Raw genomic sequence first — 288,358 nt, 5'->3', positions numbered from 1 at the left:
CAAGGCCATCTACGTGCTTATCAGACCTGTTCCAGGGAAAACATCAAAGAGCAGGAGCAATCTTGAGCCCTTGCAGGAACCAGAGACTTGGGCATGACCTTTCAAAGCTTCACAGAGCAGCAGTGGCTGTGGCGAAGGGCACGTTGCTGGAGAGTAAGAGCTAAAGATTAAAGACTTTGTGTTGCCAGGAAAACAGAACGAGCTACCTTTTAAAAAGAGATAAATGTCTTTCCCCAGCCCCTGGACTTTTTTTCCTGATGTTCTTGGCAACCGAATCGACACAGAATTGCTTGGTAGTCATTTTTATGACGAGCAAGAGCTAAAGGGGAAACCACGTTGTTGAGAATTTAAAGGATTATTTATTTGCATGATCAGCCAGGGTCTCATAGGCTATCCGCCTTGCTGGAATTTTAACTTTCAAAAACCCTGGAATATTGACGAGCAGGGGAACAGCTGGCAGCGAAGGTGCTGACGTGGGGTATGGACATGGGCATGACTGCGCACATCATTATCAGGTTTGGAAGCCTCAAGTTGGTCCCAAGTCAAGTCATTTTACAGAAATAAGGGCTGTTTCTCACTATTTATGGGAAAGGTTGCTTCTCTGTGGTGGAGACTGTTAGGTCCCACGCATGGCTGGCAAACGCTTTGCCACTGATCCACACCCCCTGCTGTTTTCATACTTTCATGATACAGATCTGGGTCTTGCTAAGTCGCCCAGGGTGGCCTTGAACTTAACAATTCTCCCGCTTCAGCCAATCAAATAGCTGAAATTGTGTCCTGTACCACAAAGCTTGGCTTTGAAGGGGTGTCTTATCTAAAGTTCCCCGTGAGCTACCCAGATGGACATGGAGTAGAGAATAATTCAGCAGCCTCCCTGAGCTCGTGATACCAAAGGAACTCCTGGGTAGCAGCAGTGGGCACAGGTTTATTGCAGCACTGCTTTGGGTGGAGATGGACCCCTGGAGTTGCAGAGTCCTCCCTTTTCACTCTGACCTGCGGTGGAACCTTCCTACAGAGAGATGCGGGACACAGCTCTGGGCATTGGCAAGAACGCAGCTCACCCACCCTCAAGCGTTCTCTGCAGCGCCTCCTGGAGGAGCCGAGGCTGTCTTGCTCCTCTTGCACAGGAAGTGGGAGGAATAAGAAACAGGAAGTAGGGAGACCGCACGTGAGAGGACGCACAGGAAGATGCAGACTGTCTAAGTCACGTTAGGTGAAGGTGAATCCAAAGGGTCTCTGCTTGCTGTGGAACGTTGTGAAATAATCAACACATCCATTTAAAGGAATAAAGTGCATAAACTTTACTTGCTGTTGGAAGTGTAAGATTTAATGTGAAGCTTCACATATTCCATCTCAAATGCCGATTCCAACTATGTATAAGTTCGTTAAGTTGTATCGTCATAGGGTCTGGTTAATTTTGGTGTCTGATGCTTTTTGTTTATTTATTTATTTATTTATTTATTTATTTATTTATTTATTTATTTATTTATTTATTTATTTATTTATTTATTTTTGTGGCGCACGCCTTTAATCCCAGCACTTGGGAGGCAGAGGCAGGCGGATCTCTGTGAGGTCGAGGCCAGCCTTGTCTACAGAGTGAGTTCCAGGAAAGGCGCAAAGCTACACAGAGAACCAAAAATAAATAATAAATAAATAAATAAATAAATAAATAAATAAATAAATAAATAAATAATAAAAATAAATAAAAATAAAAACAACACAAAGGTGTATGAAATGACTCATCCAGTAAAGATGCTAGCCAGCAAGTCTGAGTACCCGAGTTCTTTCTCTGTGACCCACAAGGCAGAAAGACAAAGCTGACTGTAATAAATTGTGTCCTCTAACTTCTGCACGTGACCTATGGTGCGCACACGCACACACGTACACACACCCATACCTACACCCACGCACTTAAATGCAATTTAAAGAGGAAAAAAAATATACTCAGTATTTTCAGTATAATAAACGAGGGTATAATCAGTTTTATCTGTTTTACAAGCAAAACTAATGTGCCATCTAGAAAGCTATGTTTTAAAATTGAGGCCTAATCTTGGTTTCAGGTTTTCACACATTTCGATTGCTCCATCAAGATCTTTCTAGTGGCCTCTGAGGATGGCTCATATTTTATCTCGTACCTGTCTGATGCTGTTGCCTTTTTAGCAATCTCAAGTAGAATTAGTAGAATGCAGCTGCCATTATGTTGGTGCCCATTAGACTGGGAAATTGTTTGGAATATTTATTTCTCATTAGCCTAAGATTAAATTCCCCATCCCCACCCCACACACACTTGGTGTTGTTGGTTTTATTTGTTTTTTCTTCTTAAATTGCATCTTATCAGATTGTTAATATTTTCACACTTTCCTCTCTGGTTTTTGTTTCTTGAAAACAACAAACCACATCTAATTTCCCCTACTGATCCCTATTTTAAAAATATTCATATTTATATTTTTGGGGCAACATATATAAAGTTTTTCAGGATTTCGAGATTCTTCCTAAATACCATGAGATTTAGCAAGTTAAAAACCATCAACAACCAGGTGTAGAGACCTGAGCCTGTGGTTCCAGCTACTTAGCAGGCTGAGGCCAGAGGATCACTTGTTAGAGCAGAGTAATGAGACTCTCATCTTGGAAAACAACAACTGTCCTCCATAACTCCACCAAACAACCTCAGATACAATACAACAAAAGCCTTGGCTTGGCTGGGCGGTGGTGGCGCACGCCTTTAATCCCAGCACTCGGGAGGCAGAGCCAGGCAGATCTCTGTGAGTTCGAGGCCAGCCTGGTCTACAGTGTGAGATCCAGGAAAAGAGCAAAGCTACACAGAGAAACCCTGTCTCCTAAAAAAAAAAAAAAAAAAAAAAAAAAAAAAAAAAAAAAAAAAAAAAAAAAAAAAAAGCCTTGGCTTTTCCAAGGCCATTGGTTGCTCTCCACAAACTGATGGTAAGGCCTTATTGCTGAAGAACACAACACCTACATATCTCATTGAACGTGGAGAAGTTGAGTTGGTGCCTACCTAGAGTCTTTACCCCTGCTGACTAGTGTTCATGGTACTTAGAGGTACTCTGCACACTACCAGAGGAGAAAGTTAAACACCAACCCAGCTACAAACCCTTTGGTCTCCAGTGGTGACCTGTCTGCATGATATGCTTGTACAATACTGGCACAAAAGTTGTGGGAGTTATCAACCACTATATAATCAGATTTAAGGTCCACTGCATGAGATGGAACCCATGCCTGACATAGCTCAGGTGACCAAGAGTCTGAGACTAGTTAGTCATTTTCTCCAGTCTTGCTGAGAGCCATGGGAGTGTGTGAATCTAAGCAGCCATCTTGACTTGAAAGTAATTGAATTTTTTCTTACAGACTTTTCAACATTTGACCTGATTAGAACTAGTTAAGGTTCTTAAGTGGTGTTATAAGCCGATGAATAGGGAAAGACTCTAAATGTCACGAAAACAAAACAAAAGGCAGAGAAACTAGAATTTTAATATTAATTCATTTGTTTCCAGAGAACATTCTGTGCCTTTTCACCAGTTTCTAGACTCACAAAATCAGAAGAGGGTGGCATCAGGAAACAAAGGGTTAACCTTATGTAGCACGCAGATGAAGGTTTCAGGAACAAAACAGTATTTAGTGTACAAAAAGTTCTTTTTCCTTAAACTTTTTCAAAGTGACTGACAGAAAGTTGTTCCTTAATTAAGAGTCAAATTTCTAAACCACTACTAATTAAGCAGATGTTATTGAGAAAGATGGTAGCTCCGGACGCATTGATTCACACAAGGCGATGGCCATTATCACGCCAATTCAAACCTTCTGGGAAGGCAGAGCACAAACCCTGAACTTAAATAAGATTCAGAGTTATTCTAAAAATGGTGTGAGTCAATATTTAATCAATCAGAACAAATCTGTTTTTGTATAAAAATTTAAACACACACAATGAACACCTTGAGACACTTCTGGAATATGTAAGGCAAAGAATTAAGAAACAAACCCTGTCTTTGCTGGTGAGTAACACCCTCCGCTGTTGTGGGCTGCTGTGTAGCAGCGCAGTGTAGACACCGCGTGATAGGGCCATAGATCACGGTAATAACATTTGCAATAAACAATAACAGAACAAAGCCAACATCTATAAGAATCCCTGGAGGAATTTACGTTATCCATAATTTTTCTTTACATTTGAGAAGCTATGGCAGGAAAGGCCATTACATTCAATGGCACCAATTAATTTCTGCAACTTTTAATGACATCTTTCTGAGTAAAAACCTCACATAATGCCCCGAGCACATGATGGATAGCAGCTTATGTTTGATTTGTACTGGATTCCTGATTTTTTTTTCTTTTAGTATTTTTAAAGAGTCCCTCTGCAGCCAATCAAGCAATCAACATGAAATACTCAGATTCTCTCTTGAAAATACAAGAAAACAGAAAAGACAGCGTGGCCTCCTTTACTGGCTAACAGACGATCGGTGATGTTATTTAAGGAGTTTTCGGGATGATGGATTACGGAGATTTTTATTCCAAGAGAAATTGACAGCCAGAGAAAACCATTTAATGCTTGTTCTATGTGGGATGTCAGAGTATAACCCTTCCTGTAAATATAGGTTTGTGCTTCATAATTTTCCTTTATTGACTTTTCTAGAGTTTACCAAAAAAAGTATTATTTCTCTATATCTTAGAAAATACCTCCAGTTCATGATATCAGCGGAAAGATTTAAATTGAATGAGTGGGACCACACAATGACTCACATTTTTTTTTTTTTTTTTTTTTTTTTTTTTTAGGGCAAAAGGGTGGGAAGTGAAGCCATGATCAGCAGGGGGTCTGGTCACAGCACCCCCTTTTTTAACCATCGAAGCTCTATGTGGTTGAGTAGTTTGCAAAACAGCTCTGTAACTGAAATCTACTAGTTTATTTAGCAGTGTGCTAAGAATACATAAACTATCTTATCCTACTGACTGTTTAGAAGGGTATCTTGTATGGAAAACACAGAGATGGGGGGAGGGGCAGTGGGGGGGCTATTAGCATCTATGCAAGGGGTGTCTGCAAAGCAAAAATGGTCCCGAGGAGACAAATACTGCCCAGAATTGTCAGTAATGACCACAAGGAGAACATGCTAAGTCAAAATAGTGACCTCACAACTACTGTTTGTGGCAGGTGAGGCGGGGCTAAGTTCTCATGCTTATGAAATCCAAGCTGGAGAAGGAAGTGTTAGAAAGAGTAAATGGCATGCACAAGGGCACGGAATGGGTAGAGTTGGGACTATTGAACTCACTCTTAAATCCTAGTCTGTAAACTGTAGTTGTTCTTTATTTTACTCTTTGGGGGCCCCCGCCACCCAGCTCCCAAATAAATATACGGAGACTTATTGTTACTTATGAATGCCCAGCCTTAGCTTGGCTTGTTTCTAGCCAGATTTTCTAACTTAAATTACCCAATTTCTCTCTAACTACATTTTGCCTCTGGGCTTTTTACTTTCTTTATTCTGTATATCTTTCTTTTCTTCTTACTCTGTGGCTGGTTATGTGGCTGTGTGACTGTGTGGCTGTGTGGCTGTGTGGCTGGCCTCTAGCATCTCCTCTCCTTCTTTTCTTGCTCCTCTCTCTTTTTTCTCTAGATTTCTCCTCCTATTTATTCTCTCTGCCTGGCAGCCCTACCTATCCCTCTCCTGCCTAGCTATTGGCCATTCAGCTCTTTATTAGACCAATCAGGTGTTTTAGGCAGGCAAAGTAACACAGCTTCATGGAGTTAGACAAATACAACATGAAAGAACACAACACATCTGTGCATCATTACACAAATATTCTACAGCATAAATGACTAACACATTTTCAACTAATATTCCACATTGGTAAACAATAATACATCGTGGTTCCCTGAAAGTAGCACAAGTAAAAGGATGGTGAATTTTACGACTTAAAAACCAAAGTGGGAATCAGTGGAAAGTTCTCTTATTGATTAGTAACTTAAATATTTCTGAACTATTTTAACCACTGGTTATGAAAAGGGACTCTTACTTAACTGTGAGCAATCTTGTGTTAGAAAAAAAAAATCATAGTCTAAGTACTTGATAAATGAACGACCTCCCTGCCTTTAAATTCCTGTAACTCGGGGTCGGGGAGGAGCTCAGCAATAGAGTGCTTGCTTAAGATGTGTGAGTCCCAAGATTACATCACCACAGAGGGAAAAAATTCCTATTAATTTTCTAGAATTATTCAAGGTCCCTAATATATTAACTAAGAATTCCAGATTACCCAGAGATCACCCGATCTCTACAAACCTCTGCAGGCAAGGTTTGAAATGACAGACAGCTGGGTTAGATTTGGGAAATATAGATGTTTCTATGAGTGTCAAAAGATTACAAACTGCTGTATGGTTTTAGATTATGTTCTGATTTGAATAGTTAATGTGGTTGTCTTATAGACCATGGGTGACAATAATGACCAAAAAAATGGAATTATTGTTTTGGATCTATTTTTCTTTACTGTTAGTACTTTTAAGATTTCTACCTAACTCTTTAGCTTCTAAAATACCTTTTCTAGGTAACTACCCAAGTGACCTCAAAGAGAGTTCCCCTAATCTCATTTTATGAGTCTAGGAATGGAAGCTTTGGAACTGAAATAGCTTGGCCAAGGCTGCTGAGTCAGCCTGTAGTGACTCACAACAGAACCCTGGGTCTGGACCCCCCACTAAATCACTCCATTCACCTCATCAAAAGTAGAGGAAAGAAGAAGTAGGGTATTATATTGTTTTCCTCAAAGCCCTATATGAGTCCTGTTGGAGACTGGAATATTCTTCTGTCTGTCCTAAAGGAGCCGCACAATAAACATTGCCTACGAAGATCAGGTTCAGGGCTGGGGCATGGCTCAGTGCTTTACCAATTTTTTACAGGCTCTACAACCAATCCCCAAGCACTGGGGTGGGGGTGGGGGGAGCCAAGGTTGAGCTTAAAGTTCTTTTTTGTTGTTGTTGTTGTTGTTTTTGTTTGTTTGTTTTTCGAGACAGGGTTTCTCTGTGTAGTTTTGGTGCATGTCCTGGATCTCGCTCTGTAGATCTGCCTGGCTCTGCCTCCCAAGTGCTGGGATTAAAGGAGTGTGCCACTACCACCTGATGAGCTTAAAATTTTTAAAGTGATTCCCTCAATGTCTTCCAAATAGTTAGTGTTGGTTCTTGACATTCCTATTCCTCTCAGCCTTCCTTCCTTCCTTCCTTCCTTCCTTCCTTCCTTCCTTCCTTCCTTCCTTCCTTCCTTCCTTCCTTCCTTCCTTCCTCTCTCCCTCCCTCTCTCCCTCCCTCCCTCTCTCCCTCTCTCCCTCCCTCCCTCCTTCTCTCCCTCCCTCTCTTCTTCTTCTCCTCCTTCTTCTCCTCCTCCTTCTTCTGAAACAGTGTCTCACTGTGTAGCCCTGGCTGTCCTTGAACTCCCTATGAAGATCGGGCTGAGATTGGTCTGCCTCAGCCTCCTGAGTGCTGGGATTAAAGGTATCTGCCGCTACACCTGTCTTACATCTTTTATTCCTATATAACAAATGCACTCCCTGTATCACAAATTGATTTCCGTATTCACCTTAAACAAGTGTATGAAATGAGGAAAGGCAGGTGGAAAGGTCAATAAGAGAGAAAATGAGAAATGAAATGCGGACAGAAGATGACACAGACTGAGTATCAAGGTACCACACCCACACAGGACACTATTATTAAAATAATAAAATAAAGGAAAATAACGAGTGCTGATGAGAAGTGGAATAATTGGAACACATGCACATGGGATTGCCATATGATTCAGTGATTGGATAGGACTCAACATAGTAGAGCTTAGGTAGATATTTCTTCATTCACTACAGCTGAAAAGTTCAGGTCATCCACATGTTAACTGGCAGAAGAATGGTCTACACACAGTGGAATATGACATCCACATAAAGGAAGGGAATGGTGATGAGTGTGGTCATGTGAATCCGCCCTGAAGACTTGTGTTAGGGAAGTAAACAAGTGATAAGAAGGCTTGGGTGAGATATGTAGAGATGTTAGAGGTCAATTCATACACAGGAGAAGGATGCTGCAGGTAGAGGCAGAGAAAAGATTCCAGGTGGAAGAGGAAACAGGAAGTGAGTGCTCTTTGGGGACAGCTTCTCTGAGGGAAGATGAAGGTTTTCTGAGGCAGGAGGGTAGTGGTGACTGTGTAACCATGTGAACATGCGCAATGCTGTGGACCTGCCCTCTTAAAACACCAAGGATGTATTTTCCATGCAATTCGTGTTTTAATTTCCAAAATAGTACTAGGAAAATTTATGAAATAAAAATTACAAATACTCATCATATTTTAATATTTAACTAACACTCTTTCTTAAGAAATATTTATGATTTTTAGCAAAGGTGATTATTTGCTTTTCAAGGAAAGCAGCCATTGTCTGTGAAGGTTGAACTGGGGATAACTCTGCTTTCTTCCCCCTCTGGCAGTGTTTACCAGCAGATAAACGAGTGTACCCTTTCCAGCTGAGGGAATGCATCAGAGATTTCACAACTAGTCACTCTATGGAGCCAGACTCTTTCCCCCTTGTGCGGTGCAATATCTGCTTTGATTATTTTTATTTGAAAATAAATAGCTAAGTCTTTATTTTTGTAATACTCTCTCTGATCGATCCAAAGGCAGCAGCAATGAAATATTTGTTCTTTCTGCTCTTTTACAGTTAGTTTTTCTTTAATTACAGGAAACTCTCATTATAAATATGTTCTGTGTTATCAGGCAGCATTGGCTATTGGATACTGAGCCTGCATGCCAAATTATTTTTCATCTTTATAGCTCCTACCTTGCAAAACTGTTCTAACTTTACCCATATCCATTTAGAGATCCATCAATGGCTGAACTGCATAGGCATAGATAATATCAAGCAACGAATTTCAGATATTGAAGTCAGTGCACATTTCACACACACAGTATCTTGAGATGAAGCCTTGCTTCATCACTACTGTAAGTCTCATGCAGCCATTACTCCAAGATACTTGAGGAAGCTGTGACCACGAGCCAAGAGACATACTATGCTGCTCTGAGACAAAGGGCCAACAGATACGGTCCTTGCCCCAAATGGTTTTACTGTTGAATGCAGGCACTATATGGATAGAGCATAGTATACTGGTTTTGCAGAATTTTGTGATCAGAATGGTTCCGTAGCAATTCTGCTCCAGTATTGCCAGGACACGTGCCCTCTTATAAATCTCCGGTGTCTCCTCGTTAGCTTCAGCACCCAACTGGACACAGCCAGCTCAGAGTTTTACCCGAGGGAGTCTTACCTGGGGGACTGCCTTGATTAGATTTGACTGTGCCATCCCCAGGCAGATGGGCATGGGCTGCAAAGGGAAGGTTGCTGAACATGAGCCTAAGAGCAAGCCAGTAGGCAGTGCTCCTCCATGGTTTCTACTTCAAGTTTCTGCCCTGACTTTCCTCAATGATGGACTGTCAGCTGGAAGATGAAGCAAAACCTCTTATCCCGGAGTTGCTTTTGGTTGTGGTGTATATCATGGCATCAGAAAGTAGACTGGGACATGATGTAGAAACAAAGACCTTCATCCCCCAAGAGCTTTCTGTCTACACTAACTAACATGGTGCTACCACTCCACCGCCTCCAACAGGGAGTGATGGGAATGCTTTGGAATTATGGCTGATGAGATGATCAGTAGATAAAGGTGCTTGCTGCCAGGCCTGACGATCTGAGTTCCATCGCTGTGACCCACATGTCGGAAGAAGGAACCCAAAGCCAACAAATCGTCCCCTGACATCTACACACATAACACACACACACACACACACACACACACACACACACACACACACACACACACACTCATACACGAAATAAATAAATGACAAATAAATAGACAAATAAAGTAAAAAATAAAATGCTTTGGGATTAAATGGAGTTAATGACTATACAACATTGCAAACATATCAAATGCTACTGAATTATATACCATAATTTTTTTTATCTTCCTGGACATGAAGTCCCTCTCAATTTAGAAGAAATGGTTAGGAAATCTGTAGAACCAATATACACTTTTTTACCCTCATATGTGATGAAATGTTGTTCTAACACTATCTGAGCAGTTAACGTTCACCATGTATGACTCAGTCAGAGATCATCAGTGCATCTCTGGTTGTCAGCTTTGATGGCTTTGGAAACTGGATCTTGATGTGTCGTCTTCTCCTGTGAGTAGAGGTTTCCTTTGCTCACGTGAGTCACTAGGGTTTCCCTGCCCACGTCCCAGTGGTCTCTATCCTGTTGTTGATCTACTGCTCCCTAACTGCTATACCACCGCCTCTGTATAGCCTGCTTTCCATTTCCATCCCATAATCTTCCTTTTCCTTCTGGTGTATCAGTCCATAAACACTGCAGTGTTGACTCATGTGCAGTTTTTGCTTACCTATATACTACTTTTCTTGAAAGGTAAGTTCATATGTTGAAAGTACAAAGACTGTCTCAAGTCACCTCAGACAAGGAGGTTTATGCTGGTGAGCAACACCAGGCCAAGGGGAGGGGCTCGTCTCTGTCTCCTTAAGTGCAAATACGTCTCTTCCTGCCTCAGTTGTGAACATCGTCCGGCTTCTGCTTGGCTGCCTTCTCCTCACTGACACCTAGTCCAACATTTTCCTGACGGCTTTTCGATTTGATCAAAGCATAATACAGCCTGCAACGAATTCCTGGAGCAAACATAGCAGGAAGACGCCTCACACGCTGCATTGCCGCTGCCGGCCCTTCTCTATGTCGCAAAGTAACTCAGATCTACACAGGTACTAAGTTGCGGGTGATTAGTGCTAAGTGTGCATCTGCTTTGTTCAAAGACAACTGTTTTATCCTAGGGCCCAGTTCCGCAGATTTATCTTCCACGATTACAGAGCTTTGATCAGCTCAGAATAGGTGATGTCATGTGGTATGTAGCCCATCCTTTTCCGTGCACTTCCCTTATCACGATACACGTCTGTTGATTTGTGGGGAGCGGGCTGTTTTTCGTTCCTGACAAACTCCAGTGATTAAAATGTAGTGGCTTGCTCTTGTTCCCCTGATAAAGGTGACGGCTGCAGAGTTTGCCGTGGTGGTGGATATCGTCCATGCAGATTGCTTTTTAATGAAAGCAATATATTATCTACCTAGAGACCCCAAAGCCTTACCTTGTTAATGTATTTTATCCTGACACCACATTTATCTATAAATTAGTTGCATTAAACACACTCCTTACTATTTATCCAGCCTTTAAAGAGTTTTTCTAGTGAGAGGATTTTGCTTTCTCCCTTCCTTTTAATAATTACACTCAATAACAGCCGTGGCAGTATCTTAGAGTGTAGTTTTGCATAAAGCACAGCCAGGTGGAAATATATTAGAGTGCCTGTGGAGCTAAGAGCTTGATAATCCTTTGCCACACTGAGCCATTACAGGTGTAATGAAAGGCAGACATGGTCAGGGTGCCGGTTTCTCAGCACTGTTTTGTGATGTTGGCAATAATATTAAAAAGCAAAACCTACTTAAAGGCATGGTTAACTGTGGGGCATTTACCCACCAACCCCCCAGTTCCCCAGAGTTTTCTTGAGTGCGAGCAGCAGGAAATATTAGATAGAAGGATTTATATTGCGGAGATAAACAGAAAATAAAGAATAGCTTCGAGAGGGCCTGGAACCTTTTCCAACAGGCCCCAACTGTCTCTGCCCCAGGGTTTTTATAGAGACGCCATGGGGTGGAGCAAAAGACCTCCCCCCAGCACAGCCAAGTGCAGACCATCTCAGACACCTGCACTCAGGCCCGTGGTCCTGATCATTCTCTATGCGGACCTGCTGGGTAAAGCCACGAAGAACCTGAAAACCGGCTCCCACAGTTAACTACATCAAAAGACAAAACAGACTTACATATGTGTTTGTGTCAGAGGTTGTGCAAACTTAAAATATATTTAAAGGAAATGGAAAACTACTATATGTGTATGCAACACAGTACCTGCCATCACTAGACACCCCAGCAAAGCCTTCGCAATACATCGATAACTTTGCATCTCACACATGGCACAGACAATGGTGTCATATCCACACAGAGTGCTCGCCGTTCTGCTGGGAGTGACTGGCATCTCTTGTCCTCCAGGAGGACTCCACAGCGAGGCGCCGACTCCACACTGTGGTTTTGCAAATAATTACAGCACTGAGACCTTGTAATGACCCGCCACCCAAAATTGGAAACAAATAACTATTTGGTGAATGTGTCTTCTCTGACCTAAACCCGATATTAAACTTTTTACAGAACAATAAATCAAATCCATTAAAGACAAAAAAACCCAGTGAACCAGTCTGAACTAAATCCAAACCTACATATTTTCTCAGACAACTGAACTGTAACAAAACCAAAACATCAAAATATTTTCCAGCCTGAATCGATATGTCATTTGTTTCCAGCCTCTCAACCATGTTTTCTATTTCAGGCTTATTGTCGAGTGTTAACTGTCACGTTAAAGAGGAAGCAGGGAAAGGGAGTGAAAGCCATGGTTAGTACCTTGGATAAGTTAAAAAAAAATGCAGTAAATTATTTGAAAAATACCTTTTAGAATGCATGCAGTCATTCAAAGAGATGGTGGAATATAATTTATCAGGAAGGAGAAAATGTCAGCATATCATGCTTTAGTACACCAAAAGGCTGCAGCTACTGAGGATGATAGAGAGGACACAGGGGCCGGGTCCCATGGCTATCAAATATGTGTTATATTAAGCATGAATGCAACTTTTAACTCGGATTCCAGAGAATCACTCACTCTCATTAGGACTCCTCTCGTTTGATAGTTCTTTTTTTCTTGAGTCTGAATGATACTGAAGACTGAATAGTAAGGAACCTTGGGAGTGAGTTTTAAATAATACACAACAAAATGCAGAATCTTGATGTTTCAGGCACCCCAGACAGATTAAGATCTTTTGATGGTTCTAAAAAAGCAATTCATACTTAAGATAACACTATTCTCCAATACATAAATTTTTATAAATAATCTTTTGTGGTGTAGCTATAGGAATATACCTTTGAAATGTATTTGAACTTTATATTTAACTAATCTGTTACATACATATACATGTATGTGCACACATGAACACATTTATCTAAAGAGACCAAGTTTGTCATCAACGGCATTATCTTTAGAGAAAAGATAAAAAGTCACAAGGGCTTCAGTCCACGAGATTTTAAAAGAATTACGAAACAAAACCCACCCTATTCTGTATTATTTCTTAAGCAAAAGATGAGAAAGTAGATGTTTTATATGTATTCGACACCTATAAAATAATAAAATTTCCCTCCATTCTGGACATTTAAAGCAGTAGCCATGAATGATTGACCCATAATGAATATGTAAATCTATGGCTGATGCTGGTAGCCAATCACAGCCGTTCCTCTTCTTGGGACTCAGCCTACAGTGGCCATGTGACTGGGTTCTATCAGTGGAATGTGAGCAGGAGTGACCGGTGATGTGTCGCTCTCACTGGGAGTTGACTCTCCCATTTGGCTTCCTGGTTGTCCTGGAAGCTGGGTTTCATGATGGCAAGAACAAAATAAGAAAGGGTAGACCTTGAATGCCCAAATCACCATTTGAAAGAAAGCCCCCTGAGGGTTTCTGTGAGCCTGGTTGTGTTCTGTCCTGCCAACTTGTTGAGATTTATAACGCCCATCTACTGAGTCTTACCTTAACATACAACCCACACATTTACATATATGTTTGAGATAGAGTCTTGCTACAGAATCAAGGCTGGGCTTGAACTTATTATGCAGACCAGGCTATCTTCAAACTTGCAATCCTTCTGCCTCAGCCTCTCAAGGTGTGGGTGTACAGACATTTGTTATCATAACTGGTCACTTTCTTTTTTTTTAATAACAGAAAAATTGGTTCACAGTCTAAATACCCCAAAGAGTCATAGTGACTATTCTGCCTTGGTAGAGGCCATGGATGAGTTTAATTCCTTCCTTGTACTGTTACAGGCCTTTTTCACTTCCTGCCACACGTGCATGCAGCATCTGCAACTAATATATACAAATTAATAATTTTGATGCTATGAAAATTAGATCAAAGGCATGTAATCTGATGATGTGCAGTGCTGTGTTGATGATATCCAGAAACCATGAAAACTGTGTGGGAAGAACACCTCATGCTCATACAATCTGAAAGGTATACCTGTAGGGGAAAAAATGATCTTTTCTTTTTCTCCTCTGAGCTTAACTTGGTTTTATCTAACAGAAAAGGGTGATATTATGTTAAGGAATGTAGGTCAACCCCTGTGTGTAGTCTCCTAAAAAATCTTTGTGTGTATACTGATTAGGGCTCACATCTAAACATGGCTAAGTGGATAGCTGTAGTCTGAGTGAATCCCCAACAAGCTTGAAAGTCTCGTTGCATCATTGACTTATTTCCCCGAAAATGTAAAAAGCCAACTACACCTGAGAGCTAATCCAAGCACAGAAGAACATGCTCATTTTCTTTTCTATTTGCTAAATTTTATTTTAGGCTCAATTATATGATTGATATCACTTTTCAAGATGGTCTTTATTCATATTATGCAATTAGCTTTAAGTTGTTTACTTTATTACCCGGTGTTTGCCTGTGATCTCTTAGCTTACTTGTATGTCTCTAACTTGATGGGAACAGACATGTCTTCTTTCCCTGTGTTCTGTCTGAAGTTCATGGGATGCCAAACGCATGTAGTTGGGACATAGGTTATATCCCAACACATTTATGTATTTTCAGAGATATGGGTTGCACTGTCTAATGACTAGGGGCTCTTGGGTGTGAGATTTGCTCATATAAGCTGATAAATCAGCTTATTATTTCATGGGTCCTGGAAAAAGCCAAAAGATTACTGGATCAGAAACAAAGGGCTTTATTCCTCAAGGCATCAAGGGCATCTGCATGTTTGCACCAGTTGCCCTCTCTCTCATGTTTCATGAGGACCTTGCCATGGGTCCAGATGGGTGGTAGGAAGTATTCTGTGTCCGGAGAACATGATTTAAGAAATCTCTTTTATAGCAAGCAGTAAGCAAAACCTCCTTTCTTTCTGGTAAGAGATATTGTCACATCTCTTAAAGCTGCTACATCAAAGGTCCTGAGAAACATTTTGTAGAAGAGAACATTTAGGGTCTTGCAGCCTTGGTGCACCACACTGTTAAGAAAAATGCCTTGTTCAGGAGGTGGTGGCACATGCCTTTAATCCCAGGACTCACTCTGGAGTCAGAGGCAGGTGGATTTCTGGTTTGAGGTCAGCCTGGTCTACAAAAGGGAGTTCCAGGATAGCCAGGGTCATGCAGAGAAACCATGTCTTAAAAAAACCAAAAATAAAAATTAATTAATAATAATAATAATAATAATAATAATAATAATAGAACAATGTTTCTTGAGAATGTTGCAGGCAAAATAATTAAGATAGGAAGACAGTTCATAAGAACGTAGCCGGCTCCTGCATTAAGATTGCATCACCGGTTCTTTCGGCTCTTGCTGCATTGTTCAGAAAGTGGGAGAGCCACAGGAGGCAGAGAGGATGCACACAAGGGCTGCTGTGTGAAAATGAAGCACAGTCATGCAACTGGTCTGTGTACATTTAACAGAAATGTGTGGAACTGAGTGAAGAAATTGACCGAAGAATACACACCTACATATCTTAGATGAAATATTTTTGGAAGGTAGATATGAATTTACCTGACTTGGTGCCTAAGCTCTTCTTTTTGGTCTAATCATCAATAAAAGATAACTGAGACTATTGAGGGACCCATGAGTGACATAAAACACAGCTCTCGCTGCATTTCCCAAAGTGTGTTTAGTAAAGCCCACACTAGCACCTTCATGCTAGCATCTGTGTGATCCTGTTTACTATGGATTGCCTTTCACAGATCCTCTTTTCTTTCTCTTTCTAAAAAAAAAAAAAAAAAAGCATCCTTTTAGGTTGTTGCAGATCACAGGTAGTTTTCAGGTTATGGATCTCTCATGAAAAGACAGCTTTCACGAAGAGAGTCCACTATCAGTGCGGTGTGGTGGCCCATGCCTATGACCCCAGCACTTGGGAGGCAGAGGCAGGTGGTTCGCCGAGTTAGAGGCCAGCCTCATCTACAGAGCAAGTTCCAAGCTGGTCAGGGCTGTATAGTGAGACCCTGTCAAAAATAAAATGCACTCTTCATTGAGAAGAAAAAATTTGCACCACCGTTGTGATGTTGCTGTGCACGAACTGTCTCGTCAGGGTGATCCAGAGAGCAGGAGTTACCTTTGACCCGGCTGCTGATGCTGCCTTCGACAGTGGATACTGAAGGTCTCCTCATGTGTTTGTGGCATGTGGCTATAAGCCTGGGACTGAGAGGCGGAGGGGGAAAGAGGTGTGAACGGCCTGATGTGAAGAGTTTCTGGCCACAGCCATCAGTGGAATTGCGTTTCTGAGCACCCTGTGGCAGAGGGGACTTTGATTTTACAAGCCCGAAGTGTCTTGTAACATGTGGGCAGTAAGGGCCATAAACACTGTGACACATTCACACTAACGGGTTCTAACGTTTAAAGACTTAGTTAATGGACCCTGTGGAAGCTTGGCTCTTAATTCTTACTGAGAATAAATTGTGTCGAAAACGCCCCAACCCCCTCTTCATTTGGTCAATGAGTGGCTTGACATGTGTTAATATATTAAGAAATATTAAGAGTGAAAAGGGTCTTTGTGGAGAAAACAGAAACTAAACCTAAAACTGGGTCAACATGTTTCTAGTGATTACACAGGTCAAAGCCGCGGGAGGCCTTGATCACCATGCTCTCCCTGAGCGAGCATGGCAGCTCTGTTTTGTGAGCCTCCAACCTGCTGGGTTTTCCTTCTCCCGCTACTTTTCCCAGCTTGGTTTCGGGAGCATCCAGATATCTGATTGACCAAAAGGACCTTCTGAGGCAAAAGAAGGGCCTGTCTCCAGCTGTAGATTAGCAGAAAACAAAGAAAGAGATTATCAAAGATCTAAATAAAAGGGAGCAGCAGCCAAGATGCCTAGTAAATCATAGGACGCAGTGGAATGAGATAACACTGTCCATATACAATTACGCTGTTGGGCTCCCCTGACAGCCTTTAAATGTGACATGTTATTTGACATGTTTGCAATTAGGGCTTAGGAAAAAAAATCAATTTTTTTTCTATTCCACTTAAAATAAAAAATGTACTGTTTTCCGATGTAATGCACCTTTTTAAAAATTCAAGACAGACAAAAAAAGTACTAGCAGAACAAACATATCACAGCTGCATTATGAAGATAGACATTTTAAGTCCAATTTTATTAGATTTTTGTGAAAGGGCAGAATTCAGGAGTAATTACCAGCATGTTGTATTTACTTTCACATCGTTATCCTGAGTCCTGCTGCCCCAGACTGTGAATGGGCAACATGTTGGCAGGAGTGGGTAACCTAAGAAGCCCTTTGGGAATCATCCCAAGGAGGATAGGCTCCTTCCTTTCTCATCTGGAGATGTAGGGAGGACCAGAGGAGCATGTTCTTCATCCCTAACCTCAGGCCTTCCTTCAATGTCAGTCACAGACTGCCCTGATTTAGTATATACTGGATAAGGACAAATACCCCAAGGTCAGATTCTCAACTGAACAAATGCTTTTAAATTTTTGTCGTCTTTCCATTTCCATAACTTCTTATTGCTTCTTGGGTCCATTAAAAACCTGTAGGAAACATTTGATTACTTTTCCTCATCTAGGAAGACATTCCCCCCCCCCCCCCCCCCCCGAGACAGGGTTTCCCTGTGTAGCTTTGTGCCTTTCCTGGAACTCACTTGGTAGCCCAGGCTGGCCTCGAACTCACAGAGATCCGCCTGGCTCTGCCTCCTGAGTGCTGGGATTAAAGGCTAGGAAGACATTTTGACCTTACCGTATTTGCCCCAACCACACTTATAAGTGGTATGTCATAGTACCAATGATAGCAAAAGACTTGACATCAATGGAGCAGTTTCTACTCAGACACTATTCCCAGTGACTTTCTGAACTGTATAGTTCTTCTGTTTTTCCTAATTATGACTTAGTTGTTATAGGGGACTTGCTGTTCATCTCAGGCTGGCCTGCTGTTCCAGATCTTCTAGCCCTGGCCTCCTTATTATCTTGTTACTACAGGACTGAAACTCTGAGATGGATGTTAGCTAGAACGAACCAAGCTTTGCAACAATCCCAAAGCCTGCTGGTCTTGATCTTCCAAACTGTGAATATGTCACCAATAGGGCAAAAGGGACCTTGCAAGGATGCCTGAGATGTGAATGCCATTCTGTATTGCTCAGCAGGTGCAGTTGCAAAGGTCCCCGTCGAAGAATGACAAGAGTGTCAGAGGAAGAGAGACTGGGAGACAGATGTGCTGGAGAGGGGTCCTGGCTAGGAACTCAGGTGATGATGGACAAACGGTGAATGGATATATCTTCCTTAACTTCTAGAAGGAGTATAGCCCCTTTGATCTGAGGCCGGTGAAACCCATTTTGAATTTTTGACCTCCAGAACGACAATGAATGTGTGTTGCTTTAAGCCAGGAAGTTTTGGTAATTATTTTGGCAGCTTTGGTAGCAAATTTCAGCTATCTTACTATCTTAAATATTATTATATGGCTCGAAGAACTACCAGGGTCTCTGATGGTCCAATTTAACTGGCAACCTGACACAGTCTAGAATCACTTGGAAAGGGAGTTTCAATGAGGGATTATTCAAACAAGGCTGGCCTGTGGGTATGTCTGTGGGAGATGGTCTCGATTACGGTAATTGATATGGGAAAACCCAGCCTAGAAGTAGGTGTCGTCAGACCCTGGGTTTGGGTCCTGGGTTGGATAAAAGAGAAGATGAGCTGAGTGTTTACTGTGTGTGGAGTCATTCTCTCTCTGCCCTTGACTTTAGCTGTGACTCAATGCTTTAACTTCCTGCCCCTGGGTTTCCCTGCACAGATAGATGCACTGTATCCTGGGAGTGTGAGCTTTTAAAATGAACCCTTCCTTTTTTTTTTTTTTTTTCCCCCGGAGACAGGGTTTCTGTGTGTAGCTTTGTACCTTTCCTGGAACTCACTCTGTAGCCCAGGCTGGCCTCGAACTCACAGAGATCCACCTGGCTCTGCCTCCCGAGTGCTGGGATTAAAGGCGTGCGCCGCCACCACCGCTGCCACCACCACCCAGCAAACCCTTTCTCTTCTAAGTTGCTTTGGTCAGAGCATCTTATCACAGCAACAGGGAAAGAAACTAAGTCATGGTCCCGAAGAGGAGCCTGGAGGGACCTGGAGGGCCTCTTGGGAGGAAGTCATCCTGACAGCCAGCCAGGTTAGGTGGAGGGAGAGGTGCCCACTCCAGGCTGCACTCACTGCTGACACTAGCTGCACATTCAATGGGTTTAAAACCACCCTCGGAGCTGATAATGATTCGGGACACAGAACTCAGAAAGCTGCTGTGCTCATGGCTGCAATTACTACAGACCAGGATCTGGATTAAAGTCAGCCATGGGAGGAAACCCAAGGGCAGCATCCTGGGAGCGTTCCAAACCCAGAGGGTCCCAGCAAATCCTGGGCAGCCTTATGTTCCTGGCACAACATAGATTGTGACAGAGTTGGTGTGTGGCACAACAGGATTGCCAAACAAGGAGTATCAACAGGTTTTATTGGGGCTCCATCACATGAGCACAATTAATGATTAATTGCCTGTATGCTTGATCTCAGAGTTTGTAAGTCAACTGACACTGTGCGACTCAGAAACTCAGTCCTATTTTGTGTTGTGGTGTTTTTCGGGTCAGTACCAAATCTAAATAGTATCTTGCATGTGTGTGTGTGTGTGTGTGTGTGTGTGTGTGTGTGTGTATGTATGAATGTGTTTGTGTGTATGTCTGTGTGTGCATGGTGTGTGTATGTGTGTCTCTGTGTGTGTCCAGTTTGTGCCGAATATTATAAGGTTAGACTATTGGGCATGACCTAAGGACACCCACGCACACACAATAGAATTGATTAAATACAGAAACTAACTGGATGGCATCTTTCAGTTAGGAAAATTATATTCTGTATTTTCCAAAGAGAGGAGCCACTGTAGGATTCAATGCCTGGGAACAGAGTATAAAAACATCATTCACCTTTTGTGTGATTGTTGAGTATATCATCTTTCTAATTTTAACCTGTAAAATAGGAATAAGTGGTTTTTCAAAAGGAGAGCATACTTTACAGTTTTGTGAGAACCAAGAAGTGCCAGGATAGTCATAAACAGTTTTTTACACTCATGGATCTTCATCCTTATGACACAGAAAGGCGCCTTCCCTTCTGAAGAGGCCCGTGGGCTAGAACAGTTCGAGATCCTTCAGTTTAATGGCGTTAGTCCTAGCTCATGTCTATAATCCCAGCACTCGGGAGGCTGAAACAGGAGGATTGCCATGACTTCAAGGCTAGACTGGGCTACATGGTCCCATGCTGGCCTGGGGTTCAAAGTGAGACCCTGTCTTTCTCTCTTTCTATCTTTCTTTCTTTCTTTCTTTCTTTCTTTCTTTCTTTCTTTCTTTCTTTCTTTCTTTCTTTCTTTCTTTCTTTCTTTCTTTCTTTCTTTCCTTCTTTTTCTTCCTTCCTTCCCTCCTTCCTTCCTTCCTTCCTTCCTTCCTTCCTTCCTTCCTTCCTTCCTTCCTTCCTCCCTCCCTCCCTTCCTCCCTCCCTTCCTCCCTCCCTCCCTCCCCCCCCCCCCCCCGCCCCCGCCCCAGACAGGGTTTCTCTGTGTATCCCTGGCTGTCCTGGAACCCACTCTGTAAACCAGGTTGGCCTTAAACTCAGAGACCCACCTGCCTCTGCCTCCCGAGTTTTGTCTGGCTGAGACCCTGTCTTAAAGAACCTAAACAAATAAGTACCAAAAACTTAGGGAAGAAATCAATGTTCCCTGTGGTAAAGACTCTGGAGAAACAGAATAAAAATCACCAGGGGTGAGAGATGGGGGTGGGTGGTGGGGGTGAGTAAGTGGGGGATGGGGGTGGGTGGCAGTGATGGATAAGAATGGGTGGTGTTGGATGGGGGTGGTGGGTAGGGGGTGGGTATAGTTCTTATTATCTTAAGAGCTACTTACTTAGACAATTTCCATGAACACAAAGATTCAGCAGATTGACAACACAGAGTTCTCTATGAAATCTAAATTTCAGATAAATTATCTATCTATCCCATATGTATGTATAATTACTATGTGCCAATCAAAAGTTATGTGTGTGGGAGTCTGTCAGAGTCCATTTCCAACTTGTCAAAGGGTTTTTGCGGGGAGGAGAGAGGAATGAGGGAATGATAGATAGAAAGAGATGATAAGAAAGACAGACACAGGATCGCTTCAGGAGGGCCCTGCGTCCATACCCAGCCACCTCGAGGTTTATTCCAAAGGGCTTTTTATACAATGGCAAGGGGCAAGGCAAAAGGTAACCATGCCCATGGACAAATCATCCCATTATGCACCCCTGCTGAGTAAAGCAAGCCCGGATTCTCTGACCATGAGTAAGGTCTTACTAGGGAGCTTCTATGGGCCCCCACATATGTGTGAGTATGTAGGTATATATGGGATTTGGGGGCTTGAACCCAAGGCCTTGTGTGTGTTAGGAAGCGCTACATCAATGAGCAATATCCTCAGCCTCTCAATAAACGTGTTAGAAAAAAATCAATTAACACTCAGCTTATAAAAGTGCATAGAGTATGATCTCATCTAATAAAGCACTTGTATTTGAGTCCATGAACACATGTACTCACAATTGGGGTGGAGGGAGGGAGGAGAGAAAAAATGATGTGCACATGGAATATCTCCACATGGTAAGCTTATGAAGACTTTTTTCCTTCCTCCCTCCCTCCCTCCCTCCCTCCCTCCCTCCCTCCCTCCCTCCCTCCCTCCCTCCCTCCCTCCCTTCCTCTTTTTGTAAACAGTGAGGCTCATGTAGCCTAGGCTGGCCTTTAACTTGCTATGTTGCAGAGAATGACCTTGAATTTCTGCTCCTCCTGCCTCCTCCTCTTCCCAAGTGCTAAGATTACTGGCAAGTGCCGCCCTGCTCAGTTCCTGTGGTTCTAGGGGTCAAACTCAACGCTCCTCTCACACTGGGCCAATACTCTACCAACCAAAGTTCATCCTTTTCACAACCAAGATTTTTATTCTATCGTAATTATCATTGGTGTCATTTTCATTATACATCTTATTATGATAATGTAAAATATTTAAGACTGCTTGTCTATACATTACATATAAAACATAGTTGAACCTCCCTGGGAAAAAACAGTGCTTCCTCCCTCTTTCTACTGAACAATGACCTAAGCAGTTTCCTGGGTTCTCCTCCTTAAGATGCCCTATATTTCCACAGTGACAACAGGCAGACCTGGTAAATGTTGATGGCCACAGCCTTGATCTTGGAGGTCTTCTTTGCTGCAGGAGTGAAGGAGAGTTGAAATGTGGCTTCCCCAAGACTACCTTTCCCTTGCTATTTTTAGCATATAATCTCCAGTTCATTCTGGGGAGCCAAGACATGGCTTTATAATTTCACACCTTGCCTTCGTCCAGGAGCTTTCAGATTAAAAAGACTGGAGTGAAATGTAAAAGCTTATAAAAGTTTTTTCTTTTTTTTTTCTGTAGGCACACAGATGGTTAATTCATAAAAGATGAAAATTCATACTTTCACCCTGAAGATGTGCCCTGCTTTTTCTGATCCATGAAAAGCACTGTGGTCAGCACCACAAGAAGAAATTAAATACTCTTGAGAAGAGAGAGAAAAAATAAGATCTTATTTAGTTTGGATTCTTTTTGAATGACTTTCTTGTTACCACGAATCCTGTGGATTTTTTTCTCTTTGTAGAGAGAAGAGATAAAATAAAACAAAGTCAGGAGAAGCCAAAAGGAAAACACTTGAGTCACCATGGATGGTCTTGGGAGAAATCATCGAGGGAAACAGGAAACCTTTAAAAAGGAAGGCTGGTGGTCTCTTGTGCTCTTCTCAGAAAAATGCACCTTCTTGGGGCATACAAAAAATTTCCTCTACCTGCCTACTTCCAGCTCCCTACTCAAGTCAGGGTGACAGCCATGTCCCGGCATGGAAACACACAACATCCAGGTTTTACTACAGAGGTGTGGACATTATTCCATTGATAACATAACTGTGCAACTGCTACATGGCAGGAACAAAGGATTAATAACGTAGAGCTCAGAATGGTCCCTCTGGGAGGAGAAGAAGGGGTTAACAGAGTCAGATCACGTGATAGCTGAGCTTCCTGCCGGCTTCCACCTTCTGTGTGATAGAATTTCCACAAATCAAGCATTATTAGGAGGTTGCTGAAAACCACGCAAGATGATGAATAATCAAATAGAAGAGAAAGTGGGGAAAACGGAGGGAAACCCACTCGCTTATCCAGGGTGGTGTGGTGGGAGGGCAGGGAGAAAGCATCTCAGGACAGTGAACTGCTCAGTTGAGCCTTGAAGAGCTGGAGGGGGTGGTGAGGGGAGGGGAGCAGAAGGGTCTTCCAGCAGCTGTAGGGTCTGAGACATAGTTAGGGGAGCAGAAGGATCCTGTGGCAGCTGTAGGGTCTGGGACATAGTTGGGGGAGCAGAAGGGTCTTCCAGCAGCTGTAGGGTCCAGGATATAGTTGGGGGAGCAGAAGGCTCTTCCAGCAGCTGTAGGGTGCAGGATACAGCTTAGAATCTGTGGAGAGACAGGCCCCTAAGTTAATGGCCAGAGCTGAGGCCATGGGGATAAAAGGACAGGATAGGTGCCAAATGTATTTATTTACAAGACAAAGTAGGCAAAATTGGGTAAGAAATGAAGTGTTCTTGGTGATGACCGTGTGCAGTCGTGTAGGGCAGGGTTCTATGTTGCCTCTCAAACAGTGGAAGATAATGTTATGACTCCCCGATGATGATGATGCCCATATGGTAATGACACTGTCCACTAAGGTATGGTTAAGAAAAGGGAGGACTTAGGGACAGGAATAATCATGGTTTTGATTTGAACATCCTGAGTTTCAGGTTTCAGGTGGATCGTATTTTCCAGAGATGGTTCCAACTATTACCTTGTATCCTATATTCTCTTTTTCCCCCTGTGACTTTGACACATTTTGCTATGGAGAGTTAAGGGAATTCTTCTACCTTGTGCCTGGGTAGGTCTATTTGTAGGCAGAATTTTTTTGTAGGGACTGAGGGTCAGCTCTGTCTCATCAACAGGCTCCCAAATAACTACACAGAGACTTAATATTAATTATAAATGCTTGACCAATAGCTTAGGCTTATTATTAGCTCTTACAACTTAAATTAACCCATATTTTTTTATCTGTGCTCTACCATGTGGCTCGGTACTGTATCTCAGTATGGCATGTACATCTCCTGCTTCCTCTGCTCTCATTTGTAACTTCTGAGACCCTGCCCTTCTTTTTCCCAGCATCCTCTTAATTTGGCTCTCCCTCCCAATCTCTTCCTGCCCAACTATAGGCCAGTCAGCTCTTTATTGACCAATGAGAACTGGCTACATATTTACAGTGTACAAAGATTGTTCCACGGCAGCCTTTGTCATCATTGTGACCAATAGATTATAAGGGAATTTCTTCTCTGTCTTCCAAGTCAAATAAGGCTCTATGTACCATGCCCTGCTGACCCAAGATGCTGGCTTTCAGACTGCCTGGCTGTGAGGCAGTCCAAACAGACTCATGTAGAGAAATTATGTGGAGAGGTCCCATGGAAGTCATTCTTGTAGACAAGTTGAGATCCCAGCCCAAAGGAGTATCGGCCAGCAGATATGCAAACAAATATACAGATGATTTCAGGTCACAATAACACACGACTCTGGAACATTCTGCTGGGGTTCCAAACCCTTCACAGACACATCCTCTTGGTTGTGGGCTCTCTGAAGTGCAGACCTGTTGTCTGCAAGCCTCGTGCCACTGAGCCGTGAGTCATTTGCCATGTAGCAGTGGTACCTGGAACAGATAGATGTGAATGGGAACACCACAGAACGCTCCAAAGCAGATGTGACAGAAGAAATCTGGAGTTCCAGGTGAGCATTTGGGTTGGGGATGTGGGATTTGGAGTCATTGAGTATAGAGGCTAGCTGAGACCACAGAGAGACACTGTGGCCAGGAATGGACTTTTACCCAAGGAGCTCCTAGAAGAAAAGGAAGGTGTGAAAAACACTGCCAGGGTTCTGGCAGGAACACAGAAGTAACTTAAGGTAGACTAGATGGAGGTTGGCATGCTTGAGTCATGGGCACAGTGGGCCAGCTGCTTCTAGCCTTCAGCTCACTGTCCTGTCAGGATTGTCAAAGAAACCGCTACTGCAGAGAGCCCAGGGAGGTGCAGGAATCCGTTTCCCGCCTCCCAGGTTCCCTTCATGGAGATGTGGAGGCAGGAGACACAGAGGCTGCTGCAAATCTAGGTGGGGCCTGTCATTGCATCCCAGATGCAAATTTTATTAAGAACTCTGGAGCAAGGAGATGTAAGGAGCATTCCCTCAGACTTCTTTTGGGAGAAAGAAGAGTGACTGCCAGTTATAAAAGTTAAAACAAAATGCAGCCCAGGACTCTCCAGTGAAAGAGGTGTGGACGGGTTCATCTCTGAAGTCAAGCCAAGCAATGAAACCAAGGGGTGGGAAGACAGTGGCCTTTGAAGTCTGACAATCTGGAGTCCAAATTCCCACTTCAGTCTTGGATTTCCGCCGGGCACCACTGTTGCAGGATTCCATTTCCTAGACTGCCAATCAAGGATACCAGGCCCTGCGGGAGTACAGGGAGAGCTGAAAATAAGGTATTGGGGGTAGGCAGCACCAAGACGGGAGGGGCAAGTGAGAAGTGAGGCATTCCATGGTGGGGCTGTCTGTGCCTCCCTGGGGGACACTGCGCACATCACTGAGGAGGAATCGGGCAGACATTTCTAGAATACCATTTGCCAGACTTTATTCACAAGTCCTTGATGTAGCATTGCTCTTTTCCCATCCTAGGTCAAAGATGGAGATCCCTTTGCAGAAAGCTGGTTTTCATGTAATTCTGAAAGAAACAGGGCCACTTCCCAGAAGGGGAAAGCTGCAAAGAGACACTCACAGCAGCTCATCTGAACTGAGGGCTTCCAAGCCAAGTCTGCGCCTCCTTAGAACTTGCTCTTAGCCTGCAGGAGTCGCAGGCTTCAAACATTTTGGGAAGGCTATCTCCCCTTCCTATTGGACTATTTCCATGGCCAAGTTATAATCTAAAAGATAGAACCATTGAAACATGGCGTCCTTTATCTTTTTGAAAGAAAAGATTTATTTTATCTTATTTTATTTATATCTGTGTGTACATGTTTGTGTACAAGTACCCATGGAGGCTTGCTGTGGGGTAATGCTTTTGTATACTGCTTTAATAAAACACTGATTGGCCAGTAGCCAGGCAGGAAGTATAGGTGGGGCGAGCAGACAAAAGGAATGCTGGGAAGAGGAAGGACAGAGTCAGGAGTTGCTAGCCAGACACAGAGGAAGCAAGATGATAAGGCGAAACTGAGAAAAGGTACCAAGCCATGTGGCTAAACACAGATAACAATTATGGGTTAATTTTCCTCGTGAATACAGTAGCCTAAAATACACTAGTCACCCTGCAGAATTTTTAGGAAGATTAGATGAAGACAACAAGCGACCCATGGCCGAATTTACTGGCACAGAGGCTGTGCAAACAGCTGTACAAAAGTAAAGTATATTCACCGACTCCAGTTCTCAGGATTTTCCCACGAGAATTTATTGCCTCTAAGGTAGAAATAAGAAACTGACCTCTAAAGAGATCACAGAATTTCCCCCAAACCAACACAGGTCTTAAAAATGCTGCAGAAGTAGGATTTGAACTCAAGAAGCGCTGGTGGATGGCAAGTTATTTTTAAAACAGTGTTGAGTCTCTTAATATGATAGATCCTAACCTTGTTGGTAAGGGGCAGAGCTAGACTTAAACCAGATCTCCTGTCTTTGAGGAGAGTTTTGACCTTCTGGAATCAAATCCTTCAGGAAACTCCTCTGATCGCCAGGCTGTGAAGAATCACATATGCGTGTCACGGGTGCCCTCTACTGGCTGTTTGAGAATTGACAGGGCCGTCTGAATTCACTTCACTGTTTACTCCTACATAGCCTTTAATCTCACCCCACTGAACTCCCGCTTTTGTTAAACGGACACTTTCGTCAGTTTTAGCCATATTTTAAGTCTTTTATTTATATTTTATTAGAAAGCCATTCTAAGTATTTGGAAACCTGTGACTCTATGTAGTGGGGTTTAACCTGAGTCTTTTTTTGTTTTTCCTGATTCTCCAGGACCCTGCCCCGAGGATTCTAGCACATTCTTCCTGTCCCCCAGTCCACCTCTGCCCCACCCCAACGTCATTCAAAATCATTTTGCTTGGTGAACTGTCTTCTGGCCAGTAAGTGAGCAAGGAGCGCATGGTGATTCTTTCCCGTGGGAGTCGCTTGCCTTGATGTTTTTGAGAGGATGGAGGAGAACCGATCTGAGCATCCGACACTGCATCTGATTCCACCCCAGGCTGTGCCTGTACGCACACCAAGCTGCCTGGCAAAGGTTCTGATCCCGCTGCTGTGCGGAACTCGGAATTACAGGGTCCAAAGCTACCTGACTGCGTAGGCCTCAATTAAAACCCCCCTGCTTGAAGCACAGATGCCGACTTTTCTTGCATGGCTTAAATGCTACACTGTGCAGTGTGTTAATTGGCTCCCTGGGTTAAAGAGCTTTCTGGGCAAGCGCAGGCCCCTGACTGCAAGCCTGGACACCCACATGGGAAGGAAACAACAGACTCCCAGAAGGTACCCTTTGACCTCCTCTCACATGCCATGGTACCCGTGTTCACACACACACCTCATACATGAAACAATAAAGAATAATTGGATACTACATTGATTGTAGCTTTAAAAACAACTCACCACCTCTCTTCCCCCCCCCTCCACTGTTCCCCCTCCAGTATAGAGAGACTGTAGATACACAGTAGAAAACATCGCAGTGGTTTGCTTACTGGTTTAAATGTATCCACGAGTCAAAAATAGCTTCTAGAAAAATGTTTAGAAGTAAGTTCTTTTTTTTTTTTTTTTTTTTTTTTTTTTTTTTTTTTTTTTTGGTTTTTCGAGACAGGGTTTCTCTGTGTAGCTTTGCGCCTTTCCTGGAGCTCACTTGGTAGCCCAGGCTGGCCTCGAACTCACAGAGATCCGCCTGGCTCTGCCTCCCGAGTGCTGGGATTAAAGGCGTGCGCCACCAACGCCCGGCTAGAAGTAAGTTCTTAAGATAAAGGCATCTAGAAGTTTGGGGATCTAACTCCAGAAGTCAGGCAAGTTGGTTTGACCTGCCTGTATACCAGGTTACACACACACACACACACACACACACACACACACACACACACACACGTCTATTTGAGTCAGGGTGACATCGTGTCCCTAGTCTGGCCTTCCTGCCTTGGTCTCATAAGTGCCGGGATAACAGGGATGAACTGTCATGGCCACTCTGTTACTAAGATTCCAAGTGAATACAGATGGATCTGAGGAGACACAGACTGCTGACCACATGGCTGCTCCCATGGATGGTTTTTAAAGGGAGACAGTCCTTATAGGTGAATTGCCTGGGGCCACTGCTCCCAGGACCACCATAAGCTCTGTAAATGTCTAGAGAGTTGGCATTGGCAGATGTTTGGAATGAGGAACCTTTTCGATGGGCATTTCATACTCTATGTCAGTGACTGGACCCTGATGATGCTGAGGTGTGTCTATCCGCTGTCTCAGTGATGGACCCCAATGATGCTGAGGTGTGTCTATCCCCTGTATCTGTGATGGACCCTGATGAAGCTGAGGTGTGTCTATTCGCTGTCTCAGTGATGGACCTCGATGATGCTGAGGTGTGTCTATCCCCTGTATCTGTGATGGACCCTGATGAAGCTGAGGTGTGTCTATCCCCTGTCTCAGTGATGGACCTTGATGATGCTGAGGTGTGTCTATCCCCTGTCTCAGTGATGGACCCCGATGAAGCTGAGGTGTGTCTATCCCCTGTATCCCCTGGTCCCTGACAATGCAGAGGCATTTCAGCTTCTCCTGACATGAGGGCAAACATGTCATTTTAATCATCCTCCCCTCAGTTCTCCATCAGTTAGCAAACAGTCCTTCATTTTCAAATTTGAGAAAATGCACCCAAACTCTCCCCTGGTAGCTTACTTCCTGCAAAGGAGAGGATTATGGGGCGGCGAGGCAAGGGACTCAATCACAGTGCCGACAGGATCTGTCAATAGCAGCCCGGAGGTGCCCTTCTATCTTACTTAGGTGGCATTTTCACAGGAGGGACCGGGTGGCAAAGTCCTGGTGATGTATGCAATTGGACAGGAGTTTCAGCTACTCCCTCCCTTCAGACCGACTGTTTTGTATAATCATTCCATTTGAAGAGGTCAGTCGATTAAGTGCACAGAACAAGACTGCCCTGGGCTGCAGTTTCACATCAGTTTCCTGCCTATGAGGCAATCTGAGGTCATTTGTTACCTTCTTTGCATTCTTCAAGTCTGACACAGGAATAAGAAGGTCTCTGCCCCCAGCACCCCTGAGAGTCACAGACAACAGTGTGTGGAGATGGCCGGGGTGTGTGTCTGGGAGAGTGGACGGGAACTCACTCCTGTGTTTGACATAAATTGAACGGCTGGCTATGAAGCGCCAGGGACTGTGGACCTGCATTCCAGAGACTCGTCAGAAACTAAACACACAGACCTGGAGCACCCAGTGAGCCTGATTCTAGTTGAGAAAGACTAAGGATAAACTAAGGATGCTCGGGCTGTAAAGGAAATCGAGGCAGAGTGAAGGTGGGCATTAACGGCAATGCTTCCTTTGACACAGAGAGAAAGAGTGGTCTCTGTCTCTCGGTGTATCTCTCTGTGTCTCTGCCTCTCACCGTGTCTCTGTATCTCCTCCCATCCTTTTCCATTTCTGTGAGAATAGCATTTGGGAAGACACGGGAGTGAATTATGAAAGAAGAGCAAGTGCCAGGCTCGGAAGCAGGCTCTGGCTTGGGGTTTGGGACCAGGCAGTGGCAGCTGCTCTGGTGGTGTCAGATGGACCTTAAGAAGCAGATTGCCGCCTGCATGTGGGAAGCCAGGGGATGACCAGCCAGGGGCAAAGGTGCCTTTCTTCTTCCTTGGCTTCTTCTCATTGTCCCATGTTGGCACCTGGCCCGCTCAGAGATGGTATGAGTATTCAGTACAGTCTTGAAGATCATTCTCTTTTGCGAGCATCCTTAGATCTGTCCTCAGCTCCAAGGGGCTTCACGGCCTGCTGAGAACTGGTGCTTGGGATGCCTGGCTTGGAGAAGAAAATTAAACTTTACCCCAGCCCTCACTCACTCTGCTGTTCTTATCAGTGCTATTCAGTGTTATTGATATTATCATTAATATTGGGGTTTTGTTATTCAAAAATCTTTAATTCATCTTTATTTTATGTATATAGGTGTTCTGCCTGTCTGTATGTCCATGCAACATGTGTGTGCTTGGTACCCTCAGAAGCCAGAAGAGGGTGTCAGATCACCTGGAACTGGACTTCCAGACAGTCGTGAGCTGCCATGTGGGTGCTGGGAACTGAACCTGGGTCCTCTGTAAGAGCAGTCAGTGCTCCTAACCACTAAGCCATCTTTGCAGCCTCTGGTTTTTGGTATTATTTTAAGAGGATTTATTAACAATAGACATTACTATCCAGAAGGTATTATATCTGTACATTGGGGGGAAGATCCCCGATTAGCCTTTGTGGATTAACCTGGATTATTGGCATGCACGCTAAGTATGAAAGCTGCATTTGCCTTTTTCAGCTAGTGATGGTGCCGTCCTTCCTGGACACAGAGGCTTTATTTTCAGACTTGAGAAATAGCACCAAGCAGAATGTCTTCCTGCAAACACAAGCCTGTACATCAAGAACACATGTGATTTAACAGAGGGATGAAGCGACGGGACCATCCCATCTGAGAGGCAGAAAGGATGTTCGGAAAGATGAAAGCTTCTTCGGAAGGATGCTAAGCTGGGCCTGGACTTCTGATCTGTCCGACTCATGGAAATATTTGTTTTTTATTTTTACATGTTACTGCTTTCTGGAGGGGGCGGGGTAGTACATGTCACAGCATTCGTGTGGGCATCAGATCAACTGGCTGGAGGTAGTTCTCTCCTCCTACCACAGGGGCAGAACTCAGGTGGTCAGGTTTGGCGGCGGACCCTGCCATCTGCTGGGCCACCTTGCCAGGCCAAAACTTGTTTACCAAAGTTGCTTTGGGGCTAGTTTATGACCTAGTAACAGAGAACTAATAGTTGACATAGATGATATGTTTTCATTTTGCCTCTTCTTCAATTGCTTGATCAAACCCCCAAAGAGCCAGGCTCCTGTAGCATAGAAACTGGAAAAACAAGTAAACATTGAAAGCCATTTGCTAAGTAAGGACATTTATCATTGTTACTTTTGATAGAAATGGGGCCTCATGTAGCCCAGGCTGGCCTCAAACTTTCTCTAAGGATGAGGATGGCCCTAACTCTTGATCCCTGAGGCTTCTTCATTAGCGGTGTGCTGGGATTGAAACCGTGGGTGGTTTCGGTGGTTCTGAGGGCTTTGTGCATGATCAAAACAAGCACCCTGCCAACTGAGCCACATCCCCGGCCCTCAACGTGTTTTGAGCTGAAACAATAAAACACTGCCTTCAGAGTGCCGGCCGCCATTCCACACTGCTCTGAAGTGTACTAACAGTACATTTCCAGCTGGTTTTCCACTCGGTTCACACCGGTGTGTGTGGGTGTCTGCTATGATGCAGGGGATGGAGACACTAGAGAAGACATTAGTGGCTGCTTGCAGTCCGCTCAGGGCTGGCACGGCCGGCTTGTGTTCATGCCTCTACGCCACAGGTCTGACCAAAGAGGAAGCACCCCACCCTGCCCCACCCCCAGCCCCAAGGAACAGTTCCTATAGGTCAGATGAAATGCATTTTGTGGGAGAGTCTTGGTGTTCATTCTCCTAAAAAAGCCACTTGAGCAGGATGATACGCCACGCATCCGGCCTGGAAAATGGATCTGAGGCCAAACCAGGCCTGAGAAATTATCCCTCTTATTTATCTGAAAGGTTCCACCAGGTATAGAGGAATATAAATGTCCTTGAAGATGATAGACCTGAGTAATCACACAGGACTACAGGGATGGTTTACTTCCATAGACACTTGCCTACTGATACACAGCTGGACGCAAACCAAAAAATATCCTCTGCATCACCGAGTCGGCAGCAAAGCAAATCGCCGTGTTTATGGAGGCAGGAGGGTCTTGGATAAACACATAAATAAAGTAAGAATAAGGGGCACTGGAGCAATCATGAGCACTTTCCGCCCCGAGGAGAACTGGAGAAATGCAAATTCTACTTACTTGGCTATCAGTGAGCTCCATATCCCTGATGCTTAACGGAACAGTCGGGAAGTAAATGAGACAAGAATTAAACGAGATGTGCTGGTGAGGACGTCTTTAAAACTTCCTTCCAGAGCCATAAAATTAGTCTGGAAAACTAGTGCATGCAATAAATATGTTTGTTTTTATTTGGGGCCTTAGACTGAGATGGATGCACCGTACACTGTGTAGCACAGACTGAGAGTCCCTTCTTTCCGAAGGCCTCATGGCCTCCACAGTGCATTTTTCCATGAGGGGTATGTGGGTACCTGCTCTTCTGTGTGGGTTTCATGGGAAGACTGAGGGTTATGGCTTGAATGTATCATGTTCCCCATAGGCTCGTGTGGTTGATTCTTTGTCTCATTATTTGGGAGGCTGGGCCTGGCTGGATGATATAAGTTGGGGGTCATAGGTAGTATATTATGCCCAATTCTGTTCTCTCACACTTATTTTTCTTCCTCGTAGTTGGCCCTGGGGTGACCCACCGCCTCATTCTCCTGGTGACATGGACATAGCTGTTTGTGCTGCCATGATTTTTTGCTGTAACATTTGGGGATCCCTTTTGAACGGTGAGCCCCAAACGTTTCTTCCTTTCTCAGGTTGCATCTCTCAGGGATTTTGCCACAGTGAAAGGCAAGCGAGTTGACACACTGAGTTCGACAAGCGAGTTGACACACTGAGTTCAACTGTGCATGGATAGGCAGGGGCCACTTCACCTCAGCAAGAATTAGCTCAAAGAGACCAGTAAGTGTTTTCTGCTCAACCAAAGCTACGTTTATTTATAACAGGGCATTTTCAGGCTAACCAAGACCTTACCGTTTTAGGAGATTGATGTCCGGAATGTCGCATTAAAGTTGTGTATTAACCGCAAGAAATTGAACTGTGTGGAGTGAGGGGAGCCAGCTGGAGTTGTAACTGCTTCTTCATGCAGCTCCTGCAGCCCGTCCTTTACCATCCAGGATTTCACCCCAGGTTCTGTAAACAGGAGATGGGGGCCTCTTCATGGGGTGTTGAGAATCAAAAGAACAGCAGCAAAGGATCTTAAAGTTTGTAATGTGATATTAAAGGGGACTGTCCTGCTAGGAGAAACTTCAAAAGGTATTGATAGCATATTCTAATTCCATTTTTTATTAAACCACTCACTGACTTGTAACCTTGGTCATGTAACTTAATATCTCCAAGCTCCGACTTCCTTATCTGCTCAGTGGGGATAATAATATAACTTGGGTAATGGCGCTGTTGTGAGGACAAAGTTAGGGTTATGAAAATGTTTAGAAATAGAGACATTGGTTAAATAAAGCTTGAGTGATAAAGTGTCTCAAAAGACGGGATAATTGTGTGGTAGAATAACCATAGAGCCAGTGAGATGACTCAGTCGGTAAAGGTGTTGGCCATGCAAGCCCAGCAACCTGAGTTCGATCCCCAGCACCCACAGAAAGGTGGGAGGAGAGGATGGAGTCCTCTGACATCCACAAGTACATGGCGGCATGTGCAGCCCCCGACAGGTACTCTAAATTAAAACTATTTAAACAACAATGCAGTGCGATTTCGTGGAAGCTACTGCTCACCATCTTCGATGATGCTGAGCTTCCTTTCTGAGGGTGTTTGAATCTTGTGTACTCTATTCTTTTTTTTTTTTTTTTTTGGTTTTTCGAGACAGGGTTTCTCTGTGTAGCTTTGCGCCTTTCCTGGGACTCACTTGGTAGCCCAGGCTGGCCTCGAACTCACAGAGATCCGCCTGGCTCTGCCTCCCGAGTGCTGGGATTAAAGGCGTGCGCCACCACCACCCGGCTGTGTACTCTATTCTTGAATTTGGTAGTGAAGGACTAGCAAAGGCCTCTCTTAAAATGCTACCCACATAGAACTGTGGCCACAGATAACGGGCCACTGGTCAAAGTTCAGGTCCGTGAGCTACAGAGAAAAGATATGGCTCTTATTTTCTCCTGCAATTTTACCTGTGTTATATGTTCAATGAGCATTGGCTTTGCAAATATTTCTGCCATCAAATTGGGTGACAGTTCTTTAGGATTCCTATGTATTATTATTCTTTGAGGGTCCTTGTAACTCTGGTCCCACCACACAGAAGAGGTGAAGTTGCAGACATCTTCAGTGTTAGCTGTGTACTGTCAACTCGGATTTGTTCATCTGACTGAAGCCTTCTGAAGGCCTCTCTTTCTGGTTTCATCCACACCTCTTCCTTCGTCTTCAGATATTTTCCAACCACCCCTTTCTTACTTGAGAGTTTTTCTTTACCTGAATGCTGTGGAAATAAAATACGTACAAAAGATAACGTGATCACCAAAGGCTTTTGGAACAGGCTTCAAAACAGTTGTTAACTCTGCTCATAGGCAACTGCACATTCCACTACAAAATCGACACCAACCAAACCGTCCATTCAGAGGAAAGAATTCTGGAGTCACCTGTGGTGGTATTCTAATTGTACTGAAATGTGATTTTGATTGTATGTTAATAAATAAAGTTGCCCGGGGGTCAGAGCTATTAGAGCCATAGACAGAGTGTGGCGGTGGTGGCACACGCCTTTAATCCCATAGATCTCTGTGTGTTCAGGGATACAGCCAGCATTAGAGACATATGCCTTTAAGACCTAGGGGGCTGTACATTCAGACAGTGACGAGGCAGTCACGTGTTTGGGTTTACAACCAATGAGAAGGCAGAACAAAAATACTATAAATAGACGAGCAGACAGGAAATAGGTCTCTTTCGGGAAGCTGGGACACTGCAGGCGGAAGGGTGAGATTTTAGCTCTGAGCTCTGACCTCTCGGCTTTCTCTGTTACATTGTTTCTGTGTTTCTTATTTAATAAGACGGTTAGATACATCAATAGTCACCCTTGCAGTTCCCCCCCCCCCCCCCCAGACAGGGTTTCTCTGTGTAGCTTTGCGCCTTTCCTGGAACTCACTTGGTAGCCCAGGCTGGCCTCAAACTCACAGAGATCCGCCTGCCTCTGCCTCCCGAGTGCTGGGATTAAAGGCGCACCGCTGCCGCCGCCTGGCTCACCCTTGCAGTTTTAAATACCGGTCCCTCTGTTAGACACAATTCATGTTACTCAATGGCTGAATGCTATTCGATCAAGACTGACCCGACTAAGGTGAGCTGAGTACACTGAAGCCTGTCAGCTCATCTGCACAGGTGGCCTGTCCCTAAGATGGGGTTGGCACCCCGTTAAAGGGAACGAGAGGATGTGATCGCTCTCTCCTGGCCGCAGTGGTTGAGATCAGAGTTACTCGATCCGGGCTAGGCCAGTCTTAGCTGGAGATACCTGGACTTGGGATGGAGTGACAACCTTGAGTTCAAAGGACATGTAGCTGTGCTGGAGAAGGTACTTTTTACTCAAGACAAAGTCAGGAGGTTGGAGCGGTGGGGTGGGGGTGGGGAGCAGATGTATGGAGGGGTGGGAGAGGATGAGAACTTACCAAGTGAGTAGATGTGCAAGCATTGAGGAGGCTGTAAGTTGCCGGCGTCCTGTCCTTCTTACACCTGTATCATCTAGAAGGCTGATGATGCTCCTGTCCTGCCCTGTGAAGGACCCTTGAGCCTTTCCCGAATAATGGCCTCTTTCTTCCCAGCCCATGGTGAGAAGGTTTTTGCTGGTTTGAACCAGCTGACCTCTGACTAGGATGAGTGAAGGGGCAGGAAGCCAAGAGGGAGTGAGCTCTGCTGCTCTTTATTGAGAGGTAGGACTGGGACCTGGTTGAGAGGGCTAGTCATCTCAGGTGGGCTAGGCGGGCAGCGGCCATTCATTCCCAGGATAGCTTCTGTGTGAGCACAAATCTGCCATAAGCATCACAGGCGTTGTCTACGTGAATAAAATCAAGTTCTCCCTCTCTAGGAGCTCAGTGCCAGCCGCCTAAGCATCTCCTGTAATCATATCTACGGCTCAAGAGCCAATTAGGATTTTAATTTTACGATTTAAAAATATTGTTTTCTTTCCGCTGTGCAGCAAATGTTATAATGAGAAACCTTAAGAAAGTTTAACACCCAGATATTAGATAATCAGTTCTCTATAAAACAATCTGATGTTATGAGCATAGCTTTATGTATTTATTATACAGAACATTTCAATGTTTAAAATTGCAATGTAAAACATTCTAAGGCAAAAAGTTATATGAATTGATTATATATGCCTCAGAGGTTATATATGTATATATATGTGTGTGTGTGTGTGTGTGTGTGTGTGTGTGTGTGTGTGTGCATGTATGTATGTATGTATATATACACACACATGCACACACACACACATTATATATATACCCCCACACATATGGTGTTACTTCCATGTTTCTGTCTAGGTCTGAAGGCTCTCACATGGGAGCTAAGCACATTTTGTCATTTGCTCCCCAGACTTCAGATGCGAGGCCATGGACAGAGGGGACATCCGCCTTGTAATTCTCTTTGTTTTCCTTTTCTCTGACACCACTGAGATTGAACACAGGGCCTTCCACGTGCTGAATAAGTGCTCAGCAACTGATCCTTAGCCTATAATTTGCTTTGAAATTTTTCTCTTTGAGCTGCACATTCCAGCAAGGCAGTTCCTTCCAGCACCCTTGCAAAGAAGCATGGGAATCAGAAGGGGGGTGGTGAGGAGAGGAAGGACCAAGGACAAGAAGGACAAGCCTCAGCAGAGGAAGTCACACTGGAGCAAAGGGTCCCATTGAACAGTGACTGCCTGCAATGTCTCAAGCTCTGTCTCCCTCTGGTGACCGTTCTTCCCGTCTCTGGTCTCCCGTGGTCCAGCCCTGCTTTCTCTGAGAAATGAAGCCTCCATTGATCCCTGTTCCCACTTGCCATTTGAGGATGTAATGTAAGCCATAGTAAATTACTATTAATGGTGCATGTTTCAAGAGTGTGGCTGCCTGGCATTGAATACAAAAAAGCAAAATAAGAGTAGAATATGTGTGTGATCAGAGCAGTTAACTATTTTTCAAGCACCATAAATAATGGGCAAGAATCTATGGAAACATCTGACAATTCTGTAAAGCTGTGATGTTCTTGTGGTCTGTCAACCCGCCCCAATGCCCTTTGAAGTCCTGTTCCATCCCTTACCCATCTGAAACCAGAGTCATAACACAAGCACACACACAAAGCTAATCAGCAGCCAACATTAAGAGGAGTCTTACAGGGAGATGGCCCTCATGAGCAAATATGGAGGAACTCTTGGGGAAGGTAGGGAGGGCCGCAGGAAGAGGCTACCTCTAGATCTGTGGTAAGGGACTTTAGAGGAAAGTCACTGGGGTTCCGTTTGCTCCAGGACAAGAGACCTATTGGGACTAATACACCCTATATCTGCTATCCAGTGCTTCTCAAGGGTGCACCTCCTGGAGAAGTGGGGGGCATTGGAGGTGGTATTAGAGAGATTAAGCAAACAACTGACTGGTCCTTTTGTTAGCAAGGAGAAAAGGGGACCTGGGAAATGAGCACGGAGAGGGAGGGTGTCTTTCGGGAACCTAGGGACAATGATTAGCCACCAAACAGGGGCATTGCCAGGAAACCCTGTAGGACCATGTATCACTTTCCACCTAGCGACAGATTGCCTGGCCTGCCACTTCACGTCCCAAGAACCGGGATTCCTATCACACCTGGAAAATAGATAGTGCAGAGCTATTAAATGCTTAAATGTCAATCAACGTACTTAAAAGCAACAGAAAATACAATCCACCCCAGGAGCTCCGAGACATGTTTGGGAGACACTAGACCACACTCAGTAATAATATTACTGTTGTTTTTTTTTAATCTAAGGCTGAAGAAGCACATTCAGATTTCAAAAACTGATGGCTTTATTAAAATAAAAATGACCACAGTGAGAAGGGCTGTTCAGCTAATTGAGGGAGAGACTTTGCTTTGGGCAGATTCCCCTGCTCCTGTAATGAAGCCCCTTCCTTAAAAGGGGCAATGGAAGGGAGCACCAGCTGAGATGCAGCTATGTCAAGAATGCAAGGCCAGTAGCATCCTTTGCAGAGACTGCCAGGGATGCTGCAGGAGAAAACACAGACAACGGTCTGCAACCCTTTTGCGCCCCCCCCCCCCCAGCTTAGTCACACAAGGAATGCTGGGCTCCCAGGCATTCCAGAACAGGAGTTCGCCTGTGGCATTCTTATCTTATGGATGTCTAAAATTAGCTGTATGGTTAGGTCTTGCAACGCTTTTTCCTACTCTGATGGACCCCAGTTTATGAACTGCTCATCCCTGAAGGGAGAGGCCCATCCATTCCAGAAGCAGAAGGCTCCCCCTATTTCATTTTGGGGGCAATTCTGTACATTTAGATATATGCATGGGTTTTCAGGAGCAGCCACAAGGGAGCTTTGGAATGTGAGCTAAAGGGACCCAGGCCCTCAAGACTGGCTGTGACAAATCCAGGACTTTGTCCCATGCTCTGTACAGAATGGGAAGGGATCCTGCTAATTCCTAATTCAGATGGGAGAGCCACATGCATGGTCAAGCATGTTAGTTGTCCTTTTTTAGTTCCACCTATTTCATGATTTGTGAAATCTAAGGGTTTATAAACTCTCCAGTTATCTCCAGCCCAAGGAAAACCCCAAAGTGGTAAAAGAGAAAAACAAAACAAACAAAAACCAAAACTGATTCAAAATGGAATAAAGGAGAAGATAAATCCATTTGAGGGGTTCTGTTGATGAAGACATCACCCATAATTTCCCCCCCACAAAAGCTTTTGCAACGACTTCAAGCTTTTAAAATCAATTAACATTTTATAGTCAGCCTCCCACAAATTTCGCATCTGCTATGGATTTTCTCACTAATTGGAAGTGCTGTTGGTGGAGGAATTGCTAGATGTTTGCAGAGTACAAATGAAGGCATAATTAGAAGGCGGGGCGTACGCTAACAAGGCTGATAAAGCAGTGTTTACAGCAACAGGAGACTCCCTCATGGTTGTTGGGGTAATTTCTATTAGAGTCTCGTGTGGGCGGAAGTACCAGTGTGGTGGGAGGTGTTGGCACTCTACACCCTTCAGAGAGAAGACGTATCCTCTGGGGTCTTTAGCCCCCAAATCCACGAGAACACATTGTAACCACACAGCTCACTTGGTATGAGGTACAATCAAGTGAGACTCCACAGCACGTCTGCCGCTACACAGCTCTGTGTGGGAGTGCTGCTAGATGGTGAATTTTAGCAGGTCTCCCCTTTGTGGCACCCCCAGCTTGGCAGATCTCATGGCGAGTAAGGCAGGGGCCAAGCTTCCGGCTGCGTGGTCCAGCTGTAGTTTCCACAATCATTGCTCAGATTTGTCTATAGTATCATATTTACAGTCTGCTAACCCAGTCTAGAACAGAGGATGAATATATCTACATGGCTAAGACATATTCATTTGCCACAGAAGATGAGGTCTAAGGCATTTCACGAGATAGTAGCTCATTTATTGACGAAACGAAGCTTATACAGAAAGCCAGTGCTGTACAGGATGTAGGTAGTTATTAGTGTTAAGTTCCTGTGAAGGCTGTGAAGCCAGAGCCTGAGCCTGAGCCCTTGACCTCAGGAGATACTGTAGCCATTGCAGTCCTGTATTCATGCCTGTGGAATTCATCATCCACATGGTTCTGATCCCTTTATAGAAGGAAAATGCTACGCATACCCTGTCAGAAGTCACCACCGGCATATCATACCAGCCTGTTGTTAGTAAAATAGCCATCACCTCTCTTGAAGAGCACCTGCCCACTGTCACCCAGACCACTCGATGGCCATCTGAACCTTCACAGAGACATGCTTAGAGCCCCTGAACCTTCCCCCTGGCCTTGCGGCATTGGCCAACACAGGACAGATGCATTTGTACAGCACTGGCCAGGAAGTTCTCAGTAATTCACTAGGTCCTCTTAGCCACAGCAGAAGAGCTGGACCAGCAAGTATCAACTGCATCTAGCCATTCATTCCTTGCAAGTCAATGTCTACATGGGCAACAGTGGTAACACAGATGCATGAAGACACTGCCCAATTAGATGAACAAAGTGTCTACACAAGCAGCCATCATTGTTTCTAGACACATAGTAACATGCCAGACCATCATGATCTGTTCAAAAGAACCCAAAACGTGCTATTATGCAGGAAATTGCTAGTTTTGAAAATCTTAAACAGCTGTAACCCAAACAAAACAACACACACACACACACACACACACACACACCATTTATTTTACAAGCAACTTAGACTGACTCTGTTATAGACTCCTCATCCTATTCTCAAGAGACATAAACAGAAGATGCTAAGAAAATTTAGAAATGAATGATTGTCATGACCTGAGTGACAGAGGCCCACAAAGGGGGTCAGGGCATTGTAATCCAGCATCACAATAAGGGTGTGATCTCTGGGTTCATTTTCATTACTTAAAAAAAACATTCAAAAGCTGATGACTTTTTAGAAATTTTGAAATGATTTAAATTATATATTATATATATATATTTATATATATGGCCATATTAAGTCCATATGTCCCTTGAAAGCTGTCCCTGGCTCCTCATGAATGTTATTTTATGATGTAATATGTTATGAGAGGGGTAAACAAATCCCTCTGGCAAAACATCTTTGAAAACTCAGGAATTCTAACACACACTACCATTTGAAAAACCTAATAGTGATAGTCTGCTTAAAGAACATTTAATCTCTGAAGATGTATCTTCAGCTGAATGTTGCCCTAAGGACTGGAAAGTGCTGCATTTACCATGAACTTGTATGTGAAATAAGATTTCAACGACATTCCAACGATAAAATACTTCTTTTAAAACTATTGAACAAATTATTGCTGTGCATGTATATTTTTATGTGTGTGTGTGCATATATTTGCATGTGTGTATATGTATGTATGTATATATGTGTGTGTATATGTGTGTGTGTATGTACGTGTGTGTGTGTGTGTGTGTGTGTGTGTGTGTGTGTGTGTGTGTGTGTGTGTATAATGTGAGCCCAGGGGTATGTGTGTCACTGCATTCATGTAGAAGTCAGAGGACACCTTTCTGGAGTCTTCTCTCCCTCCATGGTGGGTTCTAGAACTCAAATTTGGGGCATCAGGCTTGTGTGACAAATGCTTTTACCCACCTAGCCATCTTGTCAGCTCAACTGCTCTTTTCAAAATAAAAACAAGGCAATGTTTCTATAATCACACACACACACACACACACACACACACACACACACACACACACACATGTACTGTTTGTAGGGGATAATGTTTCTTTACATTTTTATGATAGGCACAATTATGCTTTTAGAGACAGGGGATTTGTTTTCCCTGTCCTGATTTTTGTGCTTTTTCACATTTAAAGAAATTTAAGTGGATTTTTGTGGATTTAAGACATATTTCCCAAATATACAACACCAAAATCCTAAATGTGGAGGTCCTGAAATATCATAATCCTGAAAAATAATTATAAATGTAAAAATTTCTTAAAATGACATTTATTTACATTTTTTGTTGTTGTTTTTGTTGCTGCTGTTTTCTTTGAGACAGGGTTTCTCTGTAACAGTTCTGGCTGTCCTGGAACTCGCTGTGTAGATCAGGCTGGCCTCGAACTCACAGAGATCGTCCTTTCTGTGCCTCCCAAGTGCTGGGATTAAAGGCGTGCGCCACCACCATCACCTGGCTTACTTACACTTTAAAAATATTAATTTACTTGAGAAAAATGTGTGTGTGTGTGTGTGTGTGTAACAAACTGACACACACACATATACACATGTACATATACATACATGCACATAGAACATAGACCACCTCACAATGAAAGAGGCAATAATAAGGTGTAATAATGACAGTTGCATGTATATGCAATAAGCAGAACTGATAAGAACAAAATATATCAAGAATCTCAATTTATAAACCCATATCTTTATGGCTCATATCTGTTTACACTCAGCTTTTTAAAGATTGATTTTATTTATTTATTTATTTATTTATTTATTTATTTATTTATTTATTTATTTATTTGTGTGTGGTGTGTACAGGGGCTCCTGAAGGTCAGAAGAGGGCATCTGATCCTCAGGGTCTGGAATTGCAGGCCCTTGTGAGCTCGCCAATTGGACACCCATCTTTTTAGCCATATTCATCTAAAATACTGTTATTTGAGTAGTAGAGCTAAAAACTGAAGTGGCTTCACTACTGAGTATGCAGTTGCCCCAGAGCTGAGCTCTCTGTACCTCAGGTCAGCCCAAGGCCAAAGATCAAAGGCCCAGTCCAAAGGTCTAGGGAAACTGCAGGTGTAAACCGGTCTGGGGCCCAAAGCCAGAGCACCCAGGAGCCTTAGGTTGGGTCCTGTTCTGTGGGAGCAGGATTGGGTCCCGGCTCTTAGAGCCAACATGTTTTCCATGCATATTTGTTCTTCCCAGGTTTCTGCTGAGTGGATGCTGCTGTCTACCTCACCAGAAGCCCATATTAACCTCCTCTGGAAATACTTTCACAGATCCATCGAAAATAATGTTCTCCCGGACTCTAGGTATCCTTTCTACCTACTGTGGTGTAACTAACCAATGCACCTAATTACCCTAATGACCTGCTTCCCAGACTCAGATTTCTGCTGTCTTATGTACACCTATCACACCCCCAATGAAAGTTTCAGTTTTTTCAGATTTGGGCTTTCCTGATTTCAAAATTAGGCATTTTAATCTTTCAGGAATTTAGACTTGAATCTTTCTGGATTTCAGCATTTGGGATTGTGGCATCCAGGATGGGGTTTTGAGGATTATGGTAGACATGGGGTTTATACACATCAAAATTCACCCTGTTTATTTTACAGTTCTGTGCCTTGATGAGTGTGTATCCTTGTGTAACCTCTGGGGTTTTGTTTTGACAGTAGTCATAAATATACAACATGAGCCTGAAACCTGGGCTGACGGATTGCTTCAGGTTAGCCTTTACCCTCAGCCATATCAACTCCTGCAACGTACCAGGAACCGGGAATGCGAAGGAGCAGACATGGCCGCAGCCCGAAAAGAGCTTGCTATCTACTAGAGAGGTCAGAGACCTAAACGTGCAGATGCTGTATGGTAAGTGTGATAAAGGACATCCGTACACACAGCACAGCCATTTATTTGTTTCACTAATACCATCAGATCCCCATCCACCGGTCAATGTAGCCTACTGCTGGGTGTTGGAGAAGAAGGGTGGATTTTTGGCGAGGGAAGGATAGGGATCTAGGAGGCCATATAGGAGCACCAACTCTGTGTGTGTGTGTGTGTGTGATATGTGCATGTACATGAGCACATGCCAGTCAGGTATCTTAAGCCACAGAGCAGGAGAAGTCAGGCTGAGAAAGGAACCAGGGCTCTTCAAACCCATCTGTAATTCTTCCAGCTTAGCCTGGGTCTGGAAGGGGTTGTAGACAATTTCGTGGAGATTGATTTATGATTGCCTAATGATGGAGGAAATGTGTGAGAGCGCATCTCACGCAACTACAACCCCCCCCCCCCCTCCAAAGCTTCTGTTTTCCACGCTCCGATCGGGCATAGAAAAATGTCTGTCTAGCCGACAAGGAGTCTCTGCCGACGCTGATCCATGTGGCAGCCGCGCCAGGAAGGCCATTTGTTAGTAAAGGGAGGACAGAGAACAGGCCTGGGTGTCTGGTACCAGCCTCCCCACCCAGCCCTGCTGGCCCAGCTCCAGGTGCTGACAGCCAGAGGCTGGGCAGTGATGAAGCAGGGCACTGGCAGGCATTCCCAGCCAGCAGCAATGCTATTGAGATAAGCAGGCTGGGTGGCTGCCTGTGTCTCCTCTCTGTCTCCAGGAAGGCAGACGATGGCAGCCAGAGCAAGAGAACCCCTGGACCGGAACGCCTGCTTTTGTCCAGAACCGCTGGCCAGACTCTCTGTATCCTCGCTTGTGCTGGGTTTCTACGTGGCTAGCGAAGAGGATGTCGATAGTAACAAGCAGATATTTGGTGGCTCACCCACTTCCCGTTACACATTGTGGAACTCTCCACCTCTAGCCAGGCGGTTGTATTTGGTTCTTTTACCCACAGCCTCTTCTGTTTCTCCATGCATTCTAAATGAAGGTGGGATGCACAGTCAGTTTAGCGTTGGAAAGCCTGTGTGGGCCCCCAGCACGGCGGGCCTTTGTGGTCCAGAGCGCTGCAAGGTCTTTAAGGGCATCCCTAATCTACCCACTAGGTGGCAGCACTGTTCCCTGTAGCTGCAACCATCAGGGACCTTGTGGACCTAACTAAAAGCTCCCTAGAGTGCAAAGCTACCCATTTAATAGCTGGGTGAGTACCTATTATCCATTCATTTGTTTGTTCATTAATTCATTGATTTATTGGTGCTGGACTTGAACCCCAAGGCTTTGTGAGTGTTAGATAACCACTCTACCATGGAACCACATATATCCCAAGACCCCAGACCTGGGCTCTCATCCCAACTTGGACACTTACTAAGTTAATTACTCTATCTCTGGCCTAGTTTCTTTACCCCTAAAATATTTTCTAGGGGGTGGAAGTTTCTGATACATAAGCAAAAAGACCAGAGTTTGAACCCCAGTCCTCACCTCAAAGTCAGGCACTGAGGTGTTCATCAGTTATCCTAGTCGCCGCAGAGGTGGAGGAGACGAGGCGATCTCTGGGCTTGCCTAGCAAATGCGTGCTCTCCAGGTTCAGGAAGAGAGACTGCCTCAAGGAATAAGGTGGAGGATAGTAGAACGTTGATGTCTGGTGTCCATGCACAGGCACACATATGGACGCATGCAGACATGAACATGTATGTACACTAGATCACAGAGAGAGAGAGAGAGAGAGAGAAAGAGAGAGAGAGAGAGAGAGAGAGAGAGAGAGAGAGAGAGAGAGAGAGAGAGAGAGAGAGAAACACAGATGTAAATGTTTTCTATGGTTGTTTCTATGGGGAAAGTAATGTTGGTTAGTGCCTGCTTCTGCCATTCCTCCCAAATGGAGCTATTATTATTACCGCTGCAGTACTGGATAATCCTTGCTTTTGTAAGTTCAGCGTTCTGGTGACAGAGCGGCTCGAGAATGGTGGTGACAGAGATGGTGGAACTGGCAGGATGTTCCTTGGCTCTGTAGCTTGCCATGGCAGGGAGCTTAGCTTGATTACATCCCTTAAGGCGTAGTTTGGGGCCTCTGTCCCGGAAAGCGACTGTTCTCCCCATTCCTGAAGGATGGAATCAGATGCCCCCGGCAGGAGCAGGAAGAGGCTCCGTGCTCTCACTGTGGCTCTGAGGTTTGAACTTCAGCCTTCTCTCTTATGAGTAAGTGGATCGCTCGTGGTTGCTGAGGCCCTGATTTTAATTCGGCAGACTTCCTGAGTCAGGCCTTAGAGCGGTTCCAAACTGATTCAGCAGAAAAGTTTCTAATGGGTTGAAAGGGGGGATCATTTTTTAAGGAGGTGCAATTTTGTTTGTTTGTTTTAAATGAAATTAGTTTATTTATCTTATATTCCTATCTCAATTTCCCCTCCCTCCTCTCCTCCTATTGGCCTCCCCCACCTCTCACCCCTGCCCTTGCCCCCTCAATCCATGAGATGTAATTTTGGAAAGACAAAAAAAAATTTAAGGCCTTTTAGAGTTGCCGATCAGGGTTTAAAGAGTGTCCATTCTTTGTGTCCGTCTACCACATCCACACTCCTGCTTCTTATCCTGAAAATATCACACTGCAAGGTGTCTGTCAAGTAATTAGCCTTCTCTTTTTGGCTCTATGGGAATGAAAACCAGAAAGGAGCACAAAAGATGGGGCCCATTTTGAAGTTTACCAGAAGTATGAGGTGGTGAAGAGATACAGCCTGATGGTCAAGAGCTCCCGCTGCTCCTGCATAGATTTTAATTCAGGGTCCAGGGTCCAAGCATTCACATAGCGGCTCATCACCATCTGTGACTCTAGTCCCAGGGGAGCGGATGCCTTCTTCTGCCTTGCAAGGGTAAAATGCACACACACTGTGCACATACATCTGTGCAGGCAAAACACTCATACACATTGAATAGATCTTTTAAAAAGAGTATAAAGGGACAGGACACTCCTCCCTCCTACGTCCCGCCCCATCCTGCCCCACCCTTCTCATCTGTCCTTCTTTCTGCTCATGGCTTTCCTTTGGGTTAGGATCTGCCATTCCTGACAGTTCATGGGGAAAATGGAACAGCAGAGAAAGGATGGGAGAGTAAACTTTTCCATCTCGTGGGAAAGAGCCACGTGGGAAAGAGAAGTGTGCACTTCAGTTTTGTAAAAAGCTGGGTGCTCGTTTCACTTTTTGGGCAGAATAAATAAATGCTAAGTGCCTAGGATCCAAAGAGTAGAGAAGGATCTATATCCGGATAGGAGGGGATACGGAAGAGAGCTGTGAAGATTCACCACCGACGTTAGATTAAAGTAGAAATTAATTGAGCCCACATAGACTAGGTGGTCAGCATATCTCAGGAGAGAGAGACGTGGGAGGGAGGATGCTATGGAGGAGTAAGTGTGGCATTAAGAACATGAGAAGAAGGGAAGATGACTCCTTAGGAATCTAGAGGATCTCCCAGGTGTGGGTGAGTCAGAGGAAACTCCTGAGGTAAACATGGAGTGAGCGACATGTGCAATGTCTATTTGAGTAGAACCAGAGACCTCAATCCAGCCAACATTTAAGGACTTCTGAGAGACAGGCACTCATGGGACAGCATTCCCTTAAACACAACCTCTTGAATTGCTAGAATTTTTCTCAGCTCCTTAAGCCTTCAAGATAGCGCAGGAAATGAAACTCAGTGCTTAGTGTCTTAACCAATGTATTTTTAGAATGCGGGAGCACAGAAGTGCTTATGTGATGGTGTTCCGAGTCTCTACGGAAGAAACACAACTGTCTTCTACATGGAAACAAGAAAGACGCTCACCCTATTCAAGCCCCTAAGCCTGGCCATGGCTCTCAAATGCTGTTTGATTTCTCCAGACAGGCGTGGAGTAAGTCCGTGCATTGTTCCTAATGGTGCCTGCTTTCCACTCACAGAATTGCATCTGAGTTCTTGAATATTCATTTTCTAATCCCTAAACACACACTTTCCCGTAGGAGAATGAATGTATTCAACTGTGTTTTTCATATATCTGTCAGCTGTGCTGTTGATTCTTGCCCAAATATGGTCTTGAGGTCACCTGATCAGTTTTTTATTTCTATTTAAGGCAGGAAAGTCTAGCTGGGGCTCATTTTGGGGAAATGGTACCAAAGAAAGCCTGGACCTAGACTATGAGGCTTGAAAAAGGTAAATAACTTGCTCTTCCTTCACATGGAAACTTCTTTGGTATTTGCTTAATCTGTGTTTTTAAAAGGCAAGAAGGGCTGGGTGGTAGTGGCACATGCCTTTAAACCCAGCACTCAGGAGGCAGAGGTAGGCGGATCTCTGTGAGTTCAAGGCCAGCCTGGGCTACAGAGTGAGTTCCAGGACAGGCTCCAAAGCTATACAAAAAAACCCTGTCTCAAACAAACAAACCCCAAAAAACAAAAACAAACAAACAAAAACAAAATAAAAGGCAAGAAGATAATTTTTAAATTAATAAAACATGTCTTTTTTAATGCTAAAAAATAAGACTATAATACATGTAAAGCATGAAGTCACATTTTTCTTTTTCATAACTTTGTAATTGTCTATGAATTTTTCTTTTCTGGACTAATTTATTGAGAACCATGGTAAAGTATCTGAAGATAATAAAACAATTGACTATCCAATTGTTCTCAGTAAATAATCCTCTGCCTTGCTGTTTTCTTTGGTCGCAGGAAACAATAATCATCACTGACTGCTCACTGGTTTCAGCATTTGTACGTGACTTTGGGATACAATTATTTATATAATTCTCCTTGAGTTGTCTACTTTGTCAAAAGTGTGGTCTATGTTCTGTGCTCTGAATAGCAAGGAAGGAAGCAGGTACCATGCTTCAAACTTATTTAATATAGCTGGCAGCCACTGGACCACCTGGATGGCAAATCTGGCCACTGGCTTTGAAGGGTCCAGGGACATCCATCTGGGGCTCTTCTTTCATCATTCTTTAATGACTGCTATATGGAGCTTGACCTCGAGAATGTCTGAGTAACTTTCCTGTTGAGGGCATAAAGCACTCTGACAAAGTCAACTCAAGGAAGGATGGGTTCATGTTGGCTTGTAGTTCAAGGGAATAATTGTCATAGCGGGGTAGTCAAGGCAGTAGGAGCGTTGGTCACATTGTATCCACAGCTGGTCACACTGGATCCACAGACAGGAAGCCAGCAAGGAATTCTTGTGCTCAGCCAGCTTCCTCTTTTCTATGAGGCCCTGGATTTAAATGTAGAGAATGGTGCTGCCCTTTAGTGTGGATTTTCTCACCACATCTAATTAATAAAATTCTTCCCATGCTTATCCAGAGGCTAACCCAATCCAAAGAATCCCTCACAGGTGTGTTGGGAGGCGTATCTCCTAGGTAATCACAGATTCTGTCAAGCTGACAATGGACACTAACCACCAACTGAACTTTTAGAAGCTACTCTGTGGAGATATAAAATACAACCTTGAATATAGAATGAGTAGAAGTAGTTAAGAGTAGGAGAGAGATAATTCCATTTGGATCCTAATATGGCTTAAATGTTCCAGTTAAGCCTTCCAATGTACCATTTTCTTTTCATAGCTTCATTAGCCAATCACATCCTTTAGGGATTACTTATTCCTCTCTCCTGCATCTTGCTGTTACTACGTGGCCTGTTTGATAATGCATGATGACTGGGTCTCAATGAATATGAATATACTATGACTTCAGAAACATAGGCATACTCAGTTATCTTCAGAAGTCTCCTGTGTGGTGGGCTGGGACAGATTACCTCTCTGAATTGGGTGTTAATTTTCCCTCCATCACCTTCAAGACCTTGTATCTCTCCATGCTTTGCCCTGGTGGTTTGCTCCTGACATTCCCGTCTGGAACTCTGCCTCATTCTCTTTCACTCTGTATTAACTCCAGAGGGTTCCATGCTCTTCCTTAAAGACCCCATATGTAGTTGAATGTTTTCCTGTGTCCTGCCTATTCTGCAGCCTCTCAGACCCAAGTAAACACACAGAGTCTTATATTAATTAAAACTGCTTGGCCATTAGCTCAGGCCTACCACTGACGAGCTCTTACACTTAAACTCAGCCCATTTCTGTTAATCTATATGTTGTCACGTGTTCTGTGGCTTTACCTGTGTGCCATTACATGCTGTTCCCTGGACAGCAGGCTGGTGTCTCCTGACTCAGCCTTCCTCTTCCCAGAATTCTCCTTGCCTTCTTATCCTGCCTATGCTTCCTGCCTGGCTACTGGCCAATTAGCGTTTTATTAAACCAGTGTACAAACGCATTATTCCACAGCACCCACATTTTGTTTTTGGTTGAAATATTGCCTCCAGAATTCCACTTTCTTCTTTCTTTCTGTTTATTAACATGTCTATATGGCGCTCTTCCTTTACAAGTCTTTTGTAATCACTCCATCTAAGTCTTTGTGATCTCCCTGGGACTTTTTGTTTCTATTTTTTAGCATCCTTGGATGTCACAATACTTACTTATGTATTTGTGTCAATTACTCTATTTACTGTAGAGGGTAAACTCACCTGGGTTTTTTTTTTTAATCTGTTTTTACACTGTTATAGTGTTACTATTGTATCTCTAGAGTTCAAAAAAGTAAGATTCAGAGATGATATGAAGAACTATAGCTTATGTAGCAAGTAGGAGCCCAGAGACCATTCAAGCCCACATTGAGAGAAATCCATGGCCACCAGCTCAGAGTAGGACAAGAAGGGAGATTGGCTTTCAAGGGTCTGTCTCTAGGCCCTTCTGATTCTGGCACATAGTCTGGGTTTGATCATACGTATTCTGCATACATAGTATAATATGTGAAATTAAGAGTTTGGACTAGACTCTTTCCACTGCCGTCACTAGTTCTAAAACTCTGAAACATGAAAAACATCTTAAAAATGTCATCCAGGTGGTAAAACAGGGAAATTGCCCCCTTTAGGATTCTTCTGAGCTCTTAGGCCGGGAAGAGTCTGTTACCATCATCTTGACAAGAGGGAATGTGTAGGGTAGTAACAGGCCTGACACTCTTTTCTCCTGTTGCTACAGAGTCGGGGAGACCTAATGAACCAGAATGCTTCACTAGTAGCAACTGCACTGAGTCCTGGCAGATGTGTGCTCTGCTTTCCAGAGTAACCTTGTGAGAATTAGCAGCCATCGCCAGGGCCCCAGCAAAGCTGCAGAGAAGGTCAGTCTTGTGCTCTGCATTCCAAAGCGCCCTCTTCTTTCTGAGTTCACTTTTCACCCCATTTATTGTTGTCTAGCTATTGAATTTTCCCCAGCTGCCATCCACCTTCTAACCCCCCTCTCCCTTCCCTGCCTGGTCTACTGATGCACAGAGATTTGTCTCACCTCTTCTTCACCGAGTGAATGCTGCGGTCCCATGAGTTCCCACCTGCTGCGACTGATTAAAACACATATTAAAAGATGAAGAAGACCTGAGGAATATTTGCAGTTTGGAAAAGTGGTCTAATGTCTTACCTGATCGTCTAGGACCTGTGATATGTAGACAGGTTGGGAGCCTCCTGTGTGTATGAAGTCCCTTTTGTAAGCTACGGGTTGCTAAACAAAACCTCGCCTCAGTGGCAGTCACATGTAAGCAGTCATGGCCCTCTACGTGACAAGAGCCCCGTGTACATCCTGAAGTCGTGGTTTTGGAGGTACAACTGTTGGCAATTTTCTAATCAGACCAAGTAGCAAATGATGGTTTTCAGACAAAGGGATTTCCTAACCACCATGATGTTTGTGGTCTTGCTGCACAGACTGCAGAAAATGCACGCTGTGATCTCACAAAATAGTTAAACAGTAAGAATTCCTTAGTCATCTTGACCCAGAACCAGAGTAGAGTCCCTCCTTAATTTGCCATTAGAGGATTTCATTCATAATCCCAGGTCTCTGGGGCAAGTCAGAGCGCCCACTCCTCTGGTGAGCACTGACCGAGAGTGGGACTGATTCCTGTGCATCCGTCATCTCTCCTGGAGAGGCTTAGGATTACTGAAAGGAGAGGATCCTAAACCAGGGTTGGGCTTTCTGTTGATTTGTCTCAGAGCCATCACAATTTTGTGAATAAATGATAGGAGTGACATCATTTGTCTCTTGAGCTGCTTAACTTTGAAAAACGGTTGTTTTTAAAGACGTGGGGCCAGGGTCCAATGACAGTCTCAGACACCAGGGGGCATTGAGCTTCAGCACATAGCCATCCTTGTGGCTGTAACTACGGTTTGGGAGCAGAGGAGTGTGAGCAATGAACACAGGACCCTGTGCTGCCGGGGGCTGTAGAATTCAGGTCAGAAGTCCCAGAGAGAGCACCCAGGAATCTGTATTTTCAAAATAAATGGTTCATCGTCCAGATGCACAGCCAGATCTGAGATCTGTGCCTATGAGTACTCTTTTAATGCAGCAGACAAGAGGTGGGGGATAGTGTGCTCCTTCCTCCTCAGGAGAGGGAAAGGCTGTCTGAGTGCTTTCTGCTGCTGATTATATCATTATGCAAAAGATCTGTGCAATGCAAGAAAATGCATTTTGCTGTAGTTTAATGAATCTATCTATCTATCTATCTATCTATCTATCTATCATCATCATCATCATCTATCTTCATCATCTACTGTTTATATCTGTGTAATAAACAACCTACTCTATAATACAAAATTTTTCTTAGCTAACATAAAAATTCCTGCATCTTACTTTGTGGTTAATCCACTATCAATATGATCCCCATACTAGGCAACCACTACTTAAAAAAAAACCAAACAAACAGTATAGTATCTGTTCTTGAAATACACACAAAGGAACCACATTGTATATATTCTCTTGTCTGAGGTCCTCTTTGATCAGAGTAATGTTTTTGAAATTAATCTATGTTGCATAAATCAGTAGTTTAGTTTTTTTGTTGTTCAGTGTGTGAATATGCAAAACTTTGATTAACCATTCATCTATTAAAGCTGCTATGAACATTTTTGTATGTGTTCTGTGGGTATATGTTTTCATTTCTCTTGAGTTAATTAGTATTTAGTAGAAATGTTGGTGTATTTGGTAGGTATATGTTCAACAAAAAATTTTCAAAGAGGCCATACAATTTTATATTCCCACAACAATGTTGCATGTAAGTGGAGTTGATGGTTCCTTTTTAAGTGTTGATTGTGATGATGAGATACTATTGTCTCATTTTGTTTTCATTTGCCTTTACTCTTAATAAATGATGATAGTGAGCATATCTTCACTTGTAAATTATTTGTTCAAGTATTTTGTCTTTTTTTGGAGAGACAGTTTGTCTTGTTGTAAGCTACACTTCTTGTATTGTGAATATAAGCTCATTACCAGAAATATATACTGTGGGTATCTTATACTATCCAGGATTTGCCTTTCAGTTTCTTAATGATGTCTCCTGAAGGGTATTTTAAAAAATTTTGCTTTAAATTACAAATTGTATCTTTTATTGTTATGGCATTGTGTGTCCTATCGTGTCCTATCTAAAATAAATCTTTGCTTATATCCAAAGTCACAATTACTTTTTTTCTCATGTTCTTTTACCCTGTGTTCTTGGATTGTCCAGAGAACTAGAGCCAATAGGGTGTGTGTGTGTGTGTGTGTGTGTGTGTGTGTGTGTGTGTGTGTGTGTAGAACAGAGAGGAGGAGAGAATATGAAAGAGGGTTTTAAAAAACAATGGTTTAAACAATGAGATGGCTGATGGCATGGCGAGTCCAAAGTCTGCTGAGTTAAGTTGGTAGGCTGGAAACTCTAGAGACAGTTGCAATTCAAGATCAGGGCAATCTGATGGTACAACCACAGAATTTCTTTTTGCTTAATGGATGTATATCTGTTGTACTCGAGACCTAAGTGGATTGGATGAGAGCCACCTACATCATGGAGGGCAGTTTGCTTTATTTCAAGTTCATCGACTAAAAGTATTAGTATCATATCACAAAACACCATCTAAAATAATGTTTGATTAAACATCTGGGTACTAAGGCTTAGTCAAATTGACATAAAATGAACAATTATACCCACACAGATATCCAACTGCTCTAGACTTTCTTACTAGAAAAAAACAACCCCCACCCCCCCTCCCCACTGCCTGCCACAAAACAGCAACAACAACAACAACAAAAACCACTTTCCTCAATGACTTACTTGGGAACTTTTGTAAAAATACCAATTAGTGATATATATTTGGGTCTATTTTTGGAATCTGTTAATTGATCATAGCTCTGTATCATATCGATTTCTGCTGCTTATGTCTTCCTCAACTTTTCCAGCAATGTTTTGTTGCTTTCAGTGTATAAATATTATACACATTTTCATTAAACTTGCTTCTAAATTGTTTGTTTTGAGATATAACTGAAAAATGTTTTAGAATTCCATTTCTAGTTATTCATTGCTAGTATATAGAGAGACAATTCATTTTTAAAATTAATCTTTCCTGGGGACTTGAAAATATCACCATCAGTTGTAGTTTATTTGAGAATTGTTAGGATTTGCTATATGTAAGCAATCTGTAAGTAAAGACTATATATATATATATATATATATATATATATATATATATATATATATATATATATATTCATCTTTATGTCTTTCATTGCTTTTTCCTGCTTTACTGTGTTAACTGGAACTTTCATTACAACCTTAAGAGTTGTAAACATTTTTCTGCAAATGTTAATCTTAGGAAAGACAGTGAATCTTTCATCATCACACAGGATATTAACTTTAGGCCTTTCCTAGATGTCCTTTATATGTTAAAAATATCCTCTTACCCTAAAGGTCATGACAAATTAAAAAACAAACAAATGAACAGAATATGAGAAAGCTGTGGGACATTGTGAAAAGATTAAATCTTTGAATTAATGGCTTTTATTAGAAGGAGAAGAATATTGCACCAAAGGCACAGAAAATATGTTTAATAAAATCTTAGAAGAAAAATCCCCAAATCTAGAGAAAAAAGCTTCCTGGCTTGTTATAAGAATTCTACACAATGTCAAGTAGACAGAGAAAAGAAAGCCCCTTGACACATTATGTTTAAAACACGGAAAAGAACGCATACTGGAAGCTGCAAGAGAGGATCATGTTACTAATAAAGGTAGATAATTAGAATAGCATCTGCTTATTCAACAAGAACTTTTAGAGCCAAGAAATTATTCTAAGTTCTGAAAGTCCACAACTGCCATTCCAGACTATTATATGAAGCAAAACTGTATATTAAAACTTGGGAGAAGAAATAAAATATTTACATGATAAAAATAGACTAAATGAATTTATGATCACTAAATCAGCTCTAAAGAGGATCTTCAGGTCTGAAGAGAAGGCTAAACACCAAGATGTCACAAGAGTAAATAAATAATACCAGGACGGTTCATCCAAAGAGGTCAAAGAAAACACTACAAAACCAATAACATGACAGGAGTCAACTGTAGCTAGAGTTTTCCTGCCTTGTCCACAGTTAGGACAAATCTGTCACCCGCCAGTCCCACAGCCGCTCAGACCCAACCAAGTAAACACAGAGACTTATATTGCTTCAAACTGTATGGCCATGGCAGGCTTCTTGCTTACTGTTCTTATAGCTTAAATTAATCCATTTCCACAAATCTATACCCTGCCACGTGGCTCGTGGCTTACCAGTATCTTTTCATGCTGCTTGTCAGGGTGGCGGCTAGCAGTGACTCCTTCTGCCTTCCTGTTCTTTTATTTCTCCTCTCTGTTAGTCCCGCCTATACTTTCTGCCTAGCCATGGCCAATCAGGTTTTATTTATTGACCAATCAGAGCAACTTGACATACAGACCATCCCCGAGCACAGCCAAGTGCGGACCATCTCAGACACCTGCACTCAGGCCCGAGGTCCTAATCATCCTCTATGCGGACCTGCTGGGTAAAGCCACAAGGAACCCAAGAACGGGCTCCCACAGGACATACAGAACATCCCACAGCAGTCAACACACATCTTTCAATAACAATCTAAATATGGATGGTTTCAGTTCCACAACACCGACTGGCAGATTGGATTTGGAAATAGGTTTCATCTCTGCACTGCCTCCAGGAAACACACCTTAACCCACAAAGATAGATACCATTTTAGGGCAAATGGATCAGAAACCTCAGCATAAAACTTACACCCTAAAATGGCTAGAGGGCAAGGGTGGGAGTATGCCGTCACTTATAGGTAGAGGTAAGGACTTTGTGAGTAAGGTTCTGATGGTGCCAGAAACAAGTCCAGCAAGCAAAAGGTGAGAGATTATGCAACTTAAAAGCTTATGCAATGCAGAAGAAACAGTTCTGTGAGCAAGCAGGCAGCACACAGAACGGCCGAAAGTCTTGGCCAGCTATTCATCAGACAGAAGATCGGTGTCTAGAACTCAAAAGTTGCACATTAAAAAAATAAACAACCCAATTTAAAAATTGCTGTGAGGTTAAGAAAAAATTCAAGAGAAGAAATACAGAAAACATTTTTAAAAGTGCTGGACAACCTTAGCCACCAGGGAAATGCAAATTAAAACTACTTTGAGATTCCTTCTCATCCACGTTAGAATGGACATCATCAAGAATAAAAATGAAGACAAAATGTTATTGTGGATGAGGTGAAAGGGGAACTCTTTAGACACTATTGGTGGGAGTGGAAGCCAGTTCAGAGGTTTCTCAAAAAAAAAAAAAAAAAAAAAAAAAAAACCAAAAAAAACAAAAAAAGCCCAAAAACCCAAACCAACCAATCAAAAGCAAACAAAGAAAAAACAAACAACCCCTCCAACAAACAAATGCCCAACTGGAACTGACATATGATCCAGTTGTGCCCCTCCTGGGCATGTATCCAAAATGCTCTATATCTTACTGCGGAGACATGTACATCCTTGTTCATTACTGCTCTATTCATAATACCTAGGACGAGGAATCCACAAAGATGTTCATCAACAGATATACACACAATGGGATATTACTCAGCTATAAAGACGAAGGAAACCATGAAATTTGCAGGTAAATGGATAGAACTGGAAAAAGTTGATCTCATACCACAAGGGCACATGCTCAACTATGTTCATAGCATCATTATTTGTAACAGCTAGAACCTGGAAACAACCTAGATGCCCTTCAGCTGAAGAATGGATAAACAAAATGTGGTACATATACACAATGGAGTACTACTTAGCAGAGAAAAACAATGACATCATGAGGTTTGTGGGCAAATGGATGGAACTAGAAAAAAATCATCCTGAGTGAGGTAACCCAGACTCAGAAAGACAAACATGGTATGTACTCACTTATAAGTGGATACTAGATGTAAAGCAAAGGATAACCAGACTGCAACTCACAACTCTAGGGAGGCTACCTAGTAAAGTGGACCCTGAGAAAGACACAGGGATCGCCCAAGGACAGAGAAATAGATGATGAGATCTACAGGAGCAAACTGTGTGTGTGTGTTGGGGGGGGGGGTGTAATGGAGGGCAAGGGTCAGGGGAAAGAGAGCTTCGGGAGACGGAGGTCCCAGCTGGATCAGGAGCAGTGTGGGAGAATGGAGAGGGAGATACCATGATGAATGAAGACCCCAGGGGAATAGGAAGACACAGAGTGTTCGAGAGGTCCCCAGAAATCCACAAAGATACCTCCACTGTAGACTACTGGCAGTGGTCGAGAGAGTGCCTGAGCTGACCTGCTCTGGTGATCGGATGGCCGAACACCTTAATTGTCATGATAGAACTCTCATCCAGTGTCTGATGGAAGCAGATGCAGAGATCCACGGCAAGCCCCAGGTGGAGCTCCGGAAGTCCAATCGGCCAGAGAGAGGAGGGATTGTATGAGCGAGAGATGTTGAGACCATGGTTGGAGGAAGCACGGGGACAAATAGCCAAACTAGTGGAAACACATGAACTGTGAACCAATGGCGGAGGAGCCCCCATGGAACTGGACCAGGCCCTCTGTATAAGTGAGATGGTTGATTAGCTCGAACTGTTTGGGAGGCCCCCAGGCAGTGGAGCCAGGACCTGTCCTTGGTGCATGGGCTGACTTTTTGGAATCTAGGGCCTATGCTGAGACACTTTGCTCAGCCTTGGTGTAGGGTGGAGGGGACTGGACCTGCCTCGGCTGAGTCTGCCAGGCTGGGCTGACTCCCCAGGGGAGACCTTGCCTTGGAGGAGGTGGGAGTAGGGGGGATTAGGGGGAGGGCTAGGGGTGGGAGGAGGGAGGATGGGGGAATCCATAGCTGATATGTGAAATTAAGTTAATTATAAAGTAAAAATACTATAAAAAAAGAACTAGAAAAAATTATTTTACTGAACCAGGCAAATGAGGGCCCGAAAAACAAATGCTGTGTTTGCTCCCATCTGCAGATCCTAGCACAAATCTTTTATGTGTTGAGCACAAGTGAAAGCCGGAAGCTAGAAAGGGGTTGTGGTCGTTTGAATGTAATTGGTTCCCATAAGACCATTGGGAGTGACTCTATTAGGAGGTGTGGCTTTGTTGGGGTGGGTGTGGCCTTGTTGGAGGAATTGTGGGGTGGGCTTTGAGGTCCCATATATGCTCAAGCCATGCCCAGTGTCTCAGGTCACTTCCTGTTGCCTTTGGATCAAGATGTAGGACTCTCAGATCCTGTTCCAGCACCATGTCTGCCTGCATGCCACCATGTCACACCATGATGATAATGGACTGAACCTTTAAGGATGTAAGCCACCCCAGTTAAATGTTTTCCTTTACAAGAATTGCTGTGGTCATGGTGTCTCTTCACAGCCACAGAAACACTAAGACAAAGGTCTTTTGTGGGGACACCTTAAGGTAGTAGGGATTGTAGATAGGTAAAAACAAAAGCAGAAAAGCAGAATGCTGGGGTGAGAAAGGTTTCAGTAGGGATGGGCTTGGAAAACCAAGGGGTGGATCAGAGGGTTAACCCAAAGGAAGAGAGTATGAAAAGCTCGTAGCAGGTTTGGCCTTCTCACATCAATTAGCAATCAGAACAATGCCTTCATAGAGATGCCCACAGACCGATCTGACCTAGATAATTTTTCATGTGAGGTTTCTCTTCCCAGGTGACTCTAGGGTACGTTAGGTTGACACTAAACATTACCTAGGACATGTAAATACCGTTTACTTTGCTCCTACTCACCCTCCATTATCCCCTCTTGCTCTCCTTCCCTCTAGTCTATCTCCCTCACCTAAAAGTCCCCTTCTTCTTCTCCTCCACCACATATGTTTAGATCTAGATCTTGTCAATGAGAGAAAATGTGGCACTTATCTGAGTCTGATTTATTTTGCTTAGTATGATCATCTCCAGTGTCCCCACCTTTCTGCAAATGACACAACTAAATGTCACCATTTGTTCTTTGTCATGTGCATGCACATGTGCATTTGAGTACTATATCTTCTTTATCTATTTCTTTGTTGATAGACACAGGCTAGTTCCAGATCTTGGCTACTGTGCATTGTGTTTCAGTAAACACGGATGTGGCGGTATGGTTGTTGTATGCTGACTTAGATTCCTTTGGGATCAGCAGCAACAGTCTAGCCAGCAGCCTACCAATGCTCCTTGGTTAACATGCCCTGTTCTTGCCAACATCTCTTTAATTATAGCCGTGCTGACTAGGGTGAAATGCTGTTGTTCTTTTCTCAGCAGCAAAAGAATGGAGTCATCATAGACACCCATCAACAGATAAATGAATAATGATGCGTGGTAAATAGCCACCATGCAATTTTTTTTCTGTTGTGAAGAAAAATGAAATCATTTGTAGGAAAATTTATAGAACTGGAACACATGTTATTGTAAACGAGATAACCCAGGCTAATAAAGATGGATGCTGTATGTTCTTGTTCAAAAGTGGGTCCTAGCCTCTAACTGTTAAATGTGCACATGTAGGTGGGAGAAATCGGGGCCGCGGCCAGGAAACTGGTGTTTAATGTCTTGGTTCTTTGTTTATATTCTAGATATAATCCCCTGCAAGACGTATAGCTGGCCAGTGTTTTCTCTCACTCCCCAGGCTGTCACCTCACTCTCGGTTGCTTTGCTGGGCAGAAACGTTGTATTTCCACGCGATCCCATTAGTCTCTTCTTGCTGTTATTTGTCATTTACAGTTTTCAAAGGATTTGTCCTGTTCTTTTCAGATGCCGTCTTCATAAAAATTGGCCACTATATTTTCACTGTCCTTTTTAAGTGGCTGAAGAAGACGTGATGAAATGGTTATTTTGTCTTTGATACTGATACTTTTTCCCGATTTTGTTTTTTAATGCCTGGGATTGAACTCGGAGGCCCGTGTATGCAAGGCAAGCAGTCTATCAACTGAGCTAATCCCTGGCTCTCTGCTTTTCTTTCTTTTTTTTTCAGTCTTAGGTTTACAATTTTTCTAAATCTCAAATAGCTGGCTTTGGTTTTTATTGTACTTTCTCTATGTTTCATTGACTTCATCTTATTTTTATTATGTTACTGGGGCCAGGGCCTGGGCTATGTTTCCATGTTCTCTGCTTCTTAGTCAAGGAAGTGAAATAAAGGCTCACATAGATTTGTAAAAATTGCAAGGTGATTTTATTCAAATCGAGGCAATAGAGCAGGTCAGGCACTCTGTGACAAGTGACAGGTGTCAGCAGGCCACACGAGTGATGGTACTCAGAGGGCTTCAATCATTAGAGTGAGTTTCCATCTTTCTTTTTTAAAAATTGAAAATGGTTTTGTTTTTCACACAGTATACTCTTACCGTGGTTTCGGTTCCCTCGTCTCCTCTCAGATCCTCCCCACCTCTCTACCCACCCAACTCTAAGCCTTCTTTCTCTCTTTCCTTAGAAAAGAAACAGGAAAACAAACAGAGAGAAAGACAAAATTAAGTCAAATACCACCCCCAAAACAACAACAGAAAGCACATAAGGAACTCATACACAGCACAATGAAAACCCATGATAACACAAAATCAGAAACCACAATATATAAGCAAAAGGCCAGTAAGGTTGAAAAAAATAAGAGCCCAAATAAAGCATTATGAGACAAAAAACCCTCCCCAAACATCGCTGAGTTTGGCTTGTGTTGGCCATCTGTCTACTGCTGGGCATAGGGCCTGCCCTTGATGTTTGTATTCCTAGTGATACTCCATTGGAGAACACTACTTTTTCCTTTGTGAGAGGTTTTCCATTGTGGACAACTTCAGGGTTAGGGGTGGCAGATTATGTCTACATACCCACTCATTCCCCAGTGTGTAGCGTTTTTTAATGGGGATCAAGAGAAGTACAAGTTTGGTTGCTAAGGGATGCAGTATGGGTTCTTCTCTATTTTGACTGACAGGCTTTTAAGTTATGTAACTTTTCTGCTACGTCCTTTCCCATAAAACATTTTGATTTTAATCATATGTGTTTCCAATCAAACATAAGCAGGAGACGATGTCTTGGTTAATTTTTTTATACTTGACGTAAGCTAGAGTATGATGATACATTGTATACCCCAATATACTGTGTATCCTAATAAACTTGCCTGAGGATCAGAAGACAGAGCCAGCCACTAGATTAGACATAGAGGCCAGACAGTGATGGCACACACCTTTAATCCTATCCCTGGGGAGGCAGAGATTCATCTGGATCTCTGTGAGTTCAAGGCCACACTGGAAACACAGCCAGGCCATGGTGGCACACACCTTTAATCCCAGCACTTGAGATCTCATGCCTTTCTTTGGGAAGCACACAAGCCTTTAATCCCAGGAAGTTGTAGTCAGAAGATTTACTATGTCCCATTCAGCCCACAGTCAGGACAAATCTCTCTTACCTGCAGACCCATATCCACTTATAAAATAACCACTCAGAGGCTTGATATTATTCACAAATGGTATGGCCTATGGCAGGCTTCTTACTAGCCAGCTCATTCATCTTAAATTAACCCATTTCTATTAATCTATGTTTTGTCACGTGGCTGTGGCATTACTGGTCTGTTGGCATCTTGCTGCTCCTTGGGTGGTGGCTGGCATCTCTCTCTGCCTCTGCCTTTCTTCCTCCTGTCTCTCTCCTTGGATTTCCCACCTGACTATAACCTGACTTGCCATAGGCCAGAGCAGCTTCTTTGTTAACCAATGATAGCAACACATATTCACAGCATAAAGAAAGACCACCCCACAGCAGGAAGTGATGGCAGGAAGCAGAAAGGCATATAAGGCATAAGGACCAGGAACTAGAGGCTTTTAGTGGCAGTTCAACTGAGACCCTCAGGGGTGAGGACTCAGAGGCTTTCAGTTTGAGGATTCATGGAAACAGGATCAGCTGAGGAGTTGGTGAGGCGAGGCTGGCTGTAGCTTGTTCTGTCTCTCTGATCTTTCAGATTTTACCCCAATATCTGGCTTTGGTGTTTTTTTTTTTTTTTTTTTAATAAGGCCATTTAGCAATTCATATTACTCTAGAGTTATCTGGGAGGAAGAACATTAATTGAGAAAATGCCTCCATCATGTTACCAGTATAGGCAAGTGTATAGGTCATTTTCTTGATTAATGATTGATATGAGTGGCCCAGGCCACTGTGGGTGATGCCCCTCCTGGGCAGGTGGTCCTGGGCTGTATAAGAAAGCAGGCTGAACAAGCCAGGGGGAGCAAAGCAGTGAGAAGTGTTCCCCCATAGTCTCTGTTTCCATTCCTGCCTCCAGATTCCTGCTATGACCTGCTTTAATGATGAACTATAAACTGTAAGCTGAAATAAACTCTGTTTCCCAAGTTGATTTTGGCTATGGTTGTTTATTGCAGCAGTATAAAGCAAACTAAGACACATGGTAAATAGGGGTTTGTAGTTGCTCTGTCTCACTCTTAGCTCTTTGGTCTTTTGGGGGCCTATCACCCAGCTCCCAAGTAAATATATGAAGTCTTATTCTTCCTTACAAATGCCCAGCCTTAGCTTGTCTTGTTTTTTGACAGCTTTTCTTAAATTATCCTATCTTTTGATTCTTGGCTTTTACCTTTCTCTATACCTTTCTTTACTTCTTACTCCGTGGCTTGCTGTGTAACTGGGTGGCTGGCCCGTGGAGTCCTACTCTCCTCCCACTCCTCCTTCTTCTCTTTTTCTCCTTCTATTTATTCTCTCTGACAGCCCCACCTATCCCTCTCCTGCCTAGCTATTGGCCACTCAGCCCTTTATTAAACCAATCAGGTGTTTCAGGCAGGCAACGTAACACAGCTTCACAGAGTTAAACAAATGCAACGTAAAAGAATGCAACACATCTTTGCATCATTAGACAAATATTCCACAGCATAAAGAAAATGTACGCATCTTTAACCAATATTCCACAACAGGGCTTTCTCCCTAAATCTTCACTTAGAGGACACAGTCTGTATTATTGGGCAGAGATTGATCCTCCTTCCCAGTTATATTGGGAATATGTTTGAGCGGCAACTGTCCAAGTTTGATGGCCATCGCATGCAGAGAAACTTGTTCCATTGTTAGAGTGTGTATGCAGCTCAGTGCAAATAAGGCTCTTAGGTTCCTGGATGTATTGTTCAGAGTCAGGTAAATGTGCACAGTGTGTGCAGGTGAGGTCTCAGGCTGCCAAGTGCATTATTAAAAGGGGTGTGTGCATAGCCCAAGGCAATTCCAGGTTGCTAAGCCAGTCCCTGATGTTACACACACACACACACACACACACACACACACACACACACACACACACACACACACACATACATCTCCTTGATTATAGCAGATTAATATATAAGGATATGTATTACACCAATTTGTACTCAAAACACTGGAAATAACTAAGCCATGTATCTATTGGAACTTGTTTCAACAATCAACAATCAACAGAGCCTGATTCTCCTTATTTGCGGTTAATGCCCCTCTGAAGAATACCATTCTCATAGGAAAGCCTCTATAGTGTTAGCATTTCTTCTTATCTAGTGGAGGCAATCAGATAGCAACCCCCTCCCTCCCTCAGCACTGCCGTATCGCACCAGTCTGGGTGTATTTGTTTATATTATCATCCACTTCAAATTGTTTCCTGGTTTCCTTTATTTTTGCCTTTATCCAAAGATATAATCACAAAAGTATAAACATGTAAGAAAATGGAAAGATAATTGTTTTTTGCTTGGAAATTCGCATTCTCGTTTGCTATGAAATAATTTTCGGCAACATCATTTTTAGTGTGTGTAGTTCTTCCCACCACATGTACAGATCATGTAAAATGGACACGGAACAAGTTCCAATAGATACATGGCTTAGTTATTTCCAATGTTTTGAGTACAAATTGGTGTAATACATATCCTTATATATTAATCTGCTATAATCAAGGAGATTGTGTGTGTGTGTGTGTGTGTGTGTGTGTGTGTGTAACATTCTGTAAGAGAAGTGACTGGGTAAAGGTGTCTTCACTCAAGGTATTTTTCCATTTCACCCTGACATTTTTTTTTTTTGCCTGATCTTATATATTTTCCATGGTTAACTAAATTCATTTACTGGGTAAAATTCCCATTTTATTTCTTTGAAATAAATTTTATTTGTTGGTGGAAGGTTTTTGCAGTATATTCTGCTGAATAGGCATACTGAATCAGTTGAAAGTCCAAATATTTGTTTGGAGGTTTTTACTCTTCCTACCCTCTTCAAACCACCTGGCCTGTGAACCACATAAACTGATAGGCATGGGTATCTGGCCTTCAGACGTAGCACAAATATTAACCCATGGGTGGGAAGAATTGGAGGTTATTGAACATGGCATGTTGCTGGAGGGCTTCTCTCCAGGCTCCACCAAGCCCCGCAGACCCACAATCCACATATAAAATAATCACTCAGACGCTTATATTACTTACAAACTGTATGGCCGTGTCAGGCTTCTTGCTAACTGTTCTTATATCTTAAATTAACCCATTTCTATAAATCTATACCTTGCCACGTGGCTGGTGGCTTACTGGCGTCTTTACATCTGCTTCTCCTGGTGGTGGCTGCAGTGTCTCTCCTCCTTCTTTCTGTTTCCCCAATTCTCCTCTCTCTTTGTCCCGCCTATACTTTCTGCCTTGTCACTGGCCATCAGTGTTTTATTTATATAGAGAGTGATATCCACAGCAATGGCATTTTATTTTCTTATGCTGTTATGGCAGAGTCTGGCAATCTTGGGTTGGCTGGCGTTCCTGTACAGTAACGGTGACAGAGATGGATGGGGTGGCTCCTTGAGTTCTGAGAAGTCATCCTCTCACTATTCTGCTGTTGTTCTATTTACATACTCCCTCTGTGTGAGAATACATTCTACTCTTCCAGACGTTGGATTCCCAATCCTTGGAAGAGAGAACCTACTAGATGATCAGTGCTGGTTAATGCCTGCAGCCCATAGCTTGTCATTACAAACCTTGGGGCAATGGTTTTGACATACAGGCAAAACATCCCAGGGCCGTGAATGGCCTTTTTGTATGGCCCCTTTCCTTCTCCTCTCTTGTAATTGTAGATTCTACTAGGCAATCTACCAGATTCACTGTTCTGAAAGGGAACTTGACTGTTTTGAGATCTCCTGGTCTGTTTTTATAGACATGAGTTTCTCTAGTCACATCTTTATTATCCTAAGACTATGGCAATAACATCATCCACACATCCTCAGGTATTTTTCATGTTTTAGTTTTGATGGTAAATTGGTGTATGCTAGGCAAGTACTCTAACATTATTATATATCCAAGCCTAATATTCACTATTTGATTTTTTAAAGATTTATTCCTTTTATGTGCATGAGTATTTTGCGTGCATGTATGTGCACCGTGCCTAGTGCCCACAGAGGTCAGAAGAGAGCATCATATTTCTCAGAACCAGAGTTACAGATGGTTGTGAGCCATCATATGTGTGCTGGGAACTGAGCCTGGATCCTCTGCAAGAGCAACCGATGCTCTTAACCTCTGAGCCATCTCTCCAAGCTCACTTTTGCTAGTAGTTTGTCTTCTATCATTAAACATACATGCTGGGATCAAACTGTTAATACACGATGCTTACCATCTCTTCTTCCCTCTCCCCAGCTAAAGAAAAATCCTCTAATTACCAGATCAAATTTCTGATTATGTGTTGTAAATGGAAGAGATCCTTTTATGCTTAGAAAGACACAGGGCCAATCTACATCATAAAGTGATACTGGATGAGAAAAGAACAGGGAACCATGAGCTGAGAGAAGTCATGGGAAATGAGAATTGAAATGCTTGCTCCCATTAGCAGTGAATGGGGGCCAGAGGTGAAAGATGAAATGGTTCAGATAAATATTGCTATGGGTTTTTAGTTTGGATTGCTTTTATTATTCCTAAGAAACCTAAGTAAAGGGTGTGAGTTGCTTGAGAATCTTGGTTAGCTATGGGAAGCTCTTCTTGACTACAGACTTGATATGAGACCGAACACTGTCTGTCCTAGATTTATAAAGGTCCCAGAGGCCTGTGGACAGGGAAACTTGACCATGTCCATCTTGGTTGTGCACCAAGATTGTATGTACTTCTTGGACACCTGTTTAAACAGATTTAAAGTTGTTTCTCTTGTCCTAGGCTTTTGGTGTGCACCCTCATCACAAAAATCCAAGACCTGGACAATGGAGACACACATTTCTGTCCTCATTTTCTTTACATTTCTCATCCTGTTTTCTTTTCTTTTTTTTTTTTTTTAAGGTGGGGAGCCCATCCACGTAAAAGGTTCTGCTGCTTCTGGCTTGAGGGTTTGATTTCTTAAACACATCGCAGGTCAACCAGAGTGTTAGAGTTTATTACTTCTCAAAAAGCAAACTCCTGCCAAGTGAAAGGAGAGAAGGGCATGTTTAGATGAAAGTATGTGATCTTCAAATCCTGTAGTTTGTTGACGTTTTATTGGTCGATGCAATTTCTCCTACCCTTCAGGGCATTGTGCTTAATGGTTTCCCAAGAACAGGATGACGAGGCTTCAAAGGAAACCCAGGTTTCAGCAACAATACTCTTATTACAGTTTATATGAGTCACATGTCCCAACCCTTGTATAAATCTAAAGTTTTTCCCATAAACACTTTTGCCCAGAAAATATAGTGAGCCCTGTTAACAAGCCATATTAGATATCAAACACTAACATGGAAACAAACCAGGTAAATCCCACAAGATAGATTTTTGTGGGGGATAGAGGGAGGAGATGGAAGCCTAAACTAGATTTTAGATGTGCAATGTAAAGGTCATTCAATAATATCTGTCTATAGTGGTGGACAACACTAATGTTGGATATGAATTCATCATTAACAGCTGACTGCCTCCAAAAGATTCTTCTAAAGATTAAATTATTATAAAAACACCAAAAGAGAGATGTATAACCCTAAGAAGTTTGTCCTCCATGATTACCTACTTCATGGGTCAAAGGGAATATGAGCCATTTATTAGCTTTAAAGTGGGTTTCACATCACCGAGTCATATATATATATATATATCAATAAAACATGGCTTTATGAGAGAAATACATTTTAGTTCTTTTTATGGTTAAAAGACAAAGTGCCAATTCTTACACTTATAGAGTTATTCAATCCTTCTTTTACTATTTTCGGCTTCTAGAATTGACTCCCCCTGAACCCTTCTACATCTGTGCTGGGTTGAAGACTGGCCGGGGTCAAGTGAGTCAGTCTACACAGGAACATTTCTGGGAATGCAGGCCCACGGAAATGATGAGGGATGGAAAAAGATCTGCCTGGCATTCATGGTTGCAATAACTGAAAAGAGTTAGTGAGAAGGGAGAGAGATTGAGAGAGAGAGATTGAAAGAGAGAGATTGAGAGAGAGAGAGAGAGAGAGAGAGAGAGAGAGAGAGAGAGAGAGAGAGAGAAGAAAGAGAGAGAGGTGGGGGAGGGGAGGGGAGGGGAGGGGAGGGGAGAGGAGAGGAGGGGAGAGGAGAGGAGGAGAGGAGAGGAGGGAAATCTCACTGTCTGGAGGTTCAATAAGCAAAGACTGTGAGTGCTTCTGCCTGGGATCGTGTACAAGTCCTAACTGCTGAAGGGTGCTGGGAGGCTGCTGGTCTCCAAGCCTCTGCCCAGTACACCACACTTTCCCATGTGTTTATTACTGAAAAGCAGAAGAGAGGACGGCCTTGGCCTTGTAACAGGGTCTGAGAGCAAGCAAATGCCGTGGAGCTGCTAACGGTTTCGAACAGGGCCAGCTTCAAAGCCCATCACCAACCCAGCCGGCAACATGTTATGGATCACGGGATCTGCATATGAGTTTGGGACAGTGCTAACATGTTTGTGAACCTTCCTCTGACAGACACTCTGCCATTCTCACTGCACAACGGAATTTTCAGACCTGATTTTTGCAAGTTTCTTTTCCTTTGTGGGCTTGCAGACAGACCTCAATGTTACTGTAACTTAGTTTCCTCCAGGTCAGGGGACTTACTCAATTGGGTAGCCAATCAGGGAAACTTGTGCCTGAACATTTTTGCATAGTGGAGGCCATGTACTCCTTAGGCCCATGGTATGTCTGGAAAACAAAAGAAGTTTGGGGGAGGGAGCTTGGCCTTTTAAATGGCTCTGGAAGGAGGCCGAATGATATCAAATAAAGTAACTATTTTTAAATGTCCATTGGGCCAAAATAAATTCCAGCAAATAGTCTGAAAGTTAGAGGCATGATCTTTCCTGCTGGTGGCAAGTTTCAGTCTGGGGATGATCAGTGGCCAAGCATTCACGTGGCAGGCTGCTGTTACACAGAGCGGAACGATGGACTTCCTGTCCTCTTTGGATCTCACTGAAGTTGGGGATGACTGCTCTCAGCTGGGGCATTCCTCGCAATCTGGTCATTGTTGGGAGTACGGCGCCATGACAATTCTTGTCCTAGATGAGTGTGCAGACCCCGACAAACACAGCACTTCCCATCTGTGATTCTGGGACTCTAGTCAAACAAGGCTCAGATACATGGTTCCATGTGCGGGTATTAGAAACTGCCATGACAGAAATGAAAATCCTGTTCATGGGGCGGTAGAGACTGCTGCCATCAACAGGAGAAGGTCTGGAACCTTCTGAGACTTACTGTAACATTTACTTGCTGTACCTGCTATCCATTGCCTGTCATATTTTAAAAAAAGATTTAAATTTGTTTTTAATTATGGGTATGCATGCATAGGTATACTCATGTGAATGCAGTTCTCCCTGGAGGCCAGGACAGAGCATTGAATTTCCTACAGCTGGACTTAGAAGCGACTGTGAGTTTTCTGATGTGGGTGCTGGGAACCGAACTTGGGTCCTCTGCAAGAGCAGTGACTGCCTTTGACTACAGGGCCAACTTTCCAACCCTGCTGGGAACAATTTTATTAACAGTTTGAGTATGATTTTTTTTAAAGAATATTTCTTTCAACAAAGATAAATGTTAATAGTAAATGTTAGAAGCAACGGGAGATGAAAAGTAAGTAATTTGCTTGTGTGTTTTTTACATTAAATTAGTATAAATATGGGGAATGAGGATGTGAAGGAGAAATTTGAGGGGAAAGAATGGAAGAATGGTAAGGTTTTCACATGAATAGCAAGGTTTTTGAGTAAAGCAGTTAACTGAAGAGGCAAATCTCCTCTGCTTCTTACTGAGAATTGACTCTTTGAACTCAGGTAATGCACTGTGCCCTGTTGTGAGTTTCTGAAACCATATGCCACCCTCTTCCATCTCAACTAAGTCTCTCACTCTCCTACTAAGTTAAGATCTGGTCCTTAATCTTGGAATTTATGGGGCATTAAGGAATAGAACATAACTCAAGTTGGGGAAGGAAATAAAGTCTTCCTGTATAAGTTATATGGTTCATATGTAGTTGCTCTGAATTAACTTTTGCTATGAGACCTGTGCCCAGACCTCTTCCATCTACAGAACCATAATCACCAGCCCTCATGGCCTCCTATCCACCTCATACAGGAAGAGAGAAAGCAGAGAGAAGAGCAAAGCCTAAGCCAGATGCTTAACTCAAATGGAGGCTGGTCCTGAGAATAAGGTGTGAGACAGCAAGAAGGGCATAGGAACCAGGGTAATCAGCTCAGGGCATCTGAGAAGCAGCTGTAAAGTGGGAGGTGTGTAAGATTTCCTGGGAGACATAAGGGAGGCAAAGAGAGGCGGGGTAGGCAGAGAACTCTCAGCAATGGAAGAAAGGAAGAAGGACCACTGGGGAGGAAGAGCCCTAGCTGAGAAAAGTTTCTATGAGGTGGGGAGAACCCCAGGCCCTCTACCCCAGGTGGAAAGACATTACCCAGCTCTAAGAGCTTGTTTGGGCTCAGCCACTGAAGAGTGGTCTTGGGAGTAAAGATAGAAGTGAAAGTTTTGATCTCAGTAGGGTCTTATAGCACACTGCATGAGGAAATCAAAGTCATCAGAGGATGAATGCCCTATGCACAGGTCACAATGAAAATGCTCAGGATTTAGGACTCGGTCCCTATATTTGAGTCACAGCTAGGGAACAAACTGAATAGCACAAGAAACTCTCTTCTGAGTATTTTGCTACCTGTCTGTGGGTGGGAAAACATGGATCGATCAAGAAAGGGTTGATTGAAGGTTTTGAAGCTTATATGAGTTTTGACAGCCTACTGGTAATGGTGTCTTACTGTGTACAGGTAATACTGTGTGCGTACCTGTATTCCTCCTTGATGATAGCAAGCACAGGAGGCCCCGGGAATCTCATGGATCTCTATACACTTGTCTGTCTCTATTAAATGGGAACCTTAAAAGCCATGTGCCTGGAGCCAGGTGTGGAGGTGCATGGTTTTCATCCCAGCACTTGGGAGGCAGAGGCAGGTGGATCTCTGAGTTTGAGGCCAGCCTGGGCTACAGAGCAAATTCCAGGACAGCCAGGGCTATACAGAGAAACCCTGTCTTGGAAACAAACAAACAAGCAAAAACAAGCCATGTGCCTGCCTCAACCAAATCCAAGGTGCTTTCTCTATCTTTTCAAAACCGACCCTTCCATCCCCACCTCTTATATTATTTCCTGAATTATACTTAATACATACTTTTATGTGATTTCTCCCATCCTTTATAGACAATAAGTAAATTGAAGGTAACAATTGTCTTACATCTTGGATGAGCATTGACTTGAACAAAGTATGGGTTTCATCATCAGAAATAAAAGAAGCAGGCTTAGGTAGGTAAGGTAAGGTGGGGACATTTATATTGATGCCACTCAGCACATATTAGAAATTTTGGAACCACAGTAGAATTCACAGATACATTTCAATCATCGAGAAAGGATGAGAAATTAAGAACAAAGAGTGTGATGGGAGTAGTGAGATGGATATTCTAGAAAAATCTAGGCTAAGGATTGCTACTTCGATTGAGTGTAAACTTCACTTCTGATTTTTTTCTGGCAGGTAATAGGAAAGGGAAAGCAAGTCATATAAGGTTCTTATTAGCTAATAAAAAGCAGCAGGCCAGCTTTTCTATGGAGGCAGATTTCCCCCCTAGTACTAACTCTAAGAGGAATTCATTTTATGGCCCCTTAAGGAGCTATTGACTTTTTAAAACACATGATGGTTTCAATAAGTTTTATAAAAATATGTATGGAAACATTTTTCTACATGGCCATTTCTTATATTGATTTTTGATAAATGCTATAGTGTGGAGGTGATATGTTTTTGGAGACCCAGGTTATAATTCAACCATCAGCAATGAAATGAGGTTGATGGATTACATCTGGGATCATAGCCTATGGAAGGATGCTAGGAATGATGTGTTTCAATAATCATGTCCACAGGCTACTATATTAAGTATCAATTTGGCATCATTAGCAAGCAAATGAAATTTTAGTTAAATTGAATATAACCTTGAATTTCTTTAAAAAATTGTCTGAATAGTTATGCCCTAGCATGCATATTTTGGCCCTGAACCTTCATGATGGTAGAATGATCTAAATTCCATATATTAGAACTGATTGCAACAAGTATTAAGGGAAAAGCTACTCTGGGGGGAAGTGAAAAGTGTTCTGAAAGCCATCTAATGCACCATTTGGATTAAGCATCGAAGTTTCTTTTGGATAAGTCTAGGACACGCTGACATGCTAATACAGATTGTATATCCTGGTAAGAAGACGTGATCTCAAGATTGGTTGCAGGAAGTTTGTTTTGGTTGGCTCTTAAGATCATTATCCACAGAGGGGCCGGAAGAAGGAGTTGGCTGGGAAGATGGGCCAAACCCATGATTTGCTCTGGAGTTGAGGTGGCCTTTGGGAGTTGTCTAGAGCTGGGTAAAGGACTGGGCCTATGTGCTTACACACCGAGCAATCACGGGGTTCCTAAGGAGATACATATTTTTGGGGAAGGAGAGCCTCCTCAGCCAAGAGTGATCCCTGAAGAAGGACAACACCTAAGTGCTCTGGGCCAGCAGTACTGCCGGCTGGCCGCTGGGGAATATGTCCTTATATCACAGTATTACAGTATGGGATTTTACTTGCACTCCTTTCCAAATGAGCCAGCAAAAATAAGTTTAATTCTGGAACACAAGCCATGTTTTCATGACCTGGGAGTAAAGAGGAGGAGGGGGGAGGGAGGGAGGGAGGGAGGGAGGGAGGGAGGGAGGGAGGGAGGGAGGGAGAGAGAGAGAGAGAGAGAGAGAGAGAGAGAGAGAGAGAGAGAGAGAGAGAGAGAGAGATTGCTTTAGTCTAGTGGTCTGATGTGTATTATTACATCTGTTAACTGAATACATCAGTTGAGATTTGAATTTGATTGGTTCTACCAGAGGCCAGACACCAGTATTTTCTTAATAGAGTTTATTCAACAAATCACATAGGATACTATTCAGAGCTTAGGCAGCTATTCAAGTAAGTGACTGCCTCCTGCCTTTCCTTTTTTCCTTTTTTAAAAAAGATTTATACTTTTGTATGTGAGTGCTATTTACATGCATGCCTGCATGACAAAAGAGGGCATCAGATCCCATTATAGATGGTTTTGAGCCACCATGTGGGTGCTGGGAATTGAACTCAGGACCTCTGAGTTAAATTAGTTAAATTGAATATAACCTTGAATTTCTTTAAAAATTTGTCTGAATAGTTATGCCCTAGCATGCATATTTTGGCCCTGAACCTTCATGATGGTAGAATGATCTAAATTCTGGATTTTAAGAAGCCAGTGATCTTAACCGCTGAGCCATCTCTCCAACTTCCTTCCTTCCTTCCTTCCTTCCTTCCTTCCTTCCTTCCTTCCTTCCTTCCTTCCTTCCTTCCTCCTTCCCTCCCTCCCTCCTTCTTTCCTCCTCCCTTCCTCCCTCCCTCCCTCCCTTCCTCCCTCCCTCCTTCATTTCTTCCTTTTTTGCATGAAACATTTGTCCCCATAGCTAAATGGAAGTGCTGTGTTTAGGAGAAAGAAGAATTATATAAAAGGGGCAAAATACGAGTGTGAGGTAAGCTGCTTCCTCAACAAAAATTTCCTAAAACCCCTTGCTACGAACTTCTCTTCTCTCTGTCACTGGCCATATTGAGCCATATTTTTTTTTAAATTTTATTTTATAACTTAAATTTACATATCAGCCACGGATTCCCTTGTCCTTCCCCTGCCTTCCCCCGAGCCCACTCTCCATTCCCATCTCCTCCGGGGCAAAGACTCCCCTGGGGATTGAGTTCAACCTGGTAGATTCAGTCCAGGCAGGTCCAGTCCCCTCCTCCCAGGCTGAGCAAAGTGTCCCTGCATAAGCCCCAGGTTCTAAACAGCCAGTTCATGCACTGAGGACAGGTCCTGGTCCCGCTGCCTGGATGCCTCCCAAACAGTTCAAGCTAATCAACTGTCTCACTTATCCAGAGGGCCTGATCCAGTTGGGGGCTCCTCAGCTATTGGTTCATAGTTCATGTGTTTCCATTCGTTTGACTATTTGTCCCTGTACTTTATCCAATCTTGGTCTCAACAATTCTCGCTCATACAAACCCTCCTCTTTCTCCCCAATTGGACTCCTGGAGCTCCACCTGGGGCCTGGCCATGGATCTCTGCATCCGGTTCCCTTAGTCATTGGATGAGATTTCTAGCATAACAATTAGGGTGTTTGGCCATCCTATCACCAGAGTAGCTCAGTCCAGGCTTTCTCTCACCCATTGCCAGTAGTCTATTGTGGAGGTATCTTTGTGGATTTCTGGGGACCTCTCTAGCACTTTGCTTCTTCCTATTTTCATGTGGTCTTCATTTATCATGGTCTCTTATTTCTTTTTCTCCCTCTCTGTTCTTGATCCAGCTGGGATCTCCCGCTCCCCTAACTGAGCCACATATTTTAAGAGTATCTGGAAGTCTAAACTAACTCTGGTGATCTCAGACCCTGATGCTAACTTCTGGGACTTTTTTGTTTGAGGACCTACTTCATAATGTCGGCTCAATCACTCTGTTGAATTCATAATCATGCAGTGCCTGCTCATCTGACATTTTTGACAAGAAGGGAGCATCTTATTCTTCACTACAAACTTGCACATTTCTGCTTTCTAGAATTCCTTTGCTGACGGCTTCAATTACAGTGTGATGGTTAGTCTTGGTTGTCAAGTGGAAGTGTTTGTCGAGGGTCAGCATCCAGAAGCTGATAGAGCTGTGGTCCAAAGGGAGTCAGGCTTCATCTTGAGTGACAGCAGAATTTGGCAATGCCATCCCCATAGTCCTGGTTTTACAGATATAAAAAGGGGCAAGATTAAGGGGTCAAGGAATACTGCTTCTCAACTTCAGGAAAGAGCTGAGGCCAGGGAATGTGTGGCTTGGTCAGTGTAGCAGTAGCGCCTGCGTTACCACTAACCGTTCACCATGTCTGAGCGAAGGGCTGCGGATTAAAAAATAGAGACAAGAGACAGCGAGTCATTCGTACGTTTGGATGTCGAATGCCGTTTATTGAAAGAGGGAGGAAACCTTAAATACAGGCTTACAACACAAATGGAGGATCCCCTGAGGGCAGAAGTTCGCTACCAATGGTCTACATTCTAGACCCAAAGTTCTGCATTCTTGCATCTAAGTTGTTTACACCAAATACAGGATGCACCTAAGTTGTTTACATCACAAGCAGGATGTAGGAACAAAGAACCTCCGGTAAGCTCTCCGATGATCCTAAGCCGAGAAGGACACCGGCAGGGAATCTGAATAGGAAGGACACCTGGTCAGGCAAGCAAGGCTGCAGCCACTCACAGTCGGGGGTCAGGGCCCATGGCGCCCACAGGTCCCCCCTTTTTATTAAATGAGCTTCTGACTTAGGTTGCGTGGGACCAGCAGACCACCTTACCCGTCATAGAGACACTTGCCCAGGCCACACAAGTGCTCTGTCTTAGGTTGGAGGCAGCGGCCCAAGCATTACCCGTCTCTGAATACTCATTATCATACAGACTCAACCATGTGAGCTGTAGAGTGACTGCCGCCAAAGATCTCAAAGTGGCACTGGGCTTGCAATCTGTGCGACACAGAAAAGACCAGCAGGAGTCCTAACCCACCCATAGCCAGAGGGCTACAGGCAATTGAACCATTCCCTATTTAAACGAGCCTTACCGCAAATAGGAGTCCTGTAAGGTGGTATCCTGAGCAAATGGAACTTGAGTTTTAAATAATTTACAACTTACAAAGCCAATTATAATGTATAAAAGTGGAATTAAATTTATCATGCCCAATAAGAAGAAAGATTAACTAACTGTGGTAGCTACTTTTGCTGCCAGGGTCTCCATTGTGCTAGCTGTAGTAATCAATTATGAAATAGCAATCCCAGAAACAATAGCAGCAGTGGCAACAGCGATGTCAGAGTCTCTTCTGGAGCGTGTGAGCATCATCTGTGTCTAGCTGCCACGGTCCACTGGCATGGACACGGCTCCAGGAACACGAACCACCAAGGCCCATTTTTCTTGATCCCAGCACTACTTAGGCTGGCAGGTCTGCAAGAGAACAACTGAGAAACATAAAGAAAACAGAAAACAAAAACAGCAAACAAGGAGCAGAACTAATGGCCTCATTAATGGCTACATTCAGGCTCACAAATTTTGAGGTATCTTCAAAAAGGCTAGATGAATTTCAGGAGGCAAATAAATGTTGCACAGAGCCATTCCTGAAAAGTAGGTACTACACCAGCTTGAGGGGGGTTGCAAAATGCGAAAAGCTTAGCTGGCATGCTACTGTTAGCAAATGAAGTTCATTGACCTTCAGAGTTATCCTTGATCTCCAAGGTGTGATACATTCTCAATGTTTTTTGAAAAAAGTTACCATACATTACCTTCTGAAGAATCCAACCACATGGCTACAGTTCCTAGGCTTACAATAATGTTTGCCAAGGCTGGCCATATTGGGCTCTCAATCCCCATTGGCATCAGAAGGGGAGAGTTTTTTACGAAGGCCCAATAGGTCTCTGCCATGTTGGGATTCAGCAGCAGCCACAGAGCGTACACATCGTTCAGGAACCCACAGAGGAATTTCATTGTCCTGCGGAAAGACACAAACAGATCCCCGGGCCCACACCAACACTGGATCGGGTCCCCTCCAAGTGCCAGTAGAAAGATCTTTCCATCGCACCAGAGGATGATTTGCAACAGGAGCCCTCCAGTGCTTATCTGCAGCAGATACTCCAGCAGAATCCACCGATAAAAAATTTAAAATATATAAAACAAGGGAAAGAATAGAATGTGGAGAGGAGAGATGAGCCCCTAACTCCCCCCTTTTTACTTTAGCAATATAAGTTTTTAAGGTACGATGGCAGCGTTCTACTATAGCCTGCCCTTGAGGATTATAAGGAATACCAGTCTTATTAACAATAGAAAAATCTTGGCAGAATTTTGAAAATCCCGTACTACTGTAGGCAGGACCATTATCAGTCTTTATGCATTTTGGCACTCCCATGTAAGCAAAAGCATGAAGACAATGATTCTTTACATCCTTAACCTTTTCCCCTGAATGGACAGAAGCAAAAATTAGAGAAGAATATGTATCAATAGACACATGGACATGTTGTAATTTTCCAAAGGAAGGCACGTGTGTGACGTCCATCTGCCACACATGATTAGGTAAAAGTCCTCGAGGATTAACTCCCAAATGAGGAACAGGTAAAAATTCCACACAAGTAGGGCATGATTTAACTATCTGGATGGCTTGTTCCCGGGTTATGCCTGTATGATAACGGAGAGATCCAGCATTAAGATGATAACGCTGATGCAACTGAGTAGCCTTATCAAAGGCAGAACAGACTAATGTGACAGCCATACGAGTAATGGCGTCAGCCCTCTGATTACCTTCACTTAGAGGTCCAGGCAATTGAGTATGAGCTCTGATGTGGCCCACATAAAGGTTATGAGAGCGAGACCATATAAGTCCTTGCACTTGCAATAAGTATTCATGAATGGAAGAAATGGATGGTATGTAGGCTGTTGTTTCCAAAGGCATAATGGCATGTGCCACATATTGACTATCGGTATAAATATTTACACTCTCATCAGAAAACATCTGTAAAGCAAGCAACAGCGCCTGTACCTCTGCCACCTGGGCAGAAGTGCCCTGGACTTTTATTCTCTTGACTATGTTACCAGAAACCACCACAGCAAAACCACGTGAAGTGCCATCAGTAAATACCACACGGGCCTGAGGAATAGGAGTCATTTGTACTATCTTGGGAAATATAACAGGATGCAATTTAAAAAATTGACACACATCATTGGAGGGGTAGTGAGTATCAAACTGACCCTGCATGGAGCATGTCAATATGGCCCAATCATTATCATTAGCTTGCAACCATGCTACTTGAGACTGGGTGTATGGGGTCACCACAATATCTGGCTCCTTACCAAAAGTTTGAACACTGATCTTGATTCCCTTAAATATAATCTGAGCGACAGCTTGTGGATAAGGAGTGATGATTTTTGCTGGAGAAGCTGGGGAATGTACCCATAAAATAGGACCTGTTTGCCAAAACACTCCAGTAGGTGAATGAGTAAAACAAAATATCAAATACAATAAGGGAGAATTAAGATCTATATACTGTACGTGAGCCTGTTCCAGGGCCTCTTGCACACGTTGTAGGGCTACACGTCCTTCAGCTGTTAATTTACGGGGAGATGAAGGGTCAGGGTCGCCCTTTAAGACATCATACAAGGGGCGAAGCTGACCTGTTGGAATTTTTAAAATGGGCCGAAGCCATTGAATATCTCCCAGAAAGGTTTGGAAATCATTAAGTGTGCGTAGCTGATCCATACGCAGAGTAATCTTTTGTGGGCGTATGCCCGTGCGTAACAATTCATGACCTAAATAATGATAGGGAAAAGATACCTGTACCTTTTCTGGGGCTATCTGTAAATTAGCCAAGCTAAGAACCTCTTGTAAATAAGAAAAGGCATCAAAAACAAGTTTTTTATCTTTAGCAGCCATTAATATATCATCCATATAGTGAATTATATAAACACCTGGAAAAGCTTTTCGAACTGGAGCTAGGGCCAAAGACACATAAATTTGACATATAGTAGGACTATTGGCCATTCCTTGAGGCAATACCACCCACTGATATCTCTGATAAGGTTCCTTAAGATTCTCTGAAGGAACACTGAAAGCAAAGCGAGGACTGTCCTCGGGATGCAAAGGAATGGTGAAGAAACAATCCCTCAAGTCAACCACAATTAACTGCCAATGCTTAGGAATTGCCACAGGGGCAGGCAGGCCAGGCTGTGTTGCTCCCATGAGAAGCATGGTTTTATTTACAGCTCTAAGATCCTGTAACAGCCTCCATTTTCCTGATTTCTTTTTAATAACAAATATAGGTGAGTTCCAAGGTGAAGTGGAAGGAATGATATGTCCAGCATCTAACTGCTCCTTAACCAATGCATACGCAGCCTCCAATTTTTCCTTAGCAAGGGGCCACTGCTCCACCCATACAGGGTCATCACTCTTCCAAGTGATTTTTATCGGTTGTATTATTGAAGGCTGCTGTGCAGTGACCCCTACGGAAAAGATCCTAATCCTCTAGTATCGCCAGGACCCCTAGTGACACAGTTTTTGTCTGCCGCAGGGAGCGGGTCTCCTTGCAACATTTTCCCTAAGCCTTTGCCCGGGCAGTAGCCCTGACTCTTCAGCATCTGTTGTACAGGCTGTGTAGTAAGCACCGCTCCCATGCCATCCAACACATCCCGTCCCCACAAGTTCACTGGAATGTCAGGTAGCACAAAGGGTTGAAAAGTTCCTGCATGACCTTCCTCATCCTTCCAATTTAAAAGTAGCTTGCTCTGTAATGGCGACTGAGCTGTGCCGATACCTTGTAGGTGAGAGGTAGAATCTTTAAGGGGCCAAGCTTCGGGCCAATGTTTTAAAGAAATAACTGAAGTGTCAGCGCCAGTATCTAAAAGACCCTGAAAATTGTGATCATTAACTTTTAAATTTAGCATGGGTCTTTGTTCTAAGGTGGAAACCCAGCACGCTAGAGGGCCCGTAGAGCCAAATCCGCCCTCACCTCTGTGTGGTTTAAGAAAAGGATTATTAGTATGAAAGCGGGGCATCAAAAGCAGTTGTGCTATGCGAGCACCCTGGGGAATAATAGTCACCCCTTTACCAGCCTCAACCATGATTCTAATTTCCCCTTCAGAGTCTTCATCTATCACTCCTGGAATTACTCTAATACCTTGCATAAGAGCACTGCTCCTGCCCAGAATCAGTCCTAAAGACCCTGCAGGTAGTGGACCCATAACTCCAGTACCGAGAGCCTGGGGACCCATCTGAGGTGTTAATACTGTTCTGGTGGAGGAGCAGAGGTCCAATCCTGCGCTTCCAGGGGTGCCTCTGATAAGGTCTTGGACAAAAAGGGGTTCCTTCGAGGAACAAACTGGATGGGATGGTGGGAAACTGGGGATGGGACAGGTGTATCCAGGGCTCCGTACACCTGGCTTTGGGGGGTCCGGAGCGGACCCCGCTGCCCGTTTCCCGACGGCGGTAACCTATTTCCCTGAGCATCAGCCTTAGATCGGCACTCATTACTCCAGTGATGCCCCTTTTTACATCGCGGGCAAAGTCCCGGTGTCTTTGCCGTTGCTTGGGCTCCAGGACAATTTTTCTTAACATGACCTTGCTGGCCACATCCAAAACAGGTTTTTGGGCGGTTTCCTCCAGAATTAATCCCCCTCATGGCTGAGGCCATTACCTGTCCCATGATGTGATGCCCATCTATATCTCTACATAGTTTAAGATAATCATTTAAGCTCTTATTTTTATGAGGCCTAATGGCCTCCTTGCAATATTTATTGGCATTTTCAAAGGCCAGTTGCTTTACTATGGGCATGGCTTGATCAACGTCCCCAAACACTCTCCCTGCTAGTTGAAGCAGGCGATCTACAAATTCTGCAAATGGTTCTGACGGCCCTTGAATGACTTTAGATAGTTGTTCACCAGCAGCTTTATTAGGTAGCCCTTTCCACGCTCTGGTAGCGGCCACACTAATCTGTGCATAAACTGCAGGATCATACAAAATCTGTGCTTGTAAAGTGGCATACTGCCCTGAACCCGTGAGCATCTCAAGATTACGAGCCGGGAAGCCTGCAGCAGCATTTCTATTAGCTGTAGTTTGACAATGTTCTTGAAACTCACTCCTCCAAATTAAATAATCCCCCCCAGAGAGAGCGGCGCGACACAGCTGCATCCAATCGCTAGGGGTGCAATTTGAGGCAGAAAAAGATTCAAGTATAGCGATGGTAAAAGGAGCATGGGGCCCATATGACATCACAGCTTCCTTGAGCTGTTTGATGCTTTTAAAATCTAGAGGATTGTGCTCCCTTTGTCTCTGCCCTTGAGCATTTTGAGTCTCTATAACCGGGTAAGCAACTCCCCCCGTCAATCCCTCCATGGGTGCGGAAGGAAGGACCTCCGTGTTGCAAAAGTCAGGATTATAGGTTGGAGGTCTATCCTTGCGAGAAATCTGTGATTTCCCTCTTAGGCATCTAGCATCCTTTTCTGATCTGACTTCTACATCATCACCCTCTAAAGATGACTCTGCAGAATCGGAAGACGACTCTGCCGAATCAGAAACATCAGAAGTTTGAAGGGTTCTGAGAGCCTCCTCTATCTGAGACTCCTCCAACACAGTTTTAGCTTCATTTAAATGTTCTTGGACTTCAATATCATCACTAAGCAATGCATCCTTAACCAAGCGCCACAAAGAAAAAGTAGCTAAGGATACGGAATCATGTCCTTCTTTATGCAAATATTTCTGTAAGTCAACCTTGACCTGTTCCCAATCTGGTATATTAAATCCTCCGGAGACCAGAAACCAAGGACTAGCATTCTGGAGGATTTGAACAAAATCTTTAGCCGTCTTGCTCTTAATGATAGTGCCTTGCCGCCTCAACAGTCCAATTAATTGTTCCTCGAGGAGCGACTGTGAGCTAGTAGCACCCATTCCAATCCACTCTTACCGTAAAATGCCGGCCGGCCTTCCAAGAGTGTCCGTCAGCTGGTCCTTTCTTTCTCAGATCTCGGTAGGAACCTCCATTTGTAGCAGTAGCGCCTGCGTTACCACTAACCGTTCACCATGTCTGAGCGAAGGGCTGCGGATTAAAAAATAGAGACAAGAGACAGCGAGTCATTCGTACGTTTGGATGTCGAATGCCGTTTATTGAAAGAGGGAGGAAACCTTAAATACAGGCTTACAACACAAATGGAGGATCCCCTGAGGGCAGAAGTTCGCTACCAATGGTCTACATTCTAGACCCAAAGTTCTGCATTCTTGCATCTAAGTTGTTTACACCAAATACAGGATGCACCTAAGTTGTTTACATCACAAGCAGGATGTAGGAACAAAGAACCTCCGGTAAGCTCTCCGATGATCCTAAGCCGAGAAGGACACCGGCAGGGAATCTGAATAGGAAGGACACCTGGTCAGGCAAGCAAGGCTGCAGCCACTCACAGTCGGGGGTCAGGGCCCATGGCGCCCACAGGTCAGATCCCCTGTAAAGAGGTCTGAGAGGTCATTGGTAATCTCTGAAGGTAAAGTCTAAGTTACAATGGAAACATCAGAATATTACAGCTAGTAGGGCTAGGGGACATCTACTGATGAAAGCCGCATGCACAGGATGGAACTGGCCCAAGAGAAAGGTGACATGGTTACAGGCAGTTCTGGGGGGACAGCAGTGGAGGAGGCGAAGGAACTGAGCTACTAAGTCCTGATGGAGTCCTAAAGTTACATCAGCGGGCCCAGATGCCAGACACGGAGCTGTGGGGTTGGATGCTTTCCTTACTGGATTTTGGTCTTGCTTTGGTCTAATCATTCTTGCTATGCTACGATTCTTCTGTTTTCAGGTGGGAATGGTTACTCTGTCGTTCTGTGTTGAAATCATACAACTGGTTCTTAGTTTTTGTTGGGAGCTCTCACTTTTCAGAAATTGCTTTTAGTCTCAGATGAGACATAGGCTTCAGACCTTGCCACTGTTAGAATTGCTAAATAATGTTGGAAATTTTGAAGTTCGATTATTTTTTGTATTATGAGATGGCCATGAGACTTTGGGGACAAGGACTGGAAGACCATGATTTAAAGTGATGTGCTTAAGTGACAAGTTGGCATGGGTTAGGTTATTGTGATTAACCATATTTGTCAACTTGATGGAATATGGAATCACCCAGAATACTACCTTCTGGGCTCACCTATGAGGGATCATCTGAGTTTGGTTAATTAATATGGGACAATTTGTCCACTGTGGGTGACAGTTCTCTGGGCTGCGATCCTGGACTGACTACATGAAGCTAGCGGAACACTAACATTCACTGCTGTTTGCTTCCTGACTGTGGGTACAATACAACCAACTTCTTCAAGCTTCTACTGCTTTGATTTTCCTGCTCTGATTGAACCCCGCTTCAGAGTGGGAGCCAAAATAAATGCATTCTTCCTTAAGTTGTCCTCATCAGGGTGTTCTACCTCAGCAGCAAGAAAAGAATGAGACAAAGCCTTTCAAGGTCTTATGAACAAAGGGCAAGGAAGAACGAAACAAAAGAGTTTGGGAGGTGACCTTAAAGAGAGTTGAGAGGGAGGAAAGAAGGGGAAAGGGGTTGGGGAAAGAGAAAAGGAGGGCAAGGAAGAGCCAGATGGAAAAAAACAAGAAGGAAAGGGAGATTTACGATATTGAAAGGAACTGTCAGTGTCCGTTTACCAACATCTATAATATGATGCAGAGTTTTGCTAAGATTAATAGATTTACTGGTTCAATAGAAGGCAGGAATTAATTCCATGAGAAGTCATACAAAACTACACAATGGTTCATGGGGGGAAGCCATAAAAGCAAACCCAACCTATCTCCAGATGAGTCATGAGCAGCAGACAGGATGAACTTCATTTTATGGGGAAACAGTACTGGCTGCTGCGATGAATTCCTTATACTCACTTAGCCTTATCAGGGTAACAGACTCTGATATGGGAGGCATGAAGGATAAGCATTTCTCCCGTTTGTATCAAGGGGGTTCTGAGGGGTTTAAGCACATTTGCATCATTATCTTTTTCTGTTGTGAGTCACCCTCTTGTGATGGTCCCTCATTTTTTTTTTGTGTGTGTGTGTTGTCTTTTGAAATGGCATCTCACTATGTGGCCTGGAACTTGTGATTGCCCGGCTTCTGACTTAGAAATGCTAGGATTACAGGCATGTGTCTCCAAGCCTGGCTTGACTTTTCACTTTGAGAAGAAAAATTCTTAAAATATTAAGGTGGGGTGTAGTTCAGTGGTAGAGCATTTGCCTAGCACGAGTAAGTCTCTGAGTTCCGTCCTCGTCAACACACACACACACACACACACACACACACACACACACACACACACACACACACACACACACACACACATCTTATTTGAAGACCGCCTTGAGAGTCTTATCCCCACCACCAAACCCCTGATAAACACCTAGGACATTCTCATTAGGAGTGAGGTCTTGACACTGTTTAACATGAATAGCAACAGGAATTCAATCTGCTGAGTGTGGTGAGAGTTTAGTGTCCTGTTATTGTTTCTGAGAAACATTCTTAATTTGATGTGTTGAACTTTGGCAATACAGGTCCCTTTAGAGACATAAAAGAAGCCAGTCTTTACAAGACGCTGACAGATGCTGTGATTGTTTTTACTGGGGAGCCAAGTTTCCTACTCTGCTGCATGCCATTAGGCATGTTGCTAGAGCTCTGCTCATTTTACTAGCCCAATGGGAAGGGGAAGTTGAGGTAGGAGCCCTAAAAGTCTGCTTACTAAAAGGAACCACGCTTGCTCCCACTCTTTCTTAGCATGCAAATGTGTTGCAATTCCTAGAGAAAAACAAGTTGTCATTTTCATTGTTTATCTGTTGCATGAAACTTTGTGGCAAAGAAAAGTCTCGACTAATTTCAGCCCTCTCTAACCTATCCATTTCCTAAGGAATTTGGGCAGTCAAGACATGTCCACGGATGACAAGGACCAGTATTTTCAGTGACCGGCAATGCCGTTAACGAGAGTGTGTGTAGGTTTCAGGCCAGCTTCTAGGGATCTGTCTGCTCAACCTTTCTGGTTTACTCCTTCCGTGCTCACCATCCTGGGATCGACATGTTAATTCTGTGCAGTTGGATTGCAGGGTTTTCTGGGTCAAAGTTAGTTCAAACTCTTGACATTTTCTTTGCTCTGTTTTGCCTGCATGTGTGTCTGTGCACCATGTGCGTGCCTGGTGCCTGCAGAGGTCAGAAGAAGGTGTCAGATCCCTTGGACTGGAGTTATAGATGGTTATGAATCACTATGTGGCTGTTGGGAACTGAACACTTGTTCTCTGTAAGAGCAGTCAGTGTTCTCAACGGCTGGGACATCGCTTCAGCCCCTCTTTGCTATGTTTAGCTACCTGTATTGCTTTAAAAATCTTCAGGGTACTCAGACCCTTCACTTTTTACATTTAAGAATGGTACCGGGACCTCTTGGGGATAGACAGAACCCTATCAGGCTCTCCATTCTTGCAGGCCACATTTTGGGCCAAGAACCACGTGTTACTTCATTATGTGGCTCCTGTGGCCTCGTTTGCATCAGGCAGGAAACAGGAAGGCCCATTTCATATGGGCTTGCCTAGTGTCCTCTGTTAGAATGTCAAGCACTAGTCCACAGCAGTGAGATGTGAGGAAGCAAAGCAGGCAAACAGGGCAGAAGTGGTGACTTCCCCAAACAAGACACAAGGCATCTTGTTTGAATACAAGGCACCATGAGAATTGACCCTAGGCTATGCAGTAGCAGCCACTTGCAGGACTCAAGTGAGGACACACTGAACTCACTGAAACTTACAGGCACGTTGCATTGTAGACTGGAAGGAACCTTCTTTTGAGCTGTGTGTGGAGGTTGTTCTTACCATTGTCCTGATTTCCCAAGAAGGCAATGTTGCTCGTCTATGACCAAAGAGCCGTCCATGGCCTTGTCCCAGGAAGATAGTGTAGCATAAGATTGAAGGGTAGTGCAGCAAGGATAATGAACGGGCTTTTTACCAATGTCTCATCTAGTGGTGTAAACTTTGGACACAGAACATAAGTGTCCTCAAAGTTGCATTTCTAATCTATAAAACGGGGATGGTGATATCGCCACATAGTGGCGGGTGCATAAAAGACACTCAGATATTAACTCCTTCTATATGTCATTGTAGCTCATGAAATGAAGTTGGCCCACATTTGCAATCCTAACCTTCAGATTCAGACGTTTGGCTTGCTCTGTGTACTGGGGCCCACGTTCCATGGCAGGGACATTTCGAAGAGTCACTAAAGCAGTGTGCGTGCTCCCTCCTGCTGGTAAGAAGACATTCTGTTCCTAAGTGACAACCTGACAGCCTTTCATAGGCCGTGCCAACACTTTGAAAATAAAACTCTTGTAACTTTCAACAGAAATGTATTTTTCCATGATAATATGAACCTTCCTCTAAGTCATTGATTACAGGGATTAAAGGGGCTACGTCAACAAGAAAGCTGTTGTGAACTTAGGCTCCACGCTGTCTCCCACAGGGATCAGACAGCCTCACGCCTGTGTTGCAGGCGGAAAAAAGTGACCCAAGAAAGGACCAAATCTTTAGTTGTCGTTAGTGTTTTCCCATGTCAACGCTGCATTTTGAGAAGGCAGAAGGACAGCTTGCTCTGCATACTTGTCTGATCTTTCTGTGCTTAATGAAGTATAGAATGTTTTATTTGACCCCCACCCCAGGAAACGAGATTAACAGCCCAGTTTGTCCTTAATATCAAGTATCAGCAATCAAAATATTTCCAGACCCTTTTAAAAAAAATCAGACGGTCACAGATTTAATAGGAAGTAGATGCCCCGTGCTCAGACGTGGCTATTAACAATGTTTAATTTTCTTTATTAAAAAAGTAGAAATGACAGAAAAACACTCTTGACAGAAAATAATACCGGTGACCTAGCCTCACTGCGCTGAACCAAAGCTGCCCTTGTAACGGAGGAACGAAATATCAATCAACACTAGCAAATCCTCATGCAACTGCCAAAGCACCAACGGTGTCAGAGCCTGGTGGATGTGCTTTGAGAAGGCTGAGTCAACCAAACATCAAGGGTTTCAATGCATATGTTGTCCAATCACGTTTTCAAATAGCATCTTAAAAAAACAAACAAGTTCTACATACAGTTACGGTCCAAAATGTATCTTCTAACAAGTCTCAGGTTATAAATTTAAGGCATCCAGATATTCTGCTCTGCTGGTGAGGTGTTGTTCTTGTGGTCTTACTGCCACAGTGGACAGTCTCCAGTAACTCCCAATGGTGGCTGGAGGGCATGTGGAAGACTAATAAGAAGAGTGACTCATAAGAAGAGTTCCTTTGACTCTGGCTCAGCAATGTGCTTTTTGTTGTAGGTTTTCTTCATGTTTCTATTGATGTCATTATGCCTAAGTAGAAGAGAAACCACAGGCCAAAATTAGATAAAACTATGGTCAAGTTACAAGACGATGCTGCTAAGCAGCTCACCAAAAATGGAAATTATCCATCCCCAAACCATCCTGAAGGGCACTTCATTCCAGAAGGCAAATTATTTGCTTTTCCTACAAACCACTGTTTAAATGTAATGAAAGCAACCGTCATGTAAAAAACGCACACTCACTGAATACTTTTGACTTTGGCTGCAGGAGCAATTTCTGAGCCACCCTGACTGGAATCCAGGTACTCTGTAGTCAAGGGAATTTTATCAGAGACAAATATCATAGGAAGGATAGTGTTGCTGGTAGAATGGAAGCAAGAGTTTTTTTTTTTTTTTTTTTTTTTAATAGTTTTCTTACAAGGAATCATTGGTGACACTTTGAATTCCACAGGAAGCCGGAGTCTTGAAAGTTTGAAAAGAATGCTTTTATGGATGATGGCTGAGTGGCATGTTGAAAGTCTACAAATAGGTGAAGATACGGGAAATAGAAAACTCAGAAACAAGAGTGCTGCTTCCTGCTTAATACTTACTCTCTGCTAGATCTGTGGAAGAAGAGGACAAAGGGACAGATGTTCTTGTATAAGTGAATTTTTCCTCTGGATGAGATACATTCATTTTCCTGAGGTATTAGATGCATCCCATTTAAAAGCTTCCACAGAGCTGCTAACCTGTGCTCCTGGGCAAGCCTGTCCACTACCAAGTTCTTACTGTTGCTACACAAGATACAATCAGATGCTTCTGGTAATGGTTCTAACACTTGGATGAAGGACAAGTCTAAGAGTGTGGCTTTGTGACCTCAAAACCACGCTTGCTTACTGGCATGGCTTGGACATGGTTGGAGCGTGTCCCCTAAGGGCTCATGTGTGTGAACTTAAAAGTGAGTATGGAGCTTAGAGAAGGAAATCTTGGGATCCCCCCACCCCTGATTGAGTCCTTGTGGGTTTATAAGAAGAGTCAGTCAGGGGATGTAGTTCAGTGGTGGAGTGTTTGGCCAGAAGGCATAAAGCCCTGGGTTCAATATCCAAACCCTCAGAGAAAAAAAGGAGAGGGGAGGGGAGGGAGGGAGGGAGAGGCTAAAATAGGACTTCCTGTCGCTATGAACTCTTGAGCCAGACTGTTCAAACTCAAATCCTGGCTCCACAATTTATAACCATCATTACTGTGTAATCTTGGGCAAGATGCATAATCATCTATGTCTATTTCTAGTTTGCAAAATGTGGATAATAATAGTATGTGTCATAGATATCATTGTGAAGATTAAAAGAGCAGAGATGTGCAAAGCGTCTGGAATATTTGCCGGGCTATTTTAAGTGCACTCATGTTTTTATCGTCTATAGAGGGATGCCAGTAGATGATAGGGAAACTGACAGTTTCTATGAACATTGTATTTAGAAATACAGAATACTGAAGACAATTTGAGAGAAAAGGGCACAGTCGATTCAGAAGAATATGAAGAGTGGATGGAGGGGGTGGTGCAAGACATAGACAGCTTCCTTATTGATTAAATTTGTTCTTGGACAATTTCATACACGTATATAATATGTTCTGATCACTCTCTCCCTCAGTTCTCTCTTCTCTCCCCCGCTTTGTATCAGTGTGCCTCCCCTCCATCTCTGCTAGTTCCTCTCTGAGATTCATGCCCTTTGCTTTTGTTTTGTGACCCACTTAATTTAAGCAGGACCACCGGCATGAGCATTGAATTAGAGCAATCCACTGAGGCGGTTACAACAGTAACTACTACACATCTGAAGGCAGCGATCCCTTCTCCTCAAATCTACCAGCAAACAGTTCAGTAGTAAGGGGTGGGGTCCCCCCAGCCCTTCCTCCATATATGCCTGACTGTTGAACAGCCAGGTTTTTTTTTTTTTGGTTATTATTACTCATGTGTATTTATATAACCTTGATGAAAATTCCATTAAATAAGTTAAAAAGTTTAGTTCTAGGTTAAAGACACTATAGTTCATACTTTTTGAAAGGGCACCTTTGCTTCAAGATAGGGTATGTTAATTTGAACACCCTCAAGAGAATCCTCCTTCTGCAGGAAAAACCTAGTTTGATTTAGAGAAAGCCAGGTCCAAACCAAGCAAACTGTTAATTTGAGACATTCAATATGATAATAATTCAGTATTCCCCGAATCCTTCAATTATTCAATCTCCAATTGCCAGAATTCAAAAGAACAAAAATGGGTAATTCTGGCACGAATCATTGAGATAATTGTTGTGCCTTGATTTCACTCTTGGATATGAAATTGCATTCTGAGTGACCAAAATTGAAAAGGAGGAGAGACTCATATTTAAATAACTGGTTTTCATGTACTCCAGGGTGCTGAATCATCTAGGCACACGCTGTATTTCCACAGCACGTGGCGATCCCACAGCAACTTACGGGATCAGTGTGCCATGGCCTGCAGCCCACCACATACTCCCTTTGCTAACCAAAAGAAGAGCTTGCTAAGTATGTCCTCTCTTACACTTTTACTTGTAGCCTATCTACACAGTTTATCTACTGAAAGGTGGAACTGTGGTTCTAAATTAAATGTGTATTGTAATTCTCAAATGGAAGCTTACTATAGAAGGGGGATATAGGATTCAAATGTATCCAAAGGGCATACATAATAATACCCCACCCCCATAGGATAACAGAGACAAGATTTTGCTCTGCTTTCTTTTCCTACTTTTACCTCCTTTTCCTCTGTTAGGTTCTTTTTCTTTCCAAATATTCTATAAGCCTCTTCTATATGCCAGATACCATACTAGATACTGGGAGTACAAGGGTTCTCTCAAGGGTGACTGTGCTCATGAAGCTCTGGTATTGCCTTTTATTTCTATTAACCTTTGAGTCTCTTCACTATGACCTGTCTAAGTTTAGAGACCATGCCTTACTTTGGGAAAGATGTGTCTTTTGTGTATGGGAGTGCACGTGTGGCTATATGTTTACATAAGTACAACTGTGTAGGTGCAGGTAGGCATGCACATGTGTACACACGTGTGTGGAGGCCAGAGGGTCACCTCAAGTGTTGTTCCTCAAGAGGTGTCTAAAGCCTTTCCTGAGTTTGGGGTGCCTTGTTGGTTTGGGGTTCACTGGTTTTGGTTGTCTGGTTGGCTATAGAACAGGCTGAGTCTGCCTGTCTGTTGACTACAAGGCCACACCACCATGACTGACATTTCATGTGTGTTCTAAGTTCAAGTCTTCTTTACTGATTGGGATATTTTCCCAGTTCCCCTAAATATGTTCCTTATTGATAAAGATGTTGAAAAGAAACGTGTGGCCTTGTCAGCTAGGGGTGGTGACACACGCCTTTAAACCTGGCACTCAGGAGTCAGAAGCAGGTGGACCTCCGAGTTCTGGGCCAGCCTGATCTACAAAGCAAGTTCCAGGACAGTCAGGGCTACACAGAGAAACACTGTCTTGAAAAGAAAAAAAGGAGAAGGAGAGGGAAGAAGGAAGAAGGCAGAAGGCAGAAGGAAGAAGAGGAAGGAGAGGAAGAAGAAGAAGAAGAGGAAGAGGAAGAGGAAGAGGAAGAAGAACAGGGAGAGGAAGAGGAAGAGGAAGAAGAGGAGAAGGAGGAGGAGGAGGAGGAGGAGGAGGAGGAGGAGGAGGAGGAGGAGGAGGAGGATTAAGCTATTTTCCCAGTTCCCAGACAGAGAGACAGAAGTGGGGAAGAGGTGTGGCAACTCACAGAAATGGCCCAGACAAGGTTTATATCTGTGTTGATTTCAATCAATCTATATATCTCTAAAATTCAGCCTTCAGAGAGGTTATGGGTGGGCTCTGTTCTCATAATATTCAAAGATGTCCTGACTTATGGTGTGGATATGACACTGGAGGATACATCTCTTCTTTGGGCTTAATTCACAGCTGGAACCTTCAGGAGTAGGAAAAACAGAAAGGAAATGGAGAAATGAGCTTTTGTCTTAGGATTTCTGATTTTCATTAAGTCGGGGTCAGCATGCCAAAGAATGCATTCTGATGGGGTGGTTTTGGTTTCCAAGGAAGATCTCTCCTTTCTCCTCTCTATGAGCAAGAGCTCACCAGTGGCGTAGTGGACATCAGTCCCAGCCCTAGGCCAAAAAGATCATTCTCTTTGAAGCAGCATTGGGCACTTTGAGATCTATGCAAAATATTTGACATTAGCTCTTGGCTCTGGATGTCTAATTCTTAATGTGGTTAATCCATGGGTAATAAAAAGCATTCTAAGAGTTTTGACTGCTTCATGTCTTTTTGAAGGACTTCTCTACTGCTGGTGCTAGGATTGGGGTATCAACCCTTCAGGAAACAGTGCCACATGGTCAGAGGGGATGTGACTGGAGATAGCCAAGGTCTGGAATAAGCTCTCTCAGGCAGACTCAAACTGGCAAATGAATACTTCATTGGCATCTTAAGACCAGAGATTGCAAGTATTCCCCAAGAGTTATGAAAATGCCTAGTCAACTTATGTAAAAAAACAAAACAAACAAACAAACAAAAAGATAAATCTGTTTCCTGTAAATCAAGTCATCTTCCAGAGTTGATATGCTGAGGAGGCTGTTCAAAGCAATGAGGATGAAGCTAATTTTAACGGCCACTGAAATTCAGACTCTTTGCTGTTCACCCTGTGATTGTAGCCTTGTATAGAGCTGAATGACAGTCTTTAAAATGCTGTATTTATTGTTCCTACCTTTCCTTCTTTCTTTTTCTTTTTTGTTTTCTTCCTTTCTCCTTCCTTCCCTCCTTTCTCTTCCCTCCCTCCCTCCCTCCCTCCCTCCCTCCCTCCCTCCCTCCCTCCCTCCCTTCCTTCCTCCTTCCTCTCCCTTCCTTTCTCTCCTCTCTCTCTTTCTTTTCTTTCTTTCTTTTTTAAACAGGCTTTCTCTGTATAGACTTGGCTGTCTTAGAACTCGCTTTGCAGACCAGGCTGGCCTCAAACTCAGAGATCAACCCGCCTTTGCCTCCCGAGTGCATGTGCCACCACTACGAAACTCCCTACTTTTCATTGACAAACTCAAAATGAAATGCTTGGAAACCAGGCTGGGACTCCAGAGTCCTGGAGCTGATGCCACCATCTCATGTCTGCTAACAAGAGGGTCAGAAGCAGGGGGCTGTCAACATCTCCACCCAAAGTCGGGGCAGCCCTCCACCATTTCAAGGAACCACTTGATCTTCTAGCAAGTTCTTTGGTCAAGATTTGAAGTCACCACTGACAGACAGATGAACACTTGCACTCAGGTAAATGCTGCAGGCACCAGAGTTAATTATATATTGTCCATTTAAACCTTTCATGCTAGCCCCAGTTCCTCCGAGGAATCTTTATTTCAAGTAGAGGGGCATTCTTGGTTCATCTGTGGAGTAGGCTAGGTTTGTGTTATCTGTGTGCATATGATGCAGAGCGAATAGGAAGGATTCATTCTCTCCAATGCGAGAAACAAACATCAAACAAACAAACTAGACTTCTTTTTCATGGAAACCCATGTTAAACTAAAACCATAGTAATGTATGTATTAGGATATAGGGCAGTGAGAGGAAGAGGGCTAGATGCTTATTTAATACACTGACTATACATACATATTGTTTGGATTTTCTAAATGTTTGGCAATGAATTCAAACTTGTCACTAAATCTCCTAGCTCAGTGACTGAGTCTTCAGAAGGACTGTCCCGTAATTGCAGTAGGAAAAGCGCTCTACTCATCCGAGTGGCCCCATAATCTCATTTTGTACTCTGAAGTTTTGTAATCCTATTAGACTAAAATGCTCAGCTTTGTTCCTTTCCTTGTAAAAAAGAAAGACCGGGTGAAACATTTCTGGCAGGAAGAATCTGTTGTAACACTAATTATCTTGTTCCCAGTTGCTGTAGGAGCCTGGAAGAAATGAGAAGCATTTTCCTCTCTGCTCCCAGGGAGTTTGCCAAGTCTTTGTGCTTCCTTGTCTCAGGGACAAAGGCAGAAATTTCCAGGCACCAAGACGACACATGCAACCCAAGACGGGCACGGGAGAGTGTGTAAGCATAGGGAATGAGGCTGAGAGGCACAGAAGATGGGGAGGACCAGTGTCTGAGAGGACGCTCTTCCCTGTCCCTTTCCCATCTCTAACACTGGCACTGAACGGGAGCCTCTGTCCCAGGATGGCTGGAAGCAGTCCTGACCCTGCATTTAGACTGTCAGCTGGTCACTAGTGACTATGAGGAGTCTAAGGCTGTTCCTTCAATGCATTGAATTAACGAGACCCCGAGGATATTCTCTAACATGATTAATATTTGTTTTCCACCCAGAATGGATATAGACATAAGCAGACTAAATTTGATCTAGACAGGGGGAAAAAAAAGAAAGATTTTTTTCTGGATATTTAGTATTTTGAACTAAAATCTGTATGTATAGTAAACACATTCTTTGGGGGATTTTGGAGAAATGCTGAATACCATGTCCTGACTTTCAAATTACTGAAATGTTTTAAAACCAACAGATTGCTTTTTAAATGGGGTTTGAGGCGAAACCCTTCTCAAATAAACCAATCAAAAGGCACTGACCACATTAACTTAGGCTACTTTCCGGTCACTCCACCCACTTGCTGCCAGGTCTGGAAACACATGCTGTACCTCAGAAGGATTTTGCCCAAGAGGAGTCCCACTCACTGGTTACAGGCTCCTCTTTCTTGTACACACATAGTCCATGCATATGGACTTGTGAACATTTTGTTTGAGGAAGACCCTTATTTTATTGGTGGACCTTCATCAGAATGGCTTCTGGACTGGAAGTGGGTCACTGTGCTAAGTGAGAGAGCTTCTGCAGAGGCAGAGGCATGCTTCCCCTGAGGACAGCACAGTGATGATGAAAGGCACCTGCAGTTTGTAAGTAGCACTGAAGCAAAACCCTGGCTCACACTCTAGATTCTGATTTCTGACAGGCAGCTGACCCCTTCTACCCATGACTGAACCAAATTTCTATACTTACTTGGCACCATGCTCCCTTAAAATGCAAACTGAAGGTCCAAAGTCAACTGAGAAACACAGTGAGTTTGTGCACAGAGTAGGTTCTCCTGATTGATACTGGGATAAAGCCCCCCCTCCCCGCCCCATCCTCCAATGGCTACCAGCTGCCTTCCTAGGACCTAGCTGCCACCTGAACCCATGTCTCTTTGTGGGGAAGAGTTTCTTCTCCCTTGGTGTTTATCCCCGGCTTAAAAGTGTTGCAGATACATCATTTCAAAGCTCATGCAACTCCAAGCAAAGGCATGGCAGGGCCTCACAGTGCACCCCACGCCACATACCGTGCGTAGTCACGCAGATGCTCTTCAACCCGCACGTTAGAGGGAAGATGGAGACAGCTGCTGTACATCTCCTAGAGAAGTGCAATCAAGAATTATCCGAAAGCATGCAACAAGCTCATCACATGCACAGGTCCCGGTTAATGCAAGGCATGCAGGATACATTAGAGGAAAAGATCGTGGGAAACTGTGGAAATGACTTTAGCATTATTGCCGATCCAGAGGCTCTGTTAAGTTATTTGGGGAAAAAATTAGGCTTTAATTTTTTTAATGCAAAAAGTCTGGTGCCTTAGCTGGAGTGTGCCCTCGCTAAATGAAACAAATCCATGATAAAGTAGTTGGTAGACAATTTAAAAGTCAGTGATGAGGCTATTGAAGAGATATTAACTAAAACTTGATTTGGTATCACAGCGAGAAATACAGACAGTTCTTAAGACTGTGTTGTAATGGGAGTTTAACAACACAACGAAGAAAAATTCTGAGCTTCTGACACCACTGAGTGTCTTAGTTAATGCAAGGACTTTTGCATTTTTGGCTGCTGTACTGCTTTTGGTGGCATGATAAACACAGGACATGCAGAAATCATTGCCTAGAAAGATGTTCCTATCATCCTATCATGGGATGTTGACTTACGGAGGAGTTTCCAAGAAACGCTGTTATAAATGACTTCACAGTGCACTCTGCCATCTCCTGCATCCTGGCAAGCACTCAGTCTCTCCAGTATCTAATCAACACTTAGAGATCTGTGTAGGATCAGGCCATGTGGCAGTCCGTGTGTGTGTGTGTGTGTGTGTGTGTGTGTGTGTGTGTGTGTGTGTGATTCATTCCAAAGGTCATTCGAGTTGAGTAGTTTGGGGTTTCTGTTTATGTGCCTTTAAGTTGGACTTGAGAGTACCTAGTCCATGAGAACAAACTCTTCCCAAGGCAGAATCAATGCCAACAAAGGACTGATTTTATGCTGACTGGTAGTTTCATCTTGTATAAATGCCCCTCATGCCCAAAGCACAAGACAAAGAGTCCAGACCTAATCTGTGATTTCTTTACCCACTTCTCTCTGCATTCTCCAAAGGAAGTGCAAGGGTACACACACACACACACACACACACACACACACACACACACACACGAATATTTTCTTTAGGTTTTTTGAGACAGGGTTTCTCTGTGTAGCTTTGGTGCCTGTCCTGGATCTCGCTCTGTAGACCAGGCTGGCCTTGAACTCACAGAGATCCGCCTGGCTCTGCCTCCCGAGTGCTGGGATTAAAGGTGTGCTCCACCACTGCCCAGCGAGGGTATATATTTTAACCTGGCACATTTCATTATATATATGGGTTTCTGAATTTTGAGGTGACCCTCTCAAGGTAGCACAAGTCAGTGACCTGGGCTTTAACACTAACGCTATCAATTAAAAGTAACACAAGCACAATCTCTAAGTAGCACTCACTGCCTTGTTCTTTCCTTTGCTAGCAGGGCTCACAGGATTTCCCTTGGTATCTGCTGTCTTCCTTCCGAGTGATGTTAAGGGCAGTGTGCAGGTCTTCAGCTGGTTGGCTGGCTGGTAGTTATTATTGTTGTTTTGATTCCCACTTAAAGTCTCCATGATGGATCGGAACGTGCCAAAAGGCCTTTTCATTTGTTCCCCTGATTCACTAGTCCTCTGGGGGGCCCTGCCCCTATCTTTGTCTTTTTCTCCATTTAGTTCAAGGCTCGTTTGCTCCATCTGCACGACAGGCTCCTCAAAGGTAACTCTGAGTTTTGAGTTTTGGGATGTCCGGCGCTTGGATGATGGAGACTTGAGGGCACTCTTGGGGCTTGTGGCAACTTTCTGGGCAGTGGAGCTGTCAGGGCTGGACTGAGTGGGGTCTGCAGAAGGCTGGGTTGGAGGAGTCATCCCCAAGCCTGGACAATGAGAGTCCAAGTCTGGTTCACTGCTCTCTGAAGTGGGAGATGGGCTGTGCCCATCCAGGTATTTGGAGGCCTTTGTACTGAAAGGAAACCTGCGTCCTGATGCCAGAGAGTGTTTCTTTATCATCAGGTGTAAGCTTTCTGCACTGTCCATATTCTCCACACTTTCCACAATGGGTTGTGGCCTGGGCCTGTCTGATTTTCTCACAGGAGTATTTTTGGGGTCTTCAGAATTGTTTGAGTCTGTATCAGACTCACTCAATGATCTCTGCATCAGCTGCCTCAGCCTGGCTAGCTTCAGCTCCCTCTTCTCTAGAGGTATTTTTTTCGAATTCCTAGAGGATACTTGCGCATCTTGGAATTCCAATGACAGCTTTTCCTGGGTACAGACATTCTCTGAGATTTCTTTCCCCAATAACTGACGTAGGATTTTGTCAGAGTCTTCGTCTTTTCCTTTGGTCCTAGCCCTGCTGGATGCTGATAAGCTTCCAAGAACTTGTATTCCTTCCTGGGCTCCTGTTTTGCTCTTGCCTGTAGCCTCATCATCTGCATCTAGAATTTTCCACTGGGACTTTCTAGAAGCTGGTGAGGAGGGTGAACTGAAAGGAAGAGGAAGGACATGTGAGATGATTTTTTTACTGCACTAAATGCAGCCATCGGTCCTTGCACGACCTTTAATATGATTATCAATCTATGGAAAACAAGATTGGAGTTACTTAATGGTTTTTCCAGAACAATTAGCAAAGACTCCATTCTAGCAGCTGTAGCCAGAGCATAACAACTCCAAACTTCACGGCTACAACATTTCTCTGCTTTATTGTTTACCCACGACTTTGTGTGAATTTCTTCACTTCTGTTTCCAATGGTCTAGTAAAGCTGTATGTTCTTATTCTCATTTCACAAGGCAACAAAAGAGAACATGACTTGTTTGTAGCTGTGGCACAAAGAAATGGAAAAGCTGGAGACGACTTTGGGTCCTGTGACCCCAGACACAGACTTTTCATTGTGATACCTTTTAGTTTATTTGAACTCAAGTTAAATTAAAATGTTTTCTGTCGTCATTTTCTTGAAAAACATTAAATGGAATACTAGAAGGAGATTTAATGATTTCAAATACTCAACAGTTCAAACACCAACATGACTGGTATTACCTGGGTGAAGACGGGAGTGATTTGCCCTCTGACTTTTGGGCTTCTAGAAGTTGTTGGAGTTGGCTCTGCAGTGTGACACGCTCCACTGTCTGCCTGCAGGAAACAACCAAAGAACACAATGTCTGATGCATGGCCACTGCTGAAGCTGGAGGGAGAGGAATTCTCATGAAAAGGCTGTAAATGGCAATCCATTCAGGAGCCTTAAAAAGCATTTAGTCTTCATTCTTATGGTTCATAGAGTTTGCCAAGGAAGCAATCAAAAGCATTGAAAAGGACATTTATTGTTCATGTTAGTGACAAACTGTGAAGAAACTAAAAGCTCATCAATAAGAGTGAAGAAATTTCAATCATTTCTGCAGTGGCAACTATTAAAGCAATATTACTTGAATACTGAAAACCTATGGACATACAAAAAACTTGTATATATTTGTATGTGTATATTATACTCCACTAGTCTTAAATGAAAAGGAATATTACAGAATACTATGTGTAATAGAGTCTCACTTGTGTGTGGGTTTATGTACATGTGTGTGAATGTGCACGTGAAGGCCAGAAGGTGATGTTGAATGTCTTCCTCAGTTGCTGTCCACCTTCATTTTTGAGACAGGGTTTCCCCCTTGAACTTGGAACTTTTGTAGGGGGCCTGGGTTTGATTCCCAGTACCCACCGTGGGTAACTCAGAACAACTTGTAATTGCAGTTAGGAGATCCAGTGCTTCTCCTGGTCTCCATGATGACCTAAACACACATAGTGCTCAGGCCCACACACATACACATAAAACAAGAACCAAAATAAATCTTGATCTTAGCCAAAAGGCTGAGAAGCGATCCAAAATAAATCTTAAACAACAGCAATAAAAACAAAAACACAAAGGTGTCCAAAGCAGGACTTAGCAAACTCTTAATGGACCACATAGCCCACATCTTAGGCTTAGGAGTCACTAAGGTTTTAGAACTATCCAGCTTGGTCCTTGTGGCTTGACTTTAACCTTGCATAACACACAGATGAACATGTGCGGCTATGTGCCAACCAACTACTTACAAAAATAGGTGGTGAGCGGCTTTGCCCACTTTACTATTTGCTGACACCAGCTTAATATAGGACTAAAAACATCCTACTTTGCTAGTCAGGATACATACCAAGTTTTGTGTGTGCGTGTGCGTGTGCATGTGTGTGTGTGTGTGTGTGTGCGTGTGCATGTTTGTGTATGTGTGTGTGTGTTTGCGTGTGCGTTTGTGTGTGTGTGTGTGTGTGTGTGTGTGTGTGTGTGTGTGTGTGTGTGTAGTATTTTAAGAGACAGAAATAGGGGCTGGAATGACAACTCAGCAGTTAAGAGCATTAACTGCTCCTCCAGAGGACCCAGGTTTGAATCAGCACCCACATAGTGGCTCACAACTATGTATAACTCCAGTTCCAGGGGATCCAATGGCCTCTTCTTCAGGCATCAGGCACAGACACAGTGATCACACATATGTGCAGACAAAACACCCATACACAGAAAATAAATAAAACAAAAAAAATATAAAAAAACCCCAGAAACACAGGCATTATTAAGAAAGATAAAGCACCCCGAGAACACGAGTGACCTTGTGGGCTAGAGAAAGGTGCACACACAAAAGTCAGTAGAGGAAGATTATACAGTCAACGTTTAAAAGATTTATTAGGTGTCTTTTAGGAACTAGGACAGAATTAAAAAATTCCCAGTTGACATCAATTGTGTGACTGTTGGCTGGAACACAAGGACAGAGGACACTCTGATTCTCCAGATTTGAAGGGAGCTTCCAGAAAGGCTCAGTCAGCCTTAATCACAGAGAGAAAACTGTATTTGTGTACTGTGTCAGTGTGCCAGGATTGCTCTAAAGAGTGTCACAAACCTGGTGGCTTAAACAACAGGAAACTTTAAAAGGAATTTTTGTTTTTATTTGATGTGTATGTGTGAGTACTTGCATATATGTTTGTGAACCACACGTGTGCTTAGCGCCCCTAGAGGTCAAAAGTGGGCGTCAGATCCCTTGGAACTAGAGTTATCGGTGGTTGTGAACACATGATGTAGGTGCTGGGAATGGTCCTCTGCAAGAGCAGCATGTGCTTTTAACTTCTGAACCATCTCTCCAGCCCCAAACAACAGCAATTCATCAGCTCGCAGTTTGGGAGGTCTAAGTAGTCTGAGAGGAAGTTGTCAGCCATGTTGGTTCCTCCTGAGGGCCATGATAGTATTTATCCCATGCCTGTCGCCTATTGCTGCTCTAGTTATTACTGGCAAACTCTGGTTTTATGGTTTGTAGATATTTACCCATGAACACTGCTTTTATGTTCACATGACATACCCTCTGTGTATATGCCCCTCTCCATTATTTATAGGGGCTCTAGTCACCTGGTTAGGACTCAACCCCATGACCCCACTTGGACTCAATATCTTCTGTGAATATCTGATTTCCAAGTAAGGTTACACTGATAAATTAGGGTTTAGTACTTTCCTGGTGAGACAAAATTCCATTCCAAATACCTAGGCTTACTAAGAGGGACTTCAGTAGACTTGAAGCTTGCCATTTCTAGGCAGTAGCAATAGCTGTGAAGGAGGTGGGAACAGTATTCTAAGAAGAAGGAGAAGTGCTCAAGGCAATCAATCCCCAAAGCTCACTGTGGGCAAAACTCAGGTGTTTTAAAGCATTGGTAATTATTTCCCTCCCTTTGCCTGTTACTAATGTCCCACAGCATTAAGGACACAGAGCTCTGTGGCCACTTCATGGAATTTCTCTATACACTTCTGGGTTTGCTCACTTCACGGAAGTACGTAATACATGAAAGATCAGGGCCCACAAGAGCATCTCACATATTTTATCTTGTCACTGGGCTAAAAACATTTGTCCACAGCATTTAGATTCCAAGACAACTGAATGGCTGCCATGTGTCAGTGTACAGGAATTGCTTATCCCAGGATAACTAACAGAGGGAGTGGTCAGGACCTTGAATTTGTAGAGTTCACCAATAAAACAGCAAAGTAGCTATGCAGCTCATAAAACATTTTTCAGAGTCTGTGGCATAAATGCTGAGATTTAAAAAAATCTATTTTCTGGGTGTGAAATTTTAGGAAAAATATTCTATGGGATTGTCTTCAAATTCCTCTTTATGAGTATGTCTGTTCAACACTGAAGGGAATGGATGAAGCCGCAGCATTTTTCGAAAGGCATTGAGTATAACAATCTCCTTACATCCCCAAGACTTTAGGATCGAACCCTGATAGGCAATGTGTCCCAGTTCAGTAATCAATCAAGCAAAGAACTGACTTTAGGAAGTGACATTTATATTCTGAAAGCCAATTAAAACCCAGCTTCATTTTTCCTCTAATAAATTGACTGCTGCTGGGTATTAAGACACTTCTATCTGTAATTTCCAAAAGACACACTTTCCTTGTTGAGGAACTGAAAGGGGAACCATTCCCAGCCTTTCCCTCTCTCATACTCTTCATGATTTCCTACACTAAGGGGGAAAGGACGGAGAGGATGCTGTGTGCTGCTCCAGCCCTGCTATGACCCGTCCCTGAGGTGACAGGCATGCAGATGGATGCTCCCTCTCTACAAAGACCATGATTCCCTGTAGGCGAGCTTGCCTGGTGCTCCACAGTTTGATACCATTTTGCCTCTTTGGAGCTGGCATGTGAAGCATGGACACAGGCTGTGAGCATCTAGGATGCAGGAAGAAAAGATAATGAAGGGGACTCTGCAAAGCCCTGGGCTGAGAGCTAAGCATAACAAATACAAGGCAGATTTGGTTCTCTAGGAATCAAGGGGCCACTTACTCCTTTAGCTGCTTGGTCAGCTTTACCACTTGTGAGGCCAGGGACATGCAGGTCTCTACCACCACTAGGTACCGGGAGCACAGGGTGTGCCCGTGGCGTTCAGCACTCTGGGAGGGCTTCTCCCCAGCGTGGTTCTGCATGGTGACATTTGCTCCATACTCCACCAGGGTCTGCCAGAAAATACAAAAAACATTGAATATATCAGGACTTTTTTGTTTTTATTAATCAGATTGTGTGTTTGCGTGTGTCTACAGAGGCCAGAAGAAGGTATCAAACTCCTTAGAGCTGGAGTTATACATGGTTGTGAGTTGCTTGGTGGGGTTACTGGGAAGCAAACTTGGGACCTCTAGAAGAAGATAAAATACTCTTAATGGCTGAACCATCTCTCTAGCCCCAGGACTTCCTTCCAAACATTTTTTTTTAACAGACTATAACAGAATTCAGGGTAGACTTTTTCTCATTATTTCAAAGTCAATTATCAGAGTCCATGGTGTTGGGTGGGAAACTCCTGTTCAGAGAAAAGCATTGCCAATGATCCACCCAGCTGATGCTAGAGGCTTCCCTTCACAGCCAACAACGACAGGACCAAACTGGCATTGCGACTTCCTTCCTGTAGACTACAGGGGGAGGCCCACCGACCCCTCATCCTCTTTAGGAGACTGGCAATGCAATGTTTGGGGCATTTTGTCATTTTGATGATTGGGGGTTCCAGAGAAAGCATTCTTAAAGTCAGAGGTGCTGTAGGATGTGGAGAGTGGAATTCTGTCTGCCTGTTCTTGTTCCCTTGGGGAACTGGCTTTGGGATAACACTGGCTAAGCTCTTGCCAGGCCTTCCTGATCAGGCACAAAATAACTGGGAAGAGATGGTGTAGTGGCCAGGGGAAGCTGTGAGGTAGCTCACTTGGGCCATGGCGAAGACATGAATTGAACAGACTTTGTAGCTGGGAGCTTGGTGTGAATTTGTCCCATTCCCAAGGGAGAGGGCTCTCTAGAGTAGTGGGCAGCGGGTGTACCATAGTTGGAAGGATGTGTATGGGGTAAAAGAGGCAAAGTTGGAGCCAGATCTCTCATGTCAAGTACCAATGGAGGCACTCCAGAGGATCCCTGAAAAGCCTCTGTACCTGGAGGTTGCCATAGAACACAGCACTGAGCAGAGCCAGGTGAAGAGGAGCTGAAGGAAGGACTTCCAAGAAGGCCACGGCCTTTCGAAGCCGAGGGAGAGGACATTTGAGTTTCTTTCTTTATACCTTCTCTTTGTTTTTGATGGTGCAGCTGGAGTGGGGGTGGGTAGAATCCCACAAGGTGTGTTAAGGGCCAATCCTGCCTCATTGTGAGTCCCTCATCTATTCTCAGGGTGTGGAGGAGAATGGCAAAGTTTGAATCAGACCTAATGTTGAGGTTTAAAACTGTTCTGGAGTAAAATTTCATAGGCAAAAGCAAGTGGAGACATGATGGCATTTGGCCAAAGTACCATAAATATAGGAGAGGGGGACTTGACAGAGCGTGGCTGCAACCAGTGACCTGAAAACATGAGGATGGGTCCCTATTACTACTGTGCTGTTGTTAGTGTCTGTGAGGAAGCTGTCACATGAACATTAATAACTTGCTGCTCCCTGACATATCCTTTGATGACATGATGATACTGAAAACTTCAGCTTATTTTGGTGGTAAGGATTTCCTCCCCACAAACAGGGCTTGTGTTTAATATCATAGACTGCTAGACTCAGACGTCATTAAAGAGCTTCATTTTCCTCTTAGTTTATGATTGCTCACCAGGAAAGGTCAGCTTTCCAGAAAGCTACTTCCTCCCCTCTCTCAGGGTGTCACAGAGACCCTGTCAGCAAGGCGCTCCCAGAGACTCAGTATAAACACACACTGTTATTCCTGCCCTTGACTCTGACCCCTGCAGTTGGCTCTCTGCTCTCCTCCCCCATCCCCTTTCTCAACCCATGAGGCCTCTTACTGGCTCTAGTCTCTCATTATTATTATTATTATTTTTTAATCTCACACACAGTGGATAGACCCCGTCTGGGTTATCCAAGTTTCCACGGTGCCCTAGTGCCCAAAACATCCTTTGTGTGAAGCGGAGTGACAGACACCCTTGGATGACAGACTGCTTCTCTCCACATATTAAAAAGAAAATAATCTAGGATGTAAACAGACATAGTGACATCACCTGGGTTTCTTCAGGCTTCAGTCACTCACTAGCTTATGAAATGTTTGTTTCAGGATTATCAAGCATCATTTCATGTCATGAAAAGAGCTGTCTATTTTCTTTTTAAAAATCTTCATCCAGCTGTTTTTCTTCCATAGAAAAACAACACCATTCTTTTAATCATTTTGTATATGTGGGTAAGAAATTCGGCTTTTTCTCCATCTACACCTTCTTTTTTTTTTTTTTTTTTTTTTTTTTGGTTTTTCGAGACAGGGTTTCTCTGTGTAGCTTTGCGCCTTTCCTGGAGCTCACTTGGTAGCCCAGGCTGGCCTCGAACTCACAGAGATCCACCTGACTCTGCCTCCCGAGTGCTGGGATTAAAGGCGTGCGCCACCAACGCCCGGCTACACCTTCTTATCTAAACTCCTCTCCACGTTGGCGTCTTAAATGAGGAGATGCACAATTGCCAACCCCGATGGGACGACATCCAGATACTCTGAATAGCTCCTCTTAAGTTAGCTCTCCCAAAGAGCAGATGTGTGAACACAGGTCCTCTAGAGAGCTTTCTGGCGTTCCCTGAGTTTTTGCTTCTATTATACTCTTGACTTTTACAGTCGTGGTTTTGGCCTACATTCGTGAGTGATTTTCTGAGCAGCCAGCGCTCACTGCTCAGTGCTCTGTCTAGATGTAGTCCTCCCTTCTCATGGAACCTTTGCCCACCGAGGGCCGACCTTGTGGCTTGGGTCAGTGGCTGCAGTTCTCTCCCTTCTCCCGTGGCTCTGCTTAGTAATCTTTACCTATCATGTGCACAGAGAACCTGAGACTGGTTGCAAGACATGTTGGGCTAGAAGGGTGAGGCTACTCGAGGCTGTTGGGTGAAACCTAGGCCAATCAAGGCTGAGCCTGGTTCACTGAAGGCCCAAGAGGGTCAATTACCTAGCCACTCTGACTCTGGGCCTTTGGAATGCATTTGTGAAGCTCAGTCCTAGCACAAAGAAAGGAAACCACAGGGCTCCTACTGTCCAGCTTGCTGCCCCTACTGTATAGTGTTTGGGTGGGAGCGCCACCTCAACCCCTGGCACCCTGGCATTCCTATACCCAAAGAGTCTGGAATGTTTGGAAGGAGTCTGGTGGAAGATCCACCTCAACTCCCCTCCCCATCTCATTCCCTAAACCCGCCCCTTCAAAGCCCGCCAAACACAGCTCCTCCCCCAGAGAGGCTCAAGATGACTCCCACAGGGGATATAAGCAGCATCCCACATCCCAGAAAACAGACTCCTGGTTCTTCGGGCCTCTTGGTCTGTCTCCTCTCTGAGGGGCCTGGGATCACCTGGGAATGCTTTACCCATTAAACTTGGGCTTTCCCTGATTCGGTCTGATTTGGTTTGCTGCATCGGCGGCGAAGAGGCCTTCAGGAGGCCTAAGACTTATCATATAGTACAAAAGCTGATTTAGTACAGGCATTTTCCTAATGAATAGAGTTCCTTCCTTCCTTCCCTCCACTCCCCCCCATTCCCTGTTTTATTTCTCAAGATACCCCCTCCCGACTGGGAAGCAGCAAGCTGTGCACCTGTATGCATCCAAGGTAGCCATGCTGTGAGGCGACGTGAACAGCGCTGTTGCCTTCCTGGTCCACTTCATCCAGTGAGATGCCTTGTTCTTGCATGAACTGAAGAAGCCACAGGAGAATCTTCTCCTATACACACAAGAGCACTTGATATTAGCGGACTACCATGCAGAGAAGTTGAATATAAAGAAACAGCATTATAACTCACGAGCGGTATATAACATCAAATATTGCTTATCCTATCAAAAGAAGATTCCCATTCAGTATGCACTGAGAAGCTGTGGGTCGCACTGGAATGCAAAAGAGGATCACATAGAGGATTTCAAAGGCAGGGAGTTTCCTTGGAAATGTTCGAGTTACTTATGCCACAGAAGGGAACAAAAAAAGATTCACAGAAAGTATCTGTCCTCATAGTCACACAGCCACACAGCTCTGAAGTTGGAAACTGAATCCAGGTCTTTTGAATTCAAGTCTCTTAAGGCAACACTTTCAGTTCTGTGAAGCTTCCTGTAGGCTTCAAGCTGATTATCCCAAGGCCTTAGACTACCGATGCAACTCGATTTACCTTTAAATTTATATTCTTAAACCACGGGCCCCTAATCCTGAACATCCTGCCGTCCACAGACTGAACATGAATCAACACTGTAAGCTGTCAAGTACAAGATAACCTTGCTGAGATAAAGCAGGGACTTCTTGTTTTTGTCTCTGACCAAATGCTGGTGGTATTTTAAAAGTCCCCCCCCTTCATGCTAAAGGGAAGAGTCCAAAGGCACAGAGACCAAGTCTTTCAAACGCAAAGCCAAAAAGCGAGCTGTTAGGATGCTTCATTGTAATCTGTTTGCAGTTTACTCAGGGAATGTTTTGTGGTATTTTCATGCCATGGCTTTTGGAGAAAGCAAGGAGATGGGATTTCACTGTTTTAAAATAGAAGAATTAAATATAAAGTTAAAAAAAATAGAGTGGTAAAAACAACAGCATGAAGCTTAGTGGGGGGAGTGTGACATTTAAAAAGATGATCATGTGTTTGAAATAGCCTTGAACTTCTTTCTTCTTAACCTTTTAAAGGATTTTCTCCCCTCTGGTTATTTGTTCAGACTGGTCATGAACTTTTTTGGATTAAAGTTGCCGTCATCTTCTGAACATGCCAGCTAATCTGCTGAAGGAATGTTGGATCCAAACAGCTAACTCCTTTAATGTTTCCCTCTCTGCTGGTGAATAGGGCACTGTTTACAAAGGTATCTGACACATGGGGACAGACAGAATATTTGTGCCATACTCTGTCCAAGCGAGCAAGCTGGAGTAAGACCCCTCCAAAGCAAAATGAGGAAAATAGAAGTGATTCCTACATCCGAGCAAGAGTGGATCTGGAAGGCCAGGATGAATGCTAGCTGCAGATGGAGATGGACCTTGCAGAGAGTCAAAGGAGGTCTTCAAGGTTCTCCAGAAAATGAGGTGAACCTGAGCCTGGAGACTCAGGTTGAGAACTAGAAATTGGAGAAGGAAATCCTGATAGGCTTAACTCTCTTTTTCAAAGACCAACTTACAGAAAATTGGAGCTGATATTGGTACCAGAATGGATAATGTTTTCATGTACTCAAGACAATAAACTGGCCTAGTTAACTAGGGGTAAAATATTGGATTTCTTTTACTTGGAAACAGGTTACTATGCTATGCTACTTAGTTTTTTCTTTTCTTTTTTAATTTCAGTGAGGGGCCTAGAGAGATGACTCAGGGTGACTACAGCTTTGTCAGACTCAAGTTCTATTCCTAACACCCACACTGACTGGTCCGTATCTCTACCTCCAGGAGATCTGACACTCTCTTCTTGTTTCCCTGGGCTTCTGAGTTCACATGCACATATCTCCAATAAACACACATAAAATAAATCTTTAAAATTTCTCAGTGGATCAGGGATTGGGAGGCAGAGGCAAGAGGATCACTATGAGTTTAAGGCCAGCCTGGTCTACAGAGTAAATTCCATGACAGCCAGGGATACATAGAGAGACCCTGTCTCCAAAATCAAAATAGCAATAAAAAACCAAAAGCAACAGCAAAAACAGAAGCCAAGTCTCAATGAGTTGTATCAGGATTAAAGATATTACCAATTGGCATGCAGTCAATGGCTAAGACTTGAGGAAGCTCCAGGAGAGAAGGCTGCAGTGTCTCTACAGATGAGAAAGACAGCCCCACCCAACACAGAATAGAACCTCTTCAATAGGTCATTTTTCAAGCTTGGGGTGACTTGATTTGTTCCATGATAATAAACCATGGACTCTTAAAACTGCATATTGGAAGAGATTTTGGGGAAATCATCCAACTCAACCTTGTTTTATAAATCAGAAAATTATAACTGTCTTAGTCAGAGCTACTGTTGCTGAGATGAAACACCATGACCAAACACAAGTTGGGGAGGAAAGGGTTTATTTGGTTTACACTTCCATATCATAGTTATTACTGAGGAAGTCAGGGTAGGAACCCAGAACAGTAGCTGATGCAGAGCCCACGGAGGAGTGCTGCTTACTGGCTTGCTCAGTCTCCTTTTTATAGAACCCAGGACCACCAACCCAGGTATGGCCCCATCCACAATGGGCTGGGCCACCCTCCATCAATAACTAATTAAGAAAATGCCCTATAGCTGGATATTATGGAGGCATTTTCTTAAGTGAAGTTCCTCCTCTCAGATGACTTTAGCTTGTGTCAAGTTGACATAAAACTAGCCCAGGACAGTGAGGAATGCTGTCTGATTTCTACCAGCCGCCTTTAGCAAGTAAAGTTCAAGAGAACTCAAGGTATTTGAAATGTCCTATTTGGAAAATATCTTATGCAAATTTTCATATTTTTCAGATCCAACTGAATGTTCTTGTGGGTGTGTCCATTCCACCTGTCCAGACACACACTTTACTAAAAATCACAGTGTTTTGACTTTTAGGAATGGGACTGTCAGCAATAGAATACTACATTTTTTTTTAAGTCTGAGAATTATCCTAGAAATGTAGAAATGTGGAGAAAAATCTAGAGCCCTCAGCAAGGGGCCAGGTAATCTGTGAGAACAAGACACACGAGGGCTCTGTGAGAAAAGAAAGTTGTCCTGGCTCCTGAGTGCTCTGAGCCAGTATCAGATGAACAACTGTTACAATAACCACCCATCTTTTCTTGTTGTGGCTGTTCGAGACCTTACCTAAGACTCATACAAGGCAGAAACACTTTTACTGATTCAGAACATTTTGGCCTGGCACCTCAAATTCTGTTTCGTATTTTCTGTAGTACAGTTCTTTCATATGAAACTAGATGAAAGACCATGAGAATGGAACAAGAAGTGTGGAGGAAAATCACGTGACATGAGAGTGGAAAGGAGGGTACTGGGTATGTTGACTTAAGGGAAGGATGGGGTGTGGGGGAGAAGAGGTGGGAACAGAAGCAACAAAAGTAAATTGTTTGAAAAAGGCACCATAATGAAACCTAACTGTTAAAAGTTAATAAAAACTAAAAAATATACACAACGTTAAGAAGAAAAAGCTATTGGTCTATTTACTCATATCTTGTAAAGAAATAAAAGTCTTTCCTGTCATGCCATTTGGATGGGTACTACTCAGAGGGACTGCATAAGTGGTCTTCTGATTAAATGCATTTAGAATTTCAGGATGGATGGTTAGTTTTCCCTTGTTTTCACATAAGATCTTTAACACTCATTATGAGAAAAATTGGGCTGATTCTGGGGCACATACAGATGCAGAGTCCTAGAATGAAATGAGGAATGTAAACATGTATGAGATACATATTTAACGATGTCTAGTCTTTAATGCATTCAGATTCTCCTTCTTGTCTGTGTGTGCATGCATACATGCATACATGCATGCATGTGTGTATGTGTGTGTGCGTGTGTTCTTCTCCATTGCAGGAATGCAATGTCAGATTTTCATTTTTGGTAAATATTGCTTTCAGAGAACATTCTAAGCAGTCACATGGATAGAGAAGTTTGTCTCTACTGTTTCTATTTTGAGGAATAACTCTCCAATACAAAGTCTATCCATCCATCCATCCATCCATCCATCCATCCATCCATCCATCCATCCACTCACCCAATCCATGTATCTATTCAGCTTACATCTATGGACCAAGAACTTCTCTCATACACTAATTTCCTCTTCTGAGGATTTTCTGGCCTTTGGATAACCTGTTTTAACATTGCAACTTAAGTGTTCCCAAAGGCAATGCAAGCTCCTTAAAGAGGCAATTAATATATGCAATTTCAAAGATGTGCTGAACAAAGTCTAATAAAAGTTTAATTGAAGTATATGTCACAGTTTTATTGCTGGTATCAATAAAATCCCTACAGTTTGTGGTACAACCTGAAGGAGTCAGCTTTCTCTGCAACAATAGGTCATCACACCTAATAGAACATCAATTTAGAGATTCACCCCATTTATCAAGATATTAAAATGTAAAAAGAAGTGGTCATGAATACCTGTACATCATTAATTGTAAGGTAAATGTAGGATACAGAGATGGCAAGATGTGGGGAATAAAGATGCATATAAGCATTAAGTAATCAAGGCCAAAATAATTCCTTGGTAAGTTTGTCTTATGCTTTACTTAAAGTAAAATGAGTAAATAGACTACACCAATAGCAATAAAATCAACACATTGGAAGATTTGCCATAGTAGCCGGCATTTATCTAGAGCATACATTGGGCTGGGCAGTGTGCTGGTCCTCATTAAGTCCTCAGAACAACCAAGAGGGACGCTCTCACGGCATGCCATACACACAAAAACACAAAGGCACAGGACACCCTCTCTCTTCGTTCCTCTTTTCTTGTTTTGGATTCCTTTTCCCCACTTCTTTCTACATGCATGCATGCAAAGCCACCGAGCAAGGACTTGGTACGATTAAGACCCACAGAGCGCTAGGGCTCAGTTATCTTTGTGACTCTGTTTTCCATCTTTCGGGCTCCAGTTCCCACAACTGCTCATTTCTCCAACAGCTCTGGTTCCAGCAGGCATTGCTCCTACAGAGCCCTCGGGCTCAGAGCAAACCCTGGTTAGCTGTCAGTCTGCAGGCCAGGGAGCTCTGGGTTAGTTACCTTTTCAAGATCAGTACTTGGAGTGTAGGTTGACGTTTGTGCTAATCAGGTTTTCCTGCCAGCAGTGGTGGTAGAAAGCACATCTGAAATCTCAGGTTTTGGGGAGGCTAAAATGTAAGGATCCCAAGTTCTCTGTGAGCCTATGCTACCCAGCAAGACTATCAGAGAACCAAAGAAAAAAAGCACATCAACAAAACATAGAAAGATTTCTCTACTTTTCTTTCCTCTCTAACAATAGCACCTTCAGATTGATTACTTATTTTGCCCCATGATGTGAAACAATAGTCAAAGAAGCAATAAAGTCCAGGAAAGAACTCTTCTCTGGTTAAAATGAACCACAGAACAGCAACAGAGCATGTAAAAGCATGCCCCTCATCATCATGCCCTGCACAGCCTATGACCATGTACAGGAATTTATGAGCCTTTTCTTACTTCAAAAAGAGTCCTTAAAAATACCAAACTTTGTCAGGACCAAAATTTAAAATAAAGACTAGGTGCAGTAGCCAGCGTTATGAAGGTAAGGTGTTTCTGTAGAATGTTTTGACTAAATGTCCCAAGAAAGGCTCAAAAGAACCAAAGGAATCACAAATTCAGTGTTGCACATCACACAGCCCCCTAACCAAGCATCAAGGGAGACACTTCCACATCAGCTGCAGGCAGAATTTCTGCTGGGAAGACCTGGACACAACCTGAATCTTCATGTTTGAGTAAAATGCCCAAGCCACACAGACGATGGCTCTGAATCAACACAGTTCTGTCTCAATTGTTTCATCCACAGCTTTCCAATTGGGGAGGCAGACCAGCCTATGCAAGGACACCCCAGGCCTGCTCCTCCTGTCCCCACAAGGCTTTCACCTTCACTAGTTCTGCTAGGGATAGCCAGGCAGTAAAATAATTGTATCCTCTGAGACTTCAAGTGTCAGGATAAGGAAAATCAATTTCTATCATCCAAAGATCTCTCACTCCAGGAGTCCACTAAAACTGCTGGCTACCCTACGGTACTGGGGTCTTTAAAGGTAATTTTTACAAGAAAAAGGACACAAATTGGGAGTCAACTGGAGGCTATTCTTTACAGATCTATAGGAGGGGAGAGAGCAAGTAGAGGAAGCAGAGAGTCATTTTCTTTGGTTGGTCTAATCCGTTCCAAACGTATTTACTGAGGAAACAAAACTCAGAATACACTCTAGTGCCTGCCTGGCAGAGAAAGGCTTGCATGTGTTGAATCCATTAGAAACTGCTCAATAACAATCTTCCTTGTGGAAATATTAGCCTTGTCATGGTTCCAAGTTCAGCCGCTCTGCAGGTTATCTGTTACACAAGTGGCTGTGGCGAATGAAGGATGACCCTGGACAGAATTGGTAGATCGAATGGGCTTCTATATTCTCCATGGGGGTAGACTGCTCTCTGGAGGGTACTATTAGATGCCCCCCCCCCAAATCTGCATTTTATATGACAAAAACGCATCTCATCCGAGAACAACCTCAGGATGAATACCAGCGTGAAGCTACAAGTCTCTTCAGATAGGTCATCAGATTCCGAGTTTTCTTAAGACTTCAGCTCTGTAAGCGGTAGTTCACACAACTTAAGAATCCGAAGAAACATGCTGTGAGATGTGAATGAAGAAGCTGGCATCCAACTGACATCTTCTTGAAGGATGCTGCCGCCCGGGTTTTGCCCAGAGCCTCAGAACAGGCCTGCTAGCCCCTTCCTCCTTTGCTGGAGTCAGCTGCAACCTTGGCACAAATACCCCGAAGGCCCAATTAGGCTTTGAATGAGCAAATGAAATTAGAGATGTAAAGACATCGATCCCGTAGTTTAATAAATTTGCTCGATACCCAAAGTGGCTTATGGAGACTAGCAGTGGTCAAAGACTGGAGGAAAATTTAAAAACCTCTATTCTCCTTTCCAGTAGAAGTACAATAATAACACATCCTTAGTGAATGCGTAATAATTGTCATTGGTTGTATTAATGACAGAGGGTTGGACTGGGAAGCACAATGCAAAAAAAAAAAAAAGAGATGTAATTTTAATATTTTAAAGACAATGACTTACTCAGACTCTTAATGTTCTTTCTACTTCCCCCTCCTTTTATAATTCCATGCATTTATACAGTTGCTCACTTCAATGGCCTGTGTGAGATACTCCAACCATTACAAGGTATTGTTAAGTTAAATCGTAGAAAGTCACCTTCTGCTCTATCAATGACATTGTAATAATCTGTACAAACCATCTGTACAGAGATGGACAAAAAAAAACTCTGAAGACATAAGACCTGAGTGGAAATCTAGTCTTCACTCTTAATAGCCGATAGACAATGCATACACCATTTACTTAACTTTCCTTCTTCAGTTTCTTTATGGAATAAAAAAGCTCTTACAGATAGTTTACACAAAAATCCAGTGGCATAGAGCTGGGCACACAAAGGAAACATGTGTGCACACGTGTGTATGTGTGTATGTCAGTACATGTGCTTTATCTTCCTTTTATTTATCTTGGTTTATATATGTATTATATCAACTGAAGATGCTTTGGCACAGAATAAACTTTCAGCTAGCATGATTACTGTTAAAGAAAGGCCAACCCAGGCATGACGGCACACACTTCCAATCCCAGCTCTTGGGAGGCAGAGGCAGGAAGGTCAGTGAGTCTGGCCTGTAGTGAGTTCCAGGATAGTCTAGACTGCACAGAGAGACCCTCTCTCCAAAAGCAAACAAACACACAGAAAGGAAAGAAAGACTATGGCAATATTTTCTAGCCTTTTAAAAGATGTGATTGGCATGCTGAAGAAATAAGCCCAGTCTCTTACTGGCAACACCACAATTCACTGCTCCTGGGAAAATCTACGAAGCCAAAGGGTGTGTGTGTGGTGGAGGGGGGTGGAGGGGAGTTAGAGGGTTAGATATATAAGAAGCAATTTTCTCTGCCACAAATTTGATTAAATCTATTCTGATACTATACTGGCTTCCTTATTCTTTTTAAGCTTGAGATTGGTATTTTGTGGTTTCCTTGTTTTTAAAAGATAATTTATAACCATCACCCTCAATGGGAGGCAGAGACAAGATCCGTGGGATCAGCTAATAATGCTGAAATTTTTATAATGTAGAAATTAATTTTTTGAGTTCATTATCAGTATGTGTGTGCATGCACTTGTGGGCCAGAAGATAACTTTCTGGAGTCAGCCCCCTCCTCACCTATTCATGGGCTCTGGGGACTGAACCAGGTCATCAGGCATTTGCAGTGAGCTTATTCTGGAGCATCTCACAGGCCCCATGGAGAAATTAGTTCTAAGGGGCTTCTAGTTAACACACCTGCTCATCTTTGTTCCAGTGAGGCATCCTTGGTTGATGTCTTACAAAGACTTGGCTTTTGCTTTGTGCTCAATAAATTATTACCATTTTGCTTTTTGATAAATGTTAAAAATAGTCAATAGAAATTACCAACCAACAAAACAAACAAAACACCCCCATGATAAATGAAGACATCGTGGGAATAGGGAGAAACAGAGTGCTAGGGAAGTTCCCAGGAATCCACAAGGATGGCCCCACCTTAGACTACTGGCAATAGTTGAGAGGGTGCCTGAACTAGCCTACTCTGGTGATCAGATGGCTGAATACCCTAACTGTCATCATAGAGCCCTCACCCAGTGACTGATGGAAGCAGATGCAGAGATCCACAGCCAGGCACCAGGCCGAGCTCCAGGAGTCCAATCAATGGGAGAGAGGAAGAATTCTATGAGCAAGGGACATCGAGATCATGATGGGAAAACATACAGAGACGACCAGTCAAACTAGTGGAAATGCATGAACTGTGGACCAATAGCTGAGGAGCCCCCATGGTACTGGACTAGGCCCTCTGGATAGGCGAGACAGTTGTTTAGCTTGAACTGTTTAGGGGGCTCCCAGGCAATGGGATTTGGACCCATTCCTGGTGCATGAGCTGGCTTTTTGGAGCCTATTGCCTGTGGTGGGACACTTTGTGCAGCCTTGGTGCAGGGAGGGGGGCTTGGATCTGCCTCAACTGAACGTACCAGGTTCTACTAACTCCCCATGGGAGACCTTGCCTCGGAGGAGGTGGGAATGGGGGGTGGGTTGTGGGGGAAGGATGGGGGACGGGAAGAGGGAGGAGAGGGGGATCTGTGGTTGGTATGTAAAATGAACAGAAAAATCTCTTAATAAAAAAATCTTAAAGCCACTGGGAGAAAAAAAGGTCAGTTGTAGTTCCATTCTGCTCCAAAATGACTGGAGCTATGGTAGGTTGTAATTTTTAGTCTTACTTTCTGTTTCTTTCTCCACAAAATTTAAAGTTGGTACTAAAGTACAGTGAAAGTTTCATATCATATATTTTATTAACATAATTAACACTTCCCCATAAAATCCTACAATATGAATATAGCTTCACTAGTCATCCAAAATCTTGCCTTGAGATATCTAGGTTGTTTAAAACATTCCTTCATTACAATAAATATCATTGTTCATAAAATCTTTGGATTTATTTTTGAAATCATGTTTGGATTTTGATAATATAATAAGAAAAAATAAGTACACACATGTAAGAGAAGATATTCAAAGACTCCATACCTGCCCATAGCAACCTGCATAATGAATAAGGCTCGGGAAATCCTTGGAACAACTCAATTCTGCAATGGCTTCTGTCTCACTCACCATCCAGCGTACACACTCCAGTTGACCATTCTAGATTTTAAGAAGACAAAGAGAAAGAAATTCAAGATTACTAAGGTTTAGCAAATATCACAAAGGCTGTAATTTACAATGGGAAGACAGATGAATTTTGGCTTTTGTATTAGGCTTGTATTTACTTGAAATATAAACATAAGACCTGTTACATTCATAGCTCTACACCAGTGCAAGAATTTCCACTTGCAGATGTCTTTGTGATCCTAATTGGTTAGTTTAAAGTCATTCTCTTGAGCTTTGTGGTGGAGTATCCACCTAGTGTCTGCAAGTTTGATTCCAAGCACCATAAACAAATAAATGAATGGATGAAATTACTCTATTGCGGCATAATTTATATACTGTAAAATATAATAGTATAAAGTTTGATTATTTTTAAGTACTTATGAACATATATATTCAATGTATAATTTGATTGGAATATATATATGTATATATATATGTACTTGAAAATAATCAAACTTTATACTGTATCTCCAACTCCAATCAACTTAACAGTACTGTCAACAGTCCCAAGTTTCTGCCATCCCATGGCTTTCATGCTTCTTATTTTGCCTAAGCAAAATCAGCTCAGACAAGATGAGCATGTTGCTTTTTGTATCTGACTTTTTTCACTTACTACAATACTCAGAGTCAGCCAAGCTACCACAAACATTTAAAAATTTTTGAAATTAAAATATATCTTTTTGGAAATACATTTTTATTTCTCTAGAATTACAATGTCTGTCTTCTTTCCTGCCTTCCTTTCTTCTTTCTCTTACTTCCTTTCTTTTCCTTCCTGCCTTTCTTTCTTCCTTCCTTCCTTCCTTCCTTCCTTCCTTCCTTCCTTCCTTCCTTCCTTCCTTCCTTCCTTCCTTTCTTCCTTCCTTCCTTCCTTTCTTTCTTTCTTTTTGGACAAGGTCTCTCTATTTAGTCCTGGTTATCCTGGATTTCACTATGTAGACCAGAATCGCCTCAAACTCACAGAGATCCTCCACCTCCCAAATTCTGGGGTTAAGGGCACACATCGCCATGCCCAACTTTAGAAGATTATTATATTTCTAAGATTATGGTTGGTGTATATTTGATCTTATGGAAAGCTGTCAAACTGGTTTCCAAAGTGGTAAATTACTTCATATTACCACAAACATCAGGAGAACATGCCAGTTGCTCCATATCCAGGCTAACACATAATATTACCAGCAATCAGTACCTATCACCTAGAATTTATTTTATTTAGAGATTTATTTATTTTTATACGTATGAGTGTTTTGTTTGCATGCATGTCTGTGAACTACGTGCATGGCTGATGTTCCCGAAGGCCAGAAGAGGGCATCAGATCCTCTAGAACAGAAGTTACAGCTATAGACAGTTGTGAGATGCCGTGTGGGTGCTGGAAATCAAACCCTGGTTCTCTGGAAGAGCAGCCAGTGCTCTTAATCTCTGAGCTATCTCTCCAGGCCTCCTCCCTTATAGTTTATAAGATAGATCAATGATTTTTTTCAAATAAAACACTACCATGTTTTTATGAAAAATTAACAAATTTATATTTGAAATAACATTTTCATTAAGTAACCAGGTTAAACATTTTAATTAGCAGAACAATCAAAAGTTCAAAAGGTGACAACATTCTTACAAAAGAATCATTTGTTATTTATAAGTCATAGAATGATGCTACAAAGTCTGAAACAGCTACAAGCTGTACGTTTGTAGGGAACTGAAAATTCTCCCTAGTTAGGATGAAGATGGGCAGTGCAGTAGGAGGAGACAAAACAAACCACCCTGGGCTTTCTAAAGACCTTTGTTTCGTCAAATATGACTCTCATGTCTTTGGATTTAAGAGTCTTTCTCATTGATAGTCATGACTGAGTTTGCACTCTCAGCACTGTGAGAGTTTCAGAACACAAACAAGGCATGGACGTAGTTAAAATGCAGTCCATGCATCTTGGGAAGCTCTCTTTACCCTTCATAGAAAACTGAAGTGGCGAGTCCTGTGATTAACTTCCAGACAGACAGACCCTGAGATGGATGGAAGCCCCCGCTCCGCCACTGAGCCACAGCTGTTTGTCTCTGGGCTGTGCATCCATCTCCCATGTGCCCCAGAGACTGCGACAGGGCAGTGAAGACGGACTGAGGCGCCGCACAGCCTTGACCACTACAACACCCACTGCGTGCTCCTCCCTCGGATGTTCTTAGAGACTCTGATAAGACAAGTGAGGCCACTCATTGCCTTGCTAGTTTGCATACTGTGGGGCTGTGGGGTGTGAGCACAGACAGGGTCTCGTGGAGCCAGGGAGGGGCAGATGAGCAGCATCTAGCAGGATCGTTTTCTCTTTAGAATTTCAACCTGTCAAGAAGAAAATGTCTATTCCCAGAGGAAGACAGGAGAGGTAAGCTCTTCTTTCATTTCTATTTGAATAACAGGATTCCAAGTCAAGAATTCCCAGCTACACACACACACACACACACACACACACACACACACACACACACACACACTCACACACTCTGACTCTCACACACTCTCTTACACACACATACTGACTCACACATTCACTGACTCACACCCTCTCACAGACACAAACACACTGACTCTCACACATACTCTTACACATATGCACTCACAGACAGACACATGCACACTCTCTTGCACACATATGCATACACAGACATATACACGCTCACACTCACAAACACACATGCTATTCCATCCTTGGAGGTACAGGGATGTGCCGCGTGACTGTGCATAGTATGAAGGTCCCATAAAAATCATAATTACACTCAGTAACAATACAGCTGTGCTACTGGTTTCTCTGTTTACTATACGAGGCTGCTTGTCATTCTTTTAGCCTGTACTCCTGCTTATGACAAAGAGTTTACTGTAAAACAGGATGCTATATTATGCCAGTGGTACCCACATGCGTTTCATGTTTACCACCTCCTAACTGCATTAAGGCCGCAGTTCAGACACATACCATGTTTATGTAAATATTCTCTGTGGTGTTTGTACAAGGACAAAATCGTGGAAAAATGCATCTCAGAATGTGTCTTCATCACTAAGCCTTTCTTGGCATGACCAGGTAATGTGGTCCTTGCTGCCCTGGTGCTGGTCTCTTTGAGTGGCGGTCTGGTATCCCCACTGCTGGCTGGGTTAGGGTAATGCACATTATCAGCAGGAGCCCAGGACAAGAGAGATAGTTTGAGGTTCCTTCTGTTCTTGGCTCTTGGGCGGTGGTACTGCCACTGGCCAGCCCACGCCTTCCACTAGTCATACCAGGAGCAAGACAGTTTGTATAATTACTATTTACACAGAACGCAGAAATGGGAGGCCATGCCTCTAGTTCTAGTACATAGAGACCCCCCCTTGCCTCTTTCTCTCTTTCGGGTTAGTCTAACTAAATGAAAGGGGTTTTTCCCCCCTTACCTTTTCATAAAACCAAATTTAGCTGCATTGATTTGCTCTGCTGTTGTTATATTCTCCGTAGCACTTATCTCCTGCCATTTTCTTTCTTTTGTTTGCTTTGGATTTGGTTTGTCTTACTGCTCCAGCTCCCCAGGTGTCTATCTGGATCCCCCCCCCCCCCCCCCCCCCCCCCCCCCCGCTCCACCTCCTTTACATGCCTCCCTCTAAGCACAGCTGTAGACGCTTCCCGTGAAGGCAGTGGTTTGCTGATTTTTCTTTCTCATTTGTCTGCAATCGTTTCCGATTTCCTTTGACATTTTTTTTTGTCCTACTGACTGTCTCAGGGTGGACTAATTTTGCATGCTTGTGAATATCCCACGTTTCCTTCTAGTGTTAGTTTCTAGTTGCATTTTTATTAAGGATGAAGTATGTAAGCATATATCTTAATCCTTCACAATTGATTGGATTTTGTTACATAATCCGGTATAGACTGTGTCCTAGAAAATGTTTTCTGTGCACTTGACAAGTGGGTTTATTCCAGTGTTGTGAGAGACAGTTCTTGCAGATGAATTCTAGGTCTGGTGAATCAAGGGGGTAGCATTTAAACCATAAAATCATCAAAGAACAGAAGGAAATATTATTTCACTTCCCTGAGTTTGAAACCAAAATAACTTGCCCATAATGCAAGTAGCAAGAATACAAACCAATAAAAAACATTCTTAAATTCCAGCAGGATACTTTTGCCTGCCCAAGTCTCTGGGCTTAGAGTTATTTGAGTGTTTTTTTTTTTTAAAAAAAAAGAATTTCTGTAAGGGTGGGTTTGATGTCATGTTATCAAAAAATAAAAAAAATAAAAAGAAAAGAATGTCTGTAAGGGTATGTATGACATCATGTTATCACCAGATCAACATTTTGCCTTTGGGTCTAATCAGAATGACCTAAGCAGAAGTTAACAAAACAAAAAAGGAGTAAGGTTTATTTCATTCTGAGTTTGTTCAAGTCCTAAAATAATTCCTTCTGCCAATTCTTTTACAAAACAGGCTGCTTTAGAAATCAGGTCTTTTAGATCTCTTTCTTCCCAGTGACTTTGCTTAACCATTTCCAAAGGGCACAAACTCCCAAAGCAGCTACTCTTGAGTCTCCTGGAAAACACTCAATAAAGTCTGCAATGTAATGTAAGGAGCATAGTTATTTATTATGTCCTGTTTAAGGAGTCTGAGAATCAGGAAATGATGTTCTTCAATTTGTCTCTGGATGCTTTCTGTCAGCTGAGGCACACCATTTGAGAAACGTGGGCCACTTGTACCAAGTGTGTTCGTCTTTAATGACAGGCAGCAGGACTCTCAGCCCTGTTTTATTTTACTTTTTAAGATTTACTTTATATGTATATGTTTTGTATGTGCACATGCATGCTGATGCCCTTTTAAGGACAGAAGAGGGCATCAGATCCACTGGGGGTACAAATAGATCCCCTGGAGCTGGATTTGCAGTGAGCTATGAGCTACCAAGTAGGTGATGGGAACTAAACTCTGGTCCTTTGCAAGAGTAGCAAGTGCTTATAACCACCAAACATCTCTCCAGCTCCCTCTTAGAACTGTTTAATGCGGTGAAACACATCAGTTGTGGCATGTGTTCAAAACAAGGTCCTAAAACAGGAGACTGGCGGCTTCTTAAGACTCCCAGTTTCACCAGTGTCAATCAAAGCACACAGATGAACTGCAGGTAGCAGGTCATGTCTGTGAAGGTGGAGGTATTTGTATGAAATGCTCGGGACTTACTGCTTTTTGTCAGGACAATTGGGATGGAACAGAAAGAATACTTTCTCAAATCATTCAGAAACCCAAGTCCCTACATCTGAAAGAACTTAGCCTTGTGGGTGTTAGATGTGTGTGTGTGTGTGTGTGTGTGTGTGTGTGTGTGTGTGTGTGTGTGTGTGTGTGTGTGTTTCCTTCAAACTAAAGTGGAAACTGCTGTGTAAGTCTGCAGACCTATTGGTGATAGCTGTACTGTGGTGGCTGAAGTTCAGGGATAAATCAACAGCTCATGTGTAGATGACGTAGAAACTATTCACATCAAGGGTTGGCTTAATGATGACTAAGTTGCTCATGAACCTTCATGCTCTAAAATTTTTAATCTATCCAAACAAGAAGTAAGGCATATAAGTTAAAAGATAGGCTTTCGTTCAATTATATAACAAGGGAATACTCAATCACCTACCATTAGTTAGGAAAACAAATGAGAACTGTATTTCATGAACACTAAAGCATTCCATAAATATAGCGGATGCTAACCTTCATCAGCGTTATAAGGATATTTATCATTGACATTTGCCCATGGATGACCGCACTCTATCCATTCATCTCCGTGGACTCTGTCACAGGGTTAGATGATGACTTAACCATCTGACACCGTTATCAACCGGTAACCAAGGTACCTGATTTATTCACTAGGGGTATCAGCTCCTTAAGAATAGGTACTATGTCTTATTCAAATTGTTACCTTCAGTGCCTAATAACACAGTACCTGGTTGGCTCCGGTACAAACTGAACTCAACTCTACTGAAAAGAGTTTTTTTTTTCTTTAAATTTGTTTTCTCTTTTCTTCACATTGGCTGCAATAAACTCAGTTCTTATCTGGTATGACATCATTCACAATCAGAGAAAAGTACATTCCCTGGCATCATAGATTTCTTTATAACAAAATATTTACTATGAAAATTTTGAAGTCATGTTTTACCAGGGAGCAAAATGAAATAAAACAAGATTTTTTAACATATAAACTTTACTGACCAATAAATGCATTAACGTTAAAAAGTCAGCCTTACATATAAGATATATTAAGATAGTATAGAAACTTATTATTTTAAAAATAAAATGTGGTACTTGGTAAGTTCACAAGTGGGTTTCTTTAGCTAGCCAGTTCTCCTATTCAACACCTATGCAATTCCATTTATAAAAATGATGTTATCTGGCTTTTAGGAGATTCAAATTTATGTAAAGCAGTCTGTATGCAGAAGTACAAGATGTATTCTATTTCTCTGAGCTTCACTTCTGGATTCTTAATAAGTAAGATTGAGTTCCACACTTAGCTGCCAAAGAGCCTAACAGCCATTTTAGTGTAATAGCGAACCTTCTCGTGACTTGGTCTATCTCAGATGCTCTTACCACAGTGTTACAAAGGTCCCTGTTTTCTTGTGTTATGGTCCAGGTTCTAACTCCACCCCAGTTGGCATTAATTTGTGTGCACTTTGACAAATAGGCACAGTGTGCTATTTCGGAGAGCTAAATACAGAATCCTCAGCGATGCTGTAAACAGTTTTGATGCTGATGACATTTAAACTCAGATTTGATCCATTAAAAGCCTATATTATTGTCAGAAACTCCTAAGTGCTAGCCTCTCTTAATAGCACACCTTGATCTAATTCTCCTTGCTTCTTATTCCCACATTAGGGAAAATTGACACAGTCTCTGAGAGATCCAGGTGTGGGTCAGGATCCAAATTGCAATCACCATGAATAACAAATTTCTCCGCCCTGCAGGAGGTCATCTTCTTCCCTCTTTGTGGGCTGATTTAGAAATTGTCCTTATTGGATAATAAGCTGAAATGCCATCAACATCTCAGAGTGGTAGAGACTCAAGTGATTAACTTCTTACATAAAATACATCCACGTGTTGTTTGTTTAACAAATCTCTCTCTCCTCTCCCCCTCCCGAGAGCTTAGCTCACAAGACATCTTAGAAAATGGAGATCAAATCCACAGACAAAGCCTGGAACAGCTCAGCCCCCAAGCGGTCACCTTGATGGCCAGGCCGGCGGGAGTCAGCTGCTCTGTGTTCCGCTCACTGAGACAGTCTTCGCCCATCAGAGAGGTGAGGTGTTGCAGGCATTCTGCATGGCCCTTCGATGCAGCAACGTGTAACAGATTGTTGCCATTCTCGTCGTGAATTTTGTCCAGATTGTCTGCAGCTAGGTGTGGCTGGAGAGAGAGAGAGAGAGAGAGAGAGAGAGAGAAAGGCTTCAATCAATAAATCAAAACAGGACACTATGGAGGTTCTCCTGGGCACAGGGAAGAAGGAACATCCGAAAACAGATATTTACATTACAATTCATAACAGGAGCAAATATGAAGTAACGACAAATTGAACAGTTGGGGGGTCACCACAACATGAAGAATTAAATTAAGGGGTCACAGCGTTGGGAAGGTTGAGACTCACGCTTGAGAACATGTTTTGTCAAGGGACAGATGGCTGTGTGTGAGAAAGGGCTACTGAGTTAGGACCAATGAGTTGTGAAGGTTTCTGGCTGGTTTTCTAGGTCCCCGAGCTGAAACTGACGGTAAGCAACAGCTTCTCTGTCTCTGTCACCACACTGTGGCTAAGTCCTTGAGGGACAGGGCTATGCTTTATTGACTGTTGTAGGTTTGTTGAATGAATAAAGAACTTGTTTGGAGGACCTGACTTGTCAGCCTGGCTCCTTCTGCATGTTACCTAATGGCTGTGGCTCCTAGCACTTTATAGGAACCTCTAGACATATCAGTGACTCCCAGGGGTATCTGGGATATCTGGAGGCAACTTGGTTCTTTGGCTGTTTTTTTTGTTTTTTGTTTTTTGTTTTTTTTTTCCCTGTCTCTGGTAAGATTCAGTCCTCTGAGCATCAAGTGTTTGACAGAATATTTTGGGTAAGCTGAATGGTGTGAGCATTTGTGACTTCTGGGACAAAGGAAAAGAATGAACCAAAGAAAATCAGAGGGAACAGCCAGGAAAAATGGAAAGGCCATTTTCAATAGAAAACAGTTATGGCTTCATTTGGTAAAATCGTTCCATTGCATTGTCCTGTTTGCGATAACAGGCCCAGCACGTTGTAGTTTATCTGTGCGCGCTTAACATTACGGGGAAACGCTGCGATGCGGTCAGTTTCCAAGAATGAGACTTTAATTATCACTGGAGTATGAGCCCAGGATTGCTACTGTTTGATCGGTGCCTAGAAGCTAGAAAAGAAGAGTGCAGCAGATGGGATGCTATTTCTGCTGGGCTTTCTCAACAGATATTTCTTTCTACACCAAGTAACTCTGCGTCTGGAGTCTCTGGAGACAATTCTTCATGTTCCCTAGACACGCAGGCTGGAGCAAAGCAAAAACCCCATGTGTGTCAGAGAACAATCAAACTCTAGGGGAAGCTGTATCTGCAAATGCTTCCCCCCCCCCCCAGCCCAACTCTTCTGAATAATGATCAGGGTGAAACAGAGAGTTCTCTGTTCACAGATCTGGCAGGTCCGCCATCAGCTAAAAACTGACATCCACAGAAAGGGATGGAGAGCATGGGGAGCCATTTGAAAAGCAAAGAGAAAAAAAAAAAGGCCTTACAACTGAACTGGAAAACAGTGCTGGGCTCTTTGTTTTGTTTTCCTTTCAGATTAAATGTCTTTATTCCAGCTGAGGTCAGACGATGTTAAACTGCGCTCACTCTCTCCTGGAGCCATTTGTGTCCCCTGAATTAACCTCCCGACCTCAGCGCTAAAAACTCCACGCAGCCCCACCAAAGCAACAAGTAAAGATTCAGCAAGAAACAGAACAAAGAGGAGAGGAGAGGAACAGAACACTTGATAGGAAGTTCTCAAAGAACTAATTAAAAACCAAAACACTTCAAGGAAAGATGTGAAACAAACACTTCTTCCTGTTAGAAGATGGAGTCTGGAGACAGACGGACAGACTGACAGGCCAATACACAGGCAATACTCACCAAGAGCGAAATCTGTCCTTCCTTCACAATGTTCAGTATGCTTCTCACTTTCTTCAGGTGCTCACTCCTTTCTTCTGAGCCTTGGCCGTTGGTCCAGGTCATGCCGTTGACCTGCTCTTCCGGTTTGGGCCCTGCCGCTGAGGCCTGCAGGTGAAAGGCCCTGAGCTTGCAGTCTGGCCCCGTCTTCTCCGTTTTTCGACCATGGGGGTCACTAAAGGCCTTGTTTAGGAAGTCTTGACTGCTGCTTTCTGACTCATATGCAGGGACACATTTACCCAGAGCAGGTGAGTTCTCAGACTCTTCTGTGGAGAGCTTGTGCTGGTCCCGGAGGACAGTCTTTGCTTTCCTTAAGTGAGGGCTTTTCACAGGAGAAAGAACACAGAACGGAGTCATGGTGGATGTGGCGTTCTCAGTGCTTCCAATAGGGCAGCCTTTCCCAGACAGGCCATTGATGGTTGTGCATAAACCCAAAATCCTTTTTTCTGACGTCACCTTGGTGAACGGGGCCAGCTGTTGACTGGATTTAATGTAAGGCACATCCAGAATCTCATCCATGTCAAGGTCATAATGCTCCAGCTCGCCCAGTGCCTGGCTGGGCTCTGAGCCCTTACCTGGCAACCCCCTGACTCCATCTTCAGGGCTGAGTTCCTCAGGTGGGGGGCCCTGGTCAGTCTCCCCTGCTTTCTGGTATTCCACCGTATTGTTCTTTTGGTCATCATTTTCATTGTTTTCCAGAGTCTCTGGCTGATGTTTCAGTGGAGAAACGCGCTTCACCGGGCGGAACTTACTGTATACATCAGCGATTCCAGTGGGCTTTTGTGGGTTTGTAATGAGAGTTGAGACACCACAATTCCAGCTAGAGCCAGAAACTGTTTAAAAAAAATAATAGAGGAGACTATTAAGTTGGAATAAGAACACAGTTTGGCCACATAGGTAGACATGGCTCACTTAGGTTATGCTCACAGTAGGCTCCTGTGTAAGGGGTTAAAGTGTGAGAGGACATAAATCCATAAAATTATATTTGGTTGTGAGCCTAGCTTTTAATGGCTGAGCCACCTCTGCAGCCCAAAATTAGCTGGGTGGTGGTGGCGCACGCCTTTAATCCCAGCACTCAGGAGGCAGAGACAGGTGGATCTCTGTGAGTTCGAGGCCAGCCTGGGCTACAGAGTGAGTTCCAGGACAGGATCCAAAGCTACACAGAGAAACCCTGTCTCGAAAAACAAAACAAAATAAAAAAAAAATTAATGCTTCATACTTACCACTGCAAGGCAGAGAAAGGTAAAAACATCATGGCATAATGACCCAGAACTACTTGAAGTAGCGATAGTGATAAAAGCAGAAAATTAAAATAAAGAAACCCTGACAGGTGTTTTATGTCTGGGCAACTCTGGCACGATTTACATGTTTGCCACCATGCTAAAACAAAACCAAAGCGGAACAGGAATGAGCTTCTAAACTAAGCCAGTGAGCAAGTGATATATGTATTCACATACACATGCATAAGCATGTACTTGCCTGTACGTACACACATCTCAAATGTTTAAGGCATCCATGTGAAGAAAATATAGCTCATCTTCTACAAACTCAAATTGTGACCTACTGTGGGACTAGACAGTTTTCCATTCGATGGTTAGGGATAGCAAAGAAAAGCATGAAGTGGTCAGGTCCTTATCTATGCATGGGAGACAGGCCATGGTTGAGTCAATCCACCCTCTACTAAGCATCCTAGACAATCATCACACAAGGGCATTTCGTGGTACTTCTCGGCCTATGACACAACCCAATGCATTTCCATTTGACAACAGAACATGCTCTTTAGAGTACCACTGCCCTCCGTGTTGAGAAAGGTAGACACAGGAGCAAGGGGAAGTCGTGGAGGGCGCATAGGGAAGGGAGACCAGTGCTCAGAATTGTTCTTAAAATTTCTCTCGTTTTTGTGCAGTTAAAATAAAGATGGCATGCTGGCCTACATTGAGCTGGTTGAGATGGACTGTGAGGCAGCCGGACACAGTTGGAGGTAAAGATAAAAACCACCACCTCTTCTAGTAAGCCTCAATACAAGCCAGACGCCAGTAGCACCTATCAGAGTGAGCCCATGAAGTGTTCTCGGCTACAGCAGGGCTCTACTTTCTCTGAGACACTCCTCTACTAGAAGGCAGATGACACAGCACTCTTGCAGGCTGGTAGGCTTCTCTACAGGGTTCTATTCTTCTGACTTAGTTTCTATCATCCTTCGTCAGGCAGGTAAAGCTTCCTTCCAATCACCCTCTCTCCTACGAAACAAGTGCAGTTGGGAAGGCTTTCATCCCAGAGTAAGCAAACCTGCTTGTCTTTGCCCCTGGGCACAGCCAAAAGGTGAAAGACCCTGAGACATGGAGGAGTGCTCAGGTTTGTAACTTACAATAGCCCCTGGTTATGACGGATTCTTACAGTTAAAGGGCATTCTACATGTGTGCTACTAGTCATTGTTTGTGCTGATATGTGTCCTAAAAGAAGTTAGGGAATAAAACAAAGAAATGAGTGAGTGTCCTGAGTCTGCCTACTATAAAGTCCCAAGTTCTGTTCTCCAAATGGTCAACAACACGGCATGGGGTTCAGATGGTTGGCACCACACAGTTCACCCTGGAGACTTTTCTGACTCTCAAATTCTAAAAGCTATGGAGGGAGAGTTGGTTTCTTCCCAATGAGCAACATATAGCAAGGGATACCCAGGGGGGAAGGGAGGTGTCTAGATGACCTCCTGCTTCTCTTACCCACACTGCTTTGCATCTAGAGTTCTGAGCCGTACACAATGCTTGGCCTGGAGCAGACGATCAACAGACACAAGCATGTGAACTTGAGTCTCTCTCTCTCTGCACAATTCATTCAATCTTTTAACATGCATAAAGTGAATCCTTCTGAGGGATTTGCAGCTTAATTTTACAGGGTGAATTACGCTCTCTTAATAACCCAAAGGAGTGATAATTGCCAGGAAAAGCTAGATTCTTTAAAATCATTTATGAAATGTCAATATGTAAAGGCAAAGGCCAATTATTCCAATCGGTTCCCTGTAAATGTAAAAATTTCCTATCTTTTCTAAGCTCTTTTCTTTCTAAAAATACGAAGCTATGCAAAGTTATCATTTGCCAGAAATTTTTGCCAAGGCATTTTCTCTGCCATGAGATCACACAGTGCCTGTTTCACATAAAGCAATAGGGAGACAGAACATGGAACTCATAAGGCATAAATAGGCATTTGATTTTACTCACTAACTTTCCCCAAATCTATAAATATTGTTGGAAAACCTATGCATAGACATTCTGAGACACACGCTTATTGTTTGGCATGGCATCTGCTGATATTTTGTCAATTATCTTGATTTCTTTGGAGCTCCTAAAAACTATTAATCTTAGAATGTATTAAAAATATTTAAAGCCACAAGACTTTGTGGGTCAATGCAATGAGTATCCTGTACTGATATATTTATGTATTATATAAGGTCATGGGTTCAAAGGGCCACTCTTTTATGTTGGTTTTATTTACATGTGCACTTTTTTTTCCCCAAGTGATCCAGGGAAATGGGTACCATATGCTTCCCAGCTGTTTGTTCTGACAGGAGCCATTAAGAACGCTCTATGTAAATGAATTCTGTCTGTGTTCTATGAAAACACTTCTTTCCACAGAAAGGTCTAGAAACTGAAGAAGGAGTGTCAACATTTGGGAATGTTGTCTTTTTCCTCATTCAGGTCTATGGCTGTTTGGTGGGTTCTGGAGGAAACCGGTGCCTGCTAGCCCGTCTTGATTGCCAAGGAAGAAAAGCCTGCTTATGAAGAACCAACACTAACTAACGGGCTTCATGAGAATGCTCAGACTTGTTGCCACGTCACACATTTGGATGAGTAGAAATGCAGCAAACAACAAACACCCACATAGTTCTCCCAAGCTGGACAAATCCACAGCATAATAAACAAATTATTAACGGCAGGCAAGGCTTTCCCTTTCAGTTCTTTAAGAGTACCACCAAATCCACTTGATTGTTGTTTTGCTCCAGCACCATCATAACGCTCTAGTCATCCACGGAAACAAATTTCACATTAACTATGGCTACTAGGAAGATTTTTGAGGATAGATTTATTCTCTAGAAATTATGCATAAATTCTTGACACGTGAACATAATTTTAGTTCCTGAAATTTTATCTTAGTCTTTACAAGTTCTATGAGAACAATATCTGTGCTTAATTTGCCTCTCTGTCCTTCAAAACTCCCAGCAGATTGCTTACCTAAGAAGGTTTTTAATGATGTTTTGCTTTTAGATGTGTTCACCTTTCACATCGTAGGACAGTAAATATGTCTAGCGTGCCTTCAATTTGTCTACCTGATGGAGTCACAAAATTTTAAAACCATCAGCAGTGAGGCAGATGTTTATGATGCTCATTTATAGGCAAAAGAGTCTCCTATAACCTAGCTGACATGTGGGATGCTCTGAGCATTAGCAAGAAAATTTCAGTTACCTCATAAGTGTCAAAACTCAGACATTTTTCCAATAAGCATCAATGTGGATCTAGAATGTGGAAGGTCCTCTGAATGGCAGAGCATCTGAATCCAGGGACCTGACTCTCTCCACCCCTGTCTGCATCCACTCTTCCCCTTCCTCAAGCCCACCTCACAAGCCTATTGATGCCGGCTTGAACAATGACAGTGTCATTTATATAGTCTCGTAAGTCATTCACCCCCAGAACATCATCTGTCCCTCTATTCCCTTGATCCCTGCCCCACATTGCTCAGAAAAAATCTGTGGCTTTATTCCAAATCCCTCTTAAATCTGGACCCTTTTCTGTACCCTCACTGCACTAACTGGGATATACTGGGATCCTTTTCCACAACCATCACACACTGGTTTCCTTTCTCCCATTGATCTCTCTTTCTAGTCCAGTTAATCCCTCTTTGGGTAAGATTGAATTTGTCACCCAAACTTCAGATGTCCCATGCTTCCTAAAATGATATTGCCTTAGGTATGGGATGAGGATCCCCATTGTGTCAAATACTCCCAGACCCATGATAAACACACCTCATTTACAGTGTGAGAAAACAATTTGGTGTTCAGCCTTCTTCTCCCTCCTCATTTGTTTAAGGAGTCTTAGTTTGGTGCTAGAATGTAATTCTTCTCCAAAATGTAGACTATCCCTTAATAAACTGACTGCAGGCTTCAGGGTCATCGACTTTGATAAGCAATGAATAAACTTTCGTAAGCAATGAATAAACTGGAGGGTTTTCTGTTCATCACATTCATTTCAGTGATGACCTAGAATTTATTTAAAGAAATACTGGTTTTCTGTTTAGAACATGACCATCTCTTTAAAAAAAACAAATATGCTTAAATGTAAAGTGCTTAAGAAATATGTTAAATAAATAATAGCATACATTATATATATTTAAAAATAAAAACAACAGAAAGGGATTTGGGGGGTATAACACATGATATAAAATGTCACAACACTGGCTTTTTTGTTCATAGCAAAATTCTTTAGCATGGTCTGCAATGGCTCTTTTGTTCGCTTTATAATTTATCTTCTTTTCTCAGCATTCATTATTCCCAACCCCCTGCCTTCCCCTTCTCCTCTACTGCTAAATCCAATCTTTCTGGATTCGTATGGCCACCTGGCATTGTTCTTGCCTTTGGGCCTCTTCTGCCTTTCCCATAATGCCCTGCTGTTGTCTCACCCCACAAGAGCATCCCAGGTTGCCCCATTGAGCCGCTTCTTCTGACTCTCCCAGGATATATACCTGCCCTTTGCATCTCAGTTCCCTGGCAATCCTTGAACACGTCTGCAGCAAGTCTGGAGGTGGGCGCACCAACCTCACCTCCTCCTCAGGGTGCCTCAAGGACACGGGTTCCCCAAGAAGCTACTTTTGCTTGTAACCAGCTCATTGTCTAGCAAAGATCCTCAAAGACAGTGGGGTTCCATGACCCAGTCTTTCCTTGAGTGAGTGATGGGAAGGAGGAAGGAAGGGATATGTTGAACCAAAAAAATGCAAAATATAATAAGTAAGTTTTGTTATAACGAGTCCATTTTTTTTTTTTTTGCTAAACTGAAGTGAGAATTTCAAAGTTAGTAAGTTATTCAAGTGGCTTGGACAGTTGGAAGGCCTGTTGCATAGTGAAGTACTTTAATGCGTTCTCTTAAGAAGTTCTTGCCAGGTGGTGGCGGCACATGCCTTTAATACCAGCACTTGGGAGAGGCAGGTGGATCCCTGTGTTTGAGGCCAGTTTAGTCTACAGAGTGAGTTCCAGGACAGCCAGGGTAACACAGAGAAACCCTGTCTCAAAAAATAAAAAAGAAATGCTTAATTTAAATTTCCTCATCTGGAAAATAACAAGGTTAGACAATATCATTGCTAAGATCTGACCCTCCCTAAATATCTCTGATGATGTAGAATGTCTACAAATAACAGGGTTCTTTATCCTGACTCACAATGAAACACTATAATTCTTTGGGATTTGTGCATTTTACCAGATCCTCACAAATTTATAATTATGAGGCAGAGACGATTGCTGCCACACAATTCTCTGGCTCCTAGGCTTGATAAATTGTTTTCTTTAAGAAAATAATGGACCATTTGCTGTTGCCATGGTCGACCCAACTTTTAAGACTAAACATCAACGTTGGCTCCTAAAATGCCCATTTATTTTACTTCTAAATATGGAGATCTGTGTCCATAGTAGAAAATTAGCATGAGGCAGAGAGAAAAGAAAGAAAGGATTCGGTCAAGTTAAATGGATTCTACTTTCTGGGAGAAGCAAACTGGTCAATTTAATTTCTTTAAGCATACATAACACACTGCCCATCCACAGCAGCCTACATTAAGAAATACACCTTATGTGTTCTCCAGCATTGTATATTCTTTATTCTAATATGTATTTTTTTTAAATCTAGGGCCTCACTCATATAGCCCAGGCTGTCCTTGGACTTGCTGTGTAGCCAAGGATAACCTTGTGTTTCTGATCCTCCTGCCTCCACTTCTTGAATGTTGAAATGACAAGTCACCAAAAATGTTCAGTTTATGCAGCGCTGGAGACCAAACCCGAGGTGTGATACACACCAGGCAAGCACATTTCTAGTCCCCTCCATTTCCTTTTATTTTCCTCCCTGGGAGGGAAATTATGGAAGAATGGGCTTGTCCATGCTGGAGTCCTGAGGTTTGGTATCATTGTGTCAAGTGAAATCTGCAGTGGACCCATGGAACCTTGGGATCTCTAAGAAGTGATGACAGGTGGCTTCTGTCCCCCCATGACAATAGGAAGAAGGGTCTGAGCCTGAGTCTGGGAACTACAGGCGGGGTTGATTTTTTGCGCTGCCCTACAGGTTAGTCTGTAACCTGATCCAAGGGATGACTGAGTGAACTCTGGCTTTGGAGAATTGTGTTAGGCCGTTATGCTGGGAAGAGTGATGTGTGTAAACAGAACACATGCTTCTGGAATGTTCCTATGGGGTTGCTGGCTCATCCCTTTCACTGATACCACAGACTCTTTATTGAGGGTATCCTGAGGTTGAAGGGGAAGTACGCATGACTTCATTCTTGTAAATATCCTACTCATCGATCTGGTCACATGCTGTGAGGAAAATGTCATTGATTTGGGTCTTAAACCTCCTGTCTTTAAAAGGCCGCTGATACCAAGCAGCTGTTATTGAACATGTCAGGTTCATGTTTTATTACTCCCAGCTCTTCCCATAACTATGCAGACTTGCTCAGATAATTCAGCAGCCGACCTCTGCCTGATTCTTTGTTCTGTGAAAACTCACTGAAATATTCAAGCCCTCTAAACCTGGATAGAAAAAGATACATCTTTACCAAAGAGGCATATTCCATCATGAAGTCAGACTCAGCATTTGGACAAGTTTAAACCCTCAGGCTTCAGAAGTACAGTTTGCACAGAGCGGCAGTTGGTAGGTCTGAAGAAAATGCACGCTTTCAGAGTTATTCTGTCATGCAAAAAGTATGCCGGCTTCACTGGGACATTAGCAAAACCTCGCGAGTGGATTAAGTTTGTGTTCATTCCAGACTCATTTACTAGGTTCCTTCTCTCTCCTCCTCCCTTCTCTCTTTCGCTCTGTGGAGTTGTACAGAGAGACACAGTGACAGGCCAATGAGGAGACTCATCAAGCGGAGACACTTGGAAAGAGACAGCTTGGGAGTGAGTAGCCTGAACGTGCTTTCTGGGTGTGCAGACACACCACTAAGCTCTCTTAACTGAAGGTGGCGATGTTTTACAGTGCTGATCTACTGCCAGGGACAAAGCACTGAGTATGGATGCTCCTAAACAAGAGGTACAAGAGGCAAGGGCAGACGGGGCAGAGAATGGTCTGTGTGTGTGTGTGTGTGTGTGTGTGTGTGTGTGTGTGTGTGTGTGTGTGTGTGTGTGTGTGTGTTCGGAAAATACCATCTCCTCAAATGCCAGCCTGTTTCATTTTCAAGTGTGGAGTGTGTATCCTCATTGAGGAATTGGCCATGTCAGTGCACAGACATTAGCGTAACAAGTGAAAGGAGAGGAAAATGTGTTTCCTGGATCCCACAAAATGGTACCTTCATTGGGATTTTCCTCCACTTAACGCTTTAAAATTGCCAATTCATCCACGCCAGGCTTTCTGTATATCTGAGCACAGGAGAGCGCCTGATTTCATCAGAGATTTTTCATAACAGGTCTCGAAGACAGATGGGCAATTTTTATGCATTCTCACTCGAAAACAAATGAGAACTCAGGGAATTTTAAGTATTATATGGAAAATCATGCAGCATTCTGATTTCTCAATCAGGAATAAGGTTGCCTGACTCCAACTTTCCATAGCACCAGAGGACCACTCTGTCAAAATTAAAACTGCTCCCTAAGCAGACAATTCACCGCCTCTCTATTTGGGTCACATGTTGGTCATGGAATCCCAGCAACCAGTGGCAAGACATGGACGGGGCCCCTTCAGATTCCCTTTAATTAAAATCCCAACATGAGCTCTTCCTGAATTTGGCCACTCCTCACGTATCAAACTATAGTTTGGGAACAAAGTTAGGGAGACAGCTTTTTAAGAATAATTTTTCTAAATGACCGTTGAACAGATTTTCCCCACCTTGATTATAATTGGCAGTGTCAACATAAATTTGGATTTATCTTATCACCGAGAACCCTGGCTAGAGCTATTGATCTCCTTTGAATACAATCAAGAGATACACGAACACGACAAAGGATGTACAGTCTTGTCAAAGTAGTCGGTGGCAGGCAGAGCACTAAGGTCTTCTTACCAGACCCATTCATTCAGAAAGCATTTGCCGAATGTCTTCTGCGCCCACAATTCTCTTCTCCCCGCAGGGGCGAATGAAATAGATACGCCCTTGTCTAGACGATAATGCAAGAGCACAGAGAAATCAAAATGTAACCCAAGTCAAAGTGCTTTTTATGGAAATAATCTCACATGGGGGGCATGGAACAGCTGAGAAACCCCATCTAGGAGGTAATACTTAAACCCAAAGAGAAGGAGAAAAAGCCAAGTATATGGGAATTGGGGGGAGTAAGAGAGAAGGGGTAACTTTGTGGCAGTCTGGGGGAGAAGATAGCACATTTGCAAAGACCCAAAGCAGCAGAGACAGCCACAGGGAAGGGTTGGAGATGAAGACAAGGTAGGCTATTTGGGGCCAATACACTGGCCCCTTTCATAAGGGCACTAATCCTGTTCATGAGAGCTCCACCTTCATGACCTAATAGCCTCCCCTGAGTTTCCACCTCTAAGTAATATCATCTTGGAGGTTTCTAATATGCAAATTTTATAGGAGCACAAATATTCATTCTAACTTACAGGCAAGTCCAATTCTCTGATATGCAAGGACTATTTATTCACTTTTTAAAACATCACACAACGCCCCCTAACCACGTGTTAAGTAAGTTCATGATTTTATGTTGGCCTGCATTTGTAGCTATCATCCACTGCATGCAGTCCAGTTGGACACTCCTGGGAGCCCAAAGACACTCTTGAGTGTAGAGGACCCAGGACTTACTGATGGAATGAAGTGAGGCATGAGTGAGCAAGAAAATTCCACCTTCAGCAACACAGTGGATTGTCCGGTAAACCAAGAGCTATTTGATGAGGTGCATGCCCAGAGTGTGAGTGAGAGTGTGTGTGTGTGTGTGTGTGTGTGTGTGTGTGTGTGTGTGTGTGAGAGAGAGAGAGAGAGAGAGAGAGAGAGAGAGAGAGATCCTCTGAGAAACATGCTGTCCTGAGCAGAATTCAAGAATTCCTTTTGAAATTCAATGAGGCAGCTAATGTAGCAACTGAATGGATTGTTGAAAAGGAAGCTGAAGGTGAAGAGTTGCAGGTGGAGGGGCTGTGGAACCATCTGAGTAATAAGAGAGACTAGAGGCAGAAAAGAGGGGGGGTAGCCCTATTGAAGGTTTATCCCCACTTGACTATTAGCAGCCCAGTGAAGAAAGACCTTGTAAAAGAGAATAAGGGCCTATCAGTGATTTAGGAAGGAACCCAGGAGGGAGGTAGCAGTGGCCAATAGGCTCAAATACTCCCACGAAGCTAAGAAAGATGAGATCATCCAAGTGTCAATGGATTTAAGGATTCGGAAGCGGTGATGTTCTCTAGCAAGGCAACTCGTACTGTAGATGCTTAGGGCAAATGGAAGTGGAGAACTAGAGGTGTGGCTTTTCATAACTCTTTAAGGCAGGTTGATTTCAAGGGCTGGGGGGACTGCAGATGAGTTCGAGGTTGGTTTACACAACTTAATTAGACTTGGTCTCAAAATACAAAGGAAGAGGAGGGCTGGGGATAAAACTCAGTGGTAGAGCAAGTACCAAGCATGTGCAAGGCCCTACACCACTCAGTCTTCAGTACTGCTACACACTATCTCCACACTTGCACACTCAAAAAGAAAGGGAGGAAAAGAAAGACTCCTTAGACATTTCAAGAGGAGAAAAAGTTTAGGAAGCGAGGACAACATTTATTGTGGGAGGTGCTGGTGTAACCCAGACCTTGACTGTCTCTTCCAGAAACCTTTGGTTGTGAACACTTCAAAGGTAGTTAGGGGCACATGTCAAAATGATAATAGTTTTAAGATATTGAGCTAAGCAAAGCATTGTGAAATTAACCCATCTGTTTAGTGGCATTTATTCTATGAGGATACTAGAATTAAAAATAAAGTTATAGATGTAGCTCCCTATTTAGTTCAACTGGATATTACTAGTCTAGGGAGTCAGCCAAAGGGACCCAAGGGACTCCTTTGGAGGGGGAAGGGGAAAGGAAAGGCAGTCCTTGTAAAGGAGCCTAATACATTTTTTGAATGGTTGATGTGACTAGAAGGCACAGGCAGGGGGAGCGAGTGGTACCAGGGAAGCTCGCTCATCCAGTAAGTAGCAAGTCCCTCTGGGTCTCCCACGGCCACAGAAAAATTTCCCATGGCACAGCTTCATGACCATCTTTGGAAACCATTACCTGAATTTTAAGCTTGGAGAGACACGGCGGGTAATGAATTTTTGAGGAGACTGTTGTGTTTCATTTAGGACAATGGGTTGGATTCCAAGTGTCTTGGGTAAAAGTTTCTTAAATATGAATGCATGTAAACAAATAGCCTGGGAGCAAGCATGTAAACCGTAGGTTCAGAATCTGGGTCTGGGGTGAGGCTTGAGCACCTGTACAGACTCAGGGTGGGTGATGCTGTAAACACTGGTGCTGGTCCTGTACCACAGAGATGAGAGAGTCTAGCTGATAGACACAGAGGGGTCTATGGACAATGATACCTCTGCAGAAGATCCTTCAACTGTGGGATTCTAGGATTCTATTACCTGAATATGCCTTAGATGACTGAATCTCTCTCCCCACTCTCCCCCACCTCTCTCTCCCGGGAAGGGAACTCTCAGAACTTCATGTACCCCAGGCTTGCTTGAATCTCCACTTTTCAAGTGCTAGCATTCTAAGCTTGCACTACCATGCCTGGTTTATGTGGTGCTAACGCTTGAACCCAGAACTTCACACATGGGAGAATCAGAACAGAGGGGGTTTGGAGACAGAGACTGAGGTGGAAAGACAGACACATTTAGCAACAGACAAAAGAGTAAGCCTTCATTAAGAAGTGGGTGGGGTATGACGGAGATGTGAGGAAGCTTACAAATGCCAACATCTCTCCACATGCACGGTTAGTTCTGCACTGGATTAGGAAGGGGTGACAGGCAGGGACTGTGCTTCCTAAGAAGGAAGTCTTTGCTCTTTGCAGGGCCATAGTCCTTTAAGGGGCTTTCTGTACGTGCGTGGTTTGTCCGCTCGCTCTGCGTCTGTTTCCTTTCCTCCCTGCCTGCCTGGTGATTTCCTCTGCCCTTTGGCTTTCTCATCTTCCCTCGATGTTTATTTCCCTGCACTTACTTCTACCAAGAGCTTTTTCTAATGAGCAGTGTGGTGGATATGAGTTCCTTAGACTCCAATAAAAATAAACCAAGTAATTTGGATGGTGGGGGCAGGTCCACTTTTACAGGAACATTCTGTGGTCCACTCACAACGTTGGCATGCAAACTCTGTAGCAATGGAAAAAGCATCAGGTGAACTTGTCTTTATATTACAGTTGCAGTCACAAAAGGAGTCTCAGGGAAAAAACTTGAAAAAAAATACAATCGTTTCAATGACAAGGCAATTATAGTTTTATTTAATTTTCCATGTTTTAACATAACAGATCATATCACCTTTAGAATTATACTATTGTTAAAGAAAGATAAATATAAGGCTTTTAAAAAAAATAGGAGTCTCACTGTGAAGCCCAGGGTGATTTTGAACTCATGATCCTCCTACCTCAACCTCCCAAATCCTGGGATTATAAGTAATTGTTTGAGACAAAGGACACTCTCATCTGCATATGAAGTTTCACTGCTGTTAAATAAACTGGGATCTCTTAGGTATTTTAGCTGTATCATATTGAAGTGTTCATTTTTAAGATTTATTTTTATTATTAAATTTATGTGTGTGCCTGTATGTCTGTGGGGGAGGGTATATGCATAAGAGTGCAGTTATCTACAGAAGCCAGAAGAGGGCATCAAATCACTCAGAGCTGGAGCCGCAGGCCATTCTGAGCAGCCTAAGGTGGGTGGGTGCTGGGCATGAACTCAGGTTCTTTGCAAGAGCAGTCCTTGCTCTTAACCATGGAGCCATTGCTCCAGGCCCCAAGTGATTTTCCCCCCTTTGACTGAGAGCTTAGAAAATTTCCCTATTCTTTGGTAGTCCATTTTGTTACATTATGGGAAATGGGTTAATCTGCATGCTGCTTTTTTTTTTTTAACTTTTCTAAAACTGCCAAGCTAACTTTCACTTTCATGCTTGTAGCATTAAAAACCTTAATACAAATTGAAAACAGTTGGTTTATATATTTAGCAACATTAACCATGTCACAGCAGTGTCTACAGGCCACATCTGATGCCAGTTTATTATTTTAGGTGATGGCTAAAATCCTTGTAAATCTTCAAACAGCATCTAAGTGTTTGTTTTCATAGCTTCAGGATTTGTCACAAAGTTTGCAAGAACAGGTCTAAAAATATAGCAAATTTACAGTGCTTTTAAATACACACGAATGACTTTCATAAGAAACCAAATTTTGGAAAGAATGGTTTCTTTTATTCAATGTCATACAAGCAACAACTCATGTTATTGAAGTCTCTCAGAATTTATTTTCAGGGCTAGTAGAGGAATATTTATCACTGTTGCATAACTGAGTTTTCTAACCTGAGTGCATTCGGTTCCCAGATACAAAGGAGAATTCGTATTTATTTGCCTTCCTGCACAAGAAAGCATACAGTGAAATTATTAGATACATATTTTGCAAGAATCATAAGGCATTTATGGCACCATGAATTTGAAACAAATGCGTTTTTGAATATCTAATTAACTTAAAAAAAACTCCAAGTCAATAAAATTGGATATTTTATTTGAATACCCAACACATTTTCTACCTTCATTTGAAGACAGTCATAGAGTTAACACTCACTGCCTTGGAGACAGTGCCGGGAATGCATGCAAAGATTTCACAGATTACTTCCTTTATTAGATGTGAACATTTCACACACAACCTTTCCTTGCTGCTAGTCCTTACCCTACACTACTTGATACACAATTTTCTTGAACTAAATTACCCCTCAGTAATATTCATATTCATGGGGGTCCTGGAGACAGAGGATCTGGTTTCAGATCCACTTGTTGGCTCAAGAATTTTGGGCACATTATTAACTGCAGGCTTGTCTCCTCATCAATAGAATGGGCATAATAATGGTCCTCCCTCAGAATTATTTTGGGGATAAGAGAAATGTTTACAGAAGATCTGGCATAATGCCTGGAATGTGGAATCCCTAAGGAATAACCAAAGCCTCAGTAGCACCTTGCATGGCTCCAGCATGGCTCCAGCATGGCTCCAGTACACCACAAACAGAATATGTTCTCAGGCTTCCCACTCCTCATTAATTTGTCCCCCTCTTACCTCATGCATATCTCCAAAATTCCTTCACACTTTCTTCTTTTTTAAAATCTTTCTCACACACACCAAAAAATTTGAAGCCTAGTCCTTGTGTAGTGTAGTTAATGAATGATCACTGAAATATTGTTCTTGTTAGAAAAAAAATAGAGTTCAGTAAGAATCAAGTCCTTTAGCTAAGGAAAGGGCACTCCTGGGGGTGGACTCACAGGCTGTGGTGAGCTGGTAGAAGGTACTAGAACCCAGCTCAGAGCCTCTGACAACACTGTGGCAGTTGCCATTCTCCCAGCCCACAATGCAGGCTGACCCAGGTGCAGGGATGAAGGGAGGTGAGCCTTGTGCTGTGTTTCCACTGAGTGCTTTAAAGGCTACATCTGAGGCTACCTTTATACCCATCATCACAGAACACCCAGAAAACAGGCAGAAAGGACAGACCCTATGCGCATGGGGCTGATGGTCTCAAAGCAGGCTATGGAGAGACTTCAGGCTTAGCTGTGGGTGCTGCATTTCAAGAGGGCTGCTGGGAAAGTGTTGTCATCCTGAGTAGAACAACATGGATGCCTAGGAGGCGCTTAGCACCATGGATGGAAATGTGAACCCTGCGTGGCCACACATCAGCCCATTCCCCACACTGAGTAGTTCTCTTTTCCAGAAGGGATGTGTTCTGCTCCTCTAAGGCTCCAAGGAAGGAGCAGGTGAGAATTGAAGGGACACTGAGTTTGACAGACTAACAAAATTAATATTGTCAGAATGTGCATTCTTCTACTGAGGTGATCAACAGGATGGCTGCCTCTGTGGTTGGGACCAACAAAAAAAAAATCATTCTCGAAAATCTGATTGGCTTTAGACTGCCTGAATTTTTTTTTTTACCTTCTTAAAAGTTTTGTACCTGTGAATAATTTTAAAAATGTTTTAATTATAAACAAATTTATATCACACTTGTAAAACTAAAGCAATATCCCAACTGCCTTCATCCGTTTTCACAGGTGTTGATAGTTTAAACTACTTATTTTTGTTTTGTGCTTTCCATTTGCTTTTTCCTGGATGGTTTTTATGGACCCCAGTCTTTCTGAGTGTCATAGTTCTACATGCTGTGGATTTTCATATACAGACTGATCTGGAAATCTAGTAACAAGATTGTTCCTAAATCCAAAGCGTTTAGGATGCTGACATGATATCTAATATGTTTTAGATTTTAGAGTATTTCAAGTTTGGGACATTTGGATCAAGGGGTGCCCAGCCAGTTAACCTTTACAGATGGGTGGTCTCATGAGATTATATACTTCCCATCACTAGAGTGATGAGCTACAGGCTGGCTAAAAACAAATAAACAAAACCCCTGAAATATAGAGAACTCCAAACTCTGAAACACGTCTGGTTCCAGGCGATTTGGATAAGTGATGGTCAATCTGTGGTAGAATTTTACAAAAGCTCTTAGAACCCTGCTGGCAGTGATGCATGCCTACGGGGTACATAGGATACCAAGCTCGCTAGGGCTCTGGCCACATCATCTCCCAGACTCCTCTCCTGATGCTCTTTAGTTTGATCACTATTAGGCAGCCACACTGGTTTTCTTTCCTTCATCATGGTTGCTAAGTGTGTTCCTGGACCAAGGAAGTGGGCACTCTTTTGTTTTCAGCCCCCTTTGCTGGCTTCCACATGGCTGTGTCATTCTTAGGTTCTGTGAAGCTTAATCGCAGTTGTCAAGTTGATGTGATTCAGAATAATCTGGAAACATCTCTGGGCATGGCTGTGAGGGAGTTTCCGTGTGAGGTTAATTGAGGTGAGAAGATGCAGTGTTGATGTGGGTGACACCATTCCATGGTTCCGAGGTCTTGGAATGAAGAGAAATGAGGATGAAAGCTGAACACCCACCCACATGCCTCCCTCTCTACTTGCTGACAACAGACACCACGTGATCAGCTGCCTCAAGCTCCTGCTGTCATGGCTTCCCGGTCATTTGGACTGTATACTCAAACTGAGAACCAAAGCGGTCCACGCCCCCAAAGTTGCTTTTGTCATAGCAATAAGAGAAGTAATTGACACACTCCCTGCAGTTCAAAACACCTCCTCCTCAAGCCTTAGCACAGCGGTTCCCGACCTTCCAAATGCTGCGACCCTTTAATAAGTTCCTCATGTTGTGGTGACCCCAGCCTTAAAATTATTTTGTTGCTACTTCCTAGCTGTCATTTGCTACTGTTATGAATTGTAATGTAAATATTTGTGGAGACAGAAATTTGCCAAAGGGGTTGCGATCCCCAGGCTGAGAGACGACGACGACGACGACGTGGGGTCATGCTGCCTTATTGCTCTGCAATGCTCTTGCCTGCTTTTATGTTTGCATATCCTCTGACTGTCACCCCATCCAGGTGCAAGCCTCGTGAGCACAGGGACGTCTGTCTTGGTTTTTTGTTCCATTTTGTTCTCCATGCTTGGATCAGAGAACACGCAACACAAAGTCGCTGACTGAATGAATGCAAGAATGAATGGGAATATTTCTTAAAGGACGTCTTAACACAAAGATAGATGTGAACATCTGACAATCTCCTCAAGTCTTTGGACTCCAACTTGCACTCCCGTCCTTGGACTCTGAGGCTTTTCTCCTCATTCTTGCAGTGTGTAGTTTGTGCCACTGAGCACGATTATTTTCACACTTTTAGAAAAAAAAATGCTGCTTTCAGGAGATAAATCCTTCAAAGGTTTTGAGCCAAAAATCTCCTGTCCATCTCAGCAAAAACTGTGTCTTTTTAAAAATAGCATCTTTGTGCATTCTTTGAAAATTTTATGTATTTATACAGTTTATTTTGATCATCTCCCTCTACCACTGCCTCCCTCCAAACGCCTCCTGTGCCATTTATCTCCCTCCCAACTTTATGCCCCTCCTCTCTCTTTTTTAGTTTAGAGCAAATGAAAACTTTCATTTAAATTTAAAGCTAAGTTCTGTGGTGTTTCTGATCCACACACACATACACACATTCGTATTTGAATGTACACACACACACACACACACACACACACACACACAAATAAACAAACTGGAAACACATTATTTTTGCTGTTTCTTCTAAGTAGAAGCAAAACAAATAGTCCAGGCAGGGGTGGGGGGCGGGGAAGTTAATTAGTTTTCCAAGTCCTTTCAGTTAGAAATTCAGAATTCTAGTAGCTGTATAGGAAAGATACCTCTATTTATTTTTAAACATCATGTGCATAATTCAAGGATTATTGTAAGTCTCCTGCCAAGCGTGTTTCTCAAGCCTGGTGTTACTAGGAGAAGAGGTTCAGTTTGATTAGGTTAATGGTGATGCCTTTGAGTAATTACCTAGAACAAAGTAATGAACATCTTTTCATACTTGAATCTCATTCCCATCAATATACTTTTTATTTTCCTTTCTGCCCATTGAGGAGAGAAAAGCAGAGGGATTTAATTTGATTTACAGGGGGAAAAACAACCCTAAATGTACTTTTTTTCAGCCGGGGGATGGGGCAAGGAGACAAGGCCAGCCAGCTGGTTTCCATCTATCTGCCATAATTCTCTGTTTAGTTTACACTATTAAACTCCAGCGCCTCGCTTTCATCTTAACTGTTAGAGTATGCCTTATTGCAGATTCTAGCATGTCGCATCCTGATAGGGTTTCAGACTTTGGCAAAGCACCATCCCTCACATCGGCCGTTGCCATATGGGTAGTAAATGCATCCAGCATTTTTTCGCTGGCGCCTGCATCGTTATGTTTTGCCACCACTGTGTTTCCTGGGTTTCAGCAAATCTCTGTGGATTCTATGGCTCGAAGGTATCAGGAGGGTCTGTGTGGGTTTGTACACAGCCGGGTCCTGGTTGGGACCACCTCGTTCTGTAGATGACCAAACATTCTGTTTATTGAAGGTGGCAGGGAGGTATAGTGGGAGCAGAGAGACCATGAGAGGAAAGAGAAGAATGCAAGAGCAATCAAGGCCGGGCAAACTGGAGCGTTACCACTGGTGGACGAGGAGCAGGGAGGAGTCTGACCTACCTGATCTGTCTTCATTTTGTGAGTCACATCTTCTGCACAGTTCTGGAATGGTCTTGAGAGACGTGACTGAATACTGAATGGGAAGACAGAGGGAGAAGGGTGGAAAATAGAGATTTAAAATAAAGGCATTCTTTCAAATCATCCAAAAAAAAAAAAGGTGAACACAAGGAGTGAGGCTTGAGTATAACAGACATATTCAGGAAGTCGACCTCATTGTGATCTGATGGCATCCTAGGCTCTACCAATGAGCACCTCAGCAGACACACGTTACAGAGAAGCCTGGTGGCTCTTATTTAATGGACATAGTAAGACACATCCGGCAGCTAGTCTGTCTCTCATCATTTCGAACTAAAACACACTCAGAATTTTTGACCCTTGAATATTTCCAGAAGATACTATTTATTTCCTCAACCAGAGGAGCTAGCTAGCTACCAGTGTGAAAAGTCTAGTGGAGGAGCATCCGGCTTCCTCAACATCCAGGGTAAAGGAGACATGTCTGTGCCGGCGTGGACCACACTCCATAAAATCCCAAGGCTGGGCCTGGAGAGATGGCTCGGTGGTGAAGAGCACTTACTGCTCTTGCAGAGAAGACTGGTTCGGTTCCCAGCACCCTCATGGCGGGCCGCACTATCTGCAGCTTTGAATCTCAGGGATCCAATGCCCTCTGCAGCTACTGGGCACTCTCAAGCCGTGCACATGCATACCTACCACGCATACGCATAAAATAAAATAAATGTATCTTTTTGTTGTAAGTCCCAACAGTCACCCTGGGCTGCGGATTTTACTGTATGTGTTGTCTCCAGGGCACATATGGAGGTTACGCCATAAAAGGCAAGATGAGCATGGGTCTGTGTGCAAGCTCTCCACTCCCATAGATTAGTTTGGAAGGAAGGACAGAACCTTTTCGTCTTTGTCACAGCAGCCAGTCAAGGGCTGGCGATCAAGATAACAAACTATGACACCGGAGGCACAAAAATCAGCGGAGCTAAAACACATGTAAAATCAATAGCTATGACTTATGGGCTCTATACTTGATACCCATCAATTTGCCTGGAGAGAAGGATGTGCTCAAACAAGATAAATAGAACGAGCAGACTAGGACGAAGCCTTTAATCAAAGGTTAAGTCGAAGACTACCTTTAGTCCCGCTCACATTGTAATCCATGAAACCCAATTTTCTCAAAATGGCTTGCTCTGTCTCTCTAAGAACAACAGGTACGTATCATGAATTACTCCTCCAGTGCAAAATTTGAGGCAACTGAGAAAAACGCATCTCATCGAAAAGAAAAATGACCAGGGGAAACCCATTAGTATTATTCTAGCATCACAAGTGAGGACCGTATAATTAGAATGCATTTTTCAATGCAAAGGTACTTTAGTTGGCGTGCTGTTGATAGATAGACCTCCAGGGTTCCCACAGGCTCTCAGCAGAGCAAGACAGAAGGAGCAGGCACTGGCTGCTCTTGTCAGTTTGCACATCACAAACAAATTAAATTCCCAGTACTTCCAAATGAAAAGTGAAATCTCAGAAGACTAATTAGAGAAATTACTCTTACCTGTCTGATGCAATAGCATCCTGTTTATATTGGGCCATTCATCGGGGACTACAGGTGTTTCAGCCACCATGCTATACTCAGGTGGAGGAAGAGGAAGCCTCTTAAACGAGAATGAAGCCTCAAGACAATTTTTCCCTCTACATTACGCTTTGTGTGTGTGTGTGTGTGGGTGGGTGGGTGTGCGCACGCACAGGGGGCAGGGGATCAGGGATAATTTAGATAGAGAAGCTTCGTCTTGGTAGTAACAAGTTCCCTCATGCTCCTGATCAAGTACGAGCTCTCAAAGGAATCTGGTAGCTTTCTGAGACTAGCTGGCACACCTATACATAATTACACAGTCCACAGTTCAATTAAAATTCGGCCTTTGTTTTAGTTGCTGCACCCCTTGAAACCCCCTTTGGCAAAATCTCACCATCTCTCCTGCCCTGCTTCCCTGCCCCTCTTCCCTCCTCCCTTCCCCCTTCCTCCCGTTTAGGCTTGTCCCCCAAGACAGCATTTTAGAAAAGAAAAAAATGGATTGATTATGTATTAATATGAGCAGTGATTCAGCAAGGATTTCTCATTGGGCTTAAATGATATACACCTGATTAAAACAGGTGACCTGCTGTCTGCACCCCAGGCACATGCATCCTAACTCTCACCTGAGAGCCAGACTCACTAGATCTCAGCTTTATGAGCGGCAGGTCCAGCTTTCCTGTTTGACTGCAAGGGCTCACACTAGGCAGTGAGGTTAAGTTTGCTGAGGTTCAAACTCAACAGCCCAGGATGCTTGGCTGGTGTTTAGACAGAGTATCCCAGAAGAATCTGGACACGGGGGCACACACCTGTAATCCTAGCACTTGGGTGGGCAGAGGCAGGCAATCTCTGAGTTCAAGGCCAGCCTTGTCAATCTAGCAAGTTCCAAGCCAGGGTGACACACTGAGACCCTGCCTCAAAACAAAGCAGCAATAAAACTCCAAACCAACCAATCAACAATCAAAACCAAAACCAAAACCAAAACCAAAACCAAAAAAAAAAAAAAAAACCAAAAAACCAAAAAACAAAAACAAAAACAAAAACAGCCCAGAACAAAACAGAGTAGGGGAGAGGGTGACTACACGTAACTACAGGCTGTGGCTTTGCCCATGGTGAAAAAGGATGTTTCTTTTGTGAAGGCATATATTTGGATTTTTCACGTCACAACCACTAAGAAATAATGGCCCTAGAGAAAAAACAATGTGCTACTCCTGGGAATAGAAATACTAAGAAAAAAAAGTGTCAGCTAGAAAATTACAGTTTGGGGAAATTTTAGGGTACATGGAAGGTCACATTCAGTTGTGACACTGTCTGTGCATTATTTAACAAATCCATCATTCTTTAAAAAGACACAATAAAAGAGCAATTTGAGGACTTCTTTCTGTAAATGCCGACACTACAAGGGAAGATTTAATACAATAGAGTGATCTAAAGATGGTCACATTGTGATTGGAAGAAATGCACAGGAAACATGTTTCACAAAAGCAACATGCAAATGTACTTTCATACTTGCAAATTTGAGAGAGAGCCTGTGACCTAGGATGTCTCTCTTACAAGAGTACATTGTGCTACCATCTGGGAGCTGGAATGGAAAGCTTCCCAGACCGTTATCCCAATTCACAGGACAGATGGCCTTTTATAAGGAACTCTCAGATGGCTAACCCACTTCATTCAGAGGACAATTACTAGTAGTAACTCCTGCCACTTTGGATTGACCAAACCAAGGCCAATGAATGCATCCTCTTTCCACTTATCCTCCAACCCAAATTTTATAGCCTGTTCTCTTGATTGTTATCCTTGGGTGATCCAAGAGAGGGCTTTCAGTTACTTGAGAGGCATTGTCTTTCCTTTTATTGTATGTCCTAACATCTTCTTTTGCTTGAATCCTCCCAGAGGTTATTGGCTTCAGAAATAACCTCTTTGACCAAATCTTTACTACTGCGCTATGTTTCAGGAGCTCCTGGTGAGATTGACCAGTTCTCCAGCTGTTTCAAAGCCTCTGCAGAGCCAAAGTCTGTTTTGTCTATTCCTTTTAATCTGGGGGTCACCCTTGTCTGCAACGCTTTCTTCCAATCACACAGTGTCACTGTCCTATAAGATCAGCATGACTCTGCCTTCTCCACAAAGTCCAGAGCAGTTCTTAGTAGTGTTTTACTTTTATGCTCTCAGTAAAAGTCTGCAGTGTCTTGGGCTTTGTTTTTTTTTCTCTGTTGAACTATCAGCTCCCATATACAGAGGAGGGAAAGGATATTATCTTTGACTTGTGTATACATAGGGGCCAATTAACTGAATGCTATTCTGCCTACCCAGAATGCTGTTCCTCCCATCTCACCTTTAATTCTTTCAGCCTTCCCTGGGTATCATCTCTACAATGTCCAAGTGATTCTGACACATAGCCGAATTCAAGAAGCCTCATCTTAATCATACACATGGCCTCCTGTCTCCACACTAATATAAATGCTTCCATTGCTTCTTTAGGGAGTAGAAAATATTTGAGTTATCTAAGACACTAGGCACTTATTGAACTAGATTAAATGAACTCCTTTAAGTAGCCCATGACTTTAGCAGCCATGATAACAACAGTTTATATTTATACAAAAGCAATCCTAGAAAAACCCACAATTATAAATCTAGCAGTGCAATCACAGCACATTCAGAAGAACAAAATTCTCACTCCATTAGCATGACTGCTGGCAGTTGTCCTTTTGTATAAAGGACAAAGATCTGGAGCCAAAAGATCTGGATTTATGCCATGGCTCTGACGCTTATTATCTCTATGGTTCCGGACAAATCAATTGTTTCATTTCTCTGGGGCTTGGCTCCCTTATCTATAGAGCGCAGGTACCTATGTAAGATAACAAAGGAGTTATTCTGCAAACTGTTAAGTGCCTGAGAACATGTTTGTCTCTCCCTTCTAACCTGTTTTCTGTGAGTGTGCCACAGACTTTCCTTCCTCGTCTTCATTCCTGTCTGGACTTTAAACTCAGGAAAGCAAGAAAGGAGCAGGAATGAGCTGGGACTGGATGAAAAGGAAGACGCCCCAGTCTACCTCTGCACCTTATGTGAGTCCTCTTAACACGTCCTTACTCGAGAGAGAGTTTGTAGATGAGGGTGGACATGGAAAGCTTGCTTCCCAAACTACAGTCTTTTTATGTCAGAAAACTATATATATCCCAGTCCACAGCAGTCAGCTTTATCCCCTTGCCACGCAAAACAGTTTGAACATGCATGAGATTCATAATGACAGAACATGAGTTCTACACTGGACTATGGGAATCTCTGACGACCCAGGACTGGAAAATGTTCAGGACTCACACACACTGGCCTTCAGTCCTGCAAACTAGTTGGGGCCAGTTGGGTGAACAAGCAGACATTACTCAAGGGGTAATGAGCCATAGGAAATGAAAGAACATCATCCCAAGCACCTTTGCAAGCTAGAGACTCTTAAATAACTGAGGTCCTATTGTGTTTCCAAAGGAAAAAAGAAAATGAGCTGTCCGTTCAAACAGCTATCACGAGATTCATGGTTTCTCCGAGCTTCCCAGAATTCAGGCAGGTGCTTCAGGCAGCTACAGGGCAGAACCACAGCCTTCTGCACAAGCAAAACTGCCTGTAAAAGCAGATGCATAGCTAAAGAGAGATTTTCCGAGCTTAAGACTTTTCTTTTTCTAAAATCTTGCTCTCTACAAAGGCCTGCTTTCCAATGAAGAAGCATATAACCACATAGCCCTGAGGTGGTCCTTTCCCGTGTTACTAGCCCTCTGCTTCTGTTTCTCAGGGCCCTTGTCCTGCCCGCGTCCTTCATCCTTCCTTCTCAACCACTCTCTCAGCACAGGCTCTTTCCATGGATCGATCATACAGCGTGGACCAGCATCCCCACCGCCTCAGGATGCTCTGCCTCCCTCATTGGCCATCAGCCTTCTTGCTCTCACGCTCATCAGCCATCTCCTTTGCAAGACTGGCCTTTGTTCTCATCTCTGTTCCCTGCTGTCTTCATTTACTCTTCCAGCTGCAGGGCGTGGTACTCAGGATGGCCACCAAAGAGTTTTAAGTGAAAAACTCTGCGGATACTGAACTTCACCATGACCAGTCTTTTGGGCTTTGCTCTTTTGTTTTAATTCTTAAACTCCTGAACTGTCTTTGACCTTTTTTCCCCCTTTATGTCTGGAAACTTCTTTCTAGTTTTTTTCATAGAAGCTCAACTTTTCCTCCTCCCTTGTAGGATACACTTCTGTACAGCCCTTTCTAGGGACTTTCTGCTCTTTCCATACTACATTTCATCAGGAGACTTAACCGATATCTCAGTTTCTGACACTGTCCCTCCACAGAATCATGCACATAGATGGTCCACATCTTACTATATATGCCCCATTCACTCTAATTGCATTTCATACTTACCAATTAGGATCAGTTAATAAGAATTACTGCAATCAATTCTATTCTCACATGCCCATGGTTTCTTGTTTTTATTCTATTTGTCAAGATTTGAAAAAAGAAACAAATTTGTTTTATGTCTTTAATGCTAGATATTGTTTGTGGCTGGTGTGGGAAAACTCAGCAGCTCTTTTTGATCACTGTTAAGAGTAAAGCAGAAATTATTGCACTGTAATACTAATGTAATTGATGCAATGTGTGGTTGGGCAGCATTTGATGGTCTACATTGGCAAAGGGGATGTGATAACAATACTAAAGGACCTCCTTCTATGGGTGAGGATTGAACATGGATGGTAATGACCTAAGTGAACTGTGAAATCAGTCCAACGATGACCATGAAGCCCAGAAGAAGTCATCTTCAGTGAAGATGTGGGTTCTGGAGCTGGACTGCTCACATCATATCCTGACTTCAGTATTTTATGGGTAATTTTAGTTCTTTCGTTTCATTGGTAAAACAGGGTAATTACATTACCCAAACTGAGAGTGGTGTGACGACTCTGAGCTAATACTGTAAAACATGGGGATCCTATCTGATGTACACAGTAAGTGTTCAACAAATGCTAAGTACCATTATTATTTATATTTAGATCATTAAAAAACACTAAAAAGTTAAGCCTAAATAATAATAAATACTGAAAAATTATAAATGATGAAACAATTAAAAGAAACATTTATCTTGCAGTCGGGTAGCTGGCCAGCCATGGACCTTGTCCAGTATCAGCGTTTGTCTAACTTAAACTGTGAGCCAAGAGTCAATCAGCACCAAGATACACAGACTGCCAGGAACAGTGATTGGTATTGAAATGTGACTTCACATGAAGTTAACCTGACATTTCACAGTTATAATAAATATGTTACATTCTATGAAATATAATAGCTTACTTGTTATTATAAACTCCCTAAGAGCACAGACCAAGTTTATACTATTTCCCCAAACCTAGAACTGTGCCTGGAACACTGTTGATGTTTAATAAACACTTGCTGACTAGATTGGCAAAATAATTAGCTATGAGCAAGTAGTTTGTATAAATAAGCTGTGTAGACAGTCTAGCAAATACTATGGCTATCCAGCAAGAGAAGGATTCCATGGGCTAAGTTCAGAATCAGAGGAAGCAAATTAAAAATCAGTCTGGTGGCTGTTCTTTCTTCTTGGAAATCACTCTCTGACTAAGGTTCCTCTCTTCTGGGAGTGTTTGGTCCAAGATGGAGGAGGGTCACTTAGTTCCAGTCTTGAGGTCCCAAACATATAACACATTGTTTCTGGATTAGACAATTCCTCGTCTATTTCTTGGGAGGCAGTTAGAAAACAACGTAATATAAGGCATTTGGTGTTGAAACAAGGAATATGTTTTTAATTCCATGGGGCTAAAGACGAGGAATAAGAGGCAATTTGGACTCAAATATAGGATGCAGCAAATAAAACAACACACACACACACACACACACACACACACACACACACACACACAAAGTAGTAGTATTCTGATTGCTGCTGAAGCCACATCGCATTGACTGGCACCAAGGAAGGTTTCCATATGGACAAGAACAGGTTGACTTCTAGGTAGGACATGGCTGATAGAAACAAGGAAGCAGGGACTGGGCCATCCAGAGTTCACATGAAGGTCCTGGTCACTTTTTAGGGAAGGTTTAGGGTAGTAAAAGTAAGGGTTTTGCTTGGTTTCCTTTTATCTGATTTTATTTATTTATAATGGGAACCAAGTCCCTTCCCACCAAGAAGTGATTTGTGGCCACTCCAGTACCAAATGGACACGAGGTGACTGGTTGCGAGGTAGAGAGGTGCTTCCATTCAACAATGTTTCTCAGAAGGTCAGAGTCCTCTTCTGAGTCAAACAGTTCTGTAGTCAAGTCCTGACTCTGCCATGGTCTGGCTGTAACCTTATGAGAGTCCCAGTACCTCTGGAAGTTTCGACTTCGCCATCTGTGAAACAGGAGGAGCTTTGCGAGGCTTGAGCAAGATAACTGACTTGGAAGATTTCAGCTGTGTGTGTGACGGGGCCTACATCTAACAGACGGTGACTGGATGTGATATGCTTCTCCTATCTGCTCGTTCAGCCTAGGCTTTGTTTATTCAGTCCTGGATAAGATACTACTTTGTGAAAAAAAAATTGGCTTTGCTTCGTAAAATAAATATACCATGCTTCCTAAGAGCCGCGGAGGGTTGTGTTTTTGTTTTGATGATAGGAGGGACTCGGTTCTCACATGAATAAAAGAGGGGTCTGCAAACTCGTTTGCTGTGAGAGGAAGGTTTGTGTGTGCCCTCTCTCATAGGCACACAGCTCTTCCATAGTGCTCTGCCCTCAGATGGCAGGGTTACAGGGATGCGCAGTTTAAACTCTGCATTTTACAGAGGAAGCCCATTATTTTCAAGTCTGGAGAACTTCAAAATAAGTTGGTTGCCTTCTGTGTTCTGTCTCATTAGATAAAGACAGAAAGTTCTAGTTGTTTTTTTTTTTCTATACAAACATACAGCTTGTGTTTTAATTAAAACAAGAACCAGTCCCCTGACCAGAGGGAAAAACCATGAAATACAAAGCCCAAACTACGTAATTGGGCTATAGTTGGAGAGTAAGGAGGGGAGTTTTAAACCCCAGCATGAGTTTTGTAAACATCTTTTCCAAATGCTGCCTGGACTCCCTGCCACCTCCTCCTGCCTCTTCATCAGGAAAGAGGCAAAAGGGTGGGCAGAGACAGAGGTCTGTGCAATCCAAAAAATAAAAGCACGTTCATGGGAAACTTCATTTCTCTTTAAGCTAGTGAGTTAATAGCTGGGAAACACGTTCCTTTCTGAGTCTCAGCATTGGAATCATTCTCATTTAGCAACCTTGATGGCCAAAGTTCCTAGTTTACCCACACAGGCTGAGAACACGTACTTCACTATTTATGAGTTTGTCTTCACTTTTTTCTCTATGAAATCATTAAATATGAACAGTGAAACTCTGTCATGTTTAGGGTATTAAACTTGCATCATACTGAGTTATGATAAAATAATTTAATGCTGGAGAGGTTGCTAAATAGAGCTTCTTCAGTTTCAAGGGGGATTGCAATAGACTTGGACTCCTCACCCTCCATACTGTCAACATTTTGGGCTGCATCGTCCTCCATTGAGGAGGCTGTGCTGTACGTTGTACATTCCTGGTCTCTACCCACCAGAGCCAGCAGCACCTTCCCAGTATGCCAATGAAAACTCTGCATCACCAAATGTTCGTGGATGGGAAACAGGGGCAGAAAAATGGCTGTTGCTGTGAATTAGCGCAGTAAACGATATTCGTCAGCATGCGCCTGATTAACCGGGCGATCCTTGGCAAGATGTAAGGTCTCAATGCTTTAGTATCCTCATCTGTTAAAGGAGGGTGCTTACAATACCTTCTCTGTAGGATCAGTGCGAGGATGAGACATATGTTGCCTGGCCCACAGGAGATACTTAGCGATAGCCATTATTGTTTCATCAATGAGATACAACTCGAACCTGGTTTAAGTTTTAATGCAGGCTAAAGATCCAAACCTTAGAGTCCACATAAAAGGGGACTTTTGGGGAAGGTACATTCTTACTGATGGAAATCTGAATTTATGGTTCAGAGTGGTCAAGTTAGAGAGGCTCAACCCTTGTATAATCCTGTAACTCAATTTGCTAAACAGCTTCAGTCATTGCTTAATACATTTTATCTTTCAAGCAGAGCTTCCTAATTCATCAAAATTATGGGCTGCTGCCAGCTGATTCTTCTGTAAATACAACTGCTCTGTTGTACTTAAAAGAAAATCTTGACACCATGCCTGGTCTTTTCCCTCGAGTTCTTTCTCCACGATTGGTCAGATAAATATTATTGTATTATTCATTGAAACAATAACACAAGCTACTATTTTGAAGAGTAACTTACTGTGTGCCAAGCTAAGTGTTTCACATATATTATCATTTCACCCAAACCTTAAGACAATTTTGAAAGTGAGGTGAGTATTTCAGGGAAGTAGAATTAATGTGCTCAAAATTGTCCAGCCAATGGAGGGCAGAAGAAACTAGGAGCCCGGGCTGGTTGTCTTCAGAGCCCATTTTCCCAGAACATAACCAGCCAGGTTGTGTAATTCCTGCCTCGGAGTCTGAGGCCGGAAATCATAAACTCAAAGCCAGTCCGGGCTACATAGTGACACTCTTGTCTAACAAAACCAAGAGTTGGGGATACAATTCAGTGGTAGAACACATACCTAGAATGTATGGTTTAGTAGGTTCTCTCCCTAGCACGGCAAAGAGGAAAATGAATAAATAAACAACTGTTTGAAACAAAACCAAAAATAACAAATACACACACAAATCAACTTTCAAAATACAATTTCGCCATCAAACCTCAAGAGCTACCACCCAACTATTAATGATTATACACTCTTTCTTTCTACATCTTCCAACTTTCCAACAAATCTCCATACTATCTTTCACTTTCTTGGCTTTCATTCAAGTCCAAATATCTTGAGAGGAAGAGTCACAAAAGAACCACATTCTGAACAATTTCTCAAGTCAAGCACAGTAACTGATGGACACACACACACATCATAGAAAGAGAACTCTTACTTCATATTAGTCTGAATAAGGACCAACAAAAATTAGCTAGAAGCTGAAATAGGCTGAATAACAAAGTCATATTTTTTTTTTTCATTCAAAAGCAGAAAGATCTAAAGTTGTATGGAGGAGGCTATGTATGATATCTATGCCCGTAATCTACCTGTCTTTGGGTCCACTCGTTGCTGTATGTACAGTGAGAAGTACAACACGGGTATACACATCCAGCCAGATGCCTGTCAAAGTAATCCCAGTGTTTGGGGGCAACATCCAGTGGTGACCCAAAGCTCCAGGCCCAGAGAAATCAAAGAAAATGAGGTCAGAAGCTGTGAGCTTCTGGGGCGATAGTGTCAGCATTTCGCTGGATATCAGAACTGACTGCATGGCATGGAATACATCACATGCAGCTCTAGGCACGCTGCATGTAGACAATTTGCTCAGAAGCTTTAGTGAATGGAGAAGAAGCAGGAGGCGAGTGTTAGGGAAACTGAGGGACTCATCATCATCAGCCCATGACTTGTCAATATTCCCAAGTGTCCAATCTGTGTTTTGATGTTTTCAATGATTGGACAACTTCCCTTTATCTTAGTATTTATTTATTTATTTATTTTTTTTGTGTGTGTGTATGCACACACATGTGCACATGAGTGTTGTGTCCATGGAAGCTAGAAGATAGCATTGGATTCCCTGGAGCTGGAGTTACAAGCGGTTGTGAGCCATCTGATGTGGGTGCTGAGTACTGAACTCCGATCCTCTGGAAGAGTAGTACTTGCTCTTAACTGCTTAGCCATCTCTCCAATCCCCTCCCTTTATTTTCCATCAATTAAACGTCAAGTTGGCAGTCTATGTTCCTGTGAACTTGAGAGAATGTGATATAGACATATAAGGAAACTGCGAATGAACATTCATAGGTAAAATTATGTACATGTGCTGAAACTTTACAAATAGACTCATCTGTAATTTTTAAAACAACCTTGGAACACATTAGGAATGGAATGCTAAGCAAGGCTGAATGTCTTGCACCCCCCCACCCCCAGCTCAAACACGATTTGGCATCATTCTGTCTTAAGGCCAGAGAGGCCCGCCCCCAAACCACACTGTGTCTCTGTTACACAGCTTGATTTCAGTTCATAAATGTAGTCGAGAGAGTTGTGGAAATACAGACAATACAAAGAAAGCAGCTCATAAGCTTGAGGTCAGAACACCGTGAAAACATTGCTTTTAGGTACTAATACTTACAGAAATGTCATCACTAAAGTCAATTTCATCCAAATCAAGGTATTCAGGGGCTTCCATTATTCTTCTTTGTACATTTTGAGTAAGGTCAAATACTTATAGTTTCCTGGATAAGGCAGAAGCAGAAAAGAAAGGCCAAAGGTTAGCTATTTATAACTAAAAGTATGATCCTTATTTGAACAAATAAAACTGGAAACAGGTAATTGGGTAATAGCATTGCCCTGGGGCACATTTCCTCTCAACAAAGCCAAGACTTTTTCCAAAAGCCCTGAGTACAGCTCCTTTGGTCCTCAGCTCCACTTCCCCAGGGAGTACCCATAATCCTTTGCTTTACTTGATTTGCACTTATCTTCTCCTGGGCAGCAACCTGGGTCAGAGTTTTCTCCTATGACAAATGTTAGCTTTCAAAGAAGCCCATACCCTGCCCTTATCATACCCTGCCTGGGTGAACATTTGAGCTTTATAGAAAGACAATCTCCTGGAATTGTTAGGGAAACTGTGTTCAGGTATTTTCTGTGTGGGCTTATCCTTGGATGCTGCGTACGGAGCAGTGAATACTACATCTCCACAGTAATCACACAGGTATAAGACTAACTAATCAAAAGTAATGGCTAGTTTAGAATATGTGCTGTGAATCTCAAATTCAACAAGAGAGGCAAGGGAGACAAGGAAGGAGGCGGGGCTTTAAGTCTAGGTTTGAATCGAGTTATTGCAATGTCCTCTGCTTCAAGCGGCATTGCCTGACTGTACCAGAGTGACCTGACGCAGGCACCAGAATATCCTCCGTCAGCACTTGCCTCCGGGATGCCTATGGCAATCCTTTAAATCTGTCAGGGTAAGAGACATCACTTCCCACTTCATTTTCTCATCATTTATCATCATCACCATTGGCAGTGACAGTGGTATCCACACATGTCAAGAACAGAAATAGAGATCTCCTGGTGGTGCCTTGGAGTGCAATTATCCTCTGTCAGCTCTCAGATGCTGAAAAAGGATTCTGTTTCCTGGCGTGTGTCTCTCTTATCACACAAATCATCTTAGGTATCCACCCGTGAGTATCGTAAATGGCTCAGGCCTGGCTCTTTGGATTCTGTCTGTCATGAAGGTGTGTCTTGCTGAATGTAAAGGTTACTGAACAGTGAAAGTGCGCCTAGGCAGATGAAAATGAGCTTCTTCTTATAAGACCAAGAGTCTAAGCAAGCTCTTAAATTTGTGTGTTTGAGAATGGCTAGCCTGGAACTATGTAGACCAAATTGGTCTTTAATTAAGTGATTCTCCTGCTTATACCTCCAAAGATTATAAGCATGTGCCATCATTTCTGGATAGCTGATTTATTTTCTTGAAAGAACACTTATTTTAAGCACATCGTTTTTTAATGATTTTGATCCATCCTCTTTTTTAAGTCATGAAAATGGTATAGCTATGCCACAGGGGGGAAAAATCACCTCAAACCTATGAACTAATTTAATTTTTCATGTTTCCTCTCCCCTTGACATACACATGTATCACTTACAGACTTAATTATAATACAGAGCCATGCAAGAACAGATTAGGGTGTTGTTTCAAAGTCAAATGAAATGATCTATTTATGACATATGGATACAGTTCTTCTGAAATCACCATTTTAAAGAAAAAGAAACACTGTATTTGTAAAAATAAAACTTAAAACCAGACATTTTGTTATTGATAAAAAAAATCTAAAAAGAACTCTGAGAGCAAGTGCTTAGATGTGAAAGCATATCACCTTCCCTGTAATCCTCCCAGAGCTTTTCAGAGGAAAATATTCATCCTTGTACTCACAAATCACTCATAGTGACTTTTCCTTCCACACACTCATAGGATCAGAGGCCGCCCAGAATGGGTTTCAGCTCATCAGCGAATACCCCTTCTTCTAGCTTATATTATTTCCCCTCAGTCTGCACCCCTACGATGAACTGCAGATCCAGTCCACAGGCCATTTCCACGGCTTCAGCGAAAAACACAACATTGACACTATGTGTCACGGCCAGGTACAACCAGCGGCAAGTAGTGCCCTAATTCCTTTTTGGATGGACTGTATCTGTTGTAATTAAAGTGACACAAAATGATACAGGCTTGTGGCAAGGGAAGAAGAATGAAATTAGGTGTGAGTAGGATTGTTTTTATGATTATCATAATAATACCATTTTATAATATGAAGAGAAAGTTCTGGATAGGACCATAATGTCCCTAATGTAGCAGGATCACAGAGAACACAGAAATATGAAGAAACAATGAAGAAAGTCATACGCTCGAGTTGGGAACTAAGCAGATCTTTAAATGCACAGAAATACAAGACTAAATACAAATTGCAGATGAATATGCCTTAGGCAACCCAATTAACAAGTAGTCACTGAATCCATTTTTAGTGTTCTGACCGCAGAAAGAGCAATGTTTATGTAAATGTAGCCATGCTAGCAGAACGGAACTAGAAGATAATATGAATTGTCACATCAAAGCAGATATAAGATCTTTGCATTTGCCCTTGGAGCATAGGGATGAGACTTTTTTTTTCTCTTTAACTTTTTATTAATTCTTTGTGGATTTCACATCATGCCTCCTGATCCCATTCATCTCCCCATCCCTTTGGATCTGCCCTCTGCCCCTGCAATGCCCCCTTCAAAAAAATCAAAATAAAACAAAGTTGAAAAGAAAAAGTAAAAACATCTCATCGTGGAAGCTGCAGTGTGACACAGTGAGTCAACCATACAGTGTACCCCTCAGCTCATACATCCTTATATGTGAGTGTTCATGCAATGAGTTTTTAGTCTGGTTCAAGGTCTCTGGCTTCTGCTAGACTCTCACTGTAATACCTCTTGGATATCCTGCTGTTGCTTTGTGTCATGGAGATCCTGCAGCTTTGGATCTGCTGGACCTGGCCTGCCCTTCATGTGCTCTGGCAAATCGTAGATATGGTAGATGTTGGAGTGGGCCAACTCATAGCCCTGGTTCTGGGCCTGGGTGGTAGCTGGGTTGGTCAGCCTGCCAGCTCCCCTGCTGGATGAGTTTTTTTTTTTTTTTTGACTCTGTAGGCCAGAAGACAAAAAGACCTGGTATCTGGAACATTCCTTTGCTTCCTACAGAGCCATCTCCTTTAAGAAGGGTTGTTCTGTCTGTAACCCTGGTTCTTTTTGTGTGGTTTCAATGCTTTTCTCTCTCTTGAGGGGTCACTGAGAGTGTATTTATGTTGTCACTTTTAATGCGTGGAAATCCCCACAGTCTATCAGTCCTGGTCACATTTCCAGCTGTTCCTTTTCAGTTGTCTCTGTGGTCATTATTGGGTCTTTCCCTTGCTTGTGTGTCTTTCCACTGGGCATCAACATCACCTTTTGAGACATGGGAATGGGGGGTGGTGAGGTCTGTCTAGGCAGCTGCTTCAATCGATGACACAAGATAAGAAAGTGAGCTGGACTCTGGTTGATTTTGCTTTCTTACTGGTCAGCCCTTCCCATCCACCCAGAGTCCCCTTTCCCAACTGATGACAAATACATTCTCTAACAGAAAGTCCAGCAACATGGAGTACATACTGAAGACTCATGAGCCAAGGCCAAGTCTATCCCACAGAGGTGGGATTTGTTTGATTCTAGTAGTGTCAAAAAAAGGGGTGGGGTGGGGACAAACAAAACCCAGCAACACATGAGTTCCCAATTTGTAGACCTTGGGAGATTTCTTATGACATTTTTTTATTTTGGACTTTGCTTTAAAAATATCTAAAGTCTTCCCTTGGCTACATGGGTCCATCCAATAACCAAGGCTGTTTGTAGCCCAGTGGCAGATGCTCAAAGTCTCATAGAACCTACTAAGTTATCACCCGAGCTCAGCTGATCCCTCCCAGGCTGCTCTGCTCAGGCCTGGCCTGTAATGCGTTTAAGCTCGGACACGAGAAGACACACTGCGGTGGAAAGGAACGTGGCTTTCAACTGTGAGCGCCACCACCGCCCTCCTACCCTTTGTGGTGGGTGTCTCCCGCCAAGACTGTTGACTTCACTTGTCTTCTAAGACTGAACTTGTATTCAGATCATTTGAAAGTCATACCACAACAGCAACAGAATTTTTTCTTTAATTTAACAAACTAAACAATAAGTAATAAACTACTGGCATGTCACAACTTTTGTTTCACAGTCTCCAACATTAAAGAAAGAAAAACCTTCACAAACACAATAAAATGTTACAAGGTCCCGATTATGTTTCCTCCCCTTTACAGCGGGAGGACGGAAGGGTCTGGATTTCTTATGACTGGTGTGGGTTTACATGGTGTGAGTAAAGGCGAGGCAGGAAGCCATGCCAAGTACTAGCCCGGAAAGAGACCAAAGCCTTCCTCCCTCTGGCCCTTAGCAGCAGCTTAGCTGCAACTGGACGGCCCCCTACTCAGTCTAACAAGACTGGGCTTCTCCCTAAGTGAAACTATGTTTCAGCTATTCAGAAAGAGCAGTTCAGCGTTAATGCTTTACGTGAGATTTCAGTTACTATGAATCACAGTTAGACCCCTTAGGTCCCAGCTGTTCTCAACCTGTGGTCATGACCCCTTTGACAAAACTCTACCTCCAAAAATATTTACATTACAGTTTATGACGGTAGCAAAATTACAGTTATGAAGTAGCAACAAAAATAATTTTATGGTTGTATGGGGGGGTCACCACAACATGAGGAACTGTATTAAAGGGTTGCAGTATTAGGAAAGTTGAGAACCACTGCCTTAAGATCTCAGAGCTCCATCACTTAAAAGTAGGTATAGTGACAGGCATCATCATCCCCAACCCTGCAAGCTACCGTCACATGACCAACTTTTCTGGGGGGCTTCTTCTGTTTGTATTGAAGCCCTTCTTTTGTCCACAGCATACATCTCTGAAGATCTGCCTCCTTTAGTGGAGTATTGCCAACAGACCAAAATAATCCCGCTTCAGACTTCATTGAGCTTTTAATTTGTCTCACAGTATTATTACTTGTATAGGCAGGTCTGTTGCACATTGGAAAAGAAATCTTTTTAAAGTTTAGGAGAGAAGATGTAAGCTGGACAGGGAGGGAAGAAAGGAAATCATTTTGAATGGCTTAGCTTTCCCAGTTGGGTACGAAAATTGATAGAAGAAGGGAAATATTCACATATGGAAGATATGGCCAGGTAGCCAAGGCTTGCATGCTCTCCAGAAGCTCTGGGGGCATCATGGACACCCATCTCCTTTTAGTGAGTTCAAAGAACTGGAAGACACTTTACTCAATCTTGAAACTGAGGCTTGGCTTTCGAAGTACAGAGCAAAATGAAAAGCCGGCTGTGCGGAGGTCTGCCGGACTCGGCTGCCTCTTAGAGAGTACCATCAGCTGAGCAAAAGAAAACTCCTCTGGTGATAAATGATCTGTCTGTGCTTTGTCACTTTCTCAGGAGGTCACCCCAGTGATGGCTCCACTCCTCCCATAAGCTAGGAAAGAACTCAAAGTAGCAAAGAGCCAAATGCCATAGTAGGCAAGTCATTAGAAACAGTGCCCCCTCCTTATTTTATGATCTGGGGAGGGATTTTCATTTGTGTATGTGTGTGACTTGCAGGCAGACTCTGAAAACGTCATTCCAGATGAAGACTCACAAAAATCTGGCGGGTAATGGCAGCATCAGTGGAAAAAACTTGGAGTGGCCAACAGGATCTCTTTGAGAAGCTGCGCTCGTGGTAACATACACATTCTGGTGTGCTTGGCTCATAAAAGGCACATTGATTTGTGACTACACTCACACATCACATAAATTGCCCCACCAAAATTCTTTTGAAAATGTATTGCCTCACTCCATTTAGAAGGAGTTAGCATGGAGTCATTCTGAAGGGTGGAATTACACACATTTCTTTTCTCCTGTCAAAGTCTCTATTCCGACTTTTCCTCACGTATATTATGAGGCCGGGTAATTAAAAATAAGCTGGGCCTGTCAACATCCATGAGCAGAGTGTGCTTCGGCAGTGAGGTGACTTCAGTTGATTTGCACGGAGACTTACTTCTTCAGCCTGTAATCCACTAACACTTGGGAAAAGATCACCACTCCCCACACTCCGCACACCCCCCGCCAAATTTATACTCAGATACATTTTCAAATTGCAAGCCTGCCTATAGACACTGTGTTTACTTTGTTCAATATACGAGCTGAAAAAATATTGCAAACGAAGACCTGGAAGGCTTGGGTGGAAATGTCCCCAGTTGGCTCTGTGGCTTGGCTGGCAAGGAAGCAACGGATTCCAAATGTTGGATTCAGTTTCTTTTTTTTCCCTCTTTGATTCAACAGTGGCCAGAAGCATGGCAGTTGCTAACTGCTTACTCTTGAAGCAGATAAATGATAGAGGCAAGAAATTTCTACTAGGAAGAGACAGGGCAAGGAGTGCCAAGAAGCACAGATGAGGAACAGAGGGATAGCACAAGCCTGTGGACTCTCCAGTCCTTCACTTACGGAACAGTCTGAATCTACATGCTGGATAAGACCACGTGCTCTATATCGGTTGGAACACACAGTACAAGAGGAAGCACGCAAGTGAACAGCCATTGCAGTCTAACGTGGTACTTGCTATGACAAATACCTACACACAGAATGGAGTCTAGACCCTGGCAGTGGGAAAGTCTGTCTGGTGCAAATGAGAGCTAGCAGGGATAAGAGGGCGAGTCCTGGAGAGAATGAAATGCCCTGGAATCATAGGGTATAGGTACGGGCAAAGGCTTGCAAATGAGAACTCGGAAAGAACATTTCCAAGAGCGGGTGAATTTCCCACTGATCACTGTCTTTTTTTTTTTTTCTTTCTTTTAGAAAGAGATTTGAAGGATGAAGACCAGCTCTGGGTGATAGACAGGAGTGGCCATGGGATATCTCCAGATCCAGTGTATTTCTAGAATATCATTTTTCTGGCATGTTTGGGAAACTAGAGTTGAGCATTTTGATAGCAAACAAAAGACATCTATGTAATAGAGAGTAAGGGTGCTGTGGGGGAAATCATACTGTGCCCTACTCAGAAAAATACGGGAAGAAAACTATCCTACCGGGATCTCAGACTGGGTTAGGTCATGTGTGTGTTTGTGGGAATGCATGTGAGTGTGGCATGTGTCTGCACACACACACACACACACACACACACACACACACACACACACACACGTGTTAAGGGTGCAAGCTGTGCTCTTGTGCATGTATACAGAGGCTAGAGGAAGACATTAGGTGTCATGATCAATCAATCACTCGCCACTTTACTCCCCTGGGCCATGGTCTCTCACTGAGATAGGAGATAGGCTGGCAAGCAGCAAAACCCAGGGAGCCTTCTATCTCCATTCTCCATAGCACTGGGTTTAGAGGCTTGCACCATAACACTCACCATTTTACGTGGGTCCTGAGGGTCACACTTGTGAAATAAGCCTTCTTACCTGATGAGCCGTCTCCTGAGCCTATAGGGGTGAAGTGTTTTTACATATATTCTCTATTCACTTTGTCTTATAAAGGCTCTACAAACATCTTCATAATTTCCATTATGGAAATAAAGAAGCATAGATTTGGAAAGGCCTTGTAATGTCTCATAGACACACAGCCAAAAATATGGATTTTAAGCCAAGTACACCCCCTGTTAAGTTCTTGCCAAAACTGCAATAGTAAAGCAGCCCCACATCTGCTTCAAACACTTTCTGCTTCCAAATCACCTTCAATATGTTTAGTGTGACTTTATTTTTGATAGTTGTGTGAGGAAAGGAGACATCGTAAATTATAATTTGCACTTATGCACTGCCAATTTTATAGGTGGCAAAACTCAGGAACATCATGGCCAAGGTTACACATCATGAAGAGGAGAGAAGGGCGGCTGACACAAGTCATATTCTACCAGGTCCTTAATTGCGCTGGGTTGCCCTGAAACATGGGTATGCTTTGAGCCATCCCAGTCACAATTCCATAACATAGTTCCATCCCTGGATTGTATTGCTCTGAGTGTTCAGGAACCTAAAACTAAGCAAGTTACTCATCTTTCCTATAGAGCCTAAGTGGAAAGCCAGACATGACCATCATAGTCACAGAGAAGTACAGGAATCTCTGATGAGCACACCTTACACCAGTGTATAAGATACCATATTCTATCATCAGTTTGCTGCTTTAATAGTTTACTTCATCTTTAAGAAAAAAAGTAAGGTTTATGATACTCATTTTTTTTTTACAATGGGTGATATTAGAAAATTCATGGCGCACAAAAATATGTGTTTTATTAATGACATGAATTGCTTAACCTATAGAACAAAATTCAAACTTAGGTCTAACATTAAGTGTTATAAAAGTTCACATTGGAGACACTGGTGCATTTGCTAATGAAGTGACCTGGAAATAATTGTTTCCCATTACCAATGAATTGTTATTTTATCACATAACTAAGATCTATTAGTTTTCCAATGCATGTCTATTCCATATTACGTCTTATTGAAAAGCAATAAAGACAGTATTATAGTAGTAGAATTAGGATTTCTGTGATAAATCTTTGTCTTTTTTTTTTTTAACAGTTTTAACTCCTGATTTATCAGTTTAAAATTGTTTCTAATGATTTGGGCATTAATTTGTGATTTCTGAAACCAAGTACTAAGACTCAGCTAACTTACACTATAGTATTAGTGATGGGAAAGATCTTAGTTTTAACCTTAGGGGAACTATACATATGTACATTCTTTCAGATATGTATTGTGTCGTATATGTGATTCAAGATGACTGTTATATTTGAAATACCTTTAAAAAGATGAAAAGAATCCACATTCACAGCAGCTGCACCAGAAAAGGTAAAAATAAAAAAAAATACACATAGACTCACAGCAAAAGAAAAGCATGTTGTGCTCAGTTCCTGGTGTAATTTCTTATGAAGGATACCATATACATTGGGATGAATCAAGACAGAATAAGGAAGGTAAGTTAGCTCATGGCTGAGCAACTCTTCTCTATGGAGCAGAAGTAAGGGAATATCTACTCAGATAAGAAAAACAAATGAACACAACCTTCTTCTCTCTTTCAATAATTTAATGACTGGGAGGTTAGGAACATTTGAATTCCAGAGCATGTCTTAGAGGGGGTTTCTGAGGTGCCAGGTTCAGAAAGGGCTTGGTGTTTAATGACTTGCTGAATGGGCTAGAACGGAATAGGGTGCTTTATATGACCAAAGCAAGCCTGGCAAGGAACTGATCAGCTTGAAGTATGGTGGGAGCCATGAAAGAAGAGATTAGAATCCTGTGTTGGCCTCAGTAAAAGATGCCCTGTAGTCAGAGATGAAGTCGGGAAATACCAAATACCAAATCCAACAGTCCTGACCCACTTTTCCCCACCAGTACATGTTACCTTGACAGTGTCTGCTAACTCTCCCTCACCCTCACCCATGCTGTTCAGATTCTAGCAGGAATTTGATGGGAGTATATAACTTTTCAGGGGAGAAAAGGAGGGAACGAGAGTGTTAAGATGAAAATAATTTGAAAGAGAGAACTATGGCTCATCCAGTAAGCACAAGATTCTCCATCATAGCTTAAACTTATCAATTCCACAAGGAGAGAATTATGATCTAATGAGGCCACATCTAGATGAAAATATCTGTGAAGAAAAAAAAAAAAAAAAAGAGGCATTGCTAGCACTGGGGAGTTGAGCTGGGACTAAGCCAGCTAGGTTTTGCACTGGTTTCTGGACACAACTGTGGAATGATCTGGAAACTGGATCTTTAGATATAACAGGAAATGATCCAAATCCAAGTTTCCAATTGTTTGCACACCTGAAGGTTCGTGCTTTCTCCCTAATTTTGCAAAAATGACAATTTCTCCGGTGGATTTATTTGCTTGGCATTTTTTGTTGACAGCGTATGGGACACAGATGGCAGTCCTGATTGCTGTTTTAGAAGGAAGCAGACGGGGCAGCAACACACACAAGGAGCATTGAAGACGGCATCTTGAGTCAGTTATCTTGGCTTTATTATGATCATTGGTGAGGATTAAACTTTGGAGCAACTCTAGGCTAGTGGTTCTCAAGCTGTGCCACACATGAAAATCACCCAGAAGGTTCATTAAAACGTTGCTGTATTCAACCCAGACTTTCTGATTCAAGAGGTCTGAGGTGAGGTCCCAGAATCGGCATTTCTAACAAGTTCCCAGGTCAGACTGTTTCTCCTGGTCCCAGAACCGCCTTTGAGAACCACTACTTACGATCAATGGTGATTCCTAGCTTTGGCTACATCTGCTTTTAATTAAAAGATGGCGACCTCTTCCCCACATCCTCCATCTCTCCAGATGTTAACTTCATTATACAGGATCCATGCCTGGTGCCCTCTGATTAAACTGCCTCAGTGGACTCAACTAAGCATTTCCCATGAAGACCACCCGGAAGTCTCAGAAGGTCCTAAGTCTTTTTTTTTTTTTTTTTTTTTTTTTTTTTTTTTAAATCTGTGTCAAATAAGGGACACACAATGGTTCACAGACATTGCAGAATTGTGGTTTTGGTTTCCTTAAAACTTACTTTCTCTGAAAAACTTCCTAGCAACTAAGATATTGTCTCTTCTGTAAATGATACCCAGATTTATAATTTTGACAGTCTTTTTAGAGCAAGAATCTCAGTTTCCAGAGATCCATTCACTAGAACAGCAGAATAATCCCTAGATAGATTGCTACTGAAAGTGAAAAAAGGAATTATTAAGAATTAGATTTAAATGTACTGCTTTGTACACAAATTTATGCATAGATATTTAAAATAATTATTTACTGTGACCTAAGAGTTTAAGCAGCTACAAGCGACTAACCACAATAAATAAATAAATAAAAACCTGGTCGTGTAATCTTAGTTAGAATTATAATGTGCTTTTAAAATTGAATCCAAATCTAGGAAGCAAATAATTACGAGGATTTTAATAATTTCTTGTCATTTGTGAAGACATCCACTTAATGACTAAAAGTAGAAAGAAATTAATTATCTATAAACTCAATGTCCTTACTTTTCTGAAGAAAAAAAATGTAGTTGTATGTGTTTATATGATTAAACAAGGAGAATGAGTTATATGTAAAGAGCAACCAAATATATGTATATCATACATACTCAGAGATTATGACCAAGCAGATATTAATACTTTAATTCAATACTTTTTATCTAGCTGTATTTTACTAAAGACCTAGGGCAGGGTAATGAATAAAATCTGCTCCCAGCCTACATTAGATACTATGGTTGAAATGGCGAACACTGAGCATCACACACCTACCTAATGTACTTCCAACATTTGAGAGGCCTTTCAGGGAAAAGACAGTGTAACACACAGCTTTCTTATGGGCATCTTGAGGAATTTGCCTAGGAAGTGTTGACCTTGGTTTCAACAACATTGCTTTTTTAAATACAACACATTGCACAGAGTAAATACTTAACATGATGCCCATGCTGAGTTCCATTACAGAATGATGATCATTGACTTTCTTTAGAAACTCTACATTAAAAAACAGTGGCATCCTAAACCAACAGTTCTCAACCTGTGGATCAAGACCCCCATAAGGGTGACATATCAGATATCCTGCATATAAGATGTTTATATCATGATTCATAACAGTAGCAAAATTATAGTTACTAAGTAGCAGGAAAATAATTTTATGGTTGGAGGTCACCACAACCTGAGGAACTATATTAAAGAGTCACAGTATTAGGAAGATTGAGAACAACTATCCTAAATAATAAATGTCATGATGGCTGTTTTTCTTCAGTTTATAAACAACTTAGTGTTCTTATTTCTACTTGTAAAGTTGCTCTCAGAAATGAATTTCTAGAGCAGCCAATTTTCCAGCCATCTTTTCGGAAGCTGCTGCTGAGGGCTTTGAAAACTGCAGCCATGCCCTCCGGTGACAGGACCCCTTCAGAGCTTCACTTCAGTCTGTTCACTCAGTCATTAAGCATATGGGGAGAGAATGACATCTGCAGGCTGTGGTGCGGACTTTTCCTGTTTGACACCACAGAAGGACACCAACTTCACTTTGTAATTAACCAACATAAGCAGGAAAGGACTCAGAGCGGAGAAGCCGGAGGAGAGGGCTGTGAGAACAGCTGGAATAAATGCATACACTGCCAAGTCCTTCAAGAAATAGACCAAGATAAAGTGAGAAATCCAGAGCGGAGTGATCAGTAACATTAACAAGATACTGAATTTGGCCCCTCGAAGGACCTCGGTTTCTGAATCATCGTCTCCAATCCAGATGTCACCATATGTCATCTTTTTCTTCTCTAAAAGAAGGAAAGCCATCCAGAAACAGACAAAGACTAAGACAGCTAAAGGAAGAATATCGATCAAAACTAAAAATATTTTCCCATAGTAAAGCTCTACCTGCTCGTTTCCAAAGCCGGTCAAGCAATCCACGTAAATTCTGTTAGTAGACAAAGAGCCTGTATCATTTACAGGATTCTGGTGTTCTGGTTTTCTAGTATATATCAACACTGGGATATACACCGCCACACCAGCCACCCAAAGTGCAGAAATCCCCTTCAAGGAGTACTTTTGTTGGCTCAGGCTTGCAGCCCCGCTCAAGGGGTAGACGATTTGGTAAAGCTTCCGGAGGTAGAGCAGCGCAAAGTGTAACATGAACCAGATGGCCAGGGAAGTTGTCAGGGCCGCAGTGAAGTGCAGAACTTTGCAGCCAACTGAATCCAGCAAGATACCAGAAGAGTAAACGATCTTGAGGATGTTCACCACCAGGTTTTTAATAAGGTGGACAAACACAAGGCTGATAATGAGAAGAAAGGATGTCTGCAGGCCCCCCGTGATGCACTTGCTTGTGGAATAAAATAAACATGCGTTTCCGACGAAGCTCACGAGGATGAGAACGGCACAGGAGATGATCTCAAGCGCGTCTGCAGAGGGCTTCATGGCAGATGCTGAACCGTGACTCCAAATATCTTCTCTGCAACTTCGTTCATCAGGCTTTCAGAACTCTGTACGAGGTCTTCACTGACACCAGCTGAGCGTTTTCTGTCCCCGCTAGGTTGACAAAATCCTTCCTTGGTACACTGTCACTGTTTCGGCGTAGTCCGTGGCAGAATTCTGCTTGCTTCAGTGACCAGCTGTTGAAAATAGACCTGCTTCCCAAGAGAGGTCTGTTTTATCCTCTCCAGGGACTTTTAACAGTGACGAGAAAGGCACAGGCGGCACCGTGTAATTAAAAATTCCCAGAAATGTATTTATAGTGTTGCCATACCTAAATATGTCATTCCTTTCTAGGTATGATCAGTGTCCACCAACCATAAAGAAGAGATTAAATTGTTGACAGTGAAGGAAAGGTAGCCAGAGGTTGAACTCATCACACTTGATGCATGGCAAAAAGTCTAAAGAATGAACAAGGCAGATTTCAAAATATCAAAGTGACAAATTACGAATGGGAGTAAGACCATGGGGGAGAGAGAGATTACACAAGAACATGTGGTGGTTTAACTTCTCGACCATTTGTGCATCTTTTCAGAACGTCACCTGTTGTGATGAGCTCTGGGGATACAAGAGAAGATGGAGGAAATGTTGGGGAAGACAGCAGATGGAAAGAAAGCAGGGAGAAGCGATCGAGGGAGAAGAAGGAAGGCAAATAAACATGGGATTTATGCCCACAATCAATCCTCCCAATTTGTTAACAACGGGGCAGTGATTAGTGCAACTCTCTCTCCTAGAGCACAAGGTGTGGAATGATTTCTCCCCTAGAGGTGGAGGGAGAGCATTAAGCAAGGGCAAGAACATGACACACATACATACATATCTACCTGCCATTAATGCACATGTTGGGTGAATTCTTGTTTCTCAACTAGGTCACTACGTTCATGTATCATTTACCGGAGGAGATACGTTCTGAGAAATGCTGTTAGGTGGTTTTGTCATTGTGAGTGCATGACAGAGTGATTGCACAAACTGAGACAGATGTGATGGGATCCCTCCTTGAGCCAAGCTGTCATGCTGAGTGTACAGCTGTACTTTCCCTGTACTGAAATTGTTTGTGGGTCCTGTCATCAATCATCCCACCCCGTACTGTCAAAACATGTGCCACTGCCTGATCAAGTGGTACATTGCAACTGGCTGGTACAGGCTTGAGCACCTGACTTCATTTCTTCTAAACTCTGTGTTCAGTGGCTTCTTGATGAGAGCTTACAGTTAGCTAGGATATATACATACATATGTGTATATATTCATATATATAAATATAATATAATGAATATAATCAAATACAATGATATAAAACTAGAAGATATCACAAATCTAGTGTTTTTTTTTTTCAAGGAAAAGCTCCTTTCAACTTTTTTAGTATAGCGTTGGTCAAACAGAAATTACAGATTACAAAGGTAGGGAATTAGCTGATACCTCATCTACCTAATGATAAAGCCAGTGTTTGTCATCTCCCAGTCTTTTCCTCAAAGGTATGGGAAATGCCTAGTGTGTATATGATAAGAAGTTTATGACAGTGTCTGGGCCCCATAATCCATGAAAATGGGAAAGAGGCTGGGAGCTGACACTTTCCTATTAACTCCATTTTCCTTAATTGATTGCTAAAATAATAGAGAACTTAGTGTTTACAGTAAATTTTCTTTCCTTAGAAACCTCAGTCATTGTCAGGTATAAGCATCCACCTTGTTTCTAACAATGATAGCAATATAAGTAATAACAACCATGATGCTTATGCATTATTATAAAGGTATAAAATTAACTTACCACCAACTTAAACAGAGTATACTCTCTTGCTTTGCAAACTTAATATGATTTAATCCTTAATATCATTCTCATTTCAGTAATGAGAAAATAGAAGATGAGAGAGCAAATTGTTCAGAGCTACCAAATGAAATGATGTAAATCCAGTGCTATGGTTTGAGTATGAAGCCCCTCCCCACAGTGACCCCTGTGTTGAAGACTTTGTCCCTAGACTCTGGTGCTAAGAGGTATCCAGGAGAGACTGGGAAGATGGTTGAGTTGGTCAAGTGCTTGCCACACAAGCATGAAGACCTGAGTTTGCTCTCTAGTACCCACAGAAAAAGCTGGGCATGGTGGTACAAGCTCAGAGTCCCCACACTGGGTCCCTGGGGCTCCCTGTCCAGCCAGCCTAGCCTAATCAGCAAGCTCCTGACCCGAGCGACAGACTCTATCTAAAAAACAAGGTAGACGGCTCCTCAAGGATGTCTCTTGAGGTTGGCCTCTGGTGTCTACATGTATGAACACACATTTGTATGTGCACCTGCATCCATGCACACATGTGTATACACACACACACACACACACACACACACACACACATTCACAGACATCATCAAGGGATGACCCATTGATGAGTTCATAGTTGAATGGACATATTGGGGGTTGAGTCTCTGACTCCAAATCTGTAAAGTAAAGTAAAAATTTCCTCTATTTAAGTTGTGTTCTCAGTTCTTTTCGTCTAGCAGTGAAAAGCTAACAGCTTGGTGTGACTGGTTCTCATGGCTTCTCTACAAACACTGGCAAACTGGAGATCTTCTGCTGACTATTATTTGCATCTCTTTATTGATTTGCAATTGTTCCATCCAATAGATAGAGCCTATAAATGTACTTCTTTGGGGGAGAGTCTGATGTATACAAGTAACACAGATATTTGAATGGCAGTTAGTATTTTTCTTTCTCTTTCAATATTACTAGGTATGAATGTTTATACCTCCAAACCTCATAAGGAACTCCATGCATTTTGTACACCAGTTTAGGATGCCTTACTTGAAATTAAGAATAAAAAGGCCAGATCCAACAATCATGAGCCCCCACAGTGGGAGTGTTTAAGTATAGATGTAATGATAGGGCGACCATACTCTAGTGAAAAGCCTCACATCCAGGAGTATTTTGGATAGCAAAAATTATCATAAGTAGAGAAAAAGGAATATGGAGTTCAATAAGAAAAGAAGGATGTTGGATCAGGGGAACACCTGGAAGAGGGAGGATAAATATAATCAAGATATGTATGAAATTAGCAAAGAAAAGATTTTTTTTAAAAGAAGGCTCTTAAAGATTTTGAGGTATCTAAAAAAACTCATATTAATCTTGCCAAGTAGCTTATGGACTCCTTTTCCCCATACTAACCTTTAGGAAGATCGTTTTCCCAAGCATGCTTTCTTCCTTTCCATGCCCATAGAAAATTATCCTACGTTCCAGTGTGAATGTTTCACCATTCAGAGATTTCCAGCAAATACTTTCATCAAATTCCATCATAATAAATTCATCAAATCAAAAATTTCCATCCAAATTTTCCATTCTAGTTTATCACTGTTCAGGTCGATCTTCAGTAAAGCTCCAGGTCATAGAGAGAATGTAGCTTAAGTCTTTAAATGGTGTGGCAAGGATGACCTGTGTTTCAATTGCCACTAGAATCCTAATTTGCATCTGTGACTAGTTCCTTGCCCTGACTTGTAAGTTCCCATAAGAATTACCCCAATGCTTTCATGCAGTGTTGCAAGGTTCTTCAAACTCTTTCAACCTTTGCAACGGCTTCTATAAGAACAAAATACTTGGAAAGGGCAGGCAAGATGGTTTAGTGGGTAAAGGCATGTGCTGCTAAGCCTGATGACCTGAGTTCAAGCCCCAGAACCCACACTGTGGAAGGAAAAACTCAACCCCAGCAAGCTCTCCTTTCGACTTCCCCATGCTCACCACAAAAGATCTCCACACTGGAAGTTTCAAAGAACCTTGGGGCTCCTCTTAACTAGAGGCTGCTGATTAGGTGATATAGGTTGGGAAGAGGTAAAATGAAACACACACACACACACACACACACACACACACACATACACAAATGTAACTTATTAAAAGTACTTAGAGAAGAGAGACATCCACGTGGGAGGTATTAGTTTTAATTCCCAGACAGAGACAAGAAATCTGAAGCCTAAAAAAGCTATGCCAACTTGCCCTAACTGGCAGAGGAGGTGGCATTAAACTCCAGGCCACTTGCTTTCTCTGGTTTGGTCAGGGAAAAGGAAAAGGGCAACATGGAGTTGACTGAGTTGGAATGCCAGGTCCTGAGAAACCTGGATGCCACGCAAACGATCTCCAAGGACTACAACCAATGGGTTTCTTTAGAAGAAAGCCCTTTCTCAAAAGCATGGGTACTTCCTGGAGCAAAAGTGCCCAGAGGCAACACTCCATCCTCTACCAAGGAAGGTAACTGTGGTTACTTTAAGGGGGAATGAAAAAAAATATTCCTTTGAAAACCAAATACTGGTTCTGCCAATCCAACTTCACTGAGGTCACTTGAGAACCAAGGAGTTCAAAGGTTCTCTATGGCTTCCATTTATTTTGGCATCAGATGTAACAGAAAGGGAACTAAAGGGGAATTTATATGGCCCAGGCTATGTTCCAAATCTCAAACTGCTAAAAGTTACTTAGATTTTTACTTCAGCTCACAATTACATGGAGAGCAGTTCAGATGCAAATGCTTTCCGTGTGGCTTAGGGCAATCTAGGCTTCCTCAAAGGCACATGTGATATTCTTAAGATTTTGTCTGAAAGTTTAAAAAAAAAAATCCCGGGCTCTTAACTGGAGACTGCTGTTCATTTCTGTGACGTTGGGTTGGGAGGAGGTACAATGCAGCATGCTGCCTTCATGTGGTCACTGTGTCCTCACAGTGGTGCTAAGACAGACTTCACAGGCTGAGGGAAGGGCATTCACTCCTGTAAACTGAGTGTGTGGTGTAAATAAACGTCTTCTGAGGATGGCGCACCTGAAACGGGATTCTAAATCTAAGTCCATATGGAGATGCTGATCCATTTTGATGAAAGTAGGCATGGGGCACACAGAGGAGAAAGATGCTCCTGAGCAAAACTGGGCTACCTTTGCAGGATTGTTCACTAAAGGAGGAGGCCACTCCAAACAGATTCAGAATCTTTGACCTTGTAACCAGTGGCTGCCTGAAGTTACTTTTAATTCTCTGGAAGACTGTGATTGTGTGACGAGCCGGGACAGGACTAAACCGCCTAACCCCAAATTAGAAGTGAATGGAGAATAACTTCAGTCTGGATGGGGCCAGAGCAATTAAATGGTAATTGCCTTTTAGATACACTAATGTTGCTAATTATATTACTGTGCTAAGTGCTGGGAAAATGTGGATAAGAGCTCCAGGCCACTCTGGTGGGAGAAGGAGCTAAGATTTATTAAGCCTGGCAACGATACAGATCCTTCACATACATTATCTCCGTAATCCTTACAATAACCCTACGAGGTATTAGCTTCAATAAGGTTGAGTGACGCGATCAGTTTCACTTGGTTCAGGACTGAGTCAGATTTGTGTGGCTCCAAGAGCAGCAGGTCGGCAAGGCCTTGAGTAGGGATAGAAATTGTTGACTTCTAGATCTACTGGATTCAATAACCAGTGGATGGAAACATGGTAGCAGGGAAAGATGAGAAAATTTGAGAATTAGACCATGACGAAAACATCTCTAACTGGGAGGACCCCAGAAGTGGGAAGTTAAGAGTCCGAGACAGGAGAGCTTCGTAGGCACAATCTGGGTCAGACACATCGGAACGCAAGAGGCCTGGAGGGGAGGAGCTTCCCATAGAAGGCATCGCTCTCATGAGCTCACCTTCTTCCATCAACACTTGGTACTGGTTGGGGTTCAGGAGGTTGAGGGGTGGCAATGGGGGCTCCGGACCCCCGAGATTGCAAGCCTTGGTGAACTAGGAAGTAGACTGGGTGGAGTAGTTTTTACTCCTGAATCTTTCTAAACCAATCTATCAGACTACCTTCAGAATCTAAACACAGAAGACCCGTGGAAAACTGTGTGCAGACTGGAAGACTTGCTCATTCCTGCCTGCTTTGTTTCTTAGATTTCTAATGGGAGTTTCTCAGAGACATTACAGCATAAACAGACGCAAGTGTGTGCAGACGTTCACATACCCAACTCATATTCATGTGTGAATGTATTCTCACACTGCATGCTTACACACCCACGGAGAAAAATATGAGATGATCCTGGAAGTCAATCCAAACTCAGAACGTAATATGAATGTTGAAGAGTGTAGTGGGCAGCCATTCCAGCTTCGGTCTGGAAGTTCCAACCCCCACTGAGGCTTTGGTAACTGTCATGCCCACAAGGCGGGGCCAAGGGAGGGCCTGAAGACCCGAGATCGGGACGTGCGGTGCTCTCTTGCTGCTGGAAACCCAGACGCCAGAGGTGGACCAACAGAGCTCTCCAGAGAACACTGCTGGACTACGCTGCATCTTTCCCAGAACCCTCAACCTACCTATCCCTTCATTTGTAAGTTACGCCATTAAATAAATCTCCTTTTAACTACGTGGAGTGGCCTTAATAATTTCACCAATAGAAGAGTCCTAGAGGACTGCTACTTTTCGACAGTGCTACCTCCTCAAGACCATGTTCGTAACAGCAGAAGGACTTTCTGCTTATGATGGGTACGTTCCTCTTGGGCTCTTTGCTAAGGACTGGAATTACAAATATTGTCTTTGAGCATAAACTCAGCCTCTGAGTGCTTCTGGTGACTGTGATGATTAATTTTGAGTGTCAATTTTGACTGGATCCAAAATCACCTAGGAGACACACCTCTAGGCATGCCTGGCAACAGGAATACTGTATTTTTCTCTTTCTCCTTGATATGTAAATCTTATTGGATTCTCAGATTAAACATGTATGTTTGGTTCAAGTTCATTACCCATTTTCCCTTAAAGATGTAACCCCCCGAAGACAAGTTTGGGGCAGATAGCCCAGCTCAACCGGATCCCTTGTCGGTTGCACTCACCCACACCAGGCCTTAGGAAGAGAATCTCTGCCATTTCCAAACCCAGAGCCCTTCCTTGGAGAAATGGCGGCTAGTGGGAGTGGCAGGACAATATGCAGATGAGACTACCTGCATGATTGGCATTAAATGCAACCAAGTCCGAGAGAGAAATAAGAGCATCCATGCTACTTAGCATCTCGGTTTGATGCTTTAAAACCATAGAATCTTTCTTCCTTGGCTACATCTGTTGTCTGGGGCTCAAAGCCTTCTCAGTCTTTTCAGTGGCAGGATTAGGTGTATTCAGAGTGTGATAATTATTGACACCTTACAGAACTCTGTCTCCTAAGGTGAAGCAAGCTCGAACACATGCTGCTTCCTGTTTTAACCCGTTTGTGTGGGTTTGTTAGCACCGTATCATCTTGGAAGGGGACATTGCCAAGGCCACTGGGTGTGGTTCATGTGCAGTTCAGGCTCACTGGATGCTCCAGTTCATTTCGTCAAACCCCAACTGAGTTCTTGGCTCCTTCCACCCCTGTTATCTAGTGAAATGTAGATATTTTCCCAGCTCTCTCCTCCCTGGGTTAATCTGATTCTGAACTTGGTAACTATTATACATTCCTTCGAGTTCCCTGACTTTGAGCATTCCATTTAGACCGATAAGCCTTCAATTTTCTTTTCTACCCCACCACGGCGCTCGGGAAGTCAGTACTGCAGCTCCTCTAAGATGCTTGGAGTTTCAGAGAGTGGAAACGTGGCTCTTCGTCATCATTCTTCCCACTTAATTGCTGTCACCAAAAGCCTCAAGACTCCTAGGTCCCCCGTGTACCCTGTGTGTTGAGCCACACTGACAACCTTGTAGTGTTAGTCTCTTTGTGCCTCAGTCGGCAACAGCACCCATATTTATCCCCTATTCTTGTGAGATTTCTACTCCATCACTCATCCTTCCCAAGCATTTAAGAGACAGAGACTCAGTGTCCTCCTCTAACAAACAGGAACTTGGAGTACTGTGAGGATACAGTGCTGAGAGCATCCTGAGGATTAAAAGAGATAACACAGGGCAAGTCTTCACAGTACTGGTTGGGACAAGGGCCCAGTGGATGGAGTTACTGTTGTTACTATTCTCATTGGATTATAGGCTCTGTCTTAATTAGATACACAAAATGACTCCATCATTCAGATCAGTGATGATTAGGAAATCATGACTTTCAGTGGGAATTCAGAATACCCAGATACAACCTTCTCCTTTTTATTCTTAGATAAGTCCAATCCTCAAAAGAAGAACATTAACAAGATTGTGTTAATGGCCATTATTACTAGCTGAGGTTTCCAAATTCATTTTTTTCTTTAATTACATTTATTTAGCCAGTTTTCTACATGGTTAAGTTTGATTTTGCTAATGCATGCATAAATGATCTCTCTCCCCACATCTCTCTGCTGTCACTAGAAACTAATGAGGTAGAGGTAGGGGATCAAATGATGCTGATGAAGGAGCTACTCTGAAAAGCCCAGCGGACAGGAAGAGCAAATATTCTGAAAAAGAATCACACTGGGGACCTTTAGGACATGATACTGTTCTTCATGAGGGGGGTGACAATTACTCTACACAGAGAATTTTAGTTATTCACCTTCCCACAGTTTCAAGGTCACAATAGGACATGAAAGGCATCATAACATGAAAATATCCATCCCTGCTTATAGGATCGTCTCTCTGTATCCATTATTTTTATTTGTATCATCCGTTGATTTTAATCTCCACCTCAGTTTGACAAGCAAATAGTGTATCCAGGTCAGCAGTGACGAGGAAATGAGGCCTTCTCAGCTGGAGTAAATCAACATCTTTGGAATCTCACTGATGCAGGAGAATTCAAACCATTCTTTAGTACAAAACAAATAAAATGCGAGTAGGTTGGAAGTGAAAATGTAAGGCTTGCCAAAGATGCAGAATTCATGAGGCCAGAGAACGCGATTCTGGATAACTGAAAAAACACAGCAGGCCATTTTGAAAATATCTAAGGATTCACAGAAATATGTAAATGAAGATAGTGGGATAAAGCTTCATGAGAAAATGATCTGACTGTCAAAGAACAGACAGGTCAAGTTGATGAAGCCCAAGAACATAAATGTCTTTTAAGCAAAGTTGACTCTGCCATTAACGTACTGTAAAGGCAAACTCAGTAAGGGTATTTATATAGAGAAATGTCATCAAGTTTATCCCAAAGATTAGGTATAAATTTTATTAAATTCAGGCCATGAAGACTTATGTTTAGACTTACATTTAGAATTGCAAGGTGGTCTTTCAAGACAATTCCAGTTAGGTGTTTGGCTTATTTATTTGTTTGTTTATATATTTTTACTATTATTTCTAAAAGCACAGCTCCATGTTACATTGGCTTCATTTTTTCTGTGGTCTTCTGTATTACTCTCTTGATTATCTGTGGTACATATAATCATGTTAGCTTGAGTATATTTATAATATTTACAGATATTATAAAATAAAACTAAAGCGCCAAATGAATATAGTGCCTCCCCTCACCAAAAATAATAAATAAATAAATAAATAAATAAATAAATAAATAAATAAATAAATAAATAAAGCCTTCTCTTCATTTCCAACTACTGATTTCAGCTAGCAAATGTCCAGAGGCTAAAGAGATGTTAGAACACTGTCACATGCCAAGCTTCTAAACCACATAGTTCTGCATTTTTCAGACAATTATGCCCTTTTTAAAAGTAAAAATGGAGATATAATTCGACTTTCATTAATTATCGGTACAATAACTGGTGGATAAAAAATTACAACCCACAAGGAAAGAGCCTGGTGGGATAATACATGTAGTCCTGGATGCTAGAGATGGTGGGAACCAGCCATTTTCAGCTCACACATCTCTATCCACTTGCTGTTCTGGAACCAGATAGTATAGCCTCTTAGGCCCCACCTGTCTGCAAGCACTCTGTCCAGTTCGGAGTGCTGTGGGCATCCAACGCACATGCACGCCATCTTACAGATCATCTGCTGGTCTGGGGATGTTTTCGGCAGAAATGTCACTAAACATTCTGGTTTCAATGAGCCAAGTGCAATTCTCACATGAGAACACTGGAAAGCGTGGGAGAGAGTGGTTGCAGGTACTCTGTGGAACAGTGTTTTCCTACTCGTGCATGGGAAAGACCCTGCACCGAGCACAGATATTACACCTGGCTGCTGAAAGCTTTTGAAAACCCAACAGGTTCTTGGGGCTCCCACTTGTTCAGAACAAAAGGCATCCTCGCACCACAAGGCCCTCCTCTGGAGAAGCTGGAGGTGTGATCTTTGTGGCTAGCAATACATATTCAGGAATAAAATATTCCTTTTCAATCATGCAGATACTTAGGTTGATTATCATTGAGCTTTCTGTCCTGCCTGAGCGTGTGTGTGTGTGTGTGTGTGTGTGTGTGTGTGTGTGTGTGTGTGTGTGTGTGTGTGTGTATGGCATGTGTGCATGTATCTAGATGCCTTAGATGTTCTTCTCAATTGCTCTCTACCTTATTTTGTTGTGACAGGGTCTCTCACTAAACTCAGAGTGCATCTATTTGTCCAGGCTGGCCAGCCAATGAGCTTCAAAGTTCTATCTGTCTCCACCTCCCCGAGGCTTTGATTCCAGATCGCACAGCCACACTCATCATTTTATGTAGGTGCTGAGGACTGCACTCAAGTCCTCAGGCTTGTATGGCAAGTTCTTTACGGAATGAACTATCACCCCAGCCCCATCAATGAGCTTTTATAGGCCAATTACACTTTACCCCTTCCAATTAAAAAGAAAATTAATCCAAGTTACTGATAACTGTTATATTTCCCTTATAATTTCTGATTAAATGGAAGTGTTCACCAATCCATCAAGGTTTCCGGAGAAAGACATAATGGACCTTCAAATTACAGTTATTTTATTCAAGGTCTAAAAATCTCATGTTTCCCATGGAAATATAGTATTGGATAAGAAACCTGCTCAATAATTTAAGTGCCTTAACATTATTTTGATAATTCAGATCTAATAAATTTCTAGCATTTAGACTTCACAGCATGATTGAATGCATTATTTAGGACTTAAATAATTTCTCTTCCTTAAAACCAAGTTGCAAATTATTATCCTTGAAACTATTATTTGAAAATAATTTTCACATCTACCTTCATTAATTTTTTATCTAAACAATTTTACATGAAGAATTGTTCTTTTAAAATCTCCCATGAAGTTATAGTTGCTTCAAATAATCTTTCAAACATTAAATTATAAGAAACTATTAAGAAGCCCAAAATCAAACTTATTGTTTGAAATCCACTTGATTTTGTTTCTGGAAAGGCACCAGTTCTTGACTTTAGATTACTTATTTCTTCTAACACATACCCAGAAGTTTCTCTGAGTTCAAAAGTTCAAGGGTATTAGCTCTGAAGCATGCCCGAGGGCAAGCACTGTTTCCAATCACCATGCAGCAACCATCCCCACGCAGGAGCAGCAGATCCTACCAGTTGTTCACCATGGTGCAGATGCTGCAAGCTCATGGCCTGGAAAAGGCACTTCTAAAAGGTGTGATTAAGAAGTTGAGAGAAGCTGCAGAGCTGGGGGTAGATCTGGAGGGAATCAGAAGATGTAATCAAAATGCAATGTGTGAAATACTCAAAAAATTAATAAGCCATTTTTTGAAGTATGATTTTTTTTCTCAAGGCAAATGCAGAAAAATGGCACTAATAACTCACAGGAAAAAGCATCCTGTATTCCTTGGTGGACGCCAGCAAAAAAAAATACATATATTATAGAGATAAGGAAGAAAAATGGTGTATCAGGGCTAAACAGAGACTTAGAGAAAAATGTACCTTTCTCCTAGATGTGATGTTAAGAGTTTATCTGGAAGACATAGTCACCAGAATGAGGCTCTAAGGAGGCCAGGTGAAAATGCCATTAGAAGAGATTTCCTGTGCAACAGTTAAATACTCTCCAAGTTTCCCCTTACATACTGAAAGGCAAATTTTAATTTCTCTAATCCTGAAGTTATAGCCTACTTAATGACCCGGAACGATTGAAGGCGGCTATGAGGGTAAGAGCTCCTGAAATCTTTTACCCACTACTTCACACTACACAGCATCGGCTGAGCATGCTGGATGTGGCCATTGGGCTCCCAGCGGAGAGCAAGCCAAATGGAGTCCTTGTCCCCAGGAACTCATTTCTGTGAAGCTTAACATAGCTCCTGCTTTATGGAATACCCTGTTCTGTCCAATTTAGTGGCAACTGGCCACGTGTAGCGACTAAGCACTAGAAGTGTGGCCTAGCGCAGCCAAGGAAATGAACTTACGCCTAGTTCCATTTTACTCTGTTACCTTTAAGTATTGGAGGACAAGGGGAGAAGTGTCCTTTTAAATAAGGTCAGTCCAAAGAGGCACTCTTAAAAGAGATCCAATTAACGCTCAAGAACAGTCTATGTAAAAATACAGGGCAAGAACAAGTTTCCAGGCAGAGGGCACTGTAAGGGCCAACGTCCTGAGGTGAGAGTCAGTTCAGCAGAGCCAGAAGGACCCAAGTCAGAGGGAGGGTCTGGGGAAACGTGAGAGAGGAAAGCTGATATGTGAGTCTGCAGGGTCCCCATGTAACAAAGGATTTGGGGTTTACTCTGAAGTCTAAGAGCCCAGTGAGAGAGTGCCGTGATGGCTTACAGTGAGGGAGGTCAGGCATTGGAGAGAGGTGGAAGATCAGACTGCTAGAGAGGAAGGGTAGAAAGAATGGGCAGTTAGAAGGGTACTCCACCGGCTCAGGCCTGAGGCTCCCCTTATTTTGCAGAGCAGGAACCACGGTCCAGCTCCAAATGTCACGAGGACATGTGGTGTGCATGTACTTGTTTGTGATTAAGAAAAAAAATATCTGAGGGTGACCTCAAGGTCAGTTGAACAGCATATCACCCCAACCAGATAGTTAGGGAGATACTGGCCTTAGAATCAAGGAAAAAAAAAAAAAAGTGCCCATAGTCCTGTAAGCATTCAAAGCAGAAAAACCCTTAGAAAGTATGCTTGTGGTCGGGCGGTGGTAGTGCACGCCTTTTAATCCCAGCACTCAGGAGGCAGAGCAGGGAGGATCTCTGTGAGTTCAAGGCCAGCCTAGTCTACAGAGCAAGCCCCAGGACAGGCACCAAAACTGCACAGAGAAACCCTGTCTCAAAAGAACCAAAAAGAAAAGAAAAAAAGAAAGTATGCTTATGTGTCTGTGTGTATGAACAAATGCTTGTGTACATGTGTGTGTGTGTGCATTGAATAATATAAGTAAAGTGTTCCCACTTCCCTCAGTCTGATAAAAAAAAAGAATCACTTTAACATTCAGCATACAACTTTACAAAACATCATAGTTACATTTCTATTGCTGTGACAAAACCCAATAGCATGTCAACTTACAGGAGGAAAGGTTTATTTCTGGCCTATGTTTCCAGAGGCATGAGGGCCCATCAGCATCATGGCAGAGATGGGTGGCAGCAGGCAGGCAGGCAGGGTGACTGGAGCGGGGAGCTGAGGGCAGAGGACTCACCTCTCACAACCACAAACAGGAGGCAGAGAGAGCGAACTCCTGAGTCTTCTAAACCCCAAAGCCTGCTGTCTCTGAGTCTATCGCTGACTGATAGACTTCCTCCAGAAAGGCCATGCCTCCTAAGCTTCCTCAAACAGCCACCAACTGGACTGTGGGGACATCTCACGGAAGGCACAAAGGAATGCCCGCCATTCTTGCAACACACATGGCCGCCGAGGGATACCTCAGGATAGTGTGAAGCACCATCTACATGTATCTTAACCTGCATCAGTGGTATCGACCTTCAAAGTCCTCTTCTATACCATAACCAAAGGCATGCAGCAGCAGCATGAGAGCTGGGGTGCAGGCCCCCACTTCTTCCATTGTAAGCATTGTTTCCTTGTTTTTAAGCCCTGGATTCAACAAAGTATTCCCTGAGATGTTCACTGGTAGGAACGTCCCCCAGGGCTTCACACGTGCAATGGTGTCACCGCGTGTATGCATTTAACTTGAAATAACCTTGTCGAGGAAGGAAAGAAAGGCCAGTGATGGAACACAGGACGGTCTATTTATCATCCCCCTCAGAGTCTAGTAATGAACCTGGACGACAAACAGCAAGATAACTGTTTATCTCCCTGTTTGATTCCTATTTATTTCGTGGTATGGGGTTGTTCCCATGCTGGGGGCTTTCTTGGCATTTAAAGAAATGTATTTCTCACTACAGTATAGTCCTACCTCATCAGATACTAACGGCAGCGATTTTTCCAATTTTACAGGAAAACCTGGAAGCTTTGAGTTTATGTGAAGGTGGATTTTATGGGCAATTTAACAGGCTTTCAAGGGTCATTTTGACTAGACATAATCTTTGCCTCATACACTGAGTTTATAATGTTATAGCACCATAAGCTGGTGTCTCATTGCATACCAATATTAAGAAAGTTGCTTCAGCATAACTCAAGAGGAAAATAACAAAGGATTGTCTATGACTATATTTCAGTCTAGAAGAATTTGTGTATAAAGCTATCTTAGACGTTTTTTCTTGGGTGGGAGAGTCATCTTTTATGTGAAAGATATTTACACAAAGAAAAGGAAACACATTTCTGAGGGGCCTTAACTTCTTGTTTAGATCCTTGAAGCAATGTTTTAAATTTCAGTTTGGGTTTTTAAATCTTTGTTTACATAACCTGTGGACGACAAAGGGAAGTTTTCGCATGGAATCTGCTTACCTCTCTAGAAAGGCCTGTAAAATGAAGCTAAGCTCTTGAACAAAGAACACACGCGATCTCTCACACATGAACTGCTTTCTACTTAAAGATTATATGATCTCAAAGCCTAAACATTCTTTTGGAACATAAAGCTAGAATTTATATCTTGGCACTTGCAGGTTTAGGAACGAGGCCTAGAAAAACAAACATGTTTTCTTTAATTACTCCTCAAGGGACAGAAGTATAACTGGAGATTAATATTGTTGGTTTAAAAATGCAATCAGAAGCAGGGCTCCTATAGGGAGGAGCCTGAATGTGCACTGTGCTTTAATGCAAATAAAAAGTATAAAATAAATAAAAGGCCGCTTGATGTGCTCTAAAGGGGTTATTTCATTTACTGTTTTTGATTAGTTTTTTTTTTCCCTCATGTTTAAACTCCTATCAGGCTGATCATTGAAAATATCATATAACTCGAGTCACTTAATATTAGTGTGATTACTTCACTGTCAAGCTGCTCCAAGACAATCAGCTCAGTCAGGGCGACTTTCCTTCCAATTGCATTTGCTGAAAAGTTTCATAAACATCTCAGGCCGGTTTAATTCTTTCCATGGGCTTCAAGCCTCATTGACATGCAGATGAGAGTCCTATCAAATGACAAGACTGGCAGCCAAGGGAAGTGAATGAGCCTACCCACCCAGAAATGATGGCACTGTAGCCCCCGAGTCCAGAGGAACCCTGGCAAGAGTTCCCGGTGCTCTTATCCAAGCCTTCAGCAAGGCCAGGGGCTCTCGTAAAGCACCTTAGAGGATGTTCAATTCTCAGAACACTCTTCCCTGAATCCACTGAAACATGAAACAAGAGATGTGAATAGTCTGTGCCTTAAGGAGAATGACATTTTCGTGGTTTTCTGAAAGAAGAATCATGCCAATTAAGACAGGCAACAGACAGGTCATGTAAAAGGGTCAGTTTGCAAACCTGCATCCTATACTCAGGGTCTGGCTGGATGAGTCTGGTTCCTCATATATCCCTATACCTTGTGCCCTGTCGGGAGCATGGGTGTGTTGAATGCCCATGCATCATACCATAGCAAGCATGGTCAACAAGAAACTGTGAAATGTTCTGCTAATCACAGCCTCCGAGAAGCACTGTTTCCCTGAGCTCTGAAATGTGGTGCTCACCACAGACAGACCTATGGTTTTCATGACGGCTTGCCTCCATGCCCTTCTTATGTTGGCCCCTCTCACAAGTCCTGTTTTACCAAAGCAGCCATTTATTTTTCTCCTCAATTTTAACTGTTAGGTTAAGCATTTTGTTGGAAAGTATATGTCATCACTGGACAGCTTAATGAACTTTTACAAACTGAAGCCACCCCCTTCTTGTCCTCTTTCAGCCACTGTCTCCCCTCCCCCACATGACAAGGTGACCACATCCGCAATCACAGTATAGAAGGAGGGTTTGCTTTGTTACCACTGCATGAGTGGAACCAGGAAGGATGTCCTCTGAGCATCTTATTCCCCTTTTCCTCAACATAGGAGACTCATTTATACTCTCTCTCTCTCTCTCTCTCTCTCTCTCTCTCTCTCTCTCTCTCTCTCTCTCTCTCTCTCTTTTTTGGGTTTTTCAAAACAGGGTTTCTCTGTGTAGCCCTGCACCTTTCCTGGAACTCACTCTGTAGCCCAGGCTGGCCTCGAACTCACAGAGATCTGCCTGGCTCTGCCTCCCGAGTCCTGGGATTAAAGGCGCGTGCCACCACTGCCTGGCTCATTGATACTCTTGTGTATGCTGTTCACTACTTTTACCTCTAAAATCCTACTGATGTGAATTCCCAGCTCACTAAATAAGGGGGAGAGAAACAGTTCTGAAAACATCCAAGGCCATGGAATCAGTCATACTAATAAACAGAACACAGACAAAGACCTGGGCAAGAGCCCGTTTGTTTATGTGGACAATGGGATTTCCTATGAAGGCGTCATTTTATCTACATGGGATGGTAAGTGAAAGCTGGTGATTCCAGAACATTCTAGCTAAAGCTCCCCAGAGTGTCTGGTTCAAGTGAAGCATTTGCTCAGAGGTATGGCATATCAACTTTAAAAAAACCCAAAACTTTATATGTAAAGCAAGGTGATTTGAAGCACCCTGTACCATGTATATGAAAACAACAAAAACAGGTAATTGTGGAGTGAATGAAGGGATACAAGGGGCCCAAAGCTGTCTTCTCATGTCATGTCATTTCCCAACACAACTTAACGATTTTTCTCCTTGATTTGTAATGATGAGGATTAAAAAGATTCAAAGTAGAAAAGAAAAATCAAAAGCTGAAAACAGTCAGCAACACCCCCCCCCACCCAAAAAAAAAAAACCTTTGTAGTAAGGATCTGTCTTGCCATTTTTAAACACAATTATTTAAAAAATGATTTCTATTAAGGATTCCTAATCTTGTATCTGCTATTTATCTTTCAACATGAGATGCAGAAAACACAGCAGCCATAGTAGAACACGTAGCCAAAGAAATGAACTTTTAAGCCCATTAATGAGATTCTGATAGAAACTGCAACAACATATATGAAGCTGTTGAAATCGGTGGCCACTTCTTCAAGGAGGCTTGATGAGAAAGAACATACAGTTTTGAAATTCACTGGGAGCTTTCGGAAGACCACGGCAGAGACAATTATGCACTAGTGGCAGGATTTCCTCGCACGACAATACAGAAGTGGTATATTAGGAACTGACCTTGTGGGAGGGGCTGGCTGAAATTTGTTAAAAGGGGCAGAGACAGAAAGATAAGTGACTTGCACTGAAAATACCACATTGACCAATTTAAGCAGATGAGAAAATATCATTTAGAAACACTGTGTGTCCAAGAATCAGAAAACTGGACTTGGCTGACCAAGTAACCCAGACTCACTGCTTTCCTAACAGCTAGAAGATGAGAAGCTAACGGAACTATAAGAGGGTGTGTGTGTGTGTGTGTGTGTGTGTGTGTGTGTGTGTGTGTGTGTGTATGTGATCAAAGCACCCTGCTGCTTTGGAAGACAAGAGGTCACCACTGCCCAGGACCGTCTCTTTCTGAGCAAGGCTATCATCTGGTGTGCTGGTGTGCGGCTGCCACACTGTATACAAACTCATTTGGTTTAGGTTAGAGTTGGCCAGATTCGCTATGCAGCCAGCCTTCTCCCATGAGGTCAGCACAAACATCCCGGTTTACAGCTGGAACCAGACAGACTGAAGATGTTGCATGCTGTTGATTACTGCTCTTTGTTGCGGCCTGTCTGGGTCCTCATGACATTAAAAGCAAAACAAAAAAAGCTGCTCACTGGCTGTGCTAAGTATTCAACCACTACAGAAGAAAAAAACATGTTTTTAATCCATTGTTAGCCTCAATTTTTCTCCACAATCAAGTAAGCAGAGAGAGAAGATGTAACAGGAGGAGAGACAAAATTACAAAATGGAATTTAGAGAGTGTAAAAAGAGCCAGGAAGAGGTAACACGTGGATGTGCAAACGAATACAGACTAAGTAGAAAAGCACTGGAGGTACACAGAGTAAAATTTGATGTTCTAGACACATCTAACACTTCTTACAATGGTCTTCACAACTACATAAAATTAACAGCACTCTGTCTAGACCACCTGGGGTATCTAGCAACTATCTGGTCTTTGGTGCCCAGGCTTCTTGCCACCCTTCTAAAGATAGCCCTCAGTGCCACCTTGTACCTTCTGTCACTTAGCTCTCCATCCGAGGCCCTCCTTTCTGTCAGGCTTTGCTGTGAAGCAGCCTATAGGGTATTCAGAACTACTTCTCTCATGTTTTCGCTCTATGACCGGTCTATTCTATGACCTCCTGTTTTTGCTGTACATGTGAGCACAAAAATCCTACAATAATTCTCCCGTGCAAGTGAGGATGCTCAGCAACAAGCTGTGGGTCAGAGTCTGAGCTAAAGATCAGAGAAATGATTTATCACTTTCCCAGTAATCCATAACAAACGCAAGTGGCAAAACAAGCAACACACACACACACACACACACACACACACATACACACACACACACACACACACACACACACAACTACCAAACAAATACCAGAAATGTATTATCACATTTAAGTTCTCTTCCAGCCAGCGGTGGTGGCACACACCTTTAATCCCAACACTTGGAAGGCAGAGCCAGGCAGATCTTTGTGAGTTTGAGGCCAGCCTGGTCTACAGAGCGAGATCCAGGACAGGCACCAAAACTACACAGAGAAACCCTGTCTAGAAAAGAAAGAAAGAAAGGAAGGAAGGGAGGGAGGGAGGGAGGGAGGGAGGGAGGGAGAGAGAGAGAGAGAGAGAGAGAGAGAGAGAAAGAAAGAAAGAAAGAAAGAAAGAAAGAAAGAAAGAAAGAAAGAAAGAAAGAAAGAAAGAAAGAAAGGAGAAAGTTCTTTATCAATGAAGACACAGTATGTTTTAAAGTTAATTTATGTAGGGAAAAACATAATAAATGTTTAACATATTAAAACAGTGGGGCAAGGTATAACCCATATTTCTTTTGTTGCAAAGCTAAATGCTAGCTGTTTTAACACCCTATAGATGTACTGGTGTTGTGGTGATATTTTATTTGTGTCTTAATAAATAAAGCTTTCCTGGAGATCAGAGGGACTAGCAAGCCATTTTAAGTAAACAAAGAAGTCAGGCAGCACACACCCTTAATCCCTTAGCAGGCAGGATCGCTGTGTGTTCAAGGTCACACTAGGGAACACAACCAAGCGTGGTGACACATGCCTTCAATCCCAGTACCAACCATAGAGACCTGGAGGTCTATACAGACAGACAGACAGTGACAGAACTGTGTAGGAAGAGGAAGTGATGTAGTTAGGCTAAGAGCCAATGAGAGAACAGAGCAGAAAAGGCATATAAATCGGAGTAGACAGGAAGTAACTCAAGTTTGGAAGCTGCAGAGTTGGTGAGGTGAAGTTGGCTGGTGGCTTTCCCTATTTCCCTCATCTCTCCAAGGCTTTCACTCCTATATTTGGCTCCGCATCTTTTACTTAATAAGACCATTTAGAAATTCATCTACATTTTGTCTGTGGTACCCATTAGCTGTCTGGGAAGGCACCAAAAGATGGTTTCTTTTAAATTCTTTTGCACAGGTTCTGATTAGACATCCAGAGACTAAGTCTTTATGATACCAGTATCTCTAAAGGCCCCTCATATATTAATTACTGTCCAGGGTCCAGAATCACTATACTAAATACATTTTGTGGAAATAAATAAAGGAGCTGAAGGTTTAAAGTATAGTGGCCACATGAGGCATATTCTATTCATAATTAATGCTGAGATAAAGTCAGAGTCGTGACATTGTTCTATGGGCTTTCTTATCAGAGAATAATTGGTGAGAGAAATGGGTCAGTAGACCTCTGAACCACAACGCCAAGAAAGGTCTCACTGGGATGTTATCTTAAGTAAACTCATTAGGCATTTTAGCACAAGAAGCAAAGCTAATACTCTAAGTGTAGAATTAGAGTCAAGGACTGAATTGAGTGCTGCTGTTTCCAGGATAAAATTACACACTAGGTCAGCCTGATCTGGAGCTCACATTGCAGACATACTCAGAATGTCATCAGTTTCCCCCAGAGCTTTCCTCATCCTTTGGTTCTGTAATATTCTAGGAAACATCTACTTATGACCTGGCCCGTATCTGCCCTCTCACTTTCTGTTGTTCAACCAGTCCAAGTTTGCTGACTCCTCATTGACTGGTAGATTCAAATGTGATTCAGGCTGCCTTTTCTACTTCTTTGAATTTAAAATGCTTGTAATAAATTTATTCCAGACTGACATGGGCTCTGTACTTGGTGTTACCTCCCAGGGCATTAAATTGTTAAAACTATCCTATAATATCCCCAAACTGACGAGTGAAAACATTAGCTTGGTGAGGTTTAGAATATGACTACTTTTTTTCTCTTCCTTTTATTTACTTATCGAAGATAAGAAGTGAGTCAGGGCACACATGTGGAAGTCAGGATTCAGTTCTCCTCTTGCACCAGGTGGGACTTGGGGTTGCACTTGAGTTGAGAGGTTTGGCAGCCAGCGCCTTAACCTGAGGAGCCATCTTGCTGTCCTAAATACCACAACTCTGAAGGACCTGGTGGTTCAGGCCTATGAATCCCAGTTGCCTGGGAGGCAGGATCATCTCAAGCTCAAGGCCCACATGCATAGCTTAGTGACACCTTGTTTCAAAATAAAAGTAAAAAGATGGCTGATGCTATAGTTCATTGGTATAGTGCTTCCTCAGTTTTTGTGAAGCCCTGGAACTGACAGATCACTAGTATAAGAGTCAGGGTGAGGGCACTGCTATTATCAGTAAAGGAACAGGGCACTGCTATTATCAGTAAAGGGATGGGGCACTGCTATTATCAGTAAAGGGATGGGCACTACTGTTATCAGTAACGAGATAGGGCACTTCCATTATTAGTAAACATTCATGCTCATCTTATGGTAGCTCACTTTATAAGTGAGCTGTAGGACTCAGCTGATATGAAGAGGATGCCTATTTCCACATCATGTATTCAGCATCATCACAGCAGCCTGGTGTAGCAGAAGACACCTTTTATTTCAGCACTGGGGAGGCAGAGGCAGGTGGATCTCTTGAGTTCAAGGCCTACATCATGTCTTCTAGGCCAGGCAGAGCTACATAGTGAAATTCTGTCTCAAAAGAAAAAAAAATCTAGGTGACAAATACTAGCAATTGACAAGACCCTAAGGCCTAGAACACAATGTTTCACAAAATGCCACTGGCATGTAGACGGTTTTTTTTTCCTGGAGTAAGCGAAGACCTCATATCAAATATAAAGGTATATATTTAATAAATACTTGTTTCTATGCTTCTCCTTTTAAGTAACATAGAAAGTGTTAGGGAGTTAACTTTCAAGTTGTATCCCAACTGTTAAAATACTTGGAGTGAAAGATAAAACACCCAATCATTTGAACGAAATTTAAACATATTCATAGGATTTCTTTTTAGATATTAAACCCCACTGCTGGTTGAAGAGATGATAATAAAATATCTATACTATGGTCTACCCACTACATGCTTGATAATGTTTAATATTCAGACGCCAAGGAGAAACTGGGAATATAAAACACGTCTACTTCTGGTGTAATCAAAACATCATCAGAGCATGTGTCCAAAGGAATGCTTCTCAAATTCAGCTTTCCCTTCCTTAAGGAGCTTCCAGTTCTATTTTAGGCGAAAACACAGAAGGTATTTCTTTGTTTTAGAGTATTCTATAAATAATATGAACAGAACCATTGGAATGGAGTGTTCACTGTTTGCATGCACCATGCCGAATGCATTACTTCCCTTAAAATGTTAAGAATTTCTGGAAATCAAAATTTTAATTAGAAAAGAAATGAAGGAAATCATCTGGACACCTACGTGGAAATACCACAACTTTCTAATTGCCTGGAGAACCAGAACATCACATTCTTGTGTGGCTATGCTTGAAGTATTAGCACACACACACACACACACACACACACACACACACACATTGTTATCTTTGTACTCTGGCCTCAAGCACAGAAGTCTGTCAAGACAGGGGAAGAAATATCACTCCCTCAAGCACTCTCACAAACGGTCAAAGAAAGTAGAGCTGGTAGGCAGATGTTCTTTGTGGTAAAGACAGTACGACAGCTACTTTATCCCAGCAAGCTTTGAAAAGCATTTCTCACACAGACTGTCCAAAAAGCTGTAACATATTATGGATGACAAAGAATTCATAGTCTATCTTTCAACCAGTTTGTGGGCAAAATGAAGAAAGGCAAATAACATTGACTTCTGGAAGGTTCCATCAAATGGCATGCTTTTCTTCAGCTCACTAAAGCATTGGCTTATCTCTAATGTAATGACCAAAATTAGCTCACATCTGGGAATCATTCTTGCAAAGCTTGCCTCAAACTCTGTTTTAATTATTTGGTAATATAGTTAATGTGACGGAAAGGAGCCTTACACAATCCAGCGACAACTGCTTCTATTATATCCATAATTACATTCATATTATTAGTGTCTCATAACCTCACAGTTCAAATATCTCAGTAGTCAAAATTATTACTTTTATGTGGCTACTAAAAGGCTTTAAACATTGACTTCTTGGCTTTACACTGCTGTGAATGGGAAATGTCAAAAGACATGCAAATAGAGCATTTCAATCATACTTTCATTTACCCGAATTCCAATATGTCATTACAAGTGAATGTGAGAGTCCCATCATTCAGTGATTAGAGGGAAGACATGCTCCCAGCATCTACTGATTTGGCTGTCTAGATCATCTCTAATTTTACAGCTCCAAAGCCTTAGTCTATGAATCTATCCTTTGCAATAGACATGAACTAATTGAATTTATCGGTCAAACTTCCATTAGCAAAAAAGGGGAGAGTTTTATTTATGGCTGTGGAAACATTTTCAGCTATTTGAGACAAACTCTATTCCCTCATCTCTAACATTTGGATCATACGTTTAACCTCATTTAATGATGGTAATATACTTAGAAAATTTAAAACCACATACAGCAGATCATGGGACAGAGGAAATTCGTCTTTGAGTTAAATCCCTCAGAGGCTGAATTCTGAAGAACAATGAAAACATTACTAACCAAATCATTCCAAATAGGCATTCTGTTTTATGCAAACATCACAGAACCAAGATACCCTTGAAGGTCTTACTCCTCCAAGATGATGTGGCTATGGGCTCTACTGGATAATCTTTAGGAAGAAAGCTATCAGAGAGCATGCTTTCCTGAGGAGAGCAGGAGCAGAACATGTCTGTCTTCACAGTCAAAGCACCTGCTACGAGACTTTGCGCTGAATGAAAGCTTAACATGTCTACTGATGAAATAAATTGTCAGGGCATCCACTGAACTTTTGTGGGATAGCACCCCCCTACTCTTTACCCTCTTTCTTTTTTCTCTTTTGTGTGCACTCATGCTATTATCATTGTAAAAACACACACATGCATCCTTATTGTCAGTGTTGAGTAATTTTAGAATCTAGGAAAGGATATATGATAACATTGTACTATATACTACATGAAGATGGGAGCAGAGATGGCGGGAGCTGAGTTTCAGGAAACGGTCTATCATCAGTGCACTCTTGGACTGAAGGAGCCAACTCTATTTCAAGACACAGACAGTAAGAAGTTCGGAAAGACATGCAGTGGTGAAGAAGTCGAAGATACTTGTTTAACTATAATAACTTGTATAACCATAATAAGCAGGTGCCAGTCCTACCACTACACAGCTACCCCAACTCTCTGGGGCTTTCCATAGATTCCAGGAGCAGTCAGGGGAAAGGAAAAATAGCCAAACAAACAAAGGAAATTTTAGTATTCTAATTATTTTGCTCTTATGTTTACAAGTCGGAAATACTAGGTTCCTTTTCCTTCTCCCCTCTTCCTTCTTCCCTCTCTTTCTTCCTCTCTTCTCTCCCTCTTTGTTTTGAAAGGTAAGTTCTCATCACGTAAGTACTCGTTTCTCTGAGGGTTAAACAGACAATTTAAAAACATAAGTACATCTTAATCAACTAGTAATTATAAACTGATAGTTGACTTTTTGAAGTGGGAAATTACACAGCCCTTTCATTGATAGCACCTGTGAATTCTGGCATCTCCACACAGCCACGTTGGTCCTCCTGTCATATCAAATTTTAGTGGTTTTCATTATGTGGCCTGAAGTGGCTGCATTCAGTACCTTGTCAACACACACGTCCATAATTCCTTGAGACCCAAATACATTTGATGGAATGCATATCTTTCTTGTTTACTAAGTTTACAGCATTTTCACCCAAACGGTTCCAGGCCTAACAACTAAGCCAAAGATTTCTGTTTACCACCTTAATGGTGAATGGTATATTTTCTATCAAAGACAATTATTTCAATTAAAAGATTAAATATGAAGGCACTTACATTTTTTTTGAGCAAGTTAGTGAGCTGAAGGAATGTAAATACAAAATAAGACAACTTTAAGCTCCGAATGGATAATTTTTTTGATATTAAAAACTATCAGTTGTTGGTTCTAATACTCAAAACAGCATTCAAAAGAATACTGCACTTGACTGTCTATACCAGTGAAAGAACCTAATGATAGGCTTCTTTCTGTTCCTCGATAAGCCTGCGATGGCTAACTGCATAAGAAACGTTGGGATTTCCCGATGTCTTTTCCCTCCCTCCAACATCTGGGCTTTCCTTACTTCTTTACAGCTCAGTGCTCTCTGTCCGCTGAAGTCATTGTACGCGTGACATGAAAAATAGGCTCTAGGAAAACTAATCACATAAAATGAGGAGAAAGCTAAATCTCAATTATAGAATAATTAATTATAAAAGCGTTAGGTAGAATGACCATCCTGGCTGCTAGGCTTCTTCAGTTAGAATTCTCTCAACAATTTATTTGCAGCTACATTTGTGATCTTTAGTATCCCCACTCTTTGCTTTTTCACAGCAAGTGTCTGTAAATAATTGACTCATTTAGTCAACAATTACTCCTAGCTCGCAGATTACGTGCCAGGCATTGATCTATGCTCTGGGGTTAAAGCACTGAATAGTATAAAAGCATCTCACACTCTTGAAATATGTAGAGGAGGGGGAGGACATATAAAATTAAATCTATAATTTTAGGTACAGATAGGGGCTGAGTAGATAAATAGAGTTGAATGGGGATGCAGGGCTGGTACCAATTTTGCATAGAGTGGTCAGGAAGATCTGGAAAAATGAAAGGGGGGTCCAAGTGTCTGGAAAGAATATAATGAAGAATCCCCCCTTTAGTTGGCTATCAACAGAGCTGATTTTTTTTTATTATCTATTTATGACTTCTCATCTATCTGGTTAAGAACTACAGAACAAGGGTTAGTAAACTGGATGATTTTGCCTGTAAGGGACACTGGGACACGTGAGTGTTAAACCTGGAAAGAGATTACTACTCATTTCTAACAGGAAACTAGAACTGCTAACTAAAACACTGAGGGAAAGCCCCCTCAAGTGACCTACTCAGACTCAGTAAGACCAAGGCTGAGAATGCTGCCACAGAGATTGGAGAATGCGTGGCCACTCTTAAAGCCTTGATACCTAAGAGAACACGAGCAAAAGACCATCATCTGTTTAGCATCTGGACAGAGTACTGATGATTTATGTACAAAACGTTCTTAGTGATCCATTAAAGCAAGATATAATTACAAAAGTACATTACTTCAGTTTAAAAACAGTTTATATGTGTATATATATAAAGTCATATTGCCATTGCCTCAAATATTCAGTGTCATAAGTGTTTCGAGTTGATTTGAACAATCTCCAAATTATTGAATTTTAAAAATGTGTTCTAATTAGAAATGATGGGTTGCCTTTTGGATAAGAGATTTCAGATAGGATCTTTGGAGGGAGAAACAGCAAGGCTAAGGGTAAGCATGAGCAAATGACTTCACGAGCAAAAGTTCAGTTCCGGAAGCAAGCGTTTACCCAAAAGGAAGTGGCAGGAGAGAAAGCAAACAGCGAAACAGCTAGTCGATTTAGTTTGAGAGCTAAGCACCTAAGTCTCAATATTAAGATGTTGTTTTCATTGCGTCTCTGGAAAAATCTGCTTGGCATGAGGACGTCTATGATTTTAACTCATTGAACATGTTTGCTCAAACTATTTTAAGATACCATCTGTCCTAGCATGTCTTCCAACACAAGTGTAGTCATATGTTCAAGGGGACGGGAAGGAAAAAAGACGTTCTAGCTTGTTTCTTCCTTACAGCAAATGTGGAGATGGCAGTTGATACGCATTCGCAGATAGCCCTTAGAATTCATCGCTAAGAGAGGAACAGCGTGGCTTAAACATTCCGCCACTGAAAAGAGCAATGCCCACTTACCACAGTTTCTATGAAAACAAGTGACAAGAAAAGGACACTAGTGCTGCGGAATGCCTTATCCATGCTGGATAAGTGTGGCAGTCAGCTGAGAGGACTCCAGGATGTGTTACAGATAGGGACTGGAGCCGGGGTTGGGTCTCCTCCCCACAACTCATCTACACGATAACCAAAGACAAGGTCCTTAACCTCTCTTTGGACTCTCGAGCCATTTCTTCATCTGTAAGTTAGGGATAATTATCATGAAAGTCAAATCCTGGGACTTCCATGAGCATTGAACGAAACATTGTCTGTGAAGGTTTGCACTTTACTGGGTCCTTGAGGACTCAGTCATGATTGACAGCTACGATCAGCTGTGAGTAGCGGCATGCCGGTTGAAATGGTCCTATGAAATTTCAGTGAAAGAACTCATAACCACTGACCTGAATCACAGAGGAGAAGATGACTTATCTCTGCTTGTAGGAAGCTCCTGGAAACCTCCAGATGTCACCCTTGGTTACGCTTCCCAAGCACCTGAAGATCAGCAGAGCAGCTGCTGGTTCCATTTTTCCATTGCTCAGAATGATCTTTCAACCGAAGTGCCAGGGCAAGAGAGCAGTGATAGGACATTGAGGCCAAGAGAAGACTAGGAGGAGAGGATACATTGTAACCCTGGGTCTGTTAAGACTGATGACTGGCAGTTGGTAGCCTGGTCAACATGAGAAATGCACAGCTGGTAAACAGCATCCCAGCATCACTGTCCTCAGGATTGAGTTCCACTCTCCTAGAGAGGAGGAACTTGAAGACAAAAAAAGCCCATTTGGCTTAACTTTCCTACAGAGACTGCATTTAAGCTGTTTTCCATTCCTTTCCTTCAGATTCTATGATGTAATCGAGAAGCAGATTTGTAGGAGATAAGAGATTGCAGAAGAAGATACATTCAGGATGTTTTATTATTATTATTATTATTTAATTTCTGGCTGTACCCACTACACCCCCAAGAATAGTCTCCCAGGGCTCGATCTCGAAGGCTGGAACATGTCCAAAGGGAAGGGCACTTCCAGCTGAAGCTGGGAGATGAGAGCTTTTGACTGCTACTTGGAAGGAACAGCAGAGGGGCCACGTGATCAGAAGCATGGAGAATCTTGCTGTTTTTTCAAGTAAGAGAAATAAGGGAGTAAGGATGCTCACTTTGAGTTTAGTGTGAACATAGGCAGACTGCTTTTGAAACGTAGGCTCGATTTAATTTCCAGAGGATTAAACCTGAGTCTTTAAATGAGTTTTTCTTCTTAATGCAACAACAACAAAAAAAAACTGACAGACTTACCCAAACTGGAAGCCAAATTTTTGCATTTGGTAAAAGTTAACATTAAACTCTAAAATTAAAAATGAATATTACTGTGAGTAATGTTGATGTTTTATATTTCGAAGAATGCAGTTCTGAGTTTCATTTAGTGGCTAGAAAATACTAATGACTCAAATAGGTAGTCATTTCAGCTGACCATGGTGCTTCACTCTGACAGCTGAAAACAACTTATATTGTAAAACTGTTGCCGAGGCCAGGGAATTGAGACTGCTCCATCTGTAAGCTCTGTATACTTCTCTTTCAACACTTTAGAAATGTACCCTGACATTTTAAAGAGAGACAAGGTGCTGATTATCCTCCCTGGTTAGCCAAGATGTGAAGTAGAAGTTTCTGGCACCAGAGGGCCGGACTTTAACTGTGTCCCTCCTTAGAGTCAAGCACGTTCCTGAGGCTGAAGGCGAGGAAGCAGGGAACACCAGAGGCGCACTAAAGGACATTTTTCTTCCCTTTTAGTCTGTGACCACTTGATTCAATTTATGAATGCCTAATCCCTGTTTAAGCTTAAATTCTAAAGCACTTGAGGTAATTTATGAAAGTCCCCATATAAGCAGTCTAGAATTCAGCTTCATAAACAGGTACTACTTGCCATCAGCAAGTGCCTAATAAATTTGTCTAGACACAGGTGATGAGGTAGTAATTTTTCCCTTACATCTCCCATGGAAATCTCTGTAAAGCCGTGTGCTTCCTTTGACTAATTCAAAAGAACTGTTCACATATTTTAACAAAAGGGGTCAATGAAATAATTGTTCATCTGGGGTGGGGGGACAAAGTCACTCTCAATACTGACAAAGTTTGATGAAACTGATGTCAGAATGGCCTTTCTAAGTTACTTTCGTGGCTGCACTGGAAAACAAAACATTTGTTTGATCTGAGGTGTCAAGAGTTCTCAATGGTTTTTGACCTAGAAATTCCTAGTATTGTTGATGAAACAGGAACTGGTCGGGTGAGAGAGGGAGATCATTTTGTCACTCACTTCTATTTTTTTCCCCTATTCCCACCTACCACCCAATAGTTCTTGCCAGGTACATTAGCCTAAGTGAGGGGAAACCATGAGGATGCTGTGCACTCACATACACAGCCAAAGAACTACCATACAGCAGAATGTCCTTTACATTTGGCTCCTTAGTATTTAAAGTGGTTGGATTGCATCTTGACCCCTCCTCCTCAATTGCAGGTTCCAGAAGCAGAGTAAAATTCCCATGTTCTTTCCTGAACAACCCAAATGAAATTCAACACATGGAAAAAAATACCTCATGAGCAATAGGGAGAAGAAAATCTCTTTACAGTTTCCAACTCCAAGCAGAGTTCACACAGTGTCTTTTTCTGAACTGCTTGCAAGGCCAAGCTCTGGGCTCCTGATTAGTATAACACATTTTGCTCTTAAAAAGAGAAAAGAAATGGTAGCCAGTGTTCCATTTTTTTTTTATAGATTATTATATTGTCTTTGAGCTGAGTTGAGTCTGAAATTAATAAAATTAACCTGTTTGGCTAAACTCATCAATTTTCCATTCTCATTCATAGTTTTGCTTGGCTCCTGAAGACAGGCTTGGCCAGGAAGGAAACCTGTGTTCAGTGGTCTCATTCATTGTGAATTCCCAGACTTCTGTTCTAGAAGCTCAGTATCAACTAAACGTGAAAACAACTTGAGAAATCACCAGAGACCCTTCACAGCTGAACAGCCCATGTTTCACACAAACAGCACTTACATTTCTGTTTAAAATGTTACAAGAATATAGCAAAGATATCAGACAGATAAATGATCAGATAAAAGGTTACCACAGAGGTTGAACCAAGGCAGGAAATCTCATACTGAGACATAAATGGGAAGGAGGAAATCCACCGTTCAATTTTGAGCCAATCAATAACAAAAGCCAATATGCCAAACAAAACAAGATTCCAACTGCTTGCTAGTTCTGACTGAACAGAATACACAACATTGCTTGAAACGTGGACAGGCACTGTATCTCTTGCACTTGTAGAAGACAGCCTATCTGAAGTGGTGTTGATTCTGTTTGGAAGATTCTGTTAAGCCTATTAGTTTTTCACTCGAAATGTCTTGGCATCCCATGTATGTAAAACAGAAGAGAGCCAAGGCTCCAGTCTCCCATTGACTTAGATGAGATGTGCAGCTGTGAGGTCTTTGGGTAGTGTACATCTAATATAAGGAAGTGACCTTGCCTATTCAGTGTTCTAAAAGTCAAGGAATTTTGTCAAAACTTCTTTTTCTCTCTCTCTCTCCCTTCCTCCCTCTCTCCCCTCCCCTCGAAACCAGAAGACACAGAGAAGGCGGCTCTAAATTTCCAAGCTGTCACAAACTCAGCTGCCTCCATCCTCCATCCTTTGCTTTACCAATCTATCCAAGTGGAATGCTCAAGCCCCCCTCCTGGTACACATCCATCCCTGGACTCTGTACACATCCAGCTTTGGAACACCTACCCTATAAGCAGAGGTCAGTGTGAATTCTGCAATAAGCTTTCATGTTCAGACCATACACTGGTTTCTTGAAATGAGCATTCCTTCCAATACGGTGGCCAACAGACTGACAGACAAAGCTTCCTTCAGAAACTATGGGGATTGCAAACCTGAACATCCATATAACTTAGTGTGCACATATGAATTCTTGAGGCTTCACATGAGTGTGAAGCTTCTGATTTCACACAGAACCCAAAGGCCAACTTAAATTTGTTATTATTTATAATGCTTTATAAATTGTCATGGTCAATGTACCATATGAATGCATAAAATATGCACTAACATTGTTGTGGTAGTACAATCATTTTCATATCCAAAACAATAAAATAAATTATCGGTCTTTGCAGTACCACTATGAATTTAGAGTCCTTTGGGCTGTTGCTGACAAGCTGTGCATATTTTTAAGTTGTCCAACTTAGGGTTGTTAATGAACACACATGCAAATACATGTTCACGATGCCTTGACATCCCTCTATCTGTGGATACCTAAATGCCTTTTCCTGTATTTCAGAAAGCAAGCATCATCTGTTTTTCATACTAAATTCCCACATGATTTATAATGCAGGGTTATAAGATTTATGTGGGACACTGCATCAATCACACAGAAATCGCTGCCTTTTCCAACCGCTCTCCAAATCCTCCATTAAATTATGATTGAACTGAACCAAAGTCATGAATAAAGTAACAGCTGCTTAAAAAGGGGGAAAAGTACTTTAGGTCGAGAGTATATGTTGCTTTCTTTTTTACATCAAGAGACATGTGACTGAAAGCTGAGTATTCTCTTTACTCCCTGTTTAACTATGGAAGACGGTGTATGTGAATACCCGACAAATGCCTGTCGCTTGGGCTACCTGACTCCAGCAGCACTCTGTTAAAATAAACAAAGGAGCAACAGAACCTTGTCTATTTTAATTGTGGAGTCAAAAACCAACCAGAGGAAACCAACTCTCACGGAGCAGTGAAAGTGTTGTTATCATTTGTAACAGGATTCAACTGTGGAGATCAGTCAACCATAGTCTCAGAAGAAAAAAAAAATACATGACTCAGGCATTCTATGAAATGAGAAGCCCTCAGGAAGCTGTTTAAATTGAAGTGGGGTTTAAATTCGCTTCAAAATTCATTTTAGTCGCATAGTTAAAGTGTATGTGCTTTCTTTTTTCTTAATGGACCTTCAAAGGATTTCTTTCTACTGGTTCCAGAATGTCATCAGCATAAATTAAAGAATGATAATTAGGAACATATAATGATTGGCTTGTTTCTGTACTTGTATGTGCATGTACATATGTGTTCAGGTGTTCTAGTTTGTTTCTACTGCTCTGATAAAAAAACACCTTGGCTCTCAGTAATTTGGGAATGAAAGGGTTTATTTCAGTTTGAAGCTTATAGTCCACTTCAAAGGGAAATCAGAGCAGGGACTCAAGCATGGTAGGAGCTGATGCGGAGGCCATGGAGGAGTGCTGCTGATTGGCTTGCTCTCCATGGCTTGCTCAGCCTGCTTTAATGTACCATCTGAGATCAACTGCCCAGGGTTGGCATCACCCCCAGTGGGCTTGAACCTCTCTCATATAATTATTAATCAAGAAAGTACCCGAGAGACGTGCTGAAGTTCTTCTTCATTGACGATTCTAGCTTGTGTTAAGCTGACAAAAAAACTAACCAGGACATGTTTGTCCCTTCCCCGTGTTCAACAAGTGGGAACAAGTATGGGACCTGCACTCTGCAGATGCACACTGAGTTCTGACTTCTACACTACGCATCTTCCATTCCTTTAGCTGCTATTCATCTACTCAACCCGCTGCAGGAGGACAGGGCAGAAAACAGCCCACAGTAGCTCACTTGCTTTTCTCTTCTTTTTCCATTCCTTCTCTTCTCTCTTCTTTCTTCTTTATTTTTTGGGGGGGCTCATTTCCCTGGAATAGCACTCCCTGGCATTGAACTCAACATCCTTTTGCCTCAGCATCCTTCATGTACCGCCACACCAGGCATTCAGAACAATCTTCTTGTAAGATGCCAGGCCACTGTCAGCACTCAGTCCTGCTAAAGTCAAGATAAAGTACTTCCTTTTTTTCCCCCAGTAGAAGTTTGTGGCAAGGTCCAAAGATACACGCTTAGTTTAAATATCAAATGTCTGAGATCTGTGATGACAAACGCCTGGATCAGAAAGCACTGTTACAACAGAGGCAAAAGTTATCTATCAAAGCACAAAGCTCATGGCTAAATTTCAAGGTCTAGAACTAGCAATATACGATGTGACTGAGTCAAGGGCTTTGATTTGGGCAGAGTTGGCCTGATAGCATGACTACACCATTAAATGATTGATCTCATCAGTCTCTTGAACTCTCCAATTTTGCTTACTTATCAGTGGAACGAGGAGGAGCATACCTTCCTTGCAAGGAAGCTACAAACATTAGAGGATATAACACATGAAAAAGTGGCCCACCCTATTTACTTTATCACTCAGTCATATATGCACACGCACACAAACACATTCACACACACACATGCACACATTTTGTTGCTAATCAGTATGTTTTTTCTTTTCTATACAGCAAATGGCTTATTAAAACAAATTTTTCTTAAATTCACTTTCTCTGTGAAAAGATGGGTTCCGTGACAATACTATCTAGGAATTAAATGCCAAATATAAACTATAGAGATTATAATTATGACACAGGACACTGCTGTATGCTATTCAAATTTAACTTCCCCGGCTCTGGGGAAGGATTCTGCCCAATATCCAAGGCTGTCAGCTTTCCATAGGAATCGTCCCTTGATAACATAGTCACCTTTTAGTGTTGTCCTTCCAGTGATGGGATGGTGTGAGTTGTACAGGAGAGGCCCTGTTGCTCACAGTTCAGTTCAGTACTGAAGGACTCTTAACCTTTGGGGTCTCCATGAGTTGGCTGAGGTCTTGTGGGACTCTATCAGAGCCCAGCTTCTCTCGCCTACTCTAGCTCCTGCCTTTAATCCAGAGGTGTTGACTTGGGAGCACCACCCAACATACTTCCTGCTGGAGGTCTGTTTCCTGAGAACCTGATGTGCATCAGTGATGGCGCAGAGGGACCACTTGCCAAATGTGTGTGGCCAGGCTTCCTGCACCATCACAACTAAGGTACCCTCTAGTGCTGAAGTATTTGCTTGCTCTATAGCCACACAGGGGTACTATTGGTGAAAATGAGAAAAAAAAATAGTTTAAACCAGATGAATGGTCATTTTATTTTTGTGATTTGCAGAACTGAATGGTTATTCAAACAGTGTAGTAATTTTGACACTACAAGTAGGCCTAGGAAGAGGCTTTATTCTTTGGGTTTATTGGTATCTGTTCCTTTCAGACTTCTCCAAGGAACTAAGCCCACACCAATAGGATCACTATCACTTTTGCTCCAGGGAACAAGATTGAAGGAATGAGCCACAAATCAGGGTACACATCAAAACCAGTGGTTTCTCCATGTGTATAGAGGTGACAACTATTTTATGTTATATTTAATCTATATTTAAAAGTTTCAAGATTTCACATTTCCTTTTAAGATTTTTTTTTTTATTTCAAAATAGAAGTAAATGAAGTAATCATTCAAATGTGAGTCTGCATTTTCCAAATTAGGCTTTGCTACTGAAATCCTTTTTCTAAGTCATGGAATGTATTCCCTCCCACAATGTCAGTGCCCTGAGTTCACTCTCCAGGACCTGTGCACCTCCTCTTTCTTCCTCTCTCCTGGAAATCTCTTGAGTTAATCAGGTAGAAACTCTGAAGAAGGACCTCGTTGCCAACTCCTCTTTTATATAATAAAGCACTAAACTCTTAAAAACTGTCTTCTGTTGTTATAAACTGTGTCCAACAGAGGTAATGAAGAATGCAGGCACTGGGAACATGAGCGTGAACTCAATTCTCAGCTGGGCTTCAGTGAGTGGTGGAACTGAGGCATGTCACTTCCACCATGCTTCTTTCTTCTCTCTTTTCTCCCTCTCCCTCCGCCTTCCTCCGCTTCTCTGTAGAGGAGCTAATCATCTTACTTCACTGAGCGATTGTAAAGACAAAATTAGGTAACTTATGCAAAGTACTTGTACAAAGTGCACTTGGTCTGGAGTTGGGTAAAGGTTCATTTCTGCTTGGTGCATCTTCCTAGGACCCCAGTGGAGAGCTCATGCCTGCCCGGATCTATCTCTGGCATGCTGCTTGACTACCCACTGGATGATTCACTACTCTCCTCTCTGCGAGTGCACTCTTCCATACTTACCCACTCTTTAAGGACAAAAAATAGTATTTTTATTGTGTATGTGTTTATATGATGGAGGATGAGGGTGGGGAGCGGGGAGCAGAGTCGTGCTACCGCATACATGTGCATGTCAGAGGACAATTTTGTGTAGTCAGTTTTTTTCCTTCTACCTTTATATGGTTTCTGGGTGTTGAACTTGGATCTCCAGCCTTGCGCAACAAGCACCTTTACCCAATGAACCGTTTTGCCCCTGCCCCATACTGATCTGTTCTTACTTAAGGCTTTTACTTTCTCCAGGTCTACCACAGTGTGTATTTCATGTCTACAAAATTCTTAATGACTTATTGTCTTATATCTCCAAACATTGTCCATTGTGGCCTAATCACACCAACATCCAAAACGTTATAAACTTTGGTGGTAGACTGCAACATATAACCTTCAAGACACATAAAATGGAACCACTTTGCTATGAAATGGGGTGCCTGTTCTCTGCTGATTATATAAGCTACACTTTGTTCCATTTGGCATACCAGCCTTAATGGTCATATCTCTCTACTAAGTATATTAGGGAAAAAGTATTTATCTTTTCAGTTGAGCAAATTTAGTTGAGCACTTGTAGGAAATGGAAGACCAATTGGAAGAAGAGATATAGTTTCAAATTAAATATGAACTTGAGTAAAGAGCTCAGTGCTTTTCTGTAAATGAGGTATGATGGCTGCCAACGCATACTTTTGTGGCTACCTCATCCAATGTCACCATCAAGAACACTGGTTCGGGTTTAAGTTTCTGAGTGTTTTTCAAGGCTGTATCAGATAGAAAGGGCAGTCTCCCACTTCTAAAACAGCTACTGTGTATTGGCTATGCAAGGCAAGCAGTAAAACCCTAGTGGGAGTCAATAAACGGAGAGACAGGACTCAGAAAATACCCAACCAACAAATAGGTTCCGTAATAATGTGACATTTTTATGGTCACATATTTTAACCATAACAGCACTTGAATGGTATGCATTATAGTATTTCAATTTAGTCATTTATCTAGAAATGAGTTTTATCTTGGCTCATAAATAAACAGTGACACTTCAGCAATTTGAAAAGCTCAGCTTCACCGTTTGCTGCAAAACCCCATTTTACAATTACAGGAACACGTGCCCTTTTGTGCTCTGTTGCCTAATCTTTGATTTATGACACCTATCTAGGTGCTAACCTCATTCTGTGAACTACACAAAGTTTATCCAAGCTCAGCTATTTCACTCTTATTTCTAATCTTAATGGGTTATTTTCTCCACAGTGGCCGTGTCTATCTAACGAATAGATTAGGGAGAAAGTAGCCAGCCTTCAGCTCACCAAGCACTACTTAGTGTCTCAGTGTGTTGAGGCGGAAATAAGGAAGGCATTTTCCCTAAATGCCTGGTTTGCTCTTTCAGAAAGCTTTGGATTTTCTGGCCCCTGCTTGTTCTTAAGGGGAATTGCTGCTTGGCCCCCCCCTTTCCCTATTTTACTTTCAGCAGGCTCCCTCAGCCAGAAGATCAAGGAAGAGAAAAATGAAAAGAGCATAGGATGGTTTCTCTCTGGTTTCATCTTGCCTGCCTTCAAGTGGTGATATGTAGATGATTGTGGCATCACTCCTAACCTCTCCCAAAGTCCTGCTGCAGATCTAGGTCTCGACACATAAATCAGGAAATTTTGGAGATGGCTTTATGGCAGTGCATTTAATTTGAGGGAAACCGATGTCTTGCTCAAGGTCCAAGGAGATGAGATAAGTGTAGGTCCTTACATCCTCCCTCACCTGTGTCCACACGTTATAGACTTGGCATGCACTGTAGGGTTTGTGCTCTGGGGTTGCTGCCAATGACTTGCTTCATTACAGATGTGGATTTTCTTCTCTGTGTTTTGTTATTTCTGTTGTTTTAAAAGGTGGGGGATCAATGTACATTTACCCCACCACTTTAAAATAGAAGTCACTATAAAAATCTTTTTTAGAGTGTGAAACAAGGCTGGTTACTGAATACAGAGTCAAAGTTGCAGAATACAAAATGATATATCTAGATTATACATTGTTATGCTATTAAGTAAACAAACTGAGAAAACACACCAAAGATGGTAAATATCTGTCTCCAAATTGAAGAATAGTTTTTCAACTGATATATCTTTGCATTTTCTATTTGGGGTTTTTTTTGGCGAACAAGCATGGCAATTATAACAAACAGCAAGCAAAGTTTACAAAAACACTCAGATGGCAGCATAATCTCTTTAAGATGCTGTTCTACATAATTATTTCCTTGTGATGGTCAGTGTCAGAATCTACAATCAGCTGTGAGATGGGCCTGTGACCATGCCTGTGGAGGAGTGCCGTGATTACATTAATCAGTGTGGGAAGGCACATAGTAATTGTGTTCAGGACCATTCCCTGGGCTGAGGATCCCAGACTGTGTAAATGAGACAGGGAGCTGAGCATCAACGTACACGTCTTTGTTTTTCTCTTCTGGTTGGGGATACAGTGTGGTCCTTCAAGCTCCTGCTGCCATGGCTTCCCCATCATGATGAGCTGTACCTAAAGCAAATCCTTCTCACTTAAGTTGCTTCTGTTGGAGTATTTTATCCTAGCAACAGAAGAGAAGCTAAGACCTATCTGCGTGCTTACTCGTTCAACATATGTTTGCTGAATTTCTACTGTGGGCCAAAGCCTGTGCAAAGGTTCATAAAGACAGCATCAAACAATGGATAGTCTTGGGTAAGAAATGCAATAGACAAACAATAGAACTTAGGATCTTAACTTGGGAAAAGTGTTATGATGGAGAAGTAATGCAAGGTGAATGGGTTTTTTGTTTTGTTTTGTTTTGTTTTTTGGTTTTTCAAGACAGGGTTTCTCTGTGTAGCTTTGCACCATTCCTGGAACTTACTCTGTAGCCTAGGCTGGCCTTGAACTTGAGATCTGCCTGGTTCTGCCTCCCAAGTGCTGGGATTAAAGGCATGGTGCCACCACCGCCCGGCAAGGTGAATGTTTTGAGAATAAGTGTGAGTGTGTGTTGAGAGAAGACAGCATATTTGTTGAATCTAAGAAAGTGAAGAAGCTTTTTTTTTTTTTAGAGTGAACAGCTTTAGTGGGTTAATATTAAAGTATTGATTATGAATTCCATGATTTGCAAGGCCATGCTACATTCTGAACTTTGTGTCCTGTTAAATTCATATGTTAAAGTTCAAACATGCATGGGATGGTATTACCAGGTGAGCATCTTTGAGAGGTGATTGGGTCAGAAGAGATGACTCTCACCCGGAGAGCTCCCTTAGGCCTTTCCATCCTGTGAGGATCCACTGGGAATGCAGCATCTACAAATCAGAATGTGGCTCTTCAATGATACTGAATCTGATGGCCTCTGATTTGGGGCTTCCCAGCCTCTGGGAGTATAAGAATATGTTTCAGTTATTTAAAAGCTATCTAGCTTTTCATACTTTGTTCTAGCAGCTTGAACACACTAATACAAGTACTCTGGTTCCAGGGTTCACACATTCAACCATTATTCTTTCCTAGCAATGGACTGGTAAAGATCACACTTACGATTATTGCGCTGGAAACTGGATGCTGAGAGCTGGAGAGACAGTCTTTCCCAAGGAAGAGCACACCAATTGCCTATCCAATATGAAATTGTCAGCCCTGAAAACATACATAGACTGAGCAGGTTGTACTATGTATTTAGGAATATATATGTGTAGACATATATGTATATGTTTGTGAGAACAATTAGCAAAAAAGAGGACATGAATTTGAAAGAGAGAAAGAAGGGTTATATAGCAGGGTTTGGAGGGAAGAAAGGGAAGGAGAAAATGATGTTATGTATTATAATCTCAAATATTAGAAATAATAATTCTAAAGTACACATAGCACTATACTTCCTTAAAAACTTTGAGTCTAATTTAATAATTTTCATGGATCTTCATTATTTTATCAATTTATGCTTAAAAGCCATGTGGTATCTCTGTCTCATAATATCTCTGCTCTTTTTTTTCAGGCTGTGGTCATATAATCCACTTCCGTTTTTGTTATCAATTGATTGCCCTTCTAATTCTCATAAGCTTGCTGCATCAAAATATCAGTGACTTTATAATTTGAATAAAGTAAGTTCCTTGGTGAGGTCTAAGGAACATGTGCCAGGCTCTCTATGCATCATCAGCCACGCATGTGCCTGTCACCCAGCATCACTAGGAAACACTATAACAACGTCTCTCTGGTTGATTTCTCTATTACCTTTACCCCACTATAGGTCTAAACACTAACTTGTTTTACTAACATACTATTATGAGAGTTCACCCTCAGACAAATCTCAACGCCTAATCTTCAAATTTTCTTTGCCATATTACCTATAAATACTGCCATCTTGTTTTAATTTCTTAAAAGGGATAATGTATGTAAATAAATTAGCACACCACCTGGTCTATAATAATTGCTTAGAAAACGCTATTGCTTGCGACACAGCTACATGCCAGACATGAAACTAAACAGGAGGAATACAGCAGCTGTGACTGAAACATGATGTCTAGCATTGATGTGTCTGTGGACAAAAATAAATAATCTACTACCACACAGACAGAGAGGTGAGGGCAGAGGGCAGAGGAAATGAGTTGACAGGGCAAGAAGGCTGGGAATGAACAAGGAGAAAATACCCAGGGGATTCACAGTCTCTGGGAATGTCAGGGAGACTGAAGTCATTCAGCAATCATGGTGAAGAGTGAGAGGTAGCCCATGGGCTCCATGAAGCTGAATGGATAGACAAGACCAAAATCATGAGGATTTATACGTCATACTAAGGATTTTGGTTTTTAATCCAATCCTAGTGAAGACTTAATACCACATTTTGCTAGCAAAATCTTGAAGGAATCCCTTTTAGGAACAGTCTAGGAACAGATCAGAGAACAGTAGAAGTAAGAAGTTGCTGCAGTATTGAGCACAAGTAGGGCAGGTCTCTTTCCTAGCAGTGGATGGCCAAGGCAACACAAAGCAAACCCGATGGTATTTCTGCAGACTTTGTCTCACATGTCTTCGTTTGGGCATTTTTTGTACTTGTGGTTTTTTTGCTTGTATATTATGGATCCCAACTTAATGGTTGTTCTGTTTTGGTGTGTGTGTGTGTGTGTGTGTGTGTGTGTGTGTGTGTGTGTGTGTGTGTGTGAGAGAGAGAGAGAGAGAGAGAGAGAGAGAGAGAGACAGACAGACAGACAGACACACAGACACACAGAGACAGAGAGACAGAGAAAGAGACAGAGAGAAAGACAGAGAGACAGAGAGAAATTCTTATGTGTTTTCTTTTTTTAAGCTTGTTTTTTGTCTACCTATTTGTTTTCTAAAGAGAAAGAAAGGGTATGAAGTTGGTGGTAGGGATGTAGAAAGAATCTGGGAAGAGTTAGAGGAGGGGACAATCATGATCAGAACATTATAGTCTGAAATTTTTTTTCAATTAAAAAAAGATAGAGAGAAAGAAAATTGCTACAATAATCAGAGGAGAAGATGATGGGAGCCTTAATAATAACAATATAAATGGGGACAGAAGAGAGAAAAATATTGAGAGTAACTTAAAAAATTATAAAAAACAAGAAATGTTGAGTCTCCACAGGCCAGGAGATGGGAGGTGGTTGGAATATAGACAACATTACAGACAACTTCCTTGAAAGCTGGGACCACTCACTAGCTTGGAAATTGGGACAAGGCCAAGATTTTTGAAAGAAGGGAGATTAATTTTCTTTGAGGGCATAAACTTTGTGAGAGACCCATCCCCCCAAATACTTTTTCTTTTTAAAAAGAGAACATGAGAAATCAGATAGTGAAAAGACAAAGGATTGTTAGTCCAGGGCTAGAAAAAAATGTGGACATCACCAGGAGAGGTGATAGGCTAAACCTTGAGAATGGATGGCACAGTCTACGTGACATTATACATCAATATCATTCAGTAAATGTGGTACTAAAACCCCTTCCTCCTCAGTGGGAAATGGATCAAGATTTGGCTCCAGTCATCCTTTGAACCTTTATCGCCTGCCACTCCCACACCATCTATCTTAGCATGAAATGACAACAAAATATGATTTCCAGGCTCTGTCAGACTCTAATGTTGCCCCCTAATTTCCTGTCTAGAGAATACTCACTCAACTCAAGCCTTAGCTCTGAACGAAATGTCATGTTTTCTGGGAAGCCTTTGGTAACCTGACCATCTCTGTACTGTAGGTAAGATTCATCGTTCACTCCTCTTTGGGGTTACAGCACTGGGTCCCTGTCCTTCCTATGGACAGACACTTTCCTTCACTGGATAGAATATTCCTAGGAGGGAACAATTATATCCATACCAGAAAGGTTACTAAATCATCTGTTCATGGAATGAGGGCATGAAGAAGAGATGCTCCCTCTGCAACCAACACCAGTGACGCCACTGTAACAACCCCTGACTACTGTTTGGAAAACAGGGAGGGCCTCTTAGCTATGAGGTAATATTTTCAGTATAATCCATGAAGAACTGCACTGTGTTCCTAGATTACCGACACTGGTATTAACACAGCTGATTTAAAAACAGTATAATTATTTATAGCAGTGACTAGGAATGTATTACCCTCTTAGTGAAAATGTGACCATTCCACTGAAGGCCAAAAATAAAAAGGAGAAATTGAAACACAGTGGAAGGTAGTAGCAGAGAACAAGGTTGGAGAAGGAGACATTAGAGCAGTGGTTCTCAACCTGTGGGTTGGGACCCCTTTGGCAAACCTCCATCTCCAAAAACATTTGCATTACGATTCACAACAGTAGAAAAATTCCAGTTATGAAGTAGCAATGAAATAATTTTATGGGTGGGGGTCACCACAGCATGAGGAACTGTATTAAAGGTCGCAGCATCAGGAAGGTTGAGAACCACTGCTTTAGAGCGTTATGGTAGACCATCTCAGGGCAGGGAAATTTGGCCTGGAAGTTCAGCTCAATAGTGCAATTACCTATCATAGGTAGGACCCTGGTTTGATTACCAGATCTGAAAATTAAGGGCAATTCAGAGATAATACATACCTGAGAAAGCTAATGCTTGCTTAGTTTTCAATATATGAAAATACACTCTTAAAGAAAAAATAAAATAGAAAGAAGGAATCCTATCTGGAAAAGACCTTAAAGAAAATACTAATGGGGGAAAAAAAAGAAAAGCAGGAGCCCAGTGTTTCGAATGATAATACTTCATCCTGGAAGCATCAGGTCCTTTGGCAATGGATTATTTGCTTTTGCCTTCCTAGCTTCTTCCTCAGAAGGAGGGATATATAAATACTTATCTGGAGTGACATCAAAAGAACTTTCAATTTGATTCTACTTAATTGTAACAAAGATGCATTTCTAAAATTTCCCTTTCCCCTGCTACATTGTTAGAGGGAAGATATGTGGACATTTTTTTCCAAAGACATTGAAAGCTACATTTGTACAGTCTGAAATTTTGTTTTGTTTTGGGGACAGAGTTTCTCTGTGTAGTTTTGGTGTCTGTCCTGGATCTCAATCTGTAGAACAGCCTGGCCTCGAACTCACAGAGATCTATCTGGCTCTGCCTCCTGAGTGCTGGGATTAAAGGCATGCACCACCCCCCCCCCCCCCCCCCGCACAGTCTGAAATTTTAATAACCTATGACATTTATTATGAAATGGAAAGAAAGAGGGTTATGATTTGTTTTTCCAACTGGCTGTTTCTTCAGAGAATTTTCTAGTTTTTGTTCTTGACAAACAGTTCAATGAGCATGAGTTCGTGTGAAATAATGCTAAAAATCACAAAGCAACTCATTTTATAGAGCTTAAGAACAAGCCCTTTAAGCCAGAAGCCAAAGATGTACCAAGCGTATTGATGCTAGTTTTCTGTTCAGCAGGAGCTGAGAAGAAATCCCACCCTAACATCATCTATTTTGAAACTACCCAGAGGGTAAAAATGTGAAGAGCTTTTAATTCCAGACCTTACAGTAATTAACCCAAAGACGGTGAAGTGTTCATGATTCAATCCTATTGCTATTTAGTAGTCACAACTGTGGTTTATTACTTTAGACATTCCCAATTATCCCATGTGGATTCTGTTTTAATTTACCAAAATACTTTGAAAACATAGCTTTCTCTTCCAAACGTGTTATGACTATGTACCCTGTACTGGGAAGCAGTCTAAAATCTTTTCTTCACTTTCTAGTTCTGCCATGGGAGCAATGTATGGCCTTGGCCCTTGATGGTTTTCCTTTTTATTTTTTTTCACTTCTAATATTTGCAAAATAATTATTATTTTCTTTTTAAACTTTGAAAGATTTAAATAATGCAATAACAATATTGCATACCCGGTTTATTACTTAACAATAGAAAGCTGGTTTGGCAGTATAGCTGAGTAGTAGAGCCCAGCAGTATCGGGCCATGAGTTCAAGCCTCAGTATTTCTCGTATTTAATTATGTGGCCCAATGGTGATAATGCTGTAATGTCAACAATGCAGCTATACATGCTATATTTTGCTCAGTAAAGGAATATGAATGTGACGTTGGTAAGATTATATCACCCATCTAGCTGTTTTAGTTTATGTGAGCACCCTTTACAATGTTCAAGAGTGAAACCGCCCAATGAAGGAATTTCCGTTAAATAATGGAGGACTCAGCTTTGTTGGGTGCACACTAGAAAGCAATCATTGTACTGAAGCTACTAAAATCATGTTATTCTTATAATGACTTCTGAGACAGGGTGTCACTTCTGTCTATCAGGTCCCCAACAGGAAACAGATCATAGATACAAATATAATTTGAGGATAGTTTAACACAAACTAAGAGGCAGTGTAGAACACTGAGCTCCTTTTAAGACTTCAAGGAGTACCTGGTGGCGGTGGTGCACGCCTCTAATCCCAGCACTCGGGAGGCAGAGCCAGGCGGATCTCTGTGAGTTTGAGGCCAGCCTGGTCTACAAAGTGAGATCCAGGACGGGCACCAAAATTACACAGAGAAACCCTGTCTCAAAAAACCAAAAAAGCAAGCAAGCAAACAAAAAGACTTCAAGGAGCACTCACCAGGTTGAAGTGTCTGGAGTGGGGCACAGATGCTACAGCCCAGAGAGTAGCCCTAGAGAGATGGCTGCAGCTGCAGCCAATAGGGAGGTGGTTTGGCAATGGGAAGCTCAGGGAATCCATTTAAAGTTCCTCTCTCCACTTGTTTGCAAATCTCCAGCTGGTCTTTCTGATTGATGGAAACCCAGTCAGAAGCAAGAGACCTGTCAGTTCATCCTGCAAACCCAACAAATACCTTCGCACACACAGTGAGTGAAGAAAAAGGAATGGATCTGATGTCACTATTTTCATTTAAATCCAACCACTAAAACTCACCTGGAATAAATGGCGTAATTAAGAAACATTTGTGAACTCGAGAAAGGATGAAACTGCATCAAAATATTGAAAAGTTTAATAAACCACCCCAAATCACATGCCTTATAAGCACATAGATAATCTAGCCTGTGCTCTATGTTCAACATTATGCTTAGAACCAATGTGACGTCTACCATCCTGTCTACCATTATTATCCAACAGTGTTCATATTTTTCTGTCTGGGGAGATAATGGAAATGATCAGAGTTAACTCTTTAAAGGAGTTTTTAAATCCACATGTCAGTTTTTATTATCTCAATTCTCTGTCTCTTCATTGTCAAAGCTCCAAATTCTCACCTAGCATCAAAAGTTCTAGAAAAGCAGGTTTTAGGACCTTCTGGTTTCATTACCTCTCAAAGAGTGATACCTTCCACTACATGACATTTTTGCTTACGAATTTCACGAGACCTTTGTTCAGATTCTCTGGGCATAAACAAGTGACTCTCTTTTGTAAAATTAAAGCCCCTAGCTTCAGTTAATTGCATTGGAGCTAGCCTCAGGTCTTAGATTATAAACACATTCACTTTTCAAGACATGTTGAAAGATCCACTTCTCCAGCCAACACACGCTGATCATGCAATACCCACCAGACGCTGGGCTAGATGCTTTTGTAGGCTGAGAAATCAGTTCTCAGCACAATTAACAACTGGCTCTCTCCAGCAATGTGTCAGTAATTATTCTAAAGGTAAAAGTGTGTTCTAACAACAGTCCTAGAGATAGCTAAGGACATTTGCTGACGTGCAGTCATGCTCCTGTCCCCTGGCAGCCCGTGGCAGCCCCTTCCCTAACTCCATCCAGCTCCTTCTGAGATTGGATGTAGTATAGAATCTGATAATGAGCCCAAGTCCTCTCTGAAGCATGAGACAGCTAGTCAAGTGTTCCGCTGGCTTTCCCTCTCAGGAAGGCCTCCTGCTTTGAAATACCAGACCCTGAGTACCACAGCCTGCCTCAAATAGATCAAATAGGAATTTGTCCCTGCGGGGTTTTTTTTCCCCCTCTTATTTTGAGCTTGGGGAGGACACTTCTTTTAAGGCCTGGTCCTGACTGAAATAGCACATAGCAATCTCTTGTTCTCAGAGACAAGGCAAGCGAGCTGGCACAGCTTCTCCCTCTCATGCTGTGCAAATGTCAGCTTTGCATTAAGAGAAAAAAAAAACTATTATACAATGCATCGTGCAGTGAGTGCCAAATAGGGGAGAAAAGGAAAAAAAAAAAAGCAGAGTAAGACTGGTTTTGTACATGCACGTTTTAATGGTTTTGGAAAACTGTCAACTTGGCTCATTTTTTTTTTTTTTAATAATTTGACAGTTTCTCACTAAGGCCAGAATGCAAAGCCTGGTGATAATTACATTTCAAGAAACTCTATATTTTCTTGATAAGTCCAACAAATAGAAAACTTTATTTCACTAAAAACCCTTAAACCTTTATGATGTTTACTCATGCAGGTTTTTTTTTTTTTGGAGAGGAGGAGGGCGGGGCAGTGAGAGGAGGGTGGGGAGGACTCTTTTTCAAATAGCCACTGAGGGTGTACTTCCGCACACATACCCATGTACTCATGACAAATGACAACTTTGAAAACTCAGGGCTTCTGAGTATGAAACACACTTAGAGACACTGTGGAAGTGAGAAGCAGTGAAGAGTCTCCCAACAGGGAGAGGCAGACCCCCCCTCCCCCCTTTCTCAGCAAATCAATCCGGAACTTGTGAATATCTCCTCTCCGCTCTATTTCTTAGCAACATTAGTAAACATTGTATTACATCCAGTACCCGAGATTTTCACCATGTTAATCTGTGAGTACTCGATTCAATTAAAGATTAGAGTTCTCAACTGTAGCTTTAGTACACAGCGGGGCTGCTAAATTATGATTATCAGTGGCTAAGTGTGCTTACATCAGCACAACTCCAGGGATGGGAATGAATCATGTATTTCCATCTTGCTATGACTGCTCTCCTCTGAGGCGCTCTTCCCTGAGTTCATGGGCCTCGGAGTTCATTGGAATTCTATGGTTAACACACAGCTTGGAGACTTCATTTATGAAAATTCCTTTAAACCTTTCACCACTTTGACAAATCCAGTCCAAGTTCACTGAGCCAATTCAAAAGTAGCTCTCAGCCTTTTTATAGGTTTTCAATTACACCAGCACAGCACCCCAGAGCCATGGTGTTTGAAGAAGCGTATGTGAGTTGCAGAGAGACGTGGATTCTTTTTGCAGAGACTCGGATGAAAGCAGCAGTCCCCAAATTGGAGCCAGTGGAGGAAAGCGTTGTCCATCTTGAACTGTCCATGTCTTCCATCGGATAACTTCAACAGGGCTAATGTTCAGTTATTTACCATATGGTATATGTGACGATTTTTCCTAGCTTTTGGGAATTTACTTTGCAAAAATAAATATTGGCATGTTACTTCACGCCCCAGTGGCCCTAAGAGTTTTCTTTACTTAAATTGCTCAAAGTGTTGTCTGAATTCATTAATCCTCCTGATACACAGCATGGAACAGCAAGATTTACTTTTCCTGTGTGGATTTGGGAACATAATTTCAAGCAGGTCGAGAGGTTCCTAGGGTGAATGTTGCAGACTATTTGTTGACACTGTAAAGATGTGTCTTTGCCAAGGCGCCTTCTTATTGGTTTAATAAAGAGCCGAATGGCCAATAAATAGGCAGGAAGAGGTTGGGTGGGACTTCCAGGGACAGAGAAGACTTTGGAAAGAAGAAGGGCAGAGTCACCAGCCAGACCAAGAGGAAACAAGCCGTGCAAGATGGAAAAGAGGTAACACTATGTGGCAGAACGTAGATTAATATAAATGGGTTAATTTAAATTAGAAGAGCTCGGTGAGACAAGCCTAAGCTAAAGGCCACGCTTTCATAATTAATAGTAAGTTTCTGTGTCATTTTTTTGTGAGCTGTCGGCTCAAAGAAAAAAATCCGCCTACAGGTGAAGACTGCCAATGTTGGTCACATTGAGGTTAGGCCTAATTCTACTTTTGATTTCAGCACTTTTTCCTCCACACTTACTTATTCATGTGTGTGTGTGTGTGTTTGTGTGTGTGTGTGTGTGTGTGTGTGTGTGTGTGTGTGTGTGTGCATGTACCACAGCCCTCATGTGCCACAACACTCAGGTCTCACCTGTGCAAAGCTTACAGGAGTCAGCTCCCTCCTTTAACCACGTAGGAAATGAGGATAGAACTCAAGACAACAGGCTTGGCAGCAGGCATCTTTATCCACCAAATCATCTTGCTGGCCTTCAAGGCATTCCCCTTTATTATTATTGAAGATTTATTTTATTTTTAATTGTGTGTGTGTGTGTGTGTGTGTGTGTGTGTGTGTGTGTGTGAATGCTGGTGTCTCTACAGGCCAGCAGAGGGTGTTGGATCCCCCTGGAAGTGGGGTGACAGGAGGTTGTGGGTACTGGGAACAGAATTGGGGTCCTGTGCAAGCAAAGTATGTACTTCCAACAGCTGAGCCATCTCTCTAGCCCCTCAATGACTCTTTAAATGGGTTTGAGGTAATCATATTCTTTCCTCTACTTTCAAGTGTTAGATGAAACACTGAAATCTCCTGTTTCCAAACTTTGATTTTTTTTCACGAATGGGATTAGTACGGCTCATGAGAGTAGCAGTCTTTTTAGATGTGATTGAATGGATTGTTTTAAGTGACATTTATCATTGAGGATAAAGTAGAGATGCAAAAATATGCTCTTAACCATTTAGAAGCACTTGAAGACATTTAAATACTGCATACGCACAGGCAATTGTACTTAGGATGTAAATCTCCCATTTTCTCAGGGAGAGGAAAACTAACTGGAGATCGCCAGAAAACAGAGCTCGTGATGACTCTACCAGCTCTCTGCTGCAGCTTGCTTTTTCCTTGTGTATTAATGTTGTATATGTCAATGGGCTTTTGGTAATCTCAGTAAGAGGTCTGTCTAGTGGATGACTCTTTGGGTTTGGCCTGTCCTCCTGTTTGTTTTCTTATCCTGGAAAGAGTATCATGGTTTATCATAGTCGAGTTCTTACTTGACCTCAGAAAATGAAATCAGAAGACAAGCAATAAATGCGTAGGCTCAGTACACAGTAGTGCAACCTCTCACTTTCTGACTATGGAAACTTCCAGTCATTCAGTGTGACCCAAATAGGGCTCTGTGACTCTGAGCAGAGCTGGGAGGTGGAAACTAGAGGTTGTGAATGTGGTATATGCCCCAAGTGTGGCAAGGCAAGCCTCCACATACCAAACCCTTCAGTTCCTAGGGTTGCAAACACCCTCGTTCATTCATTTGCCTCCTACTGAGTGCTCAGTACAGACTACAGCAAGAATGCTATAGTTACATTACATTACATCCCACAGAATGAGTAAGAGGGATGACAACCTGTTATTCCTTACCCTGTCACCCACTATGGGGAGCATACAAAGCCACGGACATCTCCTGTCCAGGCAAGAGCTGAGGTTGACGCTAAGTGCTGACTGGGTCAGATGAAGAAAACTTGGTGAATCCAAGTCTGTATTCCGATTTGGGGCCACTAGCCACAAGTAGCTGGCGAGCCTTGGAAACGTGGCTTGTCTGGGATAAGTATAAAATGCACACCAACTTTCAATGACTTAGTGTGCAAAAATAAAAAGAATGCAAGGTATCCGGTTAATGATTTAGAACACATGGAAATGTTATGGCTTTAGATGCACTGGGTTAAGGAAAACATATGATTAAAATCAGTGTCACGTGTTTGCTTTGACTTATAGTATGCCTGCTAGGAAACGTGAAACCACCTATTTGTTTTGCATTCATGAGATTTTACCTTTCTGTCTGTGAAGGGAAATTCTAGGGAGGTTCTGGGAGGCTGTCTCAGGAACAGGCCAGGAGAAGTAACCACAGTATGAGGTAACCATGGCATGAAGTAACCACGGCACGAAGAAGAGACATAGAGAGACTGGCAATGTCACTGCTTTCTGAGTTAGTTTGTCTGCTGCATTCATTTGCAGTAAAGCCAGCCAGAGAAGAAAATCCACGATAATAACATCTCCAGTAAATTAGGAGCAGCTTGTGGTTTAAAGGGAGCAGTTCTCTACTGGGGGCCAGACCAACCCGTTAACCCCATCTTCACCCCATCTGAGGTTAATTCATGGGCTCACTCTGGGCTTCAGGTCTGCAAAGAGGAGACTGCAATGAACTCATCAACCTGCATGCTGCCCTCCCTACCCCCCCAATTGCTGTAAACAAAGTCTCTGGAGGTTTGTGACTACAGTTCTGAAGATGCAAAGAACAGAGAGACTTCAGTAGAAAATACTTTGTGCTTCTGTCTCCATTAACCCTAATACTCATTTAAATATCTGAGCCCCTCTGGGATAGATATAGGTACCACAAGCTCAGGCTCTGTATCTGTTTACCTACTGCTGTGACCGGAGCTTGGAGGACAAAGGCTAACAACAGGCCTCAATATCTTCAGCGGGGTCACCAGGAGAACTGATGGTCACTCTTGTTGTTGAGTATCTACTTGGCTAGAATTTCAGTGTGTGAATTGCACCCAACAGCGGGAGTTCGAATTGAGATGATCAAACCGGGAAAGCTGTCTCTAATGATGCCAAACACCTACTGTGTGAGTCAGGGACAAGGGAAGAAGAATGAACTGAGATCTTTGGAAACATAGGGTGCAGCCTGAGCCTGCACTGGGGTCATTGGAAGAGGCTTCTGCGGTAGAAGCAGCCACTGAGCCAACTTCCCACAGGAATGGTAAAGGTCGAGGGAGGCTCCACTTTGCATGGCTCAGCTTTGACTCTATGGTAGGATGCATGCAGGTAGAGGCATCCTGAAGGGCTGGCAACACACATATGATTCTGCCTTTAATTTCATTTTACCACTTAAGTTCCTTCATTCACCTCATTTACTATGGCGTAAACCGGTTTGTGGTGCAGGTCTTAGAGAGTTGATTAGCTATAAAACACTTTTCAAAAACACTGGGAAATGACAAACACTAAATAAATGATTATATGTGATGTCTGGGAAACACACAACTCTCATCTTTCTTTTGGGTCAGCTTTAAACGTTCTGAATAACAGATAGGGTCTGTGGAGTCAGGGAAAATCAACAGGAAGTAGTATACATGTATGTTTGCACATCTTTTCCCCCCTCAAAGTAAAGACTCTGTAACTCTTATGAGAACCTTAGATTAAAAAAAAAAAAATAGGTTAAAAAGCATTGAGCTCTGTGGCTTGCAGTGTCTTGTTCCTTTTGAAAATGTAGAGAGTAAATGTGAATGGCACTCGATCAGAACCAAGCCTTTCGTGTCTGCTCCAGAAAAAAAAAGCAGTATAAATACTAGGAGCAACAAGTCCTCAAAACAAACAAACAAACAAAACAAAACAACAACAACAACAAAAAAACCCTGGCATTTCCAATCATTGTAATCTGAGATACAGTGGTGCTAGGATCATTCCTTCTGGATATCTTTTCCATTAACCAACTTGTCAATGGCTGGGGTAGATGCATTAGGATGCTTTAACCCTTTTTAAAAGATTTATTTTTATTCATGTGAATGGGAGGGTGTGGCATGTGCATGTGTGACCGCAGTTGCCTGTCGAGGCCAGTAGGGGGCAAAGAGCCAGTAGTTGTGAGCCCCCCCAGTATGGGTGCTGAGAGCTGAACTGGAGTCCCCTGAAAGATCACTAAACTCTTATAACCCCAGGTCATCTCTCCAGAGGCAGTCATTTCACCTGAAAACAGCGCTAAAAGCATTATGTGTCATGAAATGGGAGGTTCAAGTCCGAGCTTGCTTTTACTGGTCAGGCACCCAGGCGAGCTGTCCTGCAACTTGGCCATCACTAGGGAGACATTTACAGGGAAACATGCCACTGTAACTCTCAGTCTTTGTTTCCTCACGAGAAACAAAAGATTTCACTCGTGGGTCTGCTATGAGAATTAAATAACAAATTATAATTATAAAGCATCTAGCAAGCACCCAGCGCAGAGCACCCCAGACCTCACAAATGGAGGCACTAGCCATCCTCCTTTGTGGTAGGAGGAATGATTCTTCTGATCTCCAAGCCATAGATGTTAGTCCAGCGATTTACTTTGGGTTGCTTCGTTTTCAGGCTCTATCTTAATGTAGTCATTAGGGACTAATTAAAAGGCAATCATAAAAAAAAAACTTTTGATAAACTATCTGAACAGCAACTTCAAAGAGAATCTGACTTCTTGTCTAATACTACGAGCTGCACATGGGAGAATCAAGTTAAAGGAAACTAGATAAACCCTAAGAGAAAATAACCTTTAAAAAAAATCTCTAAAGATGAAAGATTCAGGACGTACGTGGTGTGAACAGCATTAGGTTAAGCAAAAGCGACCATGAGAACTAGACACCACAGTCTTGTTTTTCAGCCATCTGTCTAGAGGGGGAGACTAGCGTGCATACGAAGGCTGTATCGAAAGGTGAAGCGTGGTTCAGGGGATATACAGGAGGCGGTAGATATTATCTCTTGAGAGAAAAATATCGGGGCTGTGTCTGAAAAGATAATGATGTTCAGTGGGTCAAGAAGGATGCAATAATATCCCACTGAGGCAACAGCTCATGTAGAAGCCAATAAGTCCCTTAAAGTGATACAGGTCAGCCAACATGAACACACCCACCGTTCCTTCCCCTCTCTTGCATCCTCAGAAGAAGACAGAGTCCACAGCACAAGACTTTGGAACTCATGGTCTGTGGTGACAAGGTTACGAATGGTTCTAGATGCACGGCTTGACTGCATCTGCTTAGAGAAGAGAACTTTGTGCTGGGGACTAGGACGGACCAGAACGGGAGACCTGAGGCATCATCTTCAGGTGCCCCATAAAGTGAAACACAGATGGTCTCAGAGGAGAAATACAGATCCGAAACTGGGGCAGGAGGCTTCTGGGGGTGGCCAGGTGGAGAAGGAAATGAAGGAGTTAGATCTAGTTCCAAGGTTTTGGGCTTAGGGATGTCGTGAGAAGGCATGGTTTTCAGAAAAGACAGATGGAATAGATATCTGCTATGTGTACTTTGACAGAACCCACTCTCTCTTGTTTGGGTATTTTCTTTTTAAGCCAGTCTTGGCACCATGCAAGACAGAGTCTCAGACCGGATCTCTAGCATGTCCCTTCCCACTTGAATAGGTGGAGACTGTCACTTGCTTTCTATCACTTGCAAAATACCTGCTCCCTAACAATTTCTATTTAAAAAAAAAAAAGGAAAAGTTATTTTTAATGAGTGATGGATTAGAAAAAAAGAATAACTTATGTTACTGTGACAGGAGTGCCTGGAAACATGTCAGTCCGCAGAAGGCACTTAGGGATTTTATAGCCAACTCTACCCTGAATAATGAAAAGCCAGACCAGACTGTTTCAGAAAATGTTACTACACCAGATAATGGTGCGTTCACTCATTCAATTAACATTTATTGAGTATCTTCAGGGTTCTTAGGCTTGGGCAATAAAACAGAAAAATACTATAAAAGTGTACGCTGGGATTTAAGCTGGTCCATCCATGGCTCGTCCACAAAACACAGCTGTACGTGCTGCTCAGACTAATTGCGTGAAGTCACTGAGGCCAGGTGTTCTGCCTGGCCCAACAGCTGCATTTGATGGGAAGGACACCACCTGAATTTCAGTTGGGCTATCTACAAATGAGGCGGATGAAGCAGCAACTTGAATACGTCTTCAGGAGAAAGACAGAACAGAACGTGTTTAGAATTCCATTCCTTTCTAGTAAAATGTCCGCTAACATTTGTGAAGGAATCCAGATGAGGCATTGTACAAGCCTGCCTTTTCTCTCTTTGCTCTCCGTGAGAAAACCCAACTACTCCATGGGTTTAACTTTTTATTAGTGCACCCATGGCTCACTGTAAATATGCCTCACTTGTTGCTTCCTGACTTCTTCCCGGTAGCCAGGCCCAAATCAATTGTCAAGCATTCTTCCGCAGTGGGCATCTGTTGATTGTGCCACCCTTGAGTAGCCCTGAGGCTAGTGTCGGTGTTCTTGAGGATGCACTTATCGACTCCCTCTGGCATGTCACCTTGGGGAGGCTGAAAAGCAGTGCTTTGGCTCAGGAACATGCATGCCACCCCGGCTAGGCCAACGGGGTCTGCTATGACAGTCCCAAGGCCAGAGATTGGCTCCTTTCTCCACATCCCTAGAATAGCTGTCTCCATCCTGAACAAGGGCCCCCTGACTTCATTGTAAAGTAAGGAAGCCTAGAACGTTGGTTTTCTGGTGCTTTACCCAAAGACACTTGTCTATCCGTGGTAATACAATGGAATGCAAACCTAAGCAACAGCTAACCTTCTCAGCAGACTCTAGCTTATGAAGTACTTCTGCCTTCACGCTGCCTCCTTTAACAAACCTTTGTAGGACTGAATTCTCCCCCCCCCCCCCCGCCCCGCCGCCCCCAATGAATCACTTACAGATTTCTCCATGTCTCGTGAGGGCACAGTCCTTCTTTCGGTTGCTTAAGCTGTTTTAAATCTCAGGATGATTCTGACCCTGTGCTTTCACTAGCTCTATTATCCGTCACCCAATCCTAAATCTGGAGTCCCCTGGATAGGTCCCTTGCTTCTTATTTTCCATTCACATCCTTCTCCTCCTTCCAGCCATGTCCTGCTGATTCTGCCACCCTCCCCCCAAGTCTGCCACCATCAGAAAGATAGGAGTATGTCCTTCATCACCATTGCGCCATTCTTAGGAGACAATGACGCAGTGGGCGGTTCTCAACTCACATGCTGAGTGCGCCATAAGCATGCAAACTCCACATTTCTGGTTCATGGGTTAGTCCGCAGCAGAATGCTCCTCCTAGAATCAACTGTACTCACGTGTCTTATAGACTTTTTTTTAATGTTATGATTTTTTTTTTTTTTTGTAGTTCTTTCCCAGCTCAGGTATTGTCTTTCCAAACACCTCAAATCTGGGGTGAACTTTGAACTTGGTAAGCCGGTGGGAGAAGAGCTAACATGGCATGAACAGGTACTCAGCACCTGTTTCTGCACTGGTGGCTGCCCATTCGCCCCTTTCCCTGCTCTCTGAATATGGTGTGGGTGCTGTGTACAGAGACCCAGACCAGTCTGCTAAAGAAAGGGAGGTTATGTCCCAGTTCACCCAGGGACTCTGATAATAGCCTGACAACAAGCAGACGAGTAGTGAAGGCTATTCAAGATCCAAGGCCATCCTCCTAGCTGACTGATGATATTATTTATCTACAGGAACCCAAACTATACGAGCAGAACGCAGACCAAACCGCTGACCAACAGAACCATGAGCTTTAGTAGTTGTTTTAAGCAACTAAATTATGGAGTCAATGGATAACTGATAAGATAGCTAAACAGATATGTTTACTTTCCTCATATTCCTTCACAGTTATTATTTAGTTTCTGGGCACTCAGTTCTAACATGTCTGATGTCATGCTCTGTATCATTATTTAAAATTTTAGGTATCCTATTCTCTGCTTTTAATTTCCTTATGAGGAGAGTGTGTGTGTGTGTGTGTGTGTGTGTGTGTGTGTGTGTGTGTGTGTGATTTATTTTATTGTTTTTTTTTATGTGTATATATCACTGTGAGTGAGTGCCATGTGTGTGCAAATACTGGCAGAAGCCAGAAGAGGGCATTAAATACTCAGGAGCTGGAGTTAAATTGCCAGCTACCAGGCAAGGGTTCCGAGAACAGCAGCTGGTGCTCTTAACCCCTGAGCCACCTCTCTGACCCTTGCATTTTATACTTCTATATTCTACATATACCCAAAATGAATATGCAATAACAATTTAAGAGTCCACTAGCACTTTTGCTGGGGTCAGGCATCAATGACCACTCTTTTGGTCATTTTATTTCTGATTCAGATTTTTTTTTTTTTCCTTCTTGAGACTAGCTCTGCTTGTGAAGCCCTAGCTGGCGTGGAAATCTTATGTATCCCAGGTGACCCTCGACCTTGTTGTGATCCTCCTGCCCCCTACCTCTCAAGTGTTGGAATGACAAGTATACATCACTATGTCCAGCTATGATCATTAATTTTAAAGGCTTAATAAAAGAATTAAGTTTCCAACCACAAACTGTGAAGTCCATTATCTAATTGGAAAATAATACATAGTACATAGCTAAGAAATCCAAATGATGTATTCACTTCAGGAAATTTTACTTTGCAAGTGGATTTACATACTAAACAGCAAGAGTAAACAAGTATATTTGGGTTCATGATGCACAGAAGCAACTATTTGATTTTCACCATATATTATTTGTCTCTGAAGACACATATGTCTCCTATGGGACTCGCATCTGTAACCTGAAAGATTGCCAAAACCTAGGCTTTTGCTTGGAGAGTGTCATGATCCTCTTGTGGCTCTTCAATTAGATTTTGCATTTAAAAGAGAAAGTCCCCTGTGTTGTTTCTAATGATGCACCTGCTACTTGGGAGATTTCTTCTTTTCACAAGGAACAACTTAACTCTGGCAAGAAACATGGCTCCAGGCTTTCTCTGATCATATCAAAGAGCATTTGTATGTTTTAGATGTTTCTGTGGGTTCCCCTCCTCCCGGGCCCAGTGAAGTTCCTCCAAGTCCTTCCAAAACAACAGTGCTCGCAGATTTTTTTGGCTTCTATTCTCTCTTTCCACTGTACACCTGCACCGAACAGCTGTCTGGCCTCAGCAAAGCTGTGACATGGCACACAAAAATCCACTCGCTTTAGTCACTTCCCTTCGGACACGGACAAACAGACCGTAATCACTTTCATGAATGCAGTATCGTTTTCAGATACTTCAGCTCTTGTAAACTCCCGTCACGAAATGCTTAGGGACAATAAAGGTTGCGTTCAGATTGATAAAAGCTCTCTTACAAACCTCCATTTTTCCTGTATTACTGACATTAACGATGCTCTATGACCCTTAGGAGAAGCACCATTGTCTTCTTTCTGATTCTAGACCTGGGAATGAATGTGTGTTCTATTATGGGCAATCCTCAGCTAAGGCTCTCTTGGAAAGAGACTTCTGTGATCAGTCCCCAAATGTCACACATTTTCCTCCTAATTGTAAGGACAGTTTAAAGGTGTCTCCCTGCACTTTGCTATGCAGAAAGTAATTTAATATCAAGGCACATCAGAATCAGCCAATAGACATTGCCTCCCAGGTGTGTACACATTAGCATACTGCCTTCCCACATCTTGCTCTCTTGACTTTTAAATTTTTCAATATGTACAAATGAAATACAGATTTGACTCTATTCCCAGCGGAGATGTCTGCTTCATAATGAGAAATAGGTTTTTGCCTGCTTGCAGATTCAGCACCGAAATGATGATGCCTGACCATAATGTGTTTAGAGTTGACACCTCGGAGAACTGACATCTGCACAAATGTAATCCTCATAAGCCTCCCCAGATAGCCCTTATTTCATTTAGCAAACTGTACCCTGGCAGGGCTCCACAGCACGTGGTGTGTGGCGAGACTGTCCTGCGGCGGTTCTTTCTTCTTTAGGGGCCCTTTGATGGACACTTGTCAGTAACAACCAAGAGGAGTGGGGCTCCACCTCCAGCAAGTGAAAAAAAAAAAGGGGGGGGGGACGCGGATAGCAATGTTTCCTTAATTAACTTTCCCAAGGAAAGCAATGTTCCCACAGGAAAAAACAACACGTTTCCACCCTCCAAGCCGCCCATTGGAAATGAGCAACAATGCCTTTGCCTTTTTGTCTCCTGAAGACTTTCTTTGCTGCAAGCAGTAGCGTGTTCCTCAAAGAATGCTAGTATTTCCTGTGGAAACTGTATGGCTGCCAGAACTGGCTCAGAATATTCCCCCTTTTCTTTTTGTAAAAAAAAAAAAAAAAGAAAAAAATGAAATAAACAAAACGTGGCATTTGACAATAGCCAACATTGGCTTCATCCCCACTTACCACCTGCAGACGAAAGTCACGGCCACAGAAAGGGTCGGGAAAGAAACCTTCCCTAGGACTTGGACAAGCCCGGGACGCCGGACAGCGCCGGGAGGAGGTGCCGAGGCTGGACGGGGCAGCCTAGGCGCCGCGGGGCTGATGGGCCGGGGTCTCCCCTCGGGCAGCGACACCACCCGGAATCCCCTTCACGTTTGTTATTGTTCTAGTTACTAGTGTGGCTATCACTAAGCCTTTGCTCCTCCTTGAGTGCTCCCAGGAGCCTCGGCACAACCCATCCCCGCCTCCGGGACCATCGGAGGTAGCTGCAAGCGTAACGCCGGCGCAAGGGCCAATGAAAAGAACAATCCCCTGCATCGGAGCCGAGGACCGCGAGGCGGGAGCCACTTGGGTCCCTCGGGGTGAAGCTGCCTGGCTTAACCACAGCGGATCTACCCTAGTGGCTCTCGGCAGCGGCACCGCGCGGCCCGGGGCAGAAGGGACCCGAGGCACAAAGGGGGCCCCGGGACCGGGGAACCCTCAGGGTGTCGCCCGCCCGGGTGCAAAGTTGCACGGGCTCATCCGCCGCCGCCTGCGTCCCTCTCTTCCCCGCAGCGCCTGCGGCTGGAGGCCGGGGGGCCGGGGAGGGACCTGGACTCACCGGAGCACGGAAGGACGGAGGGAGGGATGGACGGACAGACGGCGAGAGCGGCGGGCGCAGGAGACCCGGCGGGCGGCGGAGGCGCTGCCGCGGCCCCGCTACGTCACAATGCGGCCGGGCGGCCGGCGCCGCTCCCCGGGCCCCCCAACGGGCGCGCGCGGGCGGGGACACCCCGGGGCGGCGGGGCGCCGAGCCCGGGGACGCGACCACCGTGCGGGGCCGCCCGACCGACAGGGACCGTCCCCCTGGTGTCCCGGTCCTGCCCACGCCCCTCGCCAGCAGCCGCCTTCCCGGTGTCCCCGGCCGGCGAACCTGCTGCCTCTGCTTACCTCGCGCGTTCACCTCCGCCGCCTCGGCTCTTCCCCGCAGGCTCTCTCCTCTCCTCCCCTCCTACTTTTGGCCCCCTCTTTCCACTTTCTCCCCCGCCTCCCCTCTGGCTTCGCTGTCCTTCCCCGCCCGCTCCCACCCCCCTTCTTCCTTGGAAATGAAATCTCCCCTCACCACGATCCATGAATCAACCGCTGCCACCTCATTGGTCCCCAAACCATTCCAAGGTTCCAGCATAAAACCGGGAAAAGATACTCTGGGAGAAAAGGAAGGTGGACCCGGTCCTGGGAAACTGTTGTGTCTGAGAAGCGTTTTGGCAGAGCGTGGTGCCTTGGCACGGCGTCTTCAAACCCCAACCTTCCCCTCTCCAAGTCTCGCCCACCCTGGAGAACTTAACCAAGGAGTAAAGGGGCAGGGCTGGGGGATTTTTACCTAGAATGTTCTGTGCTCCTGAGCGGGTGGTGCTAGAGATTTTGGCCTGAAATGACAGTTGGTTAATTCAGCAGTGTACCCAAGACCCTGTGATAATAGTAACTTTACTCCTAACATCCCTTATGGTGGGGGTAGCAGGGACGAGGCTGGATGAGGCATCAGTGATGCCTGTAGCGATGAGTGAATGCCTCTTTCCTATTTCCGAAACAAAACCCGGTGAGAGTGGAAGCATTGATAGCAACATTGGCTTTCGTTGCTTCTTGGAAACCTTAAATGGTTTTTGGACAGATCTCTGTTGCAGGCGAGGGACAAGATTTGGAGACTGTGAGCAAAGCTATTGACTACACTCATGTTCCAGGATATAAGCTGCTTGCTTGAGTTTATCCTGAGGAATGCATGAAGTACTAAGTTCTGGTCAATTTAGGGCCATCTTGTCCCCCTATGAGCCAGTTCTATAGGATGGGAGAGCCTCTGAGGTCCAGGGAAACCCAGCACTACCTGGGTGCTGGCAACAGAATATGTGCCAGATTATCACTGAAAATACACTGCCAGTAAGAAGGAAGGGCCTGGTTGTTTAAAAACTACATTGCCTTGAGTAATTAGAGTGACTGGTATAAGCCATTCCCATGGTATCCATATGGCGATATGTAGGACTAAGGATAGCCAGAGCAATCCTTGTCTTGCACCCAGCTGGAATCCTACCAGGAAATCCTATTATAGATGAAGGCCACCCCGAGAAATGACAGCCTTGAATGGTAGTGGAAGACAATTCACGTGCTTTAATTCCATTTCCTACTCAAACCCTAAATTCCTTGCTCGGGTTTTGACTAAACAACCAAGCACATAGCATGCCGTTCTGCCATGTGTTTATCGTAGCTTACGTATAAGTACATGCATGGAAAATGGCTTCACCACTTTAAAAATACACGTTATCCCTGGGTAGAAAATATGAAATCAGATGACATCATATGCCGCTAAAAATACTTTAAAATATCGGGTTTAATTTTCTCACATCTGTTTAAAATAAAACTTCTTTTTCTTGGTGTCAAGTCTGGGGAAAGCACCTCTCACTTCTATCCAGTAGATATGGATGGGATTGGCGTGTGTGTGCGTGTGTGCGTGTGCGTGTGCGTGTGTGTGTGTGTGTGTGTGTGTGTGTGTGTGTGTGCTTTCTGACATGGTGGTACACAGACTAGAAATGCTGATTCTTGCCCTCCTAAATACATTGAATCCCTTTCTTGAAAAAAAATATCAGATTTGAATTTATTGAAATCAATTATTAGACTTGTAAGTAGGTATCTCTTCCAGGGGCCCCAAACATCCTATAATCCTAGCACTGAGCCAGATGTTTACATGGGTCAATAAGTAGAAGAGAGTAGATTTTGTTATATGTACAGAAAATGGATTGCCTGGGGTGAAGCAGTTTTCCTGGCCACAGCAACCAGCATGCCACAGTGTAAGGCAGAAACCTTTGTGATGTTTCTTCAGTTATTTCCCCTACTTTTTTTTTTAAGTTCTTTTGTTACTTTTTTTTTTCTGTTCCCAACATGTTTTTGATTACATGCTCACCATTGTTTCCATGTGATTATTTTTTTACGCTGTGATTTAAATCTAGGCTTGTATACACTTTCCCACATAGACTGTGTGTTTGCTTTTGTTGGGACCGGTTTGTTGCTTTGCTTCTCCTATACAAACCCTGGCCAAATCCAAACCACAAATTGATACACCAAAGTGTGGCAGTAATGAAGTAGTTCGGTTCAAACAGCTGCTAGATTTTAGATTGGATGGCAGGAATGCTAGCTTCCTCAGCATAATGTTGACCCCTCCCCCCCCACCCCACCCCCCCAAAAAACAAAAAAACCCCAACTAACCAGCTGATGCTTCGTCTTCCTAACGGCTTATTATTAACATCTAGTCTCTGATAGCCGGTTTCTTAATAAAGCTTACTGACTGCTGTGTGTAGAACCAAGATTGCCTTGGCAAGCCACAGCCAACAGACCATTTACCCCTCTTAACTTACCCTCTATATACGCCTGCCAGGTCGTTGGTTCTACTCCACTCAGGGCTCAGATGTTTTTGCTTCTTGTGCGTCTCTTGTTCTTACCATGTAATTGTCAGCTCCCGTCGCAGTGACAGCAAGCTCCTATTTCTCACATTGGATCCCCCGGCACTGAGCACATTTTTATACTCAGAGTTAGCTACTGAAAATAATTAGTGAAGAAGTGTGTTTCACTGTAGATCATCTGCCAAAGAGCTGCCATGTAACTGCTCGTTCAATTATTACAATTAAACATCTGCCTCCTCTATCCTTTTGCCCAATTTCCATAATATATCTTTATTGGTCTATGAAGATTGGATGAAACTACCACAATCCAGCTAGTGATCAAACAGAAAAGTGTTTTCTATTTTTAAGTGCAGATTTTATTAATAAAACATTTAGCTTTGTAGTAAACCCTCCCAGCCCTCTTTTTGAGTGAGTCTGGCTCATTGAAAAGAGGCCTATTTGAGGTCCTCTCTGATTTCTGCTTGGGAACTGTAATTTGGTTGCATTGGGCTACTTGTTTTATTCTGGAGCCAAGTTTGGTTCATTTGTTTGGCCCTCAGCATGTTTGATCCTAAATTATTTACATCAGGAATCTGATGATACATTTTATGCAAATGTGTATGCCTATCAGTCAAGATAGGTTAGGTAGTGCTATGGTAACGAACAGCCATACAAATCACCACCCTGAATTTCCATAGATTAATTAGAATGTATTTCTTGTTCTTATTATACTGCAATTTCAGATCAGCTGTATCTTTGTTTCACATTTGACTTTGGTTACTCAAACAGGAGAAAGCCATCTCCAGCATCTCACACTAAAAGTTATATGGCAAATCTCAGACACTTCTGCTCACAACTCACTGAACGCCACTAGGCATCCCGCTCTACCAAATGCCAAAAGGATAAAGGGGTACAATCCTGCAGTACATAACACTGCAAGGAATTTTGAACACACTGCACATGCCGTCAATGTAAACCGTGAGGAAGGACTTCAAAAATATATTCTATAGTTATGTTAATTTCTGAAGTAGCTGCCGAACCAAAAGTAGGGGAAAACATGATTTTACCAAATGATTAGAAATACAATCCTTGAGTATTCTTTTTTTTTTTTTTTAAAAAAAAAAAAGTTTCTCAGAGAAAGGAATGATTACAGACAGAAATGGTGTTACATAGTTTTGTGCCAAGCTGTAGAACATGCTCATTTTTTCTTTACACCTTCTTTTCCCTGATTTTTACTTTTGTATACCACCATGTCTTTGTGTGTCTGAGCAAAGCCTGAAAGATATTTGACATCCATTCCATCACCTTATTTGTCTCTATTGCCAACTAACTCTCTCTCTCTGTCTCTGTCTCTCTCTCTCTGTCTCTCTGTCTCTCTCTCTCTCTCTCTCTCTTCATTCCTTTTTAATTTTTTTTTCCAATTTGCTATTTCTTACTTTAAAGTTTCAGCTGCTTGCTTGCTTGCTTCATCTTAGTACCTTGGATATAACTGGGTATCTTAGTTTCTTTTCCTGTTGCTGTGATAAAATATCCCGATACAAGCAATGTAATGGAGAAAGGGTTTGTCATGGCTCACAGTTCAAGGGTACAGTCCACCATGACAGGGAATTCAAGGAAGAGGAAATGAGACAGCGGGTGACAACATCCACAGCCAGGAAGCAGAAAGTGGTAAGGAATGTGCTCAGTTGGCTCTCCCACCCCACTCCTCTTACACTGTGTGTATGGCCATGACCAAGGTCAAAGGAGTACACTGGATGCATTCCTCTTTTTCCTTTCCCATTATTTTGTGAGGCAAGGCCTTTTCACTGAAATTGAAACTCACTGTTTTGTCTAGGCTGGTGACCAGAAAGCCCCAAAATTTATCTGGCTCTGTCCCCCCAAATATTGGGTCTACAGGCACATGTGCGGATGCCTACCTTTTTATATGAGGACTGGGGGCATTTGAAATCAGGTCCTTTTGCTTTCTCAGCAAATGCTAACCCTTTCCTATCTCCTTAATGCCCATCACCATTTACAGCCCAAGACCCAAGCCCAGCAAATGGCGATGCCCACTTGTGGTTGGGTCTTCTCACCTCAATAACCTAGTCAACAAAATCCTCTGTAGGGATGCCTAGAGGCTAAATAATTCCTCATACTGTCTGGAGACTCCTCCTTGGTAATTCCCAATCCTGTCAAGTTGACAGTTAATACTATCCATTACAAAGCCATGCCTTGACAATTTGACAATGAAATCCATCACTTCACACCATCACCTTTCACTCCTTGTCCCCAAAGTCTCTCATCCATCTCATAATGCAAGAAGGTATTCAATCTGATTTCAAATATCCCTCTAACCTAACAGTTCCAACACTGTTTAAGAGCTGAAGGCCCGTATCTCCTCTGAGACTCAAGCAAAACCTCTTAACTGTGAGCTCATGTAAAATAAAAAAGAAGCTACATACTTTCGATTTACAATGTCAAATAATAAACGACATTATTCTAAAGGAGAAGGATGGGAGAACAGAGAGGAATGATAAGACCAAAGCTAGACCAAAAAAATCCAGCAGTGAAAATACCAAATCCTACTGCTCCACGTCTGGCATTTGGGACTCACGATGAAATTGTCCAATAGCTTAGGTAAACCCCGCCCCTCAATCTCTGCAGCCTGTAGCACATAGAACCTCTCTCTGACAAGCTCCACCCCAGGCTTGCAGCTAACCTCAGAGCTGCCCCACGGTCCAGGAATCTCTAATATCCTAGGGTCCCCACTGCAATTTCGACTTCGCCTTTGGTTTTACACAATAGGTTCCCAGGGCATCTTTGTAAGGAATTCCAACCCTGTTGCACACGATCTGGCTTCAACTGTCTCTCAAATTCTGGACCAGGCCTCCATGACCCCATTAATCTTGCATCTTCCATGCCTGCAAAGCTAGGGTCACATAGACAATGCTGCCAGACTCTGCTGCCAGATGTCACTTGGCCTCACTGGATCACAGCTGTGCTGACCCCGGGAAAATACTTCCCTGGGCAGTTGTCTTTTTGAAGCAGGGAACCCCTACAGTTTAGGCTTTCTTCTCTCAAGTGCATTTGGATCATCATAAGATGGAGCCTCTAATGGGCTGAATTTTGTTTTCAGGACAGTTTGCCTATTGTTCAAGTCCAGCACAGAATGTTTCTCTTCGGTGGTGCTAATCTCTTTAAGTATTTCAGATGCTTCCTCAGCAATTTCCTCTGCCAGACAAACTAGTCCCTTACATGTAAATTCAACCGAACTCGACCTATCAGGATATGGCAGAATGAAACCAGATTCTTGGCCAAAATATCCTAAAGATGGCCCTCCTCCCTCCTGTATGCTACACAGCTTGTTCTTGGGAAATTGCCTGGGTCAACTCAGGGATGAAGAAATGACCTAATGCTGAAGAAATGATACACATACATCCATCCCTCTGGTGGAGGGAACTTATCACACATCTTGGAGACTCAGCATGCTTATTTTGTCCAGCCAAGGAGGAGGGCCCAGCTAGCCTCAGTGGGGAGATGTCTCTGTGGGGACCAGTTTCAAGCTGTAAAGATCTGGGAAGACGAAGCTGTGGTCCATAGTTTCTACATACTCAATTGCTTGCCAATACTCCTACTTGGACCAGAGGAGGACTTTGCATCCCTTTGAGTCTCACCCAGGGAAAGCTTTGGCGTTTCCATCTGTCTGAAGAGTCAGGGTCTTTGACAGGGTTTTGTGCTCATCTCAGCTACACACATTCACTGAGGACTTCATCTGCTCCCCACCTCTCGTAGTTCTTTACCTCTGACATCTCATGAGATAGGCCTCCATTATCTGTATATCCCTTATCTTCCACGCTCCTGTCAGAATGGCCCATCAGGCTCTGCTTGCACCATTCAAGGGCTCTTCTAGCCCAGGGCTCCAAACTCTTCCACATTCCTCCTACAAACCAGCTCCAAACACTTAAGTAAGAACCCCACGGTCAAGTTGAAGACATCAATGGCCCCACTACCAATTTTCTTCACTTCTTCCCTGCCGCTGTGATAAAACACCCTGAGAAAATGAGCTTCAGGAAGGAGGATTTATTGTGGCACACAATTCAAAAAGAAGTCAAGACAGCAGGCTCTTGAAGCAGTTGCTCACCACAGTATCACGGATCAGAAAGCTGACGGTGATGACCGAAGATGCTGTTAGCTAGCTGCTTTTTAGACATTTGGGAACCTAAGCCCAGAAAATGGTGTCACTTGCTTGTAGTGAGTGTCCTCCTACCTCAATTAACCTAATCAACATAACCCCTCACAGGTGTGCCTGGAGGCTTGTCTTCAATGTGAGTTAGATCACCACATCAAGTTGACTATTAACAGTAACCACACACTGAGGAAGGACGGATGAAACCCAAATCTGGCAGCTTGGCTGCATTACAATAGAGAATCATCAATAAAAAGATTTGATGTAGACGTTTTATAGTCTTAATCTGATTCCCTTGGATTATCCTAGGACTACAATTAGTCATATTGAAGGGTTCACAACACGCCCCCCCCCCCAAGGTTGCATTTACCAGGCGGACACTTCCGCCTAGCCAATTCCAGTCAGGCCGGACACCTCCGCCTAGCAAGTTCCGGCCAAGGCATCTCGCGTGACCAGAATCCGTGACGTTACATGGCTACGTAAGCGCGCAACGTGACCATGTGATCTACGCACACACGTGGAGTAGTGACGTGACCTAGCCACGCCCCCAGCCGGTTTTTTAAGCGGAGCGCCATATTCCTGGTTCTTTCTCTTCTCTCCCTCTTCTCCACGCACGTCTCTCTCCCACAGGCCTGCGCACTTTCTATCCCTTTATCTCTAATAAACTCTTATAAGTGGATTCTGTCGTGTTTCGTGACACTTCCTTGCAGGGTAAGAACACAACGCAGCTAAATAACTAACACATATTACTTTGTTTTGTCCAATCATATAAGGTATTTTTTTAGTAATGTATTTCAATGGAGGCAATTAAACTGTGCAAAATTAAATTAGATGGATTAAAGACAGTTTGAGGCAAAGAGGATATCCACAGAGATTGAAATTAATTTGTCGTATTTTGGAGCTACATGAGGCCCAGTTGACATCTCTCTTTTTTTCAAGGGCCCCACTATCATTGGTTGTCTTTAACAGGTTGCTTATTCCTTTACAAAGATAAAAGATTCTCAGGGTAACTCACCCTTAGCTCTAAATGAAAGATTCTCCTTGGACACATTTATCTGTTTGATACCTTCCAAGATTGACCCTGACAGTGGCAAAAACTACAGCATCTGTGTCCTAGAAATATCAGTGGCTGGGAAATCCTTGTTTTTCCCACCTTTGGGGGCCACTTTTGCCCACACAACTTTGCTGGAAACCTCAGCCCATTCTTCTCTCATGACTCCTGCTATTGCCATGGATAGCTCTTTACTTACCTAAGAAAAAGGAGAAACACAGACTTTTATTTTTTGCCAGAATGTCCTGACAAGTTCAGACATAGACCTTTCTGCTTCCCATTCTTATCCCATGAATGATTAGCTGAGATTAAAAAAAGATTTGTCTCTCTGGGTCTTTCAAGACAGAGCTAAACTTTTTCTCTTCAGCTAAACCAGTCTAAGCTTCCTCTTGTTACAGAATTATCCCAAATGTAAATTGTCCCACCCATAACTTATCTTTTCTGTATGTAAACATTCAAGTTGCACAGAAACACTGATATTCAAGATTAGGGACCTTCTTATTGCAAAGATCTGAATAAAATTAATTCTACATGTCTGATTTTTACCTCTGACACAACCCTTTTTCCCCTCTGAGTCAACTGATTCCTTTTCTATTTTAGTTACTGATGTGAACTGATACCATTTTACTATAAAAGAATTCGTTCTAAGCAAAATTTACAAGTAATGCTAACATTCTACAACAATATAACATGAATTTTAAAAATTCTTCAAATTATACAAATTTATTAGTTATTGTTTTCTCAATTTTTTTATTGGTGAAACAAATAACCCTCCTACATCATAATATTTGGATTTAACTGCTATCCACTTACACTATACCTGTTCTAACATGACTTGTATATAATAACATAATTATTATTAAATACCAAACAGATGCTTGATACACTATGGGACTGATTAATACTACTTTCCACCAGCTTCCAGATTAGTACTTTCCCAGCAGGGTCACACTACTTCACATCTTGGACCAATAAGATAGATAAATGTTTTTCAAGATGCAGGCGCAGGGTCAAAGTTTTCATCCTTGTAGCCCTCACAGATCAAAAGAGCCACAGAAAGGGGAAGAGAAGAAGATGAGGCGAGGTAAAGAAAGAAGGAGAGGGATTACTGAGAGGGAGGTGGGCTAAGAGGAAGGGAGGGAGGGAAATGGTAAGTGGGATAGATGTATCTTTAGAGGAAACACCTAGGTTTTTTTCTTTGGGGATGATGAGTCCCCGCTGATTACAGGCCAATGTATATAAAAGCAAACCTTATCTGGGGCAATCTGACCCTGACTGGGGATTTCCATTTTCGTGAGTTGGGGAATAAAAGTGGGGAAGTTCACTTGAGATGGAAAACTTGGGCCTGGGACATCTTAGGAAATTCTTATTCGGTAAAAACCGGGTACTATTGGGAAGCCTTTGTTTAGACACTAGGGATTCCTCTAAGGGGAAGTTTTAGAACTTGAAATTAATTTGATTTTTTTTCCCTCCTTTTTTAAAGGAATGCAGGTCATCTGAATAGGGTTGATTCATGTGAAAAGGAACACAAGTCGTTCATTTGAGGCGCTTTCGAGTGGATCATGGTGGCCGACTGAAATCTCTGACAAGCATTCTGCTGGTAACTATGTATCCAGCTGCATATGCACTATGGCATCAGCAACTACACAGGGTTGTTTTCTGTTTTTTGGGTTTTTTTTGTTCTCATTTGGATAATAATGTTTTATGTTAGCTTGTAATTTTCACTTTGCACAGTATTGTAATATACACCCACCTGCTAAGATTTGCTTTCTTTATGAGTTATTTGTCCCACCTGTAATACCTTCAGGATAAGCAGGTGTATTTGAACATCATCAGGAGGCTTACAGATGATGCAGGTGTCGATGAAATGAAGGGAGGCAGGATTTAGATCTTAAGGGGATTAAAACTATAACCGACTTTGGTCTCTTTCTTATCCTTAAGCAGCTTTTGTGGGTTAATAGAAGCAATCTCCCCCGAGTGAGCCATGCAAAGGCACCAGAATTGGTTACTCCTAAGCAGCAGCAGATAGAGATCAGTGCAGAGAATGTGGAATTTTAATCCTCACCACTCTAAACCAGAAGAAATCCAATTTCCAAACAGTTCTGGGAAAGAAAGGCTGGTTCTGAAGCAAACTAAGGCATTCAGTCTTTTAGGCATCACTATCTAATGTTTTTCTTTTATAGCTTTTAGTACCCAAGTCCCTGGCCCGAGGACAGATAGTACACTTTAGAAGAAAGCCAGGGAATGCTAAATCCATATTAAAACAGGTGATGGCAGATTTTTAGAAAAGGTTTTCTTATAAATGATGAGGGATTTTTTTTGTTTGTTTGGTTTTTGGTTTTTCGAGACAGGGTTTCTCTGTGTAGTTTTGGAGCCTGTCCTGGATCTCACTCTGTAGATCAGGCTGACCTTGAATTCACAGAAATCTATCTGGCTCTGCCTCCCGAGTGCTGGGATTAAAGGTGTGCACCACCACTGCCAGGCATGAAGAGGGATTTTTTTTTTTAAAGGTAACTTGTGGGAACAGAGAAATAGGAGTATGCCATAAAATTCAAAGTCTAGGAGAGCCCTATAGTTTAGAGGTTAAACTCGCCCACCTAAGTGTCACATTTTCTGAAGTCAAACCTCGGCCTTGGTTTTCATTGTCTTCAATATTATTTAATGTGACCAAACCTTAGTCTCCTTGACTACAAACTAGGATATTCATAGACTTTACTTCAAGAAATCATGAGATTTAAATAACTTAACATTCTGCAATAATTGAAAAAAATGTCCGTATTCAGATAATTTGAAATGTTTGTTTAGGAAATAACCATCAAGCCTTTGGCTTCTGGGTGAATCTACTGGCAATACAGATGTCAGTTCCAGAAGCCAAGCTGGCTGCAGACCTCTGTTCTCTTGTTTGCATTGTGGCATCATTAAATAGAATGAGATTTTTTTTTTTCTGTTTTTTTTTTAAGATTTATTTTTATTATTTTTAACTCCCCCCCCTGCCGTGTGTGTGTGTGTGTGTGTGTGTGTGTGTGTGTGTGTGTGTGTGTGTGTGTGTGTATCGTTTCAGGTCCTGCCATGTCCAGAAGTGGGTGTCAGATTCCCTAGCAGGGACTGGAGTCAGTCTCTCGTGAGCCACCCGGTCCTGGGTGGGTGCTGGCCACTGACCTAGGTCCTCTGCCTGAGCAGTGTGTGCTGCCAAGGCATCTCTCTAGCCTCAGAATTATTTCTTAAACCCTATTACACTTCACCTTGGATTTTTCTTGGTTGGTTGGTTATTTTGAGTCAGGATCTCGCTAGATCGCCCAGCTTGGGCCTCAAACGTCTGATGTTCTTGCCTCAGCTTCCTGGTTGTAGTGATTACAAAACAGGATTCCATCTACCAACTTGTGCAGCTACACCTTGGAGTAATCTAATCTGTGGCGTGTCGATAGCCATCCACAACACTTTTAGTACAGCCACCTCGATTATGTGTGATATTGTTTCGAAAACCTTTTTGGCTGGTGTTTAAATGTTGCTGTTGGCCCTCCAGCAGTTCAAGACTTTAAAAAATTTAGACCTTCTCATTTGATATTTAGCTTTGGTTTGTAAACAGCATTTAGCATTCTCTTCAGAGTTCCATTGTTGAGCCATTCAAGAACAGATGAAAAGGAAAAATTTTCAGTGAAGTGTCTTTAATGAGAGAAGCATCATCAGCATTCTTAACTCTAGGGCAGAATGTAATGCGATTTTGATATGTTTTCCATTAATGTGATAGAAATGGAAAAAAACATGATTCGTGGGAAAATATAAAATACTTTGTTATGTGTTTATTCAGCAAATATTTCTGGGCTCCTGCAATGCACCCGGTACACAGTATATGCTAATCATTCAGAAAATATGAAGGTGAATAAAACAGAATGATAGGTTGCTCAGGCACAGTGACTAAAAAGTATATTCCCATGGCCCCAACCACTGTAAAAGCAACCAGAAGGTAACTGAGGAAAATGAGGAGAGGACCTGGATGCTCAGCAATGCTTCTGGGCTTTTCAGAATGAGAAGTGAACAGTGGGAATGAACAGTGGGAATGAAAAGCGTGAATGATGAATAGGGAGGCTCAGTCCACTTGGAGGAAGCAGCTTGAGTTGCTGAGCATTCACCTACCACCCACTCACAAGACAAAACAGCATTCAGAGTTGCTCTCAAATGTCCCAGTGATTTAGGAGGGTCTTGGACTGGCATACATATGTCTAAAATTCATAATCAGTGTCTACACCACTACTCATCAGAGAGCTGGTAAACATGAGTGGAGATGTGTCAGAGTAAAGGATGTGCAAGGCTTCTGAATGGACAATCTATGTTATCAAGAGTCGATAGAAAGGGCAAGCAATGCTGTAAGTGTGTGCCACTAGACTAGAGAGCACTGAAACTAGAATGCAGATCTAGGAGCAAGCTGGGTAGCAGAAAATTATGAAGGCAAGACAAAGTCTTTGAGAAGCATCAATAATCAGATACTTTGAACTTGTATTATCTAAAATTAGAATCATGACCTAGAAATCTAAAGTGCTTTTCTATTAGATTGCCCCACCTTCTAAAAATCTATCATGCCTTGGAAGTGGCTTTTGACAATTCTACAGACTAGGAGGAAAGAGTTTGAAGTTATGGTACAGATTGGAGGGAACAGAATTTTAAAAAAATGGCATCAATTATAAGTTCTCAGCACCCAGAACTACTCAGAAGTATTATGTAGAAGCAGTGCAGGGCCACAGCGGAAATGTTTAGTATACCCACAGGATGCTTCTAAAGGCCTCGTGTTCTTTACCATACCTCCTGCCTCCATAGCTATGGAGCACTTGAAAGTCTACACTGAGCAGTGCTACAAACATAATACATGTACTGGAGTCCAAAGTCCTGGTGTGGAAAAGAATGTAGACAATATCATCACCAGTTCACACATATATATGTATTTACATACATATACATTTGTATATATATGTGTGTGTTTAAATAAAACGTTCAAGCTATTATTTGTTTTTACACACAGCTACTAAAACCCCTGAAGTCATATATTTTGTTTGCCTGCTGGACAGCTGTGTGCCTAGGAAACATGTAAAGCCACCTCTCTCCAAACATCCATCCTGAACCACCCTGTCAAAATGGACAGCAGCGTTGTCACGGGGGAAACGAGTGGTTACATGGGGGAGTAACAGATGGATGTGACTGCTACCTACATTGAAAAAAAAAAAACACAATGATGCCTGGTAGGAAAAGGCATCAATAAATGTCATCAGCAAATTAGTGATGTGTTCTGTGAGTGCTTCAGCAGGGGAACTGGGAGTCTTAAAAGTAGAGCAAAGTGGAACTGTTCCTTCCTGGTGCCTGGTGACTGAGGGCTGCCGAATAGATACTGACCTTCGGATGTATCGTGCTTTCTCAAATTGAAGGGTGTGCGTGGATTTATATATTATTCTTCAGCTATAACCAATCTGTCTTCCTCTTTCTCCTTCTGCCTCCAAAACAAACAACCAGAAAAGAAGTCTTTGCTGTCATTAGACTAAGCACGCTGTTCCGCGGCTCAAACGTCATGGCAATAGCCTCACTCTGGTAGACTACGAAATATGCTAATGGAATTTAGTGAGAATTGCACGCAGAAAAAACTATTACATCCCCAATAGTTGGCTGAAGGGAAATCTTTTCCCTTGAAAACATCTGAGTAAATGCTTGCTCTTAGCAAACGCACACGTCATGCTTCAAAGTGACCAGACCGTGCACTCACTGTTAGACTGATCCTCTGGCTTCCCTTCTTTTGGGATGGTCACAGAAAAGCCGGTCTTGGAAAGTTTCTGTTTGGCTCCAACTCTTGGCAGAGAAGCCGGGTGTCCTCCGCTCTTCCTTGAGTTAGTTATAAAGCTGGTTGTCATCTCGAGTATCCGGAACACCTGCTGTTCCAAGGGCTGCTGGCTCAGGAAGAGAAACATAAGTTATTTTTATGAAATAACTCACCAGCTCGAGAGTTTAAAAAAAACTCTATCTGAAACAGTGCACTTTCTTTCCGCATAATCAAATATGGTATTTTAAAAAGCCAGAGATTCCCATTTCCCCCAAATTTCCTCTTCGGGTGATAAATCACTGAGAAACAAGCGACAGGTCCATTGGACGAACCCAAGGAAAGAGCGTGCTTTTGTTCACAGCTCGGTACTCAGCGGAAGAATGACACAGGCAGCTGAGGCTCGCAACCCAGGGAGGAATCTGAAAAGAAATTATAAAAACATAAGACAGGAAAACCTTTAAAAAAAAAATTAGAACTCGCCCGGTCTTTGAGTGCAGTACAAGACGGCGCAATCCCATGCTCCGGCTCCAGCTGCCGTCCTTCACCCGACAGCTGTGGCTCTCATCCGGGTTCTCCCTTCTCTCGCCTTATATTTCTTGATCACTTCAAGTGCTTCTTTCACCGCAAAGAGGGACACAGAAGCAAGACTTGTCAATCAGAGTCTCATCCTCGGGGCCATCATGATTTCCTGGGGATGGAGGAATGCTGGGTTGGAAGGGCATTATTCCCCTGCTCTCTTAGGTTTGCGCGCTCTAAAGGCGATGAAAGACAGGCGGCTGAGGTTTCCATCTTTGCTACCTTGAGGGGACAGACTTGTTTAGAATAGAATCAATAGAGAGAAAAATAGTGCTGAGAAGTGGAAAAAGAAAGAATTCTGATTAAGAAAAAAAAATCTCAAGTCCCTGGTTTTCATACTTCCATGATCACAGTTTCCACCCGGCTTCCCTTTTTGGCATACACCAGTGTGAGTTGGGTTTCTGCCTCTTGTAACCAAAAGACTCATGACGAACACACGATCTTTGATTGCAAGGAAAAACTGTGTAACAAAAGGGAAAGAAACCAGGCACGGTGCTTGCAAGCTTGCAGTTCCAATGCTCTGGAGGCAAGGACAGTCACCACAAACTTGAGGCCAGCCTAAATGGCAAAGCAAGTTCCAAGCCGTGTGGACTCTAGTGTGGAACCCATTCTCAAAAATACGGGGTGAGGGAAGATGAGGAGGAAGAGGAGGAGGAAGCAGAGAACAAAAATGAGCAAAGTACAATGAATTGTTTTCCTTTTTATTAATGCAGAAATTATACTCAGATCCCATACAGAATTTCCTTTTTTGAGATGCTTGGGCCTTATAAGGTAGCCAGAGTGGTCTTGGACTTGCCATGCATCTTGACCTGACTTTGAACACACAGTCTTCCTGGCACATATCACTACTGTTTTAATTTATCGACTAGGATTGGGTAAGAAGTAGGTTACTGCAGTAACATTGAGGAAGCCTGGACTGAGGATGGTGGTGGAAGCCTGTAATCCCCGCATCCAGAAATCAGAGGCAGAACGGCGGCTGCCAGTTCAAGGCCAGCCTGTTCTATGTAGCAGTTTCCTAGCCAGCGAGACCCTGTCTCATAAGACAAATGAACAACCAAGCAGATACTCCCAACTAAGCAGAAGCAATAAAATCCCTACTCCTCGCCGTAGTCATGGTCTACCCTTGAAAACGCAAACTTTTAGGCCATGCCTCTCGGCTTTCCCCATTTGCGTTCCTGGTTTTCAACCTTTATTGTTGGTGTTTCGTGATTTCTTTTTAAAAACAATAGTTTATTTAATATTTATTTATATCTTTAATATTTATTAATTTTTTAAAATTTTATCTGCATGTGTGAGTATGTAGGTATGTATACCCTGGGCATGCATGGTGTCCACAACGGCTACAAGGAGGCGTTGGATCTCTTGGAACTGGAGTTATAGGTGGTTGTGAGCAATCAACCACGTGGGTGCTGGGAGCTGAACTTGGGTTCTGAAGGAGCGGTACTGTGCTCTTACCCACCAAGTCTTCTCACCAGAAGATTTATTTTTCTGAAATTAACAAATACATATTCATTAAAATTTTAAATAGTGAAGGAGTCCACTAAGTAAACAATGAAATAACAAACCTTATGTTTATAAACTTATTCCTCGTGCTTATTCTTGTGTACGTTTTTTTGAATTAGCTTACCCACTGAATACACAAAGCATATTTTTGTTTTTATAATGAAAATGGAATCAAAGTATACATGCTCTCAGCTTAATTTAAAAAAAAAACGCCTTAGGGCATTTAAAGCACATCTTTTCACATTAAAACTTAGAGATCAGTCCCTTTTATTTGGCATTTAATTAATATTTTGATGTAATGAGGAACTTAGTTTGCCTCTAGGTTTATTACTATTATTATTTATTATTATTATTATTATTGTCTTTGTCTTTTGCCATAGAGTCAGAGCTCTACACATAGAGGGTAAGAACTATATCACTTCAGCCTTTACATTCTATTCTTTACACCCTTCCTTTTAAAAGAATTCTGGTGCTTATATTCCTGGTGCAACAGTTTCCTAGTCACAAACTATAAATTAATGAAAGCGGGATGTTGTGTGCGTCCTGACACACACTGGGTCCCGTGAGGCAGGCTTTAAAGTGAGACACAAGCAAAAGCATCACCACGAGGAGTCTGACCCCGGGTGAGCGGGTTCACACTCACAGCCACACGGCTCAGCTGCCTTGCCTCTTGTGTGTGTGCAACATTTAAGTCACGCCCGGGGCTCACGGGTCTCGGCAGAGGACTGACCTCTTACCCTACATCTCTGTCATTTTCGTTGTCAGCTGCTGTCAATCACCGCATGAGACAGTTAGTAAAACAGTTTTTCACCTTCAGGCAGATGTCTTGTGTCCATTTGTCTGGATCAAGAGGCTTACAAACATCTCTAATTCTGAATTCTGTTGGTGTGTTTGAGTCCTGGCAGACTGACAATACAATCGCTGTTCTTTAATCAGCCCAGTGGACAGGAATCATTTATTTTACCTTCTTCCCGGACCCCTTTCCAAGGGGGAACTTCTAGAACTCAATACACATTCAGTTCTTTCATGCTTGTTTTGGGATCATCATTAAACCCATAGACTGTACTAATGGCTGGATATAACACTTAAGGTTGCTGAAGCCTGACCCAATTACCTGTAATATTTTCCTCTACCTTCCTGGGGCAAGAAGACTTGGGAAAACCATTCCTTCCCATGGCGTCTCATCATCAGGCTGACTTTTCTTTACTTTGGTGTTTTTTTTATGCCCTCTAGCAGTAGGATCACATGTGCTGAGTGGTGGAGACCCTGTCCCTTCCCCTTGTGTGTGCAGATGACCCGAGGGCAGCAGGATGTAAAGTGGCTTGCCTGTGACCACAGAGGGACAGCAGGACCCACTTTCATCCCAGCGTTATTGCCTTCTTAGGTCCTATTGACAGCAAGGGCATAATTTTCGTAATGAAATCTCCAGTTGTGGCCGATAATCGGCTGAAACATACCAGTCACCCAAAACAGTGAGCCACAACTTTGTTGACAAGGAAGATAGACTCAAGGCAGAGTCCCTTTTCCCAAGTGAGAGAGCCTGCGAGCCATGCTATCCAGACTTCTGTGACTGCTCTTTTCTTTGACTATCAGAAGTGAGTTAGAGATGGTTACTCCTACAGCAGATCCCTTTCTTTCTTTCTTTCTTTCTTTCTTTCTTTCTTTCTTTCTTTCTTTCTTTCTTTCTTTCTTTCTTTCTTTCTTTCTCTTTCTTTCTTTCTTTCTTTCTTTTCTTTCTCTCTCTCTCTCTCTCTCTCTCTCTCTCTTTCTTTCTTTCTTTTTTTTTTTTTGGTTTTTTGAGACAGGGTTTCTCTGTGCAGATCCCTTTCTAACTGAAGGCCAGGCATTGTCTGTGGGATTGTGGGTAAGCAATGTTTGTGCTAGATACCACCCACCTCACCTTGTCCCCTGCACTTCTCAAAACGCTCCCTCTCTTCTCTTTCCTCCAGGAAAACAAACCCATTTATTTTTTCTCTTACCCTGGGCTGAGCTGTCCAGGACCCAATCTTCATATTTAGTCTTAGATCTGGGATGAATACTCTTTCTCGGGTATCTAATATTCATCTGCATCCAGGATCTGCCACCAAAACATTCTTAGCTTTTGTTTCAACCCTCCTCCTCCTAGTAGGATGTGGCACGCAGTTGCTCAGTCCCTACAAGTGATAGTCACCAGTGATGCATTCCTTGAGTAGACTGTGCAGCCAGAAGCTACTGCGTCTGCTTGGGACTTCCTTTATGGCAGGAAAAAAAATAATAATAATAAAAGTGAAATTTTCAAGCACCTTCTCCGGGAAGTACTTGGTGACAGAGGTGTTTTTAAAAACCTCTCAAAGCACATGAGAGGCCCTTCCCCGCCTTGCTGACTTAGGCCTGGCTTTCTGCCATTCTGACAGGAAACTTCATGCGCTATCCTGACTGAGCTGGAGACTCCACATCAGCAGTTCTCAGGGTGTAGCAACGCTCGGGGCCTCCTGCCCTCAGCAGGCGGAGAAAGCTCTGCCAGGAACGCACTCTAGCCGGAGACAACCCCTAGATGCTCAGGAATCAGGGGGTGAGAGACCTTGTTTGAAGTGTGCAGATTTCGGTAGTTAGGCTTTCCCACACTTGTATCTCACTTCCTCCGTGGCTAGTCTGCTCTTGTCTGTAATTAGACAAAGCATGACAGTGGCCTTCCTAGAAACACGTGTGGAGTTCCACCAGAGGGCTCAAAGCAGACGCATGCTGGGTCAAAAAGGACTTTCTGGTGGCCCTTCCCTTGTCTTGAGTGCCTGTTTTTAAATGCTTTCCAATTCCCCATTTCAAAAGTGTGTTCATTTCCTTCTCTAAACAGCATCTACCTGTGTGGGTCTTCAGTCATGTATTTGAAGCGGCGGCCTCTGAGACTACAGCACTTGGTGTCATTTTCAGTCAAGATAACAAACAAAAGAAATGAGCCTAGGGTCCCAATAAAGAACACGGCATACTGCTATTTCCTCAATGTAAGCAGAATTCTTTTCAGAGTGAAAGAAAAGAAATGGAAATGTTCCTTAAGTTCATGGGCATTTAGGTCCCTGGCCAGGCCATCCAGTTCCGTTTCCTGCCTTTCATATGGTGACTAGGAACAGCTAACTAGCGTCCTGGAGAAGATTCCCTGGCTGTTCAACTTTTCTGGATATGTTTCCAAGTGCACTGATTTCTAATTTTTCCATAAATAAAGATCCAATTTACATGGCTTTAGTACCACATAAACAAAATTTATAGATACAACATTAGTTGATTTTATACCCAACAGAGTGGTGATTTGAAGGATTAAAGAATAATTGAAGACATTAATTGTTTTACCTCTCATAAATCAGCTAGAAAGCGTAAATGCACTTATTTTTCATGCACTAAAGATGTGTTTACTAATCACTTTCAAGAGGAGTGACGCCACACTGGGAAACTTCCCATATCAAGAAAGACGAGATTGCACTTATAAATTCCCTAATCAGGGATCTTAATGTCGGCGGTGGGACATTAGGAACAAGCTAATTGGCAATATAAGCAAGACCTTGGGTGGGAAGAAGATTTTCAAATCAATAGAGTAAACAATCGCCTGACACTGGACAGATAAGAGCAATGTGTTTCTATACGACCGTCTGAAAGCCAAATTTCTCCATTGCTCTCAGTCTGAGAGGCTGAGTATACAATGTGAAGTGTCACAGGGGGTGGGGTTAGGGTGACTCCATGGCTTTCAGGTTTTCAGTGAGGGGCTTTGCCATAGCCCCAAATCATCCATAGGGTCTTAGCTTATCTCCCCTCCCTTCTCCTTAAACCATGTGTAAAGGCAATAAAAACACCCACCATTTCATTATTTTGAAGCTAAGGATTAGGAAAGAGGTTGGATTACTTGCAAAGATTTTTTTTTTAAATGCAATTATGGTTTGGGGTTATTTGGGTGATGAAAATAAAGCTCCTTCCCTCTCCTTACCCTGGCCTAAAAAGTGTTCCCCACTCTGTGATGTATTTATTACTTCCCAGCACTGTGCTGTCTGGAGAATTCTAGTACCCACACCAAACTTCAGCTAGTAGAGAATTTGGCAAGTAAAAAAAGAGAAGATGGTTGTTTGTTTGTTTGTTTGTTTGTTTGTTTTTGAGCTGCCATGTCGTCCCCCACCCCCTCCACCTACCTCCCATCCCCCACCCCCACTCCAGGGACACTGCTTACTGTTGGATGTGCTCAGAAGGTGTCTACACACACAAAGTGGGGGGTACCCCTAGCATTGTGTAATGAAGTAACCCGAGTGTTGCCCGGTGAGTTGGGTGGTACAGAAGCAGTAGGCCAAACTGGCAAAGGAATTCTGGGAAAGAAACAAGCAAAAAAGAAATCAGAAATTCTGGGGAAGGACATAGAGACTGGATTATGATGTGACTTATTTATGTAGTAAACGGATCAGCTCCAGAAGCCTGGCTCCTTGAAGGTAACTCCAAGCCTGCATTTCATATTTCTCCGCAAAACGCATCTTCCGGGCGTGCATGAGAATGGATCAGACCTGTTGTTCTCACAGCGCCTGTTGTGAGACAAACCTCCCCAGAATGAAGGGGACTCAGAGTCCCTGGGCAGGAGGAAATCAAGAAACTACAGCCCTGGCGGTCACTCATGCATCTCAGCTCCTGGAATCTCCTCCTCCCTTTCTTTAATTTCTGCAGGAAAAGCTAGAGTTGGTCCTTCTACCCAAGAGCACAGTCCAAGACATGAGCACAGTACTGAAGTAATTCAAATCGGTATGCGTGTTAAATGTCTCCATTCTAAACGACTGAGGAATTAGATGGCTAAATCAGTTTTTAGCTTATATAGGAATTGCTTTTCTTTCTAGGATGATATTTTAGGAGCACTTTCATCTTTGTCTCTCACATATAAAACTGCCTAGACTCTGGGAACACCAACTAATCAGAAAGAAAAATTGTTGAACAATAAAGGCAATGAGCTAAGTATCAAGCTGAGATTAAACATTTGCATCCGATTAGCTCCATGGGGAGCCCCTCCCTGTCCTGATAAAGGAAACAAGTCTTTTGTTAATTTTAACTTTGAGAATGGAATTAAGGTAACTGTTGGGTATCTGATTTAAAATATTTTGCATGTAAAAGAGCCAAGTTACAGAAGGGCTATATCAGCGACAGGAATCACGTGACTCTGAAAAGAGCAGACATTTCAGAGTGGGAATGTTTTCCCAGTGAGACAATAAGCAGTCAGGCCTGCAGCATCCCTCCTCATGCCCACACGCCAGAACCAAGGACTGAAACATCACCTGGATTTGCACGCAGCTTACAACCTTTCTCTGGAATTCATCTGTTCATCGGAGTGCCATCCTGCCTCACAACCCTTGAACACATGAAGGGGGCTCAGGACTCAGCGGGGATGGTGGCGAACCCTTATTCTTTTGTGTTTTAATATCTAGGGCCATCGGCATGGAATAGAGAGATTCATAAACTGAAAACACAAATCTGCCATGATGTTGGCTAACACACTAGACTGCTTAAAAATCCAGCGCCTTTGAAACAGGCAATGCATCTGGTGACAGGGTTTTACAAGCCAAGAAATCTGGAAAATTAGGTCAAGAGTTCAATCTCCAATAGTACCAGCATATAATCGAAGGGCCAAGCATGTTTCACACACAAGGAAAACATGCAGGACCAAGGAAATGGGGAAATGTCTTCAATGCTGTCGTCATATTTAATCCTGCTAATGTCTGTTGCAGTGCAGGTGTGCAGATGATTGTCAGCTGTCTGTGCATGCTGCACGGAGTGTGGAAGTCAGAGTCTGCGAGGAAACACAGGACTCGAGGTTGGATGTTCAAGTCCCAGCAAGGAATAGACCTATGTAAAGACACTGTGTTGTGCCGTAGTAGCGACGCTCTGGTGTCCACCTAGAGTGCATCATGTGGGCCTCCTAAAATGTTCCATCTGGCTGGCCTGTCTCCCAGTTCGTGCCATAGGAAGAAGTGTGTGTGTGTGTGTGTGTGTGTGTGTGTGTGTGTGTTGTTTTTTTATGTACGTAGACAGTCTCAGGGAGTTGTGATAGGCAGATTGAAGGAACAACGTGAGGACTTTGCTGTTTACACTGACCGAGTGAAATCCATGGAAGAAAACCAGTGTTCATCTCCAACAGGACTAGGGCTCTCTCATCCACATCTGTCTTCAGACTTCCTCTCTCTCACAACTGCCACATAGCCAGCTTTACTGGACGGCACTATTTCCTTGAACAAAGAAAGGCCACAGAGCAAGTGTGGCAGATGAGGAGTCAGCATAGACCCGCAGTGACTTCTTGACACCTTTCAAGGTGACTGTGTCTAGAATTTGCTGTGCGAGCAGGACTAGGCCTGAGCCGCTCGGTAACTTCAGATCTGCACAGAGTCTGCGGTCACCATCTGCACTTGGCCACCAGCACATTTAGAGACTGCTCCTCACTGCATATTTTGGTGGATCATGTTCCCTTAGACTTGCTGAACAGTCTTGACATTACCCCAGTGATATATGGCCTGGGTCATGGGTCTACCTGACCAAAACACATTTTGCCAAGCCAAATATTTCTGTCAGTACAAAATAAACATGCTTGCCAAAAACTACAAACCCACAGTTCCAATCTGTTAACACTTAGAAAAGACAAAGATACATTCAGCACAACCAGCTTCCTTTAATTCTTTAGTCTCCTGTGTAACTTCGATGTTTTTTTAAAACTTCTTTCAACCCTATGTGTACATCAAGGGGAGTATAGATTGTAAGAGAAAACCTAATCACCAGGGAAAAGAGTTGCCATGCTGATCTCAGAGAACAATTGTCAAGACCCCTGGCCTGAGTGATTTCTCCAACGTGAATAATTCACAATTTGAAATCAGTGCTTTAAGTTTTACTCAATAATACTCAAACATTGAAATATTCATATTTTGAAATAGTTTCAACTCATATGTTGAAATAATTATAACTCTGGCTATTTAGAGAAACACAAGGTTCCCATGTTTTCACATTAGGCATTATGCAAAGAGGAAAATTCTGATCTCATGGGGTGATGTATATCAGAGGCTAGTTTATTCAGGTGAGAGAACTAGACCTTTGCAAGAAGGATGGCTGTGAATGGTATGTGGAGTTGGACATTACCACATCCACTTCTGAGCCAGTGTGTGTGTGTGTGTGTGTGTGTGTGTGTGTGTGTGTGTGTGTGTGTGTATGTGTGTGTGTGTGTGTGTGTGTGTGTGTGTGTGTGTGTGTGTGTGTGAGGGGAGAGTGTTTAGTAGAAAGTTTAGAGATTGTGTTTGTATGGTTTATTCAAAGCCTTCACAACAGAGTAAAGGGCGAGTTTCATGGAACAACATAGTAATTAAATTTCCCTGTGAAGATGTGGGATGTCTCCCAAGAAGTTCAATTCTTCAGTCTTATGATTAAAAGAATTTGCTTTGTGATCATCCAGTGGGTAAGTTTTGTGGTGTGTGTGTGTGTGTGTGTGTGTGTGTGTGTGTGTGTGTGTGTGTATGTGTGTAAAATGACTTTTAAGCCTCCTGTCTGTGTGGGGGCTTGAAATACAGCACATAAGGCTAAGTTAAAAACACTGTTGATCTGAATCTCTCTCCTTCCCATTTTTTTTCTTTCACGTTTTAAAGGCAGTGTGTCATTGTAGCCCAGGCTAGCCTAAAACTATGTAGTCCAGAATGGTCTTGAACATCTGGTTCTCCTGCCACCACCTTCCCAATACTGGGGTCAAGTGTATCTTAATGTGTCCAGCTTCTTTTTTCTGTTTTTAAATGTGTGAGGAAAACAGGCTTTGTTATATCAATTCATACTGTCTCTTAGGAATCAGAGTGCAGGAGGACTAAGGTTGGATATGGCAGTTCTTTGTCTTTACATTTTAAGTTCTTATGTACATGTTGTTTAATTATGTCATTAATTAATGCTATTGGAGGTGGAACATGAGAAAGGGTAATGATTTTAATGTCTAAGAAATTTCAAAATCCATCCTGCAGTTTCAAGAACTAATTGATGACTACTATGATTGTGATTTTGGCAACATTCACAAACCTAATTGCATGCACACTACAATTGTAGGGCTCATTAAATATAATCTGGCTACTTTTTATGAAGATAAAAATCATTATCCAGTTAGTAGAAGTGAGTTTAGAGTCCCAAGAAAATTTAAGAATAGGTTTCCAGTAGTTCATATATTGTGTGCACAGTTTCCTTTATTAATTCATTCTGTCCTCCTGTCTCCAACACACACACACACACACACACACACACACACACACACACACACACACACACACACGACCAACTCTCTGTGAGGGTTTGCCGGATATGAATTCCCTTCAACTTCCTGTTGGCGGTGCCTGGTAAGACTCAAGCTGAGAAATAATTTAAGTGCTTATGGTAATAGTGACTCCTCTGAAGAGCTTTCAATGATGGCTAGTGTAGACTCTAGCTACAGGCTATAACTTTTCTATTTGAATATCAGTTTATTTTGAAAGTCCTTTAAAAAAATTACTCCTACGCTTTCATGTCCAGATTCTGGAGGACTAGGGAGATAGAAAGTTCAGATTTTCCCTGGCATTTAGATGCCACCCTGTGTCTAATATCACAGTGATGTGGGAAGAGACAGTCCCTCTGACACGTCGCTGTAATGAAGAACTTTGTTTTGTTTTTTTTTTTTTTCACTTTTTTTCAGCTACCACCTCTGAATCCCAGATTACCCTTACTCCAGTATTGCCCTCTCTACACACAAGTCCCATAAACTCTTATCCTTTGGTGACTTCCTGATTGCTACACATCTTCTTCTGCCTTAATCCTCTTGCAGTTTTTCCCAAGAGCCAAGAGCTCCCCTCATCGCCACCCCTTCCTGAGACAAAGCATTTCCAGGAAACAGACCCAAAGTGGAGAAAGGCTGTAGACAGGATTGCCTCATTTCCAGATAACTAGGTTCATTGTTTCCCAGAGTCCCCTTATCCAGCAAAGCCCTTGGGACTGTTTGTTCTTTTCTTTTCATCTTTCTCTTACTGCGTCTTCATTGTTAATGAAAGTGACACAAATATTGACTGAGACCCTTTAGAAATTATATGTATCTCCTTAATTCCTATAAAGTCCACTTTATGTGCTAAAAAAGAGCGAGGCACCAATAATTTTACTGAAGGTTAAAGAGCCTTCTTTGGGAAATAGTCACTGACCTATCACTGAATTCAAGTAACTGTGATGGGCCACGGTGAGCAATATGATAAAGGACGCTATCAACCTGAGTGACCTCAGACATCTGCCCTAGTTTGTTTTCATGGCTGTGACAAAACACTGACTGAAGCCAATTTGGGGAGGAAAGGGTTTATTTGGCTTCCGTTTCCCTACCACAATTCATCACTGAGGTAAGTCAGGGAAGGAACCCAAGCAGAGAACTGCAGGCAGGAGTTGAAGCAGAGACCAGGAAAGTGTTACTTATTGGCTTGCTCTCCATGACTCTCTTGTACTCAGGATCTCTGGCCCAGGGGTGGTGCCACCCACAATGCACCGGGCCCTCCCACATCAGTCACTTATCAAGACAGTGCTCTACAGACTTTTCTATAGGCCAATATGATGTAAGTATTTTCTCAGTTGATGTATTTTCTCAATCGTCTCTCTTTCCAGATGACTCTAGCTAATGTCAAGTTGGCAAAAATTAACCAGCACAACATCCCTTGCAATTTCAGAGATCTGGGGCCTCTGTTCTTTCCCAGCCCTTCACTGTCTCAGTCTGTTTAAGACCACCCTACTCCAGCAACGGTTTTCTCCATGAAGACTTCCTGTTTTTCCTGGGTCAAGAAGATACTTGTTCTGAAAGCTGACTGCCCTTTCTTGTATCAACTGTACTTTAGGCTTTAAAGCTTTCTATGTATGAGGGGTTTTGTGGTGTGTTACTTTGAAGTCTGTTTGAGAATAGAACCTTATTTACCTTTCTGCTTTATGGGAATACCATGTCCTCAATAAATATTCATTGAATAATTAAATGAAAACAAATTAGACTCTACCCATGGCATAGCAGCTGTGGAATCAAGGCACACACAGGGTGACAGGAAGGATAAAGAATCCTGTAGAGGCCACAGATCCTCTCTCACTGCAGTGAAGCCAGCCCCTCACAGATCCAGCCACATCTTCTTCTGTCTTAATCCATTTACAGTTTTTTTTCTAAGAGTCAAGAGCTCCCCTCATCGCCACCCCTTCCTGAGACAAAGCATTTCCAGGAAACAGACCCAAAGTGGAGAAGGGCTGTAGATAGGATTGCCTCATTTCCAGATAACTAGGCTCACTGTTTCCCAGAGTCCCCTTATCCAGCAAAGCCCTTGGGATTTTACTTTTTTCTTTTTCTTTCTTTCTTTCCTTCTTTTCCTTCCTTCCTTCCTTCCTTCCTTCCTTCCTTCCTTCCTTCCTTCCTTCCTTTCTTTCTTTCTTTCTTTCTTTCTTTCTTTCTTTCTTTCTTTCTTTCTTTCTTTCTTTCTTTCTTTCTTTCTTTCATGACATCAGCTTCAGGCAGAACTGCAAGAAAATATAATGTCTCCAAGTCTAATTGGGTGGTGTCAGCTGACCTTGGGTCTGTTTCTTTAGGGCCAGTGCCTTTCTTTCCCTTACTCTCTCCAAGTGTATTGTTACTTTTCTGTTGCTGTGACCAAAACCAACTTCTAGAACGAAGTGTTTATTTTGGCTTGTGACTCCAGAGTTCATAGTGTCAAGGAAGACATGGCAACAGGCAGCTGGAGCAAGAAGCTGAACCGTTACATATCTCCACACAGGAAGCCAAGAGAGCATATGGGAAGTGGGACAAGGCTATAAATTCTCAAAGCCTGTCCCTAGTAATATACTTCCTCCAGCTCATCTTAAAGGATCTATAACCTCCCCGAACTGAAGATCAGTTGTTCAAATACATGAGTCTATGGTGGGGCGGGGGCACTTCCTATTCAAGCCACTAAGGGACCTTGAAAGGCGTCACTCCGCTCTCCCTGAGTGACTCTCAAGGCTCACTTTCATCCCACAGTCTCTCTAACTCACCCTTTGTTTGAAGGTTGATTGGTTTTGTTTTTTTTTTTTTTTTTTTTTTTTTTTTTGGCTTCTCTCTTGTACCCAGTTCTCCTCAAAGACCCAGAACTATGACCCCAGCTTCTGATTGTCAACGCCAGTTGTAAGCTGTACTTTTACAATTAATTTCTTTGCACAGGAACAAGATTTTTCTCTTTGCATTATAGAATTAATCCAATTAACAATTCACATGCACTAGTTTAAAGTGCTGTCTTCAGAGAATAAAACTCATTAATAAGTGTGAGTCTTGGTAACAGAAGAAACATGACATCAGTCCATGCTTTAGAGGATTAAGACAGAAATAATACTTCATTAATATTTTGAATGGAAAGCCCAAGATGTGTTCACATCAGTGTTTTGGAGTTCTCATACACTGCCCTATTCCCTATAAAGTCTGAGTAGACAATGACATTTTCTGTTTGGTTTTCAATATTTCATATGTGACTATCAACAATTACAAAATTATAATATAGATAATTTATGTATAAGTATTACCCAATATTTTGTAAAAATAGATGAAGAATTCTCTATTGTCTTTTCCTAATTTGACTTCTTTGTCTTTTCTTAGTCTTCACAAAATTTTAATCAGCTAGAAAACAGAAAAAGAATAAAGTAATGATTTTTAAATTAAGATTTTAATTTCAGGTAGTTAGAGATTTGCATGTTCCTTTAAGAAATCATATAAAAACTGTATATTTCCTTTGTGTTAGTCAGCTTCTGTTGCTATGACTACCTGAGCAATACAACTAAAGGAGAGGACAGATTTTGGTTTTAGAGGTTTCTGTCCATCCTGGTGGGGAGGGTATGGGAGAATAAAGCATCTTACCCGATGGAGGCCAGGAAGCAGAGAGGAAGAATGTCCGGGAGCCATGGTTATCTTCCGTTTTTTGGTATTTTGTCCAGGCCCTCAGCCTATGGGATGTCTCCACCCACACTCAGAGTGGGCTTCCTCCTGTTAATCAATCCTCTTTGGGAATGTCCTGCAGACACCTCCATAGGCATGCTGTACTAATCTAGACGTTTCTCAACCCCATCTAATTGAGAAATGAGGTTAAGCACAGCACCTGGTTTCTTTAAATGGTCACAGCTTCAAAGATATAGTATAATAACTGCACGTTGATACTGTTCAAGTCAAGATACAGAGTAGTTCCCTCATCACAAGGATCCATCCCTCTATACTTTTTGATTTTGTGTGTGTGTGCTGTGGATCAAATCCAGGGTCTTACTAATGTAAGGCAAGCCCTATACTGCTGAGCTATAGCCCTAGACCTCTGCTGACTTTTTTTTTTGCACATCTATCCCAAACCCAGCATACTGACAACCTAACCAAGTCTCTGCTTCTATAATTGCAATGTTTTAAGAATGCTATGTTAATGAAGTAATGTGACATACATCCCTTTGATGCTGACTTTTTCATTGAGCATGGTACCCAGAGATCCACTCAAGTTGTTATGAATGTACTTTTGCTTCTAAGAAGTATACAGTGATATGGATGAACCCATTTGTTTTACCATCCACCTGCTAAAGGACATGCAGTTGTTTTGAATTTCAGGCTATTATGAATAAAACATGTTATTTGTTTCTTTGTATACCCAATTTTCATTTCTCTGGGATTGCCCAAGCATGCAATTACTGTGTCATATGGTGGTTGCATGCTTAATTTTATAAGAAAATACTAAATTCTTTCCTATAGTGTGGTGTTTCCATGTTTTTATTCCCATCAGCACTGTATGAGTGGTTCAGGTTTTCTTTCTGTATTCTTGCCAACATTCAACAGTATTGCTATTTTTTAAAAAGTTTTAGTCATTTAAATAGGCATGTAATGATATCTTACTGTAGCTGTAATTTCCACCTAACTAATGGCTATATATATATTTTTTCACATGCTTATTTGTTGACTTTATATCTTCTGGTAAAATGTTTACTTACCAAGCTTAGGGTATGGTTTCGTGGTATAGTACTTGGTACGTGTGAGCTCCTGGGTTTGATCTCAGCTCTGCAAAAAAATTAACAAAACCATTCTGTTCACATCCTCTTCTAATTGTATTATTTATTTACTGTTGAATTTGGAATGTTCTTAATATATTCTACATACTGATCCTTTAGTAGTTTGAAAGTGTTTCTTTTCTTTCTTTCCATTTTCTTCTTTAGTAAGCTATATCTTGTATCAAATCCTCTTCAAAAGACAAATTTTAAAGCTTTGATGAAGTCCAATTTGTTAGTTTTCTGTTTTATAAACGTTCATTTTGTTATCAAGTCTAAGAACTTTTGCCTGATTCAAGATCTCAAAAGTTTATTCTCATTTTTTCCCTAAAAGTTTCATGTGTTTGCGATAAGTCTGGGAGACATTTTGAGTTAATTTCTGTCTTTGGTGTAATGGTCCAAGCTTATTTTTTTTTATCCCATAGTTCTCCCACCCCAGAAGTTAAAAAGCTGATTCCTTCCATTGAATTACTTTGTGTCTCTGTCAAATACCAGTTGTGCGTATTTTATGTTTATTGATGGGCTTTCTGTGTTGTTCCATTGACGCTTAGTTCTACTGCTCAATTTCATTCTGTCTTGGTTGGACTTTATCTACACAGGAGGCCTGAATATTGGATAGAGTAATTCTTCCCACCTTACTGCTTTTTGAAGATTGTTTTAGCTATGTTAAGAACTGATGCCTTGCTGGTGGTACATGCCTTTAATCCAAGCACTCAGGAGGCAGAGGCAGGTGGATCTCTGTGAGTTTGAGGCCAGCCTGGGCTACACAGTGAGTTCCAGGAAAGGCTCCAAAGCTACACAGAGAAACCCTGTCTCGAAAAACAAAAAACAAAATACAACAACAAAAGAACTGATGTCTTTCCCATAAGTGCCAGGATATGTTTGTTTTGTCTCTTCTTATAAAATAAAACAAAATTAAATGAGATAAAAAGGAAAAACCTTTCTGGAATTTTCATGAGACGGTACTAAGCTTATAGATGAACTTGGAAGAATGGGTGGTTTTCTTAGGTTGGTCTTCCAATTCATGAATGCAGTCTTTCCTGTTTGTTTAGGCCTTTAATGTCTTCCACCAGCATCTTGGAGCTCTCAGCACATAGCTACTGTGCACAGCTCCATGAAGTTTATGGCTATTTAATCTTGTTTGGAAAAACTGATAGTGGTAATGAGATTTTAATTTTGGTGTCTGTATAACCCGCCTTTGCATACAGAATATGATGGGTGTCTCTGTGTTGATCCTGCTTTCTATGGCACTGCTGAACTTACCCATCAGCTTTAGGAGTACTTTCTGTGGATTCCTTAGGATTGTCTACACAGACAAAGATGTCCTCTGTGTTAGTAATTGTTTTGTTCATTGCATTCTAAATGTGCATGTACTTAATTTTCCTCTTTCTCTTCTTTGTTTTACTGAAATGGCTGTACTTCAGATCATGTGCTGATCAAAAGTGATAAGAATGTCCTCCTGATTATTTTACCATTAAACATGATATTGACCAGAGGTGGTCTGTGGGCAGATTTTTTTTTTTTATCAAGTTGCAGAAGAGTTCCCTTTATTACTAGACTACTAACCATAATGGTTAATCTTCATAATCAGCCTGCCTGGACCTACAATCACCATGGAAACACACCTCAGGGTATTTGTAGACGGAATGAAAAGGAGAAACTAGGTGGGCATCAGTATTCATTTTTCTCTACTTGCTGACTGTGGATGCAGCGTGGCCAAATGCCTCGTATCCTGTTGCCATGCTTTCCCTATCGTTGATGGGCCATATCCCCTTGAACTGTGAGCTAAAATAACCCCTCACCCCACTTCTTGCCAGGCATTTGACCTTATCAATGAGAAAGAGGTAATACACCCAGAGTTTCCACTATGACTAGATATTCACTTTTGTCAATTGCTTTCTCTACTACATCTATTTATGATAACTTTTTTTTTTTAGTTTAGGTATATGATGGATTCTATTGGTTCTTCTGTTTGGAACTGTTACTGCATACTTAAAATAAATACCATGTGGTCATATTATATGTGTTAGTCCGATAACCATTATTGTGCCAAAATACCTGAGTTAGATCAACTTAAGGGAAGAAAGGAGTTTTTGGCGTCTGGTTGCAGAGGCTCCAGCCCAGGTGTGTTTGGCTCCATTGATTTTGAATTTGTGGAAGGGTAAATATCATGGCCAGGAGTGTGCAGTGGAGAAGTATTTACTGCATCTGGAAACCAAAAGGAAAGAAAGATGAACCGGATGCCCCAATATCTCATTATCAATGACCTAAGTTCCCCCATGGTGCTCTTTCTTCTAAAGATCCTATGACTTCTGAACAGTGCCACCAATCAGAGACCAAGCCTTTAATAAGGGCCTTTGGGAATTATTTCAGATCCAAGCCGTAGGAATATATATGTAGTTTGGCTTGCTACTGGATTTAATATGTTAATATTGTGTTGATTTTTTTCCCACCTAAGTTCATGAGTCGTGCTAGTCTGCAGTACTGTGTTGCTTCATTTTCTCTGTCTGATCCTATTACCATGTCAGCCCTGCCTCCAGACGAAGAGACGAGAAGCCTGCTTTCCTCTGGGTTCTTGTAGAAGTTGCATAAAATGGTTTTAATCCTTTAAACATTTGGTTGAATTCTCTAATGAAACCATTTGTGCCTAGATGTTTCCCTTTTTTCAGGAGCTTTCAAATTATTAATTCAACTCCACATTCAGAGGGCCATTTCATTGGCCTAATAACTCACCTTGGCTCAGTCTGGGAAGGTGGATTTTCAAGCCAATTTCTTCTGAATTGTCAACTTTATGAGCATTAAAAATTGTTTGTAGTATTCTTGTCCTGTTTCTCTGATGTCTTCAGGTTGTATGGTTATAGCCTCTATTTTAGACTTGATATTAGGGAACACTGCTTTTATTTTTTTTCTTGTCTTACTAGAGATTTATCAATGTTATTGATTTTTTCCCCAGAGAACCAGCTTTTCGCTCCATTGATTTTCTTCTGTTGTTTCCCTGTTTCCAGGTTCGCGGTTTGATGCTCTTATCTTTATTATTTCTTTCCTTTGTCTCTAGTGTGTTAAAAGTAAATTTTTTTAACATTTACATTGGCCTTTTAAGAGGTGTTTGTTTATGAATGGGCGCCGTGGTTCATCAGCATAGTCTAAACTATTTTAAATACTGAATAGTACTTGTGTGGGTTAACAACATTTTGTTTTTAGCTGTATGTCATGCCAAAAAATAGATACAAAATGAGAAGTACTTCATTGACACATAATAAATTAAAATCCTATTTAAAATTCCACATAAAGTCATTCTGGATATTTTTTTAAGTATTCATTCTCAACCAAAAAAGTTACAACCCCGAACAACAACAACAACAAATCAAACACACCTGTAAATCACTACGCTTAAATATGTTGAGAGCTAGGAACATTTTATAAGAAGGCTCTCTTCCAAGGAGACCCAAAGACCCTCCGAGCAGAAAGCAAACTGGGGAGAAATGAATTACCCGCACAGGAAAGAGGGGATCTTTCGGCTGCAATACAGTTGGAAAATTTGGGTAGAGGTCATACACAAGAGAGGACGAAAGGCAGAAAAGCTTGAGTCCAAGAAGGATTGCTCCCTGAAGAGAACCATGCTGCCAAATAGAGCTGGCCTTTGCAGCAGAACTATGGCAAAAATCAATGCAGAGAGAAAAGAAGACCTTCCTGTGAAAATATACGTGTTTTTAAGGAGGTAAAGAACAATATTGGGAGTAAAAAACTCACTAAGTACTTGTTAGGAGTTTATTAGTTCGTATTTAGTTCAGTTCTACCTTCTTGCAGCTTGCAATCTAGCCAGTTAATGATGTTTGTTGGTTCACTTTAAAGTACATTACATTTAAAGTGGATGTTCATCTATTACTTTTGTTTTATTTACTTAAAAGAGATAGGAACTTTAAAAAATATCATTTTTTGAAATTATATAAACCCTCAAAATTTAGACAATGTCAAAGACTAAATATTGTGTCAGAAGTGCGTGCTCACTGTCTGCTGCACTACAAAAGCAGCCAGTGAGTCATTGTATAAATAGTCCAGTTTTCAAGGTAACTCCAGATGTTAGCGTGGCTAAAGTTTCTGAAGATGCCCTGTCCACTTCTATTTTGATTTCTCCTCTTCCTTAATTTCTACAGATGTAAGACTTCTTGGATATTTTGTCTTCAGGCTCTTCCTTTTTTTTTTAATCTTAAATTTCATATCCCAGTCTAGAATGTCAGGACTTCCCTCTCCTCAGCCCCTCGACAACCTGTCTAATTCTGGCGTGTACTTGCAGGTCTCATCCTCCGAAGAGGTGGTTTTCCCTTCCAGAACCTTCTCACTGCTGTGTAAACAGTCTTCTAGTCATGATCACACTATGTTGTGTTACTCTTGCCTTCCTAGGCAGACTTGTTGGCAGAAGTTAGGTTTTCAGCTTTTCTAGCCTCTAGCACAGAGAAAGTGCTTGATAATAAGTGATGTTGAATAGAATCTGGAAATAGCAAAAGTTATTTAATGGCTTTTCATTAAAGTGGTTAAAATAACATCAAATTACTCAACATGTTCAGGTTGTCTTTAAAAAGTAGGTTAAACTCAGAGTAATTCATGTTTCATGACATAGACTCAGAGCTATCAGGAAAACTTCTTAACAAAAGAATAAAATCCTAAAAAAAGAAAGTAAGGCCTTTGCTTAAAAGAAAACATAGAGGCTATCAAGTACTGTTATCCAAAATACTTAAAGATTAATTCAAACCTAATAACATGATAAAAATTCATCTGCTTTTTAAAGTGGGCATATATAGGGATAGATACCTCACAAAGAAAATATATAAATACCAAACAAACACATGATAAGACATACCACTTTGTAAGTCATCAGGAAAGTGCAGGTTTACAGTTATTAGAATTGCAAAGATGCAGAATGCCAACAACATTGAATGCTGGCAAGGAGAGCAAGCAAACGGAATTTTCAGTCCTTGTGAGTGGGGATGCAAAACGGAACCCTCATTTTAGAATATGTTTGGCGGAATTTCTTCCCTCTTTTATTTTTTTCCCTCCACAAAAGTAAACATACTCTCCTCTTACAATCTACCAGTCATGTCCTCTGGTATTTATCCAAATGGGTTAGAAACTTATGTTCTCACAAAATGCTGTGTCCAGATATTTACAGCAGCTTCGTTCATGACTGCCAAAACTTAAAAGCAAGATATCCTTCAGGAGATGAATGAATAAACCGTGATGTGGCCAAACAATGGAATACTCAACAGCAAAGAGAAACGAGCTGTGGAGTGATTTGGAATACATAGAGGAATCTTAAAGGCACATTACCAAAAAGAGTACATACTGTTTGATTCTAATGATGCACCATTTTTACAAAAGATGAAATTATGAGCACGGTGAATAGACAGATCAATGACTGCTAGGCTAGGGAGAACAAAAAAGGATGAAGAACTTTCTTTTTGAAGGAAAATGAAAGTGCAGTTCTTTCCTGTGCTGTTGCTGTAGTGGAGGGTCTGTGTCATAATGAATTTGTCGAAAGACTTGGAATATACATCTTAGTGCAAACCATGGCATTTGGGTTGATAAGAATGAGTCAGTGTAGGCTCATCAATTATGATGAAGGACAATGCTAGTGAGGAGTGTGGACAGTGGGGAGGGACGGAAAATAGAATGTGAGAGTCAGATTATATATGGAAAAAAACCCCTCACTTTTCTGTAAACCTAAAACTGTTCTTTAAAAGGTTTACTCCAGAAAGAAAACTTCTCCTACATTTTTTTTTTTATTTTTAGTATGAATACTTAAAAGTCAACAGCACAGCACAGCACAGGGTCTTGCTCTTGATGCTATGTCATCGGACAACCTTCAAAATAATTCAGGAAAAGGTGCTGAAAACATAGTTCAGTCTATTCCTTCACTTAAAGGATCCTTGTGAGTTTTTTTTTAAGTCTCTGGTGTGGAAAACCAGGAATGAAGCTATGCCCAAGGATAGCCCGCTGCTTTCCTTACCTCAATGACATTCACATTGGTGTCATTGGGTTATAACATATCCCTGGAAGATTCATATACTGAAGCTTGATCCTCTATGGTGATATTTCATTTGTACTGAAATGTGATTTTATTTGTATGTTAATAAGTAAAGTTGCCTGGGGGTCAGAGCTAATAGCAAGCCATAGCAGAAGCTGGGTGGTGGTGGTGGTGGTGGTGGTGGTGGTGGTGGTGGTGGTGGTGCACACCTTTAATCCTGATCACATGACAGACAGATCTCTGTGTGTTCAAGGATACAGCCAGCATGGAGGCACACACCTTTAATCTCAATACCAACCATAGAAGACCTGGAGGTCTGTATAGACAGGCAGTGACAAGGAGGTCATGTGGTTGGGTTTACAACTAATGAGAAGGCAGAACAGAAAGTCTATAAAAAGACAGATACACAGGAAGCAGGTCTCTTTCTGAGGGGAAGGACGACAGCGGCAGCAAAGGGTAAGAAAGGTTTTTTTTACTATCAGCTCTTAGCTACTGCTCCGACCTCTTGGGCTTTTAACTCTGCATTTGGCTCTGTGTTTCTTATTTAATAAGACTGTTACATCTACAATCCTCAATGCAGTAGTGTGCAGAGGTATGGTCTTAAGAGGTTATTAGGTAATGAGAGCTCTAAATTAATGAACTGACAAACTCATACAAAGATGAATGGTCTATGAGAAGACATAGCTTAATTAAAGAATGTTGATCCTGGAAGAAGGATATATTATATTTCTCCTCTCTCTCTCCTCCTCCTTTCTCTCCTCCTCCCTTTCTTTCTCGCTCTTCCTCTCTCTGTCACCTTGCTATCCTCCCTGACTACCACAGGCAATCTCCTTTATCTCACACTTTGCCACCAAGATACTCTTCCTTGTCTGAAGCCCAAAGCCACAGACCCACCTGACCTTGCACTGAAACCCATAAAACCATGACCCCAAACCAAGCTTCCCTCTTTTAAGTTATTACACTAGATGTTTTTCTGTGGTTGTGGGAAAACCATGACTAAGGCAACTTACAGAAGAAACGGTGTATCTGGGCTTATGGTTTCAGAGAGATGAGAGTCCTGCATGGCTGTGGGAACAGGATGCAGAGACTGGCATCCTCATCTGAGTATGAAACAGGGAGGAGGAACTTGAAGTGGTGTGAATATGCAAACGCTCAAAACTGCCACCAATGACACACTTCCCCCAACAAGGCCATGTGGTGATATATTGTGTCCCCCAAAATATTGTGCACCCTAATAAAGCTTATCTGTGGATCAGAGGAAAAAGCTAGCCATTATATTAAACATAGAAGTCAGGCAATTGTAGCACATGCCTTTAATCCTAGAATTCGGGTGTGGGAGCCCGTTTTCAGGTTCCTTGTGGCTTTACCCAGCAGGTCCTCATAGAGAGGATGATTAGGACCACAGGCCTGAGTGCAGGTGTCTGAGATGGTCTACACTTGGCTGTGCTGGGGGGAGGTCATTTGCTCGACCTCTTGGCGTCTCTATAAATACCCCGGGGCAGAGACACGGCTGTTGGAATAGGTTCCAGGTCCTCTCGAGGCTATCCTTTATTTTCTATCTGTTTATCTCCACAATCTAAATCCTTCTATCTAATATTTCCTGCTGCTTGCACTCAAGAAAACTCTGGGGAGCTGTGGGATTGGTGGGTAAATGCCCCGCATTTGGGAGGCAGAGATCTGTCTGGATCTCTGTAAATTCAAGGCCACAATGGGGAACAGAGCCGGGCATGGTGACACACGCCTTTAATATCAGCACTAAACATAGAGGTTTGGGGGTCTGTACAGACAAACAGGAAGTGATGTAGCTGGGTGGAGAAAGGAAGTGAGATGCAGAACAGAAAAGCATATAGACGTGGGTATACTGGAAGTAGGACACTTTGACGGAGGATTTCCAAGCAGTAAGAACGTGGCTGGCTTCTTTCTACTCTTCTGATCTCTCAGATTTTACCCCAATATCTGGCTCCAGTTTTTTTTTTTTTTTAATCTAATAAGACCATTTAGCAATTCATCTTACAAGGCCATACATTTCATAAACCTTCCCCAACAGTGCAACCAACTGGGGATTAAACATTCAAATATTCGAGCCTATGGGTGACATTCTCATTCACACTGCTCTAGTTGTCTTTCTCAGGCATCTTGTCACAGTAACAAAAAGCTGACTAATCACAAGGTCTTTAGCATTGGGCACTGTATTGAATAGTAGGTTTTTATTGATATAATAAAAGGGTAGACACATTCAGAGGTCTTGATGGTACAGCCCCTAGGACTTGCAACATCAGCATCAACAAGGACATATTGGAAATGAAGACTTTTTCGATTGAGAAACAAACCCTGGGAGTGAGTCCATGAATTTTGTTATTATAAACTGTAGAAATGATATTGGCAGTATTTTAAAATTTATTCTCTTCTCCCTCTACTTTTCTTCCACGATCAACCCTCCCTCTTCCATCTTCTATGATCCCGCTCTTATTTTTGAAACAGGGTCTGACTGTATAGCCCAGGCTGGCCTTGAACTTGTAATCTTCTGGTCTCTGTCTCCCAGTTGCTAAGATTGCAATCATGCACCATCATGCTTATCTATTCAGTTTATTATAACAGGCTCTGCATATGTATGTGATGCGAGGTAAATTTGAGAACCATCAGATAATCTCTAAAGACCCCTCAACATGAAGAGTCTGTTTTCATTTGGGAAAAAAAAAATCAATCTTCACAATATTGCAAATGCATATGTGTAAGTGTGTGCGCTCCTGAAATCAAGAACTTTAAATAGCTAACTGGCATCCTTTTTCCTTCTCAGGTCATACCCTTATCTACTTAAAATATTTTACATTTCAAAACACAAAATATATAAATATTTCTATGACATGATTTTCTGTTTGTTATTTACAAGTATCAAAAATAAAACTCTTGCACACAAAGGGTAGAAGCGACTTGAAAATGACTGTAGACAAAGCACCTCTGAGCCTGCCATGAAGGGATGAAGAGTTCCATGTGTCAAAATATCTGTCTCCCTTTTGTAATTAGCAAGCCACATATATTTTAGTGCTAGGTGTCTAGTTAGGGTTGTTTTCATTGCCATAGTCCCCACTGAATACCGACACTGGTTCTTTGATCCTATAGGAAACCTGTAAGAAGCAACATCAACATTAATTTGGCCGTATCACCAATGGAAATGCCATTAACACACACTGAATTGTGGATCGGGAGACAGCGAACAAGAATCAGTAAGAAAACATGGGTGTGATATCTACGGTGTAGCTCAAGCAGGGTGAGTTTGCTTTCATTTGGAGAATGTGTCCAGAATAACACAGCTAGGCACTGTCTTAACCCCTACGTTTATCATAAGTCAATTCACAAGATAAGAGTCCATCTGTTCGAAGGCTGAAAGGGAGAAACTGTAGGTACAGAATCCAATATTCTATGTATCAGCAGACTGTTGATGTTGTTGGGGGAAAACAAGGACATTCCACAATTGTGACTGTGTGAGGCCATGTTTACATTCCCTCTGTGAAGAAAGAGCCACAGCACAGCTCCAGGGGGCTTCTCCCCATAATCTGACTGTGACTCTTTCCAAGTATAACAGAGGGGGGATGATGCATTCACGTGCCTTGCTATAATTTACTTTTAACTATTTTATCTCTGTATAGAAATACTGATAGCCCTAAGCACTGTCAGTTGCTGCCTCTCCATGGTCTCCCTGTAATCCCTGAGGTTGGAGCCTCAGCCCAGACATACACTTTGTTTTTCTCCAAAAGTTCTTCATTTGGGGCTCTATTTTTATAAACAGAACAATTCCACGAACATTCTGGGCTGGAGTTGGGAAGGAACAGTGTTGACTGCTGTGCTGGCCAGCTTGGTCAACCTGCCACACACTGGAGTCACTCGGGAGGAGGAATTGCCTCGATCAAAATGGGCATGTCTGTGGAGCATTTTCTTGATTTCTGGTTAATTCAGGGGTGCCCGTCCAACTGTGAGTAGTGCTGCCCCTGGACATATGGGCTGTGTAAGAAAAGTAGCTGCTTAGCAAGCCACAGAGAGCAGGGTTCTTCATTGGCCTCTGCTTCACTTGCTGGGTCCAGATTCCTGCCTTGTGTTCCTGCCTCGTCTCCCCTCACTGAGGAGCTGTGGCCTGAGCATTATAAGATGAAATAAACTCTTTATTCCCTAACTTGGTTTTGGTCAGTGTTTTACCACAGAACAGAAGCCAAACCAGAACAATTGCCACCAAGGCAAACTGCATTCTCGCTCTTATTTTCCAGACAACACATTATTGGCTTTGAGCATAAATCACAGAGATTTAAAAAAAAAAAAAAAAGCAAACCAAAGAGCAAAACTTTTAAATCCTCATCTAAAGGAGCCACGTCAGCAGGATTTTTACTATCTGTAAGGTGTTTGTCTCTCTGCCATTCTGCCCCATCAAAGGTGTGTATCTCAATTAGAGAGTCAGCTTGGGCCAAGGATGAGGACTGCGGTACAGCCAGGGTGACGACAAGGAGAGCTGCTGATGCTGACTGTGGTCAAGAGGCTGAGAGGCACCCATCCCAAAGTATCTACCCCTAAAGAATCCCCAAGGAGTGCCCGGAGCACAGGAGAGTCAGGAGGATTAGAGAGAGCAGGGTCTTAGGATAGAAGGGGTATCGAGGAGGAAGAAATGGAGAGATGGAAGAAGAAATAGAGAAACAGGAAAGAAGTGTGTGAGCAACATGAGGTAACCACAGGGGAGAGAATAGGATCGGAGGTAGGAAGAGGAAAAACTGAAGGTGGAGAAGAGGAAGTGGAGAAAGGGGGGGCTGTGAGGGAGGTGTTTAGAGAGGGTCCTCAGCAACCTGACTCTAGAGCATTGTCTAATGAGGCTATAATAGCTGCGCCTGAGACAAGGCCAACCCACCCCTCACCCCAGGGTGGAGGGCACCATCTATATGTAAATGCCTCACCAGCATGGGTGGAGTTAGCTGGGAAGCAGGACTAGTCTCCCTGTTCTTACTGTTTTTCCTAGATAAGAACAAATTTCAAGGTGGAATTTCTCTGCTGTAGTACTTGGAAGCTACTCCTCAGTCAGCAGGAGAATTGCATTCTAGTATTGCCACATTCCAATTAGGCTAGAAAAACACCCCGCTTCCCCGGGATGGCTTTCCCACTGGTCTTTCCACAGCACACTTTCAGTTGTTACTGGATGTTCACTCACATCAGGATTCCCCCTGATTAGGATTCCCCCCATTGTGACCTGAAGATCCCCTTCAACCCTGTTCACACCCTCATGTTTTTCTTTCTGAACTGACTGATTCCCCCCCCCTTTTTTTTTAAAAAAAAAAAGCAAACTTTTTACATATTAACTTGGCAAATAACAATAGTGTGTATTCCTAGTGCACAAGATGGTGGCATTCTTACTTATACATTGAGCACGAGGAACATGACTAGCCTTGTGCTTTCTAGATGACATATGGGGACTGTCTTTTTCTAATATTTACTTTTAAGATGTAGGCCTACTGGGAAAATTTGGAAAAGGAGTGTCCAACTATTTCCTTAGTTTCACTTATGATGTCATAAAATTTAATTGGCTTCTGTTTAACCTGCTCATAAAGTTAGGGCATATATTTATTAGGCTCCTTATGATGTTTGGGATGCATGTAAGTTTATTGAAAACAATGAGGTTTGCAATTAGAGTGTCTTGTGTTATTATCAATTTTTTTCCCAAGGTGTTTCATTCCTATTTTTCCAAGGGAAAGTTTTAAAAATATAACACAGCATCTGCTGCCTAATGTGATAAGGAGTAAATATTTTATCAATGAAAATATACCTGCTTCCTTTTCTTGTGTTACTCCCTTACTGACTCTAAGATAATATCACTAATTACCTTTTTAAAAATAGATTTATTTTAGGTGTGAGTACTTTATCTACTTGTATGCCTCATGCACATGACAGCCAGAAGAGGGCATAGGATCCCCTGGAACCAGAGTTATAGACAGTTGTGAGCTGCCATGTGGGTGCTGGGAATCAAACCCAGGTCTTCTGCAAGAGTAGCCAGTGCTCTTACCCACTGAGCCAATTCCCCAGCCCCATGATATCATCCTTAAGGGGTAAATACCCACAAAAGGTAATTTTCCAGATGATGTCATACCAATTTGCACATCTAGTTTCCACATCATTAAGGGGCAACCAAGTCTTTGTCACCAGATATTTTCCCCTTCTAATGTATTAACTTTGCCTTATTTTTCCTTTCCAGCTTCACCTAATGCTGGGAGCAGAAACTGCCCCTTGAGGTCCAGGGTTACAAGACCCACAGAATCAGATCTACAGTATATGGGACTGTAGCTCTTGGTTCTTGTCTTTGTCCTTTCTCTACAAAATCCTGAAGTCTCTGCCTAAAGACACCATTTCTATAGCAAAAGCTCCTGTGTCTGGCTGTTCCGATCATTGAGCTTGGCTCCTTTGGCTCCAGGTGGATGGAGATGCTGAGCAGGCAGGGGGTAGCTCTTCTGATGTCAGCATCCTCAGCTCTTGAGTGACAAGGTCAGGGCTGACAAACTAAGATGTCTTTTATTCTAGGTAGGCCTTGACTACATCAGCCAGGCACATGGCCGTCAGTGGAATCCTCCACTCTTATCAGCAGTGAGCACCAGCTGGAGAGGGGCAGCTCTTCAGAGACCTTTAGACATGACAACTTCCCACAGCTCCTGCCGCAAGTGAGGGCCGCGGTCTCCCCTTTGTATCTTCCACTCTTCTGCCTTGGCTCTCTGTTTTTCCTATATATCCATTATTCTTCATATCTCAGCTAACTTTACTCCCCTCTCTGGAGCTCTCTAGCACACCTCCTGCTTCTATTGCTTTTAACACTGCTGTCCCCCATTGCTCTCACTACCCCCCCTCCCGCTACTGCCAGTTACAGTGGCTGCTGACACCTCTTCTTATGTCTCCAGTTCAGTTCACTCTTCTAATGATAAAAAGCCACAAGCAGGCTAGAAAAGACCATTTGTGGCAAGTCTTGTATTTGGTTGGATTTTACAACACAGGAAAGCACCCCCCAGGGTGACTGGAAAGATGCTCAGCAGCTTATTTGTAGAGTCAGAAGAGGGAAAGTGATGTGGGTGTGGCATGCAAATTTGGAGTTGCAGTTTGCACCAATCACTGCACACCTTCCAGGTAGACCAGTCACAAACTTTACTCTAAGAATTAATTATAAGTTGCTGTGGATATCGCTCTGTATAAATAAACACTGATTGGCCAGTAGCCAGACAGGAAGTATAGGCGGGACTAACAGAGAGCAGAATTGAGGAAACAGGAAGGTAGAGGGAGAGACTGCTGGAGCTGCCGCCAGGACAAGGAAGATGTAAGGTAACAATAAGCCAAGAGCCACGTGGCAATGTACAGATTAATAGAAATGGGCTGAATATAAGAGTAAGAGCTAGACAATGATAGGCCTCAGCTAATGGCCAAACAGTTTAAATAATATAAGCGTCTGTATGTTTATTTTATAAGTGGGCTAAGGGACTGCTGGGGCTTGGTGGGACCCGGAGGAAAAATCTTCAGCTACAAATGGCGCCCAACATGGGGCAAGAGTTTCCACCTAAAACCCGAGTAAAAATATTCTAAAACGGAGCTAAAAACAGTTCCTAGTTGTCTCTTTCAAGTTAGTGGCAGCCTGCGTGTTTGAGCTACTATCTACTATGGTGGTTCCTGATGTGTGTGCTCAACCTGAAGTATGGCAGGAATGAGGCCTTTGCAAGTGGCACATTAAGCTGCATGGTGGATTTAGCCTTTGCTAGTACAAAATAAAAAGAGGTTTCTGGGCTACACGCTGCTTTGATAGAAGCATAGACCCACTATTTCTGAGAGTTGATGGCTCCCAGAGCTGGCAGAAAATGTACCACCGCCATGTTGGGAAGCTGAAATGGGTGGAGCCAGCAGCCACAGCGCCGTTTCAGTCTTAGAATGCTGCAGTTTAAAGTAATAGGTTCATAATAAGACTGATTCAGATGGAATAGTTTACAATGTACATAAAAATGTATGTAGGCTTGAAAGAGAGAAAAAAATGAATATACACAGTTATATAAACAGATAGTTTTTAAAAATAAAGTCTTTAAAGAAACAGTAAAGGTAATAAGTCATGTAAAGATGGCTATCACACAGAGAATTTGAATTATGTTGTCTTTGATATTCGTAACTAAAGAAAAACATTTGATTATAAAAACTGTTGAGTTATGCCAAAATGTATACTTTAAAGGTACCTTGACTTCAAAATTTGGATATAAGGATATGTTGCTTTGGAAAGGAGGCTCTGCTTTTGTTTCCACAGAAAGCCAGAGGCTATGGATTTGTTCCAGATTAAGATACATCAGGTTTGACCAGCCAAGACCACCTGAAAGGTCTCCAATGATACCACGGCCCAGATGATTCAACATTCAAAACCATTTCAAGGCAACTGGCTCAGACGATACACCCTCATAGACTACTCCATAGTCCTAAAATTTTCTTTGTGTCCCCATAAGATACACCGCCCCCTTCTAGCAGGAAGTAGTAAGAGAAACTATACCCAAATTCCCAAATATACCAAGCTGGCTTTGGAGATGGAATTGGCTCACTCTCTCTATAAACCCAGACATATTGTTGTTGTTTTTTTTTAAAAAAAAGGTTAAGAGATTCTTATGTCTCAAATCAAAAGAGCCCTCTGGTGTGAGACAAAAAACAACAACAACAACATTTTTATTTAAAACAGGTTGATTATAATACAAAGTCTTTCTAAAAAACAAAAGGGGATATGATATAGATATAATAGGATGAAAGTGTAGATTAATGAACCTACTTTTAAAGAGTAACAACTTGTTTGAAATGTTTTATATTGCTATGGATTTTAGTTTATTGATACAAGTTTAAGCTTAATTTTGTTATACTATGTATATTTCTATTCTTGTTTGAGGTATTATGTTTATATAACTCATTTAAAAATTGTTATGGATAGTTAAGAAATAGATTAATAATTAGTCATCTATGATAATCATATTTGTAGCCATGTTAGTTAAGTCTTCTAGGTATACATAGATATATTTCAGATAGATAGGTAATCTTCAAACACTTCAAAGACCTACAGAATATGGCATTTAAAATGTTTTAAAAATTTAGACTTTCTGGACAGTGAGACATGTCTGCTCCTAGCAGCACTGATTTACTTCAGAGAGGAGGATGGGCATTGAAGATACTCCATATGGAGTTTATCTTCACCTTGGCAAAAATAGCCATTTGGGCAAGAAACTGTTCTTGCCTGTACTGCTTGATCAACTGGACATATAGGACCCATAGAAGGTAACCACTGAACTTTGCTTGACAAAGTGGTCCTTCAGGTTCCTGCTTTGCAGAGGAAACTGCCAGACATTCTACAGGACACAGAGAAAAGTGACTGAGAGACTCTAAGCCTGTGGGCTGAAGACAGATGCCCCAACTTTACAAGAGAACTTTGGATGACTGTCCAGGCTGCCAGCTGTCTCTGTCTACCCTGCAAGACTCCCAAAAGTTGCTTGCATCCTTCTCCCATTTCTCAGGTAGTATTATATCCTTCTGAGGTCTTTGATGTGGTTGAAGACTAGATACTTACAATTTTCCTTAGTTATGATAAAAGATAAGTTAGATATAAAACCTTAAACTCACAAATATAAGATAGATAGGATATCTTCTTTAATATTGTAACTGTAATTCTTGCTCGATAATTGTTTTGTTATATGTAATTTTACTATGTTAAAGTTAAAACCTTCCTTTTTGAAAAAGAAGAAAAGGGGAAGTGCTGTGGATATCGCTCTATATAAATAAACACTGATTGGCCAGTAGCCAGACAGGAAGTATAGGCAGGACTAACAGAGAGGAGAATTGAGGGAACAGGAAGGCAGAGGAGGAGATGGCTGGAGCTGCCGCCAGGACAAGGAAGATGTAAGGTCCCAATAAGCCATGAGCCACATGGCAAAGTATAGATTAATAAAATGGGCTAAATATGAGTGTAAGAACTAGACAATGACAGGCCTGAGCTAATGGCCAAACAGTTTAAATAATATAAGCGTCTGTATGTTTATTTTATAAGTGGGCTAAGGGACTGCCGGGGCTTGGCGGAACCCAGAGAGAAAACTCCAGCTACAACAAGTCTCATATTTCATCAACCACAAGTTTTCGTTTGAGTCTCAGGTGACCAAACCCTTCCCCTGACCTAAGTGAAAATAACTGCAGGTGAGCAAGATCACCTAGAGTTCAGCAAGGCTGGTTTTGCCGGCTCATTTAGGTCATCTGGAACACCGAGACTCAGCCAGCCCTCCTGCAACGGTTGTGGCCAGGTAGTCAAGGTTACTCTGCTCCCTACAGCTATGATCTGGTTTCCTCCAGGTGTTCCTGATGCACTCAAAATCATAATGATAGCCCAGCTCCTCACCAGCAGAGAGGCTGCACCGCCTGTCTGAAGAAGAGTCCTATAGGCAATCTCCTGATGGCTTAGCCTATCTGAAAGAAAATAAAACATATATGGTATTTAAGATTAAATATCTGTTATTAATGTTAGCACACTATTTAACTGCTCAACTCCTAGCTGAAGGCCTTTGGGAGAGTTGAGCCATTCTACCTGTCTCCTGGCTAAACAAAAAATAGGCTCCCTTTTTTCATCACCAGCACTCACTTGTCGGATTGGACTCTGGTGATAGCGGATGGCAGAGCATGGCTTGGTGAGACTTCTAGAGTCAGGTCTCAAATCTAGGACTCTTCTAATATTATCTTTATCACTTATGTCTAAAAAGAAAGAAATTTCTAAACCTTATACTGTTGCTTGTCTTGTCTACTCTGTTCTTTCACAGCTATCTGATCATGTGACCTTAATAAACAGGTTTATACACACACGTACGGCACACATGTACTATCACCAGGCATTTTGCAACTAGCTATAATCAGATTTTTTTTTTGTGGTCATTTTCTATTTTCTTCTTACTACTTTGGCCAGTCCTTTGCCAAGTGATGCCCGTGGTCAAGCAATATAATGTGATGAGGATTATATAATTTCCATTTTTTTCTTTTAATTGTGTGTGCCTCCAGGATATCTCTCTCCACAGCTATGTTTTAGCATCTCATTTGTTTTTCTTGTCTTTGTTTTATAAGTTGGAATGTATTAATTTTAGAGAAAATTTCATGTGTTCATATTGGGAGCTCAATGTTTGCAAATGGTGTAATTATGATATACTTTAAATAAGACTTTATTATCATTGAACTGTGGGTGTAAGTCCCAAAATGTTAATTTTTCTACTTAAATTTTTGCATGTATAAAGAAAAGGCTTTATTAAAATATGATTTAATTAAGCTTCACTTATTAGTATCAAATAGTTTTATTTTGCTTCTTGAAGAACTTAAAAATTACTGATGCTATTTTAATTCTCACTCCATTTTCTTAGCTGTAAGGTAAAATATAATGAATCCTATTTTAATAGTTTAAAACTTTTCAGCTATTCTGCTTGGAGCCTGGAGGTTCCATAACTCTGTAATATTTTATTATTTTCCATATGAAAATAATGAGACTCTCAGTGGAGTAGAATAGAGAGTCCAGAAATAAATCAAAACCTATATAGTCAGCTAATTTTTGACAAGAGGTACCAAAAAGACATAATAGGGAAAGGATGGTTTCTTGGCACATCGCTGTTGGGAAAATAGGGAATCCAAATGGAAAAGAGTGAAACTGACTCTTGAGCTCACACAGTGCACAGAACTCATCTCCAAAGGATTCAAAGCCCAAGATGGGGACCTGAACACATAAAACTAAGAGAAAACATGGAGAAATAGTTAGTTAACATTGGCCTTAGCAACGATTCCTTGGTGTTCACATCTGAAATGCAAACAACAAAAGCAATGTTAAGCTGAAAGTCTTCTGCACAGCAAAGGAAACAATAAAACGAATCTACAGACCCAGAGCAAATGTGTACTCAGGAGTTAATCTCTAAAATCTGTAAGGAACTCTCAGAACTCAATAGCAAAATGATCCTCTAAAAATAATGTCTAAGCCAGCAAAGAATCTGAGTAGAAATGTTGCCAAGTAAGGCATAAAAATGGCTAGAAGACCCAGGAGAAGTTACACAACCTCCCCCTCACCAGAAAAACACAAAGCAAACCCAAATGAGTGCCCACCTCACAGCAGTTAGCATGGCTATTACTGTCGAAAGGACAAGGCCAATGATGAGGAGCGGAGGAAAAGGGAGCCCTTGGAGAATGTCTTTGGAAACAATATGGCACAGCCATTGTGGCCAACAGATGGGATGTTCGTTTAAATAGTTTGAAACATTATTGTGATGGTGATCTGGTTGCCCATGCATCCCTCATGAAGCTGTTTCTATTGTTGGAGAGGACAGACTAGCTGCACTCACCTTCTAGAATCTCCAAAGCAACTGTCTAGAGTTTAAAACAAAACTAGTATAGAGCTTGGGTGTTCTTCTTCAGGTTATACACCAAAAGAGCATGCAGTCACTACCCGGCAGAGTTCCTTCATAATCTTTCACTATTATTCACCATTACCAAGATATGGAAACAATGTAAACATCCATCAGCAGATGAAAGGATAAGAAAATACGTGTATACTGAAATAGAAGTAGTCCTTAAAGAGAAAGAGATTCTGCCATTTGAGGCCGTGTGGATGACTCTGGAAAACATTACACTGAGTAAAATGAATCAGACACAGAAGGAAAACTACTACAGGATCTCGTGTGTGAACTATTAAAAAAAAAAAAGTCAAATGCACAGAAACAGAGCAGAACAATGGGTACCAGAGGCAGGTCTATGGCATTCCAGGGCATCTCATACTTCTGAATCCTCTGGAGTCCTGCAGTCCATGAAGGTGCATCAATTTTGTGTCACAGGGTCCTGTTCCTTGGCATCTGACAAGTTCAGTATGAAATTAATTAAAAAAGCCACTCCCTGTCAGTATGAAAATGAGGGAGGGTATTCAGTTTTACAAAGAGCATAAGGTCCCCGCCCCTGCTTCCCTCCCATCCTGCTGGCTGTGTGCCTCTTATTCTCCAGTGCCCATTTCAAGTGGCACCTCCACACAGAGATTTTCCTAGCTCTCCCTCCTCAATTCCCTATCCCACTAGTGTTTGATTAAAAATTCTAATCACCGTGCTTATGTTTACAAAAGTATGTAAGGCAAAGTTGTATGTCTCAATAGACATCTGACAAATGGCATTATTAACCCCAGTGCAGTGGGTCCAGAAGTAGGGACACTCACAAAGGCTCCAGAGAGGATACAGCCACAATCCTGGCATCTCTACCATACACCAGTTGGCATGTTTTTTAATTCTATGGAGTGGTGTGTGCCTTGGGGGTCTGACTTTCTTGTTTCATTTATTACAGTGGTGTTCCATGGGGCTTATTCATTTTTTTTTTTTTGGCTGAGCAACAGCAACAGCTTTCATCATATAAATATACTATAATATAATATTCTTACTATTAATGAGCAATGTTTCCAATTTAAGACTATCACACGTAATCCTGCTAATGAACACTTTCGTTCCTGTGTTTCAATACACTCTATGTGTATATGTGCATTTCTCTGGGGTACATATCTAGGAATCAATTGCTAACTTATAGAATAAGAATTTTCATATTTAATGTGCACAGCACACAACTGTTCCAAAATGGTCAAATTATTCCAGTCTTTCATCCAGCTGTAAGAGTCCCACACCCATACTAATGCCTAGCAGTGGACATTTGAAGTTAAAGCCACTATAGTGGGTATGTTACTGCAGCTCACTGTGGTTTTGTGGTTTTGCGTTGTCATAATGACTAATAAATCTTAGTCTATTTTCATACCGATCTTCTATTTGGATGCTCTCTCTTTGACGAAGAACTTGCTCAAGTATTTTGCCCGTTTTCCTTGTGTTATCTTTCTCTCTGATTTGTAAAGCATCTTTACAGTCTGAATATGTATCCTTAGAAGACACACATATTGCAAACGTCTGCTACATTCTGTCTAATGTCTCATTATACATTTTGATAAGTAGAATCTGATTTTATGCAATTTAATTTATAAATATTTTCTTTATGGTTGGTACTTTTATGTTCTGTTTAAAAAGTATATATTTACTCCTCAAGATATGCCCTTGTTCTATAATCTAGAAATATTCATACTTAGATGTGCAACACACCTGGAATTGATGTTTGAATTTGAAATGAGATGAAAATAACATTTTCCTCACTCTAGGTTGTTATCATGATTGAAAATGGGTGCTTTCTCTCCAGTTCTGAGCAATGCCATTTCTGTGATAAATCAAAGGTCCATTTGGATGTGGGCTTGTTTTCAACTCCTCTGCAATGTTGCCTTGGTTTCTTTCTCCATTCTTCCAACACCATATTGTTTTAGTAACTGTAGATTTATGATGTATCTTGATATCCACTCATAAATTTCCCAACCATGATCTTCTGCAGTATCGCCAGGGCTCCTCTTGGCTTTTCATGTTTCCATAAACATTTTAGACAGCTTCTTTGTTTTCGAAAACACACACACACACACACACACACACACACACACACACGACTATTTTGAAATTCTAAACCTGGCAAGAGTATTAGGATAATAAAAACGGGATGTCACCTGTGAACACATCGAGAATGTATAATAGTATTTGAGTCCTCGTTATACTCATGGGATTTATGTTTAAAAACCTCATCCCTGAAGGCCAGATTTCATAGTACCAGAAGGTGCTGTGCAATCTACCAAGGGAAGAAAGCAGCCAATGGTCTTACTCACCTGTGATGCCTATGGGCCACAACAGTAATGAGTATGGAAAGATTCCTGTGCAACAGTGGCACTCCTATCTTGGAGGTAGCCAACAGCTGTCTAACTGGATTTAAGACCCACTCAGCAGGAGAGAAATCATGCCAAATACCAGCAGTAAACTTTGCCAACTACCTGAGACTAGTTGTGGGTGCCCACAAAGGTTCCTAGTGAGATCTGAGCTTGCTTTACCCAGCAGAGCTGCATTAGAGGATGGCTTGACCATGTGCATGGTTACCAGGTGTTTGGAAAGGTCTGCACTTGCCTGTGCTAGGGAGTGTCTTTTGCTCCACCCCCATGGCATTCCTATAAAAAGCCCTTTAGGCGAGTCAGAAGGGGCCGGTGGATAACGATCCAGACCCAAGGCTCTCCTGTGTTTCTGCCTTTTTCTCTTCCCTCTATCCTTCTATTTAAATCTCTCATCCCTCTCTCCTCAAGAGTACCGGGGGGGGGGGGGGGGAGTGGGAGCAGGTCTCCCACAACTAGTGACATCATGGATCTTAGAGGAAAGCCTACTGCTGCTGCTTCACTAAACTAGTAAATTCATGGTAAACTGTAACTCCTAACTACATTCTGAATAGTTAACCTTATACCCATAGGTAAGTATAGTTCTCACCCCTCATTGAAGAAGCTTCTCTTTGAAGCAGACCTAGAACCTCTGTTGTGTGAAAAAAGTTTTCCCTGGGGAAACACTGCACGTCTACTCACCACAGATAGGGAGCCCACAACAGACTAAAGTATGGACACCACCAAAGTCCAATTTGATGAACCAATGACTTTTATTGGGGTTACTTACAGGGGCAGAAATGGCTCAAATGGCTGCATCACCAACAGCCACCCCAGCATGGGTGACAGGTCACTAAAGCAGGGAGCCTCCAGCACACTACACAGCCTGCAGCCAGCTCCACAGGTTAGAGAGTGTCCTTTCCAAGTCATTCTGGTTTGAAATCACTTTTAAGCAGCCCAGCTGGTCTCTGCTTCTTCCAGGCAGCTTTGGCTTCGGATGTTCTTCTGTGCAGCTTGGATCCTCTCAGAATCTTTGTGGCTTGGCCTGTCTGAGAGTGACTCTCAGTGATGTATTGCTTATCCTGGGAGTGAGGGTCCAAGCAAATCTGGTCCGTTTCAGGGACTTCCGGAAACTATTTTTAGTTGTTTATGTCCCTTCTTAAAGAGCTTCCCCACAGGAAGGAATGTTTCAATCTCCAAGGAGACGGTTACACACATCCTCACAGAAAGCCACAGCTGTTCTAAGTCCGGGAACAAGTGAACATGAGGTACCCAGCTCCAACTGAAGCATCTACAACACAACCCCTACACCGGAGGTGCAGGGAATGAGAGGCAGGGAATAATGTGTAAAATGGGTCAGAAAGTCTGTAAGAGCCAGAGGATCAGGAAGGCTGCTGTGAGACTGTGTCTCCTAAAAACGGCGGGGAAGCTATACTTATAATAACTTAATAATACAGATTCCTAAGTAATACCTAAACAATGACCATACCAGTAGACACGCTAATGTGAGAGGGACAAGTCTCACAGGGCCCCAACCCTAGACAAAGAACTACAGTCAGGGTGCCGAGAGAGGGAGAATTAATCTTTCCCAGGGATGACCACCTGCTTAGTTGTTTATTCAAATACTGAGAGGTCAGCCCTGAAATCAAATACATAAAAGCAACACTAAACAGACTTGGCAGATTATGTATTTATGCACACACATATTATGTAACAATAATAACTAAACTAAAAGTGGCCATGGATTTGAGTGAGTGGGGCTGTGGGGGATGGACGGGGGTGAGAACTGATGAAATTATATTTTAATTAAAAACAAAACCACCAAAAATGTTGTCTCTAACTGACATTCACGCATGGCAAGCTACTTAACATCTCTCTGCCTCTAGTCTGTATTTTGTAACCCACTTGTTCTTAGTTTAGAAGGTAAATGAAATAGCTTTTATACAGCTCCAGTAAGAGTGGTTCCTAGGAGGCGATGGACCTATGGCTGGGTATTTTTGTTGTTCTTCAACAATAGCACCCTTTCATTGAACTTCCTCTACAATTCATTATTATGTGTCTATTTCCCTTGCAGCATTACGAGCTCTGTGTGGGTACCACCCTTGGATTGGACTAAGGTCAACAGCGGTCCATCCCTACAGGATGCAGGCTTTAGTGATGGATCATGCATATCACAAAATAGCAAATGTTAGATTTATTGAGGAACCCGTGGTGCCAGACAGTCTAATCAGATATGCGCACAATATCTTATCACCCTGTCAGTGACTAAGCCGTTATATTCCTTATTCATGTTCCTTGTCCTCTGTCCTCAAAACAAGATGATTACAGTTGGGGCGGGGAGGAGGGGGCTAAGGTTTGTTGGCTAAGCTCCTGTTCGTCTTAGAAGGAAATGCCCCTCTGAAATGAAGGAAGGGCTTTGGGCTGATGTAGAAGAAGATGTAGGAAGAAGCGCTATTGGGCTGATATATTGACCTAGCTTTCGTTTTTGATGCTGTGATCAAACATCCCAAACGAAAAGCAACCCAAAGAGAAAGGGTCCACTGTAGCTCACAATTCCAGTGTACAATCCATCATAGTAAGGGAAGTCCAAGCAGCAGAAACTCAAAAGTTCTGGTCCATCACATCCCTAGTCAGAAGCACAGAGAAATGAATTCGGGCCTGCTGAGTTCTCAGCTAGACCTCTCTAATTCTGTGCAATCGGTCACCCCAAACCAAGGAACGGTGCTGCCACCTTGAGCCCTGGTCTTCCCACATCAATAAAGGCAATCAAGACAATCAATCCCCACCCCTCTCCCAAAACCAACCTGATCTAGAAGGCTCTTCCTTGAGACTATTTTTTCCAGGTAATTCTACGTTGTGTCAAGTTTACAATTAAAAGTAGCATGGGGATAGAGAAGATAAAATTTAAGTTTTGATAAAATCTTCTTTTTCTACAGCAGGACTGCACAAGGATCTTGCATGTCAATAGAAAATTTCCTGTCGTACACAAAACCTTTTCGGTTCTTTGCCCCCCATTTTGTGTTCCTACCCGTGTCTCCAATGATCTTATTGTCACAACTGTTTCCTATAATAGTTGAAGCATACACTAAAATATTAAACAGTTCATCCAAAATGTGTAATTCTAGACATAATACACGTGGAATGTGCTACTAATCTTTCCTTACATGGACAATAAAAAACACTTAATGGTGGAAATGTAAAAAAGTTATGTTTTATGACATTTCATTGTTTTCAAATTTTAAACATCTTCAACTTCACTTAAATAAAATTTGCTCTTAAAAATTAATTTATAAGCTAGGCGTGGTGGTGCATGACTTTAATTCCAGCATTTGGGAGGCAGAGGTGAGCAGGATCTCTGAGTTACAGGGCAGCCTGATCTACAGAGCGAATTCCAAGACAGCTAGGGCTACACAGAGAAACTCTATCTCAAAGGAAAATTAATTTGTAAGGCTACAGAGACCTCTCCGTATGTAAAGTGTTTGCTGCGCAAGCCGGAGGGCCTGAACTCAACTCCAGAACTCATGTTTCCTGGTTGTTTGTTTTGTTTTTAAAGCCCAGTATGTTAGCACAAGCTTGTAATCTCAGCCTTGGAGAGACCCGGATAGAGGGACAACCTATCTGCCTCATCAGCCAGCCTACCTTCAGTGAGGCCCAGGTTCAGGAACACAACTTGTTTAAAAAAATGGTGAATGTCTCCTGAGCAACAGCACTTCAGGTTATCTTCTGGACTCCCCATGCATGCACACATACATGTGCCTATGTGCATGAACATATGTGCACCAACATGTACACTCATACACACAGACTGATTTATTGACATCAAGTACAGTAGTGGCCCGCGCCTACAGTGATGGCACTTGGGAGGCTGAGGCAGGACAATTGCCATGAATTCAAGTCTGGCCTAAGGCACACAGTGAGTTTCAGTTCAACCTAGACTACCGAGGGGGATGCTGACTCAGAACACCTATATCAACCAACCAGACAATAAAAAGTTAAGCTATAGCTTATAAATACTAAAAAATATACACTATAAGGACTTTCATTCATACTCTTGACGGGACTTGGCAAAAGGGAGATGGATCTCTTAATAAAATCAGGGACCAGGTTCCATTCACTCGATACCCCATAAATAAATGCCCCTCCAAATGCTCAGTTGGTATACTTTCCCTGTGAAGTGAATTTCTGCAAGGTTATGGAGCACTTCTGAGCTGATAAGTCTTTTGCCATTCTGAAATTATACTTTTAGATGTGATAACAATGGAGCTCTGTGTGCTCCAGCTCCGAGTAGGGCCACTGTACGCACAGAGACACTCTGCCAAATGTGTGCTTCTTCCTTCCTGACCACTTCCTTCCCCCCACCACACTAGCGATCCTTCCCAACCCATCTCCTGGGACGATCAGATTCAACAGAGCAGGAAACCTGGTAGAAAGGTTAATGCGATCAGATCTCAAACCTGGAAAGGCTTAAATTTGAGGGTTTAGTTGCTAATTTTAGTCCCAGGGTAGGATATTCACAAAGTATACTATGCCTCTGTTTAAATAATCTTTCTTAATGATGATGGAAAGGAAAAGAAATTAGTTTAAAGATGTACTGGAGACAGACAAGAGTTTTGTCGTCAGCGTTTTGGTGTGTGCCTATTTAGCATGTACAGACAAACATAGCCACAAAACACTCCCAGCTTAGAGGGGGAAAGACCAACACAATTTTGGATTTGTTTCAAGATGTAAAAAGTATGATATAGACCTCACACTGAGTTTCTCTGGATCAGTTTAAACCATCCCCCTACCCACCCACCCCCACTCCCTGCCCGCCTTAGTCATGGCATTTCTCTTAAAATTCTTTTTTTTTGCTTCCACAGTCCTTCACCCAGAAAAAAGTTTAAAATGTAATGATAATACTGCTCATCAGTTTGGTTTGAAGCATCTTACTGTGTTTCAGGGCCTCAGCCAACATTTTCTGCTCAGGTTGAGCATGTTATTGGCATCCTGGCAGATGGGATAGCGCCACGGAAGATCTGTTTCCCTTATTTAGTTAAACTCTTCCAAGCACATGCTTCTAAACCAGATCCTTTCTTTTCTGAAGGACCTTAGCATAATCTGCATGGCTTCCTCTCTCAAATGTCTCCACTTGAGGGTTGTAATGGCCTCTCTGTTTTTCAACACAGCACCTTGTGCTAAGCAAGATGTGCTCACAAAGCCAATAAATAAGAAAAACAATTGCATCTCTGTTTATCAACTCAAGCTCTTTGAGTCGTATTCGCATCTGCATTTTGCCACTTAAGGCAAAATCAAGGACTGGAAGCCTGCTTGTATTTATCTCTTGCCTGCCAAATGGCACTCTGCTCTATTACTCCACAGACCAGGACCAGAAAACGAGTTTAGGTTATGATTATTTGATGACTTTATTTGGTTCTTTCATATTTCCAAGGCTTTACTCTTCATCCATAAAATTAAAAATAAGAGTGGAAGTCATATTTGTTTTCTTAATTGAACCTTTGCTTAATTAAATTGGATTTTACGGGCAGCACTCAAATGCATAACCTCGGGCTTCTTATCGGCGTCCTCGGGGACTCTGCTGTCTTCAGTCCCGAGGCAGATGACTGTGGTTTGCACTCCTGTTGTTTTTTAAATATATGTCTCTTACTGTTCTTTGGAAAGTGGCCATTGTTAACATGGGGTTTCTTCCTTACTTCCAAGTTTATGGTGGCCAGATGCTCTAGAATAAATGCTTATTCAAAGCCTACTTGATTGCCTTTTCTTCCACAGCTAAAGCTTTATGTCTAGAAATCAGTGAGCCTAAAATCATTGCTTTCTTCTTACGAATTAAAAAAAAAAATCACATGAACACCTAAGATTCCCCCCTCCTGTGTGAATGTGTGTGTGTGTGTGTGTGTGTGTGTGTGTGTGTGTGTGTGTGTATGTGTAAAACGCTACAGGCATGAACTCTACAGTGCCTGCGGATTCCCCAATAGTCTCACAGGAAACTAATGTGTCATGAAGCTGTTTGAAACAAGAGAAGCAAGTGGGAAGAAGATTGACACACCACAGGAGGATCTGGTAATGTGCTGTTGAGTCTTTGCCAACTTGACACCATGGGAGTCACCTGGGAAGAGTCACCTCAGTTGAGGAATTGCTCCATCAGAAGCAAACTAGAACGGTAAAGGATAATGGCTAGACCTATATAGTAGGCAGCTGCCAGCACTAATGGTCAAGGCAATGTTCAATGTCAAACACATGTTAGGTCAGTATTTCATGGTAAAATGTTTACTGTGTACACACATTTATTTATAAAGGAGACATTTTGATTTCTGAAACTCAATGAATCTGCCAAATGTAATTTATTGTAGGTTGTTGTGATGCTCTTCACCAATTGTGCTGACTGATTTTGATTGCTAACTTGGTTGCATTAGGAAATATCTCTAGGACATTAGTGAGATTCACCTGTGGGATATCTATGACGGCATCCCCACAGAGGATTAACTGAGGACCTGTGGCCAATGCCATCCCAGGACCTGGTATCCTTGGCTGAATAAAAAGTGGGAAAAGGAGCTAGCAAGCTGAGCACCAGCATCCATTTCTGTTTACTTCTGGAGTGTGAATTAAATGTGTTCAGACACTTCATGGCCCTACTACCATGCCTCTTCACCATGATAGAGTATCTCCTCAAATTTTGAGCCAAGAAAATCTTAAATCTCTTTCCTTGATTTGCTTTTATTGGGCTATTTGTCACAGAAATGAGACAAGTAACTAACTGACCACTTTTCTGTTTTTGATAAGTATCTGTTATTTATACATGACTGTTTTCTTTGCAAGTGCCAGTAATGTTCAGAAGAACAGGCTAGCAACTGAGGGTGGCGAAAATACCTAGCCAGTGACCCCCATTAGAAGCCAAAGTCAGGACAGATGGTTAGTAGAAGCTGAGTACAGTGTGAGACTCCAATCATACGTTGTCCAAATAGAAGAGTGACCTGAGCATGTAGTCAGGAGAGCAACCAGAGGTCAAGAGAGACAGCATCGGTGGCAGACAAGGTCCCATCCACAGAAAAGCAGAAACTCAAGGTTAGTGTGAGAGTTGTACTAAGTAAAAAGGAAATCAGAGCTGATACTTTGGAATTGCCTGCTAGACTCCCTTAAAGCAAAGTTTGCTCTCAGGGCAAGCTGGAAGAAGAGCATTCAAAGTATGAATAACAGCTATGGAAAGATATTAACAGAAGAAGAGAGAGGGGTTGCCGAAAAAAAAAGAAAAATGGGAAAGACAAGGGGAAATATGAAAGAGAAATGTTTCTCTCTCGTCTGTCTCCTTCCTTCCCCCACTTGAATCCCGCCCCCCACTCTTTCTTCCCACTTCAACTCCCTGCCTTCTTCTTCTCTTGAACAAAGCAAAGTCCTGCTCACAACCTTGGTTTCCAAATTCCACTTTAGATTGGTATAACCAAATACATCTGGCAATGGGGCTGCAGTTACTGAGGGCACGTGAAGCTTAACAACATAAAAAATCACTTAAAATATCTGTAACACAAAGTGAATCCAGTTTTCAGCCACTAAAAGAGGCCTTCAGATAGTATCCGTGTTGAAAACTAAGGTCAGGCTGTCGGCTGCTTTAGTTCATGTCGACCCAAGAGGAAAATGAGACACCATTTTTGCATAAGTGGGAATCGAAGTTTTAAGAAACAATTTCCCTGGGGATCCTCATGTCTTTGCTTTCTAGGTGCTAGGATTATAGGTCTGTGCTACTGGGCCTGACTCTTTTCCCCTCCCAGAATCATGCTTGAGAGCCAAGCTTTACCAACCCAGTCATCTGTCCAGTGTCCTTTCAAAGAGAACCTTTCGGCATGCTACTCTTTGCCTGCAAACCATACTGGTGACAACAGGGTGTCTTAAGGTTTTTGGTGCTGTGATAAAACACCTTGACCAAAAGTAACTTGGGGGAGGAAAAGCTTTATTTCATTTTATGCTTCCATTTCACAGTCCATAATTGAAGTAAGTCAGGGCAGAAATACAAGGCAGGAACTCCTGGTAAGAAACTGGAGGTAGGAACTGCAGAGAAATCCTAGAGAAACACTGCCTACTGGCTTGCTTCTTATGGTTTGCTCAGCCTAAATTATTATTATTATTATTATTATTATTATTATTATTATTATTATTATTTTGGTTTTTCGAGACATGGTTTCTCTGTGTAGCTTTGCGCCTTTCCTGGAACTCACTCTGTAGACCAGGCTGGCCTCGAACTCACAGAGACCCACCTGGCCTGATTAAAGGCGTGCGCCACCACCGCCCGGCTCTGCCTAAATTCTTATTCAGCTCAGAAACCCTGCACAAGGATGGAATAGCCCACAGCCACAGTGGGCTGGACTCTTCCACATCAATCACCAATCAAGAAAATGCTCCCAAGCTCACCTACCAGCCAATCGTTAAAGGTATTTTTCTTAGTTGAGGTTCCCTTGTCTCAGAAGACCCTAGCACATGTCAAGCTAACGCTAAAAACTAGCCACCAACAAAAGCCTATGGCTCAAGATTGTACCTCATCAAATCTCAAAGAGTAAGGGATTACCACACAATGATGGTGTAATTAAAAGTCGAATTGATGACTTTGTGGTTTCAAAATGTCAAAACTGTTTCTGAGGTAGTAAAAACAAATTTTGAATTCTGAATTACATTGTGGAGAAGAAACTTGATATATTTACCTTTTGAAAAAAATGGTAATATGGAAATATATTTTGTAGATTTCATTTTACTTAGTCCTAAAAAGAAAAAAACAAAAGCATATATAGATAATCCAGGAAGGGTCAAAAATATATTTTGACATTTCCTATTTTATTGAGAATATTTAAAATACCCATGATTGATAGGAATATGCTATCTGAATCCATGCTCTTTAAAGAATAGGCCATCAAATTACAGCATTAAAATCTCCTAGGAACTTGTGAGAAATGATAAAACTTGGGGACTTAACCAAGACAGAGCAGATCAGAATCTGCATTTTTATCAGGTCCCTAGTGACTCTCAAGCACATGAAGATGTGCTAGGCCACAGTCACCAAAGTCAACATAAATTAGAACATGGAAATCACCCTTTTTTTTCCACCAACCACATACAAACTTTCCTTCACAGCATGGATTGTTTGCACAGTGAACATAACTTCAAAAGCTAACTTTCTGGAACCATCCTGTGTCCCTTTCTGCCTACATTTCTTTATCTGTGATACTACTGAGAGCAGAGGTCCTCATCCTGTACAGGTTCTTTACCTATGATTTTGGAAATCTGGAGAACGGCTACAGAAAAATAACAGAAAGAATCAATGCTGAGTGGCTCATAGAAAAGACAATGTGGAAGATAAGGGGAAAAAAACAGAGGAAAAGTAGCACGGAAAGGAGAAATAAATTCTTGTATGTTTATAGAAAAACAGATTATCTAGATATAAAAATGATGTGTAGTGATATTTTATCAAATCATCTACGAAGAAATGGTAGTCTATCGAATAAGACCCCCAAATAAAATCCAACAACAGTATTACAGAAACACTGTCCTGCCAGGATATACTAGAGGATGCTGTTCAAGTTTTGATGGCTATGGGTGAATCCACTCTGGAAGATGAGTGCGGGATTTTGTGTGAAAATGGGTTCTGCTCCCTTGGGTGACATGAAGGAGTAGGATTTCTTGGTTTAATGGTGAGGAAATGTTTGCTTTCGTTGAAAAAGAAATTGGAAAGACAGCTTTCAGGGTGTCTGTTTCGTTTTGTACTCCTATCAGAAATAAACAAGAGCTTCTGTTCATTCCAATGCCTGATTCAGCGGCATGACTGTCTGGGGCAATGTGAACAAATGGACATTCTCCCTAGATAGGGCACTGATGGCAGACCAGAAGCAATGATCCCACTGTAGTTACTTACAGGGGCGGAGATAGGGGTTATTTACAGGAGTGTGGATGATTCAAAGGCAGTTGCCATTTGGTTTAATTTTTTCCCTAGGAATGTGAGTTACATAAATATTGGCACATTTGTGCTTGAGGGACTGGGACAGGCTCCTCCTTTTTTTTTCTCTCTCTCTTTTCCTCCTGTCTGTTCCCCCTTGACTGATTTAACATTTTATGAACCTGACTCACATGCCAGTCTAAATCATTCAGATCAATTAGACCTGTTAAAGACCATGTCCCACCAACAGGCTCAGGAAAGCTACTGAAGCCCCAAACCTGTGTGAATGAACTCCTATCTTAAACTTCCTTGCACACAATCCTGCCTGACCCAGTGAACTGAACATCAAATACCACCTCTCTCATGCTCATTGCGTCTAACAATGCCCATCTTCTCTTTGTTTAGACTTCCAGTCCTCGATGTTCATGGGGACTTCAGCCAGTGATAATCAAGTCCATGCAGGCCTTTATAACAGACTTGTTTCTACTGGATTGCTGCAGATGATTGCAGCCTTTGTCTCAAGGAAGGATGGGTCCTTACATTTCCCAGCTTTTCTGCTTCTCTGCCATGTAGACTGATCCCATCGATCCCCAAGTTTCACTGCCTCCCGAACCAAGCTGTGAGAAGCTATTTCATTCACTTTAAAGTCTTCCTCAATTCAAGTATTTCTGAGGCAACGCAGTCACCAATTATCATAGTTTTCTTCACCAGACCATCATTTACTTGGTGAATCATGGAGTTTTCCTTTCTCTGCTTTAAGCGTTGGGCTAGAGAGCTATCTAATGTTACTTGTACCTTATCCTCTGCCTCTTCATTGTCCAACTCTTCCCCTGCAATCTGAGAAGCAGATCTTTAGCACAAATATAACTCGTGCTCTTTTCTTTACATCTTGCCAGCTGTAAAAATGGCGAGCCAATACCTCCGTTTCATTCTCTCTTGTTTCTGCATTTCCTGCCAAAATTAGGTTAATGTAGAGGACAGCATCCACACATTCCTTTCCCATTGAAATTCCTCTCTTACACACACACACACACACACACACACACACACACACACACACACACACACGTTCTTTCTGAGCAGACAGCTTAGCCTCCGTTGCATATCTTGCCATCCACAACAAAGCCATATGTCAGTTGTCATATGGCTCACAATCCCATCTTACATGGGATGCAATATGTCGCTAGTCCATTGCCATTTTGATGTCCCTGTATTTATGAGGCAGAGCCCATACCACCCTAGAAGTCTCCAGAAAGACCTTTGTCTTTGTGGGTCTGTTTTATTTTACTTAGTATAATGTCCTCTGGTCTCACTCATGTTACAACAAATGGGAAGACACTGTTTTTCTTTATTGCTAATAATAATTGCATAACACACAGACAGACACAGATACACATACACAGAGACAGAGAGAGAGAGAGAGAGAGAGAGAGAGAGAGAGAGAGAGAGAGAGAGAGAGAGAGAAAGAGAGAAAGAGAGAAAGAGAGAGAGAAAGAGAGAAAGAGAGAGAGAGAGCATTCGTCCAGTTGGACACTTATTTCCAGATCTTGGCAGCTGTGGACGCCTGGGAATTGCAGATAGTTATAATGGTATTTATATTTTCTTGAGGTAGATACCCAAAAGAAAGCATATAGTTTTAATTTCCTAAGAAACCTTCATACTTTCCTCTATAATGGTTGTACCAGTCTGCTTTTCTACTCACTGCAGACATGAGCTGTCTTTTCTCTACTTCCTGGCCAACACTGATGATTTGATTTTAGGAAACAGCCACTCTAGTCGGTGACATGTGGTAGCTCCCAGCAATCTTCATTTTGCATTTACCTATGGATTAATGATAAGTAAATTTCAATGCCTGTTGGCAATTGTTATTTTTTTCATTGAAGAAATCTCTCTTTTGCTCATTTTTAACTGGATAATTCTTCACAGTCATGTGAGTTCTTACATCTTTTGGACATTGACTGCTTATTAAACATATGGATTACAAATATTTTCCCAGCCTGAGGCTACAGTTTCATTTTGTTTATCATTTATTTTGCTATGCAGAAGTTTTATGGTTGGAGTCAGTTCCATTAATTTTATTTTTCCTTTTACAATGAGTATATTTCTGGTGTTATATACAAACATGTCATTGCCAAGGCCAGCGGTTAGAAGGCTTTCCCCCATGCTATCTTCAAAGAGTTTTATTCTTTCTGATCCTATATTTAGGTCTTTAATCCACTTTTGAGTTTGTATGTAAAGATTCAATTTCATTATTTTCAATTTCATATCCAATTTTTCTCATCTATATTTATTGAAAAAAATTAACCTTTCATCATTGTGTCCTTTTAAAAAAGAGTTGTGCCTGTAGACTTGTATTTATTTGGGGGATCTCTGTCCTATCCTAATAGCTTCTAAGTTTTATGCAGCTACCCAATGGTTTTGATTATTATGATTTTACCATGTAATTTTAATACAGTATGTTTAATGTGATACCTCCAACTTTTCTTCCCTTGAGAATGACTTTTGCTAGTCAGGTTTGTCTCTGGTTCCATAAAATTTCGGCGTTTTTTTTTTTCTTCCCATTTTGGTAAAGCATGCTATTTAGGAATTTGATTGAGACTAATATATATTATGTAATGTATATTATATAGTTAAATATATAACTATATATATTGTTATGTGCCATGAATATTTTAACAGTCTAAATTTTTTGATCCATGAGCATCGAATGACTTTCTGTTTATTTGTGTCTTCTTCAATATTTTGTATTTTTCAGTGTTTACTGGTGTTTCACATTCATGATTAACTTTATCCCCAAGTTACTGACTTTGATGCTGTTGTAAGTGCCGTTGTTCAGCTTGGTCCTTGTTTGTGAGCTGACCTGCTATCAAGGGCTGTGCAGTGATTCATGTCCTGTGATCTTGAACTCCTTTTTCAGATCTAATAGCTGCTGCTACTGTTGGCTCTGGCAAAGCTTTTGCACTTCCGTTCATCAGAGATGATGCTCTCTGTACAGCGGGATTTTATCTCTTTCTTTTAAAGGTTTTCACCTCTTGCTTCATCTTCTTCTTTAACTGCTTTTCACAGCGTTTCCAGTACTATACTGGTGAAAGAAGGCAGAAGTCACCTCAGCCATATGCCAGCTCCGTGAGAGAAAGCTTGGCATTCCTCCCATTGACTGTGATGTGAGCTTTTCACAAATGTCTTTATTATGTGGAGGAAATTTCCTTTCATGCCTAAACTAAATAAACTAATAAAGAGTTTTATAAAGAAAGACAGTGAACTGTAAAAATGCTTTTTTACACCAACTGATATTATTCTATGTGTTTTGCCATTCAGTCAGTGTGGTCTTTCATATTGCTTTGTACATATTAAACCAGCCTGCATGCCAGGGATAAATCCCACTTGCTCATGAAACATGGATAATAAACGTATTATTTGACTTAACTTGATATTGTTTTTATTTTCCTGTTAACACTTGCCACACAAATTAGCCTATACATTTACTTTTTGTTAAGTCTTTGTCTAGGCATCAAGGTGCTATAGAATGCATTTGGAATTGTTCTTCTATTTTTTTTTTTTAGAAAGACCTTAAGAAATATTGATATTTATTCTTCTAATGCTTAGTAGAGTTCAGTTGTGATGTCATCTGCTCCTGGAGTTTTTCTTTGATGAGCTGTTTTTAATTACTCTCCAATCTCTTTGTTCGTTAGTGATCTGTTCAGGCCTTTGTTTCTTCTTGACTCAATCAAACATTTTTTAAAAAGCAACTATTTCTTTTAGGTTATCTAATGTCAGCATGGGATCATTCATAGTAATCCACCTTGTTCCTTTTATTTCATAATTTGCTCACTTTCATTTTTTTTATTTTTTATTTTTGTGTGTGTCCTTGTTTTTATAGGGTAACCACGCGCTCATTATTTTCATTTTCTTAAAGAGTCCCTCACTCTTTTTATGATTCTTCTGTTTTCCACGTGATTTCTCGTTTGATTATTAATCTTTCTTTCTTCTGGCAGTCTTGGGTTTACTTTGTTACATTTATTAGTTCCTCGAGGGAAACTATCAGACTAATTATTTGGAATCTCTCTTTAATGTGGTCATTTATTACTGTAAACATGTTTTAGAACTGGTTCTGTTGTGTGCAGAAGTTCTAGCATGAATGTCATAGCCATTTGTCACAAGACATGCTTGCATTTCCTTCTGACTCATTGGTTATACAGGGGCATGTTTTATAATTACTACATTATATTAATTACTCCACATCTTGACAAAACAACTTTAAAGGAGAAAAGATTTATTTTAACTCACGGTTTTGAGTTCACTCTGAGGAGAAGGTTATGGCCCTTTATGGTGGCCAGGAGCAGAGAGAGAAGGAATGGCTGAGTCCTGGCTTTGTTCTTCCTCCCTCTTATTCCATTGGAACTTGCAGTCTATCACACTCTGGGCAAGTCTGTCTTCCTTACTTAATTCTGTCAAGAAACACACACAACTGGAAGGATGCTTCTCTAAGTGCCTAGGTCTCTCAGTTATGATTATTGTCTCTCAATTATGATTAAACATTATATATATACCTGTGGCTTTCCCAAAATTCCTAATGTTATTGATGTCTAGTTTCATATCATCATGGTCTGAGATAATGCTATGAATGGTTTCAATCCTTGTGAATTTGTTAAGGCTTGCCTTGTGACTTTGAACAGGGTATTCCACGTGTGCTAGAGAAAAATGTACATTCTGCTATTAGTGGAGACAGTATTGTATAGTCCTGTTGGGTTCATTTGATATAAACTGAAATTTCTCTAGTATTTTCTCTCTGGATTATCTAGCTATTAGAATGGTAGGTATTAGATATTTTAATCACTTGCTTATTGTATCACTATGCATCTCTGCCTTTATATCTGTTAGTTTCTGTTATGTATTTAAGTGCTCTAACTTGGCTATCAATGTATTTATTGTGAATTTTCCTTGTTATCATTAAAAATAATATTTTGACTTATTATTTGTGTGTATGTGTGTGTGTGTTTGCCACACATGCAGATGCCCATGGAAGCTAAAAAAAGGAATCAGACTTCCTCGCTTAGATCTGGAGTTACAGGTAGTTTAAGCCACCTGGCATGGGTGTTGGGAACTGAACTAAGGGCCCCTGCTAGAGCATTACATGCTCGTAACCACTGAGACACCTCTCTAGGCCCTAAATAACAATCTTATTTGATTTTTGTAATTTTTTTTAAAGATTTTTAAGCCTATCTCATAGGACACAGGTATATCCATTATCCACCCTAGTCTCTGTTACCATCTTCATGGACACTCTTTTTCCATCTTTGCACTTTTACCTGGCACGTGTCCATGAGCCATAAGTGGATGTTTTGTAGGTTATAGTTGGATCTCCATTTGCTTTGAATCCATTAAGGCGCTCTTTATACCTTAATTTCAGAATTTAACACAGCTACCGTCTTGATTATGGAGGAAGACCAACTTCACACTATCTTTGCTGTTTTGCAGTAGCTCGGTAGCTTGTGTC

At 42.3% G+C, this 288,358-nt stretch overlaps 2 protein-coding genes across 5 annotated transcripts; both read right to left on the bottom strand.

The window, feature by feature from the left end:
- Positions 1-85,442: 85,442 nt before the first annotated feature.
- Positions 85,443-223,861, bottom strand: Sncaip (synuclein alpha interacting protein). 4 transcript variants are annotated; one of them, XM_076555245.1, is made up of 12 exons: positions 223,731-223,861; positions 153,023-153,125; positions 141,213-141,285; positions 122,737-123,605; positions 120,795-120,974; positions 113,504-113,617; positions 103,849-103,974; positions 100,124-100,293; positions 96,325-96,417; positions 94,713-95,772; positions 93,272-93,342; positions 85,443-86,005 (listed from the first exon to the last, which is right to left on the bottom strand). In XM_076555245.1, the coding sequence occupies exons 2-12, from the start codon at positions 153,077-153,079 to the stop codon at positions 85,921-85,923; spliced, it is 2,898 nt and encodes a 965-aa protein (XP_076411360.1). In that variant the 5' UTR covers positions 153,080-153,125; positions 223,731-223,861; the 3' UTR covers positions 85,443-85,920. The 4 variants fall into 4 exon arrangements, with proteins under 4 accessions (XP_076411360.1, XP_006987542.1, XP_015861509.1 ...); XM_006987480.2 differs by lacking the exon at positions 223,731-223,861 and adding an exon at positions 223,559-223,707; XM_016006023.3 differs by lacking the exon at positions 223,731-223,861 and adding an exon at positions 223,230-223,337.
- On the bottom strand, positions 161,509-167,182 carry LOC121823923 (uncharacterized). The gene has a single exon (XM_076555244.1). It carries the CDS (start codon positions 165,883-165,885, stop codon positions 164,914-164,916), a length of 972 nt encoding a protein of 323 aa, XP_076411359.1. The 5' UTR covers positions 165,886-167,182; the 3' UTR covers positions 161,509-164,913.
- Positions 223,862-288,358: the final 64,497 nt, after the last annotated feature.

Source organism: Peromyscus maniculatus, chromosome 19, assembly GCF_049852395.1.
Source record: "Peromyscus maniculatus bairdii isolate BWxNUB_F1_BW_parent chromosome 19, HU_Pman_BW_mat_3.1, whole genome shotgun sequence".
NCBI classification, from domain to species: domain Eukaryota; kingdom Metazoa; phylum Chordata; class Mammalia; order Rodentia; family Cricetidae; genus Peromyscus; species Peromyscus maniculatus.
Note: the sequence above shows the minus strand (reverse complement) of the source record. Positions and strands in the feature narration are given on the sequence as shown.

Coding starts and splice junctions, on each gene's coding strand:
- Sncaip (XM_076555245.1), bottom strand. CDS start 153,079: ATGGAAGCCCCTGAATACCTTGATTTGGATGAAATTGACTTTAGTGAT. Junction 120,975..122,736: donor AAGGACAGATTTCGCTCTTG/GTGAGTATTGCC, acceptor CTCTCTCTCCAG/CCACACCTAGCTGCAGACAA. Junction 86,006..93,271: donor CATCTGCGTGACTACGCACG/GTATGTGGCGTG, acceptor TCTTCTACTTAG/GCATAATGACATCAATAGAA.
- LOC121823923 (XM_076555244.1), bottom strand. CDS start 165,885: ATGAAGCCCTCTGCAGACGCGCTTGAGATCATCTCCTGTGCCGTTCTC.